Below are 243482 nucleotides of genomic sequence, written 5' to 3'. Positions count from 1 at the left end.
CTATATAAGCACACATTAAAGCAGACTTTGCTTTATTGGCTTTTGTAAACTCAAAAAGACAAACCTTGAAACAAATAACGGAGCTGGTTAACAAACTCAACTGCTTCAAAGGGCTAAAGGACCAATTTATAACAAGTTTTTTTGAGTCAGAAGTTCAAAGCCTTCAAATAAATCCTAAGTTAAGGGGGTGATGGGAGACATACTCCAAAAATCAGTCTGAGTTAGAGTCTGGAATTTAATAAAGAAAAAGATATATTGCAACATGGATTTTATAAACAAAGAGGGTGCCTGACTAACTTCAATTCTCTCTCTGATTATTGACTGTTTTTTAAGAAATGAAAATGTGCCAGCTTTCTAATACTTGCAAGTTAGTCTGATATGGAATAAGTTGCAAAGTGGAAAATAGCTTATTTCAGCTACAGAAGGTATGGACTGATTCAGGCATTGTTTGGTAGCGAAGGGGAGACAAGGAGCATTGCTGAAAGGAGAATAAATGAACCAGAGCTTATCAAATGGGAACCTGAGGTGTGTGGGAATGAAAGGCATGGACCTAATTAAAAAAAAATAATTACAGGAATAATCAGTATGAATGAAAAGGTCTTTTCATTCCTGTGGATGAAAATATGCTTCAAGCACATGGGACCAGCTCCCACCACCAGCCTGCCCCATCTCAGCCTTTTCACCCTGGACTCCCTATCTGGCAGCTGCAAATTGGGTTGGATTGATTTCTTTTGCTTTTCCAGGTGTTTCTCATATCAGTCCCACTGAATGCAAGGATTTCCTCTCAATGAATGAGAGGGAAAAAGTTACTCAGATGCTGCAGTAATATCCTCCTTGAATAATAAAATCTATGCTTGGGAAATTTTTGAATCTTAAATTGTGCTTTACTTGGCATCCCTTTGATCTGGCAACAGTTATGCCACATAAATATAAATGCATCACCAGAGACAACTCCCCAAAAAACAAAGAAATGTGAAAAAGCGTGCAGACTACCTTCATTCACACCAGCGCGCAAGGTATCGGTGGGGTGAAGGTGATGTTGCATCACACAAGCAGCAAGGCCATTGCAAGCTTGAGCTGTGGAATTCAGCAAAGAGCAGAGCAACTGTGCTGCACCACCCTCATTTACACAGAGTACCCACCTAAGTCCGGTGCAGCTGACTGGTTTGGGGACATTTTGCCATTAAAGCCAGACTTTCTGCATGGTTGGATTCTATGATTCTAATGACCACGGGGAGCCAATGTCTCTGCCTGCACAGCCACGATGGGTGGCCCAGCACCAGAAGTGCTGTAAGAGGGTACTGACACCCCAAACTGTCTCACATACAGCCAGAACTGGGTTTTTTTGAGTAGCCTCCATGCAACACACGCATCAGTTAGCTCAAGCCATAGTCAAACACCTCAAATGGCGATAGAGGAGAATGCCCTTGTGTGCCTTAGGGCTCCCTGATTAACGCGGGTGGAGATAAAGAAGGGTGAAGGACATGTCCTTGGAAAGAGGAAGGCAGGGAAAACATTTTTAAAGCAGGTACAGGTGGTGAGCAGGGACAGTATCAGTCTCAACCATGCACAAGGCAAATTACAAACGATGGCCAGAAACGTCTCTGCACAGCGTTCCACTGCCTGCTTTCCCAGGCTGGCCCTGCCTCCTCTGCCCAGAGGTGATGCAGAGCTGGCTACATCAGTTTTGTAAGTTAGGGTGTAAGCCAATGAAGCTCCCACGCTGCCCACAACCCATTCCAGTCTGTAATCACACACCTACCGTTTTCTGCAGGGTGATATTTTTACAGATATGAGTTTTGGACTGTGGATTGCAAAGGTATTAACTGACTTCAGTGAGAGTTTGAAGGCTAATGTTGCCTCAGCCACTGTTGATCCGATCATCTCTGGTGTGCGTGTCTTGCTCTGTCTTCCCTTCAAGCCATTCTTCTGAAGAAATACCTAGGAAACACTTAAGATATATCCCTGTGTTATAAATAAAGCAGCACCATTAATACTTAAAAGTGCTTAATAACCATCTATTAAGACCGTGTCATGAAGTAAATTAATACTCCGACGCTCTGATTTGGATCTCACTTAGGTCAGTGTTACAGCACTACAACTGTTGGTTTCAGTTGGGTCATTTACAGACGAATAACAGTGCTAGCCTGGCCTTGCACTGCTCTAACAAATACATCACAGTAACGACACGTCTGGAGTCAGAAGGAGTTTGCCACTGGTCGCAACAGTAGCATAGTGTAAATAGTACATGGATATTAGAAAAGCAATTACATCCCAATATCAGAGGCCAGAACACGAACCAGCTTCTTTGGGATGAATGTCCTTTCTGCTTTACAGCGGTACAGATCAATGAGATATTCAATTTGCCTCCATAGTTGTGCAAAGCAGGAGACTGCTCCAAGTTTAAGGTTAGCCCAATTTTTTAATTTTTTTTTTAAATAAATCTCTTGAAGGACATGGGTTCATCCTTCAGAGAAAACAAAACCTAACCTTGGCCTTGGACAGGCACTGGATGACACTTCCATTTAGCTCTAGTCCCTCCAGGGTGATGCAGAGAGGGAGAAGAAAGGCAGGATGAGGAATGCTCAGGAAAACTGCCATCAGTCTGATGCCATTTGGCCAATACCTGGCCTAAGCTGGTAAATTTAGGGCACGTTTCTAGAAATAGAGCCTTGGCAAGGAGCTCGCCTGCATCCTCTACAATGAAGATGCCCCAAATTAAGGGAGATTAATTCCACACAAAATATCATTGCTTTGTATTTGCAGGAGGTGCAGACTTAACTTTTCTCTACCTCTGCTATTCTGTCTATACACTGAGAATATGAATAACACACAGCTAAGTTCATTAACACTACTCAGGCTGTTGGAAATCAAGGGCAAAAGAGACAAGTTCTCACCTCTTCATTTGTCAGGGTCTTACCACACTGGGGTTATGTCTTAAATGGTCAACAAACAAGACCCACCACCCATGGGACCTTCAGTGGAGGCAAGGCAGTCATAACATGGGCATGTCGGGTAAACAGAGAAGGATATTCAGCCAAATTCCATCACTGCTCCAGAGACATGGCTATCCTTTCCCCAAATATGTTGACTTTAACTAGTTTTATCTATGGGATATTTGGACTGTCAGAATCGAAAAGACCATCTCCTCTGGTTGCCAGGATAACATCAGTTCTGCATAAGTAAGTCATACTCCATAAAGGAGAAAGAGAAATATCTGATGGTGGTTAGTTTTTATTCTCACCATCATTCAAAGAGCCTACTCAATCAGTTTTCCACATAGCGAGATACTGAAATCTGTCATTGTTGCATAACCTTTCCCAAAATGTTGCAAAGTGAAGCAAAGTTTCCAAGAGATTTATTACAGATATGATTGAGGAGACACTTCTGAAACAAAACAAAACAAAACAAAAACTTTTATTGAGAACCCAGTATTCCACGAAACATCTATATGGGAAGTCAAAAATGCCATTAATCTTTTCAAGTGAAAGTGATGTGTGTTCCATGTTTATCACCCTGCGCCACACGCTCACATAAACATCCAAAGAGCAGGCCATTAGGGGCTCAAGTATTTTATTTTATCACCTGATGGCATTTGCATTGAGCAGCAAAGATGGTAAATTATTTGCAAAATTATCAGGCTCCCTCAATGCCTCAGCACTTCTCAAGGGAAATAACGTGCTTAGAAACACAGATGTTGCCAAGATTAACTTCCACTGCCTGAAGGGCATTTGCCTGCCTGACCTGGCTGCAGCCCACAGTTTTATCGAGTGCCGCTAAGCAAACAGGCAGTGAGGTGGAAACACTCCCGGGAAGCTCCAGGCATCAGCTCAGACACCGCGATGGCATTTTATTCACCTCACCTGGGAAAAGGATGAACTTCGTTTTCCAAAAAATGACACTAAGTCCAGCAAGGCAGGAAGACTGCTAAAATTGACAGTGTGCCAGTCCCGCTTCTTGTACCTCTGACAAGATCTATTCCTTGTGAAAATAAAGACAAGACACCCTGTGAAAAGAAAACAGTGGCTTTTTGCCCTTATTCTTTCTAAAGACGCAAAGAAGCCCAGAGAAAGCTTATTTTTGTAGTTGAATGTTGTCATGCTTTACCAGACCACTTAAGCCTGGTCTGGCAGCAAACCTTGCACCTGGGACACCCTTCATATACCAGCATGTTCTGGGGGTCTCAAAAGGTAGCACTGAATCAACTGAATGGGTTGGACATGGTCCAAGAGCCCCTCCTCCTTCCCCTGCAGGACCAGCTACCCCCGCCGCAAGGACCTCCATGCAACCTTATTTCTGACCCGCTGGTGACAGAGAATTCAGTGGCTCCCCAGGCAGGAAACCTTTTCCAGTGCCAAACCCTCTCTGGCAGGTGCAGCCGGAGGAAGAGGGATTGCAAGCAAGGGAGGGAACAGGCAAAGATCCCCCCCCGCCCCAGGGTGCTGGAGGTACGAGCAGAGAGCGGCGAGCACCCAGAGGGATGCTGTCAGCAAGGATGGAGGACATTCATGCCACGGTGGTTTTCTACAACTCTGGGCAGAGAAGAGTAGGGAAGGTGGACTTGGGCCTCTGATTTAACCTCCATCGTAACGAAATGCAAAAAACAAAGCTGGTGATGATGAGCTGAAATGACTGCCCATTGACTTTGCAGCTTTGCGAAACAGTATCTGACACATCCAAGAGAGAAAAAATCAGTGCCTATGTACTGGGTAAAACAGCAGGCTTAGGTGGTAAGAATAATCTGAGTGTGTTGGAGGATGTGTAAATCACTCATCCAAAAGCAGAGCGAGAAAAATATTATTATTTTAATTATTTCAGAGTTCTCTTTTGCATCTCTGCCTTTCTGCCCACAGATGTCTGCCTAGGGCTATCGCAGTTACTAGCAGGCACCTAGTGAGACACCTCCTGTAGCACTTGTGTTGATTTGGTGGTAGGATTCAAAGTCTGGTCTGTATTATTGTCTCTGAGGTCTACATAGCCACCTATTTTCTACATCCCACATTCAAGAAAATATTCATGCTCCCAACTCTTGGTTAAGACCTGAAACCTGTTAACTTAGTAGTTTTCAGCTGTAGAAAAAAATCAGTGTGTTCTGAGTTTCTATACGGAGGAAGCTTTGACATCGACATCCTTGTAACCAGGGTGTCTTCTCCACCTGAAAAGGTGCCTGTGGCAGCAGTTATACACCTTTAATGGAATATTATCCTTCTCTGTGTTAGACAAAAGCTTCTTTATGGATTTAAAGAGTTTATTTCTCTAGCCAGACTCGACAGGAGGGCTTAGAGATGACTGCAGCCTTAGAACAAGGAAACTAAGTGAGAAAAATCGCCTGACTGCTAGCACCTCTCCACCCAGGAGTAGATCCTGGTTAGCACTGCTCATCACAGCTCTAGAGCTGGTTAGGAAAAAAAGAAAAAAATATATAAATAGAGATTCATAAAGCTTTTATTCCAAGAGATGATGCCTATGGTGGAAGAAGGGAGGTCAGCATCTGCCCTGGCCCCACCTAGCCGGTCCCACAACCCAAAGACATCTTACTGGGTGCCCTTGGGAGAAAGCAGCACTCACAAAAGCGAAAGGAATCATTTCATCATGTAAGCACAGAGCTAAATTCTGACACTCAGTACCACATAGCATTGCTGAAGCCAAAAATACAAACTGGCAGTGACAGTTTGAGGGAATACCAGCAGAAGGGCCATTTATTACTTTCTCTGTTTCATCTACTCTTTCCCTAAGTATCCACTCCTGGGCACTGTCAGAGACAGGCTGTGGTGAAACATCTCTGTAATTCAGTACGGTTTTTTATTGAGACTTTCTCAGAGGAAAGGCTGCAAACGCCGCTACGGAAAATGACGGATGCTGCAGTCTTTAGGAAATGAACCATTCTTTGATTGCTTGCTTAGCTGGGCAATTTGCAATGTGATAGACAGCAATTATACCATCCAGTGTCAATTTGTCTATTCACTTTTCCCTCTCCACATGTTTCCTCTTCTTGATTGAATAATCACTAACAATAATCACAGGCAGCTGGGGGAAGGAAGTACATCCATCAGTTTTAATGTCAGCAAGAATGAGAACTGATTCCTCTAGCATCCACCACAGCTCTGCATCTTCAAAGTCAATTACATTCTCCTTATACCCGTGCTAATATTGAGATCATATTATTTCTATTACCTACTCCTATTTCAGTTTATAATCTAGGAAAAATAGAATGCCACAGGAAAACACCCAATTTCAAAATGCATATGGTTGTTTCATCTGCTTCATCTGCTATTTTGTATTCCCACAAATATTTTTACATTTATGTTTCAATTCTCCTGATGCTGAGAATATTGATGGAAGAGTAAGCTTGTAAGACTACGGCTCAATAAGACAGGCCAGACCCCAGGAAGATGAGTTTATGTAAAGGGTGAGGACAGTAAAGGACAGAGGTGTTAGGTAGGTTTAAGCAGGCAAAAACCAGGATTGCAGAGGCTTTTCAAAGGCTGCCTGTGCACAGATTGCTACTTCTAGTAATAAATTTCCCTAATGTCCCTATATATATATATATATTGTAGGCTACAATGCAGAACGTACATTGAACATCCAGGGATCAAAATACCAAAATCTCAATTTACATTGCTGTATACCCCTACATATACTTTTATATATTTGTATATATATATATATATATATATATATATATATATATAGGATGTTATATCATCATAAAATCCTACAGTGGTATTCTCTAGTCACACAAAGCAATTTCTATCAATCAGCTGAGCTTCCAGCCCTCTCTATTCACAGACACAGAACAGCAGAAAATACAAAACAAGTTTGAAGGCACAAGAAGTGGCCCAAAGATTGCCTTTCCCATAAAACTGTTAAAGTGGTTTATTCAATAGAATTAAATCATCTTTCAAACACAGTGACACAGACCAAAAAAATACCCTGATTACTGTTTTAGTTATGGCTTACATCAATTGATAGGCTTTCTATTATTACTGTAACACAGCTACAGAAACAATAAGCAAAAATTACAGGGTGGAAGGTTAAAAAAGAAAGGTGAATCAATGGACACGAGCAATTAACATCAGTACGAAACTACCATGACTCTGCTTGGATTTCTCCATCCCCACCGTCACCACTTTACAGAAATAACAAACATGAAACAAGCTTTATTTTTGTAATAGCCCAAGCTCTCCTAGCGTGAAGACACAGTTTTGCTCCAGTATTTCCAAACTAAGCATTTGGTTTCCACCAAGTGAAAACAGGGGACATATTCAGGAGGCAGCAGCTGTTCAATACAATTTACATGGGCTGAACTCAGAGGCTTGATCAGGGACCTCATGTTTGACAATAAGGAAGACCCAGAAATGAAGCAAAAATGAACACGACCATGTCCTGTCCCAGCTAGAGCAGGTACAGTCAGTCTGCCTCATCTCTAACGGGACAAGCTCTAGTGTCACACATAAATGTGTGTCACTTGGCCAACACAAGGTTAACAAATAGGGATTAATTCAAATCTCCTTGCTCCCCACTGCTAAAACAGGTAATAACTGAAGTCTTCACAAGCTGTATAGAGCGCTGGAGATATTTCAGTGTCTTGGTCCATCAGACAGTTTCAGGTAGAACAGACATTTCAAGAACTAGCCAACACAATATATGATTCGCTGGCTTAATTTGTAACCATTTTACATGCTAACACATTTTACAGTGATTAGTACAGTTAAAAATGTACATCAACTTACCCAAAGATCAAACACCAAGAACATTTACGGCTTCTAAATGGAAAGTCAGACGTGTCAGTAACATATTTACAGCTTTCAATCCTTCAAGCGCTGAGGCAGATTTGTCTTTCCTTTAAGTATTCCACTATGGGCCTGTCCCTCACTATGGGCTTCAGGGAGCACTGGAGGTGCTGACCACCTGGGACCCAGGCTCCCTCACTCAAATGCCTAGCGTACATTTGGATTTCCCTTAAGTCTATTTTAAAAAGCACTTACGTACAATTGCTTGTTGATTTTGATTACCATGCAGACAACACAGGGGTGCCCAGCAGCCTCACCCACATTAGACAGGATGATAATAAGACATAATACAAAAATAATCTGGGAGGTTTTTTGGGGAGATGTGGGTTATTGGCTTGACTTACAAGCATTGGACCTGATGTTTTTTTCTATCGAAGCCAAATGTGAATGTTGTGCTGGATATAAAGGGAATGGGCTGAACCCTGCCTTAAACACGTTCGTATCACTGATAAATTCCATGCTGGTATTTTAAAGCAAGCAGAAAATACTTTTCTAAAGGCATATGATTCGCATACATACAGTCAGGTACAGAGGGTTCATTTGTGATTTCATATGGCGATTTACACTACCACGATGAAATGCTTTGCATAGATGAGTTTGAACGGATGAAAAGTGCTGAAATCTGGAAGGGAGAGTGACGGTCACAACACTTCTGCTTCCAGATAAGTTTGTTCATTACGCACACCATTAAAAACACAGTATTGCTACTGCACTGTATCTACAATATATTAAAAAATGTATCTGAAATCAAGTGAGTAAAAAACAGGAGGCTGCTCTTCCTGCCCATGATTAGGGCCTGTTTCTGGAGGCTTTCTCAGAAGTACACCAAACTTTCCACTGACTTCACTGGACTTTGGAAAAGGCCTTAACCATAAATATTGACTCCTTTATTCTTAAAACTTGAGCTCACTCCAGAACTTCCCAGGGAATCTGGCTCTTAGATATGGACAAATTTTGTTATTTCCTTCTTCATATACTTGTAAAAGCTCCAAAGTTCTCTGCATGCTTAGATGCAACCAAGCTGGGGGAAATGACCATTTCAGAGCTCTCCATTTTCACAACCCCAGCTTGTGCTCTCTGAAATCAGCGCTTTGCTGACAAGCCACCAAGCCTCAGAAGATCAAAAACGACAGATTCCGTCTTGCTCCACGTCTCGGTGTTTTATCCACATCAGTTTGCCTCACACGCAAACCAGAGATCACTCCTTCCTGCCACGGGAAGCTGAGCACGGACAGTCCGCCCACGTAGCTGTGTCACCACCACTGTTTTTGCCTTCAAGGTCTGAGCAACATTTCTACTGATTCAGCAAACCCCCACAGAGCGGACTATTCTTAGAGTTGATTTCGTTCCATCTACTACATCTAACCACCCTGAGTGAACATCACCTTTAATTTATCATCAGTCAAGCCTGCATGGGGGGCAGCTCTTGCTGGGGACCAGGGGAGCTACTCCTGACTGTTGCAAGCTGTGAAGCTTCACCTGTCATCTCTATCATGTTACTCCACAGTGCTAAAGGCCCTGTATCAGAGTTGGGGTTGCAATCTCCTATATTCCCTTTACATCGCTTTTCCAGGAGACCATGGACCTCCTCACCATGGTGTCTCTCCTCACTGAGATGGCAGCAGGCAGAGCAGACACAGCATGGCTCTCCCTTTGCAATTCATGAGCTGGCTTTGACAGCTCTGTTGCAATCACAAAAAATATGCTAAAATATTATAATGACCCTATCACCATTTAATGCATTCTGTCCAACAGCAAAGTTGGATTTCATAAATCAAAAGCAAGCAGCTAAACTATTCCAACTAAATACTTCCTTCCTTTGATGAAAGCACTGGCAGATTCATAAGCCTCCTCTGTCGACCCAACAATAAAGGAGAAGCAGTCCTTGTTACGTTTTTCCAACTGAATTTGCATTGCCAGTGTATGCAGATCTCACAAACTTCTTAAGAGATTCTCCTAAATAGTATGAGGAGTTGAGGATTAAACCATAATATTATAATTTTCTCTTTCCCTGTCTCAGATTTCATATCCTCAGCAGCAGTGATGGGATTACAGCTTGAGCTCAGGATATGGTACCAGACAGCTGACAGCTTTTCTTCTTGGACAGATCAGATTTTTGTATCGGGGGATTTCTCTGGGGCCTGCAGCCTTCTCTGTGGGAAAGCATGACACGCTATACACGCCCTTTATTTGCCGTAATGGTGTGCAGCAAACACACCCAGCTTCTGGACACTTCTTATCATTCAGGTATCCCTTGTTCAAAGAAGGTTGAACATTTGGAGCTTTGATCGTATGGGAGAAGGAAAAACAAAATAGCCTCAAACTCAGACAGATTCTTGATGTCAGAAGAGTATTTTCTTACACTCAATACACACAAAAAAAATGATGGCAGAAAATAAGGAGTGTCCTTCTTTCTGCAACAGCCCTTCTTTTCGTCCATTTAAGCAGGACGGGCAGAAGCTCAGGCTGGTCAATGCTGGCTCACCCACCCCACAGTGACCTCCGTGTAGCTAAAATATCCCAGACAGTATTTATTTGCTACCCATGGAGAACAAAGTAGTAGGAAGGGTCCATCCTCAGACCTGCTCCTGCAAGCTGCCACCACATCATTTCCATTCATCCCCACAGATGCTGTGGTATGGCAGCAGGAATCTGATTTTACAGCTCCCGGTGCAAGGTAAGGAGGCCAAAAATAACTGACAGCTTCTGCATATGGCATTCCTGACAAATGCCATAGTTTTCCCATCATTTTTTGAGCAACACCTGAAAAAATGAATCAGAAAGTAAACACGCTGCAATATGCATTTCATCTCAAGGACTGTGTTATATATATATTTCTTTAAGTATCTTTCTGGCTTGCAAATCACGCCTTATATCTAACTATACACCTATGTACACCTTCACAGACATGTCTGGGCCTGTTTCTACAGCCTCTACACAAATATAATACCCATCCACTTGAATGAATGGGAGCTCTTTTCAAATAAATGTGGCAAGACTGGGCCTTTGGTGCATACGTGCGAGTATCCTGCACACACATTTTAAAATCATTAAAAAAATATAGTAGCTATAGATTTACAACTGATCAAAATCTAAACACAGAAAAACTGCACTTGTATAACCTAGGTGAATTTACATTGCTCATTTATATGAAGCAAACAAAGGAAAGGAAATGTCTGTGACCCTGTAATTACCAGGTTAACTGTAATTACAGTTTTGCTTATCCTTTTGTCTGTCCAAAAAGTCCAAAAGGAATTTTGCAACTAAAAAGAGGGATTTGCACTATTTCTTTCCATAACAGGGATGCTTCTCAAGTGCTTTCCCATCTTTTCCAAAGGATCTTTTGCAACATACCAGACTCCTTTCAATTGCTTTTGTTCACTTCAATCACCATAGTAAAGAAAAACCCCTTACTGAAGAAGGTAACCTTAGCAAAGCAGCAGCAGCAAAGCAGTACTGAAGTCACTACTAGTCCCATACTCAGGCAGAAGAAGGAGTAAGGGCTCTAGGTACCAGCCTCAGCGTCACTACTGTTATCATAAAGCTTAATGCACAGCAAGATGGCCAACCCACAGGGTCACATTGCTCTCTAAATAGCACTTTCATTACAGCACTTCATTATCAAAGCCCTTTGCACATAAATTTACAAAACACAGCAAAGACCAAGATCTCTTTTGCATATTAAATCAAGGAAACTATTTCATCTACAAGTTCATTCCTAGTGTGCTGCATATTTCACAGCTAGCTGATATAAGGTGATGCTCGCTAAACACGAAGTTTAACTCTAAGACCAAAAGCACAACACAAATATATAAAGCTTAAGCACAGGTCCTTCACCTACTCCTGGCTGGTATTTCCCAAGTGAGTTCTGACACCTTTATCAAGGATAGGGGTTGCTCTTAAAGTAGTCAGACCTCTGGAGTCTAGTATCAAGTTGAGGAAACACACTCTCACATACCATCCAAGTCACTGCTGGTCAGTGGGGACTTTTGAAATGGTGACCATTGTGCTTCCCATCATTCTGATAATTTTATCTGTAGTGTGAGCAACTTTCACAGCTCTCAGCATAGCACAGAGGCTTTTAAAAGAAGCTTTGTGCATTCATGCATTTCAAAACTAAAATCCAAGTCCAGATTTGGATTTAAACCCTCTCCTCCCTCAAAAAAAAAAAAAAAAAAAAAAAAAAAAAGTATCACTCAGGTAGAACTAGGGCTTTAAACTCCAAATGCTTGATCAAGGATCTTGTAATCTAAGTAAGACAAGACAAGGCACTGGACAGCAGCCCAAGTGCTTCAGACTAAGAATTTATACGAGGAAACTCTACTCATTTAACTATGCCAGCACAGCTGAAACAGCAAACCTCACCCTCCTGGGTACACAGTCATATCAGTTTGAAAAGGGCACATAGCAGCAGCCTACTGCACCACAGCTCAGCAGCCAAAACAAACTCCAGCAACATGTGGCATCTTTTCTGCATCCGGACTTTGTCAATTCACCTGCATCAAGTGGAAAATAAAGCTTGGCATAACTGACAGAGTTACATTCATAACTTTTCAATGAATACACCAGCCCTTTTTATTATCCTAATAACATTCTCAACATACAAAAATGCCACGTTAAGGCATCTGACATCTTGAGATGCATAATCTTAAAATAAGCATCATAATCCAAGCCACAACGTATCTTCACTATATTTTAACTTCATTTCCTGCCAGTACTTACCAGATACCTGAAAGTATTTGACTCGACCTGCACAACAGTGAATCAACATTCAGATACTCTTACAAAGACTGTAATAAAAATCAATGAGGAAATTTTTTTTTCTATCTTATGCTGTGATATTTGAACCAAAAAATCAAATCAGAAAATATAACTATGTAATCTCCTTGCTATTCAGCCCAAGAAAAGCTTGCAGAACTGTGAAGGAGCATGTTTCTTCCATAAGAACTCCAATCTGAAGCTGAGATGGTCACTGTAGGAGGAAGTACACACATTGTTCATGCATTAGCTAGAAGGAAAGCATTACAGACAGCAAGAAAGAAAATAGAATCAGCAGAGGAGACTGGAAATACAAAATACAAGAAGGAAGAAAAAAGAAACTCTAAAATAATTGCACACTATGATCAACACAGTTACCTGTTGCTATGAATGGGAGTTTAACATTCCCTTCTATCCTGGCTGAAAAAAAATCATAAAGGGATCTTGTGTATTCCTATCACATCTATCTGCTATTTTTCACGATACCTTGTGACATTACAGAACAAAGATCTCAAGCTATATACTTTCCCTTAAAACTATAATGCTAAAGAGTATTTTCAAAAACCCAAATGCCAGAGAACAGTGCTTTCAACAAAATCTGGCAATGCCCCAAGGTACTCTATTCAGAAACCTACATAAAGTCAGTCAGTCTATGCTAAAATTCTCCATCACTGATTCTCTTCAAATTTTGGTGCTTTTTGCCATAGTGAAACGATAAATATATTAATGTGCTCTGTTTACCCCTAAACCTATTGAAATATGCTCCTTATCTGACTTGCTTTCCAGGGCAGTGTATACCCTGGGACAGAGCAGTTTTACTTCTCCTACACTGTTACAGACCCAACTCTGCTAGCAAGAAAGATGCTGGTATCCTAGATCCTATGGGATGCAATGCCTTGAGGAAATTTATATCAATTATTGCATAATCTCAGGATGTAACCATAAACAGGCATCGAGTTTCTGTCACACTTTTGCGTCAGAGGAAGAAGTGTCCCTGTCAACAGCAGCTGCAGGTTCCCGTATGAACCCGCAGGATCCCCTTGCTGTGCATGTGGAGGAAGTTGAAGATTTCTGAGGGCATAGCATGAAAACCAGGGCGAGGTTTCACATTGTCGTAGTAGTGGTGAGTTATAAAAATTCCTGAGGGGTTCATGGGGAAGGCCCAAAAGCCAAAGAGGTGGACCTCTTCACAGAGCTCCAGGGCAGCAGTCACCAGGATCAGTCCAGTGCTAATCCGCTTGGCCCGCACCCCGAGGCCGAGCCAGTAGCGTGAGACATTGATGAGATACTGGGGATGAAAGTAATAAACAGCTTGCTGAGATTCAAAATCATCCAGGACATATTTCACCCGGATTGAAACGTCCGTGTTGCGAGTGTTGTAGAAAGCTGGCAGCAGCACGGAAGCGTTCTCGTAGACCTGGAGCACATCGTAGAAGGGTTTCCTCCATTTTTCTAGCTTATGAAATCTAAAGGGAAAAGGATGTGAGTGATGAGCAGACCAGAGCAGAGCCAGCAGACAAGAAACCTCCAGTGGGCTTTTACTGAAACATTTCTGATGCAGAGAAAATTGAAATGATGTTTCAGTTAACAAGGGGAATATATTTAGATTTGTAGTTAAAGAATCAGCATGAAATTTAGAGGGAAAATGCAGGGGATTAAAAAATTACATACTTTCCTCTCTTTTGGCAATATATTCATTTGACAGTGGACAAAGTCTATACACGTTTCTGATCATGTCTCACTTCTCATTTTATTATGAGAAGTATGTCATTTTTCCAAGGTGTAGACAGCTGTATACTGTGCAGTGCAGAACTGTACCAAAAATGTGGCAAACTCCAAAGCAGAGCAAATGTCCAAAATGTCCAACTGTAACATTTACAAGAGATTCAAAATGCAAGCACATGGGTTTATGTTGCTTGAGAAAAGAAACACATTCCCGCAGCAAGAAAGGAAAGCAGTAATTAGCCCTGTGTTCCCAATCCTGTCAGCAAGGTGGCATTCAGGTATGAACAAATTTTAAAGTAAAATCACCCAGTCAATCCTGGCTACAAAGTGTAGCATTTTTTAAAAACATATGACATTTAGGGTGGGATCCAGTTTCTTCCACTCTGGATGTTTCTGAGACATTTGCCTGGGGCTTGCAAGCACAGCACAAGACTTCCAGGGGAAGGATGGCTCCACTGTTATAATTTTAGCTCATCAGCTTCCCACTTTCTGTCACCAAGGTGCAGGTCTAAGTGTTTAACACATTTCTGTAAATTGTTACTGATTCCATATACTGGATAACTTCAGTTCAGAATGAATCATGATTCATAGTGTCAGTTTAAAGTAATAGTGGGGGGAAAAAATCTCTGTAACAGTTAGAATTAAGTGAAAGGTAGATTTGGAAAAGAAGTAGAGATGAAAATACAAAAAACAGAAATGACCTCTCAGTAATTATACTGGGATTGACAGTCACGACATCCGTCTTTACCCCAACGTCCATGAAGTATTTCTCAGATATAGGAGGCAAATTGCATCTATAAAGGAAAGAAATTAGTTTAAAAAATTAGTTAAAAAAAAAAGAAAGTTTAAAAAATTCTTGCACCTTTGCAGGACTAGAAATTCGAATTGGTTTAAGATTTCTTCCAAGCAACAAATCTAGAAGCAGACTGAGAATGTATCAAAACATGTTGATGTCCGAACTGTGCATTAAAGTAACAAGTTCTTTGGGGCTGTATGAAGACCACCCTTCTTCCCTAAGTCTGTGAAAGACAACACCTTTTTGCAGACGTAGCCAACGCTTACTCATTATGTTTCCTTATTAGCAGTTCAGCTATTAAATTTGGCAGTTTAGGACGAGAAATGTGATAAAGCCCCAAGGCCAGTCAGCCTATAAAATCAGAGACTTCCTCAGCAACAGCTGAGTTGTATTCAATAATTAATAGATAAACTATCTATAACATTGCCTTTAACATGCTTTGGTTGATACTCAAGAACTTTAGGGGAAATGCTCCACAAGAGACAAATCAGTCCAGTCCTAATTAATGCATAACTATCTGCTTCCCTCCCTTTTCCCTTTATAAGTATCCCCCAGTGTAGTGTAAGAGCAGCAATTCTGACTCTACAGATACACCAGAGGATGTCAAAGTTATCAGGAGCAAACTTACAAAGATTTGCAAACCTTGACTTTGCTGAGCCTCCGCTCACCTTGACCTTGACCTAGATTCATCATTTCACAAAATTTAGAGCACTCCTCAAGAGACGCTGAGGTTACTGAAACATGCACGTACACACACAAGCTTCACTTCCATAGGAAACCCAGCTAAAAATAAAGCTCCAAGATGTGTTATCAGAGGCAACATAAGTGGCTTTGCCACTAGTTTTACACTCAGTTTAAGCTAGCATTAGATGCTTGCTGACATTTTGAAAACTTTTTGAAGTGATCTACAAGCCTTAATAAAAGACATCGTTAAGATCCCTACGTCTCAAAAATACTGCTGCGCCCAATTCCCAAACAACTCCACATTTCTGAAGAACAAGGCTGAACAGGAGAAAACTGTGAAAGTATTTAGGGTAAGTGATGCTCAGTGTTTTCACAATACTACAGTTCAGCTCAGCTGTTAGCATAATTTTTCAGTCACAGGGAGAGGGCAAGTGGGGACCAGAAGATCGCACAAAAATGCTTCAAAGTCCTCAGACTCAGGAGGTCCACATCTACCTTCCAGAGAGTCCCTCTTTATGAGGTCAGAGATCTCATTTTAGCCACCTCATCCTTCTCATAGGCAGTGTTATTTCCAGCACTTTTCTCTGCTGGGTCATGCAACGTCCTTCTGAAGTCCTCTAGCATCTTCAGTTCTACCTAGCACTCGGCACTGTGCTCATCAGATTGTATATGAAAAAGGTTAATACACAGTTACAATATTTTTTAAAAGTAAACTCCCACCAGGATTAAGAAAGACTGAATTTTTTGCAAGTGATAATTCCTTATAAAAATGACAAAATCTGTACAAACTATACTTTTGTCATAAGAGTCAAAAAATTCATCCCTATAAAGGGAGTAGTCCCATCTCTTAATGCACCCAATGTTTCATCACAGATCTCTCCTCTGGCCAGTAGATGGAGATAGACAATAAGAACTAGTAAATAATACTAACTGCTATCAGAATTTATTTCATAGAAAAGTCTTGGTTGAATCCTGTTGGCCACAAGCTTCCTGACAATAGAAGTTTTCCTGAGGTGCCCTGAACGTATCACTAAATGTTAACAGTGCTCCATAGGTAGTTTTTGAAATATTTTAAAGAAATATTCCGTTAGTGATCAAGATGGTGATTTCTGACAGTCTGGTGAACTGGTGCTAGAGTGGAAAGTGGATATATTCAGATCTGATCTCAAACACAAGCTTTACTTTAAAATTTATGTCAGCAGACCTTATGCTCTTAAACATCAGCAGGTCTTTTATGCATAACACTGGTCCCACATGGTTTGGAGGTGGTGAACCAGGGGGGTCTTTTGCACAAGTACTGATGTATTTATTCATCTCTCAGTTCTCCTTAAGCCTCTATTTAATTAATTACTGATATCAAAAGCAACCTGATTTCTACATTCTGTAGTGATCTGATCTGCTTTTTTTAATCATTTTTGGTATCGTGCAAGGAAGAGTTAACAGTGGTAAAAAGGGACCTCCACTGAAAGTTCTTATACATAAATTATGACATTTGCTGCCCATATTTCCGTTTCCGCTCAGCAGTTTAGCATTTCCGTGTGTAACATGTACCACTTCTTTCAACCATAATGATAGCTGTGATCCAGCACAATAGAAGGGAACCTACAATGATCATTTAGTGTATACGGGTACACTAGGCTTTTAAGAAGCAAATTACATGAAGCTTGGACTGTTTCACAGATTAAAACTTAAGACAACAGTTTTCTATAAAGTGGGCACAAGAGGCAGACACAAGGGTCTGAGAACAATGAATACTGAAGGTAAGACCTGTAAATTTTTTTTTTTCTTATTTGATACCAGATTAAATAAAGAATGCAATGGGCCAAAAATCTGACCTAATTTTTGCTGGTATGAAATCAGGGAAATTCATTGATCTATGCAGTTATTCTAAACTGACAGCAACATACCTAAGATCAGAAAATAGGCCAACAGAAGTAAAAAGATTTTTCTTTTCTACAGAACAGGTCATGAATTTGTGAGCTAGCTCTCATATGCCATGACCCAGACAAAGAGCTTAACAGGATTTAGACAGGGATTAGTCATGCATATGAATATTAAAAAAAATCTTTCCCTTATATATTAAGGATGATAGAAGTGTTGCTAAACTCCGTTATCCAGGGACACAAGTCATGGGACATCCCAGTCTATGCAGAACCTGGGTAACTCTGCATATGTTGGGGAGCACAATAGGAAGACATTCAACATTCAAAGTTATTCAGGCATCTCTGCACACCCTGGAGTCTACGGAACTGATTACTGTAACTCCCATTATCCAGCACTTGAGCTCTGCACCACTTCAGAAATACACCTCCGAGGCACGTGAGCTGCACGGTGGGGAGCTATTAACATCTGGCCAAGCTGCCTGTCACGCAGTGGAGGTTGTACCTCTGGTTCAGAACCGCCCCAGAAGATCATGGCCACATTCATAGGACAGTACTTGTGGGCTAATGTCCATGGAAGGATAAATCCACAACCTGAGTGACACAAAATGTCCAGAAAGAGGACATCAAACTTTGTCAGTAAGTCAATGATTAACCACATGGAGTTAGGGAGAAATAATTCCTCAAAGCATAATTTTTAAATAGATATTATACAGCCAGGTGTTTTTTTCAAGCCCTTACTTTCTGTGCCACAAGCAGGCTTGCTATGGCCAGTTTGGCAAATCCCATGTTTCCACATAAGAAAGAATAGCTTTGCAATCTTTTAGTTTTCAATAAAACAGGCAAAAAAGGAAAATGGTGCTATGGTGATTACCGAAACACGAAGTCTGCACTGTCAATCTCCCGGCCACATCTGCTGTTCTTCAGAATTCCTCCGTTCCCAACCACTGCACATTTCTTAAACTGGGAGCGGTGGTATGGCATATCCTGCAACATCACAGCAATGAAACAGATAAATAACCTGAAACATGGAGGAAACAAGTCTCTTTTTTACTTCTTCCTCTTTTTTTGTGCAGCTGCATCTTGCTGCAGATGCACTAATCACAGGAAGTTAACACTGGTTCTGGCACGCAATATTCCCATGGTGTACATAACGGATGGGGTTGTTCTCTGTGCAATTAGAGACAGTATGGGCAACTGAGAGGGAAAAAAAGCAATAACCTGGTTTAGTCCAGACTTAATAACAGAAGGAATAATTTTAGAAACTTGCTTTCCCTTTTGATTTCCATATGAGGGCATGAACCATAAAATTAGCATACCCCAGGCATTGCCTTCTGCACTGCCTGCAAACTATTCGCCTTTCAGGCTCTGATGACCTGCTTTTGAGAAGTCTGCACACATGGTTCCAGAGCAACTCTACGTTCCAGGAAGCCTCTCAAAGTCAGACAGCACATAACAGCTATTTATCAGAACCTAGCCCAAATTTTACTGCTTGCTACCACTAATTGTACTAATAGTATTATATTTGTTAATTAGCACTTGTACCACAAGCAGTGCCTAGACCCTTTGGCCAGGCACCTATTTTGACTTGTATAGGATGTATCTTTCTGTAACATTTGGGCAAAATTCTGTCTTCATATGTAGACATGCAGCTGCTGCTGAAACCAGAGAGAATGAAAATCACATCTCCGAGAACAGAACTGGGCCGTTAGGGGGAGAGGGTTGTGATGCAGAACTGAGCCATGCTACACCTTATGAATATGTAGACATGTGCTTACATAAGCATGAGAGTTCTCATTTCAGTACATACATATTTTATCAATAATTTCATACCGCAAACTACAGCGAGATGTGATAGTAGCACAATATTTCTAGGTGATTATTCCCAGGATCTTTCCGTAGCATTCATAAGCCATGAGGAAAAAGGGCATGCAATTACACCTGTTTGAGAAAATTAGCAGCTTTCTAACAGAGAGGAAGTACAGTTGCCTGTGCTTTACCCGGTGATTTCTTAACACAAAATGCCTCAGCAGTCCTGAAAGGGAGATCAGAAGCCAGGCCTCCGCATTCAGCACAAGGCTCTGGCCCTTAACAGTCTTGCTCCTGTGCTTTTAGCCCTTTATCTCCTACATTTGCCATGCTGCAGCCCTGCTCCAAGGCAGAGGGTGGCTTCGGCCACATAGGTGCTGCCCAGTGAATCCCAAAAGCACTTTGGCATGTGATAGCACCTTCAAAGCAGCCTCAAGGCACACCAGGATAAATACAGCAGCAACTATAGGACACTTATAGCAAAAGTGTAGGCATCTAGTCTTTCATGCATTCATCTGCGCAATCAGGCAGGGTTTTGAGGATAATACTCCTAGGCTTAGATGTACCTATTCTTTGCGTGTCTCCAGATGCCAGTTCTTTCCTGGATCTGAGCCTTTCCCCTGCTCTGCCCCAGTTCCCCATGTGCAAATTTAGATAACAGCCCTAGCCTAACTCTTAGTAGTGCTCAGAAAGCAAAAGGATTAACAGTGGGTAGACCCTGAAGATCCCATGACACAAATCTAAGTACTTAACTTGAATATTTTTCTGACTTTCTGAAAGGGATAAATTTCACTTATCCCCTTCAAATATGCCATTTTAAATTCATGAGGTGTGCCCCATGACAAATCAGTAGTCACATAAGCCCATTTCTGCACATCAGTCACTATGTGCAGTGGGACTTGTCCACTGGTTATAACTTTGAATGCCCTGAGGTCAAGGATTATTTGCTGAGAAGGTTTTGAATAATCATTATGATGAATATATTTAAAAATTGTGCAGCCTGTCCACAGATAATCTGCAAACAGAAATAAGTATAAAAATAGGCAGTCATTGTGAATATGAATTATAAAATAATCATGCCCTCAAAAAAGCAGACCTCCCCCAAGTGTTGGATTTATTGTAGGTGAATACTGTACTTTTAAAAGTTCTGATCAGTAAATGCCTCTTTTATTCAGCTTTCTTAAGTGATTTCATTAGCCACTTTGCTGCTAAATCAGTAACATTGTGTAGGAAAATATATATATTGCATACTAGAGCATATGACCACTAGAAAACAGGATAATCCACTAAAATATATCAAAAATAAATATTGTCAAAGTATAAGCAATGGAGTTTGTAGAAATGTCATACAGACAACTGCTAAGTGCTTGGCTATGGGATAGTATCTAATTCAGCAAGCAGAGTGAAGCTGGTTCTGCAAACGGGCAGGGGCATGAGGCACCTTCGGAAACATTTTGAAGATCTCTTGGTTGATATGGAAGATTCCACTAGTATCCACTTCGTATTTCAGTTTAGTTCCCAAGGGAGTATTTTTCTGGGTGGTGAACAGAAAGGCTGGGGCATTGCAACACCTTGACAAAGTAGACCTGTAAAACGGAAAAGAAATAAGATCAAGGAGCTGACAACAGGCTTTAAGATTTGCAATTACTACTACTCCTAAGATGGCATTTTTAGCTGTAGGAGGGGTAAAATGGTGGTTTTCTGTATTTTCCTTTAGAAAAAATCAGATTCAGTGAAATTTTCCTTGACTGAGGAACTAATGATAAAAAAAAAAAAAAAAACACACAAAAAAAAAAAAAAAACACCAGAAGAAATGAGATCCCTGTACCTGTCTCTTCTAGGCTGCAGGAAATACACGTGCAAGTTCTGCCCTGATCCAGACCCCAAAGCTGAGTTTCTGCCCCCAGTATCCCAGGGAAAACATCCTAACGAATGAGGTCCTCCACTTTTTGTAAATTATTTACTCATCATTGGTAAGGAAACACAGGGGTTAAAGTATTCCTCTGGGGATGTATAAGCTTGGCAGGGCAGGAACTTAAACACAGCAATACCTAAAGACACTAACCAACTTACCAGACTACTGTGGAGCACAGCACACTCTGATTACAAAAAAACCCATAAAGGTCTTAGTTTTGCCTTTGACCTTGCGTATGTGCATCAAGAAGATGACATGGCCCCAACAGATGGGTGCCAAGCAAGTGGTCATGGCTACAACTCCAAAATCTCGGACAAATGGCCAAAATTTGTTTGTCCCTGGGACAAAATGGCAAGTATTCCAATGCAAACAAAAACAGTTTTGAAATATCAAAAATGTGATTCATGGCACGAGAAAAAAAACATTCAGCTCTGGTCCCCTTACCATAAGTTTCATACAAAATATAAATGGGAAAAGCAGCTTCCCAAATAGGGGTCCATTTTTTAGGTCTCATCTTTCCCTGAATACTTTTCTCCTTTTACTGGGTGCAACTGAAACCCTGACTTCAGCTTATTCTTACTCCAGAGATGTAATGTACTCCAGAAGTCAATGCAGCTTATGCCTTTAATGAAAAATACATGTCACGGCAAATGCACAAACATGAGGACAATGCCAAACGACTCTCAAATAACCTAGATTAAATACCTTGCCTCTGGGGTATGTGGCCTCATTATGAGTTGGAAGAATTAGCCAGTCTTCTTTATGGGGTTTATTACAAACACCAGAAAGCAAATACAGAACTATGCAAACATTTCAGTGATGTTCAATAACTATTATATACTTAACTCATGCAGAATGACACAATATGATGATCAAATCAAAGCAGCAATTGAGACTGAATAAGTCAATGAATAATTTCTAATAGCAAAATCATTAAATAATTACAAGCAGGTAGTGGGACTGAATTGTGATATTTGAGATATGATAAAACTCTTCATTAGTTATACATTAAGGAATTGAGAGAGATATTGTTCATTAATCTAATGTCCAATGTTGTCCAGTGGTTTTCCAGAGGCACGTTCCTTAATGTAAATATCTGATATTTGATGGAGGAAGACTGTCAAGGAAATTGTTTTCCTTAGTCTCCAGATAAAAAAGCTAGCATGATTTTTGTGCTTCCTCCCCCCCTGCTGCTTCAGTAGCTGCCATTTAACTTTTGCTGGATTCTCCCCATCTCACCTGATGGTCCAGAGCTGGCAAAGTTCAAAAGCCCACAGCTCAGTGTTGTTAGACTACCACCTTTTAGCCTCTTACCAGTCTACCTCCAAACTCAGAGCCTTTAAGACATCTGCTTTTAAGGAACTACAGTTTCCACACACATTCACACACTGAAGTCTCTGTCCCAAAAGAAAAATGAAAGAGGCTTTGAACTTTTTTTTTTTTTTTTTTCATGATTAGCATGAGTATTGTTCCTGGAACCAGCTAACAAAGGTTAGCTTACATCTAGGTGCCCGTGGGAGTTTCTTAAGCAGCGATGTATCCGGCAGGCCGGTATAGCCAGCAACAGGGGTCTTTAATCTCTTCTTTCCCTCAATGCACTGTCTAGGATGGAGAGGGGTTCTTTAGAATCATAGAATCACAGAATCACAGAATCATAGAATCACAGAATTAGACTGGAAAAGACCTTTGAGTCCAATCATTAACCCAGCACTGCCAAGTCCACCACTAAACCATGCTCCTAAGCATCTACACATCTTTTAAATATCTCCAGGGATGGTGACGCCACCACCTCCCTGGAGAACCTGTTCCAATGCTTGACCACCCTTTCAGTGAAGAATTTTTTCCTAATATCCAATCTAAACCTCCCCTGGCACAACCTGAGACTGTTTCCTCTTGTCTTGTCACAAGTTATCCGGGAGAAGAGACCTACCCCCACATGCCTACAACATACTTCCAGGTAGTTGTAGAGAGCGAGGTCTCCTCTAAGCCTCCTTTTCTCCAGGCTAAACAACCCCAGTTCCCTCAGCTGCTCCTCAAGAGACTTGTGCTCCAGACCCTTCCCCAGCTCCGTTGACTGCCTCTGGGCACACTCCAGCACCCCTACATCCCTCTTGAACTGAGGAGCCCAAAATGGAACACAGTATTCAAGACACGGCCTCCCCGGTGCCAAGGACAGGGGGACAATCACTGCCCTGCTCCCGCTGGCCACAGCACTGCTGGCACCAGCCAGGGTGCTGCTGGCCTCCTGGGCCACCTGGGCACACGGGGGCTCATGCCCAGCCGGCTGCCGACCAGCCCCCCCAGGCCCTTTCCCCCCAGGCAGTTCCCAGCCCCCTGCCCCAGCCCGCAGCGCTGCGGGGGGCTGGTGTGACCCACGGGCAGGGCCCGGCACTGAGCCTGGTTGAACCTCACACAACTGGCCTGGGCCCATCGCTCCAGCCTGCCCAGACCCCCCTGCAGAGCCTCCTGCCCTCCCGCAGATCAGCGCTCCCCCCAGCTGGGGGTCATCTGCAGACTTACTAAGGGTGCACTCAATCTCCTTGTCCAGATCGTTGATAACAACAAACAGGACTGGCCCCACCAATCAGCCCTGGGGAACACCACCTGTGACCGGCCACCAGCTGGATGTGACTCCATTCCCCACCACTCTCTGAGCTTGGCCATCCAGCTAGCTTTTAACCCAGTGAAGAGTACACCTGTCCAAGGCAGGAGCAGCCAGTTTCTCCAGGAGAACGCTGTGGGAGATGGTGTCAAAGGCTTCACTAAGGTCCAAATAGACAACATCCACAGCCATTCCCTCATCCACTAGATGGGTCATCTTGTTGTAGGAGCTCAGGTTCATCAAGCAGAACCCGCCTTTCATAAACCCATGCTGCCTGGGCCTCATACCCCTGTTGTCCTGCATGCATGGTGCTCAGGATGATCTGCTCCATAACCTTCCCTGGCACTGAGGTTACGCTGACAAGCCTGTAGTTCCTTGGATCCTCCTTCCTGCCCTTCTTGTAGATGCGCATCAGACTGGCTAACCTCCAGTGTCCTAGGACCTCCCCAGTTTGTCAGGACTGTTGATAAGTCATGGCAAGCAGCTTGGCGAGCTCCTCTGTCAGGTCCGTCAGTACCCTCAGGTGGATCCCATCTGGCCCCATAGACTTGTGCACTTCTAATCGGAGCAGCAGGTCACTAACCATTCCTTTCTGGACTGTGGGGACTCCATTCTGCTCCTCCTCATCCCTATCTTCCAGCCCAGGGGGCTGGGTACCCAGAGGGAAGCTGGTCTAACTATTAAAGCAAGCATGAAGCACCTCAGCCTTTTCCTCCTCCTTTGTGGCAATGTTCCCTGCCACATCCAATAAAGGATGCAGATTATCCTTCACCCTCCTTTTGTTTCTAATGTATTTGTAAAAACATTTTTTGTTATCTTTTACAGCAGTGGCCAGCCTGAGCTCTATCTGGGCTTTTGCCTCTCTAATCTTCACCCTGCATAACCTCGCAACATCCTTAAAGCCCTCCAGAGCTGCCTACCCCTTTTTCCAAAGGCGCTAAACTCTCCTTTTTTCCCTGAGTTCCAGCCAAAGCTCTGTTCAGCCAGGCCAGCCTTCTCCCCTGCTGGCTTGTCTTTCAGCACTTGGGGACAACCTGTTCCTGCCCCTTGAAGACTTTCTTCTTGAAGAATGTCCAGCCTTCCTGGGCCCCTTGGCTCTTCAGAACTATCTCCCAAGGGACTCTTAACCAGGCTTTTAAACAGGCCAAAGCCAGCCCTCCAGAAGTCCAAGGCAGCAGTTCTGCTGACCCCCCTCCTTACTTCTCTGTGAATAAAAAATTCTTATCATCTCATGATCGCTGTGCCCAAGATGTCCTTCAACCATCTCACCACCCACCAGTTCTTCCCTGTTTGTAAACAGCAGGTCCAGTGGGGTATGTCCGCTGGTTGGCTCACTGACCAGCTGTGTCAGGGAGTTCTCTTCCACACACTCCAGGAACCTCCTAGACTGTTTCCTCTCTGCTGTGTTGTATTTCCAGCCAATATGAGATAGGCTGCTGTTCCCCATAAGAACAAGGGCTAGTGATCTTGAGTTTTCTCCCAGCTGCTTGCAGAATGTTTCATCTGTCTCTTCATCCTGGTTGGGTGGTCTACAACAGACTCCCACCACAACATCCACCTTGTTGGCCCTCCTCTTGATTCTTACTTATAAACACTCAACTCTATCATCACCATCATTCAGCTCCAGGCAGTCAAAACACTCCCTGACATGCAAGGCTACCCCATCACCTCTCCTTCCTTGCCTATCCCTTCTAAAGAGTTTGGAGCCATCCATTGCAGCACTCCAGTCATGCAAGTTATCCCACCACGCTTCCATGATGGCAATTATGTCATAGTCTTCCTGCTGCACAATGGCTTCCAGCTCCTCCTGGTTGTTGGCCATGCTTTGGTCATTGGCACAGATGCACTTCAGCTGTGCTATTGATCTTGCATCCAACCCTGGCGTGCTGCCCCCAGGCTCATCTATAGGGAGCTTGGTGTTATTCCCTTTCCCCCTTCGAAACTAGTTTAAAGCTCTCTCAAAAAGCCCTGCTAACTCCTGACCTAGGATCATTTTCCCTCTTTGAAACAGGTGAACCCCATCTGTTGCCAGCAGGCCTTCTGCCGTGTAAACTGACCCATGACCATAAACCCCAAAATCTAGCTGCTGACACCAGGCCCAGAGCCAGGTATTGAATTGTGTGACCTTCCAATTATACACTCCATCATTCCCTGCAACTGGCAGGATAGAAGAAAATACTGCTTGTGCTCCTGCTCCCTCATCCAGTCACCCCAAGGCATCATTTACTTAATGGGCTGGTGTTGGTGGCCTGAGGGAGAGTCATGGTCCTCCTGATGGTCTTTAGATAGTCCTTTCTCATTGCTCCCACCTCTGGGCTGGCCTCCATACATCAATGTGCTCCTTGCACTCAGCACAATCATTATTTCTCTCACACCAAGTAGGCTCCAACACTGAATGGCTCTTGCCTTCAAAATGGGCTCTGATAATTGTCCACCAAGTAATTTCCAGAAAAAAATCTACCAATAGAACCCTAAAAAGCTTATGGGTGGAGCTCATGTTGGAAAAACCGCTATGAGCCTGGGACTAACAATTAGTTATTTTTAAAGATGTTAATGACTAACTCAGCACATGCATTTTCACATTCTCTCATTCACTCATGACAGCTATTTCCTGGAATAGCACAAGAAAATTTGGGAGAAAGTTTGGGGCCTTATTCTAAACAGCAGCTCTGAATTGTGCCAGTGACTTACAAACTTAACCAGTCTATATTCCACTTACTCTGAAAGAATGTATTTTCTCTAAACCTACTCAAATATGCCTCTTGAATATATCAATATGTAACATTAAAATATTGTTTTGGCTTCATTCTATTATTGCCTTCACAAGACCAATTTCAAAAGTTGTATCTTGAAAGGACAATAGAGGACCTTCAGCAAAGAAGGAAAAAGAAAGTCACATGAAGGAAGACAGAGTGCTACAGAAACAAAATGCAAAAGTCTCTGAAAACCAGAAAAAATATCTAGATAGTCTGGGAGTAATAGCTGAGAAGCCATTAAAAAAAAAAAGAAGTTATACACTAACTCTGACACTACCTAATACACCAGAAAAAAGTCCGGTTTGAGTATTTTGTAGGCCTAATTTGCAGTGTCAGCAATGATATTACCATTTTACACAACCAGAGTTTTTAATTGGGTTGTCGGGTACAGCCATTAAGTCTTGGCTCCATCCTCACTTCTGCCTGAATCATAGCTGGAAATCTTTTCCATACCAGATTTCCTGCCTTTCCCAGGAAGACTGTTCCACATGCCAGAAGAGTTCTCTTTCACTCTAGCTGTTTACTTTGTTAAAGTAGAAAAAAAGTCTGTATTTATTCAAAAGGATGGCACTCCAACAGTGACAGGGTTATAATGCTTACTCTTGCTATCCACATGAAAGTTTGATCTCCTTTCAGGAAGCTAAACTCAAACTAAAGTAAAATTCACCCAGTCTCATTAATGTGGACCATTCTTACTTGAATAAATTAGCTTCTGTGACATTCATCTCCCATTTGCACATCTGTAGGCTCTTCCATCTGTCAAACAATTCTGTTTGTTTCACCCTAAAAGATAAAAATAAAGAAAATGAAAAAATCCACTTATTACAAGGGCTTCATTTCCTAAAACAGCTGCAGCTAGGGTACTATGCAGTAGGCTTTTGATAGGGCAAACCAGTCAGTCTAACCAGTGTAAAATCTATCTTTTTTTTTCTTTTTTTTTTCTCAGACATAGCAACCATAAGCCATATATACACAGGTACTGATGGGGCTCCTCAGATGTTTAGGACTGATTTCTATTTCTGATAGATATTCTCTATTTCTTCAGGATAAAAAATGCAGTATCAAGCAAGAAGCACCTACTGTACCAAAGTATGTCCACAGTCTGCTGAGAAGCTTCTGAGTGTCTGGCAACTACAGCAGCTTTGGGGGGAAAAGTTGCACCCAGCAGAGAGGGTACTGGAAAAGAAGATACTTTAGGTAATTTGATCAACCAACTACCATTATATTTTGGAAAGGTTATCTTAATCCATGAGATCCTACAAACAGCACTGTTGGTAAATGTTGGTAAAGGCCAGGATGGATGGAGATTTGAGCAATCTGGTGCAGTGGAAGGTGTCCCTGCCCATGGAAGGGGGTTGGAACTAGATGATCTTTAAGGTCTGTTCCAACCCAAACCATTCTATGATTCTAAATCCATCTTATAAACTGCAAGAGCACACAGTAGGGATAAGCATCTGTGATGGTAAGAGGACATGAAAAGCTCTTTACACAAGGATCTCTCCCTTCCCCTCTGTTAATAAATATACTTTTAGTTATGCCAAAATGACACTCCTATTTCTACTAGGCTGATACCAGATGACACATTTTTTGGTGATATCAATTCCAAACACTTCTACCTTAGAGTTCATACATGTTCTTCTGTATTTGGATAACAGAGATAATGAAGGCCTTGCAAATATCTACTAACTAGGGAGCAATGTCATAATCTAGCTAGGAAATTTTGAAGTCTGAGATTTCTTCAAACTGATAGGTCTTAATGAGTTCTCTTCAGGCTTGAGGGATTTGAATGTATCAATAAAGCAGAGACTTTTAAGATAATTATATATTTAAAGTGAGTAGAACTTCTGATTTCCCAGACTGTGGAAGTTACAGGAAGGAATTAGGTCATATTGTACTTTCTGTAGCCCACCAAAGCACATTTACTTGGAAATCTTCCATTATCATAAGGGCTGACTTAGGAAATACAGCACGTTAGAAGCAAACACATCAGAAGAGCCCAGCATACTAAGAGCTTAATGCCAGTTGACATCCATTGTAAAAGTAAGGCTAATATCTAGCTGAGTAGGAGTCCACTACCTTCTATGTGCCATTGGATAAGATCAAGAGAAATAAGTAATTCTGTACCATCTGATAAGCATGCAGAAAAGCAATTCAAAACTCCCCATCTTCAGCAGAACACTGGCAAAAGTGTGACATTCTCACCTCTTCTATTTATTTTTAAGCATTGCGAGTCAGCAAGCAGTGCAAAGTTGTTACTCATGTATCCTTCATCCAGTACCAAATACAGAAGACAAGGACATAACCTACATTCTTCTGTGCTTAAAACCAGTGAGGCAGACATGCTCAAAATCATGCAGACCTGGAGCAAAAAACTGTAATTTCTGTAGTCTTGATTGCTTTATGCTACGCACTTGTATAGCTGCTCTTTCAACTGAGATGCTCAGTGCACTTTACAGACCTTATCAACCCTTGTGGATCGTCGGTAAGACTACTAAACCACGGGGTTTTAGTTATGGTAAGGGATTAGGCATAATCTAAGCATCCAGATTCAGTGCAGTGCTGAACACGCAAAAGGACAACACAAAAATACCCTGCTACGCTTTGTCCAATGAGTTCCACTGACAACCTCACTCATTTGCTCAGTTCCATCACTATGGCTTCATGGATACATCTCACTCAACTCATTAGCTTCCTGATGTTTAGTTTCCTAATTAGTTTCCTGGCATATAGGACCACAAAAGACAATTTATACATACTTTATTGTTTCTCAGAATCACATTTTCCTACTTTTTACTGAATGTTATTAAGTTGTGAAACTCATTGCTGATTGAGGAGGCCAAAAATACAAATGGGTTCAGAAAAGATCTAAACAAATTAATAGAGAGATCTATTGTCCACTTCAGTTACTGTACTTTAGTCACCATCTACCACTCAGCGAGTCCTCATGGCAGTATTTGTTAATCAGGAAGGGCTAACCTTTTCACTTCATTTCTTATTCTTCACTACTGGCCACTGTCAATGACAGAGCCTTAAGCCTCTGAGTCAGTCTGGCTGCTCTTACTCTTCAGTTCCCTGGAATATAATAGTACAAACACAGTACTTAATTCCAGTGATACCAGGCCTGACCAAAATGCCTCAATGTATGTGAAAAGCCTCCATATTTCCAAACAGACCTCAGATCAAATTCAAATGTCACTACTTGATGTACAAGAGAACCTCAGGAATCCTTGACAAGGTCCCTATTGATGGGATCTCTTGAGCTTTGCATCTTTTGACAATATCATTGTAAGTAACAATTTTCATCTGCCTGAAAAGTAATCCTTTTAGCAAGCATTCATTCATACTTACATAGACAAAACCTTCACCTCAATGATGTCCTGCCGTAATTCCAGGCATTTGGTAGAGTTGTATTCCAAAGGTCCTTCATAAAACTCAAAATACCTGAAAAAGAACAAGAAAAAAGATTCTAAATAAGGCTTAGAGTAGAATACTTTTCTTACACATCAACAGAAATTTCCTTAAAGTTGTGATCTATGATTTTTGCCTAACTTGAGAGTACACTGTCTGGCCCATAGGCAGGTTATTGCTTCACAGGAAAACACAGATGTTGCTGGTTGTAGAACAGGCACCCATGTCCAGTTTGTCCATCCCTACAAGAGTTCATCTAACTCGTAGTTGGCGCCAACAAGGACTAGCTACCTTTTCCAGTAGTCAGCACATAGCAGCTGACGCTGAAAGTCAGGGAGAAAACACTGATCACTTCATTTCGGGAACACTGTTCCCATCCTTTGGGTGTCTCAATGTGGGGAAATTTTTAAAAAATTTCACCTCAACTTTTGCTCTTAGGTTGAAAGTAAAGTGCTGGAGGTTGCAGCTTGTCTGTGGAGACTGTTGCATAGCTGTGCACAACTGAGTTTTTCATTAGGATTTACTTTTTTGGTATATTGGGAGGGGAAGGGAAGCTGGGATTTTCTTCTCAAAAAAATTTGAGATCGTTTCAATAATGAAAGGAATGAATGCTCAGACACAGCACAAATGAAATGCTATTCTTAATTAAAATACAGGCATAAATATTTACTATTTTGGTTAAATTCCTCCACCTTAGACATCAGACTGGAGGGAAGAGGCAGTAAAACACAATGGTAGCTACTCATGTTTAGGGGCCAGAGAGAAAGCCCAGACTGTCCAGTGAAATCAATGAGGCTGTATTAAAATGACAAAGATGATTTAGGGTTTAAACCAACCTTTGTAACAGTTTCACCTACTTATCATTAGAAGTCTGTATTAAAATCTCATACCTAAGAACTGCACATACCCATACAGCAGTTAGGAGCATAATGAAGAAATACAAGGACATGACCTGAAGGAATAGGTATTATGACCAAGGCCACAGCAAATTCTTTTCATCGATCCTTTAAAATCTCAGAACTTATGAGGCTGTTAACTCCGAACTATCTTTCGAATTTTCAATATGAAAAGAAAATCCAGGATTCATGGAAAAGCTTTATTTAAACCATCATTGGAAATGTAATATTTTAGTTTTGTGTCTTTTTAAAATAACATCAAAATTCATGTTTGACCTGAATGTCTGTTCAGTTCTGAACATATAACCCTTAGGTAGGAAAGCCTTGTTAGTTTCCTTAGTAGTTCATGTTTATAGTTGATACCAAAACTCGGGGGGTGGGGGCTCCAAAACTGATCTGTTCTGGAGAAGTGCTAAGCACTCACACCTCCCAGGAGAACTGTAGGAAGGTAGAGTGTCCAGAAAACAACATCTCTAGGTGTCTCCAACAGGGCCTCCGAAGTCCAGAAGCATCCAGAAGCAAACAGCTTCTGAATTTTGCCTTGTAAGTACATCCAGAAATCAATCTGATGAGGCAGGGAAGACAGAAACTCATAGAAGGGAGAAAGGGACTATAGTATGTGATTAGAAAAGGCCCAAGAACCTCCCAAAGCAATCTGCTACCAGCTGAGAACATTTCCATCCTGTCAAACGCTGCTCTACAAAGTGTCTCCACCTCTCCCAGAGGTTTTCACCACCTCAGTTCTGCCAAATCTCAAACCAACCACTTCTGTGATCCAGTAAGGGGCACAAACCTTGAGACTGAAAGGAGGAAACCCATGCCTGGAAGGTTGCAGGAGGAGAACATCATAAATTCCTAACAAAGAAGTAAAATGATTACTGTCAGGAAAAAAAAAACATAGCTCAGCAATCTTTAAAAAATCTGACTATTTGGAAATGTGTTTGCAGAGTCTTCAAGGCAACCAATGTGTTTTTATGAGTTTTGTAGAGGAAATTACATAGTTAAAGCACTCCATAATCAGTGACAAATCTAGGAAAAGACTTCCTGAGGTATAGTTCACGTAACATGAACCTTCATCTGGTCTCTCATCAAAAGGCTTCGGCTCTCCTTCCAACTCAATCATTCACCTGGGCATTCAGCCTTTACTAAAGAGTGGCTCAAATCCTTTGCACTGGCACATTTCCTGCATATTTGGCTTGTTGAGATGGAGCTGAGCAATAAGCATATTTTGAAAGCTGAACTGCTTTTTGAAAGCTCCAACTGAAATTGCATTAAAAGCTCACCTAGTTGCACCAGGCCAAAGCCCTGTGTGGATGTACTGCAGATACACTTCCCCAACAGAACTGAAACCTCTCTCTGTGGAGCCAACACCATAGGACTTCTTACTGGGAACAGAATTTTAAAGGGGCATAAGGGGGATAGCAATGGCTATCAGCCTCATCCACGTCTTTCACCTCACACTGGATTTCAGTACATTGTATGTGCCTCAGGAAAGATAAGAATGGCAAAAGTCTAGATTAACACATGTGCACTTCTGGCTCTGCTGCTAAGTTAGAGAACTGCAGCTTGGATGTCAAACAGCACATGCTATCACGTGGGAACGCCGCAGCAGGGGAAAGCTGGCTTCAGCCCATGGCACAGGAAACAAAAATGTCATTTTATGAAACAGAGATGAAATTTCCTGAGTCCCAGCCATTCCCTTTGATCATTGCCTGTTTAACCAATCCACAAACCAAAAGTAGAAATGAAAAAGGGTGCGTTACCAAAAAGGCAGAAGGGTGAGGAGGAAAGGACTACGTAAAAAATAAACCACTTCTGAATCTGAAAAGAAATCCAAAGGCAGCATTGCATTTGTAGGGAAATTATTCCATTAGCCTACAGCTTCAAAAAGCACAGGACTGTCCTGCAAGTCTCTCTCACAATCACTCCAGCTTTTCCTGCAGAGCCACTGGGAGCATCAAATTCACCATTTGGCACCTTGTGGAAGTGCAGAGAGAGGATCTGCAAAACAGGCTGAATGACACACTGCCGATGGGACACGTGCCTCCTGGGCCAAAGGCAGGGGACATCAACAGTGGTGGTGGTGTCACTTCTGCACTGAACAGAGAGAAGATGCTACTGGCCACGGGGTGAGCTCAACGGAAACTAACTCAGTGTGCTTGACCCACTGAATAATAATCATCATCTGGGCTGCCATTCATAATCCCTGAACCACATCTGAAGCAGACAGCCAGACACTAAGCTTCCTTGTTAGTGCTACTGATGCTGCAGTGCTTAGGTTGCAAGCATTAATGATGCTACAACAGCATTAAGGGATTTGCAACATGGTATATGGTCAACAGACCAAAACAAAAGGATTCCTCTCTTTCTCCTAGGAGTGTAGATGCTATTTATTTGCTTCACAGCAACTCCCCCCCTGCTACAGACATTGAGACAAATTAGCAAAGGCAGTTCCCTGGAGCACCAGCCAACCTCTTCCCACATAAGTGCTTCACGTTGTACTTTCCCAGAATACAGCTTTTGCATGACACCGGGCTCTAGCACAAGGAACACGGGTTCCTTCAGCCCCCGCGGATGTCCTTTAAACCCAGCTCCTCCGCTTGCAGGGTATGGTCCTGCTGGGAGTGTTTGGACACCAGCCCCCACCACACTCTCCCAGAGGAAGCATCAGTCTCACCCACGCACTGGGCTCCGAGTGCTGTTTCTGCCTATTAACTCCCACTCTAAACCATGCAGTCCCCCATGAACGAAGATACATTTGCCTGTCAGAAAGCTTAATTAGCACAAATGGAAACTGTCCTCCCCATCATCTTCCTCAGTCTGATATCCAGCTAAGAAGCAAGGATGTAGTGCAGTTTATTTTGATTTGCGCTCTTGATCAGTGACAAGTGACAAACCTGACTACACTGTTCCTCTTGCTACGGAAACAGGCAGTGTTTCAGTTTTACAAGAATGACAGTCATGTTTTATATCCATAAAACAGAGTTGATATGCCACTGCCAGAATGTCATCTGCCTGCTTTTGCTTCCCTTTCTGAAATCTAAAAAACCTTTATCCTTCAAAGGTCAGAAGCTTATGGGAAAACCAACATAAGGAATCGTAATTCTTTACAATAGAGAACAAGCTACAACCGAATCACAACAAACGGCACAGATGCATGAGGAATTGCATTTTCCCAGGGTACCGGGCACTACACACAACTCGCTGCTCAATGTCCATTCAGGTCAATTGTAGCTTTCAAATCTACAACATTTTTCCAGGATCAGTTCCTATATCTGAACACCATAAAAGCTGCAAGTACTCAGAGAGGACTATTTTTTTATTTTTTTTTTTTTATGGCTTTCAGTACTGAATGCCCAGAAATGAGATGCTATTCACTCTTTAATTTTCCATCTTTGGCTAACGGAGACTTTCTTCTTTTCTAACCTTCATGTCTCCCATTGCAACCTCACTTCCAGCTGAGCAGCCTACTGATCTCACTAGTGAGAGACAGAATTGGTTTCCCAGTACACCAGCTAACTCTTAGGTCTTTGATCATCTGCAGTTGGGCTGCTCCTGCTTTGATCAAAAGTACGCTTTTCTTGATCATGCTACATGAACTAAAAGCCTGAGACTTCAGTCCTGCCTCCAAGTGACACTTGGACTGAGGCACTGATTTGTCTGATATATTGAACAAAAGCTTTAAAATATAATTGAGCGCAACTGTCAGGCATCTTTTAAACAAGACCATTTGCTCCTGCACAAGCCGCCTTCTCATTTCACTTATTCCTGCAGTGCCAGTTCTGCACCGTTTGCAGTGAGGCTGCAGCACTTACCCACAAGAGAGTAAGTATCACAGGAAGCATTCCACCTACCCTGCAGGAAAACCAAAGATCTTTCAAAAAATATACACTATCCAGTGAGTAAGAAATGGGAATAAATGAACCAACCCCTGCAGGCATCTACTAAATATTTATTAAGAGAACTGTTTAATTAGCAATGCCTGTGCTCATCACTATGGCAAGATCCATGGCCAGCCTTGGGTCTAGACTCACCTTCCTTACTCAGGAAACTTGTAAGTATGCCAGAACACAGTCCCCAAAGCACATGGGGACTCCCAGTCATCAGACAAGGCCACCACGGGTTCTGCAGACGCTTGTAGCAAAAATACTGCTGAGGTGGAGCATATCATGGTTGTGGGGTGCTGGAAAACTCATCCAGAGCAGAGCAAACTAGGTGTTGACTTCGTCAGAGAGCGCATTGTGAGTGAACAAATCCCACTAGCCTTTGCTTCTATTAATATTTCCACGTGATAACATAAAAAACTGCAAGATTTGGTCAAAAGGTTTAAGGGCCTGACATCAATACAGTGATTTTTTTTCCCCTCAAAGAGTGCATCCTATCACTTCCCATGGTATATTCTCCTAAGATTACTCTGACCCCATTTGGAAGGCACAATCCCTGTCTGGCAGACAAAGGAGCTGATGTAGAGGCTGATTGACAGATAAGTCTGTGGCAGCAGACCTCGGGCTCTGGTCTCATAGACACAGCCTAGACTACACAGTTACCACCACGAACAAGAGCAGCCTCTGAAGTCGATGGAAATCATACTGACCTTTCATACTATACCTTGCAAAGAAAACACCCGTGGTTGTACTGAGGTTAAATGAGATCCTCCTACTCTGCGAATCGGCAAGTGGAAGCACAGATGTTTGATGCCCTTATATTAATTTACATTTCACTAGGGCTGTGGCACAAAAAATGTCATTGCTGCATGTTCTGCCATTTGAGAGCCTGAGCTGACTTGTCCACAACAGGGTGGTGCTTGAAAGACTGAACTGAGAGAGAAGGTGCTGTGGGCACAAAGGAGGAGAACATTGCTGGAGAAGCAATAGTCTTCTCTTATACAGGTTGATGCAACTATTTGACTATCTCCTCCCCGGGAACAACAAATATAAAAAAAGATGGTTCACATTCTTCCTGGCTACCACCTGCTGATACCAGTATCACTGGCATTAACTGGTTTAATCTTTTACCACCTTCAACTCTAATGCTACTAGACATCGCAGATGTCTAACTGATCATGAAGTTTCAGTATGTGGCTGTAGTTAGGAACAAAATGTGTCACTATAAACTGTCATGTAAAAAAATGAAAATATAAGCAAGAGATCATGGTCATACATCTTTGTATATATAACGTGTATATATATTCTGAGTTACTGCATCCAGTTCTGATATTCATTTCTGAGGGTTTGAAACACTGGCGAGAGTTACAAAAGGACCTGCAGAAATTATCTCGGTTCTAAAAAGTATGAGAGGCATATGAAGCTTAATCTAAACATATGGTGACTGAGTAGGGAGACACTGCACCAGGAAGCAATTACTAATGGCAGGAAGCTTCTCCATATAGTATAGCAGGGAAAAATAGTATGCAGCTCCTGGAAGCTAAAGATAGAAATGGCATCTTTAGTTCAACGCTGGTTTTCTTTCTAGAAGAACCACAGTAATCAAGAAAAATTCAGGAGCTGGAATTCTTGTACAGACACTCATGTTTCCCAGGAGATTCTTGCAGCTAAGGTTAAAAGCTACTAACTCATAAACCTGTTGATCACCCATCCAGAGTATTTTGAAAAGTTCCCTAGATTTTTCTCCTTACAGTGTCACAAGTTTTTCTGGGACTTGATAACAGATGGCATCAGAAATGTCCATCCACCAAGTCAAAGGCAGTTTCCCAAGATACTCTATATTCTAAATTAAAGATTTTTACTTTAAAGCAAAAAAAAAAAAAAAAAAAAAAAAGTGCTTCCTCAAACCAGCCCCAGATTCATAACTTTGATCTTCCACAGAAGAGGAATGGCTTTTGTATTTCTGTCCTTTAAAAGCAGTTCATTGATAGCTCTACGTACCTCACAAGTAACCTTAGAAAATCACATGCATCTATCTGTCATATCTCAGAGGTGCTCCTTTTCTGGATTCCTTATTTGATCTCGTACTGTGACTTCACAGACGGTTTACACATCTGTACAGTTAAGGAGATAGCTGTGATACCCTGAGGATATGTTTCTCAACATGACTAGGAAAGCTCCTGGCAAACTGGCACTGGCTGCTCACTGTCACTCTGACTTTGATCTCCTGTCTTCAAGTCTCAACACACAGATCATTTGGGATTGCTTGGCTCTGCTGCCCAATACCACATTAGCACTGTGAATTCACCCACTCCTGTCAAAGCCACAGCCACTTATTTGGGACTCAAGCCTCTCTACAATTTCAGTCTAATGTAGTGTCCAATACAGCTGTACTGCAACATCTGGGCATGTGACAGCCGGAGCTAAAGCAGAAACAGCCCTAAATGACGTAGCAAACTCCAGGTTGCCTCCTGAAGATTGTTTATCCACCTGGGATAAGCCCACCTTGCCGACCACACTTCCAAACCAACACTGCTACCCTCATGCTTCCAGGGGCTTGTCTCACACAGCCTGCCATGCATCTTCCTTTAGAGGTTTTCCCACTGTACAATGTGACACCCCTAGAATGATTTATTGGAGACTATATGGAATTTTAGGTTTAGGGACACTTTCTTCTTGCACACTCAGTTTATTAAAACAACATCAGCTCCTGATGAGCAGCAGTGGGGTATGTTGCAGGAAGTCCTATTTTACCAATGTAATTTCAGAACTCTATAGTTTTTAATAAACTGCTGTTTAGCTGTTTTAATCAAATCCATTCCCAACACTAACTGAAATAAACTGCTGATGTTGTTATCCATATGACCACCTGGGAGGCATAACAAAACACATGACAACGCTTATACATCAATAACAGCTCAAAAAAACACATTTTAATTTATCATTGCAGTCAATGCCTTTTTTTTTTTTCTTGTGGTTCTTAAAATTTTAGTATTTCTGTATGAGGAGTTCAGCACTATGACTTAAGGAACATCCTCAGCTCCTGTCCTGGTCAATGAGGTCTGATGGCTCAAGCCCTTCCATTCACTCTTGTAAAATGTGTATTTGATGAATGAAATTAATTATACTTTATTTTGCAGCCCCTGGGGACAAAGCTCCAGAACTGTCATACTGGAGAATTCAGAGTACAAATCAACAGACCCAAAAGTACAAAGGTCACATCTCCATTTGCTCATCAAAGGCTTCTGTGGTTTCACCACCTAAGTCCTACATCAAACCTTATCTTCAGCTCACATAGAAGGTGGCAGAGAACATCATAACCCAACCAAAGATAGATCATCATATCATTAAGGCAGGTTCTTGGCAACAAAAAATGCTTCAGGCATGAAGATTCATAATCCCAATAAGCTGCAAAATATATTAAAAGGAGAACAGAGGAATCAGGGTTCTAGGAAGCATTTGCATATATTACTTCTTATAACCAGCATCAGATAGAACCCTTTACCTAATTCCCCACAAGGATGTTGTAAGGTTTGTAATACTTAGCACAAGATATGAAGCAAAAGGTAGAAATCTCAGCAATGGCTGATACGTACGAACCAAAAAAAAGCCAGTATTCAACAATTGGTTGACCTTGCATCTGAGTGGGTGTTTCAAAGATCCTGCAGCCCATCTAGTCCTCCTTTGGTTTAAAGCACACGTCACTATGGTTTGGAGTGTCATTGAGTGTTTCACTTTTACTACTCACAAGTATTCACAACATCTTTGCTACCTAGAAGACCTGCAGCAATGCAATATGCATCAAAACAAAGCTTTTGGAAGCCAAAAAGCCCCAAAATAGAGACCTCTGTTGGGCGTCTACCCACAGCAGTATTAGATGCCGCAAACATGATCCACACTCTCAGTTGCACCACACACTGAGCCAAGCTCATGATATTCGTTTTTATCTCCGCGGACTGGTTCTATACAATCTGGAGAAGCGTCTTATGCACCGGGATGAAAAGGCTTGGTTAGTTTGGTTACTCTGCACAGTGGAGCTGTCTCCAATCAGAGTAGGGGTCGTTTTCTGAAATACTGTAATGAACTCCTCCGGACAGTGAAAAACATTCCAATTGCAAGCCACATTTTAACTTTGTATATTAGTTAAGGTCTGAATCAGTTTCTACTGAAATCAGATGACATGACATCATGACATTCTTTGTTTCTGTCCTACCTGATCATTTTCATGCATCGTTTAGTCTTCACTTTTCGTTGTTTTTGATATGGACACTACTCTCCTGAAGTCTGGCTATCTTGAAATGCTAATGCACCTATTCTCTAGTGTGTCTTTGCTTTGGAAGTCCATTTTCATCTAACAAATCACTCCCACAGACTGAGTTGTCAGTGTCTCTACACCATGTATGAAGTTACATAACCAAAAGATAAAGTGTAGTTAAGAGAATATACATGGGTTGATACCACATATGTATGAATAAACATGAGTCTATATAAATTATATACTCTAATGAAAAACATATTAATATATATTTCAATTAATACCTTTAAACACCAAACCTTTTACAAGGAGGTGATAACACAGAATAAACTGCAGAGACATGCAATGAAAAGTATTTACTCTGCATATACTGACATATAATTAGTTTTGAGCACTTTAGGTGACTCTCTGTAGACTTGTAAACATACACAAGTAACATCAGGTCAGTAAAATGTAGTCTGTAAGTTTTCCATTTGGTGGAATTATTCATTACAGAAAGGCTTGTGTTCAATTTATATCAACAGCCTGAAGTTGAGTTTCAGAGTAATAGTCTCAGGAGGTATCTAGAGATAGCACAGTAAGAAAGGTGATCAAAGGTAAATAGTAAACAATTTATGATATAGCTCTGCAGTTATCCACCACACAGTTTCACCTCCACATTTATACTATTTTTATTTTGCTGTATTCTCAGCTTTCAGACAGTAGACAAATGGATAATATCTATAACACACTTATGGGCAATATATGTTGCAGTTAGACTTATCCCTAACTCAAAATCCCCATCTTTCAGCTCCAAAGTCATTAACACAACACAAAATTTGAAATTTGCATCTTTTATTAGTATCATAACCTTTTAAATCTATACCTAGGTTGTGCAGTTTGAGCCTGTTTGTGTAAAAACCACTTGCATCCTGATCCTCTTTGTATTTGAAGAAACTAAACAGATGGAGAATAGTACTGTTGTTTAGTGCCTCACAACTAGTATGCATCTTGCAGTCCAGGGTTTTGGTTCCCCATCCTGCAGTCAATGATGGTTCAATTGTCTCTACCAAGGGTACCTAGAGGGGAAATCTAGATTTATTAATTTCCCATGTCTTCAAGAAGATATCTGTCTTTGTGCCTCATTCACTCCCTTGATATGCCTACTGCCTAAATGGAAAATTTTCCATGTAGACTATGGATGCATACACAAAAAAGGCAAAAAAAGTAGATATAGATAAACAGACAGCTAGATAGAGACAGACAGACAGACATGGAATGAACCATTTTGCCCTCGCTCTTAAGTTGGTTCTTTTTATAAAGAACCTTAACTAGTTAAACCAGTCGAGTTGCGGGTAACACTCATACACAATTACATTACAGTGAAGAGCCTTAACAGGAATTGCAGCATCGCTGCGGTTCGGTGAGACTGGATGATTTTTGGCAGGTAAGACTGAACTTCTGCTTGCCTTTGAAATGCTATCAGGTCCACAGCTGTAGTGGTGTATGGTTACCAAAACGATGATATTTTAAATAAAATACATACTTTATCCAGAGAGAGTTTTATATATACATAGGTATTAAATGTAAGCTTCTTTTAATTAATTTTCTTTTTTCTTTAACTCACAATCTTTCTAAGATTTCCCCACTACTTATTGAAGTTGATACTACGCATGGCTCAGGACTTTCAACCTCTACAACTGAGGTTCCAGGAAGATACCCCAAATATTCGCCCCGTACCCAGATTTATGCAGATGACCTGCGATAGCTATGGAGCTCTTTAGGCACAGCTGCAGGCAGTGTCCTGACTATGCACATGGCTCTTCATTACCCTGCAGATATGCATCAGTCAAAAAGATCCTACTAGAAACTAGTAAGTACAAAAACTGCAACAGCACATCAGTGCTTCTCGTATGTTCAAAACAGTGTAAATAAAGGAAACACTTCAGTCTTATCTTGATAGAACACTTTTCCCCTACTAGACCCTGGCAAGATTTCAAGTTAAACTATGGTTTTTTAGAATACATATTCTATTGTAAAGAAAGCCTTGGGCCAGATTTTCCAGTGCACTCTGTGTGCATCAATATTGTCATGTTGAGACATTTTCCACCAAAGTCCCGCTCTCCCACTCTGCCACAGTGACACATAGCATTGGTGGGGGAATGGAAATAGGAGAAGCCGCAACACGGAAGTCACCCTCCTGTGAACTGCAGGGATGATTATGGCATATTCCAAAATGGCCCCAAGGCCTTGAAGGGGGAAAACAGCACCGCACTTGGGCATCCCTGGCATTTTCTGTGCCATGGGGAGCAGTATCAAAAGCAAACTGCAAAACTCAGTTTTCATACAGCCTGCGCTCATGTTTGTGGTTCATACAAAGAGAGAGAGAGCTCCATAGTCATTCCTTTGGGGTGTTGGTACCTGGTGCCTGTGTCACTGCCACTCTTCACTGCTCCGTCATCCGTGAAATTAAAGGTGCCGGTCCAATTTGCCAATTCCTCTCCATTCTGCCAGCTAAACTGCAGCCCTCTAGCAAGAAAATGAGGCAGTTGATATTTTATATCATTCATTAGGTTAAGTCTATCAGCATGAGTTCTCATGTCCTTTTTCTTAACACAGAAATGTGACTATGACACATTCATCAAAAACAATACAAAGATACCAAGAACCACAAGACATCATCTTACTAGTGGACACATTTAATTTACACTTCCTATAGACTCTACAAGTCCTTGGCTGAAAACAACACTAGACTCCCCAACAAAACTGGAAGGCCAGTAATCATCTGTGCTTATAGACAACATACGCATGTGCGGAGCGGAGCAAGTTAGAAATTTCGTTCCCAGAGACACAAGTGCAAAAAGCTGGACACGTGTGGAAAGCTGCAGGGCCAAAGAAGTAAATACTCCAAACTTCAATTTTACATCTACTGTAGTTGTTAAATGTGGTGGGCGCTGGGTCCTTCTTCTGATTTGTTGCCCATGCTAGCAAAAGATTTGTCATTTGATGATTTCCCTATGTCACACTGTATTGCTTCTTTTCCCTGTTTGGGAAGATGTTTTAAGCCAATGTATATCACAATCATCTCAACTACATTTTCCAAACTTTCACAAATCCATGTGCCTGCAGTCTTCTGGAAATTACACTGAGAGTTGGGTAGAAATCTCACGTGCATTTAAAAAAGCTGGGTCTGAAGAAACATTTGACAATGTGAGTCAAATCCTTCCCTTAGCTCAAAAGTCAATGAAAAGGAACCTTGAAGATGGTTATTTTTAATCTTCTCCATTTTAACCCAATTTCATAATTTCAGAAGCCTGGCAGCTGAGTTGTGAACATTTGGTGCTGCCAATAGTGAAAGTTAACTTGCCGGTTGGGCTGTGCAGGGACAGTCAGGAAGCAATCTGCAATCTGCCAGCCCGCTTTGCCCAAAAGGAAGGGCATCCAGGACCCTGCTAGTTTTCTTGGTCAACAGGCTTATTACAAGGACTGGAGAATCTCTCAGACCACATGCATCCTCTAGTCTATTTGGCAGCAGTTATAAGCCTAGGAAATTAAGAGGAACAACATGGGGCATTAAAATAAGGACTCTGTTCCCTGCAGCAGAAAAGGGGAGTTGCTCTAAACAGCTCCAAAACCACGTAATAGGGGTTTATTTGTTCTGTATTGCGGAAATGTGTGCACATAGCTTCTTGTTGTCATAGTTGTTTTAAGACAAATTTGTCTAAGTATCTGCAGTGCAGGCATTTCCACATGAGCTAATTGTCTTGGTTCTTAAAACTCAGTAGAGATTGGCTCAGTACAACTAATTCAGGGAAACATTCATCCGATCAAAGGCTGGCCTTCAACCTAGGGAGTGATCCATCCCCCAAACTGTCCCTCCATCAGCAGTACAAGGAGCACGGGGTTGCTTGCAGTGCATGCACACATTACAGAAGAATCCCACCACCCAAGTGAAGTGCAGTGCATGTCACCACAAACATTCTTTTTGACCTAAACCCAAGATATTGTGAATGAATATAAGAAGTTTATTCTTGTATGTTTTGTGCTTTTTAATCTTTTTGTTAGGTTTTTTTATTTTACTGAAAACAGACTTTTTGGTAAAGGCATTTTGGAGCAGAAGAAACTCTGAAGAAGGCAGGAAGCCATTCAACCCTCTGAAGTGAGGAGAGAGCTAGCCTGCTAAATTGCCAAGCTATGTCCCACCACAAAAGGTGGGAGAAAAGCACTATGAAAATATTGGAAAAGCTTCCTCTGAATCTTTCATTTTCATTGCTTGCATGTTCTCCAGTGGTCAAATTTTGCTTTTCCAAAGAAAAACTTTTTAAGTATAAAAATGGGAAGCCAAATTTTTGCTCATAGGAGACCCATTCTGATTATTTCTTAGTTAAATACATGGATGCAATTCTCCTGTTTTCCAAAAAATCAAAACAAGTAGAAGAGACTATGCTGATCGCCATAAGCAAAATGAGATGACAGTGCATACTTACAGCCTATATTCAGCTTTCAGGGAGCTACTTTGGTGATCAGTTTGAAGAATCACATCAAAGGCTGTACAGGTTATGCTTTAATGGTTACAGGGTAATGCAGTGCTATGGCTTGTCAGGGAGTCCCATACCTTGCACGTTGCTCTGACAGTTTTTAATCAGCTGAGGCTGCCCAAGGTATGACTTCTGAGCAGAATATTGTTGCGAATAAAACATGAGAAAATTCTCACTTTTACTAAGACACCTTCACTTTCAGGCTTGTTTAAATAAACACTTGTGATTCCTATGTACGACAGCCTAACACATTTTTTGCCACACTGTAAGTGGTATGGAAACATGTTTCTTTTGAATGTGTATGTGTTTGTAAAAAGCATCTAAATATATCTGGCCTTTAAGATTTGTTTTAATTGCTAAGGACAGCATTGAATGATACATGGGGAGAGAGAGAGTAGAAGTGTGAGAAAACCAAGTTGGAATTGTACTTTTTAAATGGATTTAAATTAGATATTTGGGGCTTAAATATTTACTTACAAACTGAAATAGAAAGCACTAATCTAGATAAATAGCTGGTGTTGGTGTGTCCTTCAGAGGTGAACTCTCCTAAAGCATAGCAAATATCAGGCAGATGAAATGAAGAATTAAAACATTAAGTAACATCCTCTCCCTTCGTATGTCTTCACTCCACATGGAACAGCTGGAAGGAAAGCTAAGAAAATGCTCAAAGGCAGAGGAGGGTGAATCTGTTCATAAAGCAAAAGACATTATAAAACCACTCTTTAATGCCCTCCTCTCAAGCCTTTTTTGGGAACAGTGTGTAATGCAGCTGAGGAACCAAGTTGAAAGGAGGACATGCACATTTTGGGTAAGATCCAAGAGGAGATCAGGAAGACTAACACTGAGGAATGGTAGATATGTCTTACGATGAACAGCTTAAAATACTCACCTTTGAAATGGCAGGATGGAGGTTCTAATTGAGGTACAAAAATATCTAATGAGGGCAAGCAAGGGTCTGACACTTCTACATGGTAAGGACAAAGTTGTGAGCTGAGCTTAGGGTCAGGAGCAAGCTTAGTGTCTGACCCTGAACCAGGCAGGGAAAGCCACACAGTGCTCTTCTTCCAACAGGTACTCCAGAGGCTAGCAATGCATAGACTGCAAAAAAACACTGCCAAAGAAATATTACACAGCTTAAAGGACTGTGTGTCTCACAACAAGTTTGCAAGACTGACACCAAGCTGCTGCTCTGCATTTTCTGGAGTGAGGGTACAATAAACTTCTTCCTCCCAGTAAAAACAACTTCCACGAATAATGGTTTTTAGTATCAGGACAGAGTAGAAATTAAGGATGAGATATTTGAAAACACTGACCTGAATTAATTCTAACAAGATTACTGAGAGTTTTACATTTATTTCAATCAGCCTTGAGCTGGGAGATTTCAATTTAAAAAAAATAAAATTTTCTAATCCTCTCAGTTGTGAGTCATAAGCGTTCATAAAAGCTGTCTGGCCAAATTTGCAAACAGCCAGAGTAAATAGAAAAGAAACTTGAACTGCCCCATCAATATATTTCATTGGCATATTACTGTAGTTAAATTTTACCATGTTCACTCTCAGCATTAACTACATTTAAATAGGCAACTAAGATGTAAATGCAGCTTCTGTTGGTCAGAATTGCAATAGATAAGCACATGCAGGATGGCAACAGAAAAAAGAAGTGGAACAAAAAAGAAAGTAAGGAAAGATTAAAAGAAGGGAAGGAAAGCAAAGAAAATTACTTAGACATCTCCTATGTAGTTTAGACAGTTCATGTCAAAGAGTTTTGAAAAAAAAAAATAATAAAATAAAAGCTCATTTTAAGCCTGGGATCATTACCAGTTATTACCAATGGTGGAACTTTGCCATTTGCTCAATTTGCCCTAATGTTATTTCCTACTAAAATCAGTACATTTCCCCAACGCATGATGCTGATGATAAGGGAAGACTTTATAAAAGATGTAATAACCAGAAACACTCTAAGTGCAGAGATTATTTATTTTGCCCATTCACTGTCAGCACATTTTTCATCAAGGTTTATGGACATCATTAATCACAAGAGTTACCCCTAACAAATAAGAGTATGAGCAATGTTGTGCCTTGCATTAGAGAAACTCCATTAAGCTGGATGTCTTAGCAATCAAGACCTTGAGTTTCAGGTAAATGTCAAAGCAATATTTTTATCCTAATTGGTAACTACAAATGTTGAATCAGTATGTGGTCAAATAAACACTGGCGTAATGTAAGAGTAGTGGGAGGGGGTGAAAAAACAGAAAATTAACAAAGCAGCAGCAATTCCGAAGGGCTTGTCAAGACCAGCTGTCAAGAAGCAGCAGGAAGCAAAGCAAAAAGCCTGTTGCCACAAACAAAAAACAACTCCTGCACAAGTGGAGGTTTTAATAGCAAAGAATGTCAAACATTTATGAGGGTTTTGAACTATAAGGCAAGAATGAACAAGTGGATGGATTGCAGCAAGAGGCTTTGTATCCATGCTGCCATTACATGAGATCCCACTTCAGGGGTGTCTCATTGCCTTTCTAAAGCGCAAAAGCAAGGTAAAAATTCAGCTCAGACAAGAAGGTAAGGCTTTTAAAACAGAGCTACTCTACAGCCAATAAATGGAGAAGGCCCAAAATACTTTAAACACAGCTGGCAGTCCTGTCTGGGCTCTAGCCAGAGAGCAGGCCATGAGCATGTATGCAGCAGAATTTATTCAGCAGAGACCCACGTGCTTTCAAGGCATAAGAGCGGTTTGGTGTGAGTGGCTGAGTGATTAGTACCTATGGGTAACAACGACTGAATGGCAACAGGGGCATCATGCAGGTGCAAGGAGAGGGCATAGAAGAACACGCCAGTGCCATCCCACTCCCCAAAAACCATGAGCTCATCTCATCTAATCCCAGCCAGCAGGCTATTTCCACTCATCTTTCAAGGTGACAGCTACCACTACCCCCATCCTGCATCTACCAGAGGCAGACTAAACCCAAAAGCAAGCAAAACCAGACAGAAACCAATGTAATTTTATATAGCTGAAGCTAAGCCAAGATCTGACTCAGCTTGCTGGCCTACCGCAGATGGTCAAGCAAGGGGAAGCAGAGGAGCCTACAGACTCCTTCTTTGAAGTGGTGAAAGGAAGGTACGAATGCCCCCAAGAGCAAGGCAAATTACTTCATTTTCCTTCTGAGCTCCCTCTCTTGTCTTCACTTTTCTTGTTCTGTCTTTCTAGCAGTTCTCATATTCCTTCTCTATATACATTAGCAAAGAGGCCATTACGAGGTGACAGCAAGCCCAGCTTTTGTGACTCTGGCTTCTGTTTCATTTATAAGCTAATAGTATATATATTAATTCCCTATACATCATTAATAATTTTATAATCATATTTCTGCAGGCCTGGTTATGGTGCTGCACTACACTGTTACATATTACCCAAAGACAGAAGCCATATACACTCCCCACCCTGACAAAAAGACAGTCCAGGTCATGTATAGGCTTCCTGAAGTCAGTGGAAAATCACTTACTTTCACTGTACCTCAGTTTCCCTGTTTCATATTTCTGCCCTTGCAAGGAGGAACTTAAGACTTCAGTGTTAAATGATCATGTTACCCTCTTTGAAAATGGAAAGTGATGCCCCTAGCCTACCAACAGGGATGTCACAGAGATATTGGAAAGTCAGACAGTTAATCTCACTGAAGATCCAGTTCCTTCTTTCTGCAAAATAAGGAAACTATGACTCACTGTGACCACAGGGTGTATGGAAAATAAAATGAAAACAGTGGTATGCATGAATGACCTGCAGATGAGACTGATTGAAAACACTCACTAAAGTGGATTAGCGAATAAGAGGAGGTTGGGTAAGAAAGGAGAATATCAGGAGTCTCCGACATGCCAGGCTGCTGTGCAAGTGAAGACAAGCATAGCAGCCAACAGAGGTAACAACAAGAGGAGTTTCTGGAGAAAAAACAAGGATCTGCTGGGGGTGGGTGGGTGGGTGTGTGTGTTGGGGGGTGTAGGCCAGAAACAGCAACTTTATTTACTCTGCACATGAAAAGACATTAGAGGGGCTTGGAAGGAGTAAAGCAGCTAGGTAACAGCGAGACACTGAGATCAAACCCAACCCAGCAGAGTCAAGGCAGACTAGCCTGTGTGTCCAAAAACTCCTTCCTGATGAAAAGACCAGACCCAGCCCCCAAAGACAATGAAATTAGATGACAAGAGAAAGGTAAATGCTTACTTGAGTAGTTTAATATTACTTGAAACTCTCCAATCCATTTTGAAATAAATATTCATGGCACAGCAATTTAGAAAGACGTAGCACAGATCACAGAAAGAAACAGATCTGCCTGTGGCAGTCCAGGTCCAATTCACCTGTGCTATAAGGCCAAAAAAATATCATGTGTGTGTTGACTGCTTTCAGGGGAAAATCCATGGGTAAAACCCTACCAGGCACAGCACAAAGAAAGGACACATTTCTGGTGCCAATTTGTGTACTTGAGCAGGGTGCTGCCCTTCTTATGTGAGTCCATAATAAAACTCATGTTTGCATTCGGTGGAAGCAGAGTTCGATCTGACCAGTCCAGTTTAGAAAAATACTTATTTCTCCAATAAAATCAGCAAAATGCAAGTTTTAGTCTGGGTACATACATATACACACTTCTGCTCACTGCATTAAGACCAATCTTTGTCTTAGCAACCTATGGCTTTGCAAGTTGACTGACAGTGGGTTACCACTGAGCTGATTGTTTGCCATTTGATTGGGAGAAGGCCATTAGAAAAGGTTTAGAAAATGTATGAAAATATGTGGAAGAGCGGGAATGGTATATTCACAACAAAAGGAAGAAATAATATGAGTCCCATGAAAAGCAAAATATGGATGGAAAATCTGGGAAATGGCACATCTGGTTACACCATACACTTGGCCATACAGTATTACACCAGGGACAAGCTTGGCTCTACAAGTTAGAGGGAAACAGTAGTAAAAGTGGTGGAGGAGTATATTTTGACTAGCACAAGGAGCAAAATTGGAAACATAAGTGGGAAGCTTCTGGATTATAACCACTACTACACATAAAAAGTTTTTGTTTCATGTAACACATTTCACATTTGGGTTAAACTTTGCATCAGAGATTCACATGCAACATCTGAAAAACCTGATCTAAAATCACTTCCCAAGAAAGATACAATAGACACAACACCAACATTCAACTAGCCTGTTTAAATGGGACGAGTTTTGACTAGGACATCAAGGACATTGAAGGACACCTTTCAAAACAATACAATCTTTCCTTTTGTCATCTGTGGCTGATAGATAAACATCCAAGGAGTAATAGATACTCTGTATCAATTCCATTTGTAATAACTGTTCATAATAAAAATATTCTTATTTGTAATCGTTAGGAGCAACACAAAACCCACAACAGAATGAGCTGTCAGTGAGGCAGGTTGTTTTCAAGAAAAAAGGCCAATCAAGCCCCAAGCACAGACACTTAGAGGAAATCCCAAATAATTTAAGATGCCAGAAAATTCTGACATTTCAGCTGATAGCTCACTGCAAAGGTACCTGATGCAGCATGGGTACCACAAGCAATTTCACCATAGCATTAGAGATCTGACGGAGCTAGTGGCTTCGCATCTCATGTTTCCAAAACTAATATATTTAGCACCAGCCAAAACTAATAAAATTAGCACCAGGTCAGGTGTCCCTACACTACACTATATTCTTCAGTGTAAACATACTCACAGAGCCCCATTTGCACTAAGGACTCATGCTGAAGACAATAAGCAAAATGCCATTTAAGGTCAGCGTGCCTGTACCCAGTATCAGCCACAGGAGTAGGCAGTATTCCCTCTCTCCATTCACAGGAGTGGATGGCACAGTCTCCTCCTTCCATTCGTGAAAGCCCTCCAAACTGTTGACTGCTCAAGATTTTCAGCTAGGACTGTGAAAAGCCTAGTTTTGGCTGTATTTGTTCTTATGGAAAATGCCATGAAACTACCAGTGACAGAGATTGCTTTTAAGGTTTTCATCATGAGAACTAAAGCATAAAACTAACTAAATAAAGAGGATGTGGAAGGACAGTGACTATCTGCGGGGCTGGTGAAAAAGCAAAATGGATGCAAGCAATGGAGGGCAAGGATGCCTCAAAAAAATGAGAGGTTAAGTCCACAATTTGCCTGAGGGAGTCATGGACTGCTGAGCAATGAATACACTTGAATTAAAAAATGAGAAATGAAATGAAAAAGCAATCAAGGGCAAGAATGAGGCACAGCAAAAGTAAAAAAATTCAAAGCTTTGCACAGCGATTATATCTGAACCAAATCCAGTAAGCATAAGAACGATCAAGAAACCCCAATCAGATCGAAAATAAAACACTGCATTACCAGGTCTGCAACTCTGGCCACGGAGGTCAGCAGTCAAGGATGTGATCGCTCACAGCTGGGGCTGTGGGGGACACAGGTGTAGCACAACTCAAATCAGGAAGGCTGTGTTCTGGGTTTGACTTTCTACAAAAGTAAAACTGTACTTTGTACTTTGTACCTGCCCAAGCACATAGAGGGTAAGCAGCTAATTTTTTTCAGAACGACATAAAGCAAGTTGATGGCAGGTTATAACAGAGATGTTTTTGAAAGAAATGTCATGGAGTTTAAACCACTCTGGATGAAAGGGCTTTGACTCACAGGTGTTGAATGCTGGCATTGGCAAAACTCACCCATTACTTTGTCATATAGAGGCAACAGATCTGTGTGAAGCACAGAAAGTGGAGTTAGCCTAGATGTTCAGCTAAATATTCAAAAAGAGCTGTGTGTGTAGACAGAAGTAAGCCTAGATCTCCACACAACAAAGTGAGACTTCAGCAAGCCCTTACCAGGTATTATGTGAACTAGAATTAGGATTTGATTGTCTCTGTATTAGTCAGTGAGGATAATGGCCACATTTTGGCTGGTATACAGAACATCTATAATTCACTACTCCAGGACAAGAAGCTTCTGCAGAGCTCCTACAGCCCAACACGATTCAAACTGTGGGTAAAGCAATGACTTCTCTGCAGGGTGGGCTTGTGGGAACTGATTTAGGGACTACCAGGTGGCCACAGCCACAGCAAAAGGGACAAGTGTCTGTAGGTCACTCTGTAGTGACTCACATCCCCCATGGTTTGAGCTCAGGAAGGACCATAGTGTAACACACCAGGGAATGACACACTCAGGATAATGCAATTTGCACATGTAAAATACTGAAATAACTGATTTTCATTACCATAATTTACTGTCATCTGGGGAACAGAGAAGGACTAGCAATTCACAGACTAGGTCAGCAAGTAGCTTCGCCATCTTAACAGCAGAGGTACAAATCAATGCTAGAAATAAAGCAAGTCTAGATGGAGCAGGGATTCAAATCCTGCCTGTTTTCTGCATCAGAGCCATTGAGAGTCAGTGAGTACAAGAGAGGAAATAACATACCCTCATGCTCTGGTACTAAAACTTCAGCCACTTGATGCTTTCCTTTAAAAGCAAATTAAAATTACGGGTCAGAAAAAAACTTAAAGTAGCTGAAAGTAAGATTTTGCCTTTGGGACGCTTTCACAATAAAAGTATCTGTTGCAGCCTGCAATAGAGCTGTGATTGTTTGCAAATTCTTGCAGAGCTTTAATTCACATGCCACGTACTTGTGAGCTCTCCCCCTTTATTTGATGTGGTGAGACAGGAGCATTATGTAAAGCAGCCAACAGCAGCAATGAGAAAGGGAATGGGATGACCAGTGAGGGGTGACTTTGCAGGCAGCTGAGTTAACCTGTCAGCCCACTGTTTGTTCTGCCCCCTCCATCCCACTGCCATCTCTTCCCTGAGCTCTCCTGCAGCACAGGCTCCAGTGCTCCTCTGATCTCTTGGGAAGCTGCTTCAGATCCTTGTCTTTGCAAGGGTAGTTAGGAACAGTGGGGATGCCAGTCCCAGTTTCCATCCACTTGAAAACCTCTTGGGAACACCTGGAGCAAGAACATCATGCTGGAATCTCAGTTTCTCCCTGCTATGCTAGACTAGACACTTTAAGGTGATGGCCATAACCCATACATACACATATTGGTGTGTGTGTATATATATTGGGGGGGTGTATATTTATATTGAAGACTTCGCTCTCTCCTGAAGTTTCCAGTGCTCTTCTCTCTGAAGAAAACCAACCAAAATCAAGACCTGCTCTGCAGCCCCATCAGGGATTCAGTGAGGTGACTCACAGGTCACATGTCATTTTGCTAGTATGATATTTCACTCTGGTTAGAAACAGAGGGGGCACACAGCTGTGTTAGAGAAATTACTCACTAGGTCACCTTCATCTTATGTCTCTTGAGAAAAAATATTTAAATGGAAAAAGACTTTTAACGCTGGAATAGATGGTCTTATGTTACAGTTAACATCTTCACAGGGTGTTATGAACAGGCCAGAGAAGCACATGCCAGGTATGGAGTGGGAGGTCTCAACTGACCTGAGCTGGCTGTAGTCCCTCAAGAGCCCAACTCAGGACAAAATACAGCTCAGGCCACATGCAGCTTCCATGTCCACACTGCAACTACCGCTGTTGGTGGTATAATTAAGATATGATCTTGTCTTACGGCATGGTACAAGCTAAATGATCTCTCAAGGTATAGTCCTGGTTTACTTGCTGTGGGTTTATCCCTTGTTTCCCCATGCTGTGCAAAAAATTATCATAAGCTATCTTTATTTTGTGGGTAACAAAAGGGGTAAAAATGTCTGGGGATTTATTTGCAACTATTGAATAAAAGCTGCTTCAGAAATACCAAAATGGTGGTATAACCTCAAGTTATGAGAGTCTGATACTAATTATATGGTACACACACACAAGAGTGATATTTTATTCTCATTTAAAAGATGTAAAGCTTTCAAAGAATGCAGGCTGCCTGCATGGGAAGGTTTGCTGTTTCTTGCAGTGTGATTCTTTGAGTTATTGTACACGCCTTCTCTGACAGACCCCAGGGTAATCTTTGTTTAAAGACTTTAATAGCTTTGAAAATGTGTTCTCCTCACTTGGCTGAAATAAAAAAATAGTTTTAAAGGGGCAGATTCCTTTCTTCAGCTGACTCTTACCCTGTGCAGAAGTCAAGCTGTTAAAAAAACAGCATTTAGTGAATTGCCCACCAATAGAATATTGGTATATAGCAAAGTATTGCTCTGATAGTCTTCTCTTGCCAAAGCAAGCAAGGACCATCCTATTGATCTCTCCCATGCTACAGGCTGGGAGATGAAGACAGGAACCATTTCAACGTTTTTTTACTGTAGTGGCAGTTTCCTGATGTAATCCAGGATTATTCCCTGCTGGCCAAACAAGAGCTAACAAAAAAAGGCCAGCCCTCAGCTGAGTATCTGATTCAAAAGAAAATTCAGATGAAAGCTGAGCATTGGAAAGATGAGTCAATACAAAAGCAAGCAGCAGCTCTGGATTTAAGAAGAAGTCCACAGCATTTAACCTACTTTAGCAGATCAATGAAGAAGCTTTTTAATCATCACATTAATCCTAAAATAAAAATAATTACCCCAGAGATCTGTATTAAAGTCCCTTAATTATATCTCATTTCATCATCCTTTTTACTCAGGATCAGGAGCTACAGAGACCAGAGCTTCCTGATGTCATTCTCCAGTTTGCTGTTTAACTCTCTCGTTAAGACTTCAGCTGCTACTATGGGGATGAGGAACCGGCCTTGCTGAGAGCACCCACATCCATCCCACTTGGAGGAAAACTGAAAAAGGGGAAAAAAAAGGTGGGAAGGATTCTGCTTTCCAATAACACGGTACAAAACAGGGAAGGTGCAGAGAACATTATATGGTGCGTGAAAAATGTGTGAATACCTAGAAATTCCATCTTTACATTTTCCCCTTCTTTCAGCAATGCCAGGAGCTCATTAGCTCATTAAGGGCAAAGAGAGGACTTAACCAGAGGCTGGGCCCCTTATCAAATTTCACTGAGAAGGAACATCCCCTCTGGCCTGCAGTCCTGCATCCCCACAGACAGGCTTTGGGAGCATGGCCATGGATAAATGCAGCATCACCAGCCTCCATGGCACCCTCCATGGAGAGCTTCAGGTGGGTTTTTATGGTAATAAAACCAGTCCGCGCCCTGCTTGTGAGGGCACGTGGCACGGCACAGTTTACAGCCACATAGCTAACATTTCCATCTTTCTCCCAGAAAAGGGTGCTTTTGTCTACACTGCTTATTGGGACCAGTCCCTAGACTGTGTTGTCTCCTGTGTTGTGCCTAAGCTGCTTGTTTTAGGTCAGATTCCCTCTGCCTCGCTGGCCTTTACTCATTTCCACCATCTTATTGCAGAGAAACAAGATAGCCTTGCATTATATTTAGGCTTAAAAGCATCATACATTTACTGGAACAGTACTTTAGGGCAATTTTCAGTTTTCTCTAAATACACTGGGGAATTTCTTCCCGCTGCCTTGGAAAGAGGCCCAGAGGCCTGTTATTGTTGCAGATGTTGGGATGCAAGCAAAGGCTATCATAAAACAAACAGCATGTTGAATCCTAGCAAGTAAATGGCTTTAGGTTTAGGCAGCATCCCCAAGCTCCAGCTTGGCAAGCAGCACCAAAGCTATAAATATCGCACTTCCCCTCTAAAAGGATGCTCTCCAAAACCACCAGCTCCACCATGGTCACTGGAGATGCAAGCTATAATGTGTCCAAGGAATCTCACAGCTGGCATCAGCTTCTAATAGGGGACTTTACACCAGAGGTTTGTGAAAGAACAAGAGAAATTAAAAGTTACAGATATCCCTGCATGGAGCGGACTGGCAATGAAACCACCTGGGTCACCGTAATGTACTGTAAGGCATGAGAGTGAGAGAGGCCAAGAAAAAGTTTAAAAGTACCTTCATGATAATATTACAGTAACAATGTAGGCTGCTACGTGAATCACCTTTCTATCATTAAAAACTGACAAGCTGAGACTGCCACATCCTGCATTTTTATTTCCATGAAAGATGGGAACTACCACTTCCCAGCAGAAAGTGCTTTTTCCCTGAAATGGGGGTGAGGGGACATGACTCTCTTCGAGACTCTTTCAGGTGATTTAAAAAAAGGAAAAGAAACAAATCATTAGAAGCTGCAATTTTAAAAAAATAGTATTTTCAAAAGTAACAAAATGCATGCACATCACCCTGCTCAAGCCCCTTTAGTGTCAGAGTGCTCAGAACCAGACTTTGCTTAGCAAGCTGGGAATTGGACATCACCCTCTTTTCACTCCCTGCAGCCTGCTGATGACAAGATAGGCTCCCAGGACACGAGGCAGGACAGAGAGTGGCCACAGAGGCCACTCACTGGAAAAGTTATAGTTGCATTTTCTTGTAATTTTATTTTTATTTTGCCATTTTTCATTTCAGTTTAGACTTTGGACTTATTTTTCATTGCTCTAATCCTGTTGCAGTCATTTTGACTTAGAAAAGCATGTATTGGTAGGGCTGCAAGGCCTCCAGGACAAATGGGAAAAACTGAGAAAATAAGGCAAGATGAGACCTCAACTGGTCATAAAGTCAAACTCTCAGCGCCAAAGCATCTTGGTACTACCCCGGTCTTACGTAACAGGTTCCTGAAGCCCCCAAAGATGGAGATTTTATAGCTCCTCGGGTGTCCTTTTTATTTAGAAGTTTTCCTTCATGGATATATCCAGATCTTTCCTGCTGCAATTTAAGTCCATGACTTCTTCCCATGTCATGAGTCTTTACAGAAATGTGTTTATTACCTTCCCCTTGGCAAAAATAGTTTGGGTATTTCAAGACAGTTATCATACCTCCCTCAGTTTTCTCCAAGCCAAACACACGTGGTTTCTATACCTCTGCTCATCCTTGCTCCTTCCAACAGAGTCACATCTTCCTGGAAGTGAGGTGCCCAAAAGCAGGATCCCCCAACCTAGACCTTGCTCTGTGGGTAAACTAAAACACTCCCCTTCCTCATCCCTTTGGGATGTTAGCTCCTGTCTATACATATTAATACCATGCTTGCTGTTCCTCCCCAGCGAGAAACATTTGCTAATTTGTCAGCATTTTGCTTGCTCTTGGCACAAGGCAAACTATGTGAGCTGCAAACCAGGCAAGAACCAAACCATTGATCTCTTCTGACAAAATGCAGCTAAATTCCAGTAAAAAATTCCACAGCAGCTGTTTACACTACTGAAACCACTTACCTCAAAGTATGTAAGAGAAACATTCTCCTCTATAAAATCATACAAGCTGTAACACCTAAAACTAGATTTAAGTTAAATAAACTCTGCATGGGTCAAGGTTAAACACTTGAAGATTCCCACTGATGTTTGCTGTAAGAAAAGCAGTACCGTTTTCAGATCAAAGACTGATGTGCTCTACAGCAAAGCAGTCTCAGCAGTAATTCATGAGAATACGGCAGTGAAAATATAAAGTGCACTCTCTGTTATTTGGAACACTAATATTGACACTTTGATTTTAGGAATTGCATCGGCATGTTAGTTTCTAAAGACATTGAAGTTTAGGCAATGAGCATGCTAACTTAATTCAACCTCTCAAGCCATCTCAGCTTGAACTTACACAGGGTGAAAAGCCTGTATGTCAGGGTCTGATCAGGGGCAAATACTCAGGTGTACAAGTCGGTCTGGTTTAAGTTAAGTAAGACCTAGATTTTTACAACAGCTGAGGATTTAAACACAATCTAACAGACACACAAATCACTGTATTCTGCCCAACATTCTCCTTTATTAATAATCTAACAGACATTACAGATGCTGGATGCACCTTCCCAGATTGACAAGATATTAATATTGTAAGCACAGCATCGAGAAGTGGTTTGAACTGTTATAATGGTATGACTGGAGCTCTATCTCCATTCAATCCAATCAGACAACTTTTCCTATTCCCTCAAATCCCCCCTTACCTTTTGAGATAGTTTCTCCCATAGAGGATCTGCTGCAGCAAGGTGACCACGGCAAAGGCGCAGATGAATATGAAGAACAAAGTTCTGTTTCCCAGCAAATCCCTGCTTGATGAAGGGTCAGTGTATCCCATCCTTCTTAAAAACCACTGAAGCTCCACTTAGTAAAATTCAGTTCATTACAGACTTCATACCCTTTTTGTGGGGAAGTGGAAGAGAACGCTTGCTGGCTTTTCTGTGAGCAATCCAAGGACAAGGTATCCCATTGTTTGGCCCTGCTGCCCCTTTTTTGCCCCTTTCGGATGTTAGCTCCAGGACTGTGCGCAATGGCTTGCTTCCATGGTAAAGTTTCCAGGAGATTCAGACGTGGGTAACATCTAAAATCATCTCTCAGAGCTCTTTCAGTGCAGGCAGCCTGTGCTGTGCAAGAGGCATTCTGTTCCCTCTAAGCCTCTCTTGAAAACACGCTGCTAGCAATTATCTACTTCAATCCCATTTTCATATTCCAGATGGGGGAAGCTGCAAATAAACCAGAAAACTGCAGCCAATGGCAAACACAGGGCTCCGGCAACCTGCGTTGGAAACACATAGTCGTCAGCTCTTCTTTGCTTCTGCTCAGTGATTCCAACGAAATGTGCTTGCAAGGAGACGTGACTGGGGTGTGCTATTATTGAACAAGCATGTAACGATCATGAGGATTTCATTCAGTCCCCTGCAAAAAACAACAGCAGCAATCTGGTCAGGCTAGCAGGAAAGCTGCATTTTGTGTAGCAGCGTGCCGTCCATACCGTGCCTTCAGTACTGTAGCATTTGCATGCAAAATGCAGTGCCTTTAGTCATACACCGCTACTATCTGGGCTTCTATATTTCCCCTGGTTATTCCTCCAGAGTAAGCATAAGCAAGGTCACTGTGCATCTCTTCAAGGACAGAGCTCTCAGTTCCTGCATGCTGATTTATTGGAGGCTCCGTGTAGCCTCACAGCCGCAGAGAGGGAGACTGCCTCTCAGTGCAGGCTCTAAGAACCATTCATTTAAAGAGACAAATATTCTGATTGTTCCTCCACCAAAAAGAGTTCTCTTTCGAAAGGGCAAAGCAATAAGACCTTGTCCACGGCCATCACAACTCCTCTAAAAATCTCCCCATTGTTAGGAAAAGCTCGATTCAGCTCACAGGGAAATCAATGGGAGTTTTGTTGCTGATTTCACTGGGATCAAAATCTGCCCCCATCCCTTAGCTTCTTAAGACAAGTTCCAGTGAAAGCTTCATCCATGAATGAAACACTCTGGCTAGGAGGTTGTTTTGCCCCAATAACAGATGGGAAAAGGATTTTGACAACTAATGTGGAGGAAAAAAAAATCCTTTGTCTAAGAGAATGGGAAGATTTTTGTGTGAATAAATTTTCCAACAGTTAAATCAGTGTATGCAAAATGTTCTAGTGTGCCAGCAGCCCAGCTGTGCAAAGCAGCAAACAGGGACTGTTTCTGGACTTTGTCTCAGCTGTAATTGGTGCTGCATGGGAAGAAGGTAACTTTGTTCAAGCCTTTCAGCCTAGTTCCTGAAGCCAGGGTTAGTCCTCAGCATGACCTGTGGCAACTTAGGCAAAACAATCAAGGACTAAAGCAGGTTTTGCCTTACCTATTTTTAAGCAACACAAGTAACAAAAGTGTTGAAGGTAGGAACCTGGACACCCTGAGCTCCTGCAGGCGGGAGCCACCAGCAGAGACGAGCCCTTTAGACACCCTTGACTGTGCAGAGAAGGTGGAGGGATCCAGCCTCTGAGATCTTTTTTCAGTCCCTTTCAAAGCTCCCACACATGCATTTGTTAACCCTGCTAAATGTTTCAGTTATCACCTGTGCATATAAAGAGTGGTGATGCCAGGTCAGATGAAAGATTATCCACCCCAGGGCCTTGTCCCTGACAGTGGCCAGTGATGGATACACAGAGAAAATTAGAAGAGGGCAAGAACATACTAATACTTCCTTGGAAACACCCTCCTACTGTTCTGTGGTTCAGTCTTCCTAAACCAAGGAAAGAAAACCAAGATTTTGGTTAGAAAAATAACTGAGTTGTATTTGTACAGTACTGGGAATAATATACCAGGGGACTGCAAATTAAATAGCAAAAGCAGTTTGATTCCCTCTTGTCAAAGTCATCAGCTCTAGGGCCAAATATGTTTCTTTCAACGATCTGTTCATGTAAGCCCGTATAATATAAGAATGTTTCCATACAGGAACCGTACCATTTAGATGGATCTAAGCACACAGCATTCTCAGTAACAGGAAAAGCAGTATGGCCATCAGAAATACCAGGCTGGGACTCTACAAGATACTACACAGGCAGATTTGTATGGAGAAGCTGAGAGGTAAGGCCAGTAAGGATAGAGTGAAGGAAAAGGTACTTAATGCTTTGATTTGTTGGATTTTTACTGAGAGCTTTGAAAATCCTCTCCAAGAAATCTGTCTCAATTGCTCCAGGGGTTATTTTACAGTAAAGACAAAGTACCAGACAGTAGAATTCAGGTTCTTATGACCTGTGGATGTGATGCGAGTTTTGCAGATTTTGATATCACCTTGGTTTTGGAGAAAACACTTTCAGCCTTTCTTCCTCTGTTCCCCTCCACTCAAAGAGATTTTTTTTGAGACTGATCTGTGCTGTAGCGCATCAAACTCGTAAGCCTAGCAGCTAGCTAGTCTTTCTCCTGGACTGATGGTCAGCCTGAGCTGCAATAAACAGCCTGGAAGCACCATGCACTCTCAGTCGGTTTTTGATTTTCTGTGTCCTCTCAGGCTTCTCTGACATATCAGAGCTGGCCAGAAGATACAGCACCTGAGAGGCTTGTATGCAGGAGAGCTGCACACGTAAAGCAAAAAAAGCAAAGTACAAAGACATGTAAGTAGAGAGAGTTTTCTATGCCAGATCTTGTGCAGACACCATTCCTCATGTCACATGTAAAAGAAATCTTTTTTCTGTCTTCATCCCAGTACTACAAAAACACTGCAGAATTGGAAGCAGAATGGCTCTGTGCAGGCATAAACAAATAAGATGTCTATCGACAAATTTTCAAAGGATGCTCAAGGTTGCCTGCAATCTTTGTTGTGAGTGAAAACAGTCTTACAGCATGCAGAAGGGCTGAATGAGCAATGCCAGCACTCATTCCCAGAGGCTCTGTGAGTTTGACCTGTCAACTACAGGCTTCCTTGAAAGCATCAGGCCTCCACAGAGAACAAATTAATTTTTTTTTCATGATTTTACACCCTCCACTTAAGCAAGCAACAGACAACAAAAGAGCCCATCCAGAATTTGAGAAGAGCTTGGGGATAAACACAGTAAGTTGTGTTGCAAACACAGATTTGCTGGGCATGATGGCCTCAGGTGCTGTGTGCAGCACTGACTGTTAGTCACATAAGCACTGACCTTACAATGGGCAATGTAGCTACAGTGGCACTGGTCACATACAGGAAGCCCAGGCCACATCACAATATATGCCAGCCAGCATCATGCCAGAGCACAGGAACCTAGTAAATAAGATCTCTTCCGTCACCAGATCAAGTATCACTTAACCAGTAGCAGCTACTCAAAATGCCTCTTATGAGATGGTGAGAGAGAGATGGATAAGCTGCATGATATGCAGAGGCTCAGAAAGGGTATTCCTGTATTTTTATTGGAACATAGACTTCAGAGGTTAAAGCAAAAGTGGCAAAATGGAACTGCTCATAGCCTCCCATAATATGAAGCTGCCAGAAGCAGTCAGTCTTAGATGTTGCTAGCCTTTATTTGTTGTATGAGAGCTGCTTGTTAAATATCATTAGAGATAATATATCACAAGAAACTCCTTCAGCCTGAGCAGCGAGACTCTAAGCCCTCTAAAACAAACATGAACATGCTCCAGACGGTGATACCCTCCAACGGGAGTTCATCGTTTGCTGTTAAGTCCAAATGAAGCAGAACTTAATTTCAAAAGAAAAGAAGTTAACATTGAATCTCAAAGACAAACAAATCTCGGCTAACCACCAAGACATGTTTCTGAAGCTCCATACAAGGAAAGCTGAATTAGCAAAAGGACAAAACCTGTCAGGAATCAGCCTCTACTTCTCTTGTGCAGTGAACAAGCACATCTCTGCTGAAAGGACAATATGCAGCCCTTAATTCTAAGCTGCATCTTATTTTTCAATGCAAATGAAACAGAAAAATTCACTTCTGATGGGCAGGTCTGATTGGGAATTTCCTTAAGTACCTTTCAGTAAACCTGTCCTTTGAATCAGTCTTTGACTGATTATGCATTCTAATTTCAGCTGAAAGCAAGGGCATTTAGTGTCTCAGCAGGATCTGTCTGTTGGTTGCCTAAATTACAATATACATGTTAAACTCACAGTATCATACAGGTTCAGAGTAAAGCAAAACACTCTTCACATTCCCCTTCAGGATTTTTTCTCTCCCTGCCTGCTCAGGCACCCTTCATGACTGTTAACGCAGCTTAAAGACTTCACACACAGCATAGCAGAATACTATGGGCTGTAAATGTTTTTTGTACATTTACATCTCATATTTTCCCCTAAATTAAAATTAAATCAAACCTATTTACAGTTTCTACGATGCTTGTGTCAACTGCTAGATCCCTGCTGTTGCATAGCACTGGCACATAGGTATATGCCTGGAAGGATATGCTGAATGTGAAGCTCATAAACATATGCTTATCAATATGAATTCTTCTGCAGAGATAAAACATGAATTTATTAGCATAATCTAGTGCTTTACACAATGTCTAGTCCCTCATCACTGCCACAAATCCATATGTCTTAAACTGGGATATTGAAGGAAGCTGAAAAGATACAGCTATGATGTAAACATCTACTCCTTTCTGAGTTGGGCTGAGCCACAAGGAGGTGACAACAGCTAATTTGGCACCAGGCCTCCTACCTGAGGAGCTGCCTGAATTAGAGGCAATGTCCTGAAGATAACATACGGTCTGCACACTGGATGTACTTTACATCATCTGTTGAATCATGACCAGTTTCTTTTCAGTTATGGGTCACATAGGCACTGGGGGAGAAATGACCCGGTGCATAAAATATCCCTTTTTTACACTGCTGACGCCAGATCTGTTGGAAAGGTAATAAGGTCTTCCTCTCACTGGTAGGAAGCTCTAATACAGAGACTGCCATAGCTATAGTGCTGTGCATTTACTATTAACAGTTCCTTATAGCAGGGCTTGCTAAAACGGATAGCAAAGTGAAAAACTTCAGTTGGGCTCACTGCTAGGGACAGCCTTGTTTTTGCAGTACTGTTTCCAGATTCCCAGAAAATATATGAAGTTTAGTGTGATTGTTATGATCCTGTACAGGCTCACAATGACCCTGCAAATAATTGAGAATGATGGAAGCTCAGTTTCTCTGCAGGGAAAAAGAAACAGGACCAAATTGCTTTTACAGAAATCATCTGTTAAAAACATTATTTTGAAGTCGAAGCACTGCATGGGAGTCCTGGATTTAGCACCAAATCAACAGGACTGAGATACTGGCAGAACCATGGAGGGGTCAAAGAGTTTCCATGGCCAACACTTGCTCTCAGAATAAGAACATGATCCTGCCTGTATCCCAAGCGAGCTGTAACACCCATCTAGTTCATCAAAACCACTCTTAAAGCCTTCTACTGAAAGCCTGGAAAGTGCTAGAGTCAGTGGCACTCACTGTACAAGTTTAATAGCAGTTTGAAGTTTTGATACTTTTTTTGCAGAAAATATTCCAGCATTAACACTACAATGAGCAAATATTTCCCATGGTAAGAACAAGGATCACACATTATCTAATTCTGAAAAATCCAATTAATAATTATTTCACTATTTTAACAATACATTTTTAGAGCAAGAACTAAAATGTTGAGAGATTTAGAAAATATATAATATGGCATATAAAGTTAGTTTTAATTCACAGAGACAATTAATCTGATCCTGGAATATATTTTGCTGTGCCACTGAGTGGTACTAATCAGAACAGGAGTAAATATGAAAAAGAAAATATTCCTGTGAATAATCAGCTAATTAAGTATTTCAAAAATTTTACACTATTCTTACAATCAAGGTGTAGAAGAGACCTATTATAAAAAGTGATTTACGAAAAGTTACCTTTGCCTTTACCACAGTTCTGCATTGATTTTGCATTCAAAGGAATGAAGTACATTCCTCTTGAATTAACCATCAGCTTCAATTCGCATGAAGTTTCAAGCAGTCCAGACATTCAGCTTTCAAACCATTCTTCATGATGTTCTCCTACAGCACTGATTACATTACCAGCTACACACTGTATGTATCAAGTGTCTTGGGTACTCTACCTCTCTAACTGAGTTACTCTTCTAGGCAAATTCAGTATGTTTTCAGACATGTCATTTTTTAGAGACTCCATGCTAGTCCATGCTTAGTTCAGTCCATGACAGAAATTATAAATAAATAAATAAAATGGAAAAAAAAAAAAAAAAAAACAGCTGGATTCTGTGGTCTTCAGAAATCCCCACTCTTCCTGAAATACATTTTATTTCACTCTTCTGGCACTGTGGAAGTGCTCACTGGAAAGCTGGACAGCCAAGCGTAAAGAAAGAAATCTCTGTCCCTACAGTACTGTGACTAGGCACATATTTCTGCCCCTCCTGCAATAGCATGGATTCAGCCTCTAAGCCCTGCACAGTGTGTGCTCTGACCTGCATGTGGTTACAGAGATGGCTATTAATAAAACTGGCGACCCTTTCAAATTCCTTCCTTTGGATCTGCGATCTGCCATGAATTCCTGGGTCATGCTTATCTTATTAGGGTAGCAAACAGAGACCACTGCTGGAACAGGACTGTGTTAGACACTGCAGCTGGGCATTAGCAAGGCCAGCTCTTGCCACAAGAATTTATCCTTTAAGCAGGCAAGAAGGAAAGGTGAGAGAAGGATTTATTAGCCCCTTTGACAGAGAGCAGGAATTGCAATCTAGTGATGTTTGATTGCATACAACTTGCTCAGCTTGCAAACATGTACTAGGATGCAAACCCAAGGCAACGATGGTCCATTTTGTTGACAAACGAGCCTGGGAGTTCCACAGGAACAGCCAGCCACCCAGACCGAGAAACTCGCCTGTAGACAGGGCCTGGATCACTCCTAACCTCAAACAGCAGTTTGAGCTTTGCTGGCTCTGTGAACGTAAATGTCACAGCACTATCACAGGCAGTGCTGACACAGGCAGGAAGATTGAGGGGCACAGCCAAAAGGGTATTTAAGCATCTTCCTCCGCTTGAAATTTTGGGAGTTAAATGAAAATCCCTGTTTGGCTCTTGGCTGCAGTGAATTGTCCAGGATTACAATACAGATCAGGACTTACAGTGAGATCTTAAACTCAATGAAGCTTGGGGCTAGCCTGGGTGTTGTTCTGACCTGAACACTACATAGCCTTTGGGAAAACAGCAGCTACCCATGAGCCTCATCACACTGGCATGAGTTTAAAAACACTCCCCAGGCTGAAGGTAGTGATCCATGCTTCCCCTGCTCACATGCCTAAACCTGCCATGAGCACAGCTGACTTTCTTTTAAAAGTATCGCAAGTTATCACTAATGAATGGCTGACCAGATTTCCATCCTCCATAACTTACTGCCAGAAGAAACTCCGTAACTGAACCCATTGACATCTGCCATGTTCAGCCTACTTCCAGTGCTCACTGCTCCCCAGCACAGAACTACCAGTACAGCCTCTTTTCCCTCGGCCAGAATGTTTTGCACATGTATCAGCAGGTTTTGGTTGGTGGTGTTGACCTTTTGCTAGAGAGCTTACAACAGGTTATTTATTTAAATAGCTGAGTACAAGCACTTGTTTGTATTTTTTCTTTAAAAATCTAAAATGGGGAAGACAGAGTGGTAGTTTATCCACAGCCTATTATTAATCTCCAATGCAGGAAGCTGCAACAGCTTCTGGCCTACACGATCCAGTGCATGAAGGAAATGCCTTTGACAGTGAGGGACATCACTGGGAGAGCTCTCCTTTGAGAGGGAAACATGGCCTTTAGCCAGATAGGGGGGTTTTGTAGAACATTCCCATCATCTATTTAAACTTCACTTTCAATCAGCTTTTTTATTTTCTTCCAGGTGTATCCAGCAGCTCCTCTGGAGCTAAGAAGTTTGTGCGTGGGTTTTGTTTTTTTTTTCATGCAGTGTGGGTAGGAAGGTATGTGGGAACTGTAATTCATCACTAAATCACATGAAGCTGAAGCTTGAAAGGAAAAATAATAATAAATGTTTCAGATTGTCAGGCTTAGTGCAATTCCAATCAATTAAAGCTTATTTTAGCATCAGGGCAGTTTATTTTTAAAAAATTCTCCTGGCACTTTGATGCTTTCATGTTACTGTGTAGCTAAAAAGGTCTTGCTGGGAACAAACTGCTCTTGGTAAAGCATTTTCTGAACCACATTTTTAGTTTGTCAAATGACAATAAATAAGATCCACATGAACAAACAGCAGCAACAAAATAGCTAGTGGCAGTGAGAGAGTAAAGCTTTGGACCTTAGTAAAGGAGGAGAATAAATGTGGGGCTCGAGCACAGTAAAACCATGGTTGTTTGGGCTCAGAGTCTACAAATGACTTCTTCAATGCATCTAATTTTCAAATGTGATTCAGTATGCTGGGACATTAAACAGCAAAAAGTCACCAATGAAGATAATCTGCATCAGGTAGTCACTTTTTTTAAAATCAGTTTAAAATTAAATACTGTATCTGCATTTTGGATCTCCATTTGTGACATTATCTTGGTTTCCATTTCACAGATGTGGATGGCACAAGAGCAGCCAAATCAATATTCCTCTTTGCAATCCATGCAGCACTTAAGAAAATGAACCAGGGTTCCAGATTCACACTGAAAGTTTCAGAGGTCTAAAAGTTGGCTAATTGTTGAGGAAAGCTCTTCTCTGATGTTACAACAAAAATCACAACTAGTACTGTTTGTGGGTCCTTGCAGTGTACAAGAGTAGTGGGCAAACAACAACAATGCTGTGAGTTCACCTCCACTGGAATCACAGACAAAATATTTGCTTAATAAAAGGGCAACAATCACACTAAATTCTCTCTCCTTTTTTTTTTTTTTTTTTTTTTTTTTTTTTACTGTGACAAAGAGGTTATGGAGGAAATATGCTATACTGCTGCATACTGTCATTATAAACTGATTAAACTTTTGCTCTGAGGTTTAACAGAAATCAAAAGAAAGGTGGAAACGGTATATAAAAGACTGTCCCTTACTTCTTTTTAATTTAGAGCTTTCTAGCCTTCCACTTCCTCTTCCTTTTCCTCCTTGAGGTCTGGAGACAACCCTCACAATGCAGTGCCCTGGGTAGAGTTTTTCCATTTGCTTTTCCCAACTGGAAAAACGCACCATATCAAATACAAAGCTATTGCTTAAAGCCTTTCAGGGCAGCTGGGAACTATGGCACAGCCATCAGTTTCCCTCTGACAGCTCGTGTTCAGGTGCTATGCCCTCACCTTGGGTATCACTACAGGTTTGTCTTGGAAATCCAAGGAAGTTGTAGTTCAGATCTATACATAATAGCATTCATTCGTTTTGGGCATAGGAAGGACATGCCTTTTTCCTCAGCATTGCTCCTTCCAATTGATGAAGCAGAGGAATTGGCTGGCACTGCAAAAATCACTGCTTTCACAATAAACATTGAGCTCTAGGACATGATCTTAGTTTAGATGGTCACCAACTTCACAGGAATACATATCTTGCTCTGGGCCACACACCTAGTAAACCCCTGCAAGCTCTGGCCGGCCCTACACAGAGAAGAGCTTGATTCTGAATGTTAAATATGTACTTGAATTCACCAGCTCCTGCCTGGAATCATGATGTCACCCTTCCCTAAAATATACAGGAAAGCCATCAACTCTGCATTTCGTGTCTGTTGCCCTTCCTTGTCATCCCTATTCTCCCATCAAGGCATGCTTGTACTCCAGAACTTACATGTTCCTGTTAAAAGTATTATCTTCCCAGCAGCTCATGAAAAGTTACAGAGCTACAAAAAAGTTATAGTTCAACAACACCCATCCAAGCTAACTTCAAACATCAGCTCCAAGTGTTTTATACCACCTTGGGTTTTTTAAGTTATTAAACGTGAGAGATTAAATTAAAAAATCATTAACGATTTTGCTATTTTTGCAACACTATCCAGTCCTTCTTTTAATGTAAAACCCTAAACTTCCCCCCAGCAGGCCAAAAGCCAAGTTCAGCCTTATCCTCACCCCAGGAGGGACAACAGCCCTAACAATCGTTTGTTATTTAGGAGGAGGTTTGGGCTCCTTGTTTTACCAGGTTTCCTTCATGACTTCAGGCAGAGCTACGTCAATCTCTAAGCTGGCTTGGGAAGGAAAATGGCACTTCTGTGAAAGCATAGCCACTTCCAGCACTTGAACTGTGATTTCTGCATGGTGTGGTGAAGTCATCTACTGCTTAGTCACCTCACCTTACACTCCATATGCCGTGCAGATGAGTATCTTTACCCTCCTCAGCATCTCTTCTTTCGTTTCTGAACTAGTGATCATTGCATTTCTTGGCCTTGTATGTGTATTACAGGTGTAACAATGACAACTGTACAAAGCTTTCCACTTATTGAGTGAGGCAAAAAAACTCTTCTGCCTTTTGACGTGTGACTTTGTCAGTCTGAGGACTGCAAGAGCAGGATCCACCTGACTGTGCACAGGATTCAGTTCCCTAAGTGCTGCTATCCTGAGCTACTTTACATGCCTTAGGATCATCCGGTTAAAACAGATAAGTATCACACACAGCTCACCGGAAACAGGAAATCTAGGTGTTAACAGCACTAAACATAGATGTTACCTGACTCCCACCATAAATGTATGTGCCTACAGCCTACCAAAACCCTCTATGCAGTTAGCTGAGATTTAGTCAATACACTCCATGGAGACTAACAGTTCTTTTCATCCTAAAGTAAATTTCTAAGCTATGTGAAATGAATCACATCCTACAAATGCCTTTCCTGACTATAATGGAAGCTTGGGATGACCGGTTCAGTTCCAGGTATCTGCATGGTGGATGCCTAAATGCTGGTGAGATGGCCAAGTGTGAAAACAGCATGAGTACAAGTTGAAGTTAATGCCAAGTAAATAACATGTGGAAGTGAGCTATGAAAGTTTTCCTCTTAATAATTAATCCACTGGAAGTGCCTATATTAATTCCAGTGAAACTGTCACAGAAATTCGTATTTCCTGTAGCCACCTCCCCCTGAAGATGGACAAAGCTTCAGAATTTCACCCAGATTTCCAGTAATATTCTGGTCCTCTTTTTTTTTTTTTTGTCTCATAGCTACTGTAGATGATCGTCAGCAAATGAATAAAACATACATTCATGCGAATGAAATAACATTTGCCAGCTTTGCTGCTGGCGTTCTGTCCGCATGACTAGCACTCCCCTTTGCTAACCCTTCTTCCCACTTCTACTATTAACCCTCCTCTCACAGCCAGAAGGAAGCCAAGGCAGATCTGGGAGTTGTGATATTTCTTCCCCCCCCAGTAACATTCAAAACTGGTCTGGGGTGAGGAGACGGGGAGTTACACCTCCTTTGATGACCCATGCAAAGGCTATGAGCACTAACAGCTTCACAGATTGCGTACGTTGTGAACACCCCAGAATCACTGTGCGAGCCACACAAAACTTCCTCAGCTGGTCTGTTCTGTAATCAACTGTCAGAAAGGTGGGAGATAGGAACATCTTGCATGACCTGAAGCATTTATTATTCAACATTCCCTTATTTTCATGCCCTTTGCTAAAATGCCTGACCTCCAGGTTCCCCCCCCAGGGATGGCAGGGAACAGTAACAGGAATATAAAATGAAAAAATACTCGTGTTTGCATAATTTGGCCCCTGGATGATATCAGAGAAGCTAAGGATTGTTAAAAGAATCTGCCTTGGGTTTTAGGTTATATTTCACCCTTTGGTCATCTCACTTGGCTACAGACTAAATACCACCTGCTATGGCAATAACAAATACAGCTTACTGTAGCTACAGCTCCTGGTACCCTGCTTTATTGGCTATGAACACTTCAGGAAAAGGAATTAAAATGCCTGCAAAAGAAATCTTAACTTGCTGCACCATTTGAAGGTTAGCAGAGAAACCCTCAAACAACAACCACCTAACGACGGGGTAAATGCCAGATTTCACTGAGTTGTGCCAGGGATGTATTTGGCCATGTATTTTTCATTTGTACATCCCCCATAAAGCTGAATCATCGGGCAAATTCTGCTTAATCAGAACCTAAGCCAGTACATGCTTAAATCAATGGGAGGCAATCTTGATTTCTGAGGAAGGAAGCAGAATCTAAATCATTTTACTATCAATTCAAACTCTCTTTTTTTATTTTTTTTTGTTGTTCTCACAGAAAATCTAGTGTGCCGGTGGCTTTAACCCACCCCCGTTACCATCAGTAACAGGGATCCTTAATCCAGAAACTGGCCAAGCACCCACAAGCTCTTTTAAAGCCCCAGGGAAAGCTTAAAGCAATCCTGGGAAGCATCCAATATCGTATTGGACTGATCATAGAATAGCTATTTCAAGCTTTTTTCCCTATTTGTTACCATGCCGGATAAAAAAAAGGCATTAACTAATTATTTTAATTGCACTTTTTGTAGTATGTCTCATGAGACCTGGACTGCAGCTGCCTCAGCTTGATCCAATCTGGCTGGGGGATGGGAAGCTATTATAAAATGTGTTTTCCCCAGAGTGAATACAACTTTCTGCTGCAGCTGTCTTTGTGGAGGTGGGGGAGCTATTGGAAGCAGGTGTATTGCACATAAATGCTCCCTGGTTTGAATCTAATAGACTCCAGCAGGAAAACTTCAGTCAACTCCAAAGGATCGAAACCAGCCTAACTCCCACCACCCTTTTTTATGGGAAGGAAAACACACCATGATTACTTGTAAAAGAACAAATACCTTTGTGGGGTTCTTGTCCTGTGAAGGCATTTATGGCTTTCCAACACGAATTTTAGCAGTTTCTGAGGGCTGAATATTGCAACTTTTTGGAACAGTCATGATCTTGCAGGCAATTACTTATCTGCAACAAGATTAAGATCACTTACGGAAAAATATGCTGTTAGGAATGGAGGAAAACACCCCCACAGAAAACTGATTAATCAAGTACAATTGGCAGCAAGCACAGAAGAGCGATGTGTTCTTTAGGTGACATTTTTTAGTGCAAATGAATTTTTGCTTGCGTCCAAGTGATGATATCATGTTTTCCCTACTGCCATTCCTGTTTCAGACTTTGTCAAAGGCTCCATCAGTATCTCAGACCCATGTCCTGCTAATTTTTCTTCAGTTTCCATCTTTACAGATGCTTGGTGACAAGTAAGGGAAAAGGTAATTGGGATCTTCATTGGTTCCAACCAGCCTATCACTGCTAAAAATCTCTATTTTCCCCTGAAAAACTTGCTTATGTTAAAGATGAGGCACATCAGTATAACAGGCACTGAGCTGGGTATAAGGCATTCCCAGGAGCTGATCAGACCCTGTTCTCCAGAGGATCCGTGATAACATAACCTCCTGAACATGCTACTGGGAACCTCCTTGTTGCCATTTCTTTTGGAGTGGGCTAGAGGGTGAAGTTTCCCCCCCTCACAGTTAGAATTTGAGAGCCAGAAGTGGATATTGCTCCTTCCCTATATCTGATGTTAGAGAGTTAACTTTTTTCCCCCTGTTATTTTAGCTCCTTTTCTGAACATGTAACAGATGTGCCCAGGGCCCAGAAAAGGAACTTTGGGAAACATTTCTGTTTATTCACTAAACAAATTCTGACAAGTCAAACATCCAAAGTACAACAGCTCCTTTCCCCTCTCTGACCTCTGCCTCCCAGCTTGGGAGGCTGTCAAAGGCCTTTTCTCCTCCCTTCATGTTTTCTGTGTCCACAGCCTGATCTGTGCACTGTTACCACTTGCACGCTACCCTGGGGCGACACAGCATCTCCTGACTCTGGAAGAGACTAAATTACATAATTTGGGGTACAGAAACGGTTTCCTTTGACTTTCCGACATCTGCACAGTTGCTTTATCAAAATGCAGCATCTGGTCTAGCAGGCCCTAATTAAAAAAATAAATAAATACCACTTTCTCAAACATTTCCAACTAGCTGTTCAGACTACATTATTTTATGGAAATGTTCATGGTGTGCCAGGACAGAATGGTTGTTTAATGGCTGAAGATAACATGAAGCTGCAGTATTACAAGTACTACAACCTGATCTAAGCTGGTATTACCAATGGAACAAGCAAACCTGTCCTGCTCTCAGCTACCTGTCTTTGCTGCTGCACTGCTCCTTCAGTTTTATAGCATTAGTGTTTGCACGAATGTGTTGTGACTATCAGAGAGGTAATCCAGTTTAAAATAAACCCAGCAGAAAAAGGATTTAAAGGGTGAGTTTTCATGTGGATCAGCTTCCCAGTCCAAATTCTTTGCACAAGCACACAAACACTCCTAAAAACAGGAGAGGGGCTGATACACAGGAGTCCTGAGCAGGGAAGCTGGAGATGAAGGGGTGAGAAGAACGAATGCTTTTGGCAGCTGTGCTGGCTTTTGTCAGCTGGAAGTGCTTGCAAAATGATGGCTTGAATAAGTGACTTGTGGCATTCTCAAGTAAGCCCTGCTGAAATCTTCGGACAACATCATATCATGTCTCTATTTTTGCACAGCACAGGCTGATTTTCCAACAAAAAAGTCCGTCTAGAAAGACAGGAGGATGAAGACATGTCACACAAGTGGCCAGGACAGAAAGCCTAAGAGCCATGTAGAGACAGGGGTTTTTAACTGCAGAAATGCTACTACCTCACTGTGTAACTCTGGGAGAAGTGCTTGGCCTCACTTTGCCTTAGCTGGCACACTGCACTGCTGGGGAGGGACGTGCAGGTGCAGAGGCCTGACGGTGTGATGCTATGACTCAGATAAATGTTGCGTAGGTGAGCTGGATGTTGTGTCACTGCTCATGGGCCATTATGTACAAAATCACAACAGTGATGGTAGAAAGCTCCAGGCATCTTCACCAGATTTTGCTGGCCATTAGTCCAGCAGAAGGATGCTAATGGCATCTGATTGCTTTCTTTGTGCTACTGCCATTTAAGGCCACTCTGAAGGACACAAACTCTTCTATATTTTACAGTGTGAGATTCCAGCAATATAGAAACCAGAGGTTTCAGAGAATTAGTTTTCAAAATTATAATAAACTAATGAGATGTTAATTTTTTAAGTCTCCAGCCATGAGCTAAAAAAGAATAAACTCTTGAAAAGCAAGGATCTCTGATGATAAATGAAATAACACCTAGTGAGAAAGGATGAAGAATTCATCCATGACACTTCCATTACAAAAAAACCTTTAGAACAACCCCACCCATTGCAAAGCTCTACTGCACTGCAGCTCCTGCGTGTCCACCTGACATTACTGCACATGGAGAAGTGTGCACCATCCACCATGGAGTTCACAACATGCCAGCGTGCAGCAGATATTTTCAGTATGGGTGAGAGGGTGATGTACCAGCACAGGAGAAAGGGTAGCCAGCAGTGTCCTTTGCATCATCCATGCACAGACAGGACCAGACCTGCCAGCTCCAGCTGGGCAAACTTTCAACCCCAGGAGTTGGTATTGATCTTAAGAGACTTTCAGTCCAGCCTTTGGATGATGACTTTTGGTGTGGTTATGCTATGGCCAACACTGGCTATGATGGGTTATTACAATTTCTCCTTCCCAGCAACGATAACAGACACATCATTCATTGCCTCATTTGAGAAGAACTCACATGGCAACCCAGAGACACTGACATCTGCTACTGCTCAAGTGTTGGCCTTAATATCAGAGGGTAACAGTTCTTTCTCAGAGTCTGGAGAGTCAACTATCATGTGCAAAAAGAGCGAAAATAGAGCCAAGCTATTGAGAGTGGCAAGAACTCTGCCTATCTTGACACTCAGGCTGCTCCTTTCAGCCTCCAGGTAAGAGTTAATCTGACTCAGAAAGGATGGTGAGCATCACAACATGGGTTAGTTAGCAAAGAGATGCAGCTTCCCTGTAGTTAAAGACTGTGCTGATGAAATTGTGTCACTCAGCATGTGTACCACTGCCTGCCTTCCTGTTTGTCCCCAGGAGGGATTAAGCTAGAATACCAGTATGATTCCTCATGCCCTGCATAAGGAAAACTGTAAGTGTAAAAAGCTAGGAAGGGACCTTGGAAGTCAGAGGCACCAGCTAAATGGCATGAACCAGCCAGACTGAAAAATCTCCCATCCTATGGAACAGCTCCAGTACAGGACTAGGTTAGGAACAATGACTCAGCTCCATCCAGATGTCTTAGAAACACAATGAAAATGCATTTTAAGACATATAAAAATTGGGGGGGTGTGTGTGTGTGGTATTACTGACCAATGAATGTCCAGAGGGAAAACTAACCAGCTTGTATAGCAAGTGAGTCAAATGTAATTTTTCATTTGGCTTGCAGTGAAAAGAAGATCCAGATGATATACTGAATCCTACCTTCAGAAGCACATAGGACAGCAGTGTAGTTGAAAGCAAAATTTGATTGGAAAAAAGGAGTGAACTGGCCATTTCAATCCCTGCTGTAAGCATTCCTGATTAACCACAGCTGATGGTTTTAGAATAGTAGGTCTGAGGATTAAGGTATTATGTAGGCTGAAAACACCACGTCACATCTCTAAAATTACTTTTCTTTGTATCATTTAATACTCTGCACACTCTTAGGATCAGTTCTTAGGTCCTCATTCACTACTGGGAACCTCCACCTCAAATCTAGTTAATATTCAGGGTTGCTTACTCACTTTCAGAGACTTTTATATGAGATTCATCCTCCAGCTCTGCTTTATCATATTTTCTCATTTGTACTCTTCAAATCCTACCTTAATGGTTTCCCTGGGAACCAATTAACATTGTACGTGTAGATTAAGGAGAACTACAAGCCCTACTTTTTCTTTACATGGGAAATTCTTAACACTATGTCCATTCACTCAAATACTTTAACTGTAAATAATATACCAGACTATCAGACTACCTTCTGCCCAAAAAAAATTGCATAAAAATATACCCAGGTCCTAAAGTTCATGATCCAAATGTCTTCTTTTTGCATGTCTAACTTCCACAGTTCAGGCACTAGACTCCTTCACCTATGGGTTTTTGCTCTGTTTACTGCAAATAACAGAAACTAAATTTTCTGGGTGTCACATTATACAGGAAGAGAAAACACAACCAGCATATTACATTAGAAGTGGCAAAAAGTCTCATTAATGCTCAATCTTGATAGCATTACTTAAATATACATCTAATGAAGAATATATACTGTGCTTTTTCTGAACTGAAATTTTTAAGAAAATTAAATCCCACTTCCCTTCTGGAAGAAACGTGTGCTGGCTTTTGCTGTGGGCCTGCCTAGAACACGTGTGTGGAGGATAAAATGCAGAATTCATTTGACTGAATTTTAGCGCTCTCAGTGATAGAAGAGCTGCTCAGCAGACTCCTGCTACAACCAGCAGATGGAAACAGGCATCTCCAGAAATATTTTTTTTGTTTTTTAAGGTAGACAGGTAAATCAGCCATTGGGTGTGCTTCTCTCTCCCCACTGACTACAGGAATTACTTAAATTACTATTGCTTAGACAAAAGCTCTAAGCTTCTTTACAACTAAAACTAAGTGAGATTAATCATAGAATCACGGAACGGTTTGGGTGGGAAGGGACCTTCAAAGTCCCTCCAGCGCAGCCCCCTGCCATGGGCAGGGACACCTTCAGCTGGATCAGGTTGCTCAGAGCTCGTCCAGCCTGGCCTTGGATGTTCCCAGGGATGGGCCATCGGGCACCTCTCTGGGCCGCCTGTGCCAGTGTCTCACCACCCTCAGCGTAAAATATTTCTTCCTTATATCTAGTATAAATCTCCTCCCTGTTAGTTTAAAGCCATTCCTCCTTGTCCTAGCACTACATGCCCTGCTAAAAAATGTATACCCATCTTCTTACAAGCCTCCTTTAATTACTGAAAGGCTGCAATAATGTCGCCCTGGAGCCTTCTCTTCTCCAGGCTGGACAACCCTGTCCAGGAGAGGGGTTCCAGCCTGCTGATCATTTTTGTGTCTTCCTCTGGACTTGCTCCATCAGGTCCATGTCCTTCTTATGCTGGGGGCCCCAGAACTAAACACATGTAGGGTCTCACGAGAGTGGAATAGAGGGGAAGAATCTTCTCCCATGACCTGCTGTCCAGGCTGCTTTTGATGCAGCCCTGGATACAGTTGGCTTTCTGGGCTGTGAGTGCACATTGCTGGGTCATGTCCAGCTTTTCATCCACCAGTACCCTCAAATACACTACCTAACATGGATTAAGCCCAATGTACAGATGACATTATCACCCACCCAAACCACCTTCCTCCTCATAGATTTGTTTTAATTTCTTTCCTCTTTAAAAAGCATTCTAGATGTTATTGGTAGGGGGAGAAACCAAGAAAACAGGATGTTTTCATCTAAATGTCATATTTAATTTTAATGTCATCAGTTAAAATTTCATCATCACCCAAAAACTCCTGGAAGAAAGGAGAGGTATCAAGCTTCATGGAATGAAAAGTGAACACAGAAGGACAGACTGGGAGCATCAATACTGGCCAAATAGTCTGAATATGTAATGGGAACTAAGATCAGGGTGACAGGTCGACTCAGCTCAAATGATTAGATTCCATGGCTAAACTGGGATTGAACTCTCATGTTCATAGAGCCAAAAACTCATACAGATTAATTTATGAAGGCAGGAACTTTTGGAGGTCCTCTAGTCCAACATGCTACTCAGAGCAAGGCCTGCTCTGAAACAGTGACAAGTTGTGCTGGGCTTTCTCCAGTAAGTTTTGAGTATCTACAAGGATGGAGATTCCACAGACTATCTTAATAGCTTATTGTAATGTTTGAATGAATACTCCCAGGAGTCCACTTAATAAATTTGCCTTGAAATTCTACAAAACTTTAGTACTTTGTCTCAGAACAGATTTTCTTTCCTCTCTATCTATCTGCATAGTGCTGCCAAAAATTAATCAACAGTGAAAAAAATCATGTAAGAAATAATCTGCTATGTGGCCCAGAAAATATGATGAATTTTGAGGTCTAGGACCACAAGCAATTTGTTTTCACCCCTAACTGAAACCATGCTATTTTGTTAGATAATGAAAAGCACTGCAGGTGGGATTCATTTACCTAACTAATAATACCTCTCATTCTGTTCTAAGCCTTAAGAGATGTCAAAAGCTTGGATGAAAAGCAATAGGAGCCACACACTTTTGCTGAGCTCAAATTGTTTTGTAAGAAGCAACATTCCCAGTCATCCAGTGATTTTCATTCCAGAGCATAGGCTGCTAAAAGTTGTGGATTACTCCAACATACAACATAGCAATATATTTGGGTTTCATCATAAAGAATACAAACCTCTTGCAAAATAGATTTATTGAGAAGCGAAGGGGATAGATATCTACAGAACTTTGAATCTGCTCTTTGAAACTGATATTCTTATTATTAGTTGTCTAACTGGGAAGTGTATAGATTTCAGCTGTAGTTACAGGAAACTGCCCATGCTAAGAAAATTCCACTGGTTGTAGTCTTATTTCCAAAAATTAAACGTCCAATGAACTGGAGGTCCTTAATGTATTTATGTTTATCTTTACATCAATAAATACAGATGTAGACATCCACTAAAACTGATATTTGCTTTTCTTTTCAGAACAGAATGTTGCATTCTAGAAATGTCACAAACTACATGACTTAAGCACGGAAATAATATTGATAGGTAAAAGCCCCTTACTAGGACACTGAAAAATATATCATAATTGAAATATTCAAAGTTATAGAATTTTAAAATCAACTGTAAAATAAATATGGTTGAAAAATAAGAAATTGTTTTAAAAGAGGAGATAGCATTAAATAGTTCAGGAACTACAAAACACTGAACGCTTGCCAGGATCCCATGGAACATACAGACCCTCCAACAAAGATGATCGTGCACAATTTTTACATGTAAAATCACTTATGGGGTATTGACAGAAGCAGCAGAAAAACAGAATTGATAACTGAGTACACAGCTTTCATTTTTCCAGTAAAAACAGGCCAACAGCTATTTCTTTCTCAGATCTCAAGTCAGGATATACATAACTGAATTTAAAACTTGGAACTACTGATTTGCCCAGTGTTACAGGACTAGAAAGAGGCATTTTGCTAAAAGCACACAAGCAGCTAAGAATGCAGAAATACTGTGTTTAACCTTGTCACACAGAAGGATGCTCTTCTGACTTAGCATTTAAGGCCAGAGACGGTAGAGTGAGATTTCATTTCAGAGGTTGTACTTCTCTTTCTGTTCTTGTAAAAGAGAGCTAAAAGCTCCTCGGTGGGTGTACATCCTCACTGTTAAGATCCAGAGACCCAGTGAGATTTTTAGTAAGCTATTTCTCATGTACTATTTAAAGCTAATATTCCTAGCAGAGACTATATTGACAGTTATAAGCAATAAATTTAAACATTTTACAACAATCCTTTTCATGTCTTAATACTGAAATAGTAAGAATCACACTCGAGAGTTTTGTAAGGCAAATGCATCCTAATTCTTTGGGGAATAGTCGCTGAAAAGGTGATAAACGAACACTAAGGGTTATAACTGATGATGATGAGCAAATACAATAAAAAGTAATTTTCCTGGTCTGTGACTTTTTAGTCCCATTAGAGCAATTCGCTTGACCTGCAACACATCCCCCAGCACCCCTTTTCCCAACAACAAACTATTGATCACATCTCTAGTCCGTCACTTTCAGTGACCTAATAAATCTCCCACAACCCAATTTAAAAAAATGCTTTCCAGGTAAAGTCTGGTCTGAAAAGGAACACAAGGTAAAATTAGCAAACTGACATTCTCAGAATTCAGTAAAAACGGGCTATTCTAATTAAAACCCATATGAATATCGTCAGCTGTGCTGTCAAAGCTCGAGACAGTTAGACTTGAGCTGTAAAACTTAAGGTTGTCCCTTCCTTCATGCATGGCTCCCCACGTTATCATCCAGAGTATATCATGTCTATGGGTCAGAGAACGAACAGCTGAGCTATTTAATAAGATAGACTGACTTCCATTTTCCAAGTTTCCCTTCCCATGGGAAGTCAGACCTCTGGGAGGTCAGAAACACCTGTCTGCATCTCCTTCATCACATTCAGTGTAGTTAGTGGTAGATCTGGAAATATCACATAACCTTTTAATGAAAATTCCCTGGATCTTGGGCAACAATATTTTCAAAGTGTTTCTATATCCTTTGAGAGATGCTATATAAATGCAAATACTTACTACTCTATGACTCTGCTCCCATTTTCTCACTTTTCCTGATAGGGAAACACTGCTGTTTTCCAATACTTTAGAAATACACACTTGTGCCTGAAATATGAAGTGGACTTCTAAAAATTAGTTAATATTACAGTAAATGGAGTAACAGCCCAGAATGAAATCACTCTGCAAAAGCAGAGATTTAGACGTGGCTGAAACCAACACTAGTGGTCAGAAATACCTGTAGTCTTTAAACGTCTTAGTCAGAAATAGTTGGTGTCTTTCAAAACCACAATGCATTCACATGCTTTAGAAATCTTAGAATTATTCTAGAAAAAAAGTTTAGGCACTTCTGTACATTGATCCTAAACCAAGTTTATTTTAGTCCTGCCCATTACAAAATCTGGATCAGTTGGGGGCAAAAATCAAGTTGTTTGGTTACTGTTAATTTAAAATACTACACCTAATTACTCCATCAAATCTCTCATTATGCTATATCTGTGAAAAAGTCTTTTGAAAAGGTAGTTATGGACATAAGCATCCTGGCCTTCTGCCCAGAGACAGGGTGCAAAACACTGCTGAGCACAGGGCTGGAGAGAATGTGTAGCTGGAGAGTCATTTAGTTCTTCAAAGCAAAGCTGTACTAGGGCAGGGGTGATGCATCATCCCTCTGTAATGCATTTATTTGCAATTACTGCAGCCTGTCTTTGTGGTTTCTGCATTCCTGCAGGAAGAGCTAAGTATTTTAATATTTATTTTTTTTTGCCCATGAAACAAGCACAAAATGAAATAAGCTGCATTTTCTCTGTTGGAGTTCATCTTTATCCTGGTCTGCCATTTTTTGAAATCTTAGTTTTTATCTTTTCCTTTTTTCTGAGATTTTTCAGCACTCTTAAAAACCTTCCATGTAATTAGAGCGTGTAATGTCAGAGAAGTGCAGTGCTGCTAGCAGCCTCCCCAGGATGTGATGGAAAGATTCATTACTGCAATCTCTCGGCATATTGGTGGATAGTGGATAGTAGATCCTAGATAAGAGATTTACTTGGAAACAGGAAATAAGATCTTAAATCTCTTCAAGGGCAAAGCCAATGTCACATTTGTAGGGTCAGATGCCAAGATACAGGTTCCTTTCTTCTCCCATTCCCATCCACACACTGGATGATTTGCATTACTATTTAGTTTAACAGGGTCCCATATGACCTGCAGCCTCAGCAAATGCCCTGATCAGTCATCCCTAAAACTCATGCTTGTGCTCAAACAACTGTTCGTTTGATTAACTTGGCAGCATCTGCACAATGCTCAAATACTATTTAGGTAGCACAGGAAAAAACACCCTGCAAACCCGGAGAAGTCAAGTTGAGGCAAATCATAACTGAGTCAGATTTAATAGGGCTTAATTTGACTTCTGATTTGTTTACACTTCATCGCACAGTCAGTTTCCATTATGATCCCTCTTTATTTCCTACTTCTATAATTCCACATCATTCTCTTAACATATAAAACTATTATTAGAATTAGTTAAATACTCCAAGAGTTTTTAGCAACTATGTTCAGTGTAGGTGTTAAGAGCACACTCACACATCTAAAGGAAGCAATCTAAAGCACATGTGAAGTTCAGCAGCTAATTGCCAGTGATCTTTAGCTTGCAATCCCACCTCCCATAACATGCACGCATCTTACAAATGTGCCATGCTTTTCTCTGAATGCTCATTTTCTTCCATAGAAATGTATTTTACTTTAAAAAAAAAAAAACAATCACCGTTTGAAAACTAATTCTCTTGTGTTTGGAGTTGATTCACAACTTTTAACAAAGCTTTCAGATTAATGCAGATCACTATGGAGCTAGATGTCCTGTAAAGGTTTGCACGAACGTATCAGCAACATGCTGTAGAAAGAACACCACATATCATCTGCAAGAAATCCAGCCAGACCAGGAGAGCAGCAGCAACCAGAAGTTTTTCATTCAAATTGCCCCTTATTTTACTGTGATTACTTATTTACCTTCTACATATGCTGTGGCTGCCCTCCTATTATGCCAGATTGCCCTTTTCTCTCTGTTTCTCCTCCACTCGTGGACTCCTGCTTCTTTCACTCTTGGAATCGCAGGCTGTCCCCCCCTCTCACCTCCTCTAAGCGTCAAGCCAGAGCCAGCCTTCACCTCTGCATCACAGACAGCTTCCACCAATGCTGGGTTTCAATTTCCTCTTGATGTCAACTCTCAGCCCAGCCCACGAAACCCACCCCCTGCCCTTTGCATCACGAGCTGCAAAGCCCTCCTATGCTCAAGACTTTGTAAGGGGTGTTTGCAGGGAAGCAGCAGTTTTATTCGCTCCATGCTTTATGTCCTATTTCTTTTGCAGCTTTTCTCTCTTCTGTGACAAGAAACAGCTGTTTGTGTCAGGGGAAGCCTCTTGCTTGAGCTAAATCCTTCCCTTTTCGGGAAACAGTTCTTTCAGTTGCTCCAGAGGCACCGAAATCCGCTGGAGTCAATAAAACTTCTCTAAGGAGTATTTCTACTACCAAGCTTTATTTGCATCTAAAAGAAGCATTTAGATGGTCTCTGAAGGGGTTTATTTCTCTTCAAATGCGAACAAGCTTCTAATTCTAAAATTCTAAATCAATGCAACTTTTGCTAGGTATGGCTGCTGAAAAGCAATAAAAAGGGGCAGAGGACTTGTTTCTTCCATAATTTTGACTTAAACACTGAATCTACAGGTTAAACCTACAAACTGTCTCATGAGTAACTTGACTCAAATGCTGACCTGTTTGGGGCCACTCACACGAGTATAGTGGTAACAAAATAGGTAAAAATTTGCAGAATCTGGGCTATTAGATTAATATCTAATTGAGGCCAGAACTGCCTGCTACTGTTTAACACACAGCACAAAGCAGCTTTCTGCTCCTGCTAAAAGCCTCCAGGTAGATCTCCAGTAACACTGAACAATAAAAACAGATTGCTAATGACATCTGGAGCAACGTCCCTGGCTTATCAACTCTACATCACATTTTACACCCCAAATGAGGGCTGAAGTTTTAAAGCTGGATAAATGTGCAAGCTTGGTCAGATACACTCATGTAGATAAGATAATGGGCAAGAAGTTGTATTGTTTCTGTTTCTGGTACAATTTGCAATCCCTGTAATTCTGTCGTAACTTATCAGTGTACTTGACATTCCCACTAAGTGCTTTCCCAAAGCTCTGGGCAACTCATTCTGTTTAAAACATACCACCAGTAAATCTGGACTCACAGCACAGTGAAATTAATGACTGTACCATACTGTAACTTTCCCATTGGTAGACTGGAACTCCCAAACCAGAGACATTTGCAGGATTCCCTGGGAGAAAAGGCAATAGGAGAGATAAAATGTTTCACTGCCACCCAAGTATACACTTGATGGAGAAGAGTCAGTGGTTATAAGGAGGACCCAGCACCCAGGACCCACAATAAACTCACTTCAGAGCCTTGCAGTTTATGGGAATGTTTCTCAAAACCTCATGAGCGAGCTGTTTTTTTATCAGACTTGTGAAGGTTTGCTACATATGTTTCTCACTGTGTTTTTACTCCTTACTGTGTTCAGACTTCTAGAAATAGGACTTCATCCTTTATTTACCACCATCACCATCACCAGATAACAGTGGGCCAGCAGGACATGGACAGAAGGAATTATAAACTCCTTAAGGTGACATTTCTGAATTTTTCAAAATACTGATTCTTCTCACAGAAAAGGCAGTAAAAAGGAAAGGGAGAACAATGCTCTCATCAGATCCTGATCATCAAGGAGAAACAGCAAGTTCAGACTATCTCAGGCATGATTGTTCACAGAGAGCTATCCCTCAGAGAAGCAAAGCAGATTAAAAGGCATCAATGTTTAAAATGCTGTAAAGGCGCATGTACAGTCTCCTGAAGAGATCTGGCGCTTATGAGCAGGGACAAGATGAGGTCCTACTGCTTCCAAGGGTTACTGCTATCAACACAGCAGTGTCCACTGTTACCCTTAGAAAACCTTGCTACCTTCTTTTGCTGTGGTTGTGGAGCAAATTATATTAATATATTAAAATATAAAACACAATAGAATTAAAGACTCAGCAGGTGGAGAGTGCTAATAGAGCATGCACTTGCTGGGAAAGCAAGATGCTGCTACCATTTTGCTACAAATGACATTCCCATAGATCTTGCCAACTCTGCCCTGCTCTGTATCTGTGAAGTAAGAGCAAGCATTTCGTCAAGAACACAGTGATGATGATGCCCAGTTCATTCAGCCAGTATATACAACCAATACATGCAGGTATCCACAATGGCACTGCAGCAGGGCAGATAAACAGTCTGATGAATATTTGGTGTGCCACTACCAAGGCTTATCAGGTGATGCTCACAATTCACTGCCTGGAATCACAACTCAGATTCCACTTTATAACAGAATCTGCAATATTTGTTTTGCATATACTGTGCATGAGATTGAGTTAGTTTGCATTATTTTGCATTTTCAGCTTCTGGGGACAACAGGCAAGAAGGAGGTAAGGCAAGGCAAGAAAAGGTAGGGAAAGGAAGAAGAGAGATAGAGGCACAGCTAGTTTTAGGAATGTAGTGAACTACTCAGTATTTAGGTGCTGTTGCTTACAGCTCTACTACAACCACACTGCAAAGCTGGCAGATTTGAGCCTTGCCCAAATACATGTCCACAACTTTCTTTCACCCACGCTGGCAAACACAGCTTCAGGTTGCCAACTGTTTGGACACCACAATGCAGAACGCCTGTAGAAATACCCTCAGTGGTATATGTGCTGGGAACTTTGTAAGGGGGTAATTTTTTCTCTAGGGGATTTTATGCAGACAGAAATCACAGAGGTAAAAAGCCTAATAGGATTTTTAAAAAGGATTGGACAATACAAATATCTCCAGTTACATTAGATACAATAGCTCTAAAGATAATAATGGTATGTTTTAGGAGACATAAAACCCCCTCCAGTTTCAAAATAGAAACTTGCTATTAAAATGCTGATGATTACACAAAAACTTCCCTGCACAGGCTTCTTATGTCAAAACTGCTGAGTACCTGAGATGTATGCCTTTTTCCTCAGAAGCCACAAGCAACAGCCTCACTCCGAAACTGTCTTGTACACTGACCTGATACTCAAAGATAGTACTGAAACAAATATAACTACTTCTACTACTTTTTGCTATAATCTCTGATTACACATGGATCTGAAGAATATCCCTGGATTCCAAGCACATGAAGGCCCTGGAGATGTGAAGCTCCCTCTGTAGTCCAAGACAAGCCTGGTCAAGCACAGAAGAGAAGGATGATGGGAGCTCAGGTTTTGCTAATGCTTCTGCAGCATGATGCCCTGAAAAGAACACTGAAAAACTTAAACAATAAATAATAAGTTCTGAAATGTAATACTTTCCATGCAGTCACCTCCAAGGCTAGGAAGGAATTCCTGAGACCAAGCCAACTGCAGCTCAGCATTACTGCAGCGGCACAAAAATTGGCTGAGGACCAGCATTGTTTTTCTTTGGAGCAGTTACTGCTTTAAGATGGGGAGGAATTCCTTCTCCTGGAATTTCAGCATCCTAAAGTCTCCATTAAGGCCATTGAAATCCAAGCCTCCATTACCGCTTGTACATTATAGTGGTGGCTCAGGCAACTAGTGAGGAAATTTTTCATACTACTTCTCTGCTTCTTCTGGGGTTCTCTCTGAAGTGGGACCTGATCTAATAGGTAGCTTTGACGACAGAGGAACACTCTATTCCTAGACACAAACAGAGTAGTTGAATATATATTAGAACAATCATATTTGCCAGAGAAGACAAGAGAAGGAAAATTCACAGTCAGAGCTGGAATATTATTGCACCATATGCTTTCCAACACCCAAGCACAACAGCGTCCCTCCAAAATCCTTGCCTTACTGCACCCTGTTATATTTCCACCTGGAAAGACATATGGCAGTGCCTAAGAGCAGAATTCTTCCCTTTTTTTTTTTTTTTCTGATGTTAATTTCCTAGCTGTAAAGGAACATTTGATTATGAAACATACACAGGCCAAGGATAAAAAAAAGTTCATATCTGTTCCCATTAATGACAAAAACAGGTCTATTGACCTGTTGACATTATGACCAAATAAAAACTTGAAAGAATGGCTTGGATGCTACTTTGTCTCATGCAACACTGACAAAATTGTCTGCCCTGCAGAAACCTGATGCCTCACATTTATGTCAGGGACACTGAAGAGTACAAATTTTATTTTTCAGCTCTCGGGGAACACTGGGGGAGAGAGGCACTGTAAAAGTCATCCTTCTGCTTGTAAAATGAAAAATAACTGCTTTGTGAAGAACTGACCATGAACAAATGTTCAGCACCACAACAGATGCTTTTATCCCTGATTACAGTCAGGTTTTATAATGCCATTTTTTACTGTGAAGACATTTATCATACTAGTAAACTCCTCGTGACTGTTAGAAGAGGGAAGAAGACATTATGTCAGAAGATGGGAGTCCCTGGAAGAATGAAAGACTACAAAAAGCTCTTACAACTATCCTATCATCACTCAGATAAGCAGAAATATTTAACAGTGGTGTTATTGTAGCAGTAATGCTTTTCACCTCCCCACAGTAGCTCTAAGAGAGTTATATGGCTTTGAATAACCTGGTCTAACGAAAGGTGTCCCTGCCCATAGCAGGGGGGTGGAACTAGATGATCTTTAAGGTCCCTTTCAACCCAAACCTTTCTATGATCTTGGACTACTTCTGCTTAAAAGGGCTATATTGAGCCACTTTTTCAAAAAAAAGTGCATCAAGTTGAGTATCACAAGCCTTACCATAGATGTGATTTGAGAGGACACTGGTGAGACTCTGGATCTGCTTCACCAGCCTGGATTAATATGATCATTTTGGAGGGCTGTTGCACCCTCTTTAGTGAGGGTGCCCTTCCTCCAGCCATCTCACGTTGTGCCTTAGCCCTCCGATACCCATTGCTCAAAGAGGCACATCTGCCTTGGCAGGTTGCAGACAGAGATAAAGTTTGAATGCCACCGGCAACTGATACAACTGGGCTTTGAAGTGCCAACTCCTTCACCCCAGACTTGAAAGTGCCCAAAGTGGTTTAACCAGTGAAGGAACCTGGCTGCCACCTCTGGCTCAGCCTGGGAGCTTCCCGTCTTAATCTGTTCACTTCCTGACTAATAGCGATCCAGAGACTCCTTAGAGACATCAAACCCTGTATCTGTGGGTTCACCGAGACTGGTCACTCCTGATTGAGCTTCTTGGAATTGCTTTGCTCAAGGGAGCCTTATTGGCTTTGCCCTTAAAATGTGTGCTGAATGCCACACAGCTCTTGGGCTAAGCCATTTCTATACGCATAATTTTGATTCTTTAGGCTCATTTTAGTTAGCTTCGTTGATTGGCTTTACTGAAGATACAATCCGAAGGGGGTTAGTACAGTACTCTCCATGTTCATGGCTGAAGGTGATGCTGTGGCAGAGAGAATAAGGACAGTAAATGCTCCAGAAATACAAAAGAAGGTTGGACTCAGTAAAAAAACAAAATAATCATTAAAAAAAAAAAGGCAGGAAAAGGACTGGTTAGCACCTGTAATAAGATTTTTGCAGGTAGTGTACAGGCTGAAAGATGTTTTGTGTAAGAGTTCTCATTTTTAAATGGAAAGGTCACATAAAGAATAAAATACCCATGAAGATGGCAAGCCAGTAAACTCCAAAGGTGGCTTTTTTTAGGGAGCCTGTTAATTTGGAAACTTTTCAACTGTTCTGTAAGGTTTGTTTTCCGGCACAGACTGGCATAAATTGGAACGTAAAAAAGGCAGGAAAATAAAGTGAATTTCAATTATATTTACAGGATCATGGCAGAGCATCAGCTGTGCAAAACAGTCCTAAAACTGTGTGCATGCATGCACACCGGCACAAGGAAAAGCTGCTTTTGTAATCAGCCATCAAGTCCTGAGGAAGCAATCTCCATGTTGACAAAAGAACTGTGCACAGAGCTGAAGTTCACTCTGCATAAGGAAGTCCATGAGAGTGCTGCCCAGCTCTTCAGAACAAAACAACAGTACTTTTCCTCTGTTGTGAGACAACCAGGTTGATTAAAGGAAGTGATTTGATGCCTGCCTCACAACCCCTGGAAGAAAAATGAGCCTTTGGGTAGAAAAAGCTTGCCAGTGAAGTATCTGGTGAACATTTCTGGTTGTTCAGCGAAAAAGATGAATAAAACAGCACGTGTAAGGTCACAGGGGCTGAATGGCAAGAGGCTCTCAGCTTTTTTCTTTCTTGCCTAGGTAAAGGACTTTGGTCAAAGAGATTACTTTGTTCTGAATACAGGTACTCACAAGGCAGCAAAGGCATTGGGCTTGCAGCCTATTCAAGGTGAAGTTGCTAAGCATCTGGGAGAAGGAGGTCTGGAGCTCTCAGATCTAGCGTTTCCTCTGTTACAATACTGCTTTGAGGAGCATGGTGCAACTAATACCTGCTCTTTAATCAAACAAGCAATGCCTTTGAGGCAATGCATAACTCTGAACTCCTGATAGCCATTTATGACTACTGAAATCGCTGTTTAATAAAAAGAACAAACAAAACAACAAAAAAAAACCCAAACACCTGCAGGCCACAATTTCCTAATCACATTCCCACTTTCTGCTCCTTCATGAGCACTTGCTTTTGCAATTTGATATCTTAAACGTATTTGATTGTATTAAATTTTGTCCAATTGCATAAAAACCTGCAAGTTAGTTCTCCTTACTCCTGAAAGTAACAGGACAGTAATTTTCCATGCCTGAGGCTGGAAGCAGTTTCTACATTCATTCTGTATGGCTGAAAATGGCCATGTATTCCACCCATAGGGTTTTGTATATAACAATATGTTTGCATAATACTCATCCGATCCTCAATCCATATGAATTGTTACTATGTAAGTTTTCTCTTAGTTTTATCCCAGAAGTTGGTGTTTTCAGCCAAGACATTCACGCACTCACTCTACACTTGACAATTTAATTACCTAATATTTCTAAAAGACATTTTTGGGTGAAAGCCTGTATTAAAAAATGTGAAGTGCTGTTATTAATTTAGCGTCTTGCGTGACAAGTTATTTTTAAAGGGACACAATGTCATCTTCACATTTCCACAGGGAACCCATCAGTCATGTAACCTATTTTTTAAAGTAACTAATAAGGGGTTATGGCACCCAGCCTGACTTACCTGCTCAAAGCAAGCAGTCAAACCTGCCGCTCTGCCGCTAAACAAGCGGAGAGGGAAACCCACCCGGGGCGGCCCAGAAAGGCGGTGAGGCCCCGCCGTCGCCTCGGCCCCGCTGAGGGGAAGGGACGGGGCTCCACCTAACGTTCCCTCAGAGCCGGCACGCCTGACCGGGTTGACGTGATGGCCGCGGTCGGGACTCTCTTTCATCTCTGTGTAGCAAAGCGAAGTTCACGGCCCCAGGAGAATTAACCTAGGGACACCATAAGCTCCTGTGGTGGCGGGGTGCCCGTGTTCAGACTGCCCGCCGCCCTCCCCGTGCCCTCCCGGTACCCCGGGAGCCGCCGCTCTTCTGAGGGACGCGGGAGACCCTCAGGGACCGGGGAATGGCGGGGGTCATGGCGGTGTTAGGGGCTACCGTCAGGGAGGAGCGCCGGGGCAGAGCGGCCGGGAGGCTCGCAGCGGGAGCGGGCAGCTCACCTCCGGGGAAGGCTCGCAGCGGGAGCCGGCAGCGGCCGAGCGGGACAGGGACCCCCCCGGCCCGGCCCCGCCGCCGAGAGGTGAGCCCGCCCGCCCCGCCGCACAGCGGGGGCACCGGGCAGGCTGCGCAGCGCTGGGCGGGGGGAGCGGGACGCCAGAGCCCGGCAACGGCTGATCTCGGCTCGTTCCCGCCTCCCGCAGCCCGGCTGAAGCAGCGGCGGCCGGTGGGATCCTCAGCCGTCCGCCACCACGGTGAGTGCTCCCGCGGGGAGGCGGCCGGGCCAGGTGCCGCCAAGCCACCAAGCCCCAGCGGCGCTCTGGGGCAGCCGGGCTCTACCGCGCCTTAACGGGGGGCAGCCAGCGGGGCCGGTGGGCGCGGCGGCCATCTTTTCGCTGTCTCTATCACAGCACTACCTGTCAGGCGCAGCGGGCTGGGAAAGGGGTGGCGGGCCGGAGCAGTCCGGCTGGCCTTCGCCGGAGCCGTCAGAGTTTTGGGGAGTTTCTCCTTGTTCTCTCTCAGCCCTGGGGGCTGGCTGAGGAGCGGGGGAGGCGGTTCCCGCCCTCCCGGTGCTGACGGGAGGCGGCGGCCGGTAGCGCTGAGGCGGTCCTGGCCGCGTCCCTTTCTGCCCGGCTGCAGGACTGGGGAACTGCTGAGCTTATTTATTTTTATTTCGCACTCACCATGCTCTTTTTTTTTTAGAAGGGTGCCAGGTGTATGGGTAGGGAGGGTGCTGCTGCTTCTTTCTTTCTCCTCCTTTTGTAGGTATGGCAGCGCACCTTGTCAGTGTAGCTCACGGATTTGAACGCTTCCATACGTTTTGCCCACCAACATGTAGAGTGATATCCAGTATAAGATTTGGGGTTAAATCCTGAACGTTAGTGTTTGTAAGGGTAGGAGATAAAAGCAATACTTCCAGTAAGACTAGAAAGAGGCTATTAATGTGTGAATATATGTATTATACAGGGCTGCACTGCACTAATTTTGAGGAAGAATGGTCTGACCTGATTCAGATCAGAGTTTTCTCATGAAAATCATCTCTTAGAAACACTACTGGGCGGATTGTTTTGGTTTTGATTGATTTTTCCCCTTAGTAAGCCTTCCCTGTAGTTTTAAATCACTGCAGTTCTGGTAATGAGTTTCACCTGTCTTAAGTCTCTGTTCTAGTGAATCAGAATTTACCAGCCTGTTTCTGTGACAAACAGATGCTTGTACATCTTTGTGTTTCTCGGTAATTAATGCTATTGGGAACTCCTTCCTTTTGTTTTTCTAAAATTCTTTTAATCTTTCATTGTATAAGTAGTATTGTTTACGGAAATGGACATTCTAGTTACCTATGTCAGCTTCAAAAAGTGTTTCATTTTTCTTTCGTTTTAGAATAAATATTTCTGAACTGAAGGTATGTAATGGCTCATTACAATAAGAATTGGAATATCTTTAAGAGAAAGAGATGCCCTGCAGAAGGGGAAGGCAGTCTACTGTGGAGGCGTTACTGACAGCCAGGATAAGCCATACAGCAGTGTAGGCTACCCAAATGATGTAATGCGGTAGTTAAAAGGAGCAAGGTCATTTTCTGTCTGTAGTGGCAATGAAACTTGAGGCTTTTGGCAAAAGTGGTGTTCTGTTTGTAATAAAGCGGTGATGTTTCTCCCTTCTGAAAATACTGCTTTCATCTCCTTCATTTTTTGCTTGCTGTTGCACTTGGAAGAAGTTAATCCTTCTATAGCAAGCGTTTCATGGCAAGATAACTTTGATCTGGTTGCTGTCTGTCAGCAGCAGAACAGAAACTCTGTAACAGCTCTTCAATGGAAAAATTTAAAATTAAAATTGCCATTAATTTTTAATCTGGCTTTGTGTTTTCAGTTGTATTTATGACAAAAAAGAAAAAGTGATTCTCTCTAAAAGAGAGAAATGCCTCTCTTACAGAGCAGCACATATGGTAAACTCCTTTTTGGCAGTTATATAAATGAAGTGGTAAATAAAATGCTTGGAAGCGGATAGCATTTATTAATACATAATCCTGAAGTTCCTGCCAGAAGGTCTGGTAAGACATTAATATTAATGCTTGAATTGAGCCCTTGATCTTTTCTAATATACTATGGTTTATTAACAAGCTCATTAGCAAAAACTTAAGAATGGTTTACCCAGTTATATTAACAAGAACAGCTGCTATGACATAACAACGTGAATTAAAAATGAGCTAGCAGTGTTAGGCTCTTAAAAATACTCATTTAGGCCAATGGATGAACCAAACAATAGTGAGGAGTGCCACTTAACTGAACTTAGCTCTCAGTATTAATTTCCTGCAGGCTGAAAGCTTCATGTCCATACGTATTATATTGTTGTAAGCCTGGCAAAAAGTGCTGATGCAGTAATATCTAAGACACAGGTCCTTCAGTTTCTGGGAAGGGATTCAGTCTTGTAGTTCAGCAAAAGGATGGAAAGTTTGAAATAATAATATGTTCATGTTGTTGACATTGGCTTACCATGAGACTGATCAGCAGAAGCTTTGAGGTCACTTGTGGAGGCCTGCTGCTTTACCTCCTTGACTGTGATGACTTCTTTTGAGCTATACTACTGGAGAGCTGTGGGTCCGACAGTTCACCTAATCCCTTAAACTCGGTTGTGGATTTTTCCTTGTCCTTTGTTTTACCCCCCACCTCCCACCCCAGTACTGCTTGACCCTGCTCTTCTCTCGTGGTGCTGCTTCTCTCTCCTTTCCTTCACCATGACTTAGTGATTCTTTTCCACCTCAAACCCAAGTTGCTCCAGCTCCACCACGGAGTAATAGGAATATACTAACAACTTCTTGAAACACCAAGCAAATAAACACATAAAACTAACATTTTGACATCCATGCCTTGTGTAATGGTCATTCTGTGTATCCGTTTTCATTCTACTTTGTTAACAGTGGGACATAATTATCGCAGCTGGGGAGCAAGGCTCCATTATTTTTAGGCACAATTCAAGGGTTTTACAACGCCCGTATGATCCTTTCTCAGATTATATGAATGGCTCCAATAGTTCATAGGAGAATGTCCAGTTCAATTAATGAACTTTACATTTAGAATTAACATAAGTGGACATGTGTAGGAGGCCGGTATGCTTAAAAAATGTGGAAGAAATAAACTGTTATGGTCACCTCTGCTCTTTGCCCCAAAAGAAAACAACGATGTAACCTGTGTATATAAATGTACTGGAAACTTGAAAACAATGGAAAAAATACAGGTTTCAGTTCAAAATTTAATATCTGGGCTAGTCAAATATTTATCAGAAGTAAATTTCACTTGTTCCATTAAGAAAGTGTATAATTAGCAAATACAAAGAGCACACATGTACACTTCTCAACACGTAGGTATATGTTTACATTATGAAATAAGTGTATATAGCACAGTTCTAGCAATAGACTTAATTCTCACTAAGTACTGATTTTTTTTTAGCACAGCACAATGTTTTAAAAACAGGGAAAATTATAAAAAAAGTAATGGTGCTGTTTAAGTGGAAAAGAAAGAGCAGAAAGAAATAATTTCAGGATCTCAGAAGTAGTATGTAAATTTTGCTGGGGGTGAGACTTTGGATGCCAGGACACCCTGGAACATTGTAGAAAAGCATAATTAACAGAACAAATTCAGTGTCTTCATTTGAGGTGGATCACTGACAAAACTGTAAGTATACTCTGAAAATTTTCTTGTTTGTACTAAATAAGCAGAGGGAGGGGAGAAAGGGTGGGTTGGTTTGTTTCCGCATTGCAGACTTTGAAGTAGGAAAAAAAACCTGTAAATGTAGGGGAGAGTGCGGAAATGCTGCATTTTAGGGGGAAAAGGGCAGGCTGCTGCTTAGTTTGGATATTTCCCATCTCTAAAAAGAACCTGGCTATTTTAATTGGAAGTATTCCTTTTTTAATAGAAAAACATTTTCTTCAGAAAATGTATAATGAAAAAGTTGAACTGAAGCTCCAAAGTTAGTATGAGAATATGCAGTAATAAGATATATATCAAAAGTGTATCTGTTCAAGTAAAAAAATTCTCTCCTACATATATTTTTGAGCTGAGCTGGGTTGGTTTATTTATAGGTAATATCTTATCCTGGCAAGACGACAGGTTTAGATGCACTCATTAAGACCCAGACTCCATTAGAAACCTTGGTTTGTGTAGCGACAGATAGGCATGTTTCATTATTTCTGTGTCATTTACAACTCAATTGCAGGTGAGGAACCTATTTAATTGTTTCTTACGGTATATTTTTCTTCACTTGGGCAACTAGTATAAACAACTGATGTGGTATGTGACTTTTGTCCTTGTTTAATATTGCCCATCATTTTTTCCTCCCTATTCTGTCTTTTTCCATGTCCCTATGAAGCACTTCATGCATTAAAGGGATTTGCAAGAATAACCACGTTAACTGCGCTCCTGTGACCTACAGGTGACTCTCATTACAGAATGAGACAGGCCAAGATTAGTAAGATCTCATCTTCCTTTGCTAAGTTGTCATGTGTTTAACAGATAATTACCAGGGCTTCTGAGGGTCAAGATTTTTTTACTGAATATTGAATGAGAGGAATTGTTCTTAGTGAGAGGTGGAAGAATTATGGAAATATGAAAAGTTTCTTTCTGTGATATCATTTGTGAAAGGGGCTCTAAAAATGTCTTGTTTGGCTAATGAAAGTCTTCAAAGAGTTTTTTGACTGAGCAGGACCACCAGTTTCTAGAGCTGGTGTATTGGCTACAAAAGGAGAAGACCCAGCCTCCTCTTTCAAGAGTGGCTCACCTGAAAAACCCTGGGAGATGGAGAGCAGCTGAGGGAGGAAGACTTGGCAAAGCAAAAGGGCAGTGGTGCGAAGAGAGGCGAAGGTTTTGTGCAGGAGCTCTGATGAGAGCTACAGCTTGCAGATGTGTGCACAAACACCCCTGTAGCATTCAGCAGGGATGAGCTGTTCTGTCTCCACAGGTGGATTCTTCATTTTCATGGTAGTTGACATTTTGTGATAAGAAATCTGAGCTGTATTTTAAGTTATGACTCTTTGTATTTATAAAAACATCCCAAAAATGTGAACAACTGTTTGTAATACTAAGCTTAAAATTATGAACAGCTTCATTCCTTCTTTAGATTGGAATTTAATAACAAATAGTAAAAGTTTAAAATTTCACGTAGACATTTGTGTACTTTAAAAGGAAGCAATTGCTGGTTTTCTTTTTTATTTTTCAGTCCCCCATCCAGGTGAATTTCACAGTAAACCAGATCCAAGCGATCATGGACAAGAAGTCCAGTATTAGGAATATGTTTGTGATTGCTCATGTTGATCAAGGCAAATCAAGCTTGACAGACTCCTTGGTGTGTAAAGCAGGCATCATTGCTTCAGCCAGAGGTGGAGAAACACGATTCACAGACACATGGAAGGATGAGCAAGAAAGATGTATCACCAGCAAGTCTAGGTAAGAATTTGTATCTTTTTTTTTTTAGTTTTTCTTTTTTTTTCTTTTTAATCTGAAGACAGAAAAATGGGTTTCCTCAAAGCCTTGTATCTTGTCAGATCTTTTTTAAGTTGGCGTGTGAATCAAGCTGTGCATCGGAACAGAAGTTCACAGACTTCTGAGTGCAATCTGGGCAATATTGGAATATAGCTTTTAAGTGATATCTTGCAACCATACCTACCTGCTTCTCGCTATGGAGAAAAATGGTTTCAGAAAAGATGTTAATAGTAAATTTCGTTTTTATTGGGTTGCTTACAGACTAACACCCTGTTCCTCCAAGCCACTGTAGAGTCTAAACTGCAAAGCCAACAAATTGTAAAGTGATTTGGAGCATGACACTACAAGTGTCTGACAGTGATATTATGCTGTGACTACTGTCTTGAGGTGTCAACTTTGAATGACAATAAAAAATAATTATACCTGAAGCAGAATTTTAGACCTTACGAATTTAGAAACTGAAATATTGAAGTCTTCTTGGAGTTTCTCCTTTAAGTACATCAAGCAATATTGCCACTGTATTGCCATGGGTATAGTTGCCTGACCATTCAAATTTTAAAATCAGTAAATTACGAAACATTATTAAGTTATTAAAATTAATTGTCTTCTCTTACAGGGCAATTTCTATGTATTATGAAGTCTCAGACAATTGCCTGGCCTTCATCAAACAGTATACAGATGGTTCAGGTTTTCTTATTAACTTAATTAATCCCCTGGACATGTTGATTTCTCCTCTGAAGTTACAGCAGCTCTCCATGGCACTATCAGTGACTTGTTGTGGTTGACTGTGTTTCAGGTAAGCATGCTTTTCTAAGTAGAAAGACCTCAGTGTAATTTATTTTCTTTCTTAAGAAAAAAAAAAAGAACAAACAAAAAACAACAAAAAACCCAACCAAAATCATGAGTGGTAGAAGAAGCTTCTTTCTCTGAAAGTTTAACTTGTGATGGTATGAATTTTGATTTGCAGTCTTAGCCCATGGCCTTTCCTGTATCTTAGAGAATTATATGCACTTTGTATCCAGCTTCTGGGTTGAATGTAGAGTAACCAAGGAAATAGTGTCATTCTTTCAGTAAAGTCCTAGCAAGGTTTGATTTCAGCAAGGTTTCAAAAGACAGTTATAGATAACAGGGTGTATTAAGAGAATTCTTGGCAACAGGTTTGTTTACAGTCCCTAGAGTTCCCTGTAAAAGCCTAAAAATGCATGTCGAAGTCAGTGTTTTTAAGTGTAGTAAAAACTCAAAAACATAAGCAGACAAGAAGCCATCCATTGCCTCCGCAAACATCTAACAGTTATTGCTACATTCAAATAAGGATCTTCTGCTATTTTAATCTCTGCTTAAATATGAAACTTTACAAAATTTTCTTTTAAAAATAACTGTGTGGAAATTTGCAGGAAAAGTGGCTACTCCTCAAGTTCAAACTGGATGAGTCAAAATAAACACCTTCTTTAGAAATTTTGATCCAGCAACTGGAAAATTCAGCAAATCTGCCACTATCCCAGATGGAAAGAAGTTGCCAAGGACATTTTGCCAGCTAGTTCTGGATCCTGTCTTTAAGGTAAGGTAATATTTTGTCTTGATTTGATTGCAAGGGCATAAGGGACAATTTTTTTCATTCAGCAGGTTAGCTCTTAGGAAGGCTATCCCTCTTATAAAGTAGGGCCGTACTTTCTGTAGAAACTAGACACATTCTGCAGTATAAGATGGATAGACCACTTGGTGGATAGGGAATTGGCTGGATGGTTGCATTCAAAAAGTTGTGGTCAACGGCTTGATGTCCAAGTGGCGACCAGTGGTGAGTGGCATTCCTCAGGGGTCCATACTGGGACCAGCGCTGTTTAACGTCTTTATTGGCAACAGAGACCGTGGGATCGAGTGCACCCTCACCAAGTTTGCTGACAACAGGAAGCTGTGTGGTGCAGTCAACACACTGGAGGGAAGGGATGCCATCTAGAGGGACCTAGACAGGTGAGCCCATGTGAACCTGGTGAAGTTCCACAAGGCCAGGTGCAACGACCTGCAAATGGGTCAGGGCAACCCCAAGCACAAATACAGCTGGGCAGAGAATGGATTGAGAGCGGCCCTGAGGAGAAGGACTTGGGGGTATTGGTGGACGAGAAGCTCAACATGACCCAGCAGTGTGCGCTCACAGCCCACAAAGCCAGCTGGGTGTCCTGGGCTGCATCAAAGGCAGCATGGCCAGCAGGGTGAGGGAGGGGATTCTCCCTCTCTACCCTGCTCTGGTGAGAACCTCCCTGCAGTGCTGTGTCCGGCTGTGGGGCCCCAACAGAAGGAGGATGTGGACCTGTTGCAGTGGGTCCAGAGGAGGCCACAAATATAATGAGAGGCTGGAGCACCTCTGCTGTGAGAGGCTGGGAGCTGGGGTGGCCCAGCCTGGAGAAGAGGAGGCTCCAGGGAGACCTTATAGCACCTTCCAGTGCCTAAAGGGGCCGACATGGAAGCTGGAGAGGGGCTTTGTACCAGGGCCTGTAGCGAGGGGACAAGGGGGAAAGGCTTTGCACTGAGAGAGGGGAGATCTAGAACAATTTCTTCCTTACAGCTGATCCCCGTGAGGGTGGGAGGCGCCGGCAGAGGCTGCCCAGAGCAGCTGTGGGTGCCCCGTCCCCGGCAGTGCCCACGGCCAGGCTGGGGCTGGGACCCACCTGGGCTGGGGGGAGGTGGCCCTGCCCGGGGCAGGGGGTGGGACTGGGTGGGCTTTGAAGGTCCCTTCCATCCCAGTCAATTGTGTGATTGTTTGAAGAACAATGTGCAAAAAGGTGGGGCAAAAGTAGAAGGCACCAAATCTGAATGGTCTCTTCACTGAAATAACATATTCTACATACTATTAGTTTAAAGATTTGTGTGTCTTTTGTGAAACTATTTTGACAGGAATTTGGAATTTCCTTTGGAATTAGAAGCATTTTATATAATTTGTGAATCGAGCTGTATGATACATAGCTTGTGAACAGTTTCTCAAACAAAAGCCCAGAACAGAGAAACTAGTGGGTTTTCAGATGTGCAGCATGTTTAAGAGAAATGGTAAACAAAACCTATGTCTGTTATAGTACTTACTAGGGTTGCTATAAACTTGTTTCAGATCTTTGATGCCATTATGAATTTTAAGAAGGAGGAGGCAGCCAAACGGATAGAGAAACTTTATATCAAGCTAGACAATGAAGGTTGAGATAAAGAGGGAAAAATCCTTCCGAAGGTGACGTGGCCTTTCTACTTCGTTAGAGTTACCAGCATGTTAGCATTTCTTACCCTTCAGCTGTGTAATGAGAACAGTCTTTAGGTCTTTCTAAAATCCACAGAAACTTGCCTTAGTTGTCTTTTTATAATCTGGTCAATAGTTAGTTGTGTGTCAGGAATGTCATGATTTGAAATAAGGTGCTTGGTAACAGTACTGCACTGAAACTGCTGGAGAGATAACAGGACTTAAGTGTGTTGCAGCGTACAAAAGACATACCTGTTCTGATTTAAGAAAAGGGAGAGCATTTTTATTTCATACGGGGAAAAAACATGCTCATCCTGCCTCCCTCCCTCTTCTCAAGGTGTAAATGCTCATACAAAGTGTCTGTTGCTGCACGTGTTTGGTGGGGCTGTGTAATCAGAAACATGGTTTCTGGTTGGCTCCCACCAATACCAACATATTCCAGAACCCTGCTGAATTCCAGTCAGCCTTTTGAAAAGTAATGTCTGAAAGCACATGATCACTTTCTATGCAGCACTGCCTGTTAAGAGCAGAGACTTTTAAGAAACTGTCCCTTTCCTGTGCTATCTTGTGTTCTCCTTTAGATATGTTAAAACCCACATGAAAAGAGGGCCGAGGGGATACATGGGGAAACTTCTTGAAATAATCACTGGAGAAGGGAAATCCAACCACATCACTCTGGCAAATAAATGGCCAGAGGTTTAATAAAACATTTTGTTTTATTTTTATCTTCCATATATGGAAGATACAGCCATAAAATATGACTATTCATGGATCTTTTTTCTTTCTGCTGTTGTAATCTGTTGTCAGCAGAGAAGGACATTCATGTTTTATTTCAGGAGCTTAATATAACCCAAGAATCCTAACCTTTCTGTTGAAATGTAAGTCATTAGCCCAAGGAAAAAAGAATGCAAGGCCTGTTGGTTTTCAGTAATTCAAACATACAGTTACGTTCAAATTGCTTGTTCTAGATAAGTATTTTACTCATAGCCTTGAACAAGATTTAAGTAGTCATAGAGAAATTTTAAATGTCTGTCACAACATTTTACATTGCATCCCCAGGTGTAGCCTTCTGCGTGCTAACCAAAAGGTTTATCAGTGATGATGTTGAAACAAGTTTTAATTACAATGTGAATTTTGGGTCCCTAGGCCGTAATGCACTGCTGGCTGCCTGCTGGAGATGCCTTGCTTCAGATGATCACCATTCACCTACCTTGCCCTGTAACAGCACAAAAATACCGCTGTGAACTTCTTGAGGGGCCACCTGATGATGAAGCTGCTATGGGTCAAAAAAAAAAAAAAAATTCCCAGCTTACCAGGAGCTGTCAAAAAGACAGTACCCCTAGTGCACAGATGAGTAAAACTGCCTAAAATGAATTTGTATTAAGTTTCTGTGTTACAATGATAATTACTAATCTTGAACTCCGTTGAGCAGGGTATTACAAAAAGTAAGAAAGCAACAGAAAAGTCTTGGGGTACTACACATGAAACCTGATTTATGTCCTTACATGCTGGATGGTGGTGTGTGTGAAACCACATTGTATTTATTTTAGTTTCAGGGAACGTGTGGTTGAGGAGCAGAAATATGGTCTGTACCATCCTGTGGATATACTGTAAGAGAGGGATGGAGCAGCAAGTTCATTACCCTCGTTCTCTGTGCAGCTTTGATTATGGTTTCCTGGTGAATTTTGTGATTTCTCCTCAGTCACAGTCAGAATCATAACAAGATACTTTGCCTTCAAACACTTCTAACATGTCACCTGGTAGCTGACATGTTGTCACTGTTCTCTGATTTACTGTCAACCTTAAAGGTGGAGGACGAAAATCTGGTAAAAAATGGAACCATTTCCCAGTTGTCTGAAGGTATGGCTCAGATCATGACTTAGATAAAAAGCAAATAGCTGAAGCTGAAACAGGGCTGTTGGTCTGATGTTGATAGGAAGGAGTTAAGTTTTGAATAATTCATCTATAATATGGTCATCAACCTGAGTATTTTCAAGAGGATTTGCGTTTTTTGGATTTGTCACTTCCCTCAGAAATCCACAAATGTTGAAATAAATAAATCATATTCGAAGTAGTTGTCAAGTCCAGTATTAGCAGAAGAGAAGCTTATCTGTGGTGGCACATGTGTTTAACCTTCTAATAAACTGTTAGCTCTTTCTTGCAAAACCAGAACAGGAATTCAGGTTAGAGAATCATCACAAGAGTCATAGAATGCTTTGGGTTGTAAGATCATCCAGTTCCAACCCCCCTGCCGTGGGCAGGGACACCTTCCACTAGATCAGGTTGCTCAAAGCCCCGTCCAGCCTGGCCCAGAGCACTTTCAGAAGTCCTGCTTCTGACCATATTTCATCCGTATGATAACTGAGGTCGCAAACTTCTAGCACTGTATTTTGTCTTCTGGATTCTAGTGGATTAGAGGGGGTCTTTTAATCCCCCTATTTGAAACTTTTCCTGGGTCTAGGTCATATTAGTAGAGATTTAGTGATGATATGTAACCTGCTACCAGGAGAGGGAAGCGTGGGCAAGTAGGGAGTAAGTACTAACAGCAGTCTCAGTACTGAAAGAAACAACAATGGTGATGATTCTTTACCTTAACAAAGAATCTTTGATAACTGTCATAGCTGTAATTCATCTGTCTGCACACATTTGTCCTTACAAACTGAAAAAGAGAGGAGCTGTTAATAAGGTTCACTGAATTTTGGGAATCATATGTATAAAGTTCTAAACTTTTAAGTCTCACAGAAAATGTGTCTGATGTAGATAGATATTTTATTGCAGGTGTCAAAAACTGCCCAAAGGCCCTCTGATGATGTGTATTTCCAAAATGGTCCCCACATCTGATAAAGGGCATTTCTATGCCTTTGGGCGAGTCTTCTCTGGTATTGTTTCTACTGGACAGGAAGTTTGAATCATGGGACCAAACTACACACCTGGCAAGAAGGAAGATCTTTACCTAAAACCCATTCAAAGATAGATGGAAATAGTGTATTTCTTTTGAATAGCAATGAATGCAAAAGCAAATGCTGTTGCAGTTTTTGGAATCCTAATGAATGAAGATGGTATTTCTGTATAAAAGTCTTCCTGTTTAATAAAATGAGTAACCCAGAAGGATTATAGGCAAATAATAGGCAATTTTCCTTTGTGTGAAAAGACTTAGGTTTTGGAAATACTGGGGATAAACCAAGTGTTCAAGGATTGTTGCTCATCCTCTGTTTTTGTAGAACCATTTTGATGATGGGTTGTTATGTTGAGCCCATTGAGGATGTACCTTGCGGCAACATTGTTGGTCTAGTTGGTGTTGACCAGTTTTTGGTAATAATGGGTACCATTGCCACCTTTGAACATGCCCACAACATGAGAGTGATGAAATTTAGTGTTATTGCAGTTGTACATGTTGCTGTTGAAGCAAAAAACCCTGCTGATCTACCAAAACTAGTTGAAGGTCTAAAGTGTCTGGCCAAGTCTGATCCTGTGCTTCAAGTGAGTGTTAGCTGTAAGTTTTAGGCTACTGGTTTGCAGTGCAACACCCAAAGCATTCAACTTTGTTCACAGAGCACCCTTTATGTCATCTAATGGCACGGCTGCAGGCTCAAAGCAGTTTCCACTTGTGATTGTATGAGCTAACACCACTAAGATAAACAGGGATAATTTCAGTCAGCATTTGAATAGGAAAACCCTGAGAAAAACACAGACTCTGCAGCAATTAGTGTTGGGTTTCTGAGCAGTGCTTTTCCTGACACTTCTTTTTTTTAGTGCTCAAATACCTCTGCAGGACAGGCACTGTGTTTAATGTGAGAGTACCCAGTTTTGTTGGTGAGGAGATCCGTTCTGAAGCACTCCTGGTTTGTTACATTTCTAAATACTTGGGGTTGAGCAGTTTTGGGATCTGACATTTTTCTGATTTAGTCTGTGTGTGTTCCTGTTAATACTAATAAATTCTTAAAATGTTTACTCCTTACTATTTCCTTTTGTAGTGTATTACTGAAGAGTCTGGTGAACATCATTGCTGGAGCAGGGGAGCTGCATCTAGAAATTTGCCTTAAAGATCTGGAAGAAGATCACACTTGTATTTCAATTAAGGTATTCAAGAATTCTTGTGGACTGCAGTGTATGGAATATGACTAAGTATTATTAACCTTTGAAAATGTCATCTTAATCTGCTGTTGTTGGTTTCCTTAGAGCAATTTGAAACTTTTTAGGAGACCAACTGATTAAGTAATAAAATGAATTCTTTATTAGTTCATTGAAAGAGTTTAGAATTCAGACAGAGATGTGAAGAAAATCCAGCTAACAGGAAAACTCGCTTGAACAATGACGGTTATCGTAGATGTGTTACTGAAAGTGTTGTTTCTCTTGATGAAGCTAGCAGAGCTTGCCTGGATGGCTGAGGGAACCTGGCATTAACGCACTGCCTTAGGTGGACAAGCCGGGGTTTACTGGTATGTGGAAAAGATCATCTTTGTACTTGGGATTTTTTGTCTTTGATCTATTTGGCAGAAATGAGATCCAGTTGTATCTTACCATGAGACAGCTGGTGAAAAGTCAAGCCAGGTGTGCTTATCCAAATCCCCCAACAAACACAACCAGCTGTATATAAATACTCAAGCCTTTCCTGATGGCCTGGCAGAGGACATAGACAAAGGGGAGGTCAGTTCCTGTCAAGAACTGAAACAGCGCGCATGTTGCCAGGCAGAGAAATACGAGTGGGATGTGTCTGAGGTTCGTAAGATTTGGTGCTGTGGACCTGATGGAACAGGTCCAAATATCTTAGCTGACATCACAAAAGGTGTCCAGTATCTAAATGAAATCGAAGCCAATGTCATTGCTGGTTTCCAGTGGGCTACGAAAGAGGTAATTGCAGTTCTGTATGTTGTCTTGTGTTACTGATGTGTACCTGAGCTCTTTTCGTGTGAAGTCTTCAGAAATAGTCAATAACCGATAAGAACAGGATAGTGGGCTAGTTGGAATTTGTCCCCACCAAAGAACGTACATCACTCAACCTGTGTAATGAACGCATTGTTGGCTGTGTGTGTTTTCATGTTTTTTCCAAGTGTGAGCTCTCAAATGCTGGTGTTCCTGGAAGGACTTTGCTCTGTGTATAGTGTATGCTGCCTTTGTCCGAACGCATCAGCATGAGGAGCTTGAATCAGGCCAGAATCCTGTGAAGGTTCGTATCTTAGAAACTCCTGACTGCTATCATGCCTTTGTTTTTTCCCCTTTTAAGACTGTAGGGTGTCTTGTGTGAGGAGAAGGTGAGAGGTGTACATTCCGATATCCATGCTGTCACTCTGCACGCTGGCGCTATTCACTGTGGTGGTGGGCAAATCATTCCTACTGCAGGGAGGGTTCCGTGTGCCTCTGCTCTTGCAGCACAACCCAGGCTGATGGAGCCCGTCTATCCGTTGGAAATACAGGTATGCAACAGGGTATTATAGAAAAGATCACAGAATCATTTAGGTTGGAAAAGACTTAAAATCATTGAGTCCAATTGTTAACCTAAGGCTGCCAACCATGGAGATACAACAGATAGATATAAATCATGTTTCCACATTCTCTTCCAAGAAACCATGATAGCTCTATGTCCATTATATCAGTGATGCAAAGACTTTGTTTCAGAAGAGGTTTTTTGTTCCCAAGTTAGGAAAAGGTTAAATGGAAACAGCAAAATGTAGGTAGGGAGGTGAATTACACTGTTCCTTATGAATTGCCAGTACCTTTGGGAAAGTTATGATTTGGGGGGGTGGGGTCCACCCCTCCTTTCTTGCTGTCACTGTAAATATTCAGCAGAACAAACAATGGGCATCCTAAATAAGCAGAAAGAGGAGCAAGGATTTATTTTTTTTTTAATAAACTTTTTTTGAGCTGTTTAAATGTTAACTTCTGTCCTTTGAATAACTGGATTTTCTTGGTAAATTAAATTCTTCCATGAAAGACCCTGGAAAATATATTCCATGGTAGATGTATTTATCACCAAGTACAGCTATTCACATACCAGTTTGTCTTAACTGTCTTAAAAGCAATTGGAAGACTTAAAACCTGCTTTAAATATTAATTCCAGGCTACGGTGCTGGGTGGTGGGCAGGACATCTGTCAGCTCAGTTGCTTTAAAAATGTCTTGGCCGTGAGCACTGAAGATGAGTGCAAGTAAGAACAAAAGAGCAAAACAGAGAATTTTTTCACCTCTATGACTTGCAAGACCTATCGTGTCAAAGCAGAGGAGTTTTGCAGCCTTAGTAGTATGTTTCCAAGAAAATGTTGGTTTTTAAGTACAGTTTTTATCAGAGTGCTTGTCAGCCATGTTTAAGTTTGAAGATAAGGTATGGTGAGATCCTGCTTGTATAAAATTTGCATCCTGTAGTAAATGCATGTACTACAAAGCACTAGAGGACTCCGCTTTTTTGCATCCAAAGATTGCTGAAGGTATTTCACTGAGCATATGCACTTTTGCCTCGTGTTGTGTATGTAAACTACAATCTGGTGCAGTCGGTATACGCAGTAACTGGAAACTTCACAGTGGTGTAAAGTGGAGAAGGCAGGTAGAGCTTCCCAAAGTTGTCTTGGAAGTGAGAGTGAAGCCACTTGTTACATGAGAGAAATTTCTCTGAACGAGGAGCCATCATGAGAAAAACATCAAGAGACCTGTTGGGGGAGACTGTCTAATGCTGTCTGGCTGTGTTTTAATAACCAGGGATCTCCTACTTTTATGCAACTTGATAGCATTTTGTTATTTTTTTTATAGTGCCCAGAACAAGTGGTTGGTGGGATCTATGTTGTGCTGAATGGGAAAAGGGGACACGTTTCTGAAGAATCCCATGTGTCAGGAACTCCAGTGTTTGTGGTCGGGGCGTATCTACCTGTAAATGAGTAATTTGGTAAGATGATGCTTCTTTTGTTGCCCAGATGCAATTAAAGACAGACCTCTGCAGGATCAAAGAGACTTAAGAATTTCCATTTTATCAGCTCCAAGCTTCCTCATGTTGTCTCTTTGCATCTTCAGTTCAGAACAGAGTTTACTCCTTTTTTTTTTCCTGGCAACCTACTCTATTGGGCTTTCATGCCAGTGGAGGGTGCCAAAAAGACATGGTGGCTTCTGCACATGAAGACTTTTCAGTGTACACCAGATTTGGTTTCCATCACTTTAAATCGAGGTCTTCCTTTGAAGCATGCCTGGCAGAACAAACTGGTCTGCAGCAGCAGCAAGCTAGAAAATTTGGTACTGATATGAATCTTTCAAAGGGCAGAGTACCAGCCTGAATAGCTTAAATGACATTTTACACCCTCTTGCCAATCTTATGACTACCTTTAAAATAATAATATGATTCTTCCTAAGCTGCCCCTGAAACTTCAGCTTTTCAGCATGGTACAGAGCCCTTCCTCTGGTTTGTTCTGTGTCCCATTTCCCTCCTTCCCACGTAAAAATCACTTTGAGAGATATCTCAAAGTATACTTTGAGAGTATCCTGTGACATCATGTCAGAAAGTTTACCAGATTCGTGGGGTGCATTTGGAACTCCTCACATAGTAACACTGTAAGAAATGCCAAAGTGTTATTTTGGAGGGAGCTTCTTTGCCAAAGTGCATTAGTGTGGTAACTGCTAAAATAATCAGCGATGAAATAAGAGATGCTTAGCTTTTAAAGTCTGAACTGGGAATTTAGCTTCTTAGAACAGTTCACACATGTCTCTGTGTGGCTGAATTTTGAGTATTTGGGGTTTTTTTCCCTTCTCCAAGTTTCCATACAGCTTAAAACAATTTCATAGAGAGACCCACTTTCCAAACATGGAAAACCAAAAAGTGTAAGCTTAGACTTGGTAGGAGCTGTATTACACCAGGCTCTGTCCCAATGTACGTAGCACATCAACATCTACATTCTGCAATGCTGCTTTTCTGGTTCCTTGCCTAAGCTGCTGTTGAATCGTGCTAAGGCAGTGATCTGAAGGTTTGGGAAGTGTCAGTATTCCTATGAACTAGTGGCTAGAAGCGGTTCTACAGCAGCAAAGTCTCAGCTGACAGGCAGCAGCTCTTCACGGGACTTGTGCTTGCGGAAGGGAATGACACTGCTGTGAAGATGAGGAAATGCCAAAGCAAACACCTGTATATCCTCAGTGGAATGTAGTTCCCACTGTCTGCCTAAATGTCAAGTTAGCCCCGCATCTTGTTCATGACAGGGACTGAAAGTGAGCACTTAGGGAAGAGAAAGAACAAGGTAAGCCAGTGTGAAACTTCCCTACATGCTTTTTTTATAACCACTTTCAGAGGTTTCCTGGGGGTTTCTAGGTCTATTTAATAACTCCCAATTGATTTCTTTATGAATTTACTCAGTCTCCTCAGTGTAACATGTCAGCATCCACAGCACAGGCAGCTCTTCCGCTGACCTACATGTGTGAAGCTCTAGGCGTGCCTCCTTTTGGCTCTCAAATGTGGCTCCGGCTAGCTTCAACCAGTGCTTCCTTTGGATCAAAATAAGCTTGAGCTCATTTTGATTTTTATATACTGTGACCATATTGCTTAATTTTTAGCCATCTATATCTTTCCTACTACATTGCTGCTCTTTCTGTACTGGAGTTGTAGCTTGCTAAGCATGTTCCTACACGTGGAAGCCAGCTCAGGGCGTCGGTCACCTGGATTCCCCTTCTCTGAACCTGTTCTGCACTAACAGCTTCTGTAATACAGGAGCCACAACTGCACAACTTGATAGTAAAGGTGCGGGCTTTCCCTGGACGCAATGTTTTGTTTTCTGTTCCTTTCCCAACAGGTACCAGCACCTGATTGCTCATTTTGACTGCTTCTGAACACTGAACTAACACTTCTGTACTGCTTACCATAACCCTAACGTTTCAGAGTGGTAGTGATTGGGGTCAGGTCCTGAGGCATATGAAACACAATTTCCCTCATATACTTCTTTATCTACCTAAATTGAATTTTGTCTTTTTACTGCCAGTTTACTTGGTCACATGATATCCTCCTGCCATTCTTCGGAGCTAGCCTCATTTTTCCCTGCTTGAAAGAACCACCTGCAAAGTAGCAGTTTCCTGCTGTTTCAAATTCTGGGAGAGTGTTTTTAGGGTTTTGTCTGTGCAAGAATCCACAACAAACCAGTTTTATTTTTGCCTATAGCTGGCTCATCCCTTTCTAATATTTTTTTTTCCTTCCCATTAGGTTTTACTGCCAACTTGAGATCCAGCACTGGTGGCCAGGCTTTTCCACAGTGCGTCTTTGATCACTGGCAGATTTTGCTTGGAGGTCCTCACGATGAGAATTCTCGTCCTTGGCAAGTTGTGGCTGAAACACGTAAACACAAAGGCTTGAAGGAGGGTATTCCACCTCTGGATAACTTCCTAGATAAGTTATAAGCATTTCTGGTTTAGATTGCATGATGCAGTGCCCAGTTTTGTCCTGTTTTCTCACAAAACCAGGAATGAAATGGGAAGTTTTTAGAGTGTCACACTGCATACACACACAGCATTAACCTGTTGTGATGAAGGCATGATCAACTACTAAAAACAGAAATAAAAATGATGTGCTGATTTGATTTACGGCATTTTGCTGTCTGTATCTCATCTGTGGTCACTGATGGCCATGTCAAAAATACACATAAAAAAAAAAAAATCAGTTGCCTAGGACTAATGATGTTCTTTACAGGTTGCCTAATCCACAGTTGTCTTTTAACCTAGGAAGCAGCTCCTTTCATTGTTGCTCTTGCAGAAGTTCTGGCTGAACTGTCAGGTTTTGTCCTCTCAGCCAGAAGACACATTCTTTCATTTCCAAACTTCAATCCTCTGTGCTCCTGAAGACTGAAAGCAAAAGGCCTGTGGTTGCAGGTAAGCTTTCTAGCATCCAGCACCTAGGTTTAAGAGCAGATACTGAAAATCCCCAGTAAGAAATGCCAGAATTCCTGCTGCTGGACAGGTGCAGAATGCCCTGGGGCTGGCTCGCTGGCCAGGGCAGCAAAGCCCTGCCTACGTGGCTCATGATTGTTTCAGACAGCTTTATCTGACCTGGAAGTATAAAAACCAGAAGTAAGCTCAGGCTAGTAGTCATACTAGTCAGTACATGTATAGCCTTTCTGTGACAGGTATTTTAGCAGCTTGGTCACTTCTGGAAAATACAGATGTAGCAAATGGATTGGGGTGGGAGGCGGGAAACGGGCTAGCTCTTGCCCTGTGACTTGTTGCATGCGTGCTGGTTATCTGTGCCGTAGAGGGCCTCTGTATTAGTCTCGTAAGCTTTACTTTCCTTCTGCAGTTGGTTTGAAGGCATCTATCTTCGACACAGTCTGCCCAAAGCAGTAACCAAATATTTCCACAGTGGAAACAGAGGTAAGAAGTCATCTCACTTTTTCTTCAGGATTTCTGTTCTGTTGGAAAATCTTGAACAGACATTCTGATGTATTTTAGAACTTGTTGAAGGAAAAATAAACCAAAACCCTCATCTAGCCATAACAGAGAGGTTTGCTTAGAACAAAGTCAATTCTTTGTCTTGTGGAAGAAGATGCATTAAATGAAAGATGCGACTGCACCGCAGTACTCCAACCCCTTAATACACATCATCCACAAGATAAAGTGAATTAAAAGATTTAGGCATTACACAAGCCTCATAATTACCCCTTGTGTGTACAGCAGCTCTGCAGGGAAAATGCCTTGTGCACCTGACCACCTGCCTCAGACCACAGCCTGTGGCAGCCTAGCTCACCCCTGCAGGGGTAAGGCTCAAGTGCCTTCAGTTTGCATTTGACATAGCTTTAAACCTTTAGCCCCATGACAGCAAAATGCTGCACATCACCTGCCCAAAACAGCTGGAGAACACAGCCCTACCTCAGCCCTGATAACTAACTAAACAGAGCACAACAACATTCCAGCCATACTCTATAATACCACGAATGGTTTAGAGCAAGTGTCCTAAAAATGGCACTTGCGTAACACATGTACCCGTAAGATGTTTACACCCCTTCAGCCATTTCAGCAGTTGCCCGAGTCACACTTCACCCTGATATTAAGAGCACAAACAACATCTTCAGCAAGAGATACCAGTTTTAAACACTTTATTCAGAATGACTCCAGAACCTCTCTCTACACTCTGTAGTTCAAGTCACTGTGCAATTGTGATGCAGAAAGCACTGATCTGCTGCAGGCCATTAGGAAAAAACTTCATGAGTAGCATGGCTTTATTGGAAATAAATCACGCTAAAAACTGATCCTTAACAGGTTTTAAAAATCCAGCAGCTAAGGAAAGAAGAGGAAAGACTGGAAGCAATATTAAGACCAACATGTGAAGACTGCTGTGAAAGACCATACAAAAAAGGCCATGAGAAACAGTAATGCAGCATTAAAGGTGGGAGTACAGGGCAGACAAGAGTTACAATACATCCCGTGTCAACTTCAGTCAAATACTCTTAACAGTAACAGAAAGCAAAAAGCACTGGACATCCAACTAAAAGAGTAAGAGAAAAGGAACACAAAGTTAGCAAAAAGTGAAAGCTGGTAATAGGGAAGAGAATCTCAAACACAGTTAATAGAAACACAACACTTGGAAAAACTGCTATGTCAACAGGTATAGGCAATGCCATTATGCCAGCTCCATGGAAACAACTTGATTTTCCTGATCTGATAACCTTGGCATGCAGAAGAGGTTACCTTAGAGGTGTGTGGGGAGACACTGCATACACACAACAAAAGCATCGGATTCCATCAGAGGAGTAAAACAGGAGGAAATTATTCCAATTAAATTAGAAAAGCCATGACTAGGAGGCCATGAAACATGGGACAAAGCATCATTAAGCCCTAAACACGTAACTCCAGTTAGGTGGGGAACACTGTGCAGTTACAGCTTTCTTCTTCAAAAAACTGAAGCCTCCCCAGGGCAGGTCAGAGCACAGTATTCCCAAGCAGCCACTGAAGTGACAGAAGCCACGAGCAGGAGATCTTAAGGAACAATCCTGCACTAGAGAATGGAACTCTCTTCTGGCTCCTTTCAGCTGCCAGAGAAAGCACGTGCTTCACTTCAGCACCCAGTGATGGGTGGCAGCTTCCAAGAGGACCACCCTAAATTTGAACTTGACAGCTTTTTTTTTTTTGTTAATCACCTCTTAAAATTACCAAACCAGAAATTCTACTATAGCTTAACTGTGCATAGTTCAGAGTTTTTGGTGGTTGGGGTGGTGTCCTAGTTCTGACACAACAGCACAGAGATTGTGTAATGCAGGGTTTGCATAGAGTTTGTCCCCTCCCCAGCCCAAAGAACATTAAGAAGTTGTCACAGCTTAGGATTTTGTTGCATTTGTGAAAAGAATGAAATCAGGAGGAAGGAAAAAAGATATCCCCTTTAAAGACGCTTCCCCTAGATCCCCTGGTAAGGTGGATGCGGGGAGCGAGACATGCGACAAGTCATGGCTATTTCACTAAACTTTATTGTCTTAAGTTTATTACAGGCCCCAGTAAAAGTATTAAAAAAAAAATTACCAATGCATACACATCTGCACCTTTGTCCAGGCTGTTGTTGTTCTAGAGTGGTTAATTGCTTTTTTTATCTAAAAAAGTTTGTTTTTACATTATTGCTGTGTTTTACAACAAAATTAAAAAACATCTGCAGAATCCACCCAGCAACTAAAAAAAAGTCTGTTTCCCCAGAACAAGCCGAAAGCATAAAAACATGTTCTGAAGGGGCCTTTCCTATCCAGCTATTTAATGAGCAAGGTGGGGCGGGGGGAGAAATCTATTACTTCTGTTCCTAGTGTAGATGGATTTACGCCATTTTCCAGAGGGCAAATCCTTTCAATAAATACCAGAATTAACTTCCGAGATGCTGAAGTTCCAGAGATACAAGCAGCAGCTCTGTGCAATTTCTCCTGGTGTCCCGTGCTGCCCCTTGTTTCAGTCCAGTGAGATGATGTCGGGAGCGCTGCCTCCGCTGCTGGTTATCACTCCTGCCTCGCTCCTGCTGGAGGAGCTAACGTGCATGCTGCTCTCGTGGTGACTGGTTGATGTGATGATGCTGCCAGGCGTGCTGCTTGTTAAGGTTGAGGTGAGACTATCCAAAAACATAGGAGGACAGTACTGCTTGAAACAAACAATGAAGAATGAAGAGACTAACTGCACAAGGGAAATGTATGCTCTGAAGATACATCTTCCCTACAACAAGCACAAAACACAGTACTAGCAGAACATTGTTAAAACATGCAGAGCAAGAACCAGAGTTCTGCAAACCAGCATGTAAGCAAGCAGAGATGGTAGCCACGAGCCCTTCTCCCTCATTCTTCCCCCCGCCCCGCCCCCCCCCCCCCTTTTTTTTTTGGTTCTTACTAACTGGTTAGCTTGAGCATTTACTAGTGCATTAAAAAAACACCATCATGTTCACATGATGTCCACAAAAAAACCCCAAAACCTTAGCATCTGGAGAATGTTCACCACCCATAGCTACTGGGCACAACTGCGTATTTCAGGCTCCTTTCATCACGAAAGGCAGCAAAAAGCATTCTGCTACTTTGGTGGAGGTCAGAATAATTTCATCCCCTCAAATGGCAGCAGCTGTACTAATCAATATTTGCATCACATCTACCCACAACAGTACAGGCAGGTCTCTACACATTTTAGTTGTGATAAATGAGCCCTGATCAAGAAAAAAATTACTAAGTTGCTTTAAGTTTCCTCAAGTGAAAGGCAAGCCTTCTCAAAGCAGAGCTGAACATTCTAAGCATTTAGAAACAGGACACGGCTGCCACAGGTGTCAGAGACGGGGATAATTAAGGCACCCACCCGCGCGCACGCACGCCGCTCAGCACACCTTGCACTCTCTTACCCTGTGGATTCCAATCTCGGGCATAAGTTTGGAACTGAGCCTGAACTGTTTGAACTGTCCAAAGTGGACACTTCCCAGCAGCATACCTGCTTCCAGTCTCCCACATCAACAAACTTCTGTTAGTCCCACTTTTGGCAGTTCAGATCTCAAGGTCAGGCACAGACTATTGCAAGATGCAGTAAGCGGAAAGAAAAGGAGGAAGTTCATCCTTTGCTTTTAAGGCACCAGAAAGTCAACTCTACTGCAGAGTCTTATTCCTGTTGTCTTCTAGTGACAGGGAGAGGAAACAGAGGGTCTGCTTCAGATCCTCTTGTCTTAGGGAGCCAGTATTCCCCCACGCTTCAGCCCTAATCTGTCTGTGTAAGAATCTAGTTACGGTAAGAATCGTTCTCCCTAACTACATAAAGTTTAAGTTTCCAGGGAAGGAAAAGCACCACCTTGTTACTTTTGACTTACACAATTTCCATATAATCCAAAGCCAATGGGATTTACGTGTTACACGGAGGGATTTATTATAGAAGCGTTCAGTCACGTGCCCATCAAATTAATGAAGGTATTTTCTTTCTAACAATCTCCTACTGATATCAAAACCAATGAAACAACAATCACTGCAGTATAATTACAGAGCTTAATCTGGCCTGCAGACACACAGCATGAACTAAGAGCGTGAGGTAACGTGGTGGGTGTATTCACGTTAGTGCTGCACAAGTATTTGCTTCAGAAAGGCAAACTATCGATAAAGAGCGGGTTTCCATGCCTGGTTTTATCACAGTAAGGCTAAACCAAACCCTCCCTTAATGCACCTTTCATTGCCACCTCTCGCTGGGAAAATGGGATTTTCCTGCTTTGTGGTCAGGTCTAAGCAAGTGGACTGCAGACGCCGCACAGATGATGACAGCACCCTGAAATACACTCGAACAGTATATGACAAAAACCAGAGTTGGCAATTTTAAACCCCCAGCCGTTCAGAAACATACCTGTGATTCAACTGGGATTAGTGAAAGAAAATCCAGACCTAGAAAGAAGAGAAGGACAATAAATTGATGAGCCGTTCTTTTATTCATACACAACAAATTTAAGGAACTTTTTTTTTGTGGTCGTAGAACAGATTTTGTAATTGTTACACAGTTTCTAAATGGAATATACCACTGTGACACCACTCTCAACGACTACTTCAGGCAGCAGCAAAACGAGTTATTTAGTACAAGTGGCTCTTTTTAAGAATGAGAATGACATAATGATGTATTATTCACTGGATATTGCAGGGTGGTTCAATGTGGTTGCTTAGATGGAGGTTGCCATTTGGAGCTGTTGGTTCATAATGCAAGTTTCACTGCATATTGTACCTGACTTGGCCAAACTGGGACATGAAGAATGTCATCACATAAAAGATGCTGGAATGAAGTAAAGTCACAACATGCACAAGTCCAAAAACAAGCAGCAGGTCTCTTCCTCCACCCACGGGCAGCCAATAAGGAAACATTTCTAATATCATCCCCGTTTTGTGTCTAGACAAATAAAAGGAATGAAGAAGAGGAAACTACAAGTAGTTCAAGGTATATCCTCTTAAGAGCAGTGACAACTAGCGTCCATCTTATACACCAATAGCGTGTAAGCATTTAGGGCAAGGTGTTTAAAATTACAAAACCAATGAGAAATTACAGCCTTTTTCATTTTGTTTCTAAATATTGGCCTTGTGTTTGCTATGTCAACAGAAAGAAATGGTAAGCTTACTCCCTCCCTCTCCCCTCACCTCCAGACCTGTTCTGGCCAGTGGCTTCTCTCCTCCTCTTCTCCGTTAGAGAAAAATTTTGAAGGAGATTTAAGCTCAGCTGCTTTTACAGAATTGACAGCTGCTTTTGTTCTTGCATGTTCTAGAACTTTGGTTGACAGAGATGGACAGCAGTTCTAGAATTCCATTCCCTCAGCTCAGCCTCCTATCCAATTTGGGAAGACAACAGATTCCTTAACAAGGGAGAAGTGGAGGGAGGGAGCAGTAAGGGGACCAAAATGGACAGAGAAACAAGGGGAACGATATCCATCCCATTGCCAAACTGGTGCTGAAAGAAGAGGAAAAAACCCAGAGATGTTGCAGGGGAGAAATGGAGACAGGCAATGGAGGGGGGAAAGGGAAGTACAGGAGGCCAACGTGACACCTGTCACCACAAGTCACCATTTCCTGGGCTCTGGGTTCGTTACAGCCGGCAAAGAGAAACCCAGAGTCCCTCTATACAGTGTTCTTTTCAAGGAGCCAGGATAGAAAACAATCAGTATCCCCACCTTTTGTCTGATATTTAGCAGCAGTGTTGAAGAATACATCATAGGCATTTAGGGTATGTCTAGGTAAAGAAAGTCAATAGAGGTCAGCTTACATATTGTAGCTCACCTTAACCTTTTCATACAGTCTAGACAGAGCACCACTAGAATCAGCTAGCAGAACATCTCTACATCTAGCATCGGGATGAGTGTGCCATCACGCATCTATAACACTTAAATAAAGCAGCCACTCTTCCCTCGCATCTACAACACGTAACAACCGGACGTTTACACAAAGTCTAACTGAATATAGCAAGAAGGGTTTCTGGCTGCCATTCCAAAGCACCAATTTGTACCCCAGAAGCAATGTTTTTCCCATCACTGTTGCAAAGTGCAATCCGAAAGTGGAAAGACAGCCTGTACTGGGCTCGTCTAGACAGCACATCAGTACAATACCGCATATAGTCTTGTTCCATTAAGGAAAAATGTTGACCAATTCTCCTATTACTTTTTTCTTTTTTACCCACCCCACAAATTAATAAGGCTGTCAGAACAGACATTAAATATAGCCACCACCTACCTGGCAAGTCCGATGAAATACTGGATATCGGTGGATGATGGAACGGTACCGGGTAGTCCGTTAATGAAGGAGGAATAGCAGCAGCATCGACCGTTGTCACACTGGGCACTCTGACAGTAGACGGCTGATACATGAGAACCCTGTTTTAAACAGCATGGGAAATTACAAACAACCTGGCTGTTAGTTACGGAAGAGAAATTATGCACCGCTGTGCACTCTCACTCACAAGGTCACCATGTTACAACACAGCTATGGTGCGGCTACTCACTACACAGTATTCCACTCTAGTTTCGTCTTTCATAACAGTCTTCATAATAATATGACCATATCTTGGCTCTCAACAGCAGCTGTGACATAAGAGCAAGCTGGCATTAAAACAGGGTGCCGGGCCAGAGCTGTAAGTCTACCACTCTGAGACAAACGGCTGCCTGTGTCTGTGGAGCACCGTGGGAGGGACGTGCAGGCAGCCAGAGCCAGGAGAGCAGCACTCAGTGCAGCCTCTCCACGGAGCCCTTCCTCAGTGCCGACCTGTCACGCCAAGGGCACGACTGACCATTATTCAGCCCCTGGAGCACAGTTTACACACGTGGCAGTTAAATATCAAACCCATCTTTACTCACAGCCTGAGCCCAAGCTAAGTTCAGCTCTCCAGGAGCGTGCAAGCAGCTAAAACCCTCCTGGACCGCCCCCCCTCCTGCTCGATTACTTCACGGCACTGTTAACGACCTGACACCGCAGGCGTTTAGGCACCAGCCACGTCATAAAATATTTCGTAAATTCCCAAACTGGGTGGAAACACCCAGAGTCCCAGCTGCTCCGCATGGCTCCCTCCAGCCCACCAGTGTTACCCACTCACAGCTTCCTCCCCAGACCGCTGCACTGCTGGCATTTATGCTGCTTCCGATTTCAGACGTCCCTACTCAAGCACCTCTTACACTCCAGCCTACGTTGCTTCTGCCTACAGGAAGACAGCCCCAGTTTTACCAAAACTAGCGTTAAGGCAAGGCTGTTTGCGTGAGATAAGCTACTCCCCGAAAGCCTAACTTTGAAGAATGAAAACATGCCATTTCCATACCCAAACAGCAAGGAGAGACATTGGCCACAGACAAGACAAGAAAACTCAGTTCTTCTACAATTATGGTTGCAGGAGGCCATATCAGACAAACACAGGAGCACAGAAGGAAGCCTTGGTGCCTTCTGAAACTTCATTAAGATGTGTTTGTAGCTATTTTTTCCTTATGGAAATAAGAAGAGTCTCTTGCAGGACTCCTCCACAATCCTCACAGAGAGCAACGTTTCAGTATCACTGCTCAGAAGCTGTTGATGGTGACCAACGATTTGCTCAAAGACCTCACAGTCCTGTGGACTAGACACAGTACACCCACTCATTACTTCAAGAGCTTGCAAAACAGAAGGAGCGTGTTTTTACTGCTATTATTTTAGTACAAGACGTAAGCTGCTGCACTGAGAGACACAAGACACACACCTCATGCATGCAGCAACACTAATAAGCCATCGCTACAAGCTGACGCTTGGGATCACCTTTGTGGAGCAGTGACTGCTGGTGAGCCTAACCAGCACCCCCCTCTCCCTGCGTGCCTCCTGCGCCCTATGGGCCAAGAGCAAGAATGTTACGGAAGCCACAAACAGTAACTGCAGCAGAGTTGCACAGATTGGGACAGACAGAAGGCGGCACAACAGTAACAAAGCTGGTTAAGCCTGCTGCTGGAGTCAGGCACGACTACAAAGACGGAGCAGCTGACCGAGGACTTGGGAAGCTGTTTGGTTGCGCTAACCAAGGTGCAGGACTGACTGATAACCATGGCCCACAACACTGTCCCAGACATTCCAGAGTTCAACAGAGAGATGGAGGAAAAGCCCATCCTGATTCAAAACAGCAAAGCACCTCCCCTCCAGGCCCAACAAGATGGATGAAACATGTAGCACAGTCTAGTTTCCTGGGCACCAGAGCAGGTTAGGTAAAGGGTGTAACAGCGAGAGAAAAGCCTTTCAGATGACACCAACGCAGCAAGAACACATAAAGCTCCTCCACTTGGCATAATCTGCTTTCTCAGGAGAGTCCTGTCCATTAGCTTAATCAGCTTCCTTTTCTATGGAGAAAGATCCCTGCAAACGCAGCAACAGTCAGCGCAAGTCTTTTGTGAGATGTAAAACTATTTAATAGTGTTTTGCCTATACAAAGTTACTGTATGAATACAACCTTCTGCAAGGAGAGGCCTAGCAATTCCCCTCTGGAAGTGTGGATCCAGCTCCACACACAAACTCCAGTTCCTCTACACATCAGTTTATCTGAGACATTACAGAACAACAACTAACTTTAAAATTGACAAACCCTTTGGTTGGGCTCCCTTGTGTTTCAGACATAAATATGCACTTCCTTTTGGCGGGAGGATCTTCCTCTTCATCAGAAGAGCTTTCTATTGTCAAGTCAATAACGTCAACTTTCTTCTTGTTTACCTCATTGGCTACCGTCACAGAACACGGTTTGCTAACAACACTAGAACCTAAACAAGAAAATAAAAGACATCATGGGTTTTAAGAGGCTGTTGGCATCAGCAGTTATATCCTGGTTTAGCTCCTCTTCCTGGCCACTGCAGAGAATGTGGTGGCCCAGGAACTGTTTTATTAGTATTGTGTATCATGTTACAAGTCTTAAAGCACAAGCTTTAATCTTTGCCTAGTAGTTTAAGGGCTTAAAACAAGAGCAAGCTTTTGTTTTCTTAACTGCTATTATAAAGAGCAAAGACTAAGCCCAAAACCACACATATTTAGAGGTACAACCACCCTTCCTTTTTAGTTTAAATGACAAGAAGGTTAGAAACATTAAGCCCTCCACAAAAACATCTACATCCACACACATAATCCAAGCTACAGCTAAGTCTCTGAGCCTTTTTGTTGGTTTGCAAGCGGTACCCAGATGTACATACTTTCTATTTTGGTGCATTGTGGACTTGAGACTTTCACAGCTTCTTTCTTTGGCCTCATAGGGCACCAGGATCCATCTTCTTGGAATTTGATCTCATCCACATCTGAACATTCATTAAGGATTTCCATAAAGAGCCTGAAAAATAAAAAGTTGAGTGGTTTCATTTTTGATTCCAAGTGAATTTTTTTTATTCAAAGTAAAAAGGAGACACTGTTGAAAAGCTACTTATGATCACCTTCAACCCACTGTACATACTCTTTTCCCTAGTTCATCTTACCTGAAAGCCTGTAACTGCAGCCTTCGCAGATATCTAAACCCGAGTATCCCAGCCTACCCATATTCCACTCCAACATTACTGCAATTCATGGATTTCCATACAAAGGATGATGGTTCCTGCTTCTGAATCAAGTCTGACACTTGTTCATGAGTTAAATTTTGAAGTTAATATCTTTAGAGACACGAACACGTGAAAGGCGTTTCATCTATCCTTAGATGTCACATTTGGATTTCTCCAGAGGAAATATACTGAGGCTCAAGAGTTTGTCAGTGCGGTTAGGAGATGAACGATATGAATTTATTACATGGGAATAGAAACTAACAAGGTCTAATAACAGTTCCTCCCAGTCTAAAATATTTTGACAAATAGTATGAAATGGCTAAAGCTCAAGTCACAAAGTAGCTATCAAGTACATCATGAATAATTGTAAGTAATAGTGTAATCCGCAAACCCAGTCTCTTACCCGTCTAATATTAGGCTCTCGTAAGCTGCCTTTTTGTCACAGACAGGGCAGATCCAGGTAGGCTTCTTTTCATTCATTTGAAGATAAAGAGCAGCATCAAAACATTGCAGGTGTGTGCAAGTAACAGCCCGGCATGGGATTGTCAGTCTCATTTTTCCCAGCTGCAGGAGATGCATGTAAGGAGTGTCAGAACAGAAGACCATGAAGTCGGCCTGAATCGGCTAACAATGAAATCAGAGGCAGTCAGTGAAGCAACTGCCTCTTCTCACTACAGAGGTGCTTGGCGCTAAGGTCACAGCACGCACAGTGCACTTGCAGGAATAATAAAACCATCCTCAAAGCCTGAGCTAAAAAACAGTCAGAAGCATTTCTAACAGACCTGCAGCAACATTTCTAGGGGTTTCTTTTTATTAAAATACCCGCTGAAGTATGGGCTTTTGTCATTTTCTTTTAGGCAAATATTTCAAGGGGGTTTGTGAGCTCCAGCCACGTTGGACTCAGATACACATAATACCCATTTCGACACTGAGCTTAACACACCAGTCACAGACAAAAAGCCAGTTTCTACCTGGGAAGAGAAACCCCAAGGCAACATTACCTTGTTACACTGTGATCAGTTTTTTTAATTTGTTACGGTAGCTGGCAGTGTAAACAATCCCACCCAGACAAGGAGATCAAGTTTTATTTATCATTGTATCCTTTAATTATTCTGTCACCCTGCTTAATTAGCCTCAGCGCCTCAATATATAGGATTACTCCTTCTAAAGGCCTCACTACATGCACGAGCAGTAACTTGATTCTGACTGCATTACAACAGAGACATTCACAGCTTTAAACCACTGTCAGCTGAAGGCTGCTACAACCAGGTGCTTGTAGATGTGCACCCTCCGCCCAACTATTTTCTGTTAATGAATCAATATATAACAAAAACCAGTGAAGTTTCTGAACTGGGGCCTTTTAAAAGTAGCCCAACTCTGCACTTAAGTACAAATCTGTGTACGGTAATTTCCAGCCATACTTACAGGACACATCAGAGATACCCGCAGACTGGTTGTGGCAATCTCACTGTCAGGATCTGCAGTTAGTTTTTCTTTAACTATTAAAATAAATTAAGAAATTATACATGGACATCATTATTTTAAATTATAATCTTGATTTTCCAGTACATGTACTTTATTTCCAGCTATCTAAAAAAACTAAGCATCTAAGAAACTAGTTCATAGCAATATCAAACAAAACAAAACTATTTATAAGCAACAAGCAAACACAGTGCATCACAAGATTGTTTGATGTGCAGCAGGTGCACCAACAGCTGTGATGGTTAGCACACCAAACAACCTGACATGCAAAGAGATAATTATAAAAAAAAAAAAAAAATAAAAATCAGTGAGTGAGGTACAATCAGCATCACATGCAAGTGAAGAGAATTTAGGACATCTACCTGCACCTCACAGCACACCACAGTAAGGAGTGCTCACGGCATTCCCATAAGAACATTCCAGATGGGATCTCATCGTGTGCTCCCTACCAGTGCAGGGACCCTTCAGTGAAGAAGTGCATGATGCCTCAGCACAGCAAAGGGAGCCTCTGATACTCTGGGCATGGACTTTGTTGTCATAATGCTGCAAATCCCCCAAGTATTACCAGTTCTGTTTTAAAAGAGCCACCAACCACCCTCCAAAAGTACAGATGGGCAAATTAATTTGACTTACTCAGTGCTCTGGAATGATCGGGGTTTCTGATACCTTTCATTTTTAATCTCTGCAAGAGCATTGCTGAAGTAAGCTGACGAACGAGATACACAGACATGGAGTAATTCTACAAAAAGAGTGGTTAGAAATTAAATACCGGTTTCATACAGTACTTCCACTATGACAACAGATTGCTATTTACACCAGTAGCAGCATACAGTAAAAACAAAAACATGGTGACTTTTTTGCTTATAGTTATGAGACACATTGACAGATGACTTCATCATTGTGGAAGAGCCCAACACTGCCAGAATTCTCCTGTCAGTGAGGTCCAGTTGTCCTACTCCAGTTGTGACTTAACTATGAAGAATAACTCCACAACCTGGAGACAATCCAGGCTCTTTTGTTGGCAAGATGAGTTAGACTGGTGACACACCTTCTCATACGTGTGCAGTCGTTAAGGACTCTGCACATTTGTCTCCCGAATCCTTCCCCTTTTCAGTGTCAATCTGTTAGCAGGGAGCTCAACGACAAAAGAGAGAGGAACGGCCTTTCAGGTGCAAACAAAACACCTTCAAATGGCAGGGCACTGCACCAATTCCTTTGTACTTTTTCTTTAGCTTGCTCTGCACTTTTCAGCCAGGCCTCATTACACCATATCCACTCCTCTGAGGCTGGCCACATTTCCTAGCTTTTACGACTCTTCCCTAATTCTCACCACTTGCCAGCTTCTTTTGTTCAGTATTCCCTCTCTCTTCAAGGTCACTAATGAAAAGAAAATTCTGCAAGCCCCACTACTGCAGAATATTAATGCTTTCAGCTGCAATCTCTTATTTCCACCTGCTGCCACCCACCTTCCTATGGCTCCTATACCATCTGGGCGCTGCATAAGAATTTTAAACAAGAACACCTACTGACCTGCTCCTCCTTTACCACCTATAGTAAAACCAGCTCTTACCTAGATAAGCAAATAAAGTGATCTAAACACATGGGAGACCACCAAGAAAAATGGCTGGTTTTTTTTCCTTAAAGACTGACCAACGTTGCAGTTTATTCCAGAAATAATTCTGTAGGCTCAAGCCTGACCACCTCTGTGGGGTTAATGCCTCCTTTGCTCAAAAGCACTCCGCTGTCAGTCAGCCAGAGGCCAACAAGCCCCTACCACACTGTCCCCAAGGGTCTCATTTAGCAGGCGAGTAGAGACGGCTGCTACATGAGGTCTGGTACTCAGAGCAGAGCACCAACATTAAACCAAAGAACTCACTTTACCTCTCAAGGGCAAAGGGGAGTGCTAGGACAACCTCCAACTCATCTGCTTCCCTGAGAATACGTTTTGGCAGACACAGGGGCGGAAGAAAGCAGGGGTCAGCGGGAGAGGCCAAGACCACACACAATACTGCTGTCGTTTCAAGATTCTTGTGCTTTATGACTGGGAAGCAACAGCTTAGATCTTTCTCTCCACCTCTGTTCTAGGAGAAAAAACCAAACACCAACAACCTGGCTATCAACACTGCCCTTCATTTATTTTCTGAACATTAGCCTTCTCTCCAATTCCTTTTTATAATCTTAACTAGTGTACAAAAGTTTATACTGGAGTATCACTTTGAAACGTGGTGTCTCTGGTCCACAGATTCAGAGCGGGGAGAAGTGGAGAAGAGGTAAGCTACTTTGATAATTGAATCCAGAAAGATTTACACAACTAGTCACAGGGAGAGGAATAAGTAGTTCTTGACTTATCAACAGCTGAAAGGGCTGCTGCAACAGCTATTTAAATCCAGGAAGAATTCAGAAAAAATCCTCACTCCTCCTTTCTTTCCTTGGTAAATCCACAGAGGAATTTCTAAACAGCTACGCAGCCATTTTAAAGGCTAACTCCTTTCCAACTCTGATGAATGATGGCAGGCACTAGAAAGCAACAGGTATCATGTTCCAGTCACCACACTATCTCCTGCCACCTGAAGTCTAGTGTGCTTTTCCCCCACGGCAGTTTTCCATGAAGTTTAGAACTGCATTATGAAGAGGCTTCAATTATATTTTTTTCCCTAGCTCGCCATCCTTCTCCACATTGAGTCACTTCTCCCTCAAGTCACCTCCAGAATACTCTTAATCTGTAAGAAAGCACACCCCACACACACAAGTATAGTCCAACCAAGCACGTTTGGGATCCATCAAGCCCAGAAACAGTTGACACCAGCAGCCTGATACCTCCCCAGTAAACCCTTCCCAGCAACCTGCCATCTAAGAGCTTTCTGACCTAGACCCGTTTTGGTTTATTTGCAAGTACAATTATAAATCAACTCAGAGAGGCAAGTTTCACGTAAAAAAAGATTTTCAAAAAACCCAGAGATGGAAGTCTCCATTAATCAGTTCTTCCTATGAAATAAAAAATTGCTTTTGTAAAACTACTTCGTAATACCTTGTTAGAAAATACAAAAACCTCAAAAACCAATGTCAATGGCCCATTACAACAGATACTGAGAAACGTGCCTTTGAAAAAACAGCTACAGAATTTTATTTTTCACACCACCAGGCTACAAAGGAAGAAATTAGGTTTTTCTTTTGTTATTTTGTCACATCTGAACTGCTTTGTACTATTTACACCACAAAAAGTTATTGTTATTTTTGACACACATCAGGCAAGCCCTAACAGCAGGCTTTCTAACAGGAATTCTACATCAAAGTCTTTGCCATCTGTATGCAAATCTCACATACATTACTGTAAACTACTGTACATCTAAAGCAAACTGTTTCCCAGCACTGATAATACATTCAGTCACCTGATACTGAACGCTTCCTGGTGTACATACACCTTGCCAGCAACACCAAGAAGCAGGGGAGAAGGCATGCTAGATGAGGTTATTCAGACAACTTCCCCAATCCTACAGAACACGCAGTTTACCTTTCCAATTTCAGAAGCCCAGGAAATGGAAATCTGGTTTGGCACTGCCGACGACAACCTAACCAGAGATGTTATATTCAAGGGGCGCCCAGGTCGCTTCTGTTCAATTCCATTTTTTGGCGGTGGAGCATATCCCTGTGGGAAGAAAAGACAACAAAAGCATTACCAAGTCTCCCCACTGCACTCTAAAACCTTCTGAAACAGACTTGTTAGTTTTAAACAGATTTATGGGAAGCACATAAAGCCTAGAGGCTTTCTAGGCTGGAGACTAAATCCAACACTTTGAGAAATATCAGTCTTTGACAGTCTAATGCTACAAGTCAATTTTAAAGCATTTTTTGTTTTAAAGTGGTTTTACAGGAGTGCTGAAAAAGTGGAAGAGAATGCAGTTTTGCTCCAGGTAAGTTCGCTGGAAGAGTAAGAAGTAAATGTTGATGCTTTGTCCTTTTCTTCCACCACCCTACTGAAAGAGCGTGGAACATCAAAAGAATGCAGCCTTAGTGACAAACACGGCAAGTCCTGAAGAGTTAATGCAGTATTTCACACCCAGAAATTATACTTAAGAAACAATAAATCTCATCCCAAGAACTCCACATCTCCTTGGTGTTTGCTTTGCCCTGCATCAACTACACCCAGACGCGTTAGCAACAAGTTGCCATCTGTACACTGCCAAGGCCCCTGATAAAGGGCTGTGCATAGAATATTAGCTGTATTTAAGAGCTAATGGGCTCTGCTGTTATCTGCAGAAACCAAATAAACTGGATATTGTTTGCTTAGCTTTGATGAAGAATTTCATAACCTGGACAGCTTTTGTCTGTAGTTTATTTCCTACATGACGTCTGTGAATTGAATCAGGAGCCACTTGGTTTCCTTTCGCTTCCAGGCAAGCACACACCCTCCAGCGCATTGCGAGTGGAAAGTACTTGTGCTGTGGGAAGGAGCACACGGCCTGACTGCAGCTTATTCATCTCACCCTGCATCTGTCACTATGAAAGCCAGCCAGTCTGCAGCAGCAGCTCCAACTCTGTTCTGAGCTCACAGACAGCCTGCAGTCCACTCATCTGGCAAAAGAAGGATGCCAGTAAAAGATTGCAGCCCCAGGTCCTGCACAGAACCAACTGCCAGATTTCATTTAGTTCAAGCCAGTGGTGTTCTACAGGACAAACTCTCCCAGAAATTATATGCTGGAAAAATACACACACGTATTATTTTACCCAGAGAAACACAATTTTTCCAAGTACTAGGCTGTGAATGTAAGAGTTACTTTGAAAGACACTAAGTCTGAAAATAAAAAACAGAAATAAATAGCCTCTTCCACTCACTAGCCAAGTGTATCAAGGACAATCACTGCCTTTAATCCAAGGACTCTGTGGCTGTCATATCACTTCCTAGGTTTCCAAAGCAGCTCTGTTACTAGTCCATACACTTCACCTGACAACCAAGCCCCAGCTGCGCCCCACTGCTGCCCTTTACTAATTTCAGACAAGACTCTTGCTTGCAGTGACAGAATAGGGACTCAGAGCTTCCAGAGGCAGGCCTGCCATGCCAGAGCGGCAGAAAGCAATCACTGAAGCACTCTCTCTAAAAACTGTTTTCATCCCAGATGAGTGAGCCAGTAGCCATCAGGAACCTTACCACATATGCTTTATCACAGAACAGAGGCAGCAGATGCATGGGGACTGCTGACAATTTCACATTTAAAAGAATGAGTGATTTGCCATTTCTTTAATCAGACGTAACAGCTGCAGCCATTTATAGACTATATATCCATTTGCTTTGCTGTAGTAGGCCTTTCTCTACTACGACTTTATAATGAGCTTACGTGGACAAACACACCATCCCTGCAATACTTAGGAGAGTATTTTCACGCATGCTGTACCAGGCACAATAACCCTGCTGGTCTCCAACCTAAAATGCAGCTGCTTTGTTTTCAAGAGAGCAAGGATTCAAGTTATCTGACATTTTCCAATATTTTTTTCTTTTTTGGAGACAGACTGCAGCACATGTGCTTTTTTTCAGTCAAGATTTTTATGTTTTCTTCCACAGAGCAATAGCCTTGAGATCCGATTCAAACTTGTACTCCTAGAACACTTTAAACCCTCCCTTCCTAGCCTTCCAGGAGTTAATCGAAGAGCCTCTCCAGTGGCCTAACACAGCCAGCATGCTCCAGCACCGTTTAGTTAGGCTGCCAATTCTAGTGGCTACCAAGTGCCAAAGTTATTTGGGCCTTTAAGTCTTCCACACTTCTCGCAAGAACTGTATTAGTCAAACAGGTGGAATCTGCTCCAGGCACAAAGAAAAAGTCTATCACCAGAAAGGACGATTGGTCTTCTATCTGGTTATTTCCAACCTGCCCTGACATATTTGATTTTGTCCTTTGAAAGAGGCCTGCAGCAGTCTGTGGAGGTTCCCTGAGAAGAAAAGCAAATTACCTTTTTCAACTTTGGCATTTTGTCTTGCCTGCAAGAGAAGTCAACAGAAGAACCACCTGCTGTGGTGCATTATATATAAAATCCTTGTTACTTGCCAATACATCAGCATGCAAGGCTCTACATTTACTCCTTTTAAGTCAGAACCGACACTATAAGAGCAGGACACAGAAGAATACAAGAAAACACTGTTAACATGAGTTGGCACAACCTGAAGCAGTACTGGCACACTGGCAGCATTTCTCTGAAGTTTCTGGTAAGGATTGCAGCCCAGGAGATGACCAAGAATGATTTACAGACATCTGCAGAGGCATGAACCACTATATCAGGGAAAGACAGAACAGTACTCACTTAAGAACTGTACAAGCTGGCAATAGAGGCTGGCATCACTGATTAATTACCTAATACCAACACTACCAAGCTGCACAATAGCCGTCTTTCAGGCAAAGAAGTTATCTTACATTTCCCGCAACAGAAAGGAACCAGAGGGATGCAGACAGTAACCAAATCAACAGAAAAATGTTTACAGGAGGACTCAGACTGAGACTGTATTTGTCATTCAGCTCATAGTGAAGAAAGAGAGGAAAGGAAGTTGCCAAGACAATAATCATTTATTCACTTTCTCACCTAAAGTTTCTGCTGAACAGATTAAAGAATCCTGATGTGCAGGAAGAACCTACAGGATGTAAATGTAAAGCAAAGCATTGTCCAAGATGACAAACAATTTTTGCTACGACTGTGACATGTTACGCACAAAATGGATAGCATAACAGCATAGCAGAGATTATGCTAGTCTTACACTAGCAAGACTGAGAATTAGCAAACATCAATGTCCACAAGATAACATCAGACCCAATTCTTTTTGGCAGGTTGCTTCAAGAAAGGAATACAATCCGCAGAAGAAAATCCTCAAGTTTATCACAGAGAACATAACTGGCAATTGCAGAAGATATGGACCAGCAAACATATGAAAGAACTCCTCTTACACACTGAAGACAGAAGAGCAGTGATGCAATGGTTAAAGAAGCAGGAGGGAAGAAAAGCTAGAGTCTAATTTAAACTGAGTAGAGGCGGTCATGGTTGTATATGGCAGAAGGGAGGGTACAGGACAACACATTTGACACTTCAAGAAGGTGACAAATGTTCTGAAAAGGCAGTTTCACACCTCCCCTCTCCACACAGCATTTTCCTAAACCCACTGCTGAAAAAAAAACGCTGTACTACTACTTTTCATGTCTTCTACAGCTTCCAAAACTATTTCAGAATGGGTTACATAAGAGTTTGTCTGTTCTGTTGTACAGTGATACCCATTCCAGAGACTTTTCAATAATAATGAGAGCTTTTCACTTTTTGTATATATTCAAGCCTTGAGGCCACCTTGCCTACGTACTAACTTTTGCAGTATCAGACACTACGAAACTGTGTAAGTGCCAACGCTGTTCTGTTCCAGTATCAGCAAACACTAGGAACTAACACGTGTCTGTTCCTCAGCCCCACAACAAACTCTGTTCCAACCAGACAGAAGCAGAGCAGTGTAAGAATTTGTACACAAGGTGACACCATTCCCTCATTAAGAAGGAACTCAAGCCAATCCGAAATACAGATAGGCCAAACAGCCCAAAATGATCAAGTCAAATTCAGTTCTAAGACCTGTGAGGAAGATTCCCCATGCAGACACTGGTATGGTTTTGACATATTTTTGTTGACTGCAACAAATGAGGTTTGCTATAGGTGGCTAAAACACAATTAATCTAGCCATTACTATTATTACAGCCACTGGATATCTCACACAGCAAAGGTACAAACCATATGCCTAACATTAGCAACTACAGAAATTTGAGGGATAACAATAAACAGCTTGATTGTTTTAGCAGGCTAACATCACGGGAAAAAAAACACACCTCACAACTCACAAAGAAGCCACAAATACATACAAACAAGCTTACCGGCAACGGAAACAGCTTTCCATTTACTTTAATACACAAACTATTAGGGTAATTATCTTCTTGAGGGCAGCTTGTCTCTGCTAGGCATAACCTATATCCCCAAAGAGAGAAAGTGTCATTTCCAAGTGTCACTACATTCGTATGTCCCCACAAACATCTAGACTTATGTTACATTAGCCAATTAAGAAGTCCTAAGAGAACACTATGAAAAAAGGTACCTTAGCTGAACTTGGACTGTGTAGTCTCTCCTGCCCCCTGGCAAGAAGTCCCTGTGATAAAAGACAAAAAAAAGTACCCATTTAGAAAGCAGATCTCGTATTCCAGCCGTATGCAGAAAGAACTGACACTCCTGTCCCAACATCACTAATACTGGGCTCTTATTTTAATTTTATTGAGCTATGAACAACTCTTGCGAGCAACACCTCTGTTTAGCTACTTCAACTTAAGTAGAACTTCAGGATTAGCATCCTCTGTCAGGAGTTTATAGTAACAATAAAGTATAATGTTGCCAGAGAGAAAAAACCCCCATTAATTCTCCTGGCTTACACCACAGGTCTTGCAACACAAACCCAGGGACAAAAGATAAAAGCAGCTTTCGATTCCTGCAGCCAGGAAACATGCAGGGAAGAAAAGCTTACCACCTCTCTAAATAGTCACAATTACTTGGAATCAATCAAGTAATTTTTAGCTCTTTAGTAGCATAGGATTTACCCCAACAGCACATACGGTCTGTGCACAGTAGTTTCTGAAGAAAAACAGAACAGATAAACTCAGCATAACTTTAGTGTAGTGAGGATTACCACTCTGCATCTGCAAGCTTACACGATGCATAAAATTAGTCCAAAAAACCCATGCTTTCTGTGGAAATTTTGCAAAAGTTTACCTATGCCATGTGACACGTTTACTTCTTACCTGGAAATACAGATTTCTCTGACCTGTTGAGGTGTTAAAGCAAAGATAAAAAACTTCTCTTGGAACCTCTGAATACTGCTCTGTACTAGAAAAAAAAAAAAAAGAAGAAAAAAAAGACAGACAAAAGAGGTTTAACCATGGTGATTAAAGTCTTGATTAAAACAGGACCTGCAATTGAGCTTTTCCTGGAACAAGGTGTAAGTCACTTAATATAATCAAATTGTGGCTGAACTGCAGGTAACCGTCAACAGGAAAGCAATGTAACAAATCATTCATTCAACTATATTCAGATGGCTTAATATCACATTACACTTCAGTACTAAAGAAGCTTGGCAAGACGTGTTATAATCCTTTCTCCCAAGGGAGAAAGGTTTAAACAAACACACAACAAAACACAACACTAGACACCTGATGAAAAGAGTACCACAGAGATATGTATAACTATTTTAATGTACTACAAGAAGACAGCATGCACCAGGAGTTATTAATGGACAGCTGTAAAATTACTCAATTCAGGAACAGCTAAAACCTTTGAGGAGGAAGGGAGGGAGCACAACTCCTAATGCCAGAGAAGCCAGCTAGACTTCATGTCTGGGAATTACCAGTATTTGGCAAAAATAAAAAAAAACCCCAACTTTCATATCAGAAACCTACTTGTCTGTCAGTGATGGGAAGCAGTAATATTTTACTATTAAGGGTTCATAGTATGCACATGTTATTTTTCTACTTTCTTTTGACTTGAGAAATTAGAAATCATGACCTGAAATAAAGGCAGATTAGGCTTGTCCAAAAGTTTAAAGTAACCAGCAGGAGGACAAATTCAAAAATAGCACAACTAAGCCAGGCAAATTCAGAGGAGCTACACTGCCTTGTACACCGTGTCATTCAGAGATTATCTCTATGCCCAGAAAACAAAAAATACAAAAAGGACACAGGTGGAGTGAACACACACACCAAGTTCCTCAAACAATTCGGAACAGCTACACTATGCACATATGCATGCAGACGCACACCTCCCATAGATAAAGCATTCTATATTTTAAAAGAATACTTGAGCACATGTGAAAAATATCATGGAATTATCAGACTGAGCATGGGTTAAAATTAAACCTCACACCTACACATTCTCTTGTGTTCTCTATTAGTGCAAAAGAATACCTACACTCATCCCTTTTGAAGGGTTGCAGTGAAGCGGATTATATTCCTAGCTCTCTGACCTACTTGTCTGTTTGTCTTCTGAATCCTTAATTATCAAACACACAAAACTTGTTTGTTCCATGTCCCAGTCACCTAGGTCTACTAACTGGGACTATAAGCTATCCATATCAATCTAAAAATATTAAATAAAGGAAGCCTTATTTCTAAATTTGCTCATGAATCCATGTAAAGAGTTATCTTCAGCCATTGTTCATATCCTTCTAACATCAGAAGGGCCCACTGTTTGCATATCAAGCCGTTTCTCACATCTCATCTCCCCATTCCTCCTCACACAGATCTGAGTTGTTGTTCTGGCCGCTGCCAACTTCAAGTACTGTATTCTGGAAAGAGTTTGAAGGTAAGTATTCAGCTAAATCAATATTGCCCCTCTTGCCCATGTCCTATGTGGAACCAAAAGTTACAGGACCAGATAATTCTCACTCCTATGAAAATCAGGCAACGTGCAACAAAGCCTACAGTCTTCAAGGGAAAGAGGAAATTCCATGCAACTCTAACTATAACATGGTGATATCCCCGAGGAAGCATTCTCCTCTCAGGAAAAAAAGGATCATTTCCAAAGTCGAGGGAAACAGCTGTTAGGGAAATTTCTAGCATATCAACACCACCTCTAGATATCATTGACCAGGAAACAAAAGGTAACTACATAGCAGAAATACAATGCAGAGCACACGTTGTGTGTTTGGACAGTGACTACAGGGCTGGCAACCAGTCTGGTTAACTATGAGCCTAACAGTTGCCCCATACCACAGAACAATTCAGGAAGCAAGTTAAGATACTCAGCTATTGCACACAGCAAATATAAGCAGGAGTTGGCCAAGACATCGTGGCACTGACAGATTATCTCTGTAAAGATGATGAGGCAGCATGAGCCACAGAGCTCCAACACCAAAGCAGCTACTGTACCAATACACAGGTTTGACATTAAACTCTTCTCTAACAGGGTGTCATGACAAAAAACAAAAGGAATACCAGGCGTTGTAAATCATGCTTGTTAGTAACGTTTGCTGCTTTAGGTACTGGAGGATGACCAACGATCGGTATAGGCCTCACGGAGGTACAAGTCATGGCCTAAAAGGCTTTATTATCAGTAATAAAAGAAACAAAAATATTTAAGAGGACGCAAACAGCTTGCAAAAATGCTGAAGTGTTTCTAAACAATATTTTCTACCGTGCAAGATAAAACAGGTTGAATTTCAAGACAGAAAACACATATTACCAAACAATTGGATATGTTTAAGAGTGAGGCACTTGAAGCTAAACTGAGACTTCAGGTTACTGGGAAGACTAAGGTCCACTCTAAATTTTAAAATGCAGTATGGCAACAGCCGGTAGGCTGAGAAACCATCACTAATCCGAGTACAAGGCTGAACTTTGCTGCACAAGGTATCTATTTCAGTGCCAGATGTCAGAACCTGCAGGACTGCTGCAGTGAGATAAGCGTAAAGTAACAAACCGGTGAACTTCTCTTTCCTTGTTGCAAGTCACAAAGTACTGAACCTGAAATACTTTTCCTGGTGGCCCCAACAGATGTGTTCCTCACTTGTACCAGGCAGAGACTTCAGGTCCAAATATTTCAGCCAAAACTGAAGGTTCAGACTAGGTATCAGGAAGCATTTCTTTACTGAGAGGGTGGTCAAACACCAGAACAGGCTTCCTAGAGGCGTGGTCAGTGCCCCAAGACTGTCTTTCAGAGGCATCTGGACAATGCCCTTAACTATTACTCTTTAATTTTTGGTCAGCCAGTTAGATGGAAGGTACCTACAACGATCAACTGAACTATTCTACTCTATTATTCATTATTCAAAAGACAAATGTCTTTAATCATATGATATTTACAAAAGAGAATACTATTTTCTGAAGTGCAGCTTGGCACTCCTAAGGACAAGCAGTAAAGAGAGGGCAAGTGCAGAGATGAGAAGGCAGGTTCCACTTCTCCCCAGCTGCAAAAAGCCACTTACATCTGGACTTAGTACTGTCAGAAGTAACACCTATTTCATTAATTAAAGCAACCTGCAGAGCTATTAAACACTTACCTAGACTTGTAGGCTTTATAAGCACATCAAGCACATCATAAAAAGGTAGGCTTTTCAGCTGAACATCAGGATGCACTGGTGGAATTGGAGGGGATGGCTGCTGCATCTCAAAGTGGGGCTTAGTGTCCTGAAGAAGCACAGAACTGACAGGCGAGGAAGGAGACTGAGGCGTGACCGAAGTTGAAGGGAGTGGGTGAATGCCAGCAACAGCCAGGTCAGGCTCGACAGGAGAGGAACTACTGTCCAAATTGAAAACTGTCGGTTTTATAGCTGGTAAGTCCGAAAGTCCTTCAATCGTCCTTGGGTACCTACGCCTATAGAGTTCTCTGATTTTTATCTGAACTGCTGGGCTGCAGCCGCTCTTCAGTAAGTGCAGTGCCCTCATCAGGAGGTCATGTTTCCGCCCGCTTTTATTACGTCCAGCAAACCCCAACAACACTTGTAGTTCAGAAACACGAAAACTTGACACCATATTCTAGAAAGAAAAGAGAGATAAACACAGGTGAATCAGCAGTACCCCAAGTAGGACTTTGAGGAGCATGGTGAAGCATCTGAACTCCCATCGATCTAGTGTCACACTTGTTACCTTAGGTACCACTCATACCCTTACCCCACACAACAGTATAGTTAGTTTCAAACAAAAAAACCAAAGTGTCCAGGGTTAAGGCTGTTCGGTTGTGTTAATAATTTCAAAAGATTTCTAATTGTTTTCACACTCAAACAATAGCAACAACATAAACCTTAATGCAACCTGTGCAGCACTATCTTAAATTCACAGGCAGATGCATAAGCTCCAACACAAAAATACCTGTGTCACTTCATGAAACAAGCAAATAAATACAAAAAAATAATCAGATGAAACAGTATTATCACCTGTTTTCCAACACATTTTAAAACATAAAATCAGGAAGTGTTTAAAAAGCACAGTTTACTCTGAAACATCCCTCATTTTGGGCAGCATGTTAAATGCATGAACAGAGCCAGGCATATCAGGCGTCATCCTTTCAGGAGTGAAACAGCAAGAGAGACTGTTTTTAAAAAGCTACATTGTATCATACCAACAAACTGTTAAACCAACATAACTGATTCTGAAGTTCACAGAAAGTTTCCTGTCCTTCTCTTAACAAGTTCTGGTATCATAGGGCACCAAGATCTCTTCAAAGGAAATAATACTATTTACTTGATTATCAGAGTTAGCTGTGGAAGACTTTGAGGATTGAACTATGAAATTAATGAACAAAAAGATTCTCATTTTTAAAAAAAGAAGAAATAAGAAAAGTCCACTATGCAATAGGAAGCAATCTTCTTCCAGTTCAAGAGAGGCAGGGAGCTACTGGAGAGGGTTCAGCAGAGGCTACCAAGATGATGAGGGGACTGGAGCATCTCCCTGCTGAGGAAAGGCTGCGGGAGCTGGGGCTGTTCAGCCTGGAGAGGAGAGGGCTGAGAGGGGACCTCGTCAGTGCATACAAGTATCTTACAGGCGAGGGTCAGGAGGACGGGGCCAGGCTCTTCTCAATGGTGTCCAGCGACAGGACAGGGGGCAACGGGCACAAACTGCAGCACAGGCAGTTCCGTCTGAATGTGAGGGAAAACTTCTTCACCTTGAGGGTGGCAGAGCCCTGGCACAGCTGCTCAGAGAGGCTGTGGAGTTTCTTTCTCTGGAGACATTCAAAACCCACCTGGACACGACTGTGCAACGTGCTCTAGGAGAACCTGCCTTAGCGGGGGGTTGGACTAGTTGATCTCCAGAGGGCCCTCCCCAGCCTGACCACTCTGGGATTCTCCCCCATTATTAAAAACAAGTAGCTCAGCGTAGGCACAACATCTCACATTTTTGTGAGCAAGGTCCCTTTTCAGAGGTATAAAGTTGTCCAGAACTATTCTACGCAACTTTATTCTTATTTCTGTGGGACTCCTTCACCATACCAAGGAGATTAAGTTTTAAAGATGAAAGAACATCTGCCTTTAATCTGTACTGCTGTACCATACAAACTCCAGACTCAAGGACTGGCAGGTAAAGGCCCTAAAAGGCAGTATATAGTAATAGACATGTGGGATCATAAAAGATATTTTTAAGAACAGTTCAAGAGTGCATTGTTGAGTTTTAAACAGTAGTCCAATACACAACATTTAAAGCTTTGGACATTGATTTCAGAAGGAATACAACTCAAAACACAGTGTTTTGGGTTTACCTTCCCTAGTATTTACTATACAGCTACAGAGTTTACACCCAGGTATTCTAACACGGATCTGATCTCAGCTTAAGTTTTAACACAACTATGCCATAACCATGCAGTCATCCACCAAAAAAAAGTCTGAGCTCCCTTGTGTGCCCCTAGCTGCTTGCTCCTTCTTCTCTCCTTAATGTTGAGAAAACTGTTTTTTTACAGTAAGATAGATCAGGAATTGAGCCAGATGAAAACTAAACTCGGAATCACAGAACCATTTAGGTTGGAAAAGACCTTAATGATTATTAAATCCAACCATTAACCCAGCACTGTCAAGCCCACCACTAACCCATGGCCCTGAGCACCACATCTACACGTCTTTTGAAGACCTCCAGAGATGGTGACTCAGCTGGTTCCCTGGGCAGCCTGTGCCAGGGCTTGACTGCCCTTTTAATGAAGAATTTTTTCCTAATACCGGACCTAACCCTCCCCCGGCACAACGTGAGGCCGTTCCCTCTCGTCCTGTCGTCCTGTCGCCTGTTCCCTGGGAGAAGAGCCCGACCCCCCTGGCTCCAGCCCCTCTCAGGGGGTTGCAGGGAGCCAGAAGGTCTCCCCTCAGCCCCCCCTCTCCAGGCTGACCCCCCAGCTCCCCCAGCCGCTCCCCACAGCACTTGTGCCCCAGCCCCTTCCCCAGCCCCCTGCCCGGCTCTGGACACGCTCCAGCCCCTCAGGCTCTGTCTGGGAGCGAGGGGCCCAGAGCCCACCGCGCCATTCCAGGGGCGGCCTCCCCAGTGCCGAGGGCAGGGGGACGGGCACTGCCCTGCTCCCGCTGGCCACAGCACTGCTGGCACCAGCCAGGGTGCTGCTGGCCTCCTTGGCCACCTGGGCACACGGGGGGCTCATGCCCACCCGGCTGCTGACCAGCCCCCCCAGGCCCTTTCCTACTGGACACCTTCTCAGCTGCTCTGCCCCCAGCTCATAGTGCTGCGTGGAGCTGGTGTGACCCACGGGCAGGACCCAGTACTCTTATCAGGTACACCAGACCCTTTCCTCATTGTTGAGGGGCAACGTTCCTCTACATCAAATACTGAATTTCAGCATTTCCAGACAGCCAGTTTGGGCATGGTGATACTTCTATCAAGTAGCTAGGAGAACTAACGCAGCAGTCTTCCAACTGGCAATCCCCAACACCGCATCTATACATGCACCACAGACTCAACTGCCAGTCAAAGCAGTGTCGCACTGCAGCACTGAATGGGTCACTAACCTCTGAAGAAGTGACCAACAGCAGATGTCACCTTAATTTCATCCCAGCAACTCCTCTCAACAGCAAAATATCAGAAAAAAGGAGATGGAGACAGAACTGCATCCTGCTTGCAACTTCCGGAGGTTAGTTTCCACCTGACATTCCCCTGTTAAGTTTCCTTAGTCTCACAGTCAAATAGGGTAAAGAAAATAAACTGTTTCAGTATTCATAAAAAACAGCTTGAAGTACTAAAACAGTTTTAGAGTCATGCCACATAAAAGAAGTTTTGTTAAAAGATAACACTGATATTCAAGAATTTACTGAGAATTTCATGTCGCATGCATCCATAGATAGTTCCATAAACTTCATGGCAGCGTCAGCTCAGCTCCTTTATTTCAGATGCAGGCAGTAAGCATGACTCTGGATTCCATAATCAGTATGCAAATGAATAAAATAATCCTTTACATTGAGATTAAGGGAACAGTATGTATTGCAAAATACTGTGTGTTACCCTGCCTGCTGCCTTCTGTACATTCCTGCAAGTTAATCAAGGTGAAATGTGCAGTCAATCACGCCTTGAAACAGCTAGCATTTTGTTAAGATGGATTTCATTTTAGTAGAAGACACAGGCTGGCTTCAATACCATAGTCAGCAAGATTTTAAATTGACACCTCCATTAAAAATGCTTGGTAGTACAAAAAAGTCCCACAGTTTTCTTCATCAATACAAAAATCTTACATATGCTTTTGAAAAAGTCTTGTAAAAGTGAGTTTTACTGAAAGTAAGTAAAAAACAGCTTTTGCAACATTCTCCCCCTAAAGCTGATTCTATGTTCCCTTTAAGGCAACAACCACCATGTGCATGAAAACACAGCTAGTCTGATCTACATGTTTAAGCTTATTACTCCATTTACTGATATATCAAAATGGGCACTCATTATAATCAACGAGGCTTTATGGAGGCATAACATATGCTTAGAAGCATTTATAATCATGGTGCAAGACAGATATTACTTCCAACAAACACCACCAAGTTATATTGCTGGAGCCCCAAAATTGCAGAAGACTGCAGCCTAGCTATTAACATGCTTTTCACATCACTGAATTAAGATTAGACGTTCAAGTTGCATCATGTAAATTCCAATTTTCTCTTAAGAGAAGTTATTTACAGCTGCACAGCCCAATAAAAAGCTTTTTTAGCACAGAATACCAAAGCCATTTTATTTTCAATGTTTCTCCATTAACATAGAATAGTTTGACAGAACTGTAAAGAAGGAAATCAGACCGGATTATTCATCAAATCATAAAATGGTCTGGGTTGAAAGGAACCTTCAAAGCCCACCCAGTCCCACCCCCTGCCCCGGGCAGGGACACCTCCCCCCAGCCCAGGTGGGTCCCAGCCCCAGCCTGGCCGTGGGCACTGCCGGGGACGGGGCACCCACAGCTGCTCTGGGCAGCCTCTGCCGGCGCCTCCCACCCTCACGGGGAACAATTTCTTCCTTACAGCTGATCTAGAGCTCCCCTCTCTCAGTGCAAAGCCTTTCCCCCTTGTCCCCTCGCTACAGGCCCTGGTACAAAGCCCCTCTCCAGCTTCCATGTCGGCCCCTTTAGGCACTGGAAGGTGCTATAAGGTCTCCCCGGAGCCTTCTCTTCTCCAGGCTGGACAACCCCAGCTCTCACAGCAGAGGTGCTCCAGCCTCTCATCATATTTGTGGTCTCCTCTGGACCTGCATATCCTTCTTATGTTGGGGGTCTCAGAGCTGGACACATTACTGCAGGTGGGGGTCTCACAAAAGTGGAGCAGATGGGGAGAATCACCTGCCTCAAGCCACTGATCACACATTCCAGTAATTCTATATTCCAGAAACTTTCTTCCCCTGAAATTCATACTTGAAGGTCGTAAGAAATTTCACAGGGTTTTTTGTTTTTTATTGTTAAACTATAGCAACCGTGATTCATAAGCAGAAATATCATTCTAAACCATTAAGCTGTAGGTGTATCTGGAACGGCATTCATTTCACAGGGACAATGATGTTAAGGAGTCCAGGAAATGCTGACACGCTGCTGAAATTAAGGGCGGACATGTTTCAGAGCAGAGATCACAGTATCTCTCAAACAAGATACGTGATACTTGTAATAGTCATTGTACTTGCGTATATAAATGAAAGGTAATCAAGAATGCCTGTTAAAATTCTTGACGTATGTCTACAATAAGCACCAATGACTGTAGCTTAGCTTCTAGGGCAACTACAACTGCTCAGGTAGTGAACCCTGCACTTGAACCTGCAGAAGCTGACTCAAAAGTTCTAGTCAGTCTGCAGCAGAGAGCTCTGCTTCAGCCCCCCTGGTTTCTGAAGTGTCTGAAGGCTATATAGGGAAGGGGTGTACCAAGAACCAACCCCACAAATCCTCGTTCCTGGCTTTAAGCCCTCTTCTGGACACTCATAGTAGAGAAGCACATTTGTGACATCTTTTGCAGTAAATCTGCACACACACTGATTTACATCAGGCTAGAAATGCGTAATACTTGTAAGAAAGAGCATCTCGTGCATTGGAAGGTTGAAGATGTCTATGCTGACCCTAAATACAAATATAGATGTATTCTGGAAGCTGATGTAACTATAGATAAAAAACTGCAAGTCCTGGGAAAGAATGAAGACATCACTAGTTAAATCTGTGTAAGCAGTACAGCACGGTAAGGGCAGCTCTGAAGAACACAACAGTGGATGCAAGCAGCATGACCATCAGGTCCTCAGCATTATGGGAATTTTTCTTTGGCCTAACTCTAGCCTGGCTTCCAAATCAGGCATTAGTCCTCAGAGTTGCATGCACTCAACGTAACAGTGAAAACTGTAAATTAAATACTTGCGTTCATTTCATGTAAGACGCTCAAAACAAAGCTTGACCCATTTCATCGCAGCCATGTTTCTCCTTCCTCTCCCCAGTCACCGTATCTCAGCACAATCATTTAAAGTTTTTTGTATCTAGAATAATTAAGGCACCACAATAAGCTTCACTGGTCTGAGAGAGTGACTATACATCTAGGAAGGACAGGGGAATTACATACACGTACAAGATAACAGTACATTATCACAGGGTTATTAACAGTATTTTTCAGAGGTTAACTTATTTAATATACTCAGCATTAACTACAACCTAAAGATGACTACATCACCAACAGAAATTACTCAATATCTGTTCTGTCCATCATTTCTAGATCAACATGCAGAATTTGATTTCTACATCAAATCCCCAAACTGGTCGGCATATACAAGCCAACGTTATTAACATGGCTAAAATAAAACAGCATACAACAGACTATCTGGCAATGAGCTTGATGAGGACACATGAAAATAGCTCTCAGTGTTTTCTTCTTTGTCAACAATTTAGCACTAAGCAATGTTCCACCTGGTAAATAGGCAAAGGCTGTTCATTCAGACTGGAAAAATAAAACCAAGAGGAGAAGAAAGACATCAAGTCTAGTACGAACAAGAGATCCAATCACACTAGAATGAGACTTCAATTTCTGTATTTTAATATGGTATCCAAACCGTATTGCTCTTCACATTTGAATGGCGTGACTTTAGCACCAGGTGTGCAAGGGCAAAAATTAAAAGTGGTACCTACTTACAGCATTCATAAACCCTGATTTTCCAGTAAAATGTGTAACTTCCCCTTCCACATAAGATGTATGAGCACACTTCCACCCTTCTCACTAAAATGAGGGGGGTTCCACAATGGCCTCATGGAAATGGAAAACCAATTGCTTGTGTTGCACAAATTAGTTTTGGCAGACATACTCATTTGCCTATAAAGAGCTTTTTTTTTTCCCATAAAGATGAAACTAATGCATTACTTCAAAACCTGATTAAATACAAACTATGAGACTGAAGCCATTACCTTCTAAACTAGGGATCTGCAATGTTTCAAGGATAGCGTGCACTCTGTATTATTTGTTTCCAAATTAGTGCCAGGATGCCAGCAGAAACTTAGGGGACCCAAGAGACGTTCTCCCTAAGTAATAACATGTAACTGATCTGCTTATCTGCAGTACTTTGCCGGGATGCAAACCACAGCTTCAAGCCAAATCTTGGTAAGTTCAGAATTTGTAGGGAGCTGGAATCATTTTCTCACAGATGGCTCTCAGAAGGAGCTGTAGTTCCCCAATCCTGGGCCAATTCTGTTCAAAAACGTGTTCACATGCCATCTCTGGCCTCCACACCAGACTGCTGACTTCTGTTCCACGTCTGCCTATGCCTGTGTATTCCCTTTGATATTCATCAAGCTGCCTGTGAGTATTACAGATAAAAGTATGAGCCACATTTAAAAGCACATCTGTAAACAGCAGGTCTGAAAATTGTACCTCAAAAACATAAGGAAGATACAATTGTGCTCACCACGTCTTCTCAGCAACTCCCTATTATTCGAGAAACTGGTAACTTACAGAGCTCAATAAATGCTATTAATTAATTAAGGGTTAATCCAAAGGTCTGGAAGGGCAAGCCTTATGCTGGACATTTTCATCAGCATCTTGAGAAGTAGCGACTGCGGTTACAGCTACTTCCGAATCCTTTAACAAAACTGAAGATTTCTAAAAGGCATGATGTAACACCAGGTTCCTTTGAGTCTGCTTGTTTTCTTTCACTACAGCCTCTCAGTTAGAACCCTTTGGTCATAGCTCTGCAGAACTTGAAGATCCAGAGGACAGCATGGACGGTACAGACAAATACCAAAACGATCTTTTGCACTGAGAATAGAAAAATGCTGCCCCTGCATGTTTCCCTCAAAAACAGAATTTAAGAGAGGACTCTGACCTCCTGCCTTTAGTCAGTCCATAACGATTTACTAAAATGAATTCCACTCTCCACATTGCCCTAGTGGTCTTTTATAAGGCAGGTAGAGATCACATACTACAGGAAATTGCAATCAACAAGAGAGCAGCAAACAATACTGCCATAAAAACGTCCCATACATTACTCTATAAAGCAGCAGTTTAAAAATCACTCCTAAAGGTCAATTCAGAAAACCTATTGGGGGAGGGGGATGCAGGTGTCTCTTCATTGGCCAAAACCAGAAGAACTGGCTGTCTGAAAAAAAAAAACAAAAAAACAACCAAACTGCAGGAGGGGGCCTGGAAACAGGACCATAAGTAACAATCAGTTAGGTGAAAGGAATGTGCTCGAGCTTGTAGGCCACAAACCCTGGGAGGACAAGGAATGTGAACAGATAACAACTGACAGGATGAGTCAGGAGGAGAAAAGATAAGGAGATGAGGAACAGATAGCGCCCACGAGAAGTAACACATTGCTGTTAATTAATGACTGTAAAAACTTAAAGTGGTTTTTGTTTGTTGTTAACCAATCAGGGATTGCCTAGTATGTAAAGCTTAGCTTAAAGAACCAATCTGTTTAAAGCGCGCAGCTTCTGAAAACATATATAACCTCGTGATTGTATACAATAAATCGACATTTGCCTGCATCAAGCAGCGTCCCGTCTCCCCATCGCAGCACCAAACCACCAAAGAACTTAAACCTGCAAACCAAGTACCTGGTATTCAAGCAGACGCATTCAAATGTATCCCCTTAACAAAAAAAAAAGGCAGTAACGTCCTTGAAGACATAAGGCAGTCGACTATATTCTCTTCCAAAAATATATCTACAGCTTTCCCAAAATGGACCATGAATTATTATCAGCCAGCTGTTGAACATTTAGAGAAGCTCCAGGCTAACAGATTTATCTCACTGGCACTCCAGTTTACAAATAAGATGAATGGGAACATCAAAAGACATTTCTTCAGACTAGTATTTTTTTAACTGCTGATACCTATTCCTCTGAGCGACAAAAGGGGGGTCCTGTAGTTGCCCTAAAACCTAGTTCCCTTTTCCCTCCATACTTCCTATGTTACTTTTGGCAAGCAACTCAGGTGCATATATAATTGCAAAGGTATTTAGGTACCCAATTCCCAAACAGAGTCTATCCATACTTATGTCTATCTACATAAGTGATTATAGCACTTTGGAAAATGCAAATCACAGCTCAAGCCTGGGTAAGAGGAGCTACACCAAGAGTTACTTACCTCTGCTACAAAGTTTACACTGGGGGTTTAGCCAACTACCTAGCTACATCCTTTAAGAGGCCTTGGAACAAGGGCTGAAAATGAGCAAGGACACTAAACAAGAAATCAGGTAAACACAAACAAGTTAATTTAATGTGTAGGTGGTTTTTAAGTAAGCCAACCCTTCTTAAACCTAAGACTGAGATAGAGCACTACTGTTCTCAAATAAAGAAACTCAGTTCTTTCCATGAGATTTTTATAACCGAGCTGCTCTGCTACACCCCAGCCACTTCAACCCAAGCGGTGTTAGTGCTGGAATAAGCCTTAGTGTAGGAAATTCTCTGGCAATTGCAGCATGTTTCCCACTGTTGGTCAGATTAGTCAGTTCAGCCATCAGCCCTCTCTCTACACTGAAGCCTAACTCACAGTGGCTCCTATTTAAGTGACTCTTGATTCCTTCCGCAGGAAAGTCTAGGTCGGCGGGGTTCAGCATGCATGCCGTATTCCCTCGGCGGCACTTCTGCAGGTATGGATGCTGCAGAAGGGCAGCGTTTTCCTTCTGAACAAAGATATTCACAGATGGTTCAAGAAACGTAAGGAAAACCAGAAACGATGCAGTCAGCTCTTTGAGTACACACCTTAAAATACGAAAGGCCAACCCCCCACCGCAAAAAACTGTTACGGAAAGTCCACAAGTGCAATATAAGACATTCAACTGAGGACAAAACAGATCTGAAAATAAATTGTGGATTTCACGCTTCACTGGCGCGATCTTCCCGGTTCGAAAGCGTTAATGAATTTTTAAAAAATCCAATAACGACTACTGTTTGCCAAAAAGCCCCGTCATTATTCAGCATTCTCCCGTCAGCCGGCGCTACGGGCAGCACGGCGCGGAGCCCCGCCAGCCGCCATGCGAGCCACCGGCCCCCGGCTTCCCCACACACCCCCTCCCGACATCTTAAACGGCGTTTGGGCTCTCGCGGGCGGGAAGAAGAACCCCACTAACAGCACAACCCACACGGCGGAGCTGGAAAGCGGGCTCGCCCCCCTCCCCGGGGAGGTGACAGGGATGGTTTTCCTCAGGGACGCCGCCGGCTCCCGCCGCCCTCCGACCGCGCTCCAGGGCGACCCCGCTTCCTCCGCGGGGAAGGCGCCGGCGGTTTGCGGCCCGCCGTTACGGGCTGGCTGCCGCCTCAGCGAGAGGCGCCGCGGACTCACCGCCCGCCTGGGCACGCACCGGGGGGCGCGGCGCGGGCTCCCCGTGAGGAAAGGCCGGGGGACGAGGTGGGCGAGCGCCCCCCCTCCTCCCCACCCCGCCGCGGGAGCGGCCAGGCGACATCTTGGCCCGCGTCTCCCCCCGCCGCCGCTTCTCCCTCCTCACCCGCAGTTCCTCGAAATCCGCCATTTTCTACCCGCTGCTGCCGCCGCCGCCGCCGGGCCCCGCCGCCACCATCGTGCACCCTGCGCGCGCCCCCGGCACGTGACGGGGGAGGGCGGCTCCGCCGGCGCGGCGGGGGAGGGGGGGGCTGTGGGGGGGAGCGGGGCCGCCCGCCCGGCGGGGAACCGAGAGGGAAAGCCAGCCGCTTCTTTTGTGTACACGCACCCGGTACGGGGCCGGGCGCCTCCGCCACCCTCGGGGTCTCTAGCAGGCCCAGACCCGAGGGGCGGGCGGGAGGAGGCAGCTCCCCCCCGACACACCCCCGGGGCTCCGGCCTGGCAAGAAAGCCAAGGGGACGCGGCCTCCCAGGGGACCCCAGGGACATGGCGACCGCCCAAGGGGCTGCCGCTCTCCCCCTCCCCAGAATTTAACACCGCAGAAGACACAGGGGTTAAACACAATTGCTACATTCACACACAAAAGAACAGCAAATGTCTCGCTATTAAGTGTGTTACATGGAAAGGTTGGGCTTGCACTGTGATTTTATAGCTTTCTTAGTTTTATCCATCTAATCAAGAGCAATCTCATAATTTGTATTATAATGATGATGTGACACATTTTATTAATAAAAAATGAAGTGAAAATGTCACTGGCAGTAAGCTTCAAAACCGGATAATGGGTTTCCAGCTGTAAGGGAAATGTTGAGACATTTACAGAAAAATAAACATTGAGGTGCAGCTGAGAATATTATTTTCAAAAGCAGCCAGAGATCATTATCTAGTCACAATAATTACCTAGTCACAATATTCCATTTCATTGGCAACTGGGCCGTTAAACCAAACAACCGATTTATTGCAATAAAAAAAAGCAAAGACTGAGCCAACAATCTGGCAAGCAGCCAAACCAACCCAAACACAAAGCTGAGGAGAGACAGGGGGGAAAATAAAGGTCTGAAATACAAAATATAGTTGCCCATATTAACCAAAAGGCACCAGTTTTTGCACAACTGATGGATCCAGAGCAGTAACTACAACCAGAAGCTATCGCAAGAACAAATACAAGTACACTACACAGAAGTTTCTTAGCAGGCCAGGACACAGGCCATGCTGGCAGCAAGCTCTGTGAGGAGGGATTCTGACAGACAGTTTTGGGAACAGATAGCCGAGCTTTTATGGAGGGGTACACACTGGCTAAGTTCACTCCATACTGCTACAAGATCTGGATGCACACGTACTCAATAAGTAACATTATTAGTGGTAATTTTGCAGTAGCTTTTTGAGATAGGCTTTCCTTTTTATTTACTGTCAGCTAGTCCAAGGTAAACCCTTACTTCTGCTGAAGATTTTAGCCATAACCACAGATGGGTAGGCCTTCTCTGCATAAAAAGATTTGGTGCTTGGTCTCGTAACAGTCATTTTCTTAACGATTTAAACATATGGACTTTATTAATTTCAAACCCCTGTTGTTAGTCAAAACCAGGAATCTGCAGCCTAATAAAACGTGCTGCCTGCGACACCGCTGTGCAAGTTCAACTCCCGAGTCAGTCAAACATTTATTTTTCCCTGCAATTCAATACCAGGCTAAAGGGGCAAGCTGCAGGTTAGGATCTCTTAGATCATTAAGGCATACATCAGCGCAGGCCAGACCAAAGCTTTTTCTCCTCTCCTTTCAGCACACCCTCACACGTTTCTTCCTTCAAATGCAGCAGGAAACACAGTATTGTTCAAGCTCACATCAAGCTGGGCATTTCTTTTCTCACATACACTCACTTCCCACTTCAGAACCGCATCTTTCAACCTTCCCATTCATCTCATCCCCAATATCTGCTGGGATAGAGCAAACAGATTATAGTTTGTATTTTAACACCTCACACACATAAGATAATAAGAGTTTATGGATTAACTTATGTGGATTTTTTGCTTGAGGATTTCCTTAGGAGTTCTCTTCATCTTATTTTGGTTTCCCCCAGCTTTCCTTCACAATCTTTCTCGTACTCATCAGCAAGGCCATACCCTTGGGGGAAAAAAAAAAAAAAAAAAAAAAAAAAAAAAGTACTCTGCTTCTGGTCCTCCTCAAGCTTTTTCCTAGATCCTTACTGCACAGATGTGCAAGGCACAGGCCTATCCTCTCCCACTCCATTACCTTAACTCTGTACTGATTTAAAGAACGAAGTCAAAATTTCTTAGTGACTGAGTATCCTTTATTGGCAGCACGGGGGATCCTTCCGCCTAACGTGCATGTTTAAAGTAACTAATTATCTTATATTTATACAATAAAACAATGAATATTCAATTAATGCCTATACATATTCATTACCTAACCCCGCCTACTCTCACTTCGTATGTTAATTAGCTTATCAGTCCTTTGCGCTTGCACATATTCCTCCAAGAATTGTGGGCAGGGGTCTTCCTCACGGTGTACTTTTCACCTTTTGTCTGGTATGTAATGATCTTGCCAGTTTGCAGTGTTCTTGTTGGTCTGAGGTAATTTATGTCCTTGTCAACCATCTGTTTCTTCCACTTGTTTCGTTTAATTGCTCCCTCTATAACTTATAAGCAGGCCCCTTGTTAGAGAAAGTTAGAGAAACAGACTCCTTCTCTGATCAGTTATTTCATTAATTATTTCTTTCAGACTATGGTTCTCCCTTGTTAGAGAAAGTTAGAGAAACAGACTCCTTCTCTGATCAGTTATTAATTATTTCTTTCAGACTATGGTTACATGACCTAATTACTATACCTACATTTTTGACTAAATATAAGTCCTTAGCCTTGGTACAGGGTTGTACAGAGGATTTCATAGCAGCTTTTGTTGTACAACTATTAATTTCATTAGAATATATTTCTTTTATTCATTATACTTTAACTACAAGGCTTATTCTATCCTAAAGTGAATTCATTCAGTATCAGTACCAAGGTCTCACTCAAGTCTCCCTTGTCTGTTTTTTCCAGTTACTAAAGCCAGCCTCCCCTTTTGCTTTAGTTCCTCAAAGTCCTGCTGTTTTTTCAGAACTCCTCACATCAGCTCTAGGCTTACATCTACCAGTTACCAGTCCAGCTTAGCAGCTTACCAACATTTCAACCTTTCCAACATTTCTCTTTCCTTTTAAGAAACCTACCTGAAGTTCAGACATTCCTTCAGCTTCTGATACTTCTTTGCTGCTGCTGCTTCTTGCACTTCCAATACCTCCTCCTTCCCCTCTTCTTTGCTCTCTCATAACCCCCTACTATAGCTCCTAAAGTTATTTCCTATGCTTTTCCCTTGAGTCATTTCTGATTTTTCAATAGAGGCTTTAAAACTAAACTCAGCACTAGCCACCAGTGGCAGACAACCTACCCTTCTTCAAGGCAACCAGTTCAGACTCCCATAATATATCACTGCAGCAGCTGCTGGGGCTTTATTTTCCCAGTTAGCTCTAATTATGGTAAGCAGGGAGCCTATAGGTGCTAAGCATCCTGCCCCTAAATTGAGTTAGGCTTGTTAAGAGGGGAAAAAAAAATACAGTTGGGCTTCAAACATCTCTAGTAATTTTTCTAGGAGTATGCACAGTATGTCCATACAAGCACTCACTCTTCCCACAATTGTTACTGTTGTGGTATAACTCCAGCCAGTTAATAAGTACCACACAGACGCTCACTCACTCCCCCCTCACCCAGAGGGATGTGGAGGAGAATCAGAAAGGAATATAAAACTTGAGGGTTGAGATAAGAACAATTAAAAAATTGAAATAAACCACCACCCCCCCCCAGTAATAATAACAATAATAGTTGTTATGAAAAGGAGGGAGAAGCGGAGAGGAATGAAATCCAAAGGGGAGAAAAGAAAACAACTGATTCACAGTACAGTTGCTTACCAACCACTGCCCAGCCAGTCCCCCAGCAATGATGGGCAGGCTGCAGCCAACCCCCACATGAGCATGATGTTCCATGGCATGAAATACCTCTTTGACTAGTTCACATCAGCTGTATCCCCTCCCAACCTCCTGCATGCCTCCAGCCTTCCCACTGGCAAGGCCTGAAAAACTGAAAGTTGACTTAGTACAAACACCACCCCACAAAAAACCAAAAAACATCACTGTGCCATCAACATCGATCCCACACCAAATCCAAAACACAACACTGCACCAGCCACTAAAGAGAAAACTAACTCCATCCCAGCTTAAACCAGGACAGTTATCTACTGAAACAGGGACATCTGATCAGCTAAATAAATTCTCCCCGCCTCTCACAAACACACTACAGACAGTTAAAAATAAAACAAACCCAAAAACCCCTATCCTACAGCTGCTCCCAGCATTGCAGCAATTACACTCATCAGCATTATACCAACAAACTCCTTCTATGTTGCTTCACCAGCCGCTAACAAGACAACTGAATATGAATTATGAGCAGTGCTAGGACTGGGGTCAAAGGTAGATTTTTTTGTGTGTGTGCTATGTTTAAAGGAAAGAACTTTATGGGGCTAGCCTGAGGCTTCTGCATTGTCTTTCCTGTCCCATAGCCATTTACTTTTTAATGTAACACTAAAGAAAATGGATGGCAAAAATGTAACAGCGTGGTGCTTAGTGCCCACCCCTCTCTTGTGTTAGGTTTAGAACTGTCAAAGCACAGGGGCTCGCAGACCTCTTTAATTGCTCTGCTACCGACAGAAATATGGGCTCTGGTTACAAGACAAGATATGCTGAGTGGGGTACTTACCGTATTTATTTGAAACAAATTATTCATGCCAGTGCTTTCTGTGCAGCTAACTGATAAAACAGAACTTAGGTGGGATATACTGTGTTATGTCAAGACATACAGTGAAGTTATATATAAACTACACTAGTGCCAGGCTCAGCAGATATGTTAATGTTTAGCAGAAAAAATGTAGATTAGAAACCTAATATATTCTTCTTTATTTTTTATATTTTAATCAGTGTTAACAATGAAAGACATCTTAAACTAGTTTTTCTTGCCTATCCTAACATACCAGGGTGATACATCTAGTTTGGTTATAAGCCTAGCAGGGAAATATTTAAATGTTTGCTATAAAGTTATTTACCTGACCATTAATATTTTTATTAAATTATGTCTATTGAATGTAACACCTAGATAATGAGTGCCCCATCAAGGTTTCTTTGTAGGTTCTTGAATTACGTAGGGACACCTTGATCCTGCCAGCCAGCACAGCTCAGCTGCAGAAGTCTGCCCTCGCAGATTTAACCACCTAAGCTTTTGTGGCAATTTCACTTTTTATGCATGAAAACAGCAGCAAACCACACATTAAGATACCACTACCTCTTTAAGAGATGTGGTACAAAACTCTTCTAGTCAAGCAAAGCCAAGAACCCCAGCTATCCTCCTAACAGTAATGATATCACTTCAGAAAATTAATTCAGATGGTTTGAATCCTAACTCCAATTATATGAACTTCTCTTTCAGAGCCATAAAAAAGAAGCACCCAATAATGGGAAACAAATGCATTACCTACCATGACTACCACATTAAGGCCACAAAATTAAACACGAAGTCTAGTAGGAGAGGACCTAAGCAAGATGCAGGAACATTAGGCTGATCACTTTGAAAACTCCATGTTTTTTGGGACAAATTTAATAAAAAAGATATGTATTAAATTACATGCTTAACAGGATGAAAGCACAGCATGTTTGCAGCGCAACTAATTGAGCAGTTAACATATGCAGAAGTCATGTTTTTGCTCAGGACATCCTTGAGATTAAGGCATACTGAAAGGAGAGAAGGGTTGTAAGAAGTATGTGCAGTTAGAGATACTTAGTGAGGAAAGCTTGAGGGAACTGAAAGCTTGTGTTGGCATATACTGGATTGGGAAGGTTTAGGAAAAGGGCTGGAACAACATTCCTGAGTAGGAATAGGTTTGCACCAAAGCAATGAGGCTTTCTGAGGTGCCAACCGTTACACTAAGAAGACAGTGTTGGAGGAAAGTCTGGATGTCAGGAGAACAGTTTTGAGGATGATCAGATGCTAAGCAAGCATAGCATGGCATGGATGTAAAGAATCTGGTGGTTACCCCATCCAAGAACGGCTAGAAGAGCTGAGCAGCTGTTGCTCTCCAATGGTCAGGACCTGGGGAGAGCTTACAGCTCCAGCTGCCTGGCTGAGGAGCACTCACATACCAGAGAACAGGGTGTTTACTGAGGATTGTTCTTCACCCTTCTGACCTCTTCTGTCCTGCTTTGTGCCCTGTTGTAGCTGTCACTGAACAAGGCTTCTGCATGCTCTAACTTCCCTTTCATGTATTTTCAGGGGTGTTTTTTTTCTTTTTTTTTTAATGTTCTTCTCCTGCCAGACTGAAGCCAAACAACATCCATCAGGCACAACACGCCGCACCAACAACCCGCCTCCTAAATGCAGGAGATCAGCAGCAACTAGGCAGCCGAGTTTAAACAACGGCTTTCAGGTGCTCTGAAGAGGGTTCTGCGTCCCCCCAGCCACCAGCATGATGGCCCCCATTTCAAAGGCCCACTGCGATCCTTGATGTGAGGGGTAGACCGCATTCTGCTTCTTCTCGGACGCATCTCGCCTGTCTAGGTGAGCTAGGCATGTTTAACAGTGGTGCGGACAGGGCTGGGCTTGGTCGGGTCCGTTTCTAATCCCTCAGTTCCACACCCCCATCGCTCCCCTCACCGACCAACACACTACGCCGCCACTCCACTCAGCTGAGCCTGACAGCGATTGGCTAGCACTGCCGCTAGCCCCGCCTTTCCTCCATACCGTGATTGGTCTACCTTTTAAATTTCCTCCCTCTACTCCACCTGTGATTGGACAATTCTTCGGGCAATCTTTTATCCTTCGGCCTCTCAATTGGCTGCGTGAGGGGAGGAGGGCGGGTCTCTGCCTCACAGCTCCCGCTGGCCGCGGCGGGGTGCGGGGCTGGGTGGTTGTTGTGGCTTTCTCCGCCGGCTGTAGCCGCCCGTGGCCGGGCCCACTGCCGCCCCGATGGAGCTCTCCTGCCAAACGCTGAGAACCACCTACCAGGCGAGGGAGGCGGTAAGGAACCGGCAGGCCAGGCGCCAGCGCATTACAGTTGCTATGGAAATCACGACGGGGCCCTTTGCGCAGGCGCAGTGCGGCAGTGCGCAGGCGCCTGGGGGACGCGAAGGTGTCATGGCGCCTGAGGGGCTCGGGGCTGCCTGGCCTGGCCTGGGCTGGCCTGGGCAGGGCGGGGCGGCCACCAGGCGCACTAGCGTGACGGCGGTTCTGGCAACCCGTAAGGGTGGGGGCTTCCCGCTGCCTTCCTTTCTCGTTTCCTTTCCCGTTGCAGGAGGGAAGTGCTTCTCCTGCCGCTCCTCAGGGCAGGGCAGGCCTCTTTCCTCCCCACAGCCACTGGCCGTTGTACGGCCCTGGCAGGAGCCGATACAAGTCTGTGTTCCTCCCTCGGCTCCCTTTGCCGTAAGTCCCACCGTGCCGCCGTCCCATGGGCGGGTCGAGCTCCGGGAAGCCTAGAAGCAGCAGGATTTTGCTGAATTTCTGAACCTGTTCTTTTGCTTCCATCTGCTGGTCAGATTCAACAAGAGTAAGCAAGACTGCAGGACTGCTAAAAACCTTTCCCACAAAGGTGTTGGGTGTTGTGTGTGCATACACAAATCCTTGTTCCCACTCTGCATGACTAGGACAGGATTGCTCACAAAAAGACACTTTTGGGAAGGGTTCTGAGATTTGGGTTTTGGGTTATGTTAACCTCTTAGGTTATTACCTAGGCATTGGAGCCTCCAGCACAGTGTTTCTCTGAACCCTGAAGTAGATTCAGGTCCCAGCCACTGAGAATGGTGCCCTAAGGTGTGGTATTGAAATGGTGTTAATGTGCAGAAGGAAGACTGGGGGAGAAGGGGTCTGATTTATAACCTTGCCAATGGGGATTTGAATGGCCCCAGTCCCAAGGATGGTTTTGACTACGAAATGCAGAAGTGTTTGTGGGAATAGGTTCTGGAGCGCAAGAACACTTTGCTGTGAGCTGTACCTTTGGGTTAGCGTGCTTTGTAAGCTGACTTCTCCATAGCCTTTCTGGTAAGATGGATGTGAAGATCAAGAGTTTACGTTTTGGGTATGGAGTTGAGGGAGCTGTTCATATTCTGCAGAGGGGCAGAAGGTTGGAGCCTACTTTTTTTAAGCCAGTCGGTGACTAAGGAACAACTTGAAGCTGCCAAGAGGATTTTTGATTCTTGCTCCAAGGTTCTTGACTTCTGTGGAGGGAGCCTATATACTCAATTTCTCTTTTCTGAATTCCAGTATTCCAGTGCAGTATCTAAAAGTTAGGCTGCTACATCTTTAATTTGTAGCACTGAATAGTTACTGGACACCCTAGTTCCCCCGTCCTGTCCTTATCTGTATCACATTTTCCCATTAATCTGTTCTATAGAATGGAAATTATTTTCTAACAATTTAGGGGGAAAGGGTTTTAAAAAGTAAATTCCTATACATATTACAATTCTATAGCTGTTCGCATATACCCAGTGTGGTCTTACAATCTAAGAAATTTGTTCTGTGAGGCATTTCACTGGCTTTAATTGTTAAGTGTTTCCTATATTTGTTCTGTAAATCACTTTTGATAAGCAATATTATTGTAAACTGCTGAAGTTCACAAATTCCTACAAATGAGTGGGAGAGTTAATGCTTAATAATTAATTTATAAAGTCAGCATCCTTACTTTGTATTGTGTAATAGTTCACCATACTTTGTGTCCATTCATTTTTGTGTATTCATCATATAGATCACTTCAGTGAAATCTTGGCAGTGTAAAACCTGGCTTCAGCAATGTTCTTGTTAATAGAGGGAGCTAATAGCTGTCTGTGAGTGGCTCTTCGCATCGGAGCGTGAATTAATGAAAGACAGCATGTAACTATTGCAATGGGGATAGAAATCAGACAGTTTCTGGTTTTAGTGCACCACACTCAAATACTAAAATGTCTTTACATTTAAATGTAACACGTCTTGGATGCACCCTAGTGTTACTACTAGGACAGCTGTAACTTCTGTGGTGAGCTTGCTCTATGCCTTTGGTTATGAAAGCTGTTTGTAATCCTTGAGAAACTTTGCCAACTCTATTGTTTGCAGCAGGCTTGTGTAATTTGGAAGAGAAAACAGGGTAAAGAAGCGCCTTTTCTTTGTGCTGGGAAGTTCTATTTAACGGCAGCCAAGTTATACATTGTTTAAAACTCACCATTTCCCTTCTCTGCTTGTGTTTCTCAAAAAACACTGTCAGCAAGCCAAACAATAATCGAACACCAGCCTTCTAAAAAGCCTGGCAAGGCTGCAAATATAACATGCAAAGGGCTAGGGGAGAGGGAAAGCTGTGGGGTTACAGCATGGTAGAGGGAGGAGGAAAATTAAGTGAGAGTCCATCATGCCCCAGCCACTCTCTGTCCTGTCACATGGTGGCAGCTTGATTTTGAAGGAACCCCATACTTGGCAGCTGTCCTGGGATCCCAGAGGCAAAAGAGAGAAGGGACACTGCCTGTGTATTATGGTAAGATCTTTCCCTGTCTGATCACAGAGCTAACTGCTTGCCTCTTGTCTGAATTCCTCATCACTGATCCTCTGAACTCATCTTACTGACTTACAAGGGCACAATGCTATAGCAGTATAGTTCTTATTTCCAAGTTTCTCAGACCGTAACTTGCTCTGTAACTTTTTTCTTCATTCTATCAAATATATTCATGCAGAAATATAGGGTTAAATTAATCTTTTAGTAGTTTATTAATTTGATGGAATTGCACGAGCAACTAGGTAGATTTGTAATAGAAATGCATTTTAGTAAAAAGTATGGAAATGGCTAAACAAACAATTGCATTTAAAGATGCAATACTCTATTTAATAGGGTTTCGTTTTAAGCATCTCAAAGAAAGGAATACCTACCACTTTTGTTAAGCTAGAAATAAGTAAAATACACTATCAGCATTGGAGCTAATTAGTTAAGTGCTCAACTGTTTAGTTTTTAAAATGAGATCACGCTTAAGTGCCTTAAGCTTTTATTAATTGCATGGACCCCAAAATCCCCTGTAGTAATTGAAAATTTAATTACATACATTTTTTGTTCTTTTAAGAATGGAAGCTTATTAAACTTTAAACATTTAAACATCTATTGAAATACCAGTGGCTATAAACAACATGCAATTCTAAATACTAATTAAACAGGAAGGCTAAATCGCTATAAAGCTAAACTGAATTTTAAGTAACTTTGCACTCATAAGTACTCTGATTTTTTTCATGCTGTGTAAGATTTACCATTTCTTCTCTAAGCACAGCAGGAATCCTGGGCAGTGTTAGTATCTGTCTGTACTGTGGCAAGCACGTTGTTTTGTGGACATATTTACAGTGGAGATCAGTCCCTAGAGGATAAACTGGTGTTCAGGAAAGGAAACCAGCGTGGGCCCAGAGCTGCTTTAAGTGGCCAGCTAAAGCTGCTGGTGGCACCCACACATGCAGAGGTTCCTTTACCTCCTGGAAAGAGTACGTGGTAAAATAAGACGGCTAAAGGCAGGGAGACATAGCTTTGTGTAATTGGTCGAGAAAGCAATGATCCGTGTGCCACTGCCTCACAAGATTTATGATTTGGTAATAGTTACATGTTGAAAGATTTACTTTTTTCTTGATTTTTTTTAAATTTTATTTTACAGAAAACTCACAGAAATAGCACCACAGATACCTCTGTTCTGTTTTTTGGATCCAACCTAATGCAAGTCATTGTCTGTTGATCAACTGATTAACGGCTTAGTTAACTTTCTTTGGATATGTCTGACTTTGAAAATTAACCTTCACTGTTTGCGTTCTTATTAACACAAAATAAAGACAGAGTGAACCTAGGAACCTAAGAACAGTCTAAACTGTCTTCTGTTTTTTAAATAGGGCTCTTTTTTTGATATAAAGGTTCACTTTTGCTTTGCTTGGTTAACACAAGAACAACGTTACCATGTTAAGGCTGGAGCAGGTTGCTCATACATAGAATGTTATCCAATTCCCAAAGCAAGTCTCTACTTAGAATACTTGAGATGCTGCCCATCACTGTATCACTATTTATACTAGAACTTAAAATGCCTTTAGGGGTAGTGAAAGTAACCTAGTGGGAAAGACAGCAGCAGAAGACACACCAGAATACAAATTATTTTCGAGGAAAGTTCCGGGCATGCTTTGTGGGCCCCTTCAGCTCATGAGGTGGATACAATTCCTCTCTTGTTGGAGTATCACTGTAAATACTCAAACATGAAACACTTGATGTGTTTTATTTCTGTGGCAGCCGCTGTGTTTTAAATATTTGGAGGTAGCAGTGATCTTGCCCTTTGATATGTGGGCAAACACAACAGTTAATTTTTCTCAGCGTAAAACAGCAGGAGCAGTTTGCATTTAGAAGAATGTACAGGTGGGATTCTCAGCCAGTGATGATTCCAGCTTCCTTCTTGCACCTCCAACCCTGTTTCAGAAGATTCAGATCATCCAGGACAAATGGTGAAAGGTTCGCAATTCAAAATCTGTTCAAACACCAGCACCTCAAAGCAGTAAGAAGGAAAAGATCATTTCATTCCAGGATGTCGGTGTTTTCTCTTTGCTCATGACAGTTCTCGGAACTGGGTCATTTCTTGTTGCAGCACCTCTTAGGAATTGATCCACTTCATTCAAGAGTTACTGATTTACTAAGCAACGTTCTCCTTCCCCAAAATGGTTTAGAAAAATCATCTTTGTACCAACACTGAAAGGCAAACAGTATTGTAGATTCCTTACCAAGTGGCTGCTACCTTTATCAAGAGGATATCAAAGGTAGTAGAGGCTAGAAGTGGGGTATGATTTCTTCCCTTTTCCCCATACAGCTTGATTCTTCTCTCTAGAAAACCAGAATGAAAGTCCTACCAATCTTTTTATTAATATGTGAAATACAAATACACTTCCACGCCGCAGGAAGCGTTAAAAGCAAGCCCCAGCCTTTTCTTAGTTGTGTCACTAGATGGCCCCACGCCTGAAGCCAGCATGCCAGAAAATAGCTGCTATGCTGGGAGACCTGGGGCTCTACCCAGTACTTTTTACAGGTTGGCAAACACACAGAGAAGTAGTAGCACAATCAGCTATTGTTTTATTTTTAAAACTATCTCAAATGTTCAAGTTAGCAGTGGAATGCTACATGGTATTCGCTGCTGTGTACAGAGCAAGTTTGTTTTGCTGTACATTGCACCACTTGAAAGCACCTCTGCTTGTAGGAATAAATGATTCTGTTATCCACAGTTTAATGATGCTTCCTTCCTGAAACTGGGATGGATAGCGTAAGTGGCTTCCCATATAGATACTCCTTTTATGCATCTTGGGGAACTGAAAAATAATTCTTGCTCTAGTAGTAATTCTTTGGCTTGTTTGGTGTGGCAGAGAGCCGCAGCAGCCATTGCTACGGATGCTGGGGCTCTGTTTCCTGTATGAAGAGGACAAAGATTTTTTTGGGTTTGTCACCTGCAACATCTGTTATGACCCTAAAGTCTCAGGTTTTCTCTGCAGGTGCTCAGCATATATGGCATGTTTCATCAGAGTAAGGTTTTGTTCCAGTATCTTACAAGATTCCCATTTCTGCTGCCTCTCGTGCTCTACTTGATATTGCACTTTATGCTCCCCCAGATGAAGCTTCAGTGAACGATGGCAAAGATATTTTACACTGCCTTGTTTTTATTGCTGAACCCTTTGTGAATGACTTTGGGTTCTCCAGTCAGTGTGAAGAAATCCATGGGACTGGCTCCATACTGAAATTTCTGTGTGTTGGCACCTGACTTTGGTCACTGTGGTGTTAAAATCGGACAAGTCTGGTGTTACCCCAAACTACTAATTCCTCAAGTGCTCTGTGTTTCACTTGTGTTTATGTATCAAGGCCCATGAAAAGGGAGGTGCAAACAGTGTTACTGCTGGTCTTTGTAGTGTAGTCATACAGATTCCAGACCTGTTCTCCATCGCCCTTCTCCCAGCGCTCAGAACAGATTTCTGGTTGTAAGGGAAGCACGGAGCCACGCTGGAGCACAAGGTTTCCTTGTGCAGCTCTTGCTGACACTGTACATGAGGTGCAAGAGTCCTACTCTGAAATGTACATCAGCCTGAACATGTTGGAGATCCATAACCATAGTAAGGGAAGTAAGTTATATTTTCAACCTCAAAGCAATTTTCTCTTCTCTATGAAAAGATTTCTACCCATCCAGTAGCCCTGATAATGTGTAAGAAAAATTACATTGAAACCCACTTTCCTTGTGTTTATTAACAGTGAGTTGTTTTACAGTTCTTACATGCTGTTGTCTTAATTTGTTTGTTTCCACAGGCTACATTTAGATGCTGTTTACAGCAATAAAGAGAATATTACATTTGATCTAGAGTTCTGTCTTAATTCACAGGATGAAATGCGAACAGAAGCTCGTCGAAAAAATCTCCTCATTCTAATTTTGCATTATTTAATGGAGGAAGGGTATGTTGTTGTTTTTTTCAATAATAGTGCTCTACATTTGTGGGCTTGTGTGTGTCTGACCTCCTGTAATGTGTCCTTCTGTCCTCTGTTGGGTGGATAGACAGCATGGCCTTTTGGTTTGATGTGAGAAAGAGGTAAACTACTGATATGTTTCTTGGTAGTTTACTTTGCTAAGTTGTTTCAGTTTCTGGGACAAAAATGTCCTATACAATTTAAAAATACTTTAGAGCAATGAACAAAGGGTTTTTTAAACAGAGCTTATGCTTTTGTAATTAGTTGTAATAAGAGTTTTGGACAGGTCAAACCCCCCATATACTTATTAATGCCATTGTTCACTTTTTTCCCTCAAAAATCAGAATAAGGACACTCCGTTTTTTGATCTTTGTTTTTTTGAAATTATCAGGTATGTCGATGCTGCAAACGCATTGGAGCAAGAGACGAAATTAAGTTTACGTGGCTTTGAAGTTTGTGACAACATTGATCTTGAGACAATTTTGATGGAATATGAAAGCTATTACTTTGTAAAATTTAAAAAGTACCCTAAAATTACCAAAAAGATCCTTGGCATTGGTACGTGGCTTCTTTCAAAAAAGGAAGTTTTTGTTTCCAAAACCTAAAATGTATACTTGCCTGATATGCTCAGTGCCCCTCTCATGTATGTCAGTGTTTAATGTTTGAACTGTTACAGTTGGAGCTATACTTCTAGCATATAGCACATAAGAATTGAGAGGTGGTGTTTTGAGCCCTTCTGCTCTTCTCTTTATGTAGAGGAGCAAGACAGTGATGTTCTGTCTTTTAAAAACTGCTTTGATATTGGAAAATACCATGTAACTACAAAATATTATGTTATAGATATATCCACTTTCTTCTTTTTGGAAGAGAATAGTAAGTGTTCTATTTTGGATTTAATTTTTTAATTAAAATAAACCACTTATGCAAGATTATAACTTAGGTCATTCAAGCTAGTGCTTAAAAGCTTATCTTAGTCCAAGATTTAAGTCTCATTAACCGTTTATTTTACCCATTTTCATGTACTAAATGTTATGTGGCAAACAAGTAATAGGTTTAGTTACTCCAAAGGACTTAAAGTCTGAGGTATAAATGAATGATACAGAATAAGGCGAATCAGAATATGGTCAGTCTGTTATGACCTTAAGAACCTGATCAGTTTTATACTTAAGTACAAAATATAACTTATAAAAACAGTAAAAACAACTGTACAAGAATCAGTTATGAAGAACTTGAAGGGTACAGAAAACACCAACATCTCTGTTCTTGTAAGAAAAATATAATCATCAGAGAAAGAGGTGATTGGCCAGGGAACATCTCTGAGTAGTTGTCATTGTTTTGTATAGCTGCCAGCAACTTTGAAATCTCAGGTAAATTAAACATTATATAAATATAATAAAAATTACCTGTATAGGTGAAATGATTTTGAAAGCTGTTAGATGTACTAGTCATCATTACATTCACTGTGATGTAGAAGATCAGTACTACCTGGAAGCAAACATTATCTGCCTGAAAAAGAGATTTACCTGTAGAACCTATTGGTTGGTGTTAATACAAAGAGGAACAGCCTTGCAGGATAAAACCAGAGAGATTTATTATGAATCAAGAAGGAAAGTGTATCACAAGGCATTTGCCACATCTTACTTAGTCAAACTGAATGGTAGCCAAGGCTCAAACTGTGATTCAAGTGGAAAAAAAAAATTCCCCAAAAGCCACTGTCAGATAACGGTGACCAAAAGACTTTTGGGGTTTTTTTTTTGTTTCCTGACCAAAAACTGGGTACTGAGAGCTTCTAAAGCTGTTCAGACATGGGGTAGTCTGCCATTACCCAAGCTTAGAATTGTGACCATGCTGGCAGGGATGCATCCTCCTTTCTCCCTGAAGCATAAGCAGCCTCCTTTCCTACATGTAGTTTGCAACCTGCCTTAAATTGTGTCTGTGGTCAGATCATTGTATATGCAGGCCAAACAAAATGATTAGTGTGGTTCTCCTTCCTATGGAATTCTTTGTGCTATTCTCAGCAAGTCCTACAGAACCAACTGGTTATTTCTGTGGTGAATTGCAGTTTGCAGTGTGGTAGATGTACCCCCAGGACTGCAGGTATCACTTATGGGTTCTCCTGCCTCTAAGCACACAGTGTTCCCAAGCTCTTTCAGCGAAGTGGCTGTTTGGGAGGGATTATTTTATGTAAGTGTATGAGACTTAGAGTGGAGGAGCATTCTACAGAGAACACTGATAGGAGATGTATTTTGGAACAGCTGGGTGCATGCTAGTATGGTACAAAGCCTGAGCTTTATGAGTTCAGAACTGGGCTTTGTGAGTTTGACATTTTGTGAAAAAAGCTTTTCTTTGACAGTAATTGTTCCAAATGACATAACTGCAAAAAATAACATAGTTTGATAACCACCATTGCAATGTGACATTTGTGCTGTCTTAGTATGTTGAGCATGATAAAATTCCTATTAAGAGGAGGAAAGCAAATTCTTATTTCCCAATTCAGCAACGGAAAAATTATTAGCATTAAATAAGCATTTTGTGTGATACATTAAATTAGTTTTTTGTGCTTAATCTAATTTCTGGTAGTGCCCATTTTACTGTGAAAATTATATTGGTTTTAAAATGTAAGCAAAGAAACCAAAGACAGAATGAGCCTAAAATTTAACAAGCCTGAAGCCAAATTGCTCTCTCCAATATCAGTTTGTTTTCAAAACATTTTTGCAAGCTTGCATTGCTTATAATCATGCTGTTCCTGCTTATGCATTGCTTTTCCAAGATTGTTAATGTGTGCTCAAAAATATTTTTCAGGGGAAGGGAGGGAATCAAGTTGCCCTTTTTTATATGCCTTATTATTTTCCATTTTAATATTGATTTTGCTGCAGCAGAAAATAAACAACAGCTGAAAACTGGCGGAAGACCAAGAAGGTAAGAGAAATGCATGAGGGTTTTTCTGGGCAGAAAATTTTCCTATAAAAGCAATATGCAATGTAGTTAAAATAATGTTGTGATACCATAGGAATACTAAATTCTAGAGTCATGCTGCTGACTGTGTGGTGCATTTTTCTGTATCTGTTAGAGGAAAATAGAGACTTATTTCCCAAATGGAGATGCAGACAATTTACAAAGTTTCTACAGTGTGGATATGGTAGGGTGGTGTGTTTGAAAGCAGAAAGCATTGAACTTTGTGATTAAAATTGATGCCTTAACTTCAGTGGGAGCAAAGTTAGCCCCAAACTGCTTTATTTGAAAACTCTGCCTTTTAATCTTTTGGTGTTTTAAGGAAAAAAGAAGTTGTGAAAGCCTTTCAAGACATTATTTCTCTAATTCTAGGACAGCGAGCTCTTCTCAGAATCTCCCAAGGCTCAAACTTCAGACAGTGCAACAACCATTGTCAAGGACTGCACATGGGAGTAGAACAGAATTTAAATCATCCACCAAGGAGAGCTTCAAACAGGTTTAAATGTGTTTTATCTTGGTGGCATTACAGTTGAAACTAATGTGATTTTATTTTGAGAGGCTATAGGCAGCAGGAGGATGTGAGTTTTGGGTTTGTGTTTGAGTAGTTACGTAACTTAAAGATTATAGATGTGAGACTTCAGGAGAATAGGCTTTCTGGCTGTGAGCTGAGGAGCAAGTCACAGGCAAAAACTACAGGAAGAGGAGTCATATAATCCAACCTATACTGAAATCAACCAGAGTTTTCCCATTAATACCAGCAGATTCATCCGTTAGTGCCAGAAAGCAAGGCTAACAAACCAAGTAGAAAGTCTGGTGTCATTTGTAGGCTTCTTCACAGTCCATAAGGTGTTTGAGATTGGGGGAGTAATTTGGCTCTGTAATTTTCAGTTTTTTGAGTCTCATTTCGGTAAGATTGCTGTGAAAACTACTTTATTACCATCCCTTACAGAGTACAGAGCAGAAACAGCAGGTTGGTGGGCAAGTACTGTGTGTGTTACAGCTTTTGAGGAACGGAGTGAAGAAGAAGCTTTTTTTTTTTTTAAAAAAAAAAAGTCCTTGTTTTGTTCCTGCATGGGGAGGAACTCGTCTCTGACCAGTTCTCACCCTTTAAAAAAACACCATTAGCTTTTGCTTTTACAGCAATAACTGTGGTGAAGTGAATGTCAAAGTAACTTACAATCCTAAAACAGCTCCTCATTTATGAGTTGGCATGCTGTGTTGTATACTCGCCTGTCGTTTCCACTGTTCATAACTGTTCTTCTTATAGCTATGTAAAATGCAGATTTCTGAAACTTAAAATGGAAGCTCTGTGCATGAAATAGCTTGAATGCTGAGCTCTAGAGCCGTAGCTTTCACCACTGCAGTCACCAGTCAGATGAAGTCTAACCAAATGTACAATGGTGTTTGCCTGACAAATATGGGATTACTCTTGTAACTTCCATGGGATGATAAAGTTCATCTGGGTGTGTATGAAGAGGTGGGACAATACCTGTAATGGAATATCTGTGACTCATCTACTTGACAACACATCTGTTTGAAAATTGATTTCTCTTTAGAATAATGACAGTGCAGTTACTCTGGAGCAATCTGACTTTGGCTTAAGCATCTCAGCAATCAGCAAAACTGGAGGAGACAGCACTCACCCAAGAAGGGTTGGTAGAAACATAGTATGTGATTTATGATAGAAATATGTATGTAGAAAAAACACATTAAAATTTTTCACAAATAGCCAATACAAGCTTTTTGTGTCTATTTTTATCTAAAATGTTTCTGTATAATTAGCTGAAGAGTCAATTTTATTGTATGGGCAGTAATTCTTTGCATAGGAGGCCCTGCTTGTATTGAATAGTTCCAAACATTGTCAAGAAGGAAGAATATTTAAAACCCAGTGGTAAGAGCTAAAATTGAAGCTATGTTTCAGATTCCTGAATGAGATAAGAGGCTCTGTGATTAAATTGTTGCAATGGCTGAGATGTGTGGGTTTTTTCCCATTGCTGTCACAAGATTCTGTGGACAGGTTTTGCCATATTTAGGACTTGCATGTGCAGTAAGAAAATTCATTGCTGTAATAGCAAGCAACATTTAGCCAAATGCAGTTCTAACAGTAGTGCTACCATCACGTTAAAGCCTATCACCGCATTATTTTCTCCTTTAGGGCCAAGTAACTGACTTCCATGGGATGATTCAGGATGCTGTCAAAGTATCATCAGATGGAATTGCCTTGAACAGCCTTAATTGTGATCCAGATCCATCAGTAAGGTTTTCTGTTCATATTTCTATCTAATGAATATGAACATCAGTTTTACATAACCAGGAACAAAATAAAATACCACAACGATGTTGTCTTTGTTCCCAAGTGCTAAAAAGTAGGCTTAGATTTCTGAGTGGTGCATTTCCTTGAATGAACAGTCATACTTGATACTGGTCTAATTTATTGACAGTTGTTTACTGTTTGAACATGAAAGTAGGCAACAAATACAAATAATACCTTACAATTCACAAAAAATATTGCAGAAACCTACAGAACATCTAAGAGTGAAATGTAGCTTCCTTTGAATTCAGTATATTGTTTAGCATTTGCCTCTGCTGAGACAAGAACATAGTTTAGCTGCTCAAGAGAAATTTTGAGTAATCACTCCTTGACACAAGCCATAGCTTCTCAGGCAGTGCATCCAGCTTACGTGGTACCAGTCAGCCAGTCAGCTGCTACGCTTGAGGAGACTTGCCAAACAGAGAACATGACAATGCAGTGACCCATAGCTCCGCTTTTCACTCCTTTTAATCTATTTAGGGCTACAAGTGCAATAACAGAGCTGATCATTTTAATGTTAATTCAGGATTAGATTTTGTTAGATGAAAAGACGAGTTACTGCAAATATGGCTTACTTCAAAATCTTTATTATCATCCATGTTTTTACAGCTTTAAAAGTAGATATTATTAGGATGTATCAGGGTTTTTTTAAACTATTTTGTAGTTCCTCTGTTTAAAAATAATTGAAATCTGACAAGGACTTATGTTTGCCTTTTTTAGGAACGATTATTGAAACCCCTTAGTGCTTTTATTGGCATGACTGCTGAGATGAGAGAACTTGCAACAGTTGTAAGCAAAGTAAGATCAGGTCCCCATTTTGATTATACAGGGGTCTTGGTTATCTTTGTTATCTGAGAAAGCTGTTTGTTTCTTTTTACTGTCACTGATAGTGCTTATTCTTGAACTTGCAAGCTATTTTTCTTATCATGCGACTCCAAACAAGTAATTTCTTTACATTTAATGATGTTTCTTTCTGATACACAATAGGAGGAAGTAATTAAGACCATTCCTTTCTAATGGGGAACTTCTAATCTAATCATGCTGTACCCATGAGACTGTCGTAGCTTTTCTCTTTATTCTTACTGCTACAGAAAATGTATAATACTTCACTGAAAAGAAAGATTTAAGCATATTGGCTAATACCAACTATTACCTAATGTATTACCAAACAATGATCAAATGGTGGGAAAAATCTTGATGCAGCTTTGTGGGTGCAGTTTCCATTCAAAGCATTGGGCTGTATTTAGTGTGGGTGGTGTGCCAGTATCGCAGCAATATCCTGATTCTGAGCGTATCCACTAGATACCATGTACCAAAATTATTAAATCCTTATGTTTCCTGCATCGTTTATGATACTGTTCCTGTGCCTGCCTTCATGCTGCCTTCATAACCTGGACTCCTTGTCTTTTCTCACTTGGTGCAGTTGAGAGATGCTTTTTATAGGCTTTGCAAGCCACACCCTTCCCTCATCCCAGCACAGGAGCTGCATGAGCAACATCAAAAATACGCTTTACTCCAGGGCAGGCTGGGGATTCTTCCAGGATGGGCAGTTTGGCACCTGCAGGGAAATCCCAGTGTTGTCAGCACCATTCCATTTCACTCATGGGTCGAGGTGCAGTCTAGCAAATGGGCCCTGGCCTCTGGGGAGCAGTAGCTATGAAGCAGGTAGATGCTTTGCATGCATCACCTCCCAAACACCATGAGCCACTTGGCCAAAAGGCTTCATAGTTATCACAGTATTTTATAGTGTTGTGACTCTTTCTGGGTATAAGAATCAGAAATTATATCGGCTGTTGTTCCCCAATACTTAAAATCAGCTGTTTAAAGAGCCTGGAAGACTTCTGCTGACTGATTTTTATAGCTGTGTATGGCCCAAATTCTTTGTCTGTAAGTTTTGCATTTGCAGTTTAGTAGAACTGGGATCTTAAGAAATTTCCAACCTTAAAGTAGGAAAATTTTCATTTGTTTGGATTCTTGTCTGGTTTTTAATTTATGGTAAATGTTAAAAATAGTGTTGTTCTTGCTGCTACTTTAGCAAAAAGCAATAGGGTTGCTTTAACATTCATTATGTTTTTGAAATTGTGCTGGTATGTTCGTAGTTGCTATGGTAATCAACACTGTGGAAATCAATAAAAATAAATAGCATGTGGTATCTATTTCACAACACAATCTAATTTAATTTGGAAACAGTTACGGAAGTCTCTACTTAGTATCAGAAATCTGATTCATCTTAATTTGCTGTTAATAGAAAGGGAAAGTGTAATCTACTCTCTATAAATAATTCTTCTAATCGTATTAAATCAAATTTTCCCCTCGGATATAAGCACATAATTCTTCTTCCATATCAGGGGGCTGCCTGTTTTTATTGGAGAGCGGAATTTATTCAAGTATTTGTACCAAGGAGATGATATTTTCTGCAGAACAATAAGTCTCTGGAATGCAAAGCCACAAAATATTACTAAGGCAAATGGAAAGATTCATAGAAGATCTGGAAAGTTTGATGAATTAAATGAAATTAATTTAGTGAGTGCTTCAGGGCATAGACTAATTACCGACTATTTTTTGATAGATGCTTAGGGGAAAATTTTCCTCCTGTTACAGAGTTCCTCGCAGCTTTTCTCACAGCATATAAAATCTTGTATAGTGTGGAGTAAATAGCAATTTTTCACTGTTACTTATAAATTCAGCAATAACATAAGTAATAGGCGCAGCCATAATGTTTCTGAACATCAAGTTTAAAACAAGTATTTTCACACTGCACATGATTAAACCGTGGAACTCATTACTACAGAATAAGCATGTTCAAAAAAGTGGTAAGAAAAATTAACTGAAGAATGGTTGTCAAAGGGTGTTTGAACTCAAAGACTAAGATGTAATTTTAATTAGCAAAGTCCTTCTGTTGCCGATTTTATTGGTTGTAAATGTGAACCAACCCATCATTCCTATTGCTTATATTTTATTTTTTTTAAACATCCAATACTTGCCAGCATCACAGACAAAATACTAGGATTGGTGAACCTTCATATCATGATAGCTCTTCATATGCTAGTTTGTTATTAAAACCAACTAACAGAAAACAGATCTGAGAAACAGACCTGCTGAGCATATACATTTGGCAGTGTATATGCTGTCAGGGAAATGAGGGGCTGGAGGGGAAGCAAAGCACAATGTAGTAGTTCTGTAGAAATGATTGCTGTCTAGGCTTTCCTCTTGGGAGGTCCCTAGTATGTAGGATTAAATAATACAGTTTGTATCACTTAATAGCACTCTTATTTTATAGCCAAGTCAATTGTTTTACTTTGCCAGAAGTCATTATCCCAGCGCAGAAGTTTTACTAACAGGATGCAATGTATGTTGCAGGACATTTATCTCCATAATCCAAATGTGAAGTGGGATGATATTATTGGATTGGATGCAGCTAAAAGGCTAGTCAAGGAAGCAGTTGTTTATCCCATAAGGGTAAGGCCCTAAGTAGTTTTGAGAAAACCGGTGTTGGGCTTGTTAGCATTTTCTGTGTAATCACAGACTTCTCACTATTTCTGTGCTTTTGTAGACAGTTCGTGTTAGAACTATTCCTGTTCATGTTTCATTTGACAGTGGTATATGCATTGTCCTATAGGAAAATGGCCTTTCAATATTAACATTGTAAGTGTTGGGCCCTATTCTTTCGCACATTTGGAAACGTAAGAGGTGCTGGATTTGGCTATATTAATTCAATGGAAAATGACTTACAGAAGACATTTGAAGAATTCACTTAAAACCGATTTCAAATGGCAAATACAGTATTTTTTTCAGTACTCAGATCATATATGTTATATTGTTTTGGAAGGGGTTTATCCCCCTCTCCAAATTTTTTAGGTTTCCTGAATGTGTTAAAAGCAGTGCAGGTAGGGGTTAGAATCCCTTGCATTTTGTTACAGACAATACATTTTTAGTCCCTGAATTACTTTTCTCTTTCCACAGTACCCACAGCTATTTACTGGCATTCTGTCTCCTTGGAAAGGTTTATTGCTATATGGACCACCAGGTATGGAAAGCTTTATACCATATCCGTTTGTTTCACACTGCTTCTGGTTTTGTCCCATGGATAAATAATTTACACTAATTAGATCAAATGTGTTAACAAAGAACATGTTTTGTAAGTTGAAATAAAAGGGCACAACACTGTATGATTATGTCTGACACTCAGACCTGTCCATTTGCCTTGCTCACAACCCTTGACTATTTCTACACCTGAATTTTCCAAAAACAGTACTTATACTAACCATATAGAGGCATGAGAACTCATATGTCTGTTTTTACTCAATTTGGACCATATTAATCAAGTTTGACTTGACTTGATCTCATGAAATGTGAATAAATCTGGCCTGGACTCATCATCTTAAGGAAAAGGTCCCTTTTCTGTATTTGGGGGTTGTTTTGGAAATGGGGTGGAAGCTTTGCCCTTTTCTGGGCTAGCTGAGTATTTTCCCTGTCAGCATGGCTTCAGTGCTCCCTCTGCTCCACTTTGACATGAGCACTGCCACCATGAGTGTCGCTGGAAGGGGACAGAGGGCACGAGTACTGCCTGAGTCAGGTTGCAAAGGCTGCTGCTACAGTAAGCTCCATTTGTTCCTGTGAGTGTTCAGATGTACTTGGCAAAGAAGACATCTGACCATTTCAGCATGTAGTACTTCAGAATTTGGGGAATGCATTTGCAGTGCTGTATTACCTGAGTTTCTCCAGACAGCTCTGGAAAAGCCACAAAATGATCAGAGGCTGGTGCCCCTCTCCAGTGAGGACAGGCAGAGAGGGTTGGAGTTGTTCAGCCTGGAGAAGGCTCCACGGAGACCTCATTGTGGCCTTTCAGTAATTAAAAGAGGCTTATAAGAAAGATGGGGATACATTTTTTTAGCAGGGCACATAGTGATAGGACAAGGGGAAATGGCTTTAAACTAAAAGAGGGGAGATTTATACTAGATATCTAGATATAAGGAAGAAATGTTTTATGCTGAGGGTGGTGAGACACTGGCACAGGCGGCCCAGAGAGGTGCCCGATGGCCCATCCCTGGGAACATCCAAGGCCAGGCTGGACGGGCTCTGAGCAACCTGATCCAGCTGAAGGTGTCCCTGCCCTATGGCAGGGGGCTGGGCTGGAGGGACTTTGAAGGTCCCTTCCAACCCAAACCATTCAACAATTCTGCGACTTTTTCTGTTTCACTGGTTTTATCTGCCTCGTAGTAGGATGAAGGGAATTATTCAGTCATTTGCATTATATTTCTTTAGAGTTAATTTCTTCAACACTGTTGTTCATAGGTACTGGAAAAACTTTGCTGGCTAAGGCTGTTGCCACAGAATGCAATACAACCTTTTTCAACATATCAGCGTCAACCATTGTCAGCAAATGGAGGGGTGATTCAGAAAAACTTGTCCGGGTAAGAATTATTATCTCATTCATTATGCTTCAACAAACATCAGGTTCCTACTTAAAGAACTGGAGTTTAACACAGAATTGTAAAGTGAATATTCCTCTGATACTCGTGATCTTCACAGATGTGACTTTGTTCATATTTAGCTTTTAAAATGGGAATAATACCACTTCTGCAGGAGTCTCACAATGGATTCTAGCTGTGGAATTTTAGTTCTGTAATGTAAGATGAAGCAAAGATTCTGAAGGCAGCAAAGATTTTTGACTCACTGAATGAGACAGAGCTCCTAACTAAAGCAGCATTTGCTTAGAGACCCCTTCAGAGCGCTTTGCATCATTTCTGCAAGGGTTGGCTCCTAGGCTCCCTACAAAATGTGATTTAGATACCCAGATTCCCAACTCTTCCTAGTCTTCAGGGCACAGAATTGGCAAAGAATTCCTTTGTGACAAAGATCTTGCAGTCAAACGCAAATGTAACGTTGTTTTCAGGAAGGTAGCTTGTTGGTAAATGGGTACATGTATTTTCGCATATAGACTAGCAAGTAGCATGCACAGCTCAGCTGTGGTACAAATAAATGCAGGGATTCAGGTGTAGCATCCCTGCCGTAAGATGCCCATCCTAATTCTCTGTAATGACCACCATTTCAGTGTAAGAAATGCACAAGCTCTTAGCCTTCCTCAAAGCTCATCTCTTAGACTACACTTCAGATAGATACAGAGCTCTTGAAAGTGAATAATAATAACAGACTGCACTTATTGTTAATCTGTCTTGAAATGTAGGCAATGTTTGCAACATAGTTATTCTTCATGTACCCTTTGTTCTTTAGATGCATTTTCCTTCTGACATTCACCTCCTGTGTTATTGAGCCTCTTGACATCTGTCTCAGTAGCTTCCTAAAAGTTTCGCTGCTGGCAGGAGTGGGGATGAGACAGTCTGTTTTTTGACACCATCATCCAAAAAGTTTTCCTGAACATGCTGCAGCATTTGCAAAGATACTGAGCATGTGGCATTTTACCCTTAGTTGAGTTTTTGGCAGAATCCAAAAACAAAATGAGATTGTGGATTAGGACAGCTCTGAGAAAAATACTGTGTGAATTTACACCCTAAAATCCCATGGCTGGTGCAGGAGGTTTCTGAAGTTGTGTGAAGTGTATGTGGGTTTTGTGGTCATTTGGAGGCCTGTCAACTCACCTGGTTTTCCTTGGTTCTGAGCTGTATTGGGTGTGATTTTATATTTTAGATTTGTAGTAAAATTGTAGACTGGACGTGGACTACTTGGGACTCTGGGCAAATATTATAAACCCTGTGTTTTATATCCAAAGTTCAGAAAATCGGATATATATTTAAATTTGGGGTTTTAGGTGTTCTGATTAAAAAATGTTGGATTAGTATATATTGTTAGTGATATTTATTTAAAAACTCGAAGAACACTTCACTGAAGAAGAATCGACAATATGTTCTTACTGCAAATATAAGCCTCTCTGTGTTTACACAAAAAAAGAACTTCTTTCTTCAAAGGGCAGGCCCAGATCTTTCATGTCATCTTAATACTCCATTTTTTAATGTTGATTGTTCAAGCAGTTTATGTTTGTTTTCACCAGGAAAAACAAAAGCACTGCTTGATTCTTACCAAGAGAATCAGTCCATTTTCTTTCATTATGGTTCAGCTGACTTGTAATTTCTTTTTTCTCAAATCCTTATTTTAAAAAACTACAAATGAAGCAACAATAAAAGAAGGATGTTTAATCTCTGATAACAATTTAAGAGTTCCCAGAATCCTCTGATGGATCATTTTCTTCTATCCCATTATTCACAGGGTACTCTGATAGGATTTAGCCAGAAAGATTTACATATAAAGGCAGGATTACAAGGCTGTTCTTTATATCTCCTTTACAAACCTTTCAGAATTTGAGAGGATTCAGGAACCCCCAGCCTACCCAGAGCTTTTTCCCGGCAGATACTCCTTTTTGTCCTAGAAGTTTGGAATGTGGGTGCTGTTATTTAACTTCTGTGCCATTTGGCCCTTAATGCCTTTTTGTGTTAGTTTATCTTTTCTTTCACATTTACTTCTCTCTAAACAGGTGTTATTTGAGCTTGCCCGGTACCATGCTCCTTCCACAATTTTCTTGGATGAGCTGGAGTCAGTTATGAGTCAAAGAGGCACTGCTTCTGGGTAACCGATGAGACCACTTCCTATGGCTTTAGGAGAATATTTGTCCCCCTTTTACTGCATTTTTTTTAAGTGTGTGTGTGTGTTCAGGTGCTGACCAACGTTTATTCATAGAGCGTGCCTGTTAGAAACAAATCTTAGCTGAACTAAATCCTGGGGCTACTCTAACAGGATCATGATTGGGCCCCTGAAATACTTGTCTTTTAGATTTTTGTAGACATTATAAGTACTTTGACATTTCTTGACATTTTGTTAAGCAATTCTTTTGCTCTGTTGTAAACTTTAGGAGCCTCACAGTGTGTTATTGCCAGAGTGCCTATCACCTCTGAAAGTACTGCTTCGTGGAAGCATTGCATGTGCTGTGGGGATTTAAAAAGTGAGACATAGTGGTGGTTTCACTCACAGTAGATGAGATCAGTAGAGAAGCAAGCATGAAAGACAGGCTGTGTGAAGATTAGCAAGGGACTATGGGTCCAGCGAAATTGTGAGGAGGGAGGTGCAAGAGTGTATAACCAGTGGTGCTGTACTTCAAAATAAGGAATTTGAAATGGAAATCATGGTAGCGTGGGGGAACAACAGATGACTTCTTAGAGGTGATTAAGAAGCAGCTGATTTTGTGACAGGCTTAGGCGCAGCAGGGTAAGGTGGAGTGTGCAGTGTGGAATGGCATTTTCATCAATGGACAGATTTTGGTGGCATTGTCAGGACTCCCAGATACAGGAATGGGAGGATGTTATTATTGTCTTCCATGGTGTTGACAGTTCATAATTTAAAACAGATTGAAAAGGTTAGGGAAGGGAAAGGAGCAGGAGAAATACAAAAACATTGTTATAACCATTAGAAGCCCATTACAGTGGATTTTATGTACTGTAAATTATATGCTCACAAAGATTTATAAATAGAATATGTCATATCATAAAGATACAACTTGTAGTAATTGTCAGTTAATAGTTATAAATTATGGGCCAAATTTTGTCTTCACATATACTTCTAAATGCTCTCATTACCGTCACTGGGTTATATATTTTAATAAGGATTTTTATCTACGATTTTGTAGTTATTTTTACTTATCGTTATTAAATAATGACTTGGCACTTATTTATTAAATATTAAATAAAGACTGTGGATGTCTTTACAGAAATAAGTCATTAAATTAAACCTGAATTGTAGCTCTTGCCATCTAAGGCTCTGAGTGTGATCCAGGAGTTTCTAAGAACTCCACATCTGGGACCAAGAGTTTAAACTGGTTTCCTGCAAGGTTGGTTACCTGGATCAGGGCCAGAATTCTTAGCACTTTGCTTACGTTCCTCTTCTCTTTTTGAGGAAGGATCCTTTCTGTATGGTCTCTGCCCCATTTTTAAATTCATTTCAATATGGCATATTTTTCTGTTTGCTTTTTGTAGAATGTGTTGCAAAATACCGAATTCAGTAGTAGGTGTGTCTTCTAGTGCCCACTTAACATTCACTCACAGAAAAATGCCAGTAGTTGCACTGAATAGGTAGGTGTGTTAGTTATTTAATGGCAACTATCACATTATAAAAATTCTCTTATATAGTTCAATCAATCAAAGCCTTATCTGTTTTCCAGTAAACATCAACATTGTGTGGAGATTAATATGAAGAAAAAATAAAAATAAGCATTTTCTTTGGATTCAGTAAATTCTCTTCACTTTAATGCACTGAAAAGGGTCCATTTAAGTAATCATTAGAAAGCTTGATTTTAATGCTTAGATGTTAGCTAATGGAGCTTAATCATGCTTTGAACTGGGGCAAAACTGACAAGGGCTCAATTGCTGTGAATGACACTGTATAAATAAAGATGATTACTTTAATGCACTGAGCAAATACTATTTCTCTGAATCTTGGTAGTGGTGAACATGAAGGAAGTCGGCGGATGAAAACAGAATTACTGGTGCAGATGGATGGCTTGGCCCGATCTGATGATCTTGTGTTTGTTTTAGCAGCTTCCAATCTGCCATGGTAAGAGATCCAGAGAGTACATTTTGAATACATTTGCATGAGCTTCTAAGCACAGATAAAGATTTTATTTAGACTTTTGCAGAAAAAGCCTTGATATTTGGTTAAAGCATTTAAAGATTAATTTGGAGCTTTTACTTTTAAACTCTACAATTCTTGCTATTTGTGTCACATGAGAATAATCCATAATAAAGTCAACATATGCTGGTCTTACAGCTGCTAATATTTAAAATGGAGTATTTGACTTTCTAGGTAAGTTATTTACTATGTTTAAGCTAAGAAGGGTTTCAGCCTGGAACTGTAAGGTGCTTAAAACATCTAGTGCTTAGAAGGATACTCCATAAATAGGAATGTTGGATTATATTGGTGTCAAATGTGACTTCGAAAAGTTGAGGGGCAAAGTTCTTCAGTTTCTTTAACATAATTTAGAATAGGAGAATAAGCGGTTTAAGATTGGAACTAGGGCAGTTCATCATTGTTGTTCTCAAAATGGGCAGGACATGTACTGAGGACAAGACGGACAGGAGATGATGAGGGAGGGAGGTGCCATTTGTAGTGTAACAACTGTGGATGCTTGGGGGAGTCCAGCGACAGCGGAAAATGGCCAGCTCACCTGCTGTCCTTGAATAGCTTCTCCTATGGCTGCTGTCAGAGCCAGCCTGTTGATCTGGCTTGATCATTCATTTGAACTAGCATCATATATCTTTTTCTTTTGTACAAAACATTATCAAATGATTGCAAGCACTACATGGGGAAAACAATGGCTGTTGATTAAGCACAGCAATTTTTAACGCTCTGATTTGTAGCTCACTAATCGTTTTCCAGGGTAGAAGCCAACACCTGTACAGAGAATTGAAGCATATTGGTGACAGGTTTGTTTAAAGTTAGTTTTCATAGGTCTGGAACTAGTCTGTGGATTTCTGCCTGCCCTGAGATTCCCGCAATCCATGAAATCTTCTGTGGAAAACCGTATTTTCCTACAGAGAAATATGTGTGTTGAAGGCAGAGAGGGGAACAAAGTAAACTGTGGAAACTGTTTGGTGAGGGACAGTCTTGGATGCAGATGTCTGCAAAAAAGATGAGTTAGGCATAAGAAGGGTTGGGTTTTTTTCTTCCTTTTCCTGAAGTGTACGTGAAGCAGAGAAATACAAGGTGTCTGCTGGGGGAGCAGACAGTCTGAATGTCTAATGTGTTTGCAGCCTGCTGATCATCATAGCGCTGAGGTCGGTCTTGATATCCATGCCCCTAAAGGCATGCAGACCCAAGTGGTCTTGCTGCCTTCTCATATGTAGGGATGGTGAAGCTAGGAGTCTGTAAAAGACTACGGTTTTTTTCCTAATTCAGAACCTTGTGTTTTCCATACAGTCAAGGAATGATGCCTCTGAGAGCCACCAGGCAGACCTCTTACCTGCTGAAATTCAGGTGCCAAAGTGGCAACGGGGATGCAGAGGCTTTCATCTGCCTCCCTCTAGGGCCTGCCCAGAGCTTCCAGGCTCTTCAACTAGAAGAATGGCTGTGTGGGCACCTAAAATTTATGTAGAAATTAGATGTACAAGTGAGGCTAGTTCCTGCCCTGGCCCAACAGCATGAACACAAAGCCATCACTGGCTTTTATAGCCATAGTAGCAGTCTGTGTGTTCATTTGGGGGATTTGTGTCTTGGACAAACTCATGAATTTAAATCAGTACAAAATCTTCCATATTTTGTGTTGCAGTATCTACATGAAAGGAACTCAGCAGAATTTGATTTAATTATGTTCCAGTTTTGTAAGAAAATACTGAAAAATAAATAGCTGTGGGTGAACAGTTAAGTTTGAAAGAGAAGTAGTACATTAATAATCCATTTGTCTCTTTAGGGTTTGTTAGTAATACACTATAAATGTTTGTTGTTGTAGCGTCATCACCCTTTTAGAAACTCTGAGCAGTGCATTGCAGCTTTCCGTGGTCTCTTACGTTATCCTGTGAGTAGCTAAGCTTCACATACAATGCTGCAGCATGGCACTATTGAAAAAGGTCACATGTCTTTAGAGTATCCATGTCTTTCTACTCTCGCACTACTGGTTTGAAAGGAAAAATTGGGTATTTGAAACCCACTGAGGAAGAGTTCAGAGGTGGCAACTGACCTGAAGGTCAGAGTGTAGCCAGGGCTGGATCTGGGAGATGTGTTCATGTAAGCATGAGGCTGACCTCTCTCTGCTTCTGCAGAAAGAGATTCCTGCATGTGCCTCGTTAGCATGTGTCTGCCTTTTGCAGTTGATAAACTCTTTCTGGAAAGTCATGAAGAAATTACAGAACACAGTTTTAAGTGTTTTACATGTTTGATTTTGGATCATTTTGCAATTCTGAAGTGCTAACTTCTGCAAAACTGCTTCTTTGAAACATCAGAAATGACACAGCTTTTTTTTGAGATAGATCCAAAATGACAAGATTTCTATTCTGGGGGAACTGCTCCCACAAAAAGCTGGCAATCTGTGTTGGTATGAGGGTGGCAGCTGAGATGCTGTGAGGAGCCAGCTCTGACTTTTGAAAGTTTTATACCTGAGAGCTTAGAATTTCCCTTTGGATTTTGTGAACATTGCTTGTGGTCAGGTTGAATTTTTCTCTCTCTTAAGCAAATCCAACTTATGAGTGTAATGACTGGGTTGTCTGGCAGAGCTGCGACCACCACAGAGAATCTGCTTTAAGTTGTGGCTGAGTGTATGCTTAGAAAGGTGTTTTAAGGGGGTGGTGAGCTAGTGAAAGCCATGAGCATCCTACATCATCATTGAAGCTTACAGCCTCAAGGGATATGGGAGTATCTGCTTCCAGAGAGGTCGGTGGAGTTTGTGGCTCCGAGGTCGGTTCCGAGGTTGTGGCTTCACAGCACAGCCCTGTGTTCTTACAAACATTTGATCTTAAGCTGGATTTCAAGAGATTTGTTTAACTTGGGTATTTATCGATCATGGAAAAAATTAGTAGCAAGCTGCTTTTAGATGAATGAAAAGAAGCCTAAACAAAGCTCTTTACGCTGTTCTAAGCTGCACTGCAGCTATTGATCTTCCTCTTCAGCCAGTGCTTGCTGCCCAGCCCTGCTTCCTGCTACTCATCAGCAAGGCGCTTTCTTATTGACAAATTACTTGTTGAAATGATTCAATGTAATTAAATAAAATGAAGGCCTCATTAGTGAAGAAATAAAGTGGTCCGTAGTCACGTAGTGAATATTTCCTAATGTATTAGTGCATTTAATTCAACTTCCATTGCAGTGCTTCTTTCTTCTCCCTCCCCACCCTCAGGGTGAGTGAAGCTTTGGTGCAGGCTGATAGTTGAGCTGAGTCCTGGCGGAGCTGTGAGCACATGGCCAAGATGGATTCAAGCAGAGGTGGGCTGTGAAACCCAAATCAGATCTGGGGCTACCCCACAGTGAGCCCTTTCCTTCACCCTCAGCAGTGCACCTGTGTATGGTGGAGTGCGGGGGATGGTGTGGGGAATCCTTAAGAGGAGCAGAAGGAAAAGTGGAGTGAGAACAAGCCCTCAGTTTGTGGGGGCTCTGCCCAGGCCACCTGCACAGGAGGACGGGAGGTAGGAAGGACGAACAGCTCACTCGTTTTTAGTGCCTTTCCCTCTAGAGCGCTGTGGTGATGATTGCACTAGGCAGGGATTAATTACAGAGCACTCAGCCCTTGTTGCTGTTTCTGCGTTCACCTCTGGAGTTGTTGAGGTCTCTTAATTTCCACCTAAAATGTGTTTGTTACCCTTCTCCCTTCTGGAAATGAAAATAGGTGTTTGTCTTGTTTAGCTTCATGAAATTGGAGAGCGATAACATGGCATGATGCCTCCTGATGTCCGCCTGGGGGAGGTCTGAAAAGTCACCGGCTTTTATAGGTCCTGTACAGCTTTGTGTATCTTTTCATGAGCATTTTAATACTTCTATCGGATATTGTTTCTGAGAATATTTTTAGTTGGCTCAGTGCTTATTATTCTGTTCTGGTTAATGTCACTTAACCTTGCATTTGATCACTAACAAAATAATTTAGCAAACAACCTAAACACTTAAGATAACAAAAATATTATGTCTTTATTTTCCTGTTCAGCCAACAGGCAGGGTCACTGTAGCCTTTCTGGATAAATAGAGCAACTTCTCTGTATCAGTGGGCTTAATTTACAGGGCATGGCTAGGGAGCTCATGGAACTGTGGTCTTGGGGGACACCCCAGAAGTGCTCTGAAGCAGGAGTGATGAAAGATGCCATCATTTAGAGGATTTTTAGGGTATTTGCAGAGACTCTGGCTGTGGTTGTCCTTTGCCTGCAAGCATGGTTTAGAGTAGCTGCACCAGCACCTCTGAGCCTTGAGAACTTTTGCCCTGTTAACACAGAGTATGGTAACGTGGGTAAATAACAGCCAAGGGGTTTGTCAGCCAGTACGTAATTATTTCCAGCCAAGCAAAGCAATTTTGAGGTGAACTTGAGCTGAAAAATACATTTGGAAGGAGAGTGGGGACTAATGTGGTTCTTTGTCTTTTCTGGGTGGGACCCTGTGTGAGAGGTGATGGGCAGCATCTTCAACAGCCATCAATTAGCAAACTCTGGTGTTTACTCTGAGGTCTTGATTGGAAGTACTGGGATGGAACTGTCTGAATTCCTGTTGTGCTCCCAGTTCCTACTGATCTGGTTTTCTAATCTTTGCTTTCATTGCCCTTGGCTCAGTGCACGTGGAACAAGCTTGTCCAAACCGAGAGGTCCTTTCTGGGGAGAGGGACACTTCTGCTCCCACGAGCTGAGAGCCAGGTGTGCTGAGGTCTGTGGAAAACTGAGGCAGGCACCTATATGGGGATCTGGGAGCCCATTTTTGGTCTGCTTTGTCATGTGCTATACCAGTAGAAAACATTTGCTATTAAAAAACGAGGACAAGTCACCAAAGGTGACAGAAATAAGCTCTGTTGGTGTGCTACAGATCCATCTTGAGCTGGCTTTGAGCTCCCTGTAAATTAAAGAGGAGCTTCATACAAGAAGCATCACTTGAATGTTGACTTTGCTGGCAAAAAGATTTCACCCAGGAAATCAGGAAAGGTAGAGGCAGGTTTATTTAAGTGTATGTACAGGCCCAGAGTGCAGGCACAGCCCTCCAACAGCTGGCTCCCTCTGCTCAGCCACAACAAGGGTGGAAACGGTGCTTTGGGCTCCTGTTTCTTGATCTGCACAAGACACATTGAAGTGCTTTTCCCCTTGATGAGTTTCTCAGCAGGTATGAGGACTGAATTATATTTTAAACTGAAATAAGAAGTCTGTGACTAAACGGGACCTGTAGCGAAAGATTGGTACAGCACTTGGAAGGGTAATAGCTCAGAGCAGCTCCTGGAAGGCACTGGAGACTTGTGAGTAAGTATTTTGTAGCAGCTGTTTCTTCTTGAAAATTTCTGGATGACTGGGAAACCTGTAGACCGTTCCCATGAAACAAGTGACAAGGGATGAACTGGAGTAGGAATTTGTATTCAGTTCTTTGGTTGTGTTACTGTTAGATGCAAACAACTGAAAAGCACTTAGGGGAAAAAAAACTAGATTAAAATGAACTGTTTGGATGTGTGTCTAAGAGGAGCTGGCGTGCCGGGCGTAGCAGGACTCCTGACACTTGATAGAATCTGTGGTGCTGGCAAGAAGGACTGTTTCTAGGTGGTGATGAAATGCATTGAGAAAGGAACAAAATTACTTTTGTGATCCTTTTTATAAAGATATTTTCCTCTGCGGCTGTATTATTTATAATTATTGCAGGAGCAGTCTCAGAATCATCTTGTTCCGCCATAAACATGGCCCTCGCATCCAAGACCTTCAGTCTGTATTTTATACCTAGTAAGCATCCCTTACGAAGTAGTAATTAATTAGTCCTGACAGTGCCCCAGACAGACAATTTGTAGTGTTTCCTTAATAGCAAAAGGAGAAAGGGAGAGGTTGTGACTGATGAGACATGCTGCAGATGAGTACCAGAGCCAGGGAAGATAACTACAGCTTCTGTTTGTTATTGTTAAGCCTCATTGTCACAAGGCAGCATATCACTAACATACTGAACAGGAATATTCTGGATAATTAACACTTTTTTTTCCTTTTTTTTCTTTTTTTTTTTTTTCCTTTCCAAAATTAGGTTGACACAGTTACAAATGGGGTTGAAAAATGTCAGTCCCTGCAGTGAGGAGATTGCTATCAAAGCCACGTCTCCACAATGAGACACACTGAGATGATTCCTCTCCTCCTTTGCTTGCAGGGAGTTAGATTCTGCCATGCTGCGGCGGTTGGAGAAGAGGATTTTGGTTGACCTTCCTAGTAAAGAGGCGCGACGAGTGATGATCCAGCACTGGCTGCCCCCTCTGAGCAACAGTGGAGGAGTGGAGCTGAGAACTGACCTGGACTACAGCTTGCTGGGCCAGGTGAGACAGCACTGCAGCAGGGACCGTGCCTGCTTGAGGTCTTTTTGGGTGGGAACCTTAAGCAAGGGTGACATACATCACCCACAGTCATGTGATTGTGTTGTGGCAGAAGAGGTTTGAGAAGCAGCAGGTTGGGATAGCACCTCTGGATACAGCAATTGTGACGTACAGAGCTGGGGAAAAGACCTCAGCTCTGTTTGAGGCTCAGGGAGACCAGTGAGACACGGGGCTGAGCATTTCACAGGCATGTACCTGGCCGTGGAAATCACTGGTTTCACACAGCTCTCCAAAATGGTTCTCATCCTCTCTGCTGGGCCAGCTTTTCAGCCTTAAATACAGGGAGAATTCCAGCAACAGTGTATTTTTATTGCTCTTCTCACCAAGCTGGGAGCACTTCCAATTCATCAGGGTAATGAACAGTTAATTGTGTAGGGAAGGTTTGTCACAGCTCCACTGCTGTGGGAGAAGAGAGCCTTTAGACAGTGAAGAGATTTCACCAGATAGCCAGGCTTTCTTCATTTAGCCCTCTGTCACATCCTAAATTCTTTGAAAATATCTTACAGCTTACCCCGCTGGCCCCTGTTACAGTTTCTTTTGCAACAAACAGTCTGTTTGCAGAGACAATAATGCTCAGATTTTTTTTCCTAAATGTTATCAAGGAAAGACAGTTATTTTATTAACAGGAAAGCTGGGACAGACAAGAATCCCAGAATGGTCAGGCTGGGGAGGGCCCTCTGGAGATCAACTAGTCCAACCCCCCGCTAAGGCAGGTTCTCCTAGAGCACGTTGCACAGTCGTGTCCAGGTGGGTTTTGAATGTCTCCAGAGAAACTCCACAGCCTCTCTGAGCAGCTGTGCCAGGGCTCTGCCACCCTCAAGGTGAAGAAGTTTTCCCTCACATTCAGACGGAACTGCCTGTGCTGCAGTTTGTGCCCGTTGCCCCCTGTCCTGTCTCTGGGCACCATTGAGAAGAGCCTGGCCCCGTCCTCCTGACCCTCGCCTGTAAGATACTTGTATGCACTGACGAGGTCCCCTCTCAGCCCTCTCCTCCCCAGGCTGAACAGCCCCAGCTCCCGCAGCCTTTCCTCAGCAGGGAGATGCTCCAGTCCCCTCATCATCTTGGCACTGGCCCCTCTCCAGCAGTTCCCTGTCTCTGGAACTGGGCAGCCCAGCACTGGACGCAGCACTCTGGATGTGCCTCCCCAGGGCAGAGCAGAGGGGCAGGATCCCCTCCCCCGACCTGCCGGCCACGCTCCTCCTCGTGCACCCCAGGACCCCAGCGGCCCCTTGGCCACCAGGTCACGCTGCTGGTGTCCCCCAGCACCCCCAGGCCCTTTTCCGCAGAGCTGCCCCCCAGCTCAGCCCCAGCCCGTGCTGGTGCCTGGGGCTGTCCCTCCCCCGGGGCAGGACCCTTCACTTGCCCTTATGGAACTTCATGAGGTTCCTCTGCCTGACTCTCCAGCCCGCCCAGGTCTGGCCGACCGGCAGCGCAGCCTCCTGGGCTGTCAGCCGCTCCTCCCGGCCTTGTAGCACCAGCAGCCTTGCCGAGGGTACGTCTGTCCCCTCACCCAGGCCACGGATGGGCGAGTTGACTGACCCTGGGGGAACACCAGGAGCTTCAAGCCTCCAGTGAGACTCTGTGCTGCTGATCACAACCCTCTGAGCTCTGCCATCCAGCCAGTTCTCGATCCACCTCACTTGTCTGCTCACCCACCCAACCCACACTGCCTAAAAGGCAGGTTTGGTTTGACCTGCAAAAAATTGCCCTTCAGAAAGAATGCCCGATATTCTCCTTGCTCCTACAAGGTACCATGGGCATTCAGTAGAAGAACAAGCAACATAATGTTGAGGAGAGCGTACACGTAAAAACGTGTGTGTATCCTTATACATATTTCAGACAGAAAGTCTTTACCAATATTTTATATCTGTAACGTGTATGCTTGTAAATGCCATTCCTGTCCGATGTGTAAGGCTGTAAGCTGTAATGTATCCTTTGCTCCTGTCACAGGAAACAGATGGGTACTCCGGCTCAGACATAAAACTCGTGTGCAAGGAAGCAGCCATGAGACCAGTGAGGAAAATTTTTGATGCTCTTGAAAACCATCAGCCAGGTACCACAACTCTGAGTTGAGAATCCAGTCTGGGAAATGCTGCTCTGCTGGTGTAACTCTAGAAATTATAAATTCAACCCCAGCAGGTGGAGCTCTGTTATCTGCTTAGAAAAGTTTTAAACTACATTCCTAAACTTAACATTTACTTAAGCTCACGCTTCTGAAAATTGGGCTTTTTTTAAAGCACCCATGCTCTATGCACAAAATTTTCATTGTCTCACTAGATTTATTCTTCTTGTTTCCATACATTAAGTGCTGCATTAGACAAGAACATAAATGTCTTTTGATAACAACAGTATTTAATAAATTCTCTTCTCTTTAGGTAGCAGTAACTTACCCATGATCCAGTTAGACACGATCACAACAGCAGATTTCCTGGATGTAATCACCCACACCAAGCCATCAGTGAAGAATCTAAGCCAGAAGTACACAGCTTGGCAGAGAGAATTTGAGTCAGTTTAAAAAGAAAAAAAAAAAAAAAAAAAACCTGAAAACTTTCAAGACTTTGAGTTTTGCCTTGCCGCCAAAGCATTGAATGATAAGGCGGAAGGAAGTTGTTTTTTCCAGGGAAGACAACACAGTGACAAATGACAGGGGGAAAATCTTTACTTCAGAATTTAACGGTGGGCTGGGTGTGTGTGTGGATTTACTTTTTATTAACCATTTTCAATGACCATTCAAAAAAAAATTCTTCATAGAATTAATGTAATAGCAGTGGCTATGTAGAAGGCTCCAGCCTTGATTTTATGTATAAAGACTTAAAACATTGATTGCTTCTCAGTCTTTATTCATGACAGCTGTTTACAGGTTTGGGGTAGAAGAACTGGAGCAGAAAGCTCAAGAACAGTTAGATGATGAGTGTAATTCCCCCTTTCCGAGACTCACTAGAGCACCACAGTCAGCACAGCTTTTCCAGCAGAGACCTGCACCCTTTGTAACGGAACGTGACGGCTTTCAGTGAAATTCAGGACCTTAGCAGTGCCTTGGAAATTTGGTTAGTTTGTCATCATTTTCAGCTGAGATCAAAGCCTTGATGTGCCAAATGTGATTACTCTGCAGTCCGGTTGGGGTATTTCCAAAGTAGAAGAGGCAAGGAATTAGAAGAACTTGGGAGACATTGTAGAAAATCAGCTGATTTCAGTTAACTGAACTGGAAACTGGAGTAGTGGTTACCCACTGGTTTGCAGCTGGCCATAAAATGCAAAAAGCAAATCTTTGCAGTGCCATGGTAAATACTGGCCAACTTGATGATTTCTCTGCTTACAAACGCGGCCAAGTAAGCAGTCAGGACTGCCACGTGTGCTGCAATCTCTTAATCAGAAATTCTAGTAAGTAATTTTTTTCAGGCTCTGACTTGTTGCCCGCCTCATACCGTCCCTCTTGCTTGGCAAGACACGTTACCCTTTCTGCAATTCTCTGTGTTTTCCCTTGTGTGGGCTTCTCTGCAGCTGCTTTTCTACGTACCGTGGTCTTGTGTGCCTTCCAGCATGCTCCGGGGCCTCTAAGGCACTGAGAGCCTCTTTTTGTTCCAGTGTCAGTCACACCATCAGAGGTCTTTATGGGAAACATCTTCACAGGATTCTGCTTATGGATCTCTCACCTCCTCAGCCTGACTGACTATGGGCTAAAGACCTCCCTTACCTACTCCAAGCAGAAACCGATGCAGGTTCAGAACCATTGGCGTGAATGCTAGATGTGTGAATTCATTCCAAACTGTAAGTTACACTTCATGAATGCACACAGAGTATCTAAAGGGAGGTTTTGTTCCTGGGGAGTTTGTTTCTTGTGTTTACAAGTCTATTCCATTCACACATTCTCCCTCTGATGGAGATTAAATCTGAATGTAGGTAACCTCCTCGCAAGCGCAACTGCAGATCCTCTTTCATGTTGATGACAAACTGCTAAAGGAGGAATGTGAAATAATCCAAGGAACCGATAAAGCTTACAGCATACAGACAGAACACAGCTACGGGCCCCGAAGAGTCAGTTTCGCGGAACTAGGGTAAGAAAAATACTTGCAGATCCACCAATTGCTGAGACACACTACCCAAAAGTAACCTATCCTCATTATAATATAATACGAAAAAGTAGCTCCCCCCAACCTCTGGAGCACGCGTATTGTATATAATATTGTAAAGAGTTAGAGCCAAGGTACAACAGCTACACTCCTTGTTTGTTTAACTGTATACAAACCTCCTAAAACCAGGAAAAACTGTGATAGCTTTGTGGATTTACCACCTAGCACCCATCTCTGCACAGACTTGAAACTAACAAGTATCTTGGCTGTCTGTGTTGACTGGCTTTTGCACGCTGGGTGAAAAACCCTTGGTTTTGGAACAACCGTGTCAAGAAAAATCAACAGGAAGCTCTCCTGACAAGAATAAGCATGGTTCATTACCACAAAAGCGTATTTTCAATAAGGTTAGTACTCCAGTAATGTATAAATACAATCTAATAATTTAACACTCAGGAGCACTGTAAGGGACTTTGATTATTACAGTTTGCCAATGGACCAGAAAAGCGATTGACCATCGTTACAAGGTTGGTTCATACCAGGGGTTTAGCACATAGGAAAAGCATTGCATACTACAGACCTCAATTTCATTTTGCAGCTCTGCTAACCAACTGTGTAAAAACTGGAATCTGTCCCCATGGCTTCTGAAGGACTTTTCCCGTAACATTAAAAAGAAAAAAACCCTCGCAACAACAGTGAAATTTTGCAACTGTAGCATTAATAGGACCCCACTGAAGTCTAATTTCAAAAATTCACAGCCTCTAAGGCTTTTAATACCCGATTTTTGTTTCTCTATCATTCTTTTTAATAACAGCATCTAATTAAAACATCTGTAAAATGCTGACAGTTTTAATTTTATGTAAAAATTGAAAAACAAAAACCAGGATCTGCTCTAATGCAAGGAACGATATCAACAGTAGTTAATATTAAAGGATGGTGCTATTTTAATTTAAAAGTCACTTCTAAATGTGCATAATCTCTACCTTTAGAGTAGAGACATCCTCAAGTGAAATCATTACAAAGGTGACTAAGGTTCTATTAGTCTTTGAGGTTTATTTACTTGAGTATTTCCAGTGTGTTTTTTCAGTTTAGCTTATTCAGCAAAAGAACGCGACACCTTCCAGACAGGGCTTTTCATCAGCTCTTTCTTAACAACTGAAAATAAACAGAACTACAGAACTCTCTGCCATGCTCCCTATGTTATTCAGGAAAGCAGCTGTGCTGGTTGTGGCCTTTCTGCCTCACCTGCAGGGTATCCGTGGTCCCTCACCACATCCTCGCGTAACTACTATGGGAAAGGTGCTTTGTGACAACCGTTCCGGGGCCCACACTGATCCTTTCAAGCTCACGGCTAGGTTTCTGATGCAATGCATGCATTGATCCTGTGACTGTAATTTTTGAAGCAAGAGTGAAGAAAATTATGTGAAACATGTTTTTTCAAACTAACTATTCCCTTTCTTATAGCAGATGCTCTAGGATGTATTCCACTGCCTCTGGGAAATTCTCACAGGTTAAGTAAGGAGCCGGACTGATTTTTTCTTCATCTGCTGGTCGGTATTTACCTGTAACAGATTAACAAAACGATGCAGTTACTAAGCTTCTTTGAGTATCCTTTTCTTCCCTGAAAACTACAGCCACCTCAGATCAGTAACAACTACCACGGTAGGAGGAATGCCCATCGGAGGAGGTTCTCCTGCAACAAACATCCCACAGCATTCCCTAAACACTGAGCCTTACACTGAAGATTTTTCCAGGGCCGGCTCCTGCTCAGAATTGGTGTTATTTATGCACTGGTTTCACTCTGCTGTACTAGCACTGTTCTTTCACTGACTAACCAGATATTCATGTGGTAGATTCTTGAAATAATAAAGTTATCATCTTCCTTTCTGGCTTTTATGAGGAAGAGTAGGATTGATTGCTTTCCTTTCCAACATCATGGACTGTGTGGCACGAGCAGCTGCCACCTCAGAAAGCCCTTAACCCAGTCCATGGTACCATCAGTAACACTGATAAAAATGGAACCTTCAGGACTGACAGGTATTATCTGAAGTAAAATTACTTTTTGTCGTGACGGAGGGAAGACACAGTCACTCAATATGAGTGATCAGCAGACTTCGTTTATTGTCTCTTACAGTCACCTTTTATGCCTTGTTATAATTAGCTCATACATATTACAAAAGTTAAGCTCATTATTGGTTAGTTGCCTAAATACCAAGCCCGCCCCTAGTTTCTCTTCTGTAGTTATCTGTTCCCACCTGCAACATTCTTTTCCCACCAAAATCTTCCTGTTATTGTGTAACAAGGACAGCCAAAGACAGTGTATTTTGCTTTACTTCAGATAAGCTGAGAGCGATGTGCATTTTTGTCCAGCCAGCTGGACTATGTCTATGTGACCCTTTTCAGCTAGCCAGTTATCCACAACTTTTATAATTAAAAAAACAGCATAATTACTAGAGAATGTCACCAGAGTTCCTGAACAATCAGAGGTTCCATGGCTATGACCGATTTTGGCAATCAAGGATGTCACAGTAACAGTTCTCTCTGATTAGCGTTCAGGATTTTGGAGTCATTAAAGCAAAAATTTCACAGCTACAAGATCAGCCACCCCCATCTATTACTTCACATGATCCTGCTAGCAGCATGGGGTCTGTGCTCTAGCCCTGTTGTTCAAACATTACATATAATGCCCTATCCTGACTTAATCGCAATCTACTGCCACCCCAAAATGAAGGGGGTGATGGACTGGGGGTCTCCCAGCAGTCGCTGGGTGCTGCGAATGGCAGGCCTCTACAGAGCAGCAGGGCTGGACCCAAGGCTCAGAGCATTCCTTCGCTTTGGGGCATGGAGTCTGCTCGTACCTGGGGTGAGACCATGGAATGCACCGCTGTCTCCTGATACGACCGATCCATCCAGTACTTACCGGTCCTCACCAAAATCCCACGCATGCCAGCATTCTGGGCACCACCAACATCATCCCTGCAGTCCTGGGACAGAACAGATCAGCTGGTTAGTAGTCACAGACACCACTGGTTAACAAGTTTTTCATAACATTCTCTGCTTTGCACATCCCTAAGCAGCCACTTAAAAGCAGCTACACGGAGATAAATCTTTTAGCTACCAATTAGACAAACTGTCACAGGAATGATTTATGTGCTTTTTGCCTGATAAATAGTGACTCAAGTAAGAGAACTAACACCTACATTAAATCCTGCAAGTTTTGATGGTTCAGTTTCACCCCCTGTTTAATTATCCCAGCACTTTTAGAAAGATAGCTCACAGCACCTGGGAGGCACTGCACACAGGTGAGCGCTTCATTAAGGTAATAAGGTATTTGATCCCCACATACATCACCAATCATGATGGCCTCCTCTGGGGCACAGTCAGTTCCCCGCAAAGCTTCTAGAAAGAAGGTTTTCTCTGGTTTCCCCACCACTGTCGCTTTGGTGTCTGTCGCATATTCCAGCCCAGCTACAAAAGGTCCAGGTCCCAGAGCCAAGCCATCTTTTTTCTTGAAGTATCTGGCTTTATGTATAGCTATAAGAGGAGCCCCGTCCAAAATCAGCCTAAGGAATGAATGAAAAAGAGTACAAAAACTGTACTGAAGAAAGTACAGGAATAATATTAAACAAACAATATCTGCAGCTGAAGACCTCAACTGGCTTTCATTTCAGTTGATGACAAAACTCACGCTGACTTTCCTGAAGCTTTCTTTTCCCCAGAAGCAGTTAATAAAACAAATCCCCCAAATAAAGAATACGATAACTATTTTTGAATCCTGTCTAAATCTCTCATGCAATTAGGTCCATTACTCTAAGCAGCCTCACCTTTCACTAAGGCAAACATCCTAACGTTAGACCCCATATGATTTCCCCACACAAATATTATTTTAAAATACATTAACCACAGGTAGTGGGTGGAGGTAGCAGTTTGACGGCTGCAGCCTTAATCTCCCTGCCTGGACAGAGAACACAGCAGTGCTTTCGGGCTGGTGCTGCCAGGCAATCTGCAGCCCGGCAGCTCTTGGGACTGGTGGTATCGCCGGGAACAACCAAACAGCTGCATATTTACAGCAGAGGTGGGTGTTCAGGTAAGTGCCAGGTACGGCATAAATCATTTTACCTTAACTTTGTATTTTCATGTCACAGGAATTACAATAAGTTGCATTAAAAAAGCACAAAGATAGCACGTTCACATCCCACAGAATTCCCCAGTTAACAGTACTGAGTCTTTTAGAAAGAAAGCTGGATGCGAGCTCCTTGCTCAAACCAAAAATTCCAGCTGGAAGGTAGTTCAAAGCAACAAGTTGCCAGATTCCTAACAGTTCTGAGTACAACAGAAGGGTCACAATGCACAGTATGGCGGCATTACAGGAGGGTCTTGGCTGGGCACAGCACCTGGAAGCCTCAGGAAGCGAGTGCAGTACTGGGGAGCTGCTTCCTGCCAACAGCTAAGATCCTGCCACCTTCCACATGCACACTTCTGCTCGGGGACACCAGTGTGCACCCTCCTCGGGGCTCCACAGACAGCATCTCTGCCTGCCACCTCACCTACCTGTGCAAAACCTGCACAGAACATGGGACTGGCTGGGGTGGGTGGACAAAGGTAAGGGAAGATGTAACTAAGAAACTGGTGCTGCTCCACCGACCTCAGACGGTGCCTCCGTAGCCTCACTACAGTGTCGAGTCATGTTTGCTTGAGGGCTCTTGTCTAACACCTGCTTTGTAAAACCCTCGTGGCAGGGAGCCCCTCTTGTTAGCACATGCTGCACCTGAACAGTGGACTCATGACAGCAAAGTAGTAACTGGAGTTTAAGAGCGCTTGCTTTCACAGAACCTGGACCTAATCTTTGATTCTTCCATTTCCATTACCTGTCCAGTACTTTTTCCTTCCAGCAGACACAGCAGCTACCTGTGCACCAGCAAAGGAAAACCTGTGTAGCTGCTGCGCTGGAGGAATCCTCCTGGTACTACCAAGCACAGCAAGGTCACTGCAGTCCTCCCCAGCCTCAAGTTTCAGCACAAGAAAAGCCTCCCGGACAGTATCTGTAAAAACTGAGGTTACAGCTGCCAAACGCTTCCCATTTGACTTTACAGCACCTTCTTCAGGTACTGCAGGCAACTCCGCTCTTTATCGCAACAGGCAGGAATGTCACTAGCAATGCTGGGGGACAGAGGAGAAACATTGGCCATTATCTTCAGGACAGAAAGGAGGATTTCTTTCCCCCTTAACCACACCTGACTGACAAAAAAAAAGAAAAGCCTTTAAGAAAAACAAAATCCTGCACTGCCCCTTCACTGCCTTTCTGGAGCTCTGCTCAAAGAGGCTGGCTTAGGTGAGCTACACACACCTTGGAGGATGTCTGCTCCTTCCCACACGCCTGCAGAGCAGCCCAGGCACTAAGCAGTACATAAATAATAGTATTTCATTTCACTTAATTATTCCAAAACATGTGTATTGAATCAATGTGTTCCAAAGCAAGCTCAAACTGGCACATGTATCTGTGAGCAGGCAGATATGTTCACGATAGGAGGATGCCTCTAAGATACAGAAAAAAATAATGTGACAGCAGCACCACAATGACTCACACTCAGCAATTTGCAGGAAAGATCTCACCTGAGAGAGTTCTTTAAATGTGGCACCAAAATCCCATGTGCAAAAAAGAGAAATTCAGCCTCTGTCATTTCAAATGGTGCCTAAAGAATGGCCTTACTCTGTGCATCTCATTTTGGGACTCCTATTGGGTTAGATTTACCTAACCTAATGCTGGACATCAACCAAGTAGCTGCCTACCAGGCAATTAAGTCAGCCTGGGCTATTCACAGTCAGGGGAGAGGAAAAAACACTTCTAGGGCACAGTTCAACTGTCCTATTTTAAGGACTACTAGGCGAAAAATGGATGATGCCTTACAAGCACCTCTTCTCTCCTTCAGGAACCCAAGTTACCAGGTCAGATACGGGTACTGGCACTGCAGAAATGTGCATTTAATCAGATTCACCTTAAAGTTTTGCTACAAGCAATGCAAATCCCAAGTGACTTAATTATCTGAGCAGTAAAGGGCAAGGAATACAGACATGGCACAAGGCTCAAGAAGAAAGTGTGGTCAGTAGTTAGTATTTCCATTAGACCAAACAAAACTGATACCAGAAAAACCATCTCCCCTCAATAGAGGACCGGGGGGGAAAAAAACAGAACAACTCAGTGAGATGTTAACGATCAGACAGAGCCCATCAGGGCTTCTGCCCAGCCTGAAACACAGGAACAGGAAAACACCGGGCAAACCCAGGACAGACTCACAGAGGATGAAATCTTCCCCCAGGCAGACAAGTCAGCCAAGCAGCTGCACAAGCCAAGGTGAGCTGAAGAACTTGGCCTTGCTCAACACCCAGCAGCCACACCACCCAGACGGCTCTGGATACAGCATGCTCACGCAGCATGCACTCCATGCTACCCCATGAATGTCTCTCTTGTGCAGCAAAGCCATGTTGTGCCCACTGCAGGGGACTGGATTTGTCCTTCAGCACCTTCCTTCCATCACCCGAGCCAGTGTTTAACGCAAAAAGCCCAAATCCAGCCTGGGACAACCTTGCCTACCTCCACAGGGCCAGTTCTGCAGGCTCTCCTGCATATGCTGGCCTGCGGAAACCTGGGGCCCTCATGGACCCTGAAGGTGATGAAGGTTTCTTGTTTTGAGTGTCCCAGCCTGCAGCCTGAAGCAGCTAATGACTATTATTCAAGAGCTAATACAGTCATGACAGAAGTATCAATCTAAAAAATGATGTAAGCACTGGAATATATTATGGGTTAAGTCCACCCTGTTGTGAAATTGAGTCCACTCATGAGTGCGCTGTAAAACTCTAAAATCAATGCTACTGGCAACATGCACTAATGAGGCAGACAGTCAGTCACTCTGGGTCAATACATGTTCTTATGACATTGAACTGGCACGCAGATAAGGCCAGCACTGGCTTCCTACTCCAGTGTGCCTCCGTATGATACTGGTGAGCAGTAATTGATACTCCCTCATTGGATTTAGTAGTTAGAAAGACAGATTAAGGTGCTTGAGATAAGATTTTTTTCAAATTCCATGGTGACAATTTGTGTGATAGTCATCACCCCGTGAGCTAAGAGTGAAAAGGACTCACCACACTTACTGCACCTACCGTATTGCAGCACAGCAGGGAGTCACCCAGGGTGTTACAGGATGTCCTCTTTAGCTCTGAGACACTAAAGTTGGTTACCAGCTGCTTGCAGGGGTTAGCACCCCACAGCTGGGACAGGCTGTGCAGGTGGGTGCTCCTCCTCCATTACAAGGCCAGGCTAATCACCTGGCTTAAACCACTGCTGAAGTACAGCAAGTTCAGAATGCTCCCAGCAAAATGAAACAGAGGCACAGCGGGCTCTGCTGGGGTGCTGGGTAAGGGGCATGCTCAGACGACCCTTCTCTCTGCATTTCACAACAGACAAGAGGCACATCGCCAGAGCTAAATTCACCAACAAGTTCATGTTCAATTCTTTGAATTGAAAAGGTTTTTTCAAGTTAAAAATCAAGAGTGCTGTGCTGAGCTAGAGAGAAGGACACGTAACTATGCATCTCCGCATATATTATTGTATCTTGGCTCCTGTACAGTGACAGATAAATTTTATCTGATTTACCCCTTAATCAACACACAAAACAAAGAGCTTTAGAAATAAGACCAGATCAGATCCATAGTTCATCTAGCCCAGGATATTGCGCTGGCCACACCTGAACACAAAATGCTTCAGAAGAAATTGCTAGAAGTCCTGCATTAAGTAGATAAGGAATAATCCGCCCTGAGTACCGGATTTCCTTCCCTATAATATTTCAGCATCGAAGACTGAGGTTTGAACCAGCTCCCAAATACTTCCCAACATCCTTGGGTTTGTGTATTTCTCCTTGAAGCATTGCTAACTTCTTCACCTCAATGACAACTGTGACTGTACTTGTATAACTTATTTACAGACTGAAAGCTATAAAAACCAGGGCTGGACTACCTGAGGTTCATGGTTAAGGTCCCAAATCCACCACAGTTAAGTGTCTCTCTGTCAGACACTGAGGAAGACATCATAATCATGCTACGTAACAGTTATATTGTTACAACCTTCTTCTTCCCATACAAGAAGGATTTCCTTGCAAGTGTAGAGCTATAAAGTTCAGCACAAGACAGCCACCATTCAAAAAGCCACGAGGAGAGGCTGACTTACCGAAACGCTCTGTTCATCATCTCGTAGTGAAAGTGCTCAGGAGCCAGTCCTACCACGACTGCATTGGGGTCATCTGTGATTATCTCTGGAAAAATCAAACCATGACTCTGAGCAAACAGAATTTTATTCATATTTAGCAGTACGCAGTCAACAAGTGCAATTTTTCACCTTACAGCAAAAATGAGCATTTTCTGACACAGCCACATCACATAGACTAGTTTTAAGTCTTTTAGAAATGAGGAAAGCATCTGCGGAAAAGTTGTCAATCTATCCAGACCCTGTCATCCTTCATGCTGAACACAATTCTGCAGCTGGATAGTCCTAACAGCAACTGCTGAACAGTGATTCTCTCACTGCCTCCATGGAAATGCAGCAGACCGCACAAATAACTTTTCTAACGGAATGATTTTTTTAATCTGAGAAACTATCTCAGAATCTCTGTTACCTGACAATCTCTTTCTACATATATTTATCTGCTTTGTAAGACAGTAAAGCTGGAAGCCTGGTGCATTCCATCAATTTTTTCTGTTCCCTCTAGTCACCGAAAACTCCACGTAGGGTATAAAGCCTGACTGTTGTTTTACATAGCAGTCTGGTTATGATGGCAAAGATGGTATTGCAGCATGACCGAGAAGCTGTGACACCCCATAAGAACAGCTTGTACCTCCTTTGTCCCACACTGCTCCAGAGGACCATGTCTGTTTTTACATGGCAGTGCCACCTCTGAACTGAACCAGCAGTGGAAGCAGTAGCATCTACAGGAGAAAGAGGAGTAGCAGAGAATTTAATTTATGATGGGTGAAGTTATCAGCTGTATCCTGTGCTTGGTGAGGTTTTTGTTCTGCCTTTGCACAGCATATCCTCTACACCTTTACTAGGACAACTAGTGCTCCTGGGTCTCCAGAGTGTCACTGCAGCCTGCTGGCTGATGTCCCCTGCTGCCTGTCCTTCAGTTAGCTCAGGCAGCAAAATGTACACTCAGAGGTGCCACGTGGATTTGTGACACCACCCAAAAGCATCTGGGTCCTTTAACCAAGAACAGATTACATTCATCCATCTGTGACCAAGTTCGTAGAGATTAGCCAAGAATAGTTCAATAGCAGCCATTAACAGAAATTTAAAGCATTCTCCGTTGTACTTAAATGTTTCAAGAGCAGCACTGAATGTGAGCCAAACTGCTTGTAGCAAAAAGGAACAAAACAATCCATTCCAGACCCAAGCAATGCAGATAATGCCAGCAGTGTGCTCCACTGATACCTCTCTCCCTTTGCCACCTTTCACAAAATTAGCTTCAGCTACTGTAAAACTGATGGAAAGATCCCAAATACATGGAGATTAAACTGATTTAAATACCTCTAGTGAAATAGCTGATGTTTCTGACCCAAGTAAGCCTTCCCAAGAACACAAATACAGAATATTGCTGGGGGTTTATCTCTCCGGATACGATGTTCAGTAGAACAGACTATCAGGTTTCATTGCTCTCAGAGCCCACAGAGGCTTTTCTCCCAAACACTGACCTTTCTAAAGACTACTGACTAGACTACGGCACCAAAATTTAACTGGAAATGTCTAGCTCCTAGCAAGATTAGAACCCACTTAAATTACACAGCCATAAGGATTTCAGTTCATAAGGCAAGGGGCAGGGAGCAGTGGTAAGCCATCCACGATTTTGCTGCCTTGACTTTAAAGAAAAGACTGAACACACAATATATAGTTTTTGACCTCGAGTATGTTAACAAAGTGGGTATCTCCACTACCCGAAACAACAATGTGATTAGATCAAGGACTAACAGACACCTGCCAGACACGTCCAAGTTAGATGTGTCTAACTTGGATCTTCTGCTCCCCTCCTTGTTGAGGGAGGAAAATGGGAACATCTGACCATAAAGCAAGTTTTTAACCAGGTCTTTAGAGATGACAATCTAGAGAAGACAGGGTGATGAACCTTCTGTCATCAATTATCAAAGTACATGGAGTGAGACCTAGATCTTTAATACAAGATAAGTAACAATAACTACCTGGAAATTTTTACATTTAATAATAATCTATTAAGAGAAAAATTAGCCTTCTGTGTGTGCCTGCACACTGGCTTTTCATCTCTTTATAAGCAAAACCTCTGTGCAATAGCTGAGGGAAACCTGATTTTCAACAAATTGACAGATCCTTGCTATAAAACAAATCAGCACTGGTAGATGCACTAAATCACCAATGATCTAGATGATCTAGTGGTAACTATTACTTTTTTTCACACTGGGAGTTAATAAAAAGCATCGAGTTTTACTAGAATTCCTGACTATTTGAAGGCTGTGACTGCCATTTCCAGTACTTCTCAAGAAGCTATGACTTCAGACTGTTTAATGTTAATTTAAAAAGAAGAAAGCACCTTCACAACACTGGAGAGTTCCACATTTCAGGCTTCATCACGACGAGCAGTATATACATAGACTGTCATTCTAAAAAACCAAGCACTATGTTTCCTTAGTTGCTCTGTTACTTCCCCCATGGTGTTTTCTGACCACCTCACCTGTGAAATCAGGCAGGGCCCTATCGTCCACCAGCAGGAGAGGCCTCACATGCTTTTGCTCCAGAAGATTTCTGGCTGCTGTCAGAGACGTGAAGATCTCATTTTCTGCAATGTCAAATCCCAGTTTTGTCAGCCTGTCCAGCAGGTCTCTCTTGCACTCCTTTGTTGTGTTCGTCACAAATCGAATGGTAACCGGAGCGCTGCGCAGCCTGATGGATGAAGAGCAAAGGCAAATTGGCCATAACATGCTTCTGTTTACACACCTGTATGCCTCTTTGGGACTGGAAAAGGACCGTTTGTCTAAAGGCTGCAGAAGAAAAGACTGCATACATCCCAGAGTACCAGTGCTACACAAGAACCATCAGGCTGGTAACTTCTCTGGACTGGAGGGTGATGTGAAACAGATGGCAAGAATTACAGCTACCAGAACAAGACCGAGTCTCCCCTGTTCTGTTTCTACTGGGAAAAGTGTGGAAGAAAATGGCAATTCCAAACTCCATCTTCATAGTAGTAGCAAACAAATCTATTACAGAGTCACAGAATGGTTTGTGCTGGGACCTTAAAGCCCACCCAGTCCCACCCCCTGCCACGGGCAGGGACACCTCCCCCCAGCCCAGGTGGGTCCCAGCCCCAGCCTGGCCGTGGGCACTGCCGGGGACGGGGCACCCACAGCTGCTCTGGGCAGCCTCTGCCGGCGCCTCCCACCCTCACGGGGAACAATTTCTTCCTTACAGCTGATCTAGATCTCCCCTCTCTCAGTGCAAAGCCTTTCCCCCTTGTCCCCTCGCTACAGGCCCTGGTACAAAGCCCCTCTCCAGCTTCCCTGTCGGCCCCTTTAGGCACTAGAAGGTGCTCTAAGATCTCCCTGGAGCCTTCTCTTCTCCACGCTGAACCACCCCAGCTCTCACAGCAGAGGTGCTCCAGCCTCTCATCATATTTGTGGTCTCCTCTGGACTCACTCCAACAGGTCTATGTCCTTCTTACACTGGGGGCCGCAGAGCTGGACACAGCACTGCAGGGAGGTTCTCACCAGAGCAGAGTAGAGAGGGAGAATCCCCTCCCTCACCCTGCTGGCCATGCTGCCTTTGATGCAGCCCAGGATACCCAGCTGGTTTTCTGGGCTGTGAGTGCACACTGCTGGGTCATGTTGAGCTTCTTGTCAACCAACCATCTATGATCAACAACAGCTAGTCTGAAAAGTGTTTTAATTCAAACTAAACAATAAATAAACCAGCCCTGTATTCTGAATCAACAGCATCCTCAACCAAAACACACAAACAAAAGAACCTTGTTGCTAAACTAATACACTGGACTCCCCATGCCAGGTGAATTTCACAGCAGCTGTGGCTCATTCAGAGATGCAGGACACTCTAGGAGCCTGTGTTACCTTTGTGGTGATTTTATGCCAGCTTTTGCAGCCATTTCTCTCTTTACTGAGGAACACCAAGATCACATAAAACCACATTATTGCCCTACACTGACAATACATGCTACCAAACAATCAAATAATTTTAAGTGACAATTTCAACAGCATTCCCTTTAATTATTCCCCCACCATCACTTTCTCTGTTTGTTGCTATAGAAACAAACACTGGCATCAGGTCTGCATGGAGAACATCAGAATAAAGTTGGTCAACGCTAGAGACTTGCTTGCACCTGCCACTTCTTTCTCTTCTTTGTCAGATACACTGCTCCTTCACAAGCATGAACTGGTAAGAAAGACCCCTAGTTGCTAATAAAATAAAAATTAATTTATTTATTTTTCTTATGGACCTCAATACTGAGAAGTAATCCTAAAAATGGAATCTATCCATTTGTTCCCTAAGCAAGCTGCACACCAATCATTCCAGCTTCTCTTCAGGAAGGGCAATGACATGGATTGGCAGGAAAGAGTCAGAAAGTATTTTTTTCAAACATCCAAGTAAAAAGACCCTGCTGTCCTTCGCGGTGAAATGACACCTGCTCTCCATACCTCTGACAGCAGGCTGAAGCTGGCAAACAGCACCAGACTCTCTCTGTACCTTATCCCTTCTCTAACCCTGTCCCTTCCCAAAGCCAGCAATAGGGCCTGCGTGAGCACAGCGCAGTAAGAATCATGCAGAAGCAGAAGACAAAGAAGAATCATCAGCTTCACAAAACAGTTTGTCTTCCGATTCTACAGAAGCCATTTCTTCTGTCCAGCCTACTGTCTGGGGGTTTGGAGGTGAGCAGCAGACAGGACAGGTACTGAGCTCTTCTTGACCGTATCACCACTTATATATAAAACATATATGGATTTTTGAGAATGCTGGCTCTCACCTGGCATGAATTCTCCCAGCAGCATTAAACACCAGGCAGACAAGGTCCAGCAAATGAGAGGGTAATGAATGAAAGTACCCAATGCTTTAGCAGTTTTTACTTCTTTGCAATGTGACAACTTAGGAGATAATTATGTCCACAGAATTATTTGTGAAAAGAAATGCAGTTTCCTAACGCCTCTGTGAACTTTTCATCTGAGCAAGTCTAACTCTATAAAAATCCAAGCAGCTAGTACAACTCCAGTATAAACTTCTCATCCATAATTCAACCCTATTTCTCTCTCCTGATTAATTCTTACTGCCCCAGCATCCTCAGGTGTCTTCCCTCACTCACCATGATAGCACGTGCCACTTTGTGGTTTTTTTCATCCATTGCAAGATGTCTTCTCCAGGAAAACGGCATCGTAATACAATACAAAGATCCCTGGGGTTTTGTATCCTGTTTTGCCACTGACTCAGCCAGATTAAGTCATTTTACTATGCCTCGGTTTCTTTAGGCACCCTTTCATCCAAACAGGAGGAGGTACTTAACTGTCCTGTTTACTAACACATTGAAATGCCTACAAAAGATAGGCTGTATTATCAATTGTTTCTCAAACTATAAAGTGACTGAGGTTGTTTACCTAGCAGAAGGAAACTTTGAAAATAGTAAAGCAAAGCCTTGGCTGAAAGACCAAATGAAATGAGAACTCTGCAAAAGATGCCCCCTGCTCACCAGGCCAAGTTATTCTGTTATTCCACTCTGGCTCACCACAGACCTAACAGCTCCAAAAACCAGGTTCCTGTAGTTAAACAACGCGCTGAGGAACTGCTTAGCTGAAGTGACTTTGGTGTACATAGGGTAATTCAGGTTGACTTAACTACCTTCCACTTTGTCTAAGGCTGTAGTCCCATAAAAATTAGCAGAAACACTCCGAGTATTGTCTTCTTCTACCTAGAAAGACTTAAAAAAGACTTAAGAGAGCAAGGCAGGAAAGCTGTGAAGGCTCAGGTGATACATGGCAACTTTTCAGCGCCTAGGCCCTTTGCTGATTTATCTCGGTATTAATACAGGTGTAAATAAAAGCAGAATTTGGCCACTTATTTGCTTATCCATGACAGTACAAAGAGGCAGAAGCTTCAGGCCCATTCACTTCAAGAAGCATCTTTATGCAAACAGTGCTGTCATAACCGATCAGAGGAAATTGAAAAAGGTAGCTTGCCTTTTAAGAGCTTCCTGCGCGCCTGGCACAGCTGAGTCTTCAATGTGAAGTGTGCCGCTGAGATCCACCAAGACAGCTTTCAGCACACGCCGAGCTGCCATCCTTCCTTCCCCAGGGAAAAGACAAATAAATGAAACAACAAAAAACTGGTTAGTAGACAATGGATAATAAAAATAAGGAACTCAGTTAAGCGCCTCATTTGTGCCAAGCCCAGTATTACTCAGAACATTACTCGCAGTATGAAATGGGCCCCTTTAGACAGAGAAATAAAAGGCAGTGTTTAAAAAAAAATACATAATTGATGGGGTGGTATTTTCCCAAAGACTCTATATATGGAAATCAGGTGCTATTTGTTTTCTAAGTGCCTTTATTTGTGCAAGTCAAAAAATTCTCTAAACAACCAAGACTGTTGGGAAGAGGATCATTAGGTCTGGTATTGCTGGTTCAAGGCCTCAGCAAGCACATTTCAGCAAGTCCCATCGACACCAATGGCGCTGTTCAAGTAAAAATGTAATACTACTAAGTGATGATACAGTGTTCTGACTATAAAGCTCAAAATCCTCTGCAGAAGTGGATATTGTTAATTTTAGTTTTGTAAGCAACATCTAGGGTGATCCACCCAGAACACAATTCAGGTGACCTAACTCAGGTTATTCAGGGGTTGACTACCCATGTGACAGCGTGGATTTTACAGACTGTTAGCTCAGAAGCTTTCAAGGTTAGTCAGCACCCCAAAGGGTTACTTCTTCCTCTTGCAAAGCAGACAGTCAAGTAGACATTCTCCAGCAAGCTTCTGTGCCACACAAATAAGTACACAAGACTCAGCCCAAAACAGAAGGCAGCACTCAAAAGGCAAAGGCACTGGAGAAAAAACCAGCAAGGTCAGGTACAAATCCTCTGGCTGAAAACGTGTCTTCAGAAACTAGTACTTCTCCTTATGTGTGCTGCAAGTGCTGCATTTTGCTCCACAAGCAAGTTTAAGCAGAGCTATTTCTTAGCAAATGTCCAACACATAAATTTTTCTCCTGTTTGTTAGACAATAACGACCATCTGATCTGCCATCAGTAGCAAGTTATCATGACTTTATACTGAGCTAGTCTGATTACAGACATAACATGTCACATGTACATACTTTTAAAAAACACACAGAGTAGTCAACACCATGATTAGAACCTGCCTTAATAGATTTAATTTTCTATCAGGACAGTTTTATCTTTGCAGACAAAGATAAAAATTTTTATCAATGATCAAGATCATGTGAACTTGATGCCTCAGGTACAAGACAAGCACAGAAAACTTTGTGATTCCACTTTCACTTTTCCTACTGGTTCCCTGCAGTAAGAAAAAAATGCTTATTTTATATGACTGCTGCTACACAGGCCAAGGTTGAACATCTATGATACAAAACTGATAACAGAACTCCTAAAGGAGCTTCAACAATTGCACAGGAAAAGAGGGCACCAGGTTTCTAAAACATCTTCTCTGAGTAAAATACTTAGTGCAGACACAGTGCCTGAACAGAATGGACTTTACATGACTCCACATTACCTCCACAACAAAAAAACCCTCTCCTCCCTCAAGCACTTCTGCTGTGGCTCAGGGAATGCTGAGTGCTAAGAGAAATTCAAAAGACTCAAGAAAGTGCTTTCATATAAATTCTGTAGCCTAGCACACATGACTGCAGAGTAACTGCACCACACTGGCAGAGAGAGCACAGCTAAGGACATAGATAGAATATCCTAGTTTAACAGAAATTGGGTATTTTTTTAAATTCCTGTTTTACCCTAGATCTCAATTGGTTCTCCTACTCACAGTGTATTTATTCTGTCAGTATGGAAGTTATTTGCCGAGCCAGTTTTACGCATAGCCCAGTTTTAAAGTATAAAGCTCAAAGCCTAGCAAAAAAGTCCTAAAAAACTTAAGGAACTCAGTTTTCATAACCACAGCCCAACTCACCAGGGGAACCTCACCTTTGTGCTGACATTACAGCTACAGCAACGGGACAAAGCCATACAGTAATTCTGGCTGGTCAGGACATGAGGGACCATCCAGTTCACGTCCCACCTGGTCCCTGGCAGTCTAATGGGCCTACCTGCCCTACAGGGACTCAATAAGATACTCGCAACCTTGTTGATGGAGAAACAGGCCTTCTTCCCTCGCGGAAGGCCTGTAATGGCACAGATGTGCTCTCTATGGCAGAGGCGCCCGGCATTGCCAGCCCCCCCTGCTCCTCTTCTCCCCCAGACCCCAGCACTGGGCCACGCCACAGGACCGGCGTGGTGCCACCAGCGAAGGCCAGGCCATGCCCTCGGCTGGCAGCACAAGCTGGGCAGCGAAACAGGAGCCCCTGAAGCCACTGGCCAGCCCCAGGACATGGCAGCAGCGCGGCCCAGGCCCGGCTCAGGCTGTGCTGAGGGGAGTGGGGCTGCAGGCCCTCCGGCCACCCACCCAGACCCACAGAGAGCCCACACAGCCTCCCCGGTGGGCCTGTCACTGCGCCCTGAAGATGGTCTCGCTGGGGAGCCCCGAGACCGCTCCCCTGCCCCACAGCGCCTTCGAGGACACGTACCTTCCCCTCACCATGCTGGAATGGACATAAGGCTACAACTACCTCCCCCCCCCCCCCCCAGCCAACGAATGGTACCGTCTCCTTCCGCCAGTTTACAATGGGTAGGTGGACTGGTCCATTCTCTGCTGAGGGAGTCTCCGAGCTCAACGGGCCTCCCTTCCCCGTGACGCGGATGGTTCCGCCCGCCCGTGGGCGCCCGAAGAAGGCGGGCGGGCCCACTCGGACCAGAGGGGAGACTCCCCTCCCCGCCACTAACCTGCCTCCGGCCGCCCCGCCGCCGCCCCTGCGGCCTGCCCGCCGCCGCCCCGGCCCGCCCCGCGGGGTCCTCGGCAGAACCGGGGCTGTCCGGCCGAGCGCCGGGGCCCGCCTTGCCGCCAGCACAGGAGCCACAGCCGCGGCCAAGCGCGGCCCCGCAGCTGTTCTCAGCCCTCAGGAGCTGGTATCCCCCGCCGGTGCTCGGCAGTCGCCGACAGGCAGCGCGCCGGCAGCCCGGGACAGCGCTGAGGGCAAAGGGCCCTCAGCCGGCAGGGCGGGAAACACCGAGGGCCGCGCGCTCGCCCTCCCCTCCGTGGCTGCGCTCTGAGGGGACGTGGGGCGGCGGGCACAGCCACTGCGTGCCCCGATGGGCCTGATCGTTTGCGGGACGCGTGGGAGCTCAGCTTCCTACAGCAGCTCTGTTGGAAACCTGCGAGGAGTGTGGGAGCCGCAGGGCCTAGGCTGTGGAGACCACTTTGCCTGTGACGGCAGGGGGGAGTGCCATGCTCATCTGCAGGAGCTTTTTAAGCTATCGCAGTTAGGTTTTCGTAATTCTTTGCTGTGCCCTCATTTCTTAAGCGATACACACAGTTTTATATTGTGACAGTACGTAAAAAAATCCAAGGTCTGTAGGATAATACGATGCCTAATTCATAATATTGCAACCAAAGATGAGATGTCAAAGATAATTAAAAGGAGTTTGAAATTCATTGGTGTACAAACCCACTACCTTCTACTTTGCCCTTTGCCTGCCCCCATGCCCTTCAAAACAAAACCTTTAACAGTGTGGTACACAGAACCGATCCCTTACTCCTTTGTGCATTTGCACTCAAGGCCCTCTGAAGTGCTTCATTTCCACCACACAGCCAGCCACAACTTGTACCAGCACGCTGCTGTGAAAGCATCTTCTGTTTACAGATCCTCGCTAGAAATGAGCCAATAATTCTATACTGGAAAATCTTCATCCTTACCCTGATGTGTAAAATGCACTGGTCATTGTCATTTCTGTGCCAGGTATGAGTGATAATGCTCTTTGTGGTTTGAAGCGACAACTAGAGTGCAGCCTACTTTTCGTGCAGAGCTCTTTGCCAGGTGGAAACTTTTTTCAGTGCTTCCCGTTGTTGAAGAACCTGAGGCCCTGCCACGTTTGAGGTACTATGCCTTGTGTGAACTTACCCACAATAGACTTCTTTCAGAACTGCTCAAAGCCATGCAAGGAGACAGTGGCAACACAGTCATTCCCTTGGTGTATCTCTCTATGCTCTTTTGTCTGCCAGTTACCCTTTTGCCCTCCTCCCTGGCTCATTACCTGGGAGACCTGATCTTCAGCTGCTGCCCCACTTTGAATGACTATTTTGCATTTGCCAGGTAAAACGCGTCCCAGTTTTGCCTCAATTGCAGGATTCCTGCTGCACAGAACCACTGCTCCTTTTTACTGCACATGCCTAATTGGTTTTGAAGTGATCTGCCCACATGCAGTAAGCCATGCGTTGAAAGTTCAGCCTTTCTGAAAGGACAGGAAGGTGGGGGAAATCACTTTTTAAATTGATTTTAAAATGCACCCATTTTTAAAGCTGTTGCTTGTAATCTTTAGTACTGGCTTTTATTTTAGTAAGAACTAGTGTTTTAACACGTCAATACATATGAAAAGGAAGCGATATGCCAGCTGTGTTCAAATAATTTTCAGTGCTCCAATCCAACACATCAGCAATGGAAATATCTACCACACTGTATTTTTTTTGCAAAAATTCTACAAAAATACAAAATTGCCTGCATACCTTCCATGTTTTAGCTGTTCCATGTACATACCATCCAGTTTCCATGAAAGAAAGACATACGAAAATAACTGATCCAGACTGTAGCCTCATCACCTCTGGACTACACAAAATCATAAAGAAATACTTTATAACAGATATACCTACTTTCAAATTTAAAGACTGGCATGATCCCATCCTGCCTCAGGCCAACGTTACCATGGCTCATTAGGTTTGCTACATAAAATACAGCTTCATAACGAAGAGATGATACTCGCAAGTGCCACAGGGATGAGGGAAAAAAACGTATTTCATGTAAGAACAGTAACTCTGGTATCTGGAAAGGAATGAAGCAGAGTTTGGGGATATTCCCACTGTACACCGACATAGAGCAAGTTACGAAAGACAGTGCTTAACTTAGAAATTCAGAATTTATTTACAAATTTTCACTAAAAAATGGAAACAAAAACTCTCCTCCTGAATATACTCCACTCTGCAAAACACTGCAATTGAAGACCATTAAATTAATTTACACATTTTACAGATTTATCTTTGCATATAACAGTGTATATTTTAGTCATCAAGACGTCGAAAGAAGAGATGAAAAACTACGCTGTTTGAAAATAATGAAACTGCCAGGTTTCCTTTGACCTTCCCTCTTTAAAGATAAGCTGAAATACTCCAGCAGAGGAACAGATGTAAGAATTCTTAACTTTTCTAAACAGGTTCATGAGGATCAGACTTCTTCAGTTCAGACCTGCTACATAGCATCGGACCTAACTCAACAGTCGTAACTGAGACAAACTCCGTACTAAAGCAATATTCTCTGTGACAGAACTGCAGGATCATACCCAGTTTCAAAGTTGTTAACAATGCAAGATGGAGGGCAGGGGAAGAAGCAGCAGTAATTGAAGCTGCAAATTTGCTGGGTTTTTAACAAATTGCATTTAAAAAGGGCACAGTATTTCACTCCCACACTTCCCCAAAAGCTCAGATAACAAATGGTTCCCCACTTCCAACACACTAATCACCACACAGAAGTTTAACACACATCTTAAAAAGTATAATTCTTGACAGAACAGTAACAAATGCTAATCACCAATTATCACCTGCTACTCTAAATTAACAGAGTTGCCCAGCTTCAGATACAGGTTTTTTAGATTTTGCATAGCAATTGCATCTATTTTTAACTTCACCATCAGCAGGAAACATTATAGGTTTGAACAGGCTGTGAAACACCAAGAGAAAAATACTGGTCTCGATCAAACCAGGAAAATTCAACTTCCAATATGAACTGAATCAGGACTTTACCCAACTAGTTTTATCTCTCTCAGCATCACAACTGTGCTTCAATAATTTATAACATGTTTTCAGAGCCCAATTCATATTCTCTTAAATAGTACTGCGGTAGTAATTGAAATAAGAAAAAAAACAGTGCTTTTTAATTTAAAAATAAATTGGGAAGCGTACTGAAGGAAATTCATCCCTGAGTAACGAGACATTTAAAAACCGCATCCTATCGACAATCATCACAATATGTTACGACGTGTACTCTAACAGTCAATGCTATTACAGGCAGCAACAGAAATTCTCATAGTCCAATATATTTGCAGCGTCATTGCATTCATCCCATTATCTTGTTTAATAAAACTGCAAGTGAATATTAGGAAATAGGATAAATAGAAATAGTGTCTTTATTATTTTAAGTTGAATGTCAAACTGACAGCTAAACCATGCTGGATCCCAGGAAACTCAGAGCAGTGATGGTTAGCAACTTGCTTCTTTGGATGTCCAAAAGATTATCACCACGTATCCTCAACCAAACAACAGGAGCAGAACGATTGTAACGGAGTTCACTGCTATTAGAGGCACTGCAGAAAAAGAAGAAGAACTGTGAAAATCTTCTTTTCCACATCACAAAGTGACAGAACTTCACATTAGCTTGGGAGACTACCTTTTAAGGACAAAAATCAATTTTAAAAATACACTTAATTTTCCTATGCAATATCAGGATGCACGGAAGGAGCCAGGAACAAAGCCTAGGATACTAAAAATTAGTAGGAAGCAACAGCTTAAGCATTTTTCTACAGCCCATCATGTTTTAGCTTTTACCCACACAACCCCTTCTCCAAACGAAACCAAACCATCTCAAAGGTGGTTTCTCTATACTTGGCCTTACTGTGGTTTTATCAGTTTTTACTCTGTGGTGGGCAAGACAGGTAAGATTTTTTCCTTTCTTTTTATTATCACCTACAAAAGGAATTACTGGTGTGCTTTACAGTGCAAAAAATATCAGTAACTTACAAATTAAGAGTCTATTTTCCCCCCCCATCCTTTGTAAACCTGGCTTACCTTTTAAGAATCCCAGGAATTAACATTTCCCTCACCAGGTACTTCACGTAAAATTGGATTTAGCCAAGGTGAAGCTAACTGCGCACTCTGATTGATCCCCAAGTTTCCCCCCAGCTCCCACACTCCGAGGAAAGACAAGACACTGCAGTGGCACCACAAGCCAGAGGCAGAGTCAGGGAACGTTTTACACTTTATCAGAATTAGGGCACCTCAGCTGTGACCTGCGCCCTCCTATACAGAGTCCACGCATGAAGGAAGGAGAGATTGGAAATGCCAAGCAGAAATAGCTGTTTGGTAAAAAAGTCAAAATACTGCTGTTACTTTGTTAAAGCACAGAAACAAAACTTTACAGACAGTAATATTTAAATAACAAGATTGCCAGCGTACCTCTCATAACGGTTCGTACAGATCGAATAAGGTTCGTTAGCTGCGCTTTAATTCCTGGTTCCTCTCCAAATCCTCCAATCCCCTGATCGCTTCCCCAGCCAACTGTGTCACATAAAACCAGCCAGACATGTTAGACAAAAAAAACCCAAAACAAACAACCCAAACCATGCAACAAATGTTGTCAGCAATATTAACGAGCAATCTATCTTGAATCTGGTTACGTTTATACTAACACTGAAAGACAAAGTACAAACCAATTAGCTTTATTTCACCATCACATGTTAACATACTAAAACCTGTTAAACGTTTCAACAAACCCAAGAGTAACAACAGATCCCTGTTTCTGTGAAGGAAACCCTTACCTTTTTAATACACCTTAATACAGTTCCCTGCACGCCAGGGAAACAAATTAGTTTATTTCGGCTCCAAAAAAATACCTGCCAAAATAAAACCAAACTACAATCTGCTCACAGTCCTTTGCCAGAAGATAAAACAGCAAAATAATTGTTGGGTGTGAAGTGATGCTTCAGCACCAAGAATCGAGCTACCTGGCAGAGAACGGTTTGCACAAGTGCCAAATCAGGATGATGATTAAAAAAAGACAACTTGGGAACTTTTCAGAGGGCGATCGAAGGTTTACAAAGCCCTTTGAGAGGGAAGCCCTTCCCCACCCGCTGCGGGGAGGCAGAGCATGTGGTCCCAGGGATGGGCCCAGGGATTTGAGACCTGCTGGTCACAGCCATCACCTGTCTAGGGGGCAGGGGGCAGAGACGCGAGCGGCTCTTGATGCTCAAACCTGCCTGCGCGTTTCTTTTCTCCAGACGCAACTCTGAAATGGTTATTTTTTCCCCTTTCTTGTCTCCTTTGCTCTGTTGGCACCAAGGTGGGGGCAGCAGGCAAGTCCTCTCCCACACCAGCCTTGCTGAATTCCCACTTGGATGCACTTGGAGTTACTCCCAAGTCTCCCGAGTCACCCGGGGCTGACAAGTGGCTTGACCCATTCTGTCAGACCCCACATCTCCCTTTCCCTCGAGCTGCTGCTCATTAGGAAAGCAGAAGAAAACCCCAAACCCACACTGAGCAGATCTCTCACAGTGGATCCTACCAGGGAACGGGAGAACGGGGTAACTACCTGTGCTCCTGCCAACAATCCTAGCGCAGTCCGCCTTGGAGAAAACAGGATTCTCCAGACAGGGAAACCGGGAAACCTTGGTTCATAGGTGATATTTCTGGGGGGTGGTCTGTGGACTCTTTGTGTCGGTGGCTTTTCTGTGTTTTGTTTTAAGGCCAAGGCTGCCCAACCTCAGGGATCTTTCTTTGGCACCGCAGAAATACCGGCGTGAACGTGTGAAGACAGAGAAGCGCTATCTCATCACAAAAATAAGTTACAGCGAAATGAAAGAAACCATCTCAGCCATCACAGCACAGCGGGGAGCGGCACAGACGGAGATGAAATTGTAGGAATGTAAAAAAAAAAAAAAAAGAAACAAAAGAAAATTCTGGAGCAGGGCGAGGAGGAAAGGAGAGGCAAAGCAGCGACAGGAGTGACATCAACCACAGCAGCCGAAATTCACCTTCAAGACCGACATTCTCCCCCCCCCCCCGCAACCCCCGGCACCAGCACCGGCAAGGAACGGCCGCGGGGGGTGCGGGGGGATCCCACGGAGCCCGGCGGGTCGCGGTGAGCCTCCGGCACCCCCGGGCTCAGAGGGAGGCGGCCAGGCCCCGCCAGTCCCGGGAGGCCCCGCCAGGCCGGGCTGCGCGTGGCAGCGGGGGCCCACGGCGCACACGGCGGCGGCAGGGCCTGCCCCGGGCCGCCCGCCCCGCTCCCCGCAGCCGGCCGGGCGGTGGCCGCTCACCGTGTCGGAGGAAGCGCTCTTCGTGCAGCACGGCCACGGCGTTGACGACGAGGAGCGCGGCCTGCAGCAGCGAGTACAGCGTGAACGCCATGGCCCGCCGCGCTGCGCCGCTGCGCCGCCGCCCGAACGGGACGTGGCGGGGGGCGGGGCTGAGCGGAGGGGCGGGGCTTGGCGCAGGGGGCGGGGCTTGGCGCAGGGGGCGGGCCCCCGGCGCTAGGTCCCCGCCCCGCGGTGGGATCAGGCGTGGGCGCGCACGGCAGCGGGTGGTACCGTGGGCAGTCTGACGTGCCGCTTCGGTGGCCTTCGGCCTCGGTCCGGGCTGAAGCGGGGAGGAAGGCGCGGCCTCAGCTTCCCCCAGCCGTCACTTTAATGGTGTGACCCGCAAAAAGTGGAGGCTGGTGGGGGAAGGCCAGCGCGGCGTGGGGCAGCGGGGCAGCCCTCCGCCACCACGGGTTGATAAAGTAGTGTTAACAGAAGTCAAAAACATAAACCACTTTGTATGAAAAAATACGGGTTTAGTATTTAATTTTATGGGAAATGTCAGCTTTTTAATATTTAATTTTATGGAAAATATCCATTTTTTATATGGAAAATACCTGGGTTTTTTATATTTAACTATGGAAAATACATGCTTTTTATATTTAATTTCACGGAAAATATCTGCTTTTTTATATTTGATTTTATGGAAAATATCTGCATTTTTATATTTAATTTTATGACAAATAGCTGCTTTTCATATTTAATTTTATAGACAATACCTGCTTTTTTATATTTAATTTTATGAAAAATATCTGCTTTTTTAATATTTATTTACTTTGATGGGAAATATCCGCTTTCTTATATTTATGGACAGTATCTGGGGTTTAATATTTAATTTTATGGACAATATCTGGGGTTTTTTTACCCTGTATTTTTTCAATATGTATTGATTTACATTTTTGTTCTAGCAGGAAATCAGCTTGGATCCCAATTGTTGTTTATCCAAACCATAATGACTGCGGAAGTCAAGATTTGCAGCAGAATCCAAAAGAAAACAATTATATTTTATATTGGATTGATCAGGGCCTCTGGCTGCTTCTGCAGTCAAATAACAAAAATAATAATAACTGGAGCTCAGGGATACTGTATAGTTATTGATGCATAAATACACATTTTTTTTCCCTTGCAACTTTCAGTCCGATTGGCTGAAGGGGGTGATTTGCATAACCACTCTGATTTTATTTCTCAGTAATCATACAATATGCAAACCCCTTCACTCCGGATGGTTGATAGCTTTTATTACTCAATCAGGGTACAATGATTTGCATAATCACTGTGCTTTGATGGTTATTAGACTCATCCGCCTTGATAGAAATGACAACTTTGTGCTTAATGTGGTGGACTGGCGAGACCCCATCTTGATTCTTTGCCCTGCCTCAGACTTCTGATATGATGTGGGCAAATTATTCAGGGTTTATCGATACTCTATCTTCATGCTTGAGCTCTGGGTTAAGATCCACTCACCAGCAAGTATGACATGAGCTGATACATCAGCAACTAATTAAGCGTTGGGACCGTAAGACTAATAGATGCTTAGACACCATGTGAATTAGCTGTAAAGAAACCCACATCGGGTGCTGCTTGTTGTCTTGCCTTGCCAAAACACCTGGCTTTAGTATAGTCAACGACGTAGTATTTTGCATCTAAATAAATGTTACTATTAAATAATGTCACATTTTAACTGGAAGCAAGAGAAAGCACCCCACCATCACAGACATAGCATATTTTGTTACTAACTTACGCCCCAAATTACTACAATTGAACAAGGGAGATAGAACAGAGAACAGAAATCAATATTCATCTGAGTTTTGTCATCTGATCAAAAGTATTTGTCATTTCAGTCTTGAGAAGGAATACAGCCTCAACTCAGGGAAGCGAGCAAAACATCTAGTGCAATTTCCAGGGATTTCAATTTCAATGCCATTGAACATACACTGAAGTATTTTCTTACATGAAAGCTCAAAATATTTCCACATGTTGGCTCTGATTCTGCAAACATGCATGTGATCGCCTTCGTGTATGCCAGCAGTTAATGTGAATACACAGGTGTACTGGCACATGTGAACAGACACTTGCAAGCTCAAGAATTCCAACATGTTTATTTTTTGAAGATTTTTAAGTATTTTTAAAATTTGGTGTAACTACAAACCTCCTAAAAGCTATCAGTTTAACATTTTAAAATGGAGCCATTTCTAGTTACCCAGGGGTGCCAAAAGTTCACAAAAAGCTTTTTTTAATCACTCAAACCATCTTTTTCCGTGTGTTTATAAATAATAAAAAAGGCTGATCTTGATTTTTACCAAACTCCATATGCAACAGGGGAAGTCAATATTGGGCTGAAAAGATTTCATCCCAAAGGTCATTACTATTTTTCAAGAAGTTGTGATTGCTGGCATATAATGGGCTCACAAATGGAACTGCCTCTTGTTCTCAGACATAACTTAGGGCATTATGGCAGTAATTCTATAATTAAATACAGATAAATATGAGGGGTCACTAACAGACTTGTCTAATAACCACCAGGATCAAGTAGCATTTCCTGGGCTACCTCCTTACGGTATCCAACCTATAAATAAATACTGACCTCAGTGAAGAGCTAATGTTTAGGATTATGGCACTGAAAAAAAATGAGGTTTTTAAAATAAGTATACAAGTTATGGCTTAGTATTTTTACCCATAATTAAGATGTATTTCCAAAGAGCAGCTGCTATCAAGCTTACATAAACTTGATGTGATTTTCCCCTTTGTAAAATCCATCATGGCAACTCAACAACCACATGAGTCTTCTCTCTGAATCATCGTGTTAGGTGGTTGAAGGGAAAACCAGACAAAGTTGCTTGCATTAGAAGGAAAGCTTTTTTTCTTTTTTTTTTTTTTTCATTAAGGTGTTACATTTCAATGCAGTAAATTCATGTGGTGTCATCTGCAGAGTGCAGTCCATCACCATAAAGGAGAGTTTTAAACCACCCTACAGATATCAAAGGATTAAACTTCAGGCTGGTGAAGTATTGTGAAGACCTTGGTACTTTTTATTCTCAGTTTATTGTTCAATAGTGTCAGGCAGAGCACAGCTCCTTGGGTCTAACTATGCTCTACAGTTAACAGGACTCAGGCTTGTTACACCAGGGTTTTGGGATTACGTTAGTTTATTCCTGATGAGCAAATTAAAGGAAGTCTTCCCATTACTTCAGTTCTTTGCCTCACTTGCTACAGTCTTCTGACTCTACTTTCTGAACTAGCTTTAACTTCCTCTTTAGGTATATTTCCTACCCAGACATACCCATACCAGTATTTTTGGGACACAGGGAAGGCTGGAAATCAGCCCAACCAACCCCAAGCTGAAAGCGAAGAAAGTATTTTGTTGGTGGCAGCTCTTTTACCCTGATTTGACTCCTCTAATTGCCACTGAAAAGACTTTAATGGGAACATGGCATCAACCTCTCTGTTTTCGGTGCTTCATGCCAAACGGTTGCTAATGCATGTGTGCGTCCCGGTGAGCTTTTCCAGTGGGCCCAGTCATACCTCATGAGCTGAAGACGAGCAGACTTTTAAATATTCACCCTTGGAGCCCAGAAGGAAGCTTGCGACATCATGGTTGTACCGTAACGGGGCTCAGGGCTCTGAACGGACACAAAGCGTTGCACTGTGTGTAAGAGGGTACTGCATCAAGGAGTGGAATCCTTACACCTGCCTACCACGTACCAAGCTCTGCCATCCCTAACTCCATTGGCTGAAGAACCCTGCGTATGTGAAAAATTTAGGTTCTGTGACTCAGTTCGGTGCTATAAATAAATCCCACAGCTACATTTCACAGTTAAACTACAGCCTTTGTCATCCTTTACTCGTCACACCCGTTGCGCTGTCAAACAGCTGCAAAGGTTAACGATGCATCATCCTACAGCGTAACATGTCTCTTGCCGCACAAATTGAGTATTCAATGGATTTTAACATCCAGTTGTTTGTTTTAACCACCAAAGCTGGGAATGCAGTAAGATTTTGTACCTCTGTGAGAACATGTATCTGGTTCTTACCCTTCACCGGCTAGGCACAGAAAAGATCTTTGTGACTCTGAACGTGCCGCACGATTATCATCTCTGCCCTTACTTATTTGGAAAGGGAATAGCTGTCCTGTTCAAAATCACAGCCTGCTGGCTTTCCTGAGACTTGTACCTTGAGAGGACATTAATGTGGCTTCATACACAAAAGCACTGCCTGGGGATTGAAAAGCAAAGGAAAAACAAATACAAAATTCTGAATTTACACCTAAATTTATTGATGCCATTCCCTATGTTTATCATACTTGGCTCTGCAATGGCCTTTAAATGTCATTTGTTGTCTAATGCACGTGCACACACACACACATGCTGCTGTTCACCTTGGTATTATCAACAGTACAGTATTACATTATGTTACATTATTTTGCACTACAATTATTGGCATCTTCACCCTGGTCACCGTTCGCATTGTGTCCAAGCTGGAATACACCAGTCCAGAACCAAAGCCTGTTACACTCGGTACCTTATAGATATTTTTCAGAGATGACGGGTGTAGGGATTTTCCAGTCCATGTCTCAGCTGGAAGACAGTGGATATCAAAACAGGCCAATATGGGGGGCGAGGCAGCAAGAAAATAATAGACTTTGTCAGATAATTGGAAGTCTCTGCTTAGCCCTGCCTTACTGCTGACAGACGGTCAGGATTTGCAGGTGTTGAGGCTGCAGCGAGTCTTAAGGAGGGATTTAGAGGAGGATGAGGAAACAGCTCCATGAATTTTGAAAGGGGGTGGATTTTGTCTGTGTGCAGCGAGTGGCATGAAGAGAGAGCAGGGGTATTAGGGAGAGCGAAGAGAAGGGGTGCCTGAGGCTGGTGTTACGGGCAGTGGACAGGCAGGAGCAGCTCACTAAATACAGGCATGGGAAGAGGGAGACCAAAGTGGCACAGGCTCTTACAGGCAATGAGTTGGGTGTTTGCCACCACAGACACGCAAGCACGTGCTTCCACCGGACTGTGGGAAATGGTGTCAGCAGTGATATTTTGAATGGGAATATGGCCTAATGTCAAAGGGTCCTGCTGTGGCTGAGCCTCTGCCAGGGATGGCTGACACATCCCCTCAGCTTCAGAATCAGTTCTGGTTTCCATCTCTGCTAACAGAAAAATTACCCAAACTGCCCTTTGGGCACAAATACAGAGGTGGTGTCATGGTGACCGAAGTCCAGCTGCCTCTGCAGCACAGCACACAGACTGCCACTCAGGTCTATGAAATGCCTGCGTGGATCTGTGCAGGAGAGCCTCATCCTTCTGTGCCTGCCCCAAGTTGTAGAGGAATGAAGCTGGGTTAATTAACATTGATAATATACAGCTGTGGGCTGGCTTGGGGGGGGGTGGGTGGGTGGGTGTTGGCCAATGTAGTAAGGTACACCTGTGGCTGGTTCTGTTAAGAGGTTGGGCAGCCAAGGAAGAGAGAGCAGCTGAGGAAGAGAGAGGAGGAAGAAGCAGAGGAGAGACACACACACCCTGGATGAGGAGAGACTAGGAGAAGGCAGCAGAGGGACTGTCGTGAAGAGTATGCTGGTATGTGATCGTGAAAGACCTTGTTGCAGCTGGCTAGTTTGGAGAGTGCTGTGACACCAAGTCTCTGTTTTGACAAGCACCGCATACAGGAGCTTACACAACCGTGTTGGTGCCACAGTGTGTCCTGCTGGGGCCAGACCCTCCACCAACAGCTTCCCCTGTGAATGGCTGGCCCCACCTGAGCTGCGAAGAGGAGGAAATCCATCGGCTGTAGCCTTCCTTTTCATATATCTGGCAGACCTTAGGTCTCCCGTTTGAAGACATGAGTCCTGAGAGCACTACTTCCACCGAGGTTAGCTAAGGCACAGCCACTGATGCCAACGACCCTTCCGACCTGCTGGCAACTCTGAAGTGCCTTAGTGCTCCTGCAGAGACTCCCAGTGCTCTGCAACGTGTGAGCACAAAGGCAAAGCGGACCGTGCCGGACCCCTTATGGAGGAATGCCCGCTGGACAAAGGGCTTTTCTCCTGCTTCTTTTGATTTTTCCATCCACTTATATGGAAAATATGCAGGAGGTAGTCCAAGAAACTTGGTAAAATAAATAGATTATGTATCTTGCAGGTCTTGCAGGGTTCCCAGCAGCAGTTAGCAAAGGGCATGAAGTTGGACCAGGCTGGCCAGACCCAGGGAGCACACCTATCCCCCACCCTGCCAGACCTCAGACTAACCTGTTCCCTGTAAATGCCACCTGAACGGGGACAACAGCCAGGCTCGTTCCTCAGCAAGCTGGTGTCATGCCAGAGACAGAGGTCATCGGTGCCGGGAAAGTTGCAGCACTCAGTTTAAAGATTAATAGACGGTATCTTCCTTCGGGCTGTAAAAGTGGGCAGATTAAAAAAAATTCACAGACCTGGTGACTGAAGAGACTGCGATCTGTCGCATAGCCACAGAGCCGTACAGCTAGTAGGAAACCCTGCGCGAAAGGTTAGGTCTCAGCATAACCTGTGGGATTCACGTCTGAGTCAGAGGGATTGAGAAACCTTTGTAAAAATTACCAGAAATTGCCCTCCCCCTTTTTTTTTCCCCCATGACTCATCCCACAGAAAGAGATAAATGGATAGATGTATGTCTCTATAAGAAATTTTTAACACAACATTTCACAGAGATAAGGTATGTGTATCTATGCTTTTTCTCCACTTTCATTAAAAAAAATCTATTTTCCTGTGTTTTCTAATACTGGTGTGGTTCGAGTCTACAGTCGAAAGCTATGGTGGAGAAAATGAAAACGCCTCATGTTGCCCATCAGCTCGCAGCACACCCCCAGGTCCTTCATCCACTTCTCCCTCCAGAAGAAAGCCACAGATGGAAGCAGCTGTGGGCCACCACTGCTCTGGCACTGAGATCGAGCCAGCAAAGGAGAACAACAATAAGTCTAAAATGAAACTGTCTCTTCAGAGATGGCAGGCTCTGGGGATAACAGTTCACTTGTCAGAAATGTAACACACACACACCGGGCCAGTCAAATCCACTGCTGAAATCTTATCAGAGCTATTGCTCGTCACCATAGTGTTTTCAACCACCTCAGGTGGACTGAGATCTTTGGAGGAGTAATTAGATATGCAGCGCCTGGCACAACAGAAATGGAGCAAAACAAATCATTAGGTGTCAGATAAGCATAAAGAGCTGTTTGTATTTTGAACACAATCCAATTAATAATGGGATATAACTAATGGCAGTACAGAACCAATAGGTGGGATAAAGCTGATTTAATTAATTATAGAGGTGACCTGTTCCCCTCCCCCTAATCTTCCACCCTTCGGCATAAAACATGTCTTATGACCCCATGGCCCTCCGCCATTTGGCTAGATGCATTGAAACTAAAGCTGCACAAAATTTTTGTTTGAAGAGAATTCACAAAACATTGTCTGCTTTCTCATTATAGAAACAAACATCTGAAGGAACGTGCCTCTTCTTATGACTTCAGGTTGTTCTTGAAAAAAATGAAATGTTTGTCAGTAGTGAGAAATTAGAGGCTTGGGTCTCTTAATTTTCCTCAATAAAATTTCAATACATATATACACGTGACAAATCTGGGGATGGGGAGAAGCATGTGGACCAGCTATAATACAAACCAAAATGCTACTGCCCTAAATTGATATTACCCACACACCCACCCCGGCAATCCTCCAGCCACCGTTATCACACCTTGCCGTGGGCGGATGGGGAAGGAGCCTGGGAGGACCCCAAGAAGCGCTTGGGTTTGGCAGGCTCTTCCCATGGGCTCCCTGATCACACTCGGCTCCTGCAGGAATTCATCCCTGCACACACTTCCTTGGCAACCCCGGCTCCTCCCCTGCTGCCCGAACACTCACCTCCAGAGAACGCTTATTGCTACGCTGATGGCAACCAACAGCAAGAGGCTTCCACTGAGAGACACCATGATAATATTGTAAGTAGATGGTGACAAACCTTGAAGAGAGTACAGAAATCACTGGTGAGTTTTCCAACAAATAGCTTTATGAAACACAACCTTTTGTGAAACGACCTCAGGTTGTTACAGGTTGCAAATACTGACGGGCCTTCTGCTGCAAGCCATGGATGGAAGGGGATAGCCAGCTCCGTGTCATTACGGTATTCCTGGGAATGACTTCTTCAAAAACCTCACAGCTCAGTTAATTAACTCATGGGTCTTGATCTATCAAAGTACAAAGCAGAATTGCAACTGAAACCCAGCCCTATGGACCTCAGGGTGGAAAAGTCTGCCCTGCACTGTCAGACCACAAAGTTACTCCACATATTATCCACCTGTTCACAGGCGGGTAGCAGGATCCTGAATCTTACTGCCTCTCCAGCCAGCACCCCCCATCCACTTCCACCTTTTTTTCAATCTGCTTCCACCCTTTTTTGCCCTTGGTTTTAATTCCAAACTTAAAGGAGTGAAATTTGGCTAACATCCCCCACCTACCCCTGCCTTCATGTCCCCCACTCCTCTCTTCTGCTGCAACAGCTCCTTGTACTCCCACCATTCTTCCCACTCTAAAACACCAACAGGAACAGGTGTAACAAGGCTGAGTGAGTCATTCCTTTTGAGCTCATTCAACACTCTGTACCTGCCAACCTTACATCCTTGGTAACTTGCCTGGTGCCTCTCGGCGGTGTCATGACACAAATGAACATTGCAAAACTGATTCAAAATGCTAATGAAAACAAACAGGAGAGTAAAACACCTTCTTCCTTGGAAACCACCGTGTTGTGGAAACCCTCGTCAGCAGCAGTGACCATCCTGAAGAAGAAAGCCAACATTCAGATGGCAGTCTAATGTTCAAAACCAGCACACTTATATTATATCCATTTATGATGTCTGAGCATTTCACTGTCTCTAATGTGAATTATCTTTACAACTTCCTTGTGAGACAGATTCTGCTAACACCACTTTGCAGACTGGAAATCAAAGTAAGACGGGTTAAGGGACAGATCCAAAAGGCAGAGTTCAATCTGACATCAAACACCTGGATGTTTCTCTTAAGGCAGTAGGCTTCCCCAGTGTCTTGAGTTTGACTTCGTGTTTGTCCATGGCATCTGATCTTGGCATGGACAAGCACGTGGGCATCACGCTTCAGCACATCTAGCACACACTTTTATCTAATCCCAGCCAATCTGCCCCAGGACACAGATGGGAGACTTTAGCAGAAAAGGTAACCGAGCCCAAGTTTCTTGAGTGGAGGTTTTACCTTTTCTTTTACTGCCTCCAGAAGTGGAGTGCTTAACTCCTGTAAAAAATCTCAGCCATCACATAAGAAAGTAACTAGGAGTGATCAACAACTGGATGGAAAAATAATGGGGGCCCAAAATACAATTTCTTGCTTTGTGACAAATAACATTACCTTACCACAGCAATACTGCCTGTCACCAAAACCCTCACCCAAGCACCAAGTTTCTCAAAATGATGACCAGAGCTTTCTTCAGAGCAAGCATGTGAGGCAGAGGAGCATCATTAACCTAATGTCAAGACAGGGAAACTGAAGGTAACCATTTGTCTTACATCAGTCAGAGAGTCTGTGGCATGGCTGGGAATTTCTAGGAGATCTCCTGCCTCTTGGTTTTATGATCATATTCCTCTTTTAGAAGCTTAAAACTATGACATGCCTTATTACTGGAAGGTGTGATGGATAAAAAGCAAGTGCTTGAGTTAAATTCAGGTGCCACCTTGTACTAATACTGCCATACACAGACACACACAAGCACCCATGTATTTCCAGCTTGCACGTGTGCTACACAAATTTGCAATCATTATTTCATTTGATTCTAGCTCCTTTTCCAGCATAGAAATAAAAAGCAGAGTCACAGGATGCATTCTGATGACATCCAGTTAATAAATGCAGGAATAAACTGTCTGCCAATATGTTCTTTGGTATGAAACAGCTTGTATCTGAAGTCTTCAGTGTTGCACCTTAAATTCCACTCTTGGCATCAATAAGCTTAACTTCAAAGGGAATTATTATGAAAAATCAGTGTAGCCACAGGCTGCATAAGAAAAAAGTGAGGGAGTGAAGAAAATTCAAAACTATAAGAAAAAAAACAAGCAAAATCCATACTCACATTTATACAATGACACCAGCTTTGAAACGCTGCTCAGACTGAAGTACTGTATATGACATAGAATCACAGAACCATGGAATGGTTTGGGTGGGAAGGGACCTTCAAAGTCCCTGCAGTGCAGCCCCCTGCCATGGGCAGGGACACCTTCAGCTGGATCAGGTTGCTCAGAGCCCGTCCAGCCTGGCCTTGGATGTTCCCAGGGATGGGCCATCGGGCACCTCTCTGGGCCGCCTGTGCCAGTGCCTCACCACCCTCATCCTCAACAATTTCTTCCTTTCTGTCTAGTCTGAATCTCCCCTCTTTGAGTTGAAAACCATTCCCCCTCCTATGGACCTGAACCAGAGGGATCTGCAGCTTCTTTTATAAAGCTTGGACAGTAAAATGAGGCAGGATAATTGTGTAGCAAAGCAGAGTGTCCAGGCTTTGCCTCTCACCCATTAGTGCCTGTGAATAACCTGAAATGATGGCCCAGAAGCTGTTTCAGGGTCTTGTGAAATTTCCACTGATGCAAGGACAGCTGGAGCCCAACAGAAGGACACAGGCATCTTGGAGTGAGTCCAGAGGAGGCCATGGAGATGATCAGGGGCTGGAGGACCTTTGCTGAGGGCAGGCTGGGAGAGCTGGGGTGGCCCAGCCTGGAGAAGAGGAGGCTCCGGGGAGACCTTATAGCACCTTCCAGTGCCTAAAGGGGCCGACAGGGAAGCTGGAGAGGGGCTTTGTACCAGGGCCTATAGCGAGGGGACAAGGGGGAAAGGCTTTGCACTGAGAGAGGGGAGATCTAGATCAGCTGTAAGGAAGAAATTGTTCCCCGTGAGGGTGGGAGGCGCCGGCAGAGGCTGCCCAGAGCAGCTGTGGGTGCCCCGTCCCCGGCAGTGCCCACGGCCAGGCTGGGGCTGGGACCCACCTGGGCTGGGGGGAGGTGTCCCTGCCCGTGGCAGGGGGTGGGACTGGGTGGGCTTTGAAGGTCCCCTCCAACCCAAACCATTCTGTGATTCTGTTACTGCAAATGGAAGATCATTTGCTTATGACAGAGTCCTCCAGCCCCGAACGATACAACCTCCTTTTGTCACATCAGTAAGATGTCCTAAGGAGCACCTCAGTGTCACCCTTCAGCTTGAAAAAGGTTAAGAAAATAAACCATGGTCATTTAAATCTAGAGCAGAATAAGATTACAGATTTCTGGATTACCTTGTGGCTGCTGGAGACACTTGCATCAGTGCCATGCTGCTGACCTTGCCGCAAAGTAAAGGTGGTCCGAAGGGTTTCAGACTTAATTGCTCACTTCATTTGCCTCTGTTGATTGCTTTCTTCTCTCCAAGGTTTTTATTAGGGCAGAACAATCTCTTCTGTTTATGGCCAGTCAATAAAGTGTGGAGGTGGATCAAAGAGAGGTTTACTCACCATCCTTTTGTTAAGCAATTCCTTTCACAATCTTTCTGGTGGAGCAGGAGACACAGTTGGACTCCACCTAGAAGCCTGCCAGGGTTTTCTCTGGGCACTGGACCAATTCTGGCACACTACAACTGCATTAACTCCTCCAGCAAAACCACCCTGGTAGTTCGCATTCAGAAGTCCCTGTGGAAAGATGCCGTGTCCCAAGCATGGTGCCTCTGGGTCTCCTCCAGCAGCTTGGTGGTGCGGGTGCTCTCCAGGCAAGAGAACCCCTCAGCTGAGATGGCTCCTGGCCAAGGGGCGATGACAGCACCGCGGTAAGTCTGAGACCTGTCCTTGCTTTTTGGGTGTCAGGCAGACCAAAACGGCTCTTTGCACAAAAGGAATGAGGCAGGCATGTAAGGAGCTGCCGCTGAGCTGTGAATTGGTGATGGCCCATTCAAAGCTGGGTTTCAAACATTCTTCATTTTGGTGTTTCTTGCAGCATGGTGTAGCTGTTCTTCACTGCACCGTGGGCAGCAGGATACCATCAGTCTCGTCCGGCAGCACCCACCACCTCATCTGTTAGGGGAGTCACATCTCCGCAGACCTGGACCTTGGTTTGCTCTGCAAAAGCCGCTAGTCCTTACTGCCAGTCCGGGGCTGAGCTGGCAACTGCACTGAGTTATCTTGTGAAAAAATGTAATTACCTGTGCTTTGTGGTCACAGAAGGAGTGGTGTTCTAGGGTGGGGACTCCTTTGCATTAATACCTTCACACAGAATACATTAATACACTCCAGACTGGCAGGTTATTTCAAAACTAACAATAGAGATTGACACATTTTTCTGTGCGCCTGGATAAATGGCTGAAAAATCATTTAAACGCCTCTTGCCTCACTGCTAGTACCAAACAGGACCAAAACACCTCTTCAAGTACCCCAGAGATTGTTTGGCAGGGTTTCAGATGTCCACAGTCCAAACCACCCAGCACGTTTCGATAATGCCCACGGCTGTAAGTTTTTCTCTGTGGCATAAGAAAACAGCAAATGATCTCCCATTAAATAGATTTTACACTGAGGTCAACAGCAGAGAGCAGGCCTGCAGATGTATGCAGGTGTGTTCTTGGTTAAGCCCTACATCAATTATCCATTCTGTACCATCCATAAAGGAGGACATCCAGTATGTAGGTACCTTCTCTCCTTGCTCCAGGGCATCATTGGCCTTTTATTTGCCTTTGAGCCAGAGCAAGCATGATGTTAAAACCCGTTTCCAAGTTGTATATGCCACAAAAGGCTTCCTGAGAAGGGAGGACTTTATATTCAGGCTGACACCAATGCTTTCCTTCTTTATCAAACAAACAGAAAACTCAACCTGAAACCTAAGGGGCTTTGTGAAACCCATTTGTGATTTTGAGTCTGATCCAAAGCTCACCAAAGTCAATGGGAGCCTCTTTAGTGACTCCCCTGGTATTTAGCCCGTGCCCTGAGGGGAAATGATGCTAAATACACAGCAGACCTCGCTCCTGCAATCCACTGAACACCTACATGGTAATCTCCATCCCTTGTACGTACCAGTATGAAGACATGATGTCAGTGTCTGGGACACGTTCTTCTCTGCAGACTCCTCTTGTGAATGGAAATTCACTTTCATTGAACATTCAGAGACATTAAGGAAAAAGCAATGGGATGTTCTGGATATTCCTGAAGGGGATCTGTAACATCTGATTTTATTTTTTTTCTTTTTTATCCCAGTATTTGCCTCACTCCGAACTGAGGTTTGTGGAGAAGCTTGAGATCACAGAGTGGGGAGCTGCGGTGGAGGAGGCAGCTCTTTCCTGCAGAACATTTTATCTCACGCAGATTGGGTGCAGTCCACCACTGCATACTGCCAGCACAGATAAAACCAACCCAGCAAGACCAGGACAATGAGCCAAGTGTGGACGTGGCCGCAGAGAGACAAGCCACAGGGCGCAAGGATCCGAGCAATACACAGGACCTGAGCTTCTTACTGCAGCTGTAGGTTATTTACCTCCTCTGGGATTTATTAGCAAATACCTGGCTACTAGTTTGGAGATGAAGTATTTCACATCAGTGTATGTCCCAAGGGAAACCTTACTATAGTGCAAAAAAGCCCTCTCAAAAATGTACTGAATAGTCCAAGCCAGCTGAATCAAATTGCATCAAAACACATTCAGAATCGGGATCATTGAATGGTTTGGGTTGGAAGGGACCTTAAAGATCATCTAGTTCCAACCGCCCTGCCATGGTCTTCTGGGCATAAACTCCATGGAAAAACCTCTCAGAGGAAAGAAAAGCTACACAAGACAAAAAGAAAACAGTGAGACGTCCTACAGGAGCTCTCCCAACAGTTTTGCTTAGTAGAGCAATTCTACTCTGAAATCCAGTGGGGTAAAAGCAGTTCTCCATGAGGGTCAGAGCAAATGCCAGGCTTTGTTTTTGTTAATTCCTTGTTGATACAGCCTAAAAAATACAGCTTTGCAGAGAATGTGCTCATTTTTGTACACTGCAAAATTTATACATAACTTTTGGCACAACTGCCTTCAAGCTTTACATTAAAATTACAGAAAAGGAAGAATTTTGAGGCAACCTGGACTTCAGTCCCTCACAGAAAAAACAAAGGAACGGTCAAGAGTTGATCAGTAGCACAAAAAGCGCACAAAGAGAATTCATTTACTATCAGTTAGCAGGGCCTTATCCTGCTTGCAACACCCAGTTCAGACCAAACTTCCAAATCTTCATTGTTAACGCCTTTAATTGGCCTATTCATACAGAGATAACTTTTTTAATAATAATCAAGGTATTTATTCATCAGTATGATCAATCTCAAGAGCAGTAAATGCTCAGATATGCTGTCTGCTTCAGATAACTTGTTCACAATTCACTGGATTGCACCTGCCATTTCAGAACAGGGGCAACAAAAGGTAAAAAAAGTCTTTGAGGGAGGTGGTTCTAAGGCACCTAAAAATATGGTCCTGAGAGAAGGTCTGTTCCCATGCTCTTAAGTAAGGGAAAGCACATAACTTGATGCTTTTGCTTGGTGTGCTTCTTCACCAGCGTAAATATCTGTGCTAAGAATCTCAGAAGCAAAGAAGGTTAAGACCTACCTCCTGGAGAAGCACCACCATGTCTGAAGGCCAGAGCTCAGTTTGTAGATGTTGTGGGCAATTTCTGGTAACCGAGCTCTGCCGGGGGAAAAATGAATGTCAATCGCTGATGAGCTTTTCAAATCTATTTATTGTTCGTTGAAGCACCCAGGAAAATTCAAGTCACAGCTCAGTGTGTAGCCTGTGCTATGGTTTTTGCCATTCTCGGGGGATTTTGATGAAAGAAAGATTAAAACTAAAACCTGTAATACAGCTGTTACCTTTTGCCTCTCTTGTGGTAATAGCTGTAGAAGGGGCATTTGGTGAACTACACAGGTTTCTTAAAGGTGCTAACCAGCTGCGCATCGTGTGTAAGAAAAGCTGAATTTTCATTTTCCGTGCTGACACGATGTTCACTTTCTATTAAGGACAGCAACAATATGGGTTATCGTATGCCAGTAAATGAACCGTGGCTGGAACCGTTCCCACGTGGCACCGCAAGGCTGCACCCACCCCATGAAACCCTTACCTTTTGGCTCCGGGTGGCCACGTACAAACTGCCATTGGAACGGCTGCAGGTCTGGGTTGACCTGCTGTCCATGCTGGGAACTGCTCCCCAGGACATCAGCGGGCTCAAACAATCCTGCCAGGGCCACTGCAACGATTTAGTTATACAGCCGAGTTCAAGTAGTTAGTATAGACACAGCCTTAGGCTATGCATACCACACGTACAACCGTTTCCACTACCGGGTAAGTATCCTTGTTTTCTTTTCTTTATGATGCCAGCTGGTAGAAGCGTTGAGGGCTGAGTCTGTAAAACACAAGTGTTTTATGGGATCCTCATCACTGCAACGTGTACAAACTTTGGCACAAGAGGAAAACAAACAAAAAGCATCCGGTGATAAGAAGCCGCCTTGGATGTTTACCGAATTAGGCTTGTGTAGGCGGTGGCTGCTCTGTTGTTTGTTTTCTAGGATCATGTTCTTGAGCTTTATCAGCGTGAAGGATGATTTTTTTAATTCAAAACACTTCATTCATGCTTAATTCTGAGACATATGTTCCACCTTACTGTTTGCCGTTGTGGTCTGTAGATCAGTTACAAACCAGGCAAGCGGTGTTTCCATTTCCCGGCTGGGGGGTTCAGCGTAACTCACCAAGTGCAAATTGGAATTTCAAGTTTGAATGTTCAATTTGACACACATTTGTTGCATCTCCACTCTTCCAGCGTGAACTCTGTGTTTAATACACAGATTCACAACCTCAACAACATATGGAGGCACTACTTACTTGCTGCGGAAATTCACTGGGGAACGTGATGGTCTGAACGCTGCTGAGCAGGAAAGTAGAAAAGAAATAAATCTGCTGAAGATCTTTCGTGTCTGCTCCTGGGCCTGAACAGGCTGGCTCTCAAATGGAGAGGGACAATGGGTTACTCTGCGTGCCTGACCACATCCAGGAGCTCTGGCACTCAGAATCCATTAAAGCAGTAATTTCTTATTGAGCAACGGGATTACTTTATGTCTGGGCAAAATTTTTGATCTATAGTGGTAAGACATTTTACCACCACACTACAGTTGAGTTCATTCATCACAGAAAACATCATCATGTCACTCTGTACTATGATCTATGTAGTATCCTGTATCCTGAATACTCTACGTGGCTAATTCTCCATTTCAAAACGGATACAGCTGATCAGGGAAAGGTACATGAAGGCTACAAAGCTATGGGACTGCTGGAGGGATGGCTACGACTCTTCAACCTGGAAAAAAAGACAACCAGAAAGGCTTGGCAGATGCCTAAAAAATAGCAACCGGCACAGAGAAGGCGGACAGGGACTGCCAGCAACCGGCACCTGGTCTCACCCAGTACAAGAAGCCCAGGGCATAAAAAGAGGCTCACAAGTGGCAGCTCCGAACATCTGAAGCTGGTTTTCTTTCTCCCCACAACCTGTGTTTAAGCTGTGGAGCTTATTGCCACAGGATGCTGGTAAGCTGCTAAGTGTGCCTAGGTTTTAAAAAGTCACTGGACGAGTTCATGGAAGAAAAAAATCCATTGAGGGTTATTAAAAACAAGACATTATGTCTAGGTCAGAAAAGCCATGAGCCGTAAATCATTAGAAGCTAAAACAATATTCTGGGAACGTATCTCTTAACTGCTTGCATGCTTTCACAAAGTATCTGATTTCATCTGTTATTGGGAACAGGGTACTGGCACAGCTGAACTTTTGGTCTGACCTGGTCCAGCTTTTCTGGCACTTTCGTTGCTTTTTTCCACTCTACAAAAGCTGTAAGGCTGCCGGTTCGGCGAGTCTTGCATTTGAGTCTGGTCAGCTCACCTACTACAAGAGCAAACGCTGCAGGGGAGGGCAGGAAAACAGGCTGTGCCCTTCCTCCCCTGCCTCCCAGGTCTGTCAGGCTGCACTAAGGAACTGTAAAGCCAGCTGATTTAACCTCCTCAGGATTTGCGAGGAACGAGGGGAATACTGAGAGAACAACACTGCGACACATTCAGACACCAGGGGTGGCTGAAACCGCTTTCAGATGCTGGCAGTGCTGTATTCATGTGGACGATCTTCTACACAGTCATATGCTCAGGGGTGACACCGTGCTTGGGACTGAGACCTTCTGCATGAAGACAAGTTTCGCCCAGGAAAGCCCTGGCCAGTGGGGCATTCCACATGATCAGGAAAACACTGGAAGACTACGGCTGCAGTCTTCAAAAGCTGACTGACTTGGGCACGTCTCCCTTTATTTCTGCGGATCCACAAGGCACTTCCGGAAACTCCACTCAATCTACTTCCAAACAGTTTTTAAATAACCAGAGGCACAGGATTTCTGCCATGAAACACTCCCACACATTATTTGTGAATTAAAATACTTCTAAGAAAGTATTCTTGGGGATAAATTTCCCCAAGTTCTTTTCTTTAGTGGAGTAAGCACAGCATTAAATAACAGGGAAACTCAACTATTATCTCATAGTTTTCTTTTTTTTTATTATAGACTTTTTATCCACATGAATGATAAAGAAACTACAACAGAGTTAAATACCTTTTTTTGATAACAGTGATTATATTCTTAATTACACTCAATATTAAATTGTAAAATATTTCGAGGAGTACAATCATAATTCATACAGCAGGCAAAATACCGGAGGAGGAAAGGGCCGAGGGAGAGGGGTATGAGAATTTCCAGTCTGCTTTTAAAAAGCACTGTGTATGGCTAACACTGCTCTATCCATCCATCCATCCAAATGTGGTTCTGGCCCATCCGGTAAGACGCGCATTTCTTTCCGTAAAACAATCACTATTCAAAAGCAAAAGATGAACTGGCAGATGTTGTCAGTGTTTGTGGTGTTGAAAGGATCGGCAGTTCCTTCCACAGCTTATCTGTAGGATTCATCGAAAGCATTTTCTCTATCAAGTTCAGTAGTCCTTCTAAAAACACAAAGACTTAAACTTTGGTACCACCAAAAAAGATCCAGGACAGGCATTTTTTTTTTAATTTTTTTTTGTTTTGTTTTTACTAATAAATGGCTGCTACATTCTATTTTACATGGTTGTCCATGATGCTTTGAGGTCACTTGTCCTCGGGTTCAGACGAACCTGATTTTTTTGTTTTTTAAATCCCCAAGCCCTTCCACTTTGTCAGTCCTTATACAAGTCAGACTTCAGAGTGGCGGGTTATAACTCCCAAGGTAACAGCTGCAAAGGATCCTGTGCTTCTGGGAATAAATAAATAAATAAAAAAAGAAGAAAAAAAAAGAAAACATGAACACTAAGCCCAAATTTGAGATTTATTTACTCACAGATTTAGGACATTTATTTACAATCCTTGAAAAAGGGATAGACACAAATCACAAGCTCCAGAAGCATCCTCAGACACTTTGCTACCTGTAGAGTCAAGTGGAAATACTCACATTAAAGATGAAGTGCAAATTGTGACCGACAGAAGTACGACTAAAACCAAGAGGAACACAAAGCCCAACAAAGGTAGCTGAGAAACACAGAGCATTAATTGAGTGGTTGCTCCACAACACACAAGGTCTTCACCCCCTTGCTGTATTGTGCGGGTATGTATGTGCATACACGTTCCTTCTTGAGGCAACTCTTTTCTGCTTGGCACATTGAGAATCTGAAATTGCTTCTGAACAATATAGTTGTGATTCTCTGCTTGACTGATTTAGCTTAGCAGTTAAGTAACAACTAATCTTTCAAAAGCACTAGGGCCTACTTAGAGAAATCCCTGTTGTCTGCAGGGATGGTGTGCCACTGGAAACAAAAACAGCGTGAGAAACACATCCATCCTTTACACTCTCGGCAAATAAGCAGGAAATGCTCGTAGCCGTAATGCCAGCACCTTCCTTGCAGGGACTGTCAGCTGATGAAAACCTGATGCTGGGAACTAAACGGTGCAGTTCATCTGATGCTGCCATCCTCAGGCAGACTTTTATCGTAGATCAGTGCTTTGGACGAGGCGCTTAGGGCAGGACCCGCTGCTTTCTCATCTGGGGAGGCATACTGTTTTATTCAGGATATTAATATCACTGAATTTATTTTAAATCAGTGCTCAGATTAATGTAGACTCAACTGGAAAATGCTGGCAGCCAGTAAGAAAGTATGAACAAGAGGGCAAAACAGACCAACTTGATGCTTAGATTAATCTCCTTATCTCAGCAGGCAGAGCTCAAGGCCACAGATACTGGTTATCCAGTTACTCTATACTTACTCCTAATGTTTTTATTTTTAAGTATCTGCTTCTTTCCTAGCTCAGGCAAACTCCATCATCGATACTATCAAACCCTTCTCAGACACACCAGATTTTCTCTTGAATACCTCTACTTTGTGCATTACTGAAGTCTCTGCGTATGAATAGCTCTTTTTTCCTAATCCATCTACTCCACCTCCGGGATTTTTTTCAGTGAATGCACAAGCCAGATTTTGTGGCCTAACACTGTACCAGGGCTACCAGCTCTTTGCCTCTCTGCCTCTAAGTTCTAATCCTCTCATTTTACCAGAAAAAAAGAGAATGGCATTTACGTGTTAAGGCTTTAGCACCCAAAACTGGAATCTTCCAGGCCACTGATGATGGAGATGGTGTTTCTTCTAACTGAATGCTTCTAAAAAACACTCCTGAAAAATGCAGCATTGGGTTTAGGAAGACACTGCCCATGGGCAGCAGAGTAACTGCCATCTGCAGGAGACTGAACTACAGAAGACAGTGTAGTTCCATAAAGCTCCCAAAACATACTGCTCTTTCTGGGAGCTGAAGAAGCTCCATTATGAGCAGAAAACATCAACACAACCAGCCCATGTGTGAACTTTCACTGCACTGTAAATGCCAAGGTATTTCCCTCCTTCCACTGAAGGTACACGACCTTCACACCACTTCCCAGTGCCAGAGAGCAGAAGCAGGTGCTCAGGTGATTAGGCCTGGCTTCAGCCAGTGGTCAACTCTCAGCACTACGTCCTACGCCAGTGAAGCCTCGTAATTAGTGTGATGTGTTAGTTATCAGCTTTAGACCATAGCACAACACCTCCCCCCCAGACACAGCTTTTCGACCAGAATCAGTAACATCAAGCGACAGAACAATCCTCTTAATTCTTGCAATGGCTACTAAGAAAAACACAGCGGGCAGATTAGGTAGAATAAAGCCCCTTCTTTCACAAGCTTACCTTTAGCTTTTGCTGAGGTGTGCACCCAGCTTCTCTTTTCTGATCAAGCTTGCTGCATAGGGAATCTGCAATGACACAGAAAAAAAGCCACTGCTTTAAGCCAGGGTTTGGCTAACAAAACATCCAAGCCAGATCCCTGCAAATTAAATGTTTTGTTCGCCTCCTTGAATCATTTCAAGCCAACAGTGCCATAAATTAAAAGGATTCAACTCTTTACAAAACCACAAGAATGTCAAAGCAGAAATAAAAGAAAAATGGCCCAAATTAAAACAGCAGATAGATCTTAAAAATCCAACATAAAAGATGCCTTCTGATGTTTTCTTTGTATCAGTTGCTGATGGCAAGTAAGGCCACCACCCCTTCTGCTACTTGTGAGATGACAAAAATCAGTTGTCTGTAACAGAACAGGCAACACAACACCGATCTCTCCAGTCGAAACAGCACGCTGGGAGTATGAGACTTCATGTATTTATATCACCATAATTAGGAAGTTCATAATAGTTATCTCTGACTTGCACCAATCTGAAGGAAGCCACTGAAGTGGAACAAATAATTAAAGAAAAACAGAGAACACAGGCATATTAGGGAACATAGCTATATTTAGAAACAAAGTGGGATGATGTGCTCACTGGCTACTGGGAATACACTACAGGGCCGCTCTCTTTCAATGCTGGGCCTTTAAAATGCAACAAAACTAAATTGCTCTGAGACTTCTCCATAGCTTGGAATCCAAGTCACTACAAGTTCACTGTTCTTTGATGCTGCCTTTTGAAGGACTGTTGGAGGCATTCAGATTAGGATCAGAAACTCTGTGTCCCTACACTCCTAGGTGCTGCTGCACACCGAGGTGACCTGCATCTGCTGTTAAGCACTCGGGAATACATTCACAAATAACATCAAATATGTTACTGCCGGCTGACAAATAGGCTGGGCTGAAGTCAGGAGCAAGGCCTTAAGCTGCAGAACCAGCAAAAGGAACAGACAGACAAATGCACAGAGTTCAAGCAACCTGCCCCACACACCTAGTAACATACCAGAAGCATGTGAATTTGCATCCATACCCACCGATCATAAACCTAAGGTGCATTCTTGTACATTCCTGTTTTGGATTTAATTCTATTACGCCCACAATGTGTAAGGACATTTGTATGAATTGCGCTTAGCATGTCTCTGGGCTGGTGTAAAGCATAGTATCTACAATGACATCGAGAGATGTATCCACCCCTGCCTACCTTAATAAGGAAGAGAGCAGGAAAGGCTCAGGATGAGAGGAAAGAAAGGGGCATCTGCAGCTCAGGAACTAACCCTTTCATCTCTCAGGAAAGGAGGTCAATCTGATTGAAAGCAGCAACACCAGGAAGCAGCAGTGTCTGCAAAGACGAGCTGTCTGACTGAAAGCAGAAGCCTTGCATGAGGGCATGCTGCTTCCCCCACTATGCAGCCCTGGGAAAAGGGAAATGTGCGTGCACAAACTGAGAGGCCCAAAATACTGACGACCTGAAAAGACCCACGATCCAGGTGTTTTATCTGACTGCATTTATAGCCCCTACACTTGACAGCAGCTAAAAGGTATCATCAGGGAACCCTGCTTCCAGATGCCCCAAAAAACCAGCTCTCCCCTCCACCAGCTCCTTGAACAGAGCTGCCTTCCAGGGCACAGTGTTTGCAAAGGCTGGAAAACTCCCCTCCAAACTGCAGCAGAGAAGAGTATACGAAGAAGCTGTTTTACCTGGTCACCCATTTCCATGGTTTGGATTTGAAAGGGAGCCACAAACAAACTGCCTGAATAAGCACATTTCAGCTTAGACCCGTGATGCTTCACCAGCTGCTTTCTTCCTCTCTCCCGCTCACAACGGCCAATAAGCAACATCGGCTTGCATGGCCGCCAATTATATAGGACATCTCCCAAGCCGTACTGACCTAGATAATACAACGGGGGTACGTTCTGTCAGAAATTAACTGTTCTTAATCCACTTCTCTGCTATATTTGGCACATCAGCGTCTTTTCAATGTGTGTTGGTTTATCCATTCTCCTGGTAATAAATGAAACTGGGAGAGATGGGTGTTCAATAGGGAAATGACTACCTTCCTGCTGAGTTAAATCACCTACAATGTCATCTTCTACTTTTGTCATTGGAAGAGTGTTTGGTAACTCCCGGTGCTGCAGTGGAATAGTATTTAGGGCTCTTCGTGACAATACCGTGGATGCACAAAAGGGGACTGTAACTGCTGTGATGAAGATAGGATCAGCACTTAAACAAGCGTGAAGATCCAACACATAGCCCTTATCAAAGGGTGTACACCGCTGCCAACAATAACAGAAGTGCAGATAGTTCGGCTTTAAGTAGCAAGCAATTTGTTTCTTATGACTAAACCCACATTAATAGAAATATATCACAATGGGAGCAGACCTTTAGGGTGCAGGAGAAAGACACAGTGTCCGTATGGCATTTCTCTTGGGGCTTTTTTGTCTTAGGCTAGCTCTAGTCTGGTCCTGGGTACTGATCACCTGTTAAGAGTGAGAGCACACTCCTAAGTGCATTCCTGGAACGCATCCTTGTTTGCTTCATCTGGAAGCAATCCAGTTTGCTGAGTCTGCTCCACAACATGAACCACAGCACAGGTAAGTGGACATCAAAGAAGCTTTGGCACACTATCCTCTTTTGGAGACTTCACCTTTGCATCCCATCTCTAGGTAGGGCATGCAACGATACAGCACCGTGACTTCTGTCACTTGAGGAGAGAATCTTCAGTACCCCAAAGCACTACTACCTGATGTGTATCTACAGGTATTATTTAAATAATTCTCATTTCCAGAGAGCATGCTTGAGACCCCAAGTCAGAACACCATCCAGCCAAGACAGCCTTTCCAAACGCAAAGCATATTTATGCAAGAAAGGAGAAAGATGTGCAGCTGAACTGCCACTGGAAAATTACAGGCTCTGCACACACTGTGCTTCTGGATAGAACAATGCATGGGATTATCCAGAAGTAAAAGCATGCACTGAGCCTCTTGACAGCCAGAGGAGGAATGGAAGTGCCCTACAGCGCGAGTCTCCGCTATTGCCCTCTGAAAGTATTTATAGCTGTGTGGGCAGAGTTCAGAGATTCGTCCCTCCTGGGCAGGCGGTACTGCACAGGATGCAAGGCAACAGAGAGCCATGGCTGGAGCACACAGTGTCTCCTCAGCGTATTTTTAAGTACTGGAGCACAATACCACAGAAAAAGGACTTTGCACACAGGCAATGGCACAGGCCGGCTTGTGGCTCTCCGGTACATACACATTCATTTTTGATCAAAATTTCTGCAGATTCTAAAGGAAGAGAAGCTTTTAGTTCTGTCTTTAATAGCCATTAATTCTACAAAGCATTCCTTTTCTTTCTCCAGAATTTACTGGAGAAAGGGGCACAGCTCCACCCTATTAACCCAAGGCATACCCAGATGCACAGTCAAGATACAAGTTTTGCTCACCTGTCTTAAGAAAGCAGACAGTGGCAAATAAAATTCTGGTGAAAACAGTAACTGACAGTTCACTTTACTGTACACAGTCAGAAATGTGTACGCTACCTTTGGCATCAAAAGGACATATTCCCAACTGTACCACTAAACCTGGAGAGGAACTCCACCAAAAATCAAAAGAACATAACAGAACATAGAGAAGCACATCTGCAGTATCATCCCAACTGCTAAAGCACTTAAGAAATTAAAGAGAAATAAATATAAACATCTCTCTGGTTTAGAGGATGCAAGGTAATGAAATCTGCCGTGGGAGTCTGCAAAACGCAGTGTAAACAGTTCCAGAAATGCTCTTTTACCTGCTACTATCTCACATGTCAGTAGACATGCACTTCAGCGCAAGATGCAGCTCAAGAAATGCAAAAGCCATTCTGCCGAACGAACATTTGCATTTAACATTCTTGTCAAGGTCAATCAATCCAGCTGGACCACTTTAAGCAGCAGACCAAAGATTCCCAGTAAAGCACTGCTACTTATTTCCACTTTTGGAACATGGAGTGACATGCATGCAGTGACCAAGATCTCCGCACACAAAAATGTGGATATTCCATGTTTGTATAGTGAATACATTAGTAGTACAAACCACCTACTTTCCATATACAATCTAAAATAGGAATTAAACCTATTGGTGCTTTTCTTAATTACAGTAGGACCCAGAGGAACATCATCTCATACCTCTGAAGATCCACCTACATTACCACACTGTAGACTTTTCTCCTTCTTTTAAACACACCTCGTGAATCTTTAAAGACCAGGGTGAATGATGATGCAGAGGTAGATAAAATCAGTTTCGCATATACATAGTTCCTGATTTATTTTATTCTCTGCCTCTGAAGAACGGAGATGATTCAAAGCAGCACAGAGTAGAAGCTCATCAAACATCAGAGCAGTTCCAGCTGGATCCAGTTCTGAGCTCTGAACATTATTATCATCAGGCTAGTGAGGAGGAATTCAGTTCACAGGAGTATAAATAAATTTTAAAAACCCAAACCAACACCTTCCACTTGAGCTGGAAAGACAAAGGAGTCTGAGTAATTCACATTTTTAACATGCCTCAAAGACCTGCTGCCTTTTACCCTTATGGAAGATGAATGGGATTGATCACTACCTGATCTTAGTTATCTAAACTACAATGGCAGAGCGACAAACACCACCTTAGCTTTTCCTGATGGACAGGTTACAACTGTGGTCAGTGCTTCCTGGGAACCTACAAACTACTTGTAAGAGACCAAGGAAATTAAGAAAAGCTAACCTGTTTGCAGGAGGCTTAAAGTTACTGCTTGGTGTTCTACTCCTCTGTGGCAATGTTTTAGAGGGGCTTACAAAAACATAAAAGGATAAAAATCATCACATTGGGAATGCTGCTTCTGATCTTTTTCTCCCACCAGGCAGCTAGGAAAAAAGCTGTGCTTTTTAAATTTGATCCACTAACATTGTTGCTCAGAAGACAGTATCAGAGAGATAGAGAGTCTCAAGCAGAACCTGACTCAGTACATTGTTAGGCTGTCTGGGCTGTCCAGACAGATGAATTCTGGTCACACTGGAAAGAAACTGAAAACTAAAAAGGCGGGTGAGCTCTTCTAACGCCATACCACATGTGCCGTGTTAGAATCTACCCCAGCCTCCTCGGCAGTGATTTTTTCTCAGCGGCCCTTTCTGTACAGCTTAATGAAAAAAGTTAGATCCATGCCTGAATCCGTATGTTAAATCTGTATTTTACATACAGCCTCCAAGTACATACATGGGACTTAGCCAATATGGGAGACAGCACTGTGAAGGAGGAGGAAGAGAAAAATGCATTCAGTGATTTAAGATCCATTTTCTTGTTAAATACGATGCTCAGCTGCTTCCCGGCACTTGGCTCAGCGCTTGGCACAAACAGGTTGCAATGCTTCCTGGTAGCTGCTCCAGACACTAACTCCTTTCTCAACAGAAATTGCTGATGGCCACACATTGTCCCACTGCTCCAGCTACCTACCAAGCCAGGTTATGTCCAGAGAAGCCAACATCCACTGCAGATGATGTGACAGCACAGAACCCACCCCCCACCTTCCCAATGATCTGAGCTTTACTCCTGACTTTCAGGAAGCCAGATTTTTTTTTTTTTTTTTTGAAGTCCAGAGCGGGCAGAGCAGTAAAATAAAACCCCAGTGATTAAACACGGCTTTAACGGCGGCTGCTAGGTACCGAGCCCGTGCCGCGGCCCGCAGGCGCGGGCGGTGCAGTGCCGCCGGGGAGCAGCAGAGGGCCCCCGCAGCCCGCGCCAGCGCCACCCGAGCTGCCACCCCACCGCGCGGGCCCTCGTCACGCGTGGCGATTCATCGTCACCTTCTGCATTGCAGTTTCACAATGTCACCCAAAAACCGGGTGACAAAAAGCGTGACACTCTGCGTTCGGTACCGGCTAGGCACTAAGCAGTACCATCAAGTAGTTCCTTCCATACAGCAGGTTACAGCGGGCCTTGGCACTAGAAACTTTTGAAACATATTTGGTTAATTTTTTTCACGCTTAGCTTCAGCTTGTTGTATTCCAGACATTTCTGATATATCAAACACACTAAAGCAGTTTATTTTAAAGTCTGACTACTCAGTTAGGCAGCTTGAAGAATTCCAGTTCAGGGTGAGTGAAACCATCGTTCTGGCAAAACCTGCCTCTGGTACCCATTGTTACAGAGATGCCTTCATGATCACGCACAAGTCTTCAGGAAGGACTAATTTAAATTGCATAATCCTTAAGTGGTGAGAGGAGCCAAAGAAAACTGACTCTGTGCATTTATATTGTTTGTAAAACTAAAAAAAAAAAAAAAAAGGCAATTAAGCCAAGTCCTACAGCTAGTTATACAAAGTAAATTTTGAGTATAATACTACAGAAGTATATACCTATGAAGCTGTAAGTAAAATTAAAGTATGCATTAAACACTTCTGCTTTTCTCTTTGCACTTTGGTGTTAACAAAATTAGGTGTGGGCTGCTCTGTTAAAACAATAGTATAGAGTCCCAGGTACATACCAAACAACACAACCTGCCCCTGCTAAAAACAAGTCAACAACAACCAAACAAAAAACAACCAAGTCACCATGCTTTTTGTGTATTCTGCACCAAAAGCTTTAATTCATTCATGTGATAACCCAAGAAGGCCAAAAGAGTTCTATTGTTAGCACATTCAGCTCGTTAACATTAATTCTAGATCTAATCATACAAGATGTATTCACATGAATGAATTAAAGTACCTGCAGGCACAGTCACATCAGAAGTGCTGACTCCATTTCAGTTATCAACAAAAACATCACTGAAGATTTCTGCACCCATCTTAAACAAACACACTTGTTATTTGCAGCAGTTTCTCAGTTCTTCATATGCAAACATCCTTTTATCCATCTCACTGATACACAACCTGCCTTAAGATATCAGCAGGGATACACAAATGTGAGCATAAAGACTTACTGATGATTTGCCAACGTTTCTATTAGTAACAGTTAAACTCAGGAAGCCACAGCCAGTGAAGAAGTCCTGAATTGTTGGTGCAGTTCATTAAATGTTGCAATTACTCTCTATAAATACATTCAGCCAGCTCTGTTCAATGATTAAATGACTATCAGTCTTTCTGTAGCCTGCATCAGCAAGTGAAAAGGGTGTGAATTACATGATCGTGTTTCTTTTCCTGTCCAAGCAAAAATACTACACTGAACCTTGTGATTTCTCCACTTCTAATTCAGAAAAACCACCACAGTTGGCTCGCTGGCAGTCTGGGATATCCAGGTTCAGAAACAACTTCACAACTGGGCCACAAAGTGAACGGCAGAGATGATCCGTTCTCCTCCTGGGAGGGAGAGTTAGTGAGCTCCAAGTTCAGCTGACACAAGAGATGAAGGCTGAACTGCGATCACAAACTTTGTGCTTGACTGTGCTTCGCAGTAGGAATCAGGTCACCTGCCTCAAGCCCAAAGCAGCAGGGGAAGTACTTTTCAGGATGTCATCCTAATCACCACCATCTGCGTCAACGCAATTCACAGATCAAGCCAAACTCCTTGTCTAGCATTAGGAGACAAATGGGAACACAGCAACAACTGGACACATTAAAGGAAAAGAGTGGAAAGACCAGCAGCAAAAACTCTCCAAAGATGTTCTGGACTTGAAATTCCTGCATAAACAACTTCCTTCAAGAACCCTCCATCTCTCATTGAAATCCCCAAAGTCAGCAGGAACGTTCGGCAGCTCTAAAAATAAGGCCGCTCCTAAATGCCCCTAAACAAAGGTGCACAAGTTTGACAATCCTGGCCTTCAGCTTTATTTTTATGTCCTAACCCATCAATTAGAAAATGACAGTACCAGAAGGCTGGACAACGCCTTCTCTGCACCAGGGTGTGTGACAAGCACAAGGAAAATTTAGATGCTTGAGCACAAGGCTTATTCAGTTACGTGGGGGGATATTTGACAAGCCTGCCTGCCTCAAAAAACCCTGTTGAATACCATCAGACTGATCACACAAAAAACGTCAGCAAAACAAGCATTAGATGATAGCTTCCCATTTGTTACAATGCCCTGCTCTTAAAACTACACTAAGCGAGACCTGAGTAAAGAAACAGCTTCCCGTACTCCACTCCACACTTTTACCAGATTAAGTATGTCAAGTTTTCAAAACACCGTAGTTGTACACAGTGATCTAGAGCTGCGCTAACACACACATGTGTGTGCAAAATCCCTTGATTTTAAAATAACAAGCAAGAGACCAAACAACATGTGCCTGCACTGAACTGTGTTTTGGCAACTTGATCCTTTACTGCTGAGTTAAGCACTTCTAGTGGCTGCAATTCGAAAAAGACACATCCTAAGGTTTATTTGCCAGTAAGAAGCTGGCCTCGCGCAGATTCCCAACTGAGGGCTGAAATGCACCCCTTGGCAACTCGTACAAGGCAGAAACATGTAATTGCTTAAGGTTTACTGATTCAGTCCTCACGATTCTCTCTGAAGAAGCACTTCTCGGTGTTGAGGCAACAAATTTCATTTAGCCGAAACATGAAGATCCATCTGGTTACTGTATGAAAGTAAATCTCCAGGTAATTAAGACTCTAAACCAGCTGAGAACCGCATGCTTACGTCTTGCTAAGAACATGACCTCTGTAACAGTACATCCACATGGCTCACAGAGCAAACGTTTGAGGAGTGCATTTAAAAAACATAAAGCAACCATTCATAACATTTTTAGCAGAGAAGGCAAACTTACAATTTGCAGCTGCTGTACCATTTCTTCTCTGTACGCCAGTTCCCGCTTCATCTGATCTTGAAAATTATCTATAACAGAGGGGAAAAGAAAAGTCGATGCAGTAATTAAAACAGAGACCACACGGCAGAATTCATATAAATCAAACCAAATCACTACTAAGGAACCATGAAGCACTACAAAAGCCCTTCACCCAAATAAAGCATGTGCCTAATAAAAACTTAACTAGTAGGAGACACTACAGACAACAGAAAAACTATGGAAAAACTATTATTTAGCTACTTCCCCAACTAGGAAATTTAGGCTGTCGAGTTTCTGTTGCTGGCATTATTTCCACAATTATCCTCTCAACGGACAAAACTCTGCAGTCATTAGTCAAACTTCTATCAACACTGAAGAGAAGAGCAAAAACTGCTGTGTTTTGCTTTGGCATAAATCTGTTGACATCAATAGCGACATCCAACATGTGAGAAGACGAAGCACTCAAGGATGCAGGATTTGATTTGTAGTTTGTAACATAGTGCTGACAGCTTTGAATAAACCTCAGACTAAAGCTCCACAAACAGTGATGTGGAACTCAGAAGGGGAAAAAAAAGTATTTGAAAGACAGATCCTGAACAGCTGGGTTACAGCATAGGCCAGCCTTCCTACTCTAGTTGCTCCTCCTTCCCTTACTTTCCTCCTCAATAATCATTTCAGACAAAAATTAATTTGGTAGAAGATTAACTGCTGGTCTGTGTTCCATAACACTGCTGCTGGAGCAGGGGAAAAAGAAAAATATAAGCAGAACAACTGATAAGCAAACAACTTGGAGAGTTGCATGTTGGAGACTTGAGTGCAATGATGGACTATCACATGGAAGAGAAAAGAAAACTCACTCAACCAATATCATTTTGACCCAGGAAACAAGCCTGTCCTGGACCACAGAAGCAGCAAGGTGAACGCCACCGCAAATCAGTATGGAGCACCTCAACACACAGAACTCGGAGAAGGGAACTACAAGGCCAAGGCAGCTAAAATGATTTATTTACAACTAACCAATTCAAAGAGTTAAACAGTCGTGCTGGTTGCTGGGACACTAGCCCAGGACTCAGGAAGCCTGGGGTCAATACCTGCTCTACTGGACTCTGCATGTATGTCTCCATGCCTCCTTTCATCACCAGTACAGCAGGAATAACAACATTGCCTCATCGGACAACTGCATTGGGAGGATCAGTGGATTAAATGACTGCGGGTACTTCGATAGCACAGAAATGGGAGTCACAGAAACACCGACATCATTGCAATGGAAAATCTGAGTGCAGGTGAGAACGAGAGGCTTCTATTAATACTCTGTGTGCTGCCACAGCGCTGGGAGCTCACCCACTCCCAAACCAGCCGTGCAGCCTTGCCATGACTTTTCAACCCCAAAAGCAGGAGCAAGAAGGCAGTGAGCAGCCGTGGCATGACAGAGTGGAGAGGAAGGATGTACCTCACCTGCAGGAAAAGGGGACATGTCCCCCATCAAGTGTGGGCATAGAAATCGGCTAGAAGAAAGTACAAGAAGGCAGAGCTCTGTCACACAATAATTCTGCCCTCTCTGAATGACAAGCAGAAGCTATTGTTTAAAAGGAAGGAGGCACTACGGGACGAGAAGAAAATAGCAACGGAACAAAGAGTGAGAAAATATGTCAGGCTGAAATTGAGTCCAGCAAGAATACAAGCACAGCTACATAGAAAAGGACATGACAACACTGACTAATAAAGTTCTTCAGACTTCAAATAAATGCCCACATAATTTTCCAGCCTATTCCTTCTACTCTAACTCGACCAGAAAAAAAAAGCCAACAGAAATAAAGATGGTTTGCAATCCTCTCTTCCTAGCCCCCAAAAAGCCATGCAGTGTAAAAGGTGACCACCTCCTGGTCACTAAAGGCTGCTAGATCTGTGCTAGCTACTACTGAGGTCCTCTGAGTAGGCTATATGGAGATTTCTTCATTCTCTCCTTTTCCTTCCTGGAGGTATGTAAAAGGCATGTAGATGTGGCACTTGGGGACACGGTTTAGTGGTGGACTTGGCAGTGCTGGGTTAATAGTTGGACTCGATGATCTTAAAGATCTTTTTGAACCTAAATGATTCTATGATTCTATGACTGCCTCTTCATAGGCTCATCACCTCTCAGAACAAATAGCTCAGAAATCTTGCTCAGTCCTGCACTGCAAATGTCCAAGCTCACAGTGGAAATGGAGTGTTAATGGTAAGGATAGTGTTTTTACGCCAGCATTTATCTGAGTCTGAAAGCTTACAGACAAAGCTGTAAGCAATACCCAAGAGAAAGGATATGAATATTTAAATAGTTTTCTTAACACAAAATTAAATACTTTAACTACCCAGACTATGTCTCTGCTATTTTATTGCCACATTGTTAAATGCAGCCGGACAAAATAGATGCCAAACAACACCAAAGGTATAAACCGAAAGAAGGTTCCGGGAGAACACGCTGCCACCATGCACAGGTGCTCGCATTTCTATCAGGACAGCAAATTCTTCGATTTTCTTCAAGTGATCTGATCTTTTTTGATTTGCTTCAAGTGATCTCTGCGTTGAGAGATCTTACAGGCAAAGGAAAGCCTCATCTGCAGCTTTCAATACAATAGCATATGAAAAATGAAGGTGCAAACAGCAGAAGACAAGGTCTGCTATCTTACAAATCATCCCAAGTCCACATTTCAACCAGGTACAAGAAGCCACAGAGAAGCATGCAGCATAGCACTGCTAAATCAGCTCGCAAATATCAGTTCTCATTTAACAGTGATTTCCATGAGGAAATCCACATGTGTTCATCCACATACAAGACTGCATAGCACTTGCTGTGGGTGGTGGTTTGATGCTATTAATGTGCAACACCCTAAACGTGCTCGGTTCCAAATCCAAGATCCAAAGAAAGGTGTCTTTGGAGTTAACCACAGGTAACCCAACAGGAGCATTTTCTAGAGAGACACAGTATGACCTTCCACATCTCATGTGTTGCCTCCCAGCTGAAACATGGATGATTTTTTCTCTTTTTTAAAAAAGGCTGAGAGGACTTAAGGACCAACAGATTCTTATTTATCCAGACAGCGGAAAGCACAGGAAGAACCACCACCACCCTGGCAGTGTGTTCCTGTCCTCAGCAGCTTTAGGGACGGGACAGAGATCCGCTACCCCCAGATACGCAGCCTGATGCTGCAGTGAGCCAGACTGGGATATAAAGCCTGTTACCTGCCTGCTCTTCGCTCCCTCCTACAGCCTCAGGTGTCTCCAAGCCATGATAAATCCATCAACACAATTTTAATTTTACCTCAGTTTTCCTTTAGTTGGATCTCCAAAGACTACTCTCCCTAGCTCCTCCCAATCCAATACCACCACAGGCAGTTAGTGACTTAGGAAACCTGACAAAACAAATAGTTTCTAATACCTGACCTAAAGCAGCAGCCCCGTTCAGCTGGAAAAACCTGGAACAGACCCCATTTCTTTTGCTAGAATACGTACTGCTCTGGAGGAGAAATTACACTTATCTTGGATTCTACACTTACTTGATTTACAAAGACCCTTTTTCTTGGTTTATTATATGTGGAGGAGGGGTGTTTTTTTGGTAAATCTAAATCTGTAAATAGGTTTTACGGTTACTTGTATGTATTGTTTATAGCACATTATCTGTTTTCTATTTTAATCCTGAAGAAAATTGACCACTACTTTGTGGTGCTTTGAAACCACATATTTTTCAAGCTGTTATACACAGTTGCCACTTCCTTGGTCAGCCGTACGTGTTCTTTTCTTTTATTTGAATTGTATTTCATGTGGTTTAATTGCAGTGTTTATTTACATGGCAATGACAGAGCATTAATTTTACTGCAGAAGAACAAAAGGATAAATAAGTGACCTGAATGGCAAAACTCCAAGATGCCTTTTGGCCAATACCACACATCAGTGTTTTGATCTACACAAATTATTTGAAAATTACCTCACTCCAAACCCAAGTAATGACTGAATTTATACTGAAGGATGAGGTTATCCTCCTTTCATTAATCTCTGTATCACCTTAGGCAGATCTTCTCCTTTATGTAGCTGTCTACATCTTCCAGTATTTGGGCTAAGGATGGAGTCATTCCCAGAGTCATCACACTTCCTTGCTTCCCTGAACTTACCCTAAATGCTACAGAGAGGACAAACATATTTTTTAAAATAATAGGAAAATGCTGTCCATGTTCCCACCTTTTCCTGTGATGCGGGGAGGTGCAACACTTGCGACAGTGGGTTTTGGTTGACTTGCTTACCTCATGGGTACTGGCAATACTGGGGTTTGTCCCTGGAGTTTTTATGAAGGAACTCAGAGGACTAACAATACTGAGGGTTTCTGAACTCTTGAAGAAATTATGATGAACCAACACAAGGGCATTTTGCGTTGAGTGCTGGTCAGATATTTCAGTCACACAGGAGTTAACAAGTTAGCAAATGGCTGAAGAGAACGACAATTAGCCTGGGAAGGTTTTAACGTATATCTTGGCTTGCTGTGAGTCACGCAACTCCACAAGGCGCCATCCGCATATAGTCTCATGGGAAAACACAGACAAAAAGTGAGAGGTTTAGAAAGCAGAGTTTATAAAAAAAAGTAGTATCAACATTAGGAAAATACTGAATGGAGATGCTGTCAGACCTCCTTTGGACTTCACAAAGAAGCAAAATGCGGGTGCAAAGACACTTTTTCTTTTAGGTTGCATTTAATATCGACTGAGGCGTCTCTGGGCAGGCAGCTGCAGAGCCGTGACAGCCAGGCATGGGAAGCCTGCACAACAGTACTGATCTCTGCATGGTGCTGTATTACAGACAGGCAGAGAGCAATGGAGATGCTCTGATCACTCCCGCTCTGTAACACTACCTTCACTGCATGTTAGAGAGCCCTTACTGTGTCTTCTACCACGTCCTGATCTACGTGGGATTTTCTCTTGGAAGCATGTTTTCCCCTGTTGCTGCCAATGTAATTCAAAAGGTCTCAGTCACTTAAGTCTTTTCCCACATCCCTGTGCATGCAGTTCAACTTTCTGGCAGCTTTACAAAAAACCCAGCTAACTATCCATTTTGTTTCCTTTTATTTAACACATGCCCAGCACATTCTATCACCCCCGGCTCGCAAGCACCCTGTTCATCAGCCATGGTGAAAGGGTCATCTCAAATAGCCCACCTCAAAAGGAAAAATCCAACCAGGTATTTCTACTCCTTAAACACAAGCCAAATCAATGCTACAGTGTCAGCTAAAACCACCTAAAGATGACTATGAAGCATCTTGTCTTCAAAAGCCTCCAAGAAGACAGTTAAGACCACCGACATCACTGTATCCCGAGAACCCCCAGACATGTTTCTGTCTACTGTATTCAATGTTATCAAAAAGTTATCAAAACCAGTAAAACATTCACCAAAAGAGACATCCAGTTCCATATTTTTCCTACAAAAACTTGCTTGGGCAGCCTGAGAAGCCACAGCAGAAGTGCCATCACGCTCAGCAGACCTAAGCCAAAGATCCTGGCAACACAACTGGGAACATTCCTCTCCCATTTTAACAATGTGACACCACCCACCCACAAATAACACCAAAACCACAGATAAGTGCCTTACTGAAGACTGGGAAAGACGCATTTCCTTTCAACACCTGGAATTCCTGTTCTAGTCTCCTCCGTAAGTCGATCTGTTCAAACAAAACCTTCTGGAGTTCATCTAACAAAGAGAAAAGAAAAGTGGTTTTCCTAACCTGTATAAATAATTCTTGAAAGAACCATTGCAGAGCAATTCATTACTATAAGACAAAATATTTAAGCAGTTAAAAAAAAAAAAAAAAAGTGTTGCATAGACCTACAATAGATTTTGTGCAGAAAGCCATGAATATAAATCAATGTAATATATTATTTTAAAGTATTATATTACAGTGTCATGTATTGATTGATATATATGCATTAATCTCAATTATATCCACCCAAAGGTCCATATATTATTCATATGTTACTTGACAAGCTTAAAATATGGTGCAGAACAAAAGTGCCCCCTATTATCCTCATATTCTATTAAAACAAAGAGCAGTTTTATAATGTAAGAGGCCCTTATTTGTTTTACCTTTCCCCATGTTTTCTACATCCTTCTTCAGTGAATGAGGTGAATTGGTTTCTTGCGTGTGTTCACCTTAAAAAAAGAGAAAGAAAAAAGTTATTGATTTACTGATATTGCTTTTTTTCAGTATTGTCCTTGCTATGCAAATGCTTCAGAGAATCTGGAGAAAAAAAAAAGAGGAAAAAATTATACAGAAAGAGTAAGATTGAGGTTTATCTACACATCTCCACATATGCAGCACAAATGTTTGCAAGACCTGCGCTTGCTTCTAGTTTAGTGAAGTACCTACTCCAACCGTGGCCTCCTGCAGACAAGACCCGACATCTCCTTGATACATAGGAGAGTTCCTCTTGCACGTCATCTGCCAAACTGATCCCTGCTTTCCCTCTAACCCCTCTTGAAGATGCTCTCATCAGAGAATGACTAGGAGCAAGCTGAGAAAGGGGTAGAGCCTTCTCTACAGTCTCATCTCCTCTCCTCACAACAGGAAGTCCAAGCTAACTAGCTGAGCAGGACCTTGTTCCAAAAACCAAAGGCAAAATCCTTTCTGCACGAGCCTCTTTGCCTTCATCAACTCTTTCACTCATCACCTTCTAGAGCTCTATGGCATGTGCTTGTTGTAACAGGATATAATTCATATCCAGCTGAGATAAAATTGACTTTAGTGGTATCTGCATCTAAAGGATACACCCGTAAGGTCAACCAATTCAGAGACTTCCGGTTGCTCAAGTAACTTTTAATCACATAGCAGTAAAGAATTTTCTAGATAACAGAATTTGGCTGTTTTCAGATAGATGCATGCTACTTCTTCCAGCCTTTTCCCTCTGCAAGTAAAACAAAATAAATCTTCACAAGGTGTTAAGTTCACCTGGATGACAGTTTGACTTAAGTATGAACCTTCTGACAGGTGTTATTTTCATTATCCTCTGGAACTAGGGAAATTTTCCTGTAATTTCTATGAATGTGGTCTTGAAACAAAAAGCTATGAAAAAATGTTTTTAGCAGAAAAAAATAGCTTTTTAGCAGAAATTAATTGGAGATTGTCTGTTATTTACAGCTGAAGTAGAAATGGACTCTCAATAATTATAAAAATATTTAGTAAATAATCAATTACTGAAATAATTGGACTAATTCTTGTTTTAGTCCGGCCAGTAAACACCTATCATTAACTCTACTGATAAGTAATCACAAGACATACATCTGAAGCAAGTCATGTCTTTATGTATTTGAAAGAAAGAATTATGGAGGAAGTATCTTGGGTTTTTTTGAAAATAGAAAGCCATAGCACTGAATAGGTCATCACACCACAGACAAGATAGCAGTTACTTAAAAAACTTGTGCTGTCACCATGCATTTGATAGCTGGTCATCACAATAAGCTAATTTTGAAGTTGAATTGGAAAGTCTTGTTTTAGATGCAGTCAGAAATCTTTCTGCAAAACATTTATTTCTGTTTTTCAAAATCAATGCATTCTTATATCTAGAGTAAACCTTGAAGTCACAGTATATGAAACATATCCAATATTCATGCATTTTAGCATCTGCTATCTCTTCATTCCTTAAAAAAAAAAGCAACCATTCAGGCATACACATTTACAAAACCGATCTCCGGCGCCAGCAATTCCATTTGAAAAATCTGTTTACATAACACAGTAATTACAAAAATCATTTTTGTATCAGATCTGATAAAACCAAACATTTTCTGCAGGTAAGTTGTCTCACCACACTAAAAGAAATAGCAAGCTTAAAAATATATCACCTTTTGGGCAGTGGTTTGAGGTGCTTCCATAATCTAAAATGGCCTTTTTTTTTTTTTTTTTTATTTAGTTAAAATAATTGTGTTTTAAACAGGATTGCTAACAAAAGAAGTATTTTGTTAGATAAATTACGGTACACAAAATCAAAAAGAAGGCATTTAAATTTAGAAAGGGTATTTATTGGATTATAAATACCAGTATATTTTTCCAATCAATGTCTTTCCTTGGAACATTCTTTTCTCAATGTTTTATGTGCAATTTTGAGGGATAACAGACTCACAGATAGAAGGTAACCGGATTTTTGAAGGGGAGGAAAAGAAAGAGGAAGAGACTAGCTCCTAGCACAGAGCATGGCGGCAACATAGCTCTTTCCCACTTGCTCGGTTGAGCTTTCAGGGCCGTATCATTTCAGGCTGCCAACTCGCTGGGACTGAAAGAACTGCATCAAAACGAAAATAAGGGCATGCAGCATGAAGAGTAACTTCTCCAGCATCTGCAGCCACCCTGCTAAGCCACGGAAAAGGCTTACTATAAAATTCCCCATCCTGCCCCCCAAACAAGTAAACAACAGGATGGGACAAGTGAAGGTATTTAAAGGCAAAACCCAGCATATACGGTTTTAAAGACTAACTGCGCTTTTAAACTGCTTTCTGATGTTCAGAAAAGCCTCAACATTATTATTAACTGTAATAATAATCAGATGGGTTTCACCTTTCCAGTCCCCTGAAAATGATAATCAGGAGCCTGCTCTTCTCCATTTTTCCATACTTCCCAGAGGCCTCATCATGTGTTGTGTACTCTTCTACCTTAATTGAAAGGGAGGAGGTATTGAATATTTAACCAGCTTCCTTTCTCTTAAATGTTAATTAAAAGCTAAATAGGTGTTTAAAAACAAACAAACAGAAAGCCCAAAGAATTTTAATCAGTCTAAGCAAAAATCACTTCCCCTTCTAATAGCTCCACCATAACTCTCTTGGGCTTTGCCTACACACAAACGTGGAGCAGCGTTTCAAACAGCAGCACTGAAAGCTGCGCAGCACCCCCGGTACGGACACCTAGGTTTTCTTTAAGAGGAGCCTATTTCAGTTTATGTAGAAAAATCAAACTACACCCCAACTGTCTGTTGGCTAGGGGGAAAAGGGGTTGAAGTATTTGTAGCCAGTTTAAACTGTCTCAGCTAAAGCTTTCAGTACCTGTGTTCTTCCCAGTTAGCTCAGGTGCATGGACATTGTCATTCTGGAGTAACGGTACACGGGTTGTATTTTACACAAATGGCCTTTCTTAACCTGGAATGTGGACATCCAGCCACAAAGGAAAGCAGAAATGACATATGTGAGTAGACACATGTCAAATTACTTTATCAGTACTCTGAAAACAAGAGGTCCCGATCTGTACATTGACACCTCAGCTCTTGTGATGCCACCATTTAATTAGCTCTACAACCACTGCAGTAGTTAAGATTTAAATTTTTAACGTAAGAAATGAACAGAAACATTTCTAAATGTATTCTCCTCAAAAGAAATGCATATTGCCCTTGTCGTACAAAACCAAACCAGCCATAGCCATTACCTCTTCATTCTGCGCCACCCAGAGCAATCTCCTGCGATCCTTCCTTGGGAAGCTGTCAAAGCGCTCTTCAAGAAGCAACTAAAAATTTCCACGCTGGCCCAGACAACTCAACTATATCAATGGGAAAGTGATTTGCCCAGCGCAGAGCTCTAGCTGACGGGGAATACAACTCCGCACTCCCGACTCTCAGCCCTGTGCCTTGTCCCCAACTCGTAGTAAGAACTGCAGAGAGCACATCTGCAGTGCCAGACCACACCAGCCAAAAAGACCCACTCACCTGTGTCTCAGCATCGGCCCTATTATTCCTGGACAGTACCGAAGTATTGCAGAGCACAGCGTGTCTGCCAGCCAGCTCTGCAGCTTGCTCCTACCAGGTGAGCTTTACGATTATGAAGCCCACAGCATCAATGGTCTACCATAACTTATAACGTCCACTGTTAGTTTTAGCTGGAGAGAGCACTGTCTGCAGACAGAAAGACCACAGCAGTGAAGATGTCGGTATCTTCTGGATATAAATATATATATGTATTAGTTTTAAAAATACAGGCAGATGTGAATCTGCAGACTTTCAGCGCTCCAGAGGCTCCATCTGTATTTGAAATTAATTAATTACTTTGAGACACGCACAGTTCTTGTGTATGTCCTGAAGAAATTCTACCCTTACTGAAAATATTCACGCATCGTGCATATTCATGCCACTTTTGGGGGGAATAATCAGTAGGATAATCAGGACACGGGAAAATATGCCTATTTTAGGAAACTCAATAAGCATCTTTTAAGTGCTTTTCTGTACTGGGGCTGTGTACATACAGATACACATATCTTCCAAGATCTGGAGCTTCACATGTTAATTTGCCCTGAAAGTGGTTTAACTTTAAAACAAACTAGCTCCTTTTTTGCACAGATAAAGCCTCATTTGTAACCTCCATTTAAAGTTTTAAACGCAAACATCCAATTAAAAAACATCCGCAGTGAGGTACTAACGGATAGAGGAGAGAACAGCTTCAGGATTTCAAACCAAAATGTTCAAAAACTGTGACCAACTAAAAAATATGAAATATTTTAGAAAAGCAACAAATCAGTTGGCTTTTAAGTCTGAACCTTATGAGTACATCTAGGAAGTATTTCATAACTTTACTCTCGAAGCACGAGAGCTAGGAAATTTCTGATTCTTGGTTTCGTTTAAATGCAAGGTAATACTCTCACTAGATTGCAGAACATGGAGCTTAATAAATAAATAAAAACAACAAACCCACCCACCCCCCCCAGCTAATATTGTGAGCTTGCAAAAAATAAAGACATTCAAGATTCCACCCTCTTTTAATAATTCTAAGAGAGCTCCTGAGCTCCTCTGTATTAACAGATGAGAAAAGAGACAGGAATAGTAAATTAAGGACCCAGTCCTACAGTCTGCCAGCAGTTTTGTCTGTCATGCAGATCCATGAATTTATACACAATCTTAACTATTACTGTGCAGTGCTGGGTCCCACATCTGAAACTTCACCTTGTCCTCCTCCATTTCAACTTTTCACTTTTTTGCTTTTTTGCAAACAACTTCCATAACAAAATGTTATGGAACATTTCATGTCATTTAACTTCTGGATCCAACGCTTTACCACTTATCCCAGTACAGACTATGCAGCCGGCCAGCCTGCTGCACATAAGCAATGCTGCGCTGTTTTCAATCCTCTACAAAGTACTGTAAATCAACAGTAACTGCATCAATATTTGCAGAGTTGTTCCGGATATATATTTAAGAGTAAACAAAAGAAGAAGCTGGCTCACCATTTCTAGCCTGAATTTTCCTGAAATGCTTGCCAAAACGTCTTTTACAAATCAAAAAACCAATGATGGGGAAATGGTAACAAGACTTGAGAAGCTCACTTCTAGCTGTTATTAACACCCAATTTTAGGGCTCCCCGTTCTCATAAAAACAGATAAAAAATAGACTGGTTGAGGAACAGCTTGCAGAACTCAACTCTAAGAAATACGCAGTATTTGCAAGGCAGCCTTGCAAACGCTGTGCTGTGCCAGACACACACAGCTCTTCTACCCTTCAACTCCAGCAGCTGAAGGAGGGCTGGGATGGCAAGCTGCAGCTTTCCCCCAGAATGGACCAGTTCCGTAAGTTAGTCACAGTTACCTTGCAAAACTGCCGTGGGATTCTGAATAATTTCGAGCTCTTTCTGAGGACTGACAGAAAAGGAAGGGGGATTTTCACCGACAGTTTACTGGCTATGCAGGATGAACAGTTGCAGTATCTTCAAGC

General features: G+C 42.5%; 6 protein-coding genes, 1 long non-coding RNA gene and 1 pseudogene across 59 annotated transcripts in view; 2 read left to right on the top strand and 6 right to left on the bottom strand.

Annotated features, from left to right (window-relative positions):
* Nucleotides 1–5429: 5429 nt before the first annotated feature.
* Nucleotides 5430–94474, bottom strand: ST8SIA5 (ST8 alpha-N-acetyl-neuraminide alpha-2,8-sialyltransferase 5). 7 transcript variants are annotated; one of them, XM_080371627.1, is made up of 10 exons: nucleotides 92333–94474; nucleotides 87982–92104; nucleotides 56564–57272; nucleotides 41562–41669; nucleotides 30067–30159; nucleotides 27415–27501; nucleotides 20887–21031; nucleotides 18511–18623; nucleotides 14978–15070; nucleotides 5430–14017 (listed from the first exon to the last, which is right to left on the bottom strand). In XM_080371627.1, the coding sequence occupies exons 3-10, from the start codon at nucleotides 56692–56694 to the stop codon at nucleotides 13549–13551; spliced, it is 1239 nt and encodes a 412-aa protein (XP_080227753.1). In that variant the 5' UTR covers nucleotides 56695–57272; nucleotides 87982–92104; nucleotides 92333–94474; the 3' UTR covers nucleotides 5430–13548. The 7 variants fall into 7 exon arrangements, with proteins under 7 accessions (XP_080227753.1, XP_080227752.1, XP_080227757.1 ...); XM_080371626.1 differs by having other exon boundaries at nucleotides 87982–94474; XM_080371631.1 differs by lacking the exons at nucleotides 87982–92104; nucleotides 92333–94474 and adding an exon at nucleotides 87091–87975.
* LOC308056786 (elongation factor 2-like) lies at nucleotides 87474–108357 on the top strand (annotated as a pseudogene). Its single transcript, XR_013931973.1, has 17 exons — nucleotides 87474–87819; nucleotides 88733–88796; nucleotides 88943–88964; nucleotides 92771–92997; nucleotides 93650–93720; nucleotides 94464–94591; nucleotides 96131–96244; nucleotides 97397–97532; nucleotides 99029–99220; nucleotides 99472–99730; nucleotides 100225–100330; nucleotides 100748–101101; nucleotides 101482–101664; nucleotides 102990–103122; nucleotides 105409–106070; nucleotides 106495–106568; nucleotides 107454–108357. The product of XR_013931973.1 is annotated as an elongation factor 2-like (transcript).
* PIAS2 (protein inhibitor of activated STAT 2) lies at nucleotides 107276–140697 on the bottom strand. 21 transcript variants are annotated; one of them, XM_080371565.1, is made up of 16 exons: nucleotides 140544–140697; nucleotides 129695–130169; nucleotides 126444–126528; nucleotides 125750–125800; nucleotides 125532–125622; nucleotides 121157–121291; nucleotides 118279–118384; nucleotides 117589–117662; nucleotides 116567–116727; nucleotides 115828–115961; nucleotides 115217–115404; nucleotides 112880–113019; nucleotides 112324–112382; nucleotides 111021–111058; nucleotides 110847–110945; nucleotides 109147–109275 (listed from the first exon to the last, which is right to left on the bottom strand). In XM_080371565.1, the coding sequence occupies exons 1-15, from the start codon at nucleotides 140565–140567 to the stop codon at nucleotides 110850–110852; spliced, it is 1857 nt and encodes a 618-aa protein (XP_080227691.1). In that variant the 5' UTR covers nucleotides 140568–140697; the 3' UTR covers nucleotides 109147–109275; nucleotides 110847–110849. The 21 variants fall into 21 exon arrangements, 19 of the variants coding, with proteins under 19 accessions (XP_080227699.1, XP_080227688.1, XP_080227692.1 ...); XM_080371563.1 differs by having other exon boundaries at nucleotides 109164–109301; XM_080371573.1 differs by lacking the exon at nucleotides 110847–110945 and having other exon boundaries at nucleotides 107276–109301; nucleotides 115217–115397; nucleotides 115824–115961.
* Nucleotides 140698–142640: 1943 nt separating this feature from the next.
* Nucleotides 142641–178075, top strand: KATNAL2 (katanin catalytic subunit A1 like 2). Of its 14 annotated transcripts, none has more exons than XM_080371546.1 (16): nucleotides 142641–147541; nucleotides 153901–153971; nucleotides 154375–154541; nucleotides 156860–156902; nucleotides 157308–157431; nucleotides 158492–158587; nucleotides 159091–159189; nucleotides 159967–160044; nucleotides 162607–162705; nucleotides 163210–163273; nucleotides 164542–164660; nucleotides 166736–166827; nucleotides 168694–168804; nucleotides 175033–175195; nucleotides 177203–177305; nucleotides 177628–178075. In XM_080371546.1, exons 1-16 carry the CDS (start codon nucleotides 147491–147493, stop codon nucleotides 177765–177767), a joined length of 1620 nt encoding a protein of 539 aa, XP_080227672.1. In that variant the 5' UTR covers nucleotides 142641–147490; the 3' UTR covers nucleotides 177768–178075. The 14 variants fall into 14 exon arrangements, 12 of the variants coding, with proteins under 12 accessions (XP_080227672.1, XP_080227667.1, XP_080227663.1 ...); XM_080371541.1 differs by having other exon boundaries at nucleotides 142641–147943; nucleotides 156863–156902; XM_080371537.1 differs by having other exon boundaries at nucleotides 142641–147943.
* Nucleotides 178076–180352: 2277 nt separating this feature from the next.
* HDHD2 (haloacid dehalogenase like hydrolase domain containing 2) lies at nucleotides 180353–196674 on the bottom strand. Of its 8 annotated transcripts, none has more exons than XM_080371656.1 (7): nucleotides 196392–196674; nucleotides 193567–193668; nucleotides 190068–190276; nucleotides 187544–187628; nucleotides 182666–182882; nucleotides 182240–182303; nucleotides 180353–180881 (listed from the first exon to the last, which is right to left on the bottom strand). In XM_080371656.1, exons 2-7 carry the CDS (start codon nucleotides 193665–193667, stop codon nucleotides 180778–180780), a joined length of 780 nt encoding a protein of 259 aa, XP_080227782.1. In that variant the 5' UTR covers nucleotide 193668; nucleotides 196392–196674; the 3' UTR covers nucleotides 180353–180777. The 8 variants fall into 8 exon arrangements, with proteins under 8 accessions (XP_080227782.1, XP_080227777.1, XP_080227780.1 ...); XM_080371651.1 differs by having other exon boundaries at nucleotides 193567–193672; nucleotides 196392–196673; XM_080371654.1 differs by lacking the exon at nucleotides 196392–196674 and adding an exon at nucleotides 196232–196373 and having other exon boundaries at nucleotides 193567–193672.
* Nucleotides 181417–182233, bottom strand: LOC308056373. The gene is made up of 2 exons (XR_013924802.1): nucleotides 182111–182233; nucleotides 181417–182069 (listed from the first exon to the last, which is right to left on the bottom strand). It is a non-coding gene; the product is annotated as an uncharacterized lncRNA (long non-coding RNA).
* A 1882-nt stretch (nucleotides 196675–198556) lies between the features above and the next one.
* Nucleotides 198557–202902, bottom strand: IER3IP1 (immediate early response 3 interacting protein 1). The gene is made up of 3 exons (XM_080371669.1): nucleotides 202743–202902; nucleotides 200884–200985; nucleotides 198557–200015 (listed from the first exon to the last, which is right to left on the bottom strand). Exons 1-3 carry the CDS (start codon nucleotides 202831–202833, stop codon nucleotides 199960–199962), a joined length of 249 nt encoding a protein of 82 aa, XP_080227795.1. The 5' UTR covers nucleotides 202834–202902; the 3' UTR covers nucleotides 198557–199959.
* A 16845-nt stretch (nucleotides 202903–219747) lies between these two features.
* The window catches only part of SKOR2 (SKI family transcriptional corepressor 2), a 30352-nt gene continuing 6617 nt past the window's right edge, over nucleotides 219748–243482 (bottom strand). For 2 of the 6 annotated variants that reach the window (XM_080371526.1, XM_080371531.1), the window contains 4 exons: nucleotides 237895–237960; nucleotides 237403–237501; nucleotides 231775–231842; nucleotides 219748–223101 (listed from right to left, as the gene is read on the bottom strand). In XM_080371526.1, coding sequence (XP_080227652.1) covers nucleotides 223039–223101; nucleotides 231775–231842; nucleotides 237403–237501; nucleotides 237895–237960 — 296 coding nt within the window. In that variant the 3' untranslated portion in view covers nucleotides 219748–223038. Of the gene's footprint in view, nucleotides 223102–231751; nucleotides 237502–237894; nucleotides 237961–243482 lie in introns of those variants that run through there. The other 4 variants (XM_080371527.1, XM_080371528.1, XM_080371530.1 and 1 more) reach the window with 4 other exon arrangements.

Source organism: Falco punctatus, assembly GCF_963210335.1.
Source record: "Falco punctatus genome assembly, chromosome: Z".
Classification (NCBI taxonomy): domain Eukaryota; kingdom Metazoa; phylum Chordata; class Aves; order Falconiformes; family Falconidae; genus Falco; species Falco punctatus.
The sequence above is the reverse complement of the archived record's forward strand: the minus strand, read 5'-3'. Positions and strand labels throughout refer to the sequence as shown.

What these genes read in the sequence shown, in the direction of transcription:
- ST8SIA5 (XM_080371626.1), bottom strand. Translation starts at nt 56,694, where the DNA reads ATGGGATACACTGACCCTTCATCAAGCAGGGATTTGCTGGGAAACAGA. An exon ending in TCTTCAAAATGTTTCCGAAG is followed by an intron (nt 18,624 to 20,886) that starts GTGCCTCATGCC and finishes GTGATGTTGCAG; the next exon opens with GATATGCCATACCACCGCTC. An exon ending in CCCAGTATAATTACTGAGAG is followed by an intron (nt 14,018 to 14,977) that starts GTCATTTCTGTT and finishes TTTTCCCTTTAG; the next exon opens with ATTTCATAAGCTAGAAAAAT.
- PIAS2 (XM_080371562.1), bottom strand. Translation starts at nt 140,567, where the DNA reads ATGGCGGATTTCGAGGAACTGCGG. An exon ending in CGGATTTCGAGGAACTGCGG is followed by an intron (nt 130,170 to 140,543) that starts GTGAGGAGGGAG and finishes TTTTCTTTCTAG; the next exon opens with AATATGGTGTCAAGTTTTCG. An exon ending in CGATCATTCCAGAGCACTGA is followed by an intron (nt 117,663 to 118,278) that starts GTAAGTCAAATT and finishes TTATTTTAATAG; the next exon opens with TTAAAGAAAAACTAACTGCA.
- KATNAL2 (XM_080371537.1), top strand. Translation starts at nt 147,491, where the DNA reads ATGGAGCTCTCCTGCCAAACGCTGAGAACCACCTACCAGGCGAGGGAG. An exon ending in CATTATTTAATGGAGGAAGG is followed by an intron (nt 153,972 to 154,374) that starts GTATGTTGTTGT and finishes TGAAATTATCAG; the next exon opens with GTATGTCGATGCTGCAAACG. An exon ending in ACAGCACTCACCCAAGAAGG is followed by an intron (nt 158,588 to 159,090) that starts GTTGGTAGAAAC and finishes TTTCTCCTTTAG; the next exon opens with GGCCAAGTAACTGACTTCCA.
- HDHD2 (XM_080371650.1), bottom strand. An exon ending in ATGATGAACAGAGCGTTTCG is followed by an intron (nt 182,883 to 187,543) that starts GTAAGTCAGCCT and finishes TTCATTCCTTAG; the next exon opens with GCTGATTTTGGACGGGGCTC. An exon ending in AGGCCATCATGATTGGTGAT is followed by an intron (nt 182,304 to 182,665) that starts GTATGTGGGGAT and finishes GTTCTGTCCCAG; the next exon opens with GACTGCAGGGATGATGTTGG.
- IER3IP1 (XM_080371669.1), bottom strand. Translation starts at nt 202,833, where the DNA reads ATGGCGTTCACGCTGTACTCGCTGCTGCAGGCCGCGCTCCTCGTCGTC. An exon ending in AGAGCGCTTCCTCCGACACG is followed by an intron (nt 200,986 to 202,742) that starts GTGAGCGGCCAC and finishes TATGTGACACAG; the next exon opens with TTGGCTGGGGAAGCGATCAG. An exon ending in TGTACGAACCGTTATGAGAG is followed by an intron (nt 200,016 to 200,883) that starts GTACGCTGGCAA and finishes CTTTTTCTGCAG; the next exon opens with TGCCTCTAATAGCAGTGAAC.